The sequence below is a fragment of the Oryctolagus cuniculus genome, chromosome 5 (assembly GCF_051225735.1).
Source record: "Oryctolagus cuniculus isolate XC-2025 breed Fujian yellow rabbit chromosome 5, ASM5122573v1, whole genome shotgun sequence".
In the NCBI taxonomy this organism is placed as follows: Eukaryota; Metazoa; Chordata; class Mammalia; order Lagomorpha; family Leporidae; genus Oryctolagus; species Oryctolagus cuniculus.
In genome coordinates this window covers 14163286-14451643 of record NC_142871.1, presented here as the reverse complement: position 1 = coordinate 14451643, position 288358 = coordinate 14163286, and the positions used below count along the sequence as shown (strand labels likewise).

General features: G+C 37.6%; 2 pseudogenes; both read left to right on the top strand.

Annotated features, from left to right (window-relative positions):
• The first annotated feature begins 72798 nt into the window (after positions 1 to 72798).
• On the top strand, positions 72799 to 269134 carry LOC100350260 (poly(rC)-binding protein 2 pseudogene; annotated as a pseudogene).
• LOC127493301 (U2 spliceosomal RNA) lies at positions 200249 to 200379 on the top strand (annotated as a pseudogene).
• Positions 269135 to 288358: the final 19224 nt, after the last annotated feature.

Sequence of the window (288358 nt, the reverse complement as noted above, 5' to 3'; positions counted from 1 at the left end):
ACTAACCAAAAAAAGGGATAGACCAAAATAACAGTATCAGTCACAGAAATAAAAAGAATCATTACAATATTACTACATAGAGTTTGGGGCCAACAAATTGGAAAATCGAATCAAAATAGATAGATTTTTGGACACAAACAATCTACCGAAAATGAGTCATGGAGACATAGAAAACCTAAATAGGCCAATAACCAAGATGGAGATTGAATCAGTGGTAAAATATTTTTTCAACAACAACAAAAAAACCCAGGATCAGATGGTTTCACTGCTGAATTATACCAAACTTTTAAAGAATCACTAATTTCAATTCTTCTCAAGCTATTCAAAACATCTGAAAGGGAGAAATCATCCTAAACTCCTTCTGTGGACCTGTCATCACCTAAGTTCCCAAATCAGAAAAAGACAAAACAGAGAAAGAGAACCATAGACCAATATCCCTGATGAACACAGATGCAAAATCCTCAAAAATATTATCAGCTAGTTGATTCCAACAACACAATAGAATGGCCATTCAGCCAGACCAAGTGAGAGTTATCCCTGCATGCAGGGATAGTTCAACTTATGCAAATCATAAATTTGATACATCACATTGACAAATTGAAGAATAAAAACAAAATGATTAATCTCAACAGATGAAGGAAAGCTTTTGATAAAATACAACATTTTTTTCATGATAAAAACCTTAGGAAAATAGGGTATACAAGGAACATTCCTCAATACAATGATGGCCACAGCCAGCATCACACTGAATGCAGAAAAGATGAAAACATTTATGCTAAGATACAGAAACAGGCATGAATATGCACTTTCATCATTGTTATTCAAAATAGTTCTGAAATTTTAGCCAGAGCCATTAGGCAAGAAGAAATAAATGGGATTCAAATTGGAAAAGAGGAAGTCCAATTATCCCTATTTCCAAATGACATGATCTTATATATAGGAAAACAAATGACTCCACCATAGACTATTGGAATTCACAAGAGAATTTGGTAAAGTTGCAGGGTATAAAATAAACACACAGAAATTGACACCTTTTGTATATATGGAAAATGCCATGGCTAAGAAATAAATTGTAATATCAATACCAATCATAATAGCTACAAAAATTTAAATACCTTAAAATAAGTTTGATCAAGGAGGTGAAAGTTCTATACCATAAAATTTACAAAACATTAAAGAAATAAATGAAATAGAAGACACAAATAATGAAAAATAATCTTCCAGGTTTATGGATTGGAAGAATTATTGCCACCAAAATGTCCATACTACTCAAAGTAATTTACAAATCCAATGCTATCCAAATCAAAATACCAATGGAATTCTTTTCAGATATAGACAAATGAATGCTAAAATTTATCCTTTGGGTCTAAAGACCCAAAATACCTAAAACAATCTTAAAATACACAATCAAATTTGGAGGCATCACAATACCTGATTTCAAGACATACTAAAGGGCAGTTATAATTAAAAGAGCCTAGTACTGTACAAAAATAGACATTTAGACCAATGAAACTAATAGAAACCCCAGAAATCAATTCACACATTTACAGCTAATTAATCATTGACAAGGAGCTAAGATCAAACCCTGCAGGATAATCAGTATCTTCAACAAATCGTGCTGGAAAAATTGGATTTCCACGTGCAGAAGTATATAATAAGTCCCCTACATTATATCTTGTGTAAAAATCAGCACAAATGGATAAAGGATCTAAATCTATGACTTGATGCCATTAAATTGTTAGAGAAGAACATCAGAAAAACTCTGAAAGATATTGGCATAGGTAAAGACTTCTTGAAAAACACTCCAATAGCACAGGGGAGCAAAAACACACAGAGCATTACTTCAAGGTAAGAAGCTCCTGCGTGCAAAGAAGCACTCAAAAACGTGAAATGGCAACCAACAGAATACAGGCTACAAATAAACAGACAAAAGACAATAGCATATTTCTATGCTTGATGAACTCATAGAAAAGTAAATCAAAAAAGAAATTGTAATCAAAGTAGCCACAAAAGTTAAATATTTAAGAATAAATTTAATCAAAAATTGAAAGTTCTCTACAAGAAAATTTATCAAAGATTGATGAAAGAAGTCACCAAAGACACAAAAAGTTAGAAAGATATTCCTTGCTCAATATCATCAAAATGTCTACACTACCTAAAGCAATTTGCAGATTGTATGCAATTCTTACCAAAATACCAATGGCATTCTTTACAGAGTTAGGAAAAAAATCCTAAAATTATATGGAATCACACAAAACCCAGATACAAAAGTGATTGTGAATGAGAAAAACCAAGATGTACGCATCACAATACCTGATTTCATGATATACCAGCAAGCTTTAGTAATTAAAACAGCTTGGTACTGGCATAAAAACCAATAAATATACAAATGGAACTGAGTAGAAGGCCCAGATTTAATCCACATACATACAGCCCATTGATTTTTAACAAAAATGTTCAGTTCATAAAGTGGACTAAGGATATCTCTTCAATAAATTATGCTGGCAAAACAGGATGTAAATATGTATAAAATAAAGAAATTAGATCAATACCTCTAACCATATACAAAAATAAACTCAAGTTGGATCAAAACACTTAAATAAATACCTGAGACTATGAAATTTCTGGAAGAAAATGTAGGGGAAATACTCTGAGACATTGGAATAAGGGATGATTTCTTGGACAAGACCCCCAAAACATGGCTAACAAAAGCAAACTAAACAAATGGAACTATATCAAGCTCAGAGTTTTTGCACAACAAAGGAAATGATTAATAGAGTGAAGAGACATCCACCAAAATGGGAAAAAGTATTTGCAAACCACCAATCTGGCAAAGGATTAATATCCTGAATATGTCAGCAACTGAAAACACTCAACAACAACAACAAAAATACCCAATCTAATTGAGAAATAAGTGAAGGAATGCAATAAACAGTTATCAAAAAAAAAAAAGAAATATAAATTGCCAACAAATATATGAAACAGTGCTCAACATCACTGGCCATCAGGAAAATGGAAATCAAAACTACAATGAGTTATAACCCTATTGCTGCCAAAATGAATAAAATCCAAAGCAGAGTAACAAATGCTGGTGAGGATGTAGACAAAAAGGGGCACTTATACACTGTCATTTGGAATGTAAATTAGTGCAGCCCCTGTGGAAAACAGTGTGGAGATTTCTTTAAAAAACTAAACATAGACATGTTATACAATCCAGCAATCCCACTACTGGATATATACCCCCAAAGACACGAACACAATGTGTAAAAGAGATACCTGCACCACCATGTTTATAGCAGCACATTACACAATAGCCAACATTTGGAATCAACCAAGGTCTTCATCATTAGGTGAATGTATAAAGTAAATGTGATATGTATACACAATGGACTGTTATTTAGCTATAAAAAAGAATAAGATTCTATCATTTACAGAAAAATGGATGCTGTAAATGGACATCATGTTGAGTGAAAAAGCCAGACCCAGAAATTATATGTGGGAGCTAAAATCTAAAAGGCAAAAATAAAAAGAAGAAAGAAAGAAATGTCTGTGTGTATCAGTATGCTGAAAATATAATTTTGTAAAACTTTATAACTTTGTCAAGTCAGTGGTTAAGAAGGGTATACTACTGTAGTCTTTTTTTTTTTTTTTTTTTTTTTTTTTTTTTTTTTTTTTTTTGACAGGCAGAGTGGACAGTGAGAGAGAGAGACAGAGAGAAAGGTCTTCCTTTGCTGTTGGTTCACCCTCCAATGGCCGCCGCCGGATGGCAGGAGCCAGGTACTTAGCGTGGTCTCCAATTGGGATGCAGGGCCCAAGCACTTGGGCCATCCTCCACTGCACTCCCTGGCCACAGCAGAGAGCTGGCCTGGAAGAGGGGCAACCGGGACAGGATCCAGTGCCCCGACCGGGACTAGAACCCAGTGTGCCAGCGCCACAAGGCGGAGGATTAGCCTAGTGAGCCGCGGTGCCGACCACTACTGTAGTCTTAATGATGATTTGTAATAACTCTAAAATTTACTGTATATGGGTGAAATGGTCATTTATTCCATTCAATTATTGTTTATAGCTTTTGTCCACATTCCCACTAAACTAGGGTCTTTTCGCATGTTAAAATTTTTATTTGGTGAAGTATTCAACCATTTTATTGCAATTTTAAAATATGTTACCTCAAAAACTAAAAAAAAAAAAAAAGACAGAACTAAATGGAGAAGAAAATAGAATGGGAGGGAGAAAATAGGAGGGAGGAAGGGAGGAATTTAATATCATTATGTTCTTAGAACTGTATTTATAAATCACATTAAATCAGTTAAAAATAACTAAAAATTAAAATAAAAATATTTTCAAAAATTTTAAAAACTACAAAGAAGTGCACATATTGAATTATTCATAAGAGCAGACACACTGTATGTGACATCACACTGGAAAAATCAGGACTGTTCAGCTAATTGCTTAGTTTTGTCATTTAATTTGATCTTAGGTAATCAGTTTGAGAAGCTTTTCAAGCTTATCTCTTCTCTGGAAGCATTTTCTTAAAATTAACTGGAATTTTCCTTGTCATTTTTGGCAAAATATTCTGGGATTATTGCTTTTGTTGTGAATATTTTAGTTAGTGTTAGGAAAACAATAAGACTTTAAAAGTTATGCCTTACTAGAAATTCTGATAAGCTTTTTATATTTCTGGCATAATTTTTAAAATTATTTTATCTTGCTAGTCTCTCTTGTAGCTATCACATCACTGCATTGTTGAAGCTTTGCCTGTGAATTGATTCATAATAGATATGTCCATATTTGGATTTGGTTCAAGTTTCAGATCCACGTTTTAGAAAATGTTTATTTATTTTATATTAGTTTGAAAGGGAGAGAGAGATCTTCAATCCACTCATAAACTCCCAAACCCTTGCAACAGTGGAGGCTGGACCAAGTGAAAGCTGGAATCCAGCAACTCTGGGTCTTCTCCATGATTCTCAGGGACCTAAGTATTTGAGCCACCATCTGCTGCCTTACTAATGGGCATTAGTAAGAACTTGGATCTGAATTGGATTAGCTATATTTAATATGGGGGTAGGCATTCTAAACAGCAGCTAAACCTGCTTTGTCACAACACCCACACTTCAAATCTATTTGACACTACATTAAAACTTCCACAAACAGCATTTGTTGTGAAAAAAAAAATTTATTGAAACTTGTTGAAGTGAAATGGACACTATGAGAAACAGTGACTTGATCAGCTCTTGTCCTGACGGTTGATGTACAATGTAATACTTTATCCATTTTAGTATTTTTTTTGTTCTAGTACCATTGGTTGAACTCTAATTAACACACAATTATTCTTAGGTGTTTAAATGTTAACTGAAAAGTGATCCCTGTTAGGAATTTGGAAAACATTATGTTGAGTGAAATAAGCCAATCCAAAAGGGACAAATACCACTTGTTCTCCTTGATAGGTGACAACTAACTGAGCACCAAAAAGGAAACCTGTTAAAGTGAAATGGACACTATGAGAAACGGTGACTTGATCAGCCCTCACCCTGACTGTTGATGAGCAGCTTAATATGTTATCCCTCTTAGTATTTTTTTGTTTGTTCTACTTAATACTTTTGGTTGAATACTGTAATCAATACACATTTCTTCTTAAGGGCTGAAACTTAACTGAAAAGTGATTGCTGTTAAATATAAGAGTGGGAATAAGAGAGGGAAGAGATGTGCAATTCAGGACATGCTCAAGATGACTTACCTCAAACAGTAGAGTTAGAAACATACCAGGGGATTCGAATTCAATCCAATCGAGGTGGCATGTACCAATGCCATCTCACTAGTCCCAGTGATCAATTTCTGTTCACAATTGATCATAATGATAGGACTAAGAACCAAAGGGATCACAGAAACAAGAATAGTGTCTGCAAATATTAGCTGATAGAATCAAAAAGGGAGAGAATGATCCAACATGGGAAGTGAGATACACAGCAGACCCACAGAATGGCAAATGTCCTAATAGCACTCTGGCCTCAGAATCAGCCCTTGAGGCATGCGGATCCAGCTGAAATGCCCATGAGAGTATTTCAGGCATGGAAAACCAAGACACTCTGTGGGGAAAAAAAAACCTAAATGAAAGATCGTGAGTGAGATCCCAGTGGAAAGAATGGGTCATCAAAGAAGGAGGTACCTTTCTCTGAAGGGAGGAGAGAACTTCCACTTTGACCATGGCCTTGTCTACATATGATCAGAGTCAGTGAACTCAGGGGGCTTCCATAGCCTTGGCAACTCATGACAAGAGCCTAGGGTGATTACTGATGCCATAAACAAGAGTGTCAATTTGTTAAGTCAGCAACAGGAGTCACTGTGCACTTACTCCTCATGTAGGATCTTTGTCCTTTGTGTGCTGTACATTGAGATATAATGCTATAACTAGTACTCAAACAGTATTTTTCACTTTATGTTTCTGTGTGGGAGCAAACTGTTGAAATCTTTACTTAATGTATGCTAAACTGATCTTCTGTATATAAAGAGAATTGAAAATGAATCTTGATGTGAATGGAAGGGGAGAGGGAGTGGATAAGGGGAGGGTTGCAGGTGGGAGGGACGTTATGGGGGGGAAGCCATTGTAATCCATAAGCTGTACTTTGGAAATTTATATTCATTAAATAAAAGTTAAAAAAAATCTTTCAGTGATACACTGATTTGAATAAAGTAAAAACAAAAAATTTATTGACAATAGCAGCATTTATTTCTGTTTTTTTCTTGTTACATCAGTGAACTTTTTTTTAAATTTTTTAATTAAAATCAGAGAAGAAATCAACAGGATTGAATCAAGAAAAACATTACAAAAAATCAGCCAAACGAGGAGCTGGTTTTTTGAAAAAATAAACAAAATTGACACCCCATTGGCCCAACTAACTAAAAAAAGAAGAGAAAAGACCCAAATCAATAAAATCAGAGATGAAAAAGGAAACGTAACAACAGACACCCCAGAAATAAAAAGAATCATCAGAAATTACTACAAGGACCTGTATGCCAGCAAACAGGAAAACCTATCAGAAATGGATAGATTCCTGGACACACGCAATCTACCAAAATTGAACCATGAAAACATAGAAAACCTAAATAGACACATAACTGAAACAGAAATTGAAACAGTAATAAAGGCCCTCCCAACAAAGAAAAGCCCAGGACCAGATGGATTCACTGCTGAATTCTACCAGACATTTAAAGAAGAACTAATCTCATATAAACAGTTTTAACAGCATAATGATCCTTCCCACCATACTCTTCATCCCTCATTAATGCCACCAGAAGAATGAAATAGAAAAGATATTAGGAAGTTCAACTCTGTTGAGTGTATAAAATTACTAGGAAACACTTAGGCATTCATTAAATTCTGATAGAATTATGTAATTGTATTTACCTCTAAAATATTTTGAATATTTCTGTTAAAACTTTACTTTGGATGAAAGATGTCATATCTTGAAAAGTCTAAGCTACCTTTTGCTTACATACAGACAAACATTTCCATAAATGACAGAAATGTTGAAAACCAAGTTAAAAATACTCTTTACTATTTTGTTCAAGCTTGGCTCACAGAAGAGAATGTAGTAGATTCACATGGTCTTGAAGGAAATCTTAATACTGTCAGATGATAAAATCAACAACTGGCCATTTCAGCTTAAGTTTTGTAATGATGCTCTATGTGGTATGTAATTTATATGTATAAATGAATACATATCATTTGTAACAGTTTATGTTTTAAATTTTGCTAACCTATCACCCATTCCCTTTTAAAGCTGCTCAGGTAGGAAGATAAATATCATCACTGGACTTAAATGGGAAAGAAAAAGAGAAAAATAAAATAAAAAGAAAGAATTATGGAGTTTTGTGGCACAAGTTGAGAGCTTAAATAAATGAATCAATAGCCCAAAAAGAAGGTACATGCGTTTATGTTTTATGATAGATACCTAAGATAAAGTATATCTTTTTAAAAGACGTTATTTAATGTATACAAATTTCATATATTTACTATACAGAGATTCAGGAACATAGTGATATTTCCCATCCTACCTTTCCTGCTGTCCATGCTCCCACCATTCTTTCTCTTCCCTCTCAAATTCCCATTCTTAACTTTCACAAAGATCTATTTTTAGTTTACTTTACACTGATTAAGAATAACATAAACTAACTAAAGAGTTCAACAAATAGGATGAAGAAACCAGCACCCTTTCCAACAGTTAAGATGAGGACTGTAAACAATTATCAAGTCTCAAAATTTCAATTTTACCCTATAAATTACCTTTTAGGCACTCTCTTAGTTACCACAAACCAGGGAAAACATAAGGTATTTGTCTTTTGGGGACTGGCTTATTTCACAATTTATAATGGTTTCCAGTTGTATCTATTTTGTTGCAAAAGATAGGATTTCATTTTTTTTACTGCTATGAATAATTCCATAGTGTATAAAGACAATAATTTCTTCATCTTGTCTTCAGTTGATGGACATCTGGGTTGATTTCATATGTTAGCTATTGTGAATTGAGATGCAATGAACATGGGGGTACAGAAAAACTTTCATATGCTGATTTATTTCTTTTGGGTAAATTCCCAGGAATGAGATGACTGGGTCATATGGTAGGTTTATATTAAGATTTCTGAAGTATTTCTATAATGTCTTCTATGGCGGCTGAATCAGTTTACATTCCTACCAACCATGGATTAGGGTACCTTTTTCCCCACATCTTCGCCAGCATATATTGTTTGGTGATTTCTGTATGACAAACATTCTAGCTGGGGTGAGGTAAAACCCCATTGTGGTTTTGATTTGCATTTCTGTGATTTCTAGTGACCCTGGGCAATTTTTCGTGTGTCTGTTGGCCATTTGAATTTCCTCTTTAGAAAAATACCTGTTCAAGCCCTTTGCTCATTTCTTAACTAGATAGTTTGTATTGTTGTTGATTTTCTTGAGCTGTTTATATATTCTGGATATTAATCCTTTATGAGTTGCATAGTTTGCAACTTCTATTTTGTCTTCTATTCTGTCGGTTGCTTTTTCATTTTGTTGAGTGTTTCTTTTGCTGTGCAAAAGCTTCTCAGCTTGATGTAATCCAATTTATCAATTTTGGCTTTGATTGCCTGTGCTTATGGGATTGTTTCCAAGAAGTCTTTGCCTATGCCAATGTCTTGCAGTTTCCCCAATGTTCTCAAGTACTTGATGGTATCAGTTTATAAATTAGGTCTTTCCTCCACTTTGAGTGGATTTTTTTGTATAAGACATAAGGTAGAGGTCTTGCTTCATACTTCTGCATGTGGAGATCCAATTTTTCCAGGACCATTTGTCAAGAGACTGCCCTTGCTCTAGGGATCAATTGTAGTTTTTTTTGTCAAAGATAAGTTGGTTGTAGATGCGTGGATTGATTTCTGGAGTTTTATCTATTCCATTGGTCTACAAATCTGTTTTTGTGCTAGTATCAGGCTGTTTTACTTATAACTGCCCTGTAGTATGTATTGAAATCTGGTATTATGATGCATCTTGCTTTGTTTTTGTTGTACAAGGTTGCTCTAGTTATTCAGGGCCTCTTGTGTTTCCACACAAGCTTTAGCATTTTTTTTCAAGATGTGAGAAGAATATGATGGGCATTTTGATTGAGATCCCATTGAATCTGTAAATTGATTTCAGTAGTGTGGACATTTTGATGATATCAATTCTTCTAATCTATGAATATGGAAGATTTTTTTACATTTTTGTAAAATGTTTTATGATTTTATGATTTTTATTAAAGTTTTTTTATTAAAGTTTTATGATTTTCATAGTAGAAATCTTTTTACTTCCTTGGTTAGGTTTATTCCAAGGTATATAATTTTTTGTGAATGAGACTGATTTTAGAAGTTCTTTCTCAGCCATGACATTGTCTATATATACAAAAGCTATTTTTTGTGTTAATAATATATCCTGCCACTTTACCAAGCTCTTTTCTGAGTTCCAATAGTCTGTAAGTGGAGTTTTTGGATCCCATATCTATATAATTATGCCATCTACAAATAGGGATAGTTTGACTTCCCCCTTCCCAATTTCCATCCCTTTGATTTGTCTTTCTTGCCTAATGGTTCTGGCTAAAACACCTAGGACTCTCCTGAATAGAAGTGGTGGGAGTGTCCAACCTTGTCTGGTCCCAGATCTTAATGGGAATGCTTCAAACTTTTTCCCATTCAATACGATGCTGCCCATGGATTTATCTTGATTGTGTTGAGGAATGTTCCTTCTATACCCAATTTGCTTAAGGTTTTCATCATGAAAGGATGTTGTATTTTATAATATGCTCTCTCTGTATTTTAGGAATGGAAAGCCAAGACACTCTGGAAAAAAAAAATGACCTAAATGAAAGATCTCTGGGAGTGAGATCCCAGTGGAAAGAACGGTCCATCAAAGAAGGAGGTACCTTTCTCTGAAGAGAGGAGAGAACTTCCACTTTGACTATGACCTTGTCTAAATAAGATCGGAGTTGACAAACTCAAAATGCTTCCATAGCCTTGGCAACTCATGACAAGAGCCTAGGGTGATTACTGATGCCATAAACAAGAGTGTCAATTGTTAAGTCAACAATAGGAGTCACTGTGCACTTACTCCTCATGTAGGATCTCTGTCCTTAATGTGTTGTTCAATGTGAATTATTGCTATAACTAGTACTGAAACAGTATTTTACACTTTGTGTTTTGGTGTGGGTGCAAACTGTTAAAATCTTTACTTAATTTATATTAAATTGATCTTCTTTATATAAGGAAAATTGAAAATGAATCTTGATGTGAATGGAATGGGAGAGGGAGTGGGAGATGGGAGGGTTGTGGGTGGGAGGGAAGCTCTGGGGGGGTAAGCCATTGTAATCCATAAACTGTACTTTGGAAATTTATGTTTATTAAATAAAAGTTAAAAAGTACTATGCTATCTCTACGCATCTATTAAGATAAACATTTTTTGTTCTTCAGTTTGCTAATGTGATTTGTCATATTTATTGATTTGCAAATGTTGAACCATCCCTGCATACCCCAAAGTTTTCTAATAATTTGATGGTATCAGATCATAGATTTAGGTCCTTGATCCATTTTGGGTGGATTTCTGTTAAAAATGTAAGTTAGTGGGGCCGGCGCCGCGGCTCACTAGGTTAATCCTCCGCCTTGCGGCGCCGGCACACCAGAGTCTAGTCCCGGTTGGGGCGCCGGATTTTGTCCCAGTTGCCCCTCTTCCAGGCCAGCTCTCTGCTGTGGCCAGGGAGTGCAGTGGAGGATGGCCCAAGTGCTTGGGCCCTGCATCCCATTGGAGACCAGGCTAAGTACCTGGCTCCTGCCATCGGATCGGCATGGTGCGCCCTTCGCAGCACGTCAGCCTCAGCGGCCATTGGAGGGTGAATCAACGGCAAAGGAAGACCTTTCTCTCTGTCTCTCTCTCTCACTGTCCACTCTGCCTGTCAAAAAAAAAAATGTAAGGTAGCAGGTCTTGCTTCATACTTCTGCTTGTAGAGGTCCAGTTTTCCAAGGACCATTTGTTGAAGAGATTGTCCTTGATCCAGGGATTGGTTTTAGCTCCTTTGTCAAAGATATGTTGATTGTAGATGTGAGTTTTTTTCTGGAGTTTCTGTTCTCTTCCATTGATATATCCATCTGTTTTTCTGCCAGTACAAGGCTGTTTTGATTACAACTGCCCTGTAGAATGTCTTGAAATCTGGTATTGTGATGCATCTGGCTTTGTTTTGTTTTAAATGGTTGCTTTAGCTATTTGTGATCTCCTGTGTTTCCATATGAATTTCAGCATCATTTTTTTCTAGATCTGAGAAAAATGTTCTTGGTATTTTGGTATCGCCTTGAATCTGAACATTGATCTTGGTAGTATGGACATTTTGATGATATTGATTCTTCCAATCCAAGAACATGGTAGATTTTTCAATTTTTCTGTCTTATTCTATTTCATTATTTAATGTTTTATAATTTCTATTGTAGATATTCTTGATTATCCTTTGTCAAATTTATTCCAAGGCATTTAATTTTTCTGCATCTATTGTCAATAGGATTAATCTTAGTAGTTCTTTCTCTTTTTTTTGAGTTTGATGGAGCTGTATTGTTTATTGAAAATACAGAAATGGAGATAAAAATACAGTACTAATTGTTTTCATTCACTGAGTTGGGGTGCATTTCCCCTTGTCTAAATTGTTAATTGATTATGTATCTCTGAGACAGTCACTTTGTTTCTTTGTATCTCCTCAATTTTAGAAACTCCTTGTGGTACTTCAAGAGGGCAGTTATTGCGAACACTCTAAACAGTCCCTGACCAGAAGTAGTTCTTTCTCATCTGTGGTATTGTCTGTGTATACACAGGCTGATGATTTTTTTTTTTTTTGAATTGATTTTATATTCTGGCACCTTACCCAGTTCTTTTTTTAGCTCCAATAGCCTCATAGTTAGTCTATTGGATCTCCTATATATAGACTCATGCCATCTGCAAATAGGGATAGTTTGACTTCCTCCTTCCCAATTAGTATCCCTTTGATTTCTTTTTCTTGTCTAATGGCTCTGGATAAATATTCCAGGACTATATTGAATAGCAATGTTGAGAGTGGGCATCCTTGTCTGCTACCAGATCCCAGTGAGAATGCTTCCAACATTTCCCTATTCAATATGATGCTGGCTGTGAGTTTGTCAGAAATTACCTTGATTGTGTTGAGGAATGTTACTTTTATACCCAATTTGCTTAGAGTCTTCATCATGAAAGGATGTTGTATTTTATCAAATGCTTTCCTGTATCTATTGAGATAATCATACGGATTTTGTTCTTCAGTTTGTTAATGTGATGTATCACAATGATTGATTTGTGAATGTTGAACCATCCTTGCATACCATGGATCAATCCCACTTGGTCCAAATGATCTTTCTGATGTGTTGTTGGATTCAATTGGCCAGAATTTTGCTGAGGATTTTTGCATATATATTCATCAGTGATATTGGTCTATAGTTCTCTTTATCTGTTGCATCATTTTCAGATTCAGGAATTAAGGTGATGCTGACTTCATATAAGGAGTTTGAGAGGATTCATTTTCAATTCTCCTTATATACAGAAGATCAGTTTAGCATACATTAAGTAAAGATTTCAACACTTTGCTCCCACACAGAAACATAAAGTGAAAAGTACTGTTTGAGTACTAGTTATATCATTAAATCTCAATGTACAGCAAACTAAGGACAGATCCTACATGAGGAGCAAGTGCACAGTGACTCCTGTTGTTGACTTAACAATTGACACTCTTGTTTATGGCATCAGTAATCACCCTAGGCTCTTGTCAAGAGCTGCCAAGGCTATGGAAGGCCCCTGAGTTCACCGACTCTGATCATATTTAGACAAGGCCATGGTCAAAGTGGAAGTTCTCTCCTCCCTTCAGAGAAAGGTACCTCCTTCTTTGATGACCCATTCTTTCCTCCACTGGGATCTCACTCACGGACATCTTTCATTTAGTTTTTTTTTTTTTTTTTTTTTTTTTCCCCAGAGTGTCTTGGCTTTCCATGCCTGAAATACTCTCATGGGCTTTCCAGCTGGATCGCATGCCTTAAGGGCTGATTCTGAGGCCAGAGTGCTGTTTAGGACATCTGCCATTCTATGGGTCTGCTGTGTATCTCACTTCCCATGTTGGATCATTCTCTCCCTTTTTGATTCTATCAGCTAATATTTGCAGACACTATTCTTGTTTCTGTGATCCCTTTGGTTCTTAGTCCTATCATTATGATCAATTGTGAACAGAAATTGATCACTGGGACTAGTGAGATGGCATTGGTACATGCCACCTCGATCGGATTGAATTCGAATCCCCTGGTATGTTTCTAACTCTACCGTTTGAGGTAAGTCAGCTTGAGCATGTCCCGAATTGCACATCTCCTCCCTCTCTTATTCCCACTCTTATATTTAGCAGCGATCACTTTTCAGTTAAGTTTCAACACATAAGAAGGATTGTGTATTGATTACAGTATTCAACCAAAAGTATTAAGTAGAACAAACAAAAAAATACTAAGAGGGATAACATATTAAGCTGCTCATCAACAGTCAGGGTGAGGGCTGATCAAGTCACCGTTTCTCATAGTGTCCATTTCACTTTAACAGGTTTCCTTTTTGGTGCTCAGTTAGTTGTCACCTATCAAGGAGAACAAGTGGTATTTGTCCCTTTTGGATTGCCTTATTTCACTCAACATAATGTTTTCCAAATTCCTAACAGGGATCACTTTTCAGTTAACATTTAAACACCTAAGAATAATTGTGTTTTAATTACAGAGTTTAACCAATGGTACTAGAACAAAAAAAATACTAAAATGGATAAAGTATTACATTGTACATCAACCGTCAGGACAAGAGCTGATCAAGTCACTGTTTCTCATAGTGTCCATTTCACTTCAACAAGTTTCCCCTTTGGTGCTCAGTCTAGTGCACATTTTAAAATCTTTTCTTTATGTTTTACTCCAGCGAGTTTGACCACAATGTGTCAGGGTGAAAATCTTTTCTGATCATATCTATTAGGAATTCAAAGAGCTTCCTGCACTTAGATGCCCCTTTCTTCCTCAAAATTGCTGAAGTATTCTGTAAATGTTTCACCAAAAAGGCCTTCTAATTCATTCTCTCTTTCTATGCCTTCAAGAATTCCTAAGTCCTGTATGTTGGGTTGTTTGATAGTATCCCATGAATCTCCCACACTTTTAGTTTTATAATTTCTTCTCCCTCTCCCTCTCCCTCTCCCTCTCCCCCTCCCCCTCCCCCTCCCCCTCCCCCTCCTCCTCCTCCTCCTTCTCCTTCTTCTTTTGGTCTATCTGTAAAATTTCCAGAGATTTTTCTTCTCACTCCGATGTTCTTTTTTCTGACTCGCCAAGTTTGTTGTTAAGGCTTTCCACTCCATTTTTTTTTGATTATTTGATCTATTGAATTCTTAATTTCCTATATTACATTTTTACTTATCTTTAAATCCAAATTTCATAGAAAACATTTTCATTCATGTCATGTATGGATTTATTTAATTTATGAATTTGCTTCTGATTATTTCTAAGTAATACTATGATCAATTTTTTGAATTCTGTTTTTGGAATTTCTTCAATCTCTTCATTTTCACATTCCAGTATTGAAGTGTCATTGTGGCTGTTTGCGGTTGTCATGTTGTCTTCCTTATTATTGTTTTCTGAATTTCTATATTTATTTTTAGGCAGTTGTAGAGATACTTGGTGTTTTCTTTTTCCTGTGATAGCTTTTATTTATTTGCATTATGCCTGTATGGCTTATTGGAGTTTCTGCTCTTTCAGTAAATACTCAGAAGTGTGTTCTGGTTGTTGCCTGGGAGCTCTGTTCAGTGCTCCAGAAAATGGGGAGTGTCCAAGGTGACACTCAAGTTTAGCATGTTAAATCTCTCTTTAATTTTTTATCAGAGGGTAGGGTTTGATCAGCTCTGTTATTGTGGTCTCACATTCACCTCCTCACCTACAAGGAGACCAATTCTCTGGACACTAGCCCTAGTATGTACAATATTCACCCAGACTGCCACAAGAGCAACACTGAAGATCTGTGCAATCTTCACTGTGAACACAGATACCACAGCATTGACATTCTCCAGGGAATCATGAAGCCCAGAGTGTGTAGAGCTGTCCACAGTAACTGCTCAGAGACCCAGCCACACCCTACATCCTCCCTTGCAGCCATAGTGTTTTCATAGTCCATTCCAGCACACAAGATTCCCATATCACAAGTGCCCAGCTTCCTGTAAATTCTCCAAGTCAGATTCAAACATCTTCTCTCAGCTGCTTGCTGAGTGCACAACCAGAAGCTGGTGCAACTGTCAGGTATGTCCAAAAGTTCTGTAAATATCAGTTAGAACCATTTGGTTCATAGTGATGATTAGTTTTGGTGTTTGTTTTCTGTCTTTCAAATAAATAAATTTAAAAATTAAATTAAATGGTCTGTAATGCAAGTGACAGAGAAACCAGCATTTTGTGATGCAAAATATGGATCCTGGGAGGTATACGGATGTAGAGGAATAATAATGCAATGTCACACTGCTAACTTCATCCAGTTATCAGGAATAGAATCTTACTTTTGTTGGAATAGATCAAATGGACAGTTCACTGAAATGGGAAAGAGTGGTGCTGATTGTTGGTAGTTAAGAGATAAAGTGTTGGTTTGAATATGTTAACTTTTTCAAATGTATATGAAGCATTCACATGGAGATGTGAATGAGATAATTAAAGATAAGAACCTGGAGTTCAGGAGAGAGATGATAGAAGTATGTTAGTCATTATAAGAATAACAATTGTTATAAAATCAACAATTTAAAAATCCAAGTAAAAATCATTTCAAATAAAAATTCATGTGAAAATGTAAATTATTACAAGATAAAATCAAAATTAATATAAAATCTTTGATTAAAATAGTCAAAATTGGAAGTGTCTCAGTGAGACTGGAGTTTAGATAGAGAATAGAAGAAATCAAAAGATCAATCCTAGGGCACTGGAATCAGGAAGAGGAAATATTGTTTGATATTATTGCTGATTTGATTATTACTAATGTGAGGGGAGCAAATGTGGTTTGCTGTTTGGTGATTTGTGTTTATGTCCTATCTAATATTACAGAGAATTTTGTGATGTATTTGCTGATCTCTAAGTTTCCTCTTTTAATAAGCTAACTATGTATTAGTTATGACAATATTTTAAATGATACATTAAAGAAAACATCTTTAATGCATGGATAGATCTGTGTAATCACCACCACAATCAGGATATAGAACAATTCTAACACATTTTGCTATTATCTATCAGTATAATTTTGATATTTCTACCTCAATATATGTGTGAACAATCACTTTTGCATGCTTCTTGTAGCCTCTTTGTAGCCTAATGCACTATTTCCCAGGATCTTTCAAAAGGGATGAATTCTATATTATGTTAAAATTCTCAAAATTGGTGTCTTTTGTCTAAAATTATGTTATGTTCTTCATGTTCCAGTGCTGTCAGAATCCAGTCCTGTGTATATTCCCCTCTTTCCTAAACATGTATGTTGACTAATTTTTGAAGTTCCTTCTGCTCAAAAGTCTATTTCTTCTTCAGTATATGCAACAAACTTCTGATTGGCTGTAATGTGATCTGACTATTCATTGACTTAGTGATAGACAGGGAAGGTCAGGATAAAACTTTGGGAGTGAATGATTTCTTCCAGGGAATGAGGAGCTCATCTTCAAGCAAGGAAGTAGCATTAAGGTTTATCAGGAAGAGGCTGCTCATTTCTTCTTGCACAGAGCATTAAATGATATCTTGCAATTAAAGATTTCTGAATACATCAACCCATTATGCTGCGAGTCAGTTCCCCATTTTTCCACGGTCAGAATTCTGATCTGTAAATCTCTCTTGTTCGGGAGCATGATTTTTGTTGTAGCTCTTCTATTGTTACAGTAAGTGATGTACCTATTTCTAACCTTGCTGGACCTCACGAATAGATGCTGGAAGTGACAAGTCTTTATGTGCTAAAAGAAGGTATTCTGACACTCACCATTAGGTTTTTAGTATTTTCTAATTACTCTCAGCTTTTAATTGCATTTCACCCCAAAACATCACATGTACTTGTCAGCAACTATATGCTTACATTGTTTTCATCACAGTGCACCCTAAATTTATCATTTACCAGATAGATTGCACCTGTAGTACCTTGAACTGGACTACAATCCATGTTAGCACACAGACTACAATCCATGTTCGCACACATGAAAGTTTTAATATGTGCATTGCTATCTTATATCAAAAGTCATGTGTATTCTATCTGCTACCAGTGGTTGAGTATTCACTGCTTTCTGGATGACAAGTGATCCAAACCAAAGTGTCACATGTACCATGTACTTTCTCAAATAATTTTTGAAACCAATTTCTACAAATTGATATCTCAGGAAAATATAAAGCAAATTTATTGGATAATAACTTTGGGATCATTTCTTGTAGATGGAGGAAGGAGAGATTCACAGGTGACAAAATTCAGTTAAATGCAAATCTGATGAAGATCATAATTGTACCCAATCAGAATAGTTCTTCAGAGTTGAGTAGGGGCTGGGGCATTTATATCTCAGTATGAATGAGTCACTGAAGGTAAGATACTCAGGGAAGGAGATACATCAATGGAATTGACAGTTTTTCTTTTCTTGGAGACGACTCATAAAACAGTGGAAGAGAGCCAACACCTCCATCATTCTAGAAGGGGGCCTGAAAGCCTTGCAGTGCTATCCACTATGCAAGACCTCCTGCTTGACCTGTTCTGCTAAGTCAGACGCCACTTTTTCTATTTATCCAGGTACTTCTGCTTTTAATTTAGTTTATTTCTTTATATTTATCTTTTTTAACTGTACTCTTTGTTTTTGTGAGGTTTGTGCCTTATAACAATCAACAATTTTAAGTTTCATTTTAGAAATCCCCATGATTAACACAGGTGTTCAATCTATTTTAAGATGTACCAAAGGAGTATTGAAGTCCCCCAGTACTATTGTATTGGAGTCTAAGTCTCCCTTTAAGTCCCTTAACAAATCTTTTAAATAAACCGGTGCCCAGTAATTAGGTGCATATACATTGATAATTGTTTTATCTTCCTGTTGAATTGATCCCTTAATCATTATATAGTGCCCCTCTTTGTCTCTCTTAACAGTTTTTGTGGTAAAGTTTATGTTGTCTGATATTAAGATGGCTACGCCCGCTCTTTTTTCATTTCTTTTGGCATGGTATATCTTTTTCCAGCCTTTCACTTTCAGTCTGTATGCATCTTTGTTGGAAAGATGTGTTTCTTGTAAGCAGCAAATAGATGGGCTTTGTTCCTTAACCCAATCAGCCAATCTGTGTCTTTTAACTGGACAGTTCAGGCCATTAGCATTCAATGTGACTATTGATAAGTAGTAAGTTTGCCCTGCCATTTGCCAAAGATACTTTCTAATATATATTTTGGACTTCCTGTGATCTTTTTTGTGAGGTTTCCTTCCTTTACCTTCTTTCATATTGATGACCGTGTTTCTGTGTTTCTGTGTGTAACACATCTTCAAGCATCTTTTGCAGGCCTGACGAGTGGCGACAAATTCTCTCAATTTCTGTTTGCTGTGAAAGGTCTTTATTTCACCTTCATTCACAAATGAGAGCTTTGCAGGATATAATATTCTGGGCTGGCAGTTTTTCTCTCTTAGTACCTAAGCTATGTCTTGACATTCCCTTCTAGCTTGTAGGATTTCTGATGAGAAGTCTGCTGTGAATCTAATTGGAGATCCTCTGAGAGTAATCTGACGTTTCTCTCTAGCACATTTTAGAATCTTTTCTTTATGTTTCACTGTGGTGAGTTTGATTACAACGTGTCGTGGTGAGGATCTCTTTTGGTCATTGTTACTAGGGGTTCTATGAGCTTCCTGTACTAGGATGTCTCTGTCCTTCTCCAAACCTGGGAAGTTCTCTGCAAGTATCTCACTAAAAAGGCCTTCTAATGCTTTCTCTCTTTCCATGCCATCAGGAACTCCTAGAACCACAATGTTGGGTTTTTTAATAGTATCCTTTAGATTCCCACCAATATTTTTTAGATTTCTAATTTCTTCTTCTTTTCTTTGGTTTGACTGTATACTTTCCTGTGCTCTGTCTTCTAAGTCAATCCAAAATTCTACAGCTAAATTATATTTGATCAAGGATCCAAAACCAATCCCTGCAATAAGACAGTCTATTCAATAAATGGTGCTGGGAAAATTGGATTTCCACATGCAAAATCATGAAGCAAGACCTCTATCTTTCACCTTAAACAAAAATTCACTCAACATGGATTAAAGACTTAAATCTATGACCAACACCATCAAATTATTCGAGAGCATTGGAGAAACCCTGTAAGATATAGGTACTGGCAAAGACTTCTTGGAAAAGACCCCAGAAGCACAGGCAGTCAAAGCCAAAATTAACATTTGGGATTGCATCAAATTGAGAAGTTTCTGTACTTCAAATGATAAAGTCAGGAAAGTGAAGAGGCAACAGACAGAATGGGAAAAATATTTGCAAACTATGCAACAGATAAAGGGTTGATAACCAGAATCTAAAAGAAATCAAGAAACTCCACAACATCAAAACAAACAACCCACTTAAGAGATGGGCCAAGGACCTCAATAGACATTTGTCAAAAGAGGAAATCCAAATGGCCAACAGGCACATGAAAAAATGTTCAAGGTCACTAGCAATCAGGGAAATGCAAATCAAAACCACAATGAGGTTTCACCTCACCCCGGTTAGAATGGCTCACATTCAGAAATCTACCAACAATAGATGCTGGCGAGGATGTGGGGAAAAAGGGACACTAACCCACTGTTGGTGGGAATGCAAACTGATTAAGCCACTATGGAAGTCAGTCTGGAGATTCCTCAGAATCCTGAATATAACCCTACCGTTCAACCCAGCCATCCCAGTCCTTGGAATTTACCCAAAGGAAATTAAATTGGCAAACAAACAAGCTGTCTGCACCTTAATGTTTATTCAGCTCAATTCACAATAGGTAAGACCTGGAACAAACCCAAATGCCCATCAACAGTAGACTGGATAAAGAAATTATGGGACATGTACTCTATCGAATACTATACAGCAGTCAAAAAAATGAAACCCAGTCGTTTGCAACAAGATGGAGGAATCTGAAAAATATTATGCTGAGTGAATTAAGCCAGTCCCAGAGGGCCAAATATCATATGTTCTCCCTGATCAGTGACAACTAACTGAGCACCAAAGGGGAAACCTGTTGAAGTGAAATGGACACTATGTGAAACAGTGACTTGATCAGCTCTTGTCCTGACTGTTGATGTACAATGTAATACTTTATCCCTTTAGTATTTTGTTTTGTTCTAGTACTATTGGTTGAACTCTGTAATTAACACACAATTATTCTTAGGTGTTTAAATTTTAACTGAAAAGTGATCCCTGCTAAATATAAGAGCAGGAATAAGAGAGGGAGGAGATGTACAATTTGGGACATGCTCAATCAAACTTGCCCCAAATGCTGGAGTTAGAAACGTGCCAGGGGATTCCCATACAGTCCCATCAAGGTTGCATGTAAGAATGGCATCTCACTAGCCCAAGTGATCAATTTCATTTCACAATTTATCACATCGATAGGTCTAAGAGTCAAAGGGATCACACAAACAAGTCTAGTGTCTGCTAATACTAACTGATAGAATAAAAAATGGAGAGAATGATCCAACATGGGAAGCAGGATACACAGCAGACTCATAGAATGGCAGATGTCCTAAATAGCACTCTGGCCTCAGAATCAGCCCTTAAGGCATGCGGATCTGGCTGAAGAGCCCATGAGAGTATTTTAGGCATGGAAAGCCAAGGAACTCTGGGAAAAAAAAGAAGACCTAAATGAAAGATCTCTGCGAGTGAGATCCCATTGGAAAGAACAGGGCCATCAAAGAAGGAGGTACCTTTCTCTGAAGGGAGGAGAGAACTTCCGCTTTGACTATGACCCTGTTGGAATAAGATCGAAGTCGGTGAACCCAAAAGGCTTCCATAGCCTTGGCAATTCATGATGGGAGCCTAGGGAGATTACTGACGCCATAAACAAGAGTGTCAAATTGTCAAGTCAACAACAGGAGTCACTGTGTACTTACTTCTCATGTGGGATCTGTCCTTAATGTGTTGTCCAATGTGAAGTAATACTATATAACTAGTACTGAAACATTATTTTACACTTTGTGTTTCTGTTTGGGTGCAAACTGATGAAATCTTTACTTAATATATACTGAATCGATCTTCTGTATATAAAGAAACTTGAAAATGATTCTTGATGTGAATGGAATGGGAGAGATGAGCAGGAGATGGGAGGGGTGTGATTGGAATGGAAATTATGGGGGGGGGGAGCCAATGTATTCCATAAGCTGGACTTCGGATATTTATATTTACTAAATAAATAAAAAGAAAAAAAAAAAAAGATGTTCCAAAGGAAACTACTGCAGTGACAGTAAAAGGTATACTAAGGAATGAAACAGACAATGGCAGAATGCTCTAGAAATCTCCCTGTTCCTAGCCTATGACCTATAAAATACACACACACACACACGTGTGTGCATACACACATAAGCACATGTGCATGTGTTTTAGGTAGAGGGATGAATCTGGAGCAAAAAAATGCAAAGAAACACCATTTTTCTCTTTAATTACATCCTGACTATACACCTATTCTGGTTGCCTGGGGAAATATCTATTATATCCATATTGAATTAAAAAACATAAAAACTGAAGGAATTACAGCACTGATATTTGGAAAGCATGTTGTAATTATCATTAATTTACCCTGAAGTAATACAGTTAATATGCACTACATAATTTAGAGTGTAGTCTAAAACACATTATGAGAAAATTCCACTTAGTTTTAGGCTGTGATACAATCACTTTATCAAAAGCACAGCCCTTGCGCTAATGGCCTTCACTTGCTGTCTGTCTTCCTTTTGATGAGAGCTCCTCTTCATTCCCCAACTTGCACCAGAAAAATTCAGTGGGGATGATTGTTCCAAGATTTATTTTATCACAGACTCGTCTAAAAATGAAGAAAACCTGATTAACTCTGGGTAGTTAGAATTTATTGCAGAATGAAGCTACTTGAATTCCTCACTAAAAGAAAAGAATAAATAAAGATGAAAACTGTCTCTCAAAGATATAACAATAACATGACAAAATGTCCATACCATTTACTACAGGCATAATTAACTTTATTTTTTAAAGCTTTTATTTAATGAATGCAAATTTCATAGGTACAACTTTAGGAAGATAGTGACTTTTCCCCCTATACCTGCCCTCCCACCCCTACTCCTGTTCCACCTCCTACTCCCTATCCCACCCCATTCTTCATTAATATTCATTTTAATTAACTTTATATACAGAAGACCCCTTCTATATTAAAAGATGTCAACAGTTTACACCCATCCAAACATCAACGTATAAAGTACTATTTGAGAACAAGTTTTGTAGTTAATTCTTATAGTATAACTCATTATGGACCGAAGGCCTATATGGGGAATAAGTGCACAGTGACTTCTATTGTTAATTTAACAATTAGTACTCTTATTTATGACATCAGTGGTCACCCAAGACTCTTGCCATGAGCAGTCAAGGCTATGTAAGCCTTATGTGACCACAAACTTCATCAGTATTTTGACAAGGCAATAAGAAAAGTGGAAGTTCTCTCTTCCCTTCAGAGAAAAGTACTTCCATCTTTTTTGGCAGCTTCTTCTGCTGGGGTCTCACTCACAGAGATCCTTAATGTAGGATATTTATTGCCATGGTTTCTTGGCTTTCTACACCTGAAATGCTCTCATAGATTTTTCAGCCACATCTGAATTCCTTAAGGGATGATTTTGAGGTCACAGTGTTATTTAAAGTGATTGTCATTCTAGGAGTCTGCTGTGTGGATGCTTTCCATGTTGTACATTCCCTCCTTTTTAATTCTGATAGTGTTATCTTTACCAGGCACTTATTTATATGATCTCTTTAACACTTAATCCTATCTGTATGCTCACTTTAACATTTAATATGATCACTTTAACAATTAAGATGGAATTTTACCACCAATTTTAATGGGATTTGGAGTTTCATGACAAGTTTTTAAACTGTACACTTAGAAGTAACCTCCCTCTCTTATTTGCCCTCTTATTTTTTACTGAGATCTATTTTCAATTGACTTTATAAACATATGATGGATTTTGCCCACTTAATCTAGAGTCATAGTATAACAAGAAAAAGCACCACAGTGAAGAAACCAAATATCTCCAATATGCCAAATAACAAACGCAAAAACCAAGGTAATAAAAACAAGGAAGTCACTATGACGCCCCCAAATGAAAAAGACACCCCAATTCAAGATTATGAAGATGATGAGATAGAAGAAATGCAAAAAGCAGATCTCAAAAAATTGATAAGAACATTAAGAAGTTCTCAAAAACAAATTCTTGAACTACAGAAATCCTTAATGGACAAGATAGAAAATCTCTCTCGTGAAAATGAAATATTAAGGAGGAATCAAAATGAAATGAAACAACTAGTAGAACAGGAAACTGTGATAGTGACGAGAAGTCATAATGAAGTGAAGAATTCAATAGATCAAATGACAAACACATTAGAGAGCCTTACAAACAGAATGGGTGAAGCAGAAGAGAGAATATCAGACTTAGAAGACAGAGAACAGGAAAGGATACAGTCAGACCAAATAAAAGAAGAGGAAATTAGAAACCTAAAAAAATATTGTCAGGAATCTTCAGGATACTATTAAAAAACCCAACATTAGGGTTCTAGGAGTTCCTGAAGGCATGGAGAGGGAGAAAGGATTAGAAGGCCTTTTTAGTGAGATATTAGCAGAAAATTTCCCAGGTTTGGAGAAGGACAGAGAAATCCTAGTACAGGAAGCTCACAGAACCCCTAATAAACACGACCAAAAGAGATCCTCACCACGACACGTTGTAATTAAACTCTCCACAGTGAAACATAAAGAAAAGATCCTAAAATGTGCAAGAGAGAAACATCAGATTACTCTCAGAGGATCTCCAATCAGACTCACAGCTGACTTCTCATCAGAAACCCTACAAGCTAGGAGGGAATGGCGAGATATAGTCCAGGCACTAAGAGAGAAAAACTGCCAGCCCAGAATATTATATCCTGCAAAGCTCTCATTTGTGAATGCATCTTATTTGGTCTATTGAATTCTTCATTTCCACTATTTCATTCTGCCTTCTCTTTAAAATCTCAATTTCTTGGGAGTGGTTTTCATTTAGATTGTGAATTTGTGTCTGACTGCTTCTAAGTAATCTGACTATTAATTTTCTAATTACCTTTCCTGGCATATCCTTGATTTCTTCTTCTTCAGCCTCCATTATTGAAGAATTGTATTGTTCCTTTGGGGAATTCATAGAGTCTTCTGTATTCTTATTCAGGAATTTTCCTTTGTTCTTCATCATATCTGATTGATTTTATCTTTAAATTGCCACTTTGTACCTGTGGTGTGATTTCCCTCTGTCTGTGGATTGCAAGTAGAAGCATACAGCCCCATCTCCTGGAGCCCTGTTTACTTATAGATGGTGATAGAGGTGGGTACCAGGGCTCTGGTGCACTAATCCCCACCTACTAGGGGCTGGTCTCACTTCTCACTGGTGTGTGAAACAAGCTCGCATTTTTGCTGTTTAGGTCTATTCCTTGTTGTACAGCTTACGTGGTGGGGAGGAAATCACTCTGAAATGTTGCGATCCTTATTCCTGTGTAGAGGATACTGTGAGGTGGCCACTGCAATTGATGGGTGTGTGCATGGGAGGCAAAAGTGGCAGACCCCTGCTTACACTCAAAAATGTAAACAATCAACATGGCTTCTCCTCAACAGCTGTAGGTCTGGTTGGGGAGACCTTTCCACTTGTTCCTTAATAATTTCTCCTTCTTTCCACTTGGAGCTTCAAACTCAGTTTGCCAAGCTTCCCTGCCTGCTGCTATCTGCAGCTCTGTGGACTTGTGACCTCTCACCTAGTTTGCTGAAGGGATGGTGCTAGTCTCATTTGATCATTCCACTGCATCTTCGCTCCACCTCCACCACTTCTCCTTCCTCTTTGCTTCCTTAGCGTGGACCTGAGCAGTCTCTGGTGGACTCCTGAGCCACTCTGTGTTAACTTCTCCTGATTCTGTCATCGGTTTGCATCCCCTTATAAGAACAGTTTTGGTACACATATTACGTGAGTTAATAGCCCTCTATGTTTTATAGAACTTTTATAATGCTTTCCTGTATTCAAAAATGTTTATATAAATTAAAGTTTATAAAAAATTGTATTTTAATTGTTTGATTAATTTGTTTCTTCCCATATACAAACTGTAACCTCCATAAGGATAGATTCATATGTGTTAATAGTCATTATAGTTTCAGAGCCTAGCACAATCCATTGTGCATAGAAACTGCTTAATAAACTTCAATTATGTAAATGAATGATCTAGTTCTCTTCATCTTCATTCTTTGGACTTCAGTAACACCACTTAAAATTAAGATTTTAAGCCAAACAATTTTGATTGTCTTCATAGTCTTCATTGTTTATAGTTTCTACAGCACTTATGGCTGTTGTCATTCATAATTACATATTTTTTAAATGGCCTTATGTATCCTCAAATTTTTTAGAATGTGGTTTAATGATCAGAAGAGAGTTCTCTGAAAAATACAGACTAAATTGATTTTTTCAGGTTTTTTTTTTGTGTGTGTTTGTGCATGTGTTTGTGTGTGTGATGACTGTGTTAGAGTAGTGAGGAGATGGTGGTCTCAGAGTCTCTGTGATTTGAAAGCCAAGCAATATCAAAATAGTAACAACACACCAACAGCTTTTTAGTAAGACTTCTGCAATCAGGAACTGTTCTAGTTGTCTTGATTTATGTTATTTAACTCACCATTAACTCTTATTTATTTATTTGAAAGTCAAAGTTACACACAGAGAGAAGGAGAGGCAGAGAGAGAGAGAGAGAGAGAGAGAGAGAGAGAGAGGTCTTCCATCTGCTGGTTCACTCCCCAATTGGCCACAATGGCCAGAGCTGTGCAGATCTGAAGCCACGAGCTAGGAGCCTCCTCCAGATCTCCACATGTGTGCAGGAGCCCAAGTACTTGGGCCATCTTCCACTGCTTTCCCAGGCCATAGCAGAGAGCTGGGTGGGATGTGGAGCAGCTGGGATTCAAACCAGTGCCTATATGGGATGCTGGCACTGTAGGCATTGGATTTACCCACTACCCAACAATGCCATCCCCATCAATAACTCTTTGAGTTTGAAACTTTAACCAACAGTTTATAAAGAACATGATTTCCATAAGTTCAAACAATTAAGAAGTGGGATTCAGATCATGGTCTGTATCATACTATGGAATTCAATATTTCATTACATGTATTGAAATAATTTTCTCAAGTTATATCTTTATGTAAAAAAGCATAAAAATGTTATGACAAAATTTGTAAAATCAGTAGCAGATGTGATGACTATTCTGCCAGTATATACAAACCAAATTTTTTTCTTCAAGTGTTATTTTTATTTTCCTCACTCCTATTTCCTTCAATTATCTGAAAATTATGGATTATAAAGTATAATTTAAGAAAACAAGGTTTGGTATATGAGTTAACTGGCAAACTTTATCATGCCTTGACTTTATAAGCCTCTTACTGTAAAAAATTCTCCTCAAAGATGCCTCAGGATTTATGGATTTATTTTTCTGTACTTCCACTAAAAATTTTTATGATACAGCTAAATAAGAGAGTGAACTTTTACTTTGGCACTGACTTTATTGTCTCTCCAGAGAAATATACTTTTTAGAGAGAAACTATATCATGTTTGAATGGGTCACATGTGCTTAATGTCTTTGGCTAGAAGTTTAAGAGTGTCCAGGAAAGAGATGAAATATGACATGTTCATTCACAGTAGAGGAAATACAATTATGAGGAATTTTGGACTTGATAATTATGTGTACTGATGTGTGTGTGCATGATCTTTTCATACACATTCATTCAACAATTTTTGTCTAACGTAATTGATATGTGATAGTGAACAAAACACATGTGCACAGACATTTTGATTCCTGTCATCAACATCTCCCCGATTCCTACCTGTTGCCACCTTAGTTCCTGGTATCCCCCATTCTGTCAAGTACTTCAGTTAGCTATATTTTTAAAAAATGCACCTAGGAATGAGATAAAGCAGTATTTGTCTCTTCCTGGCTGATTTCAGTTAACATAATGTGCTCCACTTTCATTCATGTTGTCATGAATTATAGGATTTTACATTCTAAATATCATATTTGTTTGCCATTTATTGATCAGTGGACACTTATATTGATTCTATTACTGGGGTATCATACTGCATTGAACATGGGAGTGCAATATCAAATGAACATGGGAGTACGGGTATCTCTTTGGCACACTAATTCATTTCCTTTGATTATATACCCAGCACTGGGATTGCTGAATCACACTGAAAGCTTTCTACTACTAATATTTTGGCTTTTATTTTAAGATATTTAAATAATACAGAAAAGTATAAAGAATATTTCTTTTTGTTTTGGACAGGCAGAGTTAGGCAGCGAGAGAGAGAGAGACAGAGAGAAAGGTCTTCCTTCCGTTGGTTCACCCCTCAAATGGCTGCTACGCCCAGTGCACTGCATCGATCCAAAGCCAGGAGCCAGGTGCTTCCTCCTGGTCTCCCATGCAGGTGCAGGGCCCAAGGACTTGGGCCATCTTCCACTGCCTTTCTGGGCCACAGCAGAGAGCTGGACTGGAAGAGGAGCAACTGGGACAGAACCAGCACCACAACAGGGACTAGAACCCGGTGTGCCAGTGCCACTGGCAGAGGATTAGCCTAGTGAGCTGTGGCGCTGGCCCAGTACAAAGAATATTTCAATAAGTGATGGCTTTTTGGATAAGACTCCAAGTGCACAGACAATAAAATCAAAGAAAAAGTGGGATTCTATCAAACTAAGAAGCTTCTGCATAGCAAAGGAAACAATTGGCAGTGTGAAGATAACCAACAGAACAAACAGTAAATGTTTGCAAACTATATAGGTTATAGAAGATTCGTATCCAGAATATATAAAGAACTCAAGAAATTTAACAACTAAGCAAACAATACATTTAAAATATGGGCAAAGGATCTGACTAAACATTTTTCAAATGAAGAAATTCAAGTGACCAATGAATACATGAAAAATACTCAATATCCATCAGGGAAATGCAAATAAAAATCACAGTGAAATGTATCTCACTCCAGGTAGAATGACTATTATTCATTCTTCCTACATAAGTGAATAATTAAAGTGATAAAATGTAGACATATGAAAATTTTAATGGATTTAAATTATTCATTCTAGTTCTCATTTCTATATTTAAAGACTAAACAAAAGCAAAGAAAAGGATAAGTTTTAGAAATTTGCATTTTAGCTGTAGTGTAAATAATGAGATAATAAGCCAGTTTGTAATGATTTCAGGGGAATAAAATAAAAATGCATCTAAGCCTTTCTTCTCCATTCATTGCAGTTTAGAATTAAATAAAGTAGTAAATTCAGATGACTTTAAGTTCATTTGGCTTTCACTTTGAAACATTCAGAAATGTTTTAAGATAAAAATAGTGAACATGATCTTTTTCTTAAAAGCTATGCTTGTTTTCACAAATTCTATTTCTGCTTAAGAATTTTAGTTGATTATTTCTAGAGACTATTAGATCTAATAGCTTTGATTTTCAATTTCTGTGATGCTTCTGGCATCATAGTGTGTGAAATGCAGAAAGAGAGCAGATGTAAACACATTTGAATTTTGTATCCAAGAATGATATTTTTCTTTTTGAAAAAATTTTGTGCTTTTCATTGGAGCATCTTTGAATGGCTAGGTGGATACTGCTGGAACTTAAATAACTAAATAGAACATGATATTTTTTCACTTGTATTTTTAAAATCTTAAAGATGAGAAATGATGAAATAATCTGTAATTTTTTGCATTGTACTTTGGAACATAGTCATAGTAACATATCTCAAATCCAAGTTACTCATGTAATAGCAGAAATTTATAGAGTCTGAGTGGTTTGAAGACTTCACCATTATTTTGAGGTTATCACCATTTTGAAATGACTGCAGAATTTGTAATGCATTATACATAGCTTTTGAGTCATATTAAATTCATGAAGTAATGATCTGTAAACACTTCTAAATGACTCTCTTGCTATAGATGACTAAAACTGTAGAATATCAAACATGATTACAAGCCTTTTTGAGCTCCAGTTAAAGTTCAAATATAACTTTGTGTAGCAAGTGAATAATTAAACATTTTATGTATATATGGGCTTCATTTATCTTCTATGTTGAGTGGCTAAAAGTAATTATGACAAGTTTTCTTATAAGCAGCCACCCTATCATGTATTGGACTATGTGACTTATTCTCTATGCTCTGGTTGGTGTCTTGATTTGCATCTGCTAAACTACCATTTTGCTGTATCTCAAGAGTTTTGATACATTATGTTTTCATTTTTATTTGTTTCAAGGAAATTTTTGATTGGTCCTTTGGCTAAGGTGAAGGCTCAAATCAAGGCTAACAATTCAGCCTGTTGGGAAGTAGAGCCTTGAGGTAGGGGCCTCGCCTCTATGCCCTTATGTGGGGAAGAAGAAGAGGTATCATCATGATGCCCCTCAGTTATTGGGTATCCAGTGGGGAAAGGGGGCGTTTTAGAAGCACTACCATCAATGAACCAATCTGGGGCTTTGGGAATAGGATTGTCTATGAGGTGGTGAAATGTAATCAGGGAAAAAAATCCAGAAAGTCAGGATGGAAATGGGGTTTAAGGGGGTAAGAGACAGTGGTGGGAAGGAAAGTAGCTGGGTTGAGAGAAGAGCAGCAATAAAAGGTAATTGTGGGTTGCAGAAGGGTACAGTGAAGAACCTGGACATGAAGTGGCTTCTGGGCCTCGGGTATGAGAAGGGCTGCCATGGCCAGAACCCTCAAGTACTGGGGCCAACCTTGATAAACCCCATATAATTGTTTGGAGAAATATGCCACAGGAATAATAGAGTCTCTGGCCTTTTGGGCCAGGAGACTGATTGCCCCTCAGAGCTATGAATATGGGTTAGGAAGGCTCAAGGCAGGTGCTTGTAGAAGATTCTGATTTAGGGTTTGGAATGGGGTCTCTAAGGAGGAAGTCTCTTGCAAGGGCTCATCTAGATTGCTTTTGGTAGCTTCATAGAGAGGTTTAGCAGTAAGAGAAAAGTTTGAAATCCAGATGTGAAAATATCCTACAAGTCGCAAGAAAGAGAGGAGGTCTGGCTTAGAATGTGGGAAAGGGAGAGAATGTATTGCCTACTTTTGGGATGGAGGAATTGCATGAGTGTCTGGAGTTATGAGAAGTCCCAAGAAGGTGACAGAAGTGGAAATTAGCTGAGCCCTCTTTGGAGATACCCCATAGCCTTTCTCAGCTAGAAAGTTTAAAAGACTAGTGGCGTGTAGAGACAGGTCTCTTGGGAGGAGCTACAGAGTAGAAGATCATCAACATATTGAAGAAGGGTGCTGGGTGACAGATTAATAGAGGCTAGATCTGCCTGGAGGGACTGCCCAAAGAGGTATCCACTGCTCCGGAAACTTTGGGATAATACAGCCCTGGTAAGCTGTAAAGTAACTATTGGGGTCAAACCAGGTAAAGGCAAAGAGTGGTTGAGAAGAGGTGTCAAGAGGAATTGTGAAGAAAACATCCTTTAGGTCCAGGCCCCAGGGTCCCCAGATTGGTAAATCTAATCCGGGTTAGGGTTGGCTCTGGAGACAGCTCAAGTTGCCTCTGGGTGTCTGTCTGGGACTTTGCCATGCATCTCATCTGCATGCTACTTGGCAGCATGCCAGATATGTTAAATTCATATGGAGTTAGGGTAGAGGATAGAACTAATACAGATCATCCTGAGTTAAGCTATAGGACTGAGTCAGGTGGAGAAATCCCTTATGATATTTGGAGGGATTCTCTGAGAACGAGTCTAGACGTTCTTCAATCTAAGGTCTGATGGAGAAAAGGGCATGTAGACCCTAACTGGACCTTCTATTCCAGCCACCTTCCTCAAGGGGAAGAGGAGTTCGGATTGCATAATTTGGGAGCGCATGTGAGGAGGAGATAGGGTAAGGGGAGGCGAGGTGGGAGGGGATAGGGTGGCAGGAGGAAATGGGGTGGGATCCAATGGAGGATTAGGTGGGTTGGTCAAGGAGGAGTCTGGAAGCTAAGGCTCCAGTATTTCTTGAGGTGGGGGATCATCTTCAAGATCAGGGTCACAGAGCAGATGAGATGAGGGAGGGAATGATGAGTGCGTGGAAGGCTTACAATGAGTTTTTTCTTCCTTGGAGAGAACTGGATAAAGAGAATTCAAGGAATAAGAAGGTGGAATGGTGGCAGCTGTCCCTGCTGCCACTGGTGGTGCAGAAGAGGAGAAAGGGAGGAGAAAGAGAAGAGAGTGGAGTGAGCAAAGGGGAGGGTACTTGAGGTGTGGGCTTCTCAGGTGGAGAGAGAGAAGGGAGGGGTGGGAGGTAGAAAGTTTAAGGGAAGGATCCAAGCCTTCTTCCCCTATGAGAACTTGGCGTGAGAAAAATTGACTCCAAAGGAGGAAGAAAGCTCTGGCCATTTGCCTCTGACCATTTGCTGTTTTTCTGTGTAAAACTATGAAGGTTGCAGAGAATTTGGAGATCAAAAGTGCTGAATTCTGGCCATGTTGAGCCATTGCGTAATTCATATTGAGGCCAAATTTTGGTGCAGAGCTTAATTAATTGCTTAAGTTTTATCTCTCTCTTTAGGTTTAGACTGTGTAAGCCTTTTAAGAGGCAGGCCAAAGGGGAGTCAGGTGAAATGTGAAGAATTTTAGAACCCATGGATTAGGCAAGATACAGCCTGAGGGAAGAGGGTCCTTTTCACAGGGTGTCCCCTGGGAAAGGATTACCCCAGCTGAGAACCAAAGTTCTGAGTCCTCCTAAAAAGAGAGAGCCAGAAATCCTGCGCTTAGACCATTGTCACAGTTCTAAATGAGGGAAACTGACCAAACACCCCAGGCCATACTAGAGGGGATGAACCAGCCCAAAGAAGCACCCCAGGCCCTATGAGGGGTTGAACCAGTTACAAGTGTTGCCCCAGCTTGCTTGAGGTGACAGAGGCCTCTTTTACCAGTCTGATGAGTTGAGAATGAGATCTGATGTGTGCAGCCATGAGATCTGGTCAAGGGCTCTGGCAGTATATTCACTGGGAAATGAGAAGTACAAGCAGGAGTGAGAACGTGTTCTGGAGAGGCATTTCTCAGTGCTTCTTGGGTCAGAAAGGAAAAAGAAAATTATAAGAAAGAGAAAGTCAGGGATGGGCAGAGACAGTAAAAAGTGGAAGGAGTTCAGAAAAGAGAACAGATTTTGGAGAAAGGGTGGGACAACCACAGCTCTTACCAAGAATGCAAGAGCAGCTGGTTTGGGCAAGCTGCTGATCCCTTGCTCCCCTCCTCACATGGGGCACCAAAAGATCTAGTACCTGGACTAGAGGATGTGAACTACTCCCTGCTACAGTTCTATAGGGTGACTGAAGTGTATATAGAAGATTTTTCCCTGGTGGGTATGGGTCTCTAGAGAGTTGGAATGAAGACAGTTTCATCCCTAGGTCCCACTGGGTATATTTCAGTGGGTTTGAAAAAAGTGCTGCTGATTGTTTCAGTCCTGGTGTTACAGAATACATTGGGACATTACTCAGATCTCTCAGCATGGGATCCAGGTGTTGAGTTAGTGTAGCCATCTACCTGAAGCAGAATGATGCTGTAGAGCACTTCAGATACTGTATGAGTTACTCCAAAGATTTTAATACTAACATCAACAGCCTGTGTTCTGCAAGGCAATGATGGAACTGTTCCCATTTCTCAATAGGCACTCAAATGTGATGCTGTGGTTTTTACCCAGATCTCTGAGCCTCATGTCCTAGGAGGTGCAGAGGTAACTTCAAGTCAGGTCTGCATTTTATGGGCTACTGCTGGTGCTAGCCACAAGAATCTGAAGGGAATATCCCTGGATTACACTGAATAAGCACAGATGCAAGAGTTACACTCAGAACTCTCACAGCTGCAGGATGCAGGAATTTTGTTCTCTACTTTGCGTATTGTCCTGACACTGGTTTTGGTCACTTCTGGTTGCATGCTATCTGCTAAGTCAGAGCACAGTTCAACCAAGACTGCCACACCCAATTGAAGCTGGCACTTTGAGAGGATGGGAGAAGCAATGTGGTTTCACATTTTGTGGCAAAGAAGTCCCTGAGATCCCAGTCAGATCCCCAGGCTGCACTTGAAGTCAGTGAGGGACTGTAGAATTCTCCCTCAGTTAACCTTGCCAGTGTTAGGGTCCATGGCATCTTCTTCCTAACTTGTCTGGGTAAAATGGAATTTCCCAGGCAGTAGCTGACTGTGCAGATGCAGGGTTAGTTGGCAGTACAGCCAGCCACATCAGCGTGTTTATTATCTTTCCTTGTTGTCCCACAGGGTCTCTGTTCTGTTCTGTCACTTCTGATGAAAATTTCTGTCAGGCAATCCCCTGGGAACATGGTCCTTCCTTTGTTTCTGTGTTAATTTGCTGTGGCTGATATCAGTACAGCTTCTTGCTATTTAGCCATCTTGGATCCTGTATCCTTCCCCTGTTCTTTTTTTTTAAGATTTAATTTATTTGAGAGGTGGAGTTATAGACAATGAGAGGGAGAGACAGAGAGAAAGGTCTTTCATCCACTGGTTCACTACCCAAATGGCCACAGTGGCTGGAGGTGGGCCAATCTGAAACCAGTAGCCAGGAGCTTCTTCCAGGTCTTCCACGTGGTTGCAGGGTACCGAACACTTAGGCCATCTACCACTGCTTTCCCAAGCCATAGTAGAGAGCTGGATCAGAAAAGGAGATGCCAGGACATGAATCAATGCCCATATGGGATGCTGGTGCCACAGGTGGAGGCTTAGCCTACTGTGCCACAACCTGGGGACCTGCCTTGTTCTTTAACTAGGAGGTTTCTGCCTTCACATTCATTTTTGTTGCTGATCATCTTTATCTGATTTTCTGTGTAGCACATCCTTTTTTTCTTTCTTTCTTTTTTTTTTTTTTTTTGACAGGCAGAGTTAGACAGTGAGAGAGAGACAGAGAGAAAGGTCTTCCATCCGTTGGTTCATCCCGCATCCCCCAAGTGGCCGCTACGGCCAGCGCGCTGCCGCGCCAATCTGAGGCCAGTAGCCAGGTGCTTCCTCCTGGTCTCCCATGGGGTGCAGGGCCCAAGCACTTGGGCCATCCTCCACTGTACTCCCTGGCTGCAGCAGAGAGCTGGACTGGAAGAGGAGCAACGAGGACAGAATCCGGCACCCCGACTGGGACTAGAACCCAGGGTGCTGGCGCTGCAGGCGGAGGATTAGTCTAGTGAGCCACGGCGCCGGCCAGCACATCCTTAAATATCATTTGTAAGGCTGGCTAGATAGTGACAAATTCTTTTAGTTTTTACTTGTATTGGAAGATCTTTGTTTCACCTTCATTTTATGATCACTGGTAAAGTATTCTGGATTGACATTTTTTTTTCTTTCAAGAATTGGACTATATCTCTCCATCATCTCCTGGCCTAAGCTTGAGAATGGTACACTGTCACTTCTATGGCATTTGATTGACAAAAATTATTCTGATTCAAGGGGTGTCAGAGCAGTTACAAAAATCACATTTCAGAGTGTATATAGTGGTAAAAAATTTGGCCATGTTCACAATAAACTTAACACAGGAAGATAATATTATTTAAGAACAAAAAAGTGGAGGGGACATGAAAAATATATTTATCAGTTTTTCTCAAGCTTCAATATAAATAAAAGGTTTTGGGCATTCATCAAAATGCAAAATCCTGGGCCATATCCTCTGATAATATGATATTAGGCTTATTCTCTACAATCATTTATTAAACACAATTGTTCATCTCTCCAATGTTTCTGAGATGGTTTAAACATTGTGCATTGTGAAATAAACATTAAATGCTGGAGAAGAAAACATTTGATCTTAGAGTAATTTAGAGTGACTATTACAAGAAAAAAACATCAGCAGATAAAAATTCTCAAAGATTATCAATTTTTTTGCTGTTACAATTATTAGTATTCAAAGGACTTTGTTTTATATTGCCTAAGATCCAGTAAACTCTGTGAATTAAGTAGAAATGAAATATGTATTGTACAGATATTAAATAGAATTTCTGAGATGTAAATATGTTTTCTAATGTAGCTTTCTGATTAGTTTTAAATATGTAATTCAGTGAAGTAAATACAGCTATTAAGTGGAATTTGAGGAACATAAATTCCAGTCTACTATTACACAATATCAATTTTAGTGATTTATTTCAGTTGAGCAACAAATATGAGAAAACTGAAAATGAACCTATTGCATTTATTCAGAGGTTAGCTAAATGTATGAGCATTTAGGATGGAAAATGAGTTCACTGAAAATTAATTTGGAAAGAAGAGCTTTCTACAATTTAAAAATTATGGGGAAAATTTAAAATGATATCAGTATCTCAAATTCAGCCTTTCAGAGAAATGAAGAGATGGTGATATTGGCAACCTACAACATTAAAGATATTTGATTATTATTACAATGAAATTCTCTTATCAAAGTGTTCCCAAGCTTTCATAGCAATAAACTGCTTGAAAGGTGTATTTTCATCATGTAGAGTTAAAATCAAGAACTTTATTATGAGATCATCAACAAATTTCATGTTTACATGAGAAGGTCACTACAGCAGCATAAAGACATTGTTGGAAATGACAATTATGAAGTTGCAATATTGATGTGCTATTGAAGAATTAATAATTTTTTGATATTTAATGTTCAAAAGCTCCAATGGACAAACTTACTTAACAAAAGCCAAGGGGTGCAAAAATCTGAGTTAAGTTTTGTTGATAAAAACAAATTAAGAATTCCCAATGCTAAAAAGAAGCATCAAATATTTTTCAAAGTAGTAGACTATTTGTCTCAATGCAATTTGGAGAAAAAACTAGCAAATTTTAAAGAATATAGCACATAAATTGAAAGCCAATAGTAATTTGATCAAGTTAAAAAAGATTATAACTAAATTGATCTCATAGCCAAGGAAACAAATTTAAAAGGTGATTCACACTCTTGATGATCAGAGAAGAGACAGCAACCGAAAATGAAAACTGTCCATATCACGGAGAATGTGTAAGCAAGGAATTAAACCTAGAGGAAATGACACAGTTTTTTTTAAAATATTTATTTATTCAAGAGAAGACAGAAACACACACACACATACACACACACACAGGATGGTGGGAGTAGAAGCAGAAACAGAGTAAGAGGGACAAGAGAGACCAGAGACAGAGGAAAAAGCTGCCAATCAGTAGTTCATTCCCCAAATATTCACTACAGCCACAGGGTGGGGTCAAAGCCTGGAGACAGAAATTCAATCCAGGTCTCTCATGTGTGTGGCAGTGGCCCGGCCACTAGCTAAAGGCTGCGTCCTCTTGGGTGTGTATTAGGAGAAAGCTGAAATAGGAGCTGGGGCTAGGACTGGATCTCAGGTATTCTAATACAGAAATCAAGTTCCCCTAGTGGCAGTTTAATTACTGTGTCAAGTGCCAGCACTATTTTTTTTTTTTTTTCCCTTAAAGGAAAAACTGAGATTGTCTAAGGACAGAATGATGCTTTCAATTAAAACAATTTATTGATTTATTTTTGGTCAAGAAATTATTATAAGTGCTGACAAGTTGCCTGAAATCACTGTTAATCAGTATCGTCACCTACCTAAAGGACAAAGGAACAACCAGTTCTCAAACTCACTGGCTCTAGTCTGATCAGAATTGTTAACCTACTTTCTTCAGACAAAATGAATAGAGAATTCAGTGACAAAAGGTAGAAATGACACACACAAAACAGATTATGTGGTCATTTGTGAATATGTCTGTTATTTTTTTCAGTCTTTTAATAGGCAGATCTAATCCTAAATTGGGATGTTTGTTAGAAAATATCTGCCATTATTATATGAGATCAATAAACATATTTAAACACGCACAAATATAAATTCCTTACCAGATTAAATTTCAAAGGAATTTTTCATTTACACATTATTACATATCTACTTTCATATTATATACATTTTATAAACAATGTATGAAATGTGTGATGCCTCAAGTATAATTACCTTCTTCCTTTTGTTTTGTTATATTTATTTGATTTACATTTATTGAAGTAAAAAATGACATGCAGTAAACTGTGTTTATATGAACTGTAATTTAGAAGATTTTCATATAAAATATCTGAGAAACCATCTCCATCATCAAGGTAATTGATATGCTGTACCCAAATATTTCTTGTCACACTCTTCTAATTGCTTACTTCTGGGCCTTTTTAGACCCTCTGTACTACTCCCTATCACCATAGATTAGTTTGTATTTTATAGCAGCTAATATATATGGAATCATAGAATGTGTTCTCATTCATCATGGTTATTTTCATGCTTACACAGGTAAAGTGTGTCAATAGTTCGTTCTTCTTATTACCACATAGTATCTTATTGGGTGGATGTATTACAATGGATTTATCCATTCACTTGCTGATAAATATCTGTGTTTTTTCTGCTGTTGTCTATTACAGAATAAAATTTCTATAAACCTTCACATACAAGGTTTTATGGAATAAAATGTTGCATTTACCTTGGTTAAATATCTAACAGGTCACTGGGTCATGTGAAAAGTGTGCATTTGACTTTACAAGAAACCACCAAACTGTTGTTCAATGCGGTTGTGCCATTTCACATTTCTATCATCTGTGCATGAAAAGTCCCAAGGGTGCCACATCTTTGTTAACTTTAGATATGGCCAGTGTTTTAACTGTAGATATTTTAATAAGTGTATTGTGTTCTTTCATTGAGTTTTTAGGATGTATCTCCCCAAAGATTAATAATATTGAACTTTTTTGTCTATGCTTGGAAAATATATGTTCTTTGATCAGGTATATATAGATCTTTTGCCCATTTGTAAACTGAATACATGTTTTTATTTTGCTTTCTTATTAGGTTTAGAGAATTCTTTATATATTCTGAATAAAAAACTTTCTTGAAATAATATGGTTTGCAGATTCTTCTCGCATTCCATTCCTCTTAACAAAATCTTCAAAAATAGGGATTTCAGTTGTAATGACAAGAAATTTAGTACTAAGAAACTTTTTATGGCTTATGATTTTGATGTAATATCTCTGATATATTTACTTAATACAAGAACATAGATAATTACTAGCTTCCCTTGCAACAGTTTTATCTTTTTAAGTATTTTTAAAAGAGTTGTTTTATTTATTTGCAACTCAAGGTTATAGAGAGAGAGGAGAAAAGACAGAGCAGGAGAGAGAGAGAGAGAGAGAAAGAGAGAATCTGCCCTTTGCTGGTTCACTCCCTAGATGGCAAGGGCGAGGGCTAGGCCAAGCCCAGGCCAGAAGCCAGTATCTAAATCCAAATCTCCCACGTGGGTGGGGTGGCAGGGATCCAAACACTTGGGCCATCTTCTGCTGCTTTTCCCAGGTTATTAGCAGGGAGTAGGATGAGAAGTAGAGCAGCTGGAACTTGAACTGGCACCTTTGTGTCACACGGGGTTGCAGGCATAGCTTTACCTGCTATGCCACAAGGCTGGCCCCTATTTTTTAGTTTTATAAATTTAGATCCATCTTTCATTCTGATCTGTTTTGTTTGGATTTGGGTTTGGGTTTTTACCATGTACTCATTCACTTGTCTCAGTGATATTTAAAGACTATCCTTTATCAACTAAAATTGATTTTGCTCCTTTGATGAAAATCACCTAATCACATATGAAGGTTTGCTTTTGAATTTTGTCCCACTAAGAAACTTGTCCATTTTTATGACAATGCCTGTATAACAATCAATATGCTGGCTTGATTATTGCAGTTTCTAGTTTTCTGAGTATCTATATGGATATGAATTTGGATTTTGTCCAGTGCTTTTCCTCATAGTTTTAACAATGCTTATATGACACTTTTCTAATTTACATGCTGATGTTATGAAATACAGTGATTGCTTTTTGAATTTTGACTCATGTGTTCTCTGGAGAAAATGAGGCATACAATGTTCATCTGCAAGCAAAGGCTTGTTCTGATGAAATATGGTTAAATGTGTAGTTGCACTGAAACTTCGTAAGATTCATGCCTGCCTCATTCTTTTCAAACTAGATTTTAGTAGAATTTTGAGGATGTTTGACCTTGGTTTATTTAAAAACAACTAAACATTAAAAATATAGTTCAGTATTACCTATGAAACTGCTGTCTGAAATGACTTAGATGATGTATATGTGCATATTTATGAATGTACTTTCTTTCATAGCTAGCCAGATTTATTGTCATTGGTTTTGTACCACACACAGAACATCATAATTATCCATAAATTTTTGGAACACAGATTTCAATTTAGGCAGTGTGTTTCATAGATCTGCTAAAGACAAAAAAATTATCATCATAAGGCAGAATCAACTGTGGCAACATACAAATGAGGCAGGACCATAATTCATTTACGTAATTATCTACATTTATAAACTTTACCTCAAACTTTTAAAGGAAGGTAACCCACAAAAATCAGATTACTGATGAGCAGACTTAGCAGAGACATTTATACTGAGCTATTGTAATATGTCTCCCCTTACAAAGTGATTTCTTACAGATACTGATTTTATTATTCTTTTCTACTGCATGTTGTAACTGAGTTAGAAAAGAGGCCTCAATACTTGTAAATGGAGAGAGAAAGAGAGAGAAGAGAAAGAGAGAGAAGAGAAAGAGAGAGAGAGAGAGAGAGAGAGAGAGAGAGAGAGATTGGAGGGTGGGCAGCCAGAGAGCTCCAAAATGGTGGTTTAGTCTTCAAATACCCACAATGGCCTCTACCTGGTTCCAAAGCCAGGAATCCAAAAGCCAAACCAATCCTCTTCTGTGAGTGACAGGGATCAAATTATTTGAGCCATTAACTGCTGTCTCTCATTGTGCACATTAACTGGAAACTAGAATCAGGGACAGAGTTAGCACTCAAACCCAGGCACTCTGATATGGAGTGTGGGTGCACCAAGCAGCATCTTAACTAATGTACCGAACACTTGCCCCATCTTCAGAATTTCTGTTTTGCTTTTTCATGTGGTTTCTAGGACTTTGTTGAATTTACACTTCTCTTCATGTAATGTATTGCTGATTTTGTTTGGTTATCTATTGTGTTCCTTCTGCTCTTTGAAATTCATTAATATGATTATTTTGAAATTTTGTGTCATGACGTTTGTAGATCAACTTATTTAGGTTAAGTTACTGGTGCTGTGTTTTGCTCTTTGGTTGTGTCATATTTCCCCCACATTTTGTGATCTATGTGGTCAGGCATTGGAACATGAACCTTTGAAGAAGTATACACACCTTCCTGTATTTACAGGGTGGATTCATCAGGGAAATTCTTTTACCAGCAAGTCATCTGGTGGGGTGTGCGAGTGGGTTTGCTGCTGGAGTAGAATAGCAGGATCCTCTGACCCCTGAGTTTGCAGGAACCAGTTCGAATATTAGGTTTGGCTTGGTGCCTTTAATACTGACCCAAGGATCTTTGGTTCACTTTCAAACAGAAACTGACAAGAGTGCAATGTTTTAGGTTTCTTGGGAGCTTATGGTAAGCACAGTTGGAAATGGTTTCATTAATTGGTTCTCTGACAGAAGTGGAATAGTTTTTACCCAGTTGAGAGGGCATGGCCATACTCTTTGGTCTCTGTTCATCCCACTTGGCACATGGCACTACCACCTGCATTTGATGGAAAGTACTGTGCAGGCAGTTGCTTTTTTTTTGCACAGGACATATTAAAAATGGCAATATTTCTCGCTGCTGCCTCCGCAGGTAGGTCATATAAACGCCAGACCGGGCTTTCTGGGTATGCATGTGGGTTGGGGAAGTCTTTTGTGGACGTGTGGCTGTGGACGTGTCTTGCTCCTGATTGGTTTGTAAGTGTGTACAGCAATCTGTGCTGGGACACAGGTACATTTTCAAATGTGAGATGGGTATTTGCTGGGTTCTGTTTCTTTCTTTTTCTTTCTTTTTTTTTTAGGTTCTGTTTCTTTATTGTCCCACCTAGGGCTGTGGAGAGATGCGTGGTGCTCAGGTGAACTTGGATACTGGGCCTGCAAAAAGCAACCTAGGCCACAGGCTTATCATAGTTTAGTCGTAAAGACTTGGTTTTCTTCTTTGACAATAGCACATTCATGGCCCTCTAGCAAGTTAAAAATTGAAGTCAATCTATGCCTAAAATGTTTTCCTAGCTCTCCTCTCTGGGATTTACTCTACATCCTTTGGTTCCTAAGGATTCTAGTCTCTATTTCTCTTTCCAGCATGACATTTGTTTCTGAAATTTAATCCTCTATACTTTGTTACAATTCCCTGAAACTGTCACCTTCTATTTTTTTTTTTTTTTAATTTTTTATTTATTTTTTATTTTTTTTTAACTTTTATATAATGAATATAAATTTCCAAAGTACGATTTATGGATTACAATGGCTTCCCCCCCATACCGTCCCTCCCACCCACAACCCTCCCCTTTCCCACTCCCTCTCCCCTTCCATTCACATCAAGATTCATTTTCGATTATCTTAATATACAGAAGATCAGCTTAGTATACATTAAGTAAGGCTTTCAACAGTTTGCTCCCACACAGAAACATAAAGTGAAAAATAATAGATGATTTTTTTTAATGATGATGAAATCAGATCAGACCTATTGTCATGTTTAATCCCAGTGAGAGTCAAGTTGGGAGTTGATAGTTTCTTTTCTTTTCTTTTTTTTTTTTTTTTTTTTTTTTACAGAGGATCAGTTTAGTATGCATTAAGTAAAGATTTCAACAGTTTGCACCCCCATAGAAACACAAAGTGAAATATATTATTTGAGTACTCATTATAGCATTAAATCTCAATGCACAGCACATTAAGGACAGAGATCCTACATGAGGAGTAAGTGCACAGTGACTCCTGTTGTTGACTTTACCAATTGACACTCCTGTCTATGGCATCAGTAATCTCCCTATGCTCCAGTCATGAGTTTCCAAGGCTATGGAAGCCCCTTGAGTTCTCCGACTCTTATCTTGTTTAGACAAGGTCATAGTCAAAGTGGAGGTTCTCTCCTCCCTTCAGAGAAAGGTACCTCCTTCTTTGAAGACCTGTTCTTTCCACTGAGATCTCACTCGCAGAGATCTTTTGCCAGAGTGTCTTGGCTTTCCATGCCTGAAATACTCTCATGGGCTTTTCAGCCAGATCCGAGTGCCTTTAGGGCTGATTCTGAGGCCAGAGTGCTATTTAGGGCATCTGCCATTCTATGAGTCTGCTGAGTATCTCACTTCCCATGTTGGATCACTCTCCCCTTTATTTATTCTATCGGTTAGTGTTAGCAGTTAGCAACAGATAAAGGGTTAATAACCAGAATCTACAAAGAGATCAAGAAACTCCACAAAAACAAAACCAACAACCCAATTAAGAGATGGGCCAAGGACCTCAATAGACATTTTTCAAAAGAGGAAATCCAAATGGCCAACAGGCACATGAAAAAATGTTCAAGGTCATTAGCAATCAGAGAAATGCAAATCAAAACCACAATGAGGTTCCACCTCACCCCGGTTAGAATGGCTCACATTCAGAAATCTACCAACAACAGATGCTGGCGAGGATGTGGGGAAAAAGGGACACTAACCCACTGTTGGTGGGAATGCAAACTGGTCAAGCCACTATGGAAATCAGTCTGGAGATTCCTCAGAAACCTGAAGATAACCCTACCGTTCGACCCAGCCATCCCACTCCTTGGAATTTACCCAAAGGAATTTAAATTGGCAAACAAAAAAGCGGTCTGCAGCCTAATGTTTATTGCAGCACAATTCACAATAGCTAAGACCTGGAACCAACCTAAATGCCCATCAACGGTAGACTGGATAAAGAAATTATGGGATATGTACTCTTTAGAATACTATACTGCAGTAAGAAACAACGAAATCCAGTCATTTGCAACAAAATGGAGGAATCTGGAACACATCATGCTGAGTGAAATAAGCCAGTCCCAAAGGGACAAATGCCATATGTTCTCCCTGATCGGTGACAACTGACTGAACACCAAAAAGGAAACCTCCTGAAGTGAAATGGACACTATGGGAAACGGTGACTTGATCAGCATAGCCCTGACTGTTAATGAACAACTTAATACATTATCCCTCTTAGTAGTTTTTTTGTCTGTTCTACTTAATATGACTGATTTAATTCTGTAATTAATACACAGTTATTCTTAAGTGTTGAAATTTAACTGAATTGTGATCCCTGTTAAACATAAGAGTAGGAATAAGAGAGGGAAGAGATATATAATTTGGGACATGCTCAAGCTGACTTGCCCCAAATGGTAGAGTTAGAAACATACCAGGGGATTCCAATTTAATCCCATCAAGGTGGCATGTACCAATGCCATCTCACTAGTCCAAGTGATCAATTTCAGTTCGCAATTGATCATAATGAAAGGACTAAGAGTCAAAGGGAGCACATAAGCAAGTCTAGTCACCTTCTATATTATGGGTCATTATCAGATTTGAATTCAGTATCCAACCTATCTCCTATTGATTATTTTTCAGAATTCTCTGAAAGTTTCTTCTTCAATATCAAATAAGCTTTTAGGTCTACTTAATTATTTAAAAAGTTTCTGCTTCAGTTCTCTGTTTAAATTGTGTAAGTTTCTTGTCCAGTTACTTTTAAAATTCAAATGTTTCAAAATGTTTCACTCTTTTCCATTTTAATATTTGGATGGTTGTCTATACATTTTTCTTTTTCACATATAACAAAGATAGAAAACAAATTCAGTGGGATTTAAATAACATGTTATATAGGACACCACAATGATTAACCCTTATTCATTAGATTTCAATACCACTATACATTTTATTATCAAAGGGGACTACACCTGGGTTACCTTTAGAAAGAGAGCTTTGGAGGATTTCATGGGTAAGTACTCAGAGATTATCATCGGCATCAGGAAACCATGAGTCATCAGAGGTGAATTAATTATGGGGATTTTTCCAAGGATGCAAAAATGGCCCAAGAGAAAGAGTTAATACTCAATCATACCATAGCAAATGACGCAAAGAATCCAAACACAAGGTGGAATTGTGAGCCATTATCTATCCGTTCCCTTCCTCTGCTTAACCCAGGGGTCAAAATCACCTACAATAGTTGGAAAATTTATTTAGAAAAATGGCAACAGAAGCATCCCTTTATTTACTTTGGTCCTGCTTCTGATAAGCTTTGAGATAAATGACAGATTTGATATAGATCAGACTAGACTTTCTAATATCTGAAAGTGAGATTCTTCATTAGCATCTAAAAGTGACCTTGAAGCTATGCAATCAATTTGTGCTATCATCTAAGTGCAGGGAAAGTAAATTGGACAGACTGAGTTTGAAGGTATATTAACACAAAAATTGCTTGCTTCCTACTCAATCTACTAGAGTCAATAAGAATGAATATTGTTTATTTTCAATTATCTATTTAATAATATTGCCATGCCTCTCTAATAGAACATTTTCATACTCAACAGTTACTGTTTTATTATTCTCAAGCTTTCAAAATACTTTTTACTTTTGTTGAGAAAAATAGTGAATAATAATCTCTGCTGTGGTTTTTATAATCTTACTAAAATACCAACAAATGCCCAAGAAAACACATATACTAATAAGTATAATTATGATTTAAAAATGAATCAACAAGAGTGGCCAAATGAGAGTTAACCACCCAGTCATTTGCCATAATCTGGCAGAAAATGGCCAGTGGAGATAGACTGAAAAACACAGCTAATGGATCACAAGGATTTTTCTCTCTGTGGTAGAGCAGATTTCATCACTTGAAAAAGGTCAGAAACAGCTGGATATGTGCCTCATTCTTTGTGTAATGGCTTGCAAAATCAAAAAACATGAATGTCCACCTACAGTATTGTTTTATAAGTGGCCCAAATTTGGCTCTTAACTTCTTGATCAGGATTCTCACTAGGTTACTTTTGACATGCATTAAGTACAGGAAGCCAAAAATGGGGGTTCTAAGTTTTGAGGATAAGTCTCCTTTTAAAGTTATTTAGGTGAATATGATGTGGAAGAGGCTCTTTCTTAAAAAATATATAACTTTTGGGAAGGCTGTTCCTAGAACTTCTAACTATACACCAATCCAAATCAGATCTCCTTTTTATACTGTTTCCTATTTAATATTCATAATCAAGTCCTGTTTGATATATCACTATAAAAACACAAATTTTAAAGAACTAATAATCTGTCTTTACCATCATGTCAGAAACTAACAACTTCATCAATATGTGATATGGCAAGTGGTTATAGATTTTAAATAATCAAGGGAAATGTTTCACATAAAAATGAAATTAATGTTCAAATTAATATACATTTATACTAAGTGAGTGTTTCCTATTGATCTTTTGGTCCTTATACTAAAACTTCATGTATTGACCATAGCTAATAACTCAAGAATTATCATGCAATTAGGAAGGCTTTCAAACTATATAACTGAGAGAAATTAGATCACATCTAAATTTTATATATATATATATAATTTTTAGAACTTTTACTTCTTGTTCATATAACAGAACAAATTTCATGTATCTCATAGGTACAATTCTGAGAAGATAACCATGCTTGAATAAATATATTTACTTCATTTTGTTGAACATTTTCCATATCAGTTTTTATCAAAATCCATGTTTTGAACTATGTAGTAAAATTGATATACAACATGTTTATTTTATATATAATAAATATTTGTTTTAACATGTTCCTTTGACTCACTATTTGAATGACATTTTAAAATTTCATTCCTCAATGTTAATGTTCTTTGACATTCAATGAAGCATCCTCTGTCAGTTAATAGCTGTTTCTATTTGACGAGATCTGTTAGGTTAAGACACAAAAAGTCAACGTAGATGATATATTCAAATTCTTGCTGACATATTGGTCATGACTTGGGTAAACAGAAGTGGAATACCTACCACTGGCTAATTAGAATCTATTTGCAAAGCCTGTAATATTACAACAAATTCCCAATGAAAGAGGTTAACCCTTGAATTTTATGCCATTTTAAGAATAAGAATTTTTTACATAAAAAGTATCCTTAATTCTTCTTTTCCAATGAATTTTTTTATTTTTATTTTTTTGACAGGCAGAGTGGACAGTGAGAGAGAGAGAGATAGAGATGAGAGAAAGGTCTTCCTTTTCCATTGGTTTACCCTCCAATGGCCGCTGCGGCCGGCATGTTGCGGCCGATGCACCGCGCTAATCCGAAGCCAGGAGCCAGGTCATCTCCTGGTCTCTCATGCAGGTGCAGGGCCCAAGGACTTGGGCCATCCTCCACTGCACTTCCGGGCCACAGCAGAGAGCTGGCCTTGAAGAGGGGCAACCGGGACAGAATCCGGCGCCCTGACCGGGACTAGAACCCAGTGTGCCAGCGCTGCAGGTGGAGGATTAGCCAAGTGAGCCATGGCACCGGCCTCCAGTGAATTTTTGAAGCATAAATTGTAGAAAGAGATCAGAGATAAGTGTAGCAACAATATTACTAAAATAGCAAGGGTGGGAATTTTCAACAATTAGATAGCAGTTGCAACATCAAAGCAAACAGAGGAAAAGATTGGCCTATGCTTGCATTGAGGAGGGAAAAAAAGACAACTCCAAAATGATGAAACTGAATGATTTATGGAATAATGAAGCTATAAATTGCTTTTAAAGTTGAGGGAGACAGAATGCATTTACTTTGAATATATTGTTAGCAAGTTGGTAGATTATGTCTTGGACATGTCCAACGGACATATGGAAGAGCATGATTAATATAGTGACAAAATATCACTAGGTAAATATATGGGGCCCACCCATGTAATGGAATTATTTTAGATAATAAGAATAGAGAAAATATTGAAAGACAACATGGATATTTGAGTTGTGCATTTGACACAGTGGTTAAAACACCACTTGGGACACATACATTTCATGTAAGAATGTCGTTTGAGTCTCAGCTCTACATCTGATCCAATTTCCTGCTATTGCACACCGTGGAAAAGCAACAGATAATGGCTGAAGTAGTTGGGTTCCTGCCAAAAATCTGGGGCACTTACATTGAGTTCTTGGCTCCTGGCTTCCACCTGGTCCAACACTAGCTATTACAGGTATTTGGAGGAATAAACCAGTTGTCGTAAAGATTACTCTGTCAGTCTCTATGTTTCTGACTGTGTCTTTCTCTCTCGAAACCATTCAAATACAATGAGATTAAGTAAAGAAAATGAAAAGAGAATATATGAAGATAAAAGATGGCCACTGGAATTTGGGATTTAGGAAAAGTGCCAAGAATTTAGAAATTAAAATTATTGAACCAATTGTATATATTAATGAACTGACAAAGATATATAATTTTAAATTTATTGTGGTATTATATCTTGATAAGTCCATTGTGAGTTAAAACATTATAACTGAAAAATGCATTTAATGTTCTTATCCTATGGAATATCATAGATTAGCAACACAATACACTGTAGAGTATCAGTTGCTCACCTTCAAAACTGCCTGGCCTTACTGGGAGCTGCAAATTGCTGTAGCTGCCCAGAATCACAAGAGAGTATTGTACTGAAAAATACTAGCCTGAGAAAAGATTACACTTCAAAATTTGAAGCACAATTTCTATTGAATGTATATTATTTTCACACCATCAGAAAGTTTTTAAAAATCCTTAAATTGAAACTCGGTAAATTGGAAATCATCTGTATATGAAAACTATTGAATATGTTTATTATAAATGCAAATGGCATCAATGAAGATTCTAAGCAACACTGAATTTTGGAAATCCATGAATTTGAACTATAATTTTAACCTGTTACATTGATGTACAGGACATTCTAAAATTCTCCCAGTTTTTCTGCACCCTGGTACAATCTTTCTGCCTGGGCCATACTCAGTCCTCAGCTTGTACCCACATCTCTGTGTCAGAGAAGATAGCATAGCTGACCATGCTAAATACAGTTAGGAAGGGCCGTATCTTTTCAGAAATTTTACTGTCTCTAATTCTCATGGATACCAAAATTCTCTGATGTATTTAAGATGTCCATAAATTTGATAATCCACCTGCATCCAGTTGTTTTTGGAAGTGATTCTCTCATGTATGCAGTACTGGGAAGTGTTTTTGAAAACTGTATTCTGTGGGTCCAGGTGATTGGTGATATAAATTTTTTTTTTTGTCAGCTGGAGGTTAGTCTTCACCTTATGCTATGCACAAAAATAAAACAAAACAGAATGCGTGGAGCAACTGTTTTGAGGCACACTATAAACTCTCAGATAAAGAAAGCAAGCAGTCAGCCACATACTTTATCTCTTATCTGAGGACCTTTTATTAATTGCAGTGCAGGACATGAACTATCAAGCAGAACAGAACAATTTCATTGAGCCAATGAGTGAAGCAGCACCATTCTCAGATGCTTAGTTGACTGGAATTTGCCAGAAACAATGCCCTGTTCAGAGACAGCATCCAGAAATCTGCTTATAGGTCAACCTAGATTTATTTACCTGGGGCTTTGCTGCATGTTTGCAGAGTGGGATCCTGTGTGGCCCAGAACAGAGAGACCTGGAGATCAAAACTGTACATAGGCAGCAGAGGCCCCAAGGGCCAGGAAACCATACCTTCATTCTTAGTCTGGGTAAACAGAGCTCGCTAATAACTTATGACACACCATTAAAATTGTATACTCCCACTTTAGGTGCCACAGCTGGCGCCGCAGCTCACTAGGTTAATCCTCTGCCTGTGGTGCTGGCACCCTGGGTTTTAGTCCTGGTTGGGGCGCCAGTTCTGTCCTGGTTGCTCCTCTTCCAGTCCAGCTCTCTGCTGTGGCCCGGGAAGGCAGTGGAGGATGGCCCAAGTGCTTGGGCCCTGTACCTGTATAGGAGACCAGGAAGAAGCACCTGGCTCTTGGCTTCGGAACAGCACAGCGTGCCAGCCATAGCGGCCATTTGGGGGGTGAACCAACGGAAGGAAGACCTTTCTCTCTGTCTCTCTCTCACACTAACTCTATCTGTCAAAAAAAGAATCAAGGATGTTCATAATAGATAAATATACTTAAGTTAAAGAAAAACAAATATTGAAAAATGGATGCTTCTATATTGATTTTTGTAACAGTATCACAAATTCCATATGTAAATATTTGAGTCCTTGTAAGAGAATTGAGGAAGAATATTGCAGAAAAGAATATTTGAAAAAGTAGTACATAAAAGTGTCCCAAATTTGTTGAGAAACATTATCATCTAGGTACAAGGAATTCAGTAAAACTCAAGCAGGTTAAACATAGGTAATTCAGGTTCACTAAGGCTATCAGGTGGGCAGCAGTAAGAGGGGAGCCAGACGCACTAAATTCTGAGGGAGTGCTCCCTTGCAGGAGAGGCAGCAGATCAGGCACTTGCAGAGCTGAGCTCATTAATCCCCACAGGGATGTGGAGGCTGAGAAATAGAAAGCAAATGGGAGTGGCCTTTAACTGCTAGCAGCATATAGATAATATTACCCTAAAGAATTGCAAGACTGGAGCTGCAGCCAAGGGAATTGACTCATAGGAGTTGTGGAAGCAGTTAACAGAGAATAGTACTCCTGAGGTCAGAATCGATGGGCAGGTGAGAAGGAAGAAGGGAGGGACAGGAGTAGTCACCTCAAAAACTCTGGTTCTTTAACTCTAAGAAGATTCATGGATAGGCTTCATTCCACTTCTCAACTACTCTTTAATTTCTTTCTGGTCAATATATGTTTAGAAGGCTTAAAGCAATCAAATACCTACCTCCTATGAGATTGTATCAAAGAAGTCCATGACCATAGAATTAAACAATTCCTAAGCAGACATGTTTTATTAACAAGTTTAATTACATGATGAAAATGCTGAAAAACCCAAAGTCTTATAATTTTGTGCTTTTCAGCCAAAAATAAAAGTAGGTTATGTTTGTTTATGCTTTTTATTTTATTTTCTGGAAGCACTAGTCAAAAAATTGAAACAATTTAAACAGATAATAATATATAAATAGAATTACTTTTCTAAATAATAAAAAGGGGAGATATGACTGATAGATAAAGCATACTCATTACTTAAAGATGATTAGATTATCTGTCAGAGATAATTGTTGGAATTATCTGGTTAAAATAGGAATTTTTTTTCTACTCTGTCGTTTTTATTTTTTTAACTTTTATTTAATAAATATAAATTTCAAAAGTACAGCTTTTGGATTACAGTGGCTTCCCCCCCCATAACCTCTCCCTCCCACCTGCAACCCTCCCATCTCCTGCTCCCTCTCCCATCCCATTCATATCAAGATTCATTTCCAATTATCTTTATATATAGAAGATCAACTTAGTATATATTAAGTAAAGATTTCAACAGTTTGCAACTACACAGAAACACAAAGTGTAAAGTACTGTTTGAGTACTAATTATACTGTTAATTCACATTGTACAACACTTTAAGGACAGAGATCCTACATGGTGAGAAAGTGCACAGTCACTCCTGTTGTTGATTTAACAATTGACACTCTTGTTTATGGTGTCAGTAATCACGCTAGGTTCTTGTCATGAGTTGCCTAGGCTATGGAAGCCTTTTGAGTTCACCAACTCCGACCTTATTTAGACAAGGTCATAGTCAAAGTGGAAGTTCTCTCCTCTCTTCAGAGAAAGGTACCTCCTTCTTTGATGGCCCATTTTTTCTGTGAGTGAGAGTGGGATCTCACTCACAGGGAGCTTTCATTTAGTTTTTTTTTTTTTTTTTTTTTTTTTTTTTTTTTTTTTTGCCAGAGTGTCTTGGATTTCCATGCCTGAAATACTCTTATGGGCTCTTCAGCCAGATACAAATGCCTTAAGGGCTGATTCTGAGGCCAGAGTGCTGTTTAGGACATCTGCCATTCTATGAGTCTGCTGTGTATCCTGCTTCCTATGTTGGATCATCTCTCCTTTTTAATTCTATCAGTTAGTATTAGCAGCCACTAGTCTTGTTTATGTGATCCCTTTGACTCTTAATCCTATCATTATGATCAGTTGTGAACAGAAACTGATCACTTTGGCTAGTGAGATGGCATTGGTACATGCCACGTTGATGGAATTGAATTGGAAAAATAGGAAATTAATATCAGTGGCAAGAACATGAAGAAATCAGCTTTATACATTTTATTGTATTTGTTGTTGAGGTGCCTGAATGACACTTCGTTCTAGTGGAGAGAGGCAGCCTTCACAGATACTAAATAAAAATGAGAGATAAAGGATAAATCCAAGGAGCCAACAGAATGAGGCTTGATCAAGGATTGTCAACTATTTCAGAAATTCTTAAGGTAAAAATAACAAATAAAGTATTCTAAAATATCTCCTTGATTGTGCAATTCATATATCATTTCTGCTTGGTGAGAACATTTTAATTCTGAGAACATTTTAATTTTAGACTAAAAGCAACATTTAGGGCGTATGTAAGAGTTAGTGGAAGATGAAGTGGAAATGTTTGTGTGTGTGTGTGCACTAGTTCAGAAGCAGAAAATGGGACAAGATGGGGGTGGGGCTCTTAAATTGGTGGTTTGCAGGAAGTGAAGAGAAAGGGTATAAAACGGTGGAACATAAACTGGAACAAGAAACAAAGAATTAAGAGCATAGTGAGGCTAGATTTCAGTCCTGGCTCCTTTCTTGAATGCAGCTTCTTACTAATGTGTACCCTGGGGAGTGATACACAATGGCTGAAGAGAATGAGTTCCCTCCAACCCCATGGAAAATCCACATTGAGTTCCAGGTTCCTGGTTTTCACTCTGCACAGCCAAGCTAAAGTGGGCAATTAGGGGTGAACAAGCTGATGGGAGATCTTTTTCTCTGTGTGTGTTTCTCTTGTTTTAGTCTCTCTCTGTCTCCCGTCTCCTCTCCCCTCCCCTCCCTCTCTCCTTTTTTCTGCCCCTTTCTGTCTTTTTGTCTTTAACACTAATACAATAAACATTTTCTTTTTTTAAGGATTTATTCATTTATTTGAAAGTCGGAGTTACACAGAGAGAGGAGAGGCAGAGAGAGAGGTCTTCCATCTGCTGACTCACTCCCCAATTGGCTGATATGGCTGGAGCTGCACCAATCTGAAGCCAGGAGCCAGGAGCTTCTTCTGGGTCTCCTACATGAGGGCAAGGGCCCAAGGACTTGGGCCATCTTCCACTGCTTTCCCAGGCCATAGCAGAGAGCTGGTTTGGAAGAGGAGCAGCTGGGACTAGAACCGGCACCCATATGGTACTTCAGGCCAGGTGTTAACCCAATGTGCCACAGTGCCGGCCCCCTAAAATAAACATTTTCAAAAAAAATTAAGGACAGTAATTGAGAGGAGATACTCAATGCAAATGGAAGTAAAATTTTGAACAAAAGGAAAGTCATGATTATTTAAAACAATGTTATGGATTGAACTGTGTGAGCACAAAATTCATATGATGAAACTCTCACTTCCAGTATCTCAAAATGCGAATACATGTGGAGCTAAAAGTGATTCAGTTAAATGAGATTACCATTATTATAAGCCCTAATCCAATGTGACTGGATTCTCATAAAGACACACAGAACAGGACCAGCGACCTGAGTGTATCGAAGGGTCATGTTAGGAGGTAAGAAGAGGGCAGCCAGCTGCAAGCCACAGGGAGAGGCCTCAGGAGAAACAAATTTAGTTGGCCATTTGTTGTTGGTTTTCCAGCCTCTAGAATGTGAGACAAATAATTTCTGATGTCTAAGCCATCCAATCTGTGGTGTTTGTTGTAGCAGATCTAGAACACACAAAGAGGAACAGAAAGATGTAAACAGAGGTGAGGAAGTTTATTTCTAATGCAGCAAAGTACAACCTCTGTGATTACTTTGTGATTAAATCTCTTACATTCTGCATCCCCTAACCTCTCGAGTTCTCAAAGGTGAAATCCTATTTCTGTGTGTTTTATTTTTTAATTCTTTCTAGCAACTGTAGTGCTAGTAAGTATGTTTGGCACACTATAGAAACAAACAAACAAAGAGAGTCTTTCTCACTGAGTATTTGTGAATAAATTTGGAAGCCATGGGTCAGAAGTTTGAGATGTGTAGAGGAATAGTTTCTGAATAATAAAATAATACAACTATTCAAGAACATACAAAGCTTTCCAGCCTGTAGTTAGAGGTTAGAGAAACATGAATTTAAAGTGAGACCAGAACAGAAGTCATTGTGGGATGGAACCAAGATGGCAGAATAGGGAGGAAGTACACCGATGGTCTGGGAAGGGAAGGTTCAGAGTGGGGTGAGAATTTGTAGTTTCAGGGAAAGGGAAGCTCTTCCGAAATGGGGGAGACAGGGTGGACCTGCGAGGAGGACGCAGACACCTGAAGAGCAGGACACCAGCAGGAGTGTGTACACATCAGCACTGGAAGCTGAAGTGAGACAGGGTGCTTGCCCAGCACTGCTGTAACAGCCGCCGCCACCCCTCCCCCAATCCACCCTGGGACAGACACCGAGACACGCACGACTGAGTGGGGGAGGAAATAGAAAATGGAATAGAGTGAGTAGAGCCTGCGGAAAGAGTGCGTGGTTCAGGGGGTCTAATTTAGGGACTAAACAATCCAGGAACCCTCCCCCAAATTGGAGCTGCAGCGGGTGGGAAGCAGCCATTTTGTTTGTTTACATTCGGGCTTAAAGGAGAACTGCCTCTGCCTCCGCACTAACCTTCGGAGGCGGAGCCCGAAGGTGGAGTGGAGCAACACAACAGTCCTCGGGCAGGGGCAGGCAGCGAGGGAGGGCAGCTCAAAGCCCTGACACCAGTCTACTCAAGTTACCAGAAGAAAAAAAAAATTGAATAGAGCCCGCGGGAAGAGGGCAGGATCCAGGGGGACGAACTGAGGGATCAAAAATGCCAGGACCCTTAGGAGCTGCTCAACCCACAATCAGAGCTGCAGCGAGCAGAGTGCAGCCATCTTGTTTGCTTACATTTGGGCTTAAAGGAGGCTGGCCTCTGCTCCAAAGGAGGAAGCAGCAGGGGTGGAGTCCAAAGGTGGTCTGGAGCTACTTGACACTCCTCACGCAGGAGGTGCAGTGAAAGAGTGGCTGACCAACGAACCCCAGGCACAGATACGTAAGGGCGAACATAGGAACAAGGAAACCAGCCCCAAGGGGCAGAGATTGGCACCTCAAAGCCCTGACACCAGCCCACTCAAGTTACAAAAAATAAATAAATAAGTAAAAAATAAATAAACAAACCTAGAAGGCAGAGCAGCCTGCTTACACTGGATATTGGTACAGACTCACAGCAGCCCATAGCAGAGGGAAATCAACCTGAAAAACCACCCAGATGGAATGCCAAAAAACAAAACAAAAACCCACAATAAGAATATAGAACATATAAACTCACCAATGGAGCAGGCTAAACCAACCATAACAGAGGCTGAAGAAGAAGAAGAATTTGAAACTATGCCAGAAAAATAATTCAGAAAATTAATAATCAGATTACTTAGAAATAATGAGAAACAGTGTCGAGAGCTGAACGAAAAACAAGCCCAAGGATTAGAGATCCTAAAGAGAAGCCAGAATGAAATACTGGAAATGAAAAACTCAATTGACCATATAAAAAACACCATGGAATCCCTCGGAAATCAAACAGATGAAATAGAAGACCGAATATCAGAATTCAAAGACAAACTTCCAGAAATAATACAGTCAGTTCAAATGCAGGAAGAAGAAATTTAAAAATTAAAAAATATGGTCAGAGAACTACAAGATTCAATCAAACAGTGTAATGTTTGGATAATAGGAGTCCCTGAGGGGGTGGAAAGAGAGAATGGATTAGAAGGTGTTTTCAATGAAATAATATCAGAAAACTTCAAACAAAGGCAGCTGGATAACAACAGGCAAGTTCAACAGATAACCAGGACTCCGAACAGGGTAGACCAGAAGAGAAACTCACCATGACACATTTTGGCAACACTCAGCTCAGTGACACTCAAAGAACAAATCCTAAAATGTGCCAGAGAAAAATGACAAATCACATTCAGAGGTAAATTAATCAGACTCACCCTAGACTTCTCATCAGAAACACTATAGGCAAGGAGACAATGGCATGATATATTTCAAGTTTTAAAAGACAAACAATGCCAACCTAGAATACTATACCCTGCAAAGCTATCATTTATTAATGAAGGGGAAATAAAGATCTTCCAAGTCAAACAGAAACTGAAAGAATTTGTATCCACGCGTCCAACCCTACAACACTTGCTCAAAGACATGCTGCACACAGAAATACAAAAACAAGAACTTCACTCCCAAAAAAAGCAAATGTAGAGTAACCTACAAACAAAGTTCAAAATACATAAACAGCTCATTTAGGAAACATGAATGGGAAAAGACAGTACTTAACAGTAATCACATTGAATGTGAATGGTCTTAATTCTACTACCAAAAGACATAGACTAGCTGATTTGATCAAGAAAGAGAATCCATCTATATGCTGCCTTCAGGAGACACACCTTTTCAGCAAAGATACACACAGACTGAAAGTGAAAGGATGGAAAAAGATACTCCAAGCTAACAGAAATCAAAAAAGAGCTGGTGTGGCCATCCTGATATCAGACAAAATAGACTTTAACATAAAAACTATTAAGAGACAGAGAAGGGCACTATATAATGATTAAAGGATCTATCCAATGGGAAGACATTAATATTACAAATGTATACACACCTAATTACAGGGCTCCTGGCTACCTGAAAGAATTACTAAAGGATTTAAAGGGAGATATAGATTCAAATACAATAGTAACAGAGGACTTCAACACCCCAATCTCACCAATGGACAGATCAACCAGACAGAAATTCAATAAGGAAACAACAGAGTTAATTGATGCTATAGACCAAATAGACCTAATAGATATCTTCAGAACCTTCCACCCCAAGCCACAGAGTTCTCGTGTTTCTCCCCAGTACATGGAACGTTCTCTAGGATTGACCATATGCTAGGCCATAAAGGGAGCCTCAACAAATTCAAAAAAATTGAAACTATACCATGCAGCTTCTCAGACCATAGCACAGTGAAACTCAAAACCAACAACCCAAGAATCTCCACACCATATGCAAATATATGGAGAATGGACAACATGATCCTAAATAAACAGTGGGTCATTGAAGAAATTAAAAGAGAAATCAAAAGATTTCTAGAAACAAATGAAAATGATAACACAACCTATCAAAACCTGTGGGACACAGCAAAAGCAGTGCTGAGAGGAAAGTTTATAACAATTGGTGCCTACATCAAGAAGCTGGAAAGGAACCAAACAAATGAACTCTCCATGCACCTCAAGGATTTAGAAAAACAGCAGCAAATCAGGCCCAAATCCAGAAGGAGGAAAGAAATACTAAAGATCAGAGAAGAAATAAACAGAATTGAAACCAAAAAAAAAAAAAAAAACAACCAAACAAACAAAAAAACAATACAAAAGATTAACAAAACCAGGAGCTGGTTCTTTGAAAAAATAAACAAAATCAACACACCATTGGCCCATCTAACCAAAAAAAAAGAGAGAGAGAAGACCCAAATCTGTAAAATCAAAGATAGTAATGGAAATGTAACAACAGACACAACAGAAATAAAAAGAATCATCAGAAACCACTACAAAGAGATGTATGCTAACAAATTGGGGAACCTGGAAGAAATGGATAGATTCCTGGACACATACAACCTTCCTAAACTGAGCCATGAAGATATAGAAAATCTAAACAGACCCATAACCATGGAAGAAATTGAATCAGTGATAAACGCACTACCAAAAAAGAAGAGCCCAGGACCGGATGGCTTCACCGCTGAATTTTACCAGACATTTAGAGAACAACTAACCCCCGTTCTTCTCAAGTTATTCAAAACAATTGGAAGGGAGGGAGTCCTCCCAAATTCTTTCTACGAAGCCAATATCACCTTAATTCCTAAGCCCAGAAAAGACACAACAGAGAAAGAAAACTACAGACCTATCTCCCTGATGAACATAGATGCAAAAATACTCAACAAAATTCTGGCAAACCGAATCCAACTGCACATCAGAAAGATCATTCACCCAGACCAAGTGGGATTTATCCCTGGTATGCAGGGATGGTTCAATATTCGAAAGTCAATCAATGTAATACATCACATTAATAAATTGAGAAACAAAAATCATATGATTATCTCAATAGATGCAGAGAAAGCATTTGACAAAATACAACACCCTTTCATGATGAAAACCCTAAGCAAATTGGGGTTAGAAAGAACATTCTTCAACACAATTAAGGCAGTCTATGATAAACCAGTGGCCAGCATCATATTGAATGGGGAAAGTTGGAGGTATTTCCATTGAAAACTGGCACCAGACAGGGATGCCCACTCTCACCATTGCTATTCAATATAGTCCTAGAAGTGTTAGCCAGGGCCATCAGGCAAGAAAAAGAAATTAAAGGAATACAAATGGGAAAGGAGGAAGTTAAACTATTCCTATTTGCAGATGACATGATACTATATATAGGGGATCCAATAAACTCCTATAAGAGACTATTGGAACTCATAGAAGAGTTTGGTAAAATAGCAGAATACAAAGTTAACGCTCAGAAATCAACAGCCCTTGTATACACAGATAATGCAAGGGCCGAGGAAGAACTTCTAAGATCAATCCCATTCACAATAGCCACAAAAACAATAAAGTACCTTGGAATAAATTTAACCAAGGATGTCAAAGACCTCTATGATGAAAATTACAAAACACTAAAGAAAGAAATAGAAGACAACACAAAAAAATGGAAAAAAACCTGCCATGCTCATGGATTGGAAGAATCAATATTATCAAAATGTCCATTCTCCCAAAAGCAATTTACAAGTTCAATGCAATACCAATCAAAATATCAAAGTCATTCTTCAAAGACCTAGAAAAAACGATGCTGAAATTCATATGGAGAAACAGGAGACCGAGAATAGCTAAAGCAATCCTTTACAATAAAAAGAAGGCCAGAGGCATCACAATTCCAGCCTTCAAGACATACTACAGGGAAGTTATAATCAAAACAGCCTGGTACTGGTACAAAAACAGATGCATAGACCAATGGAACAGAATAGAAACACCAGAGATCAATCCAAACATCTATAACCAACTCATATTCAGCAAAGAACCTAAAACCAACCCCTGGAATGAGGACAGCCTCTTCAACAAATGGTGCTGGAAAAACTGGATGTCCACATGTTGAAGTATGAAGCAAGACCCCTACCTTACACCTTATACACAAATCCACTCAACATGGATCAAAGAACTAGAGATGCGCCAAGACACCATGAAACTAATTGAGAGCATAGGGGAAACCCTTCAAGATATTGGAACAGGTGAAGAATTCTTGGAGAAGACCCCAGAGGCATGGGTAATCAAAGATAAAATAAACAAATGGATTACCTCAAATTGAAGAGTTTCTTTCAGCAAAGGAAACAGTCAGGAAAGTGAAGAGGCAATCAACAGAATGGGAGACGTTATTCGCAAACTACACAACAGATAAAGGATTAACAACTAGAATCTATAAAATGATCAAAAAACACCACAGAATCAAAACAAACAACCCAATAAAAAAATGGGCCAAGGACCTTAACAGACATTTTTCAAAAGAGGAAATCCAAATGGCCAACAGACACATGAAAAAATGCTCAGGATCCCTAGCCATCAGGGAAATGCAGATCAAAACCACAATGAGGTTTCACCTCACTCCGGTTAGAGTGGCTTACATACAGAAATCAACGAACAACAGATGCTGGAGAGATGTGGGGAAAAAGGAACACTAATCCACTGTTGGTGGGAATGCAAACTGGTAAAGCCACTATGGAAGACAGTTTGGAGATTGATCAGAAACCTGAATATAACCCTACCATACAACCCAGCCATCCCACTCCTTGGAATTTACCCAAATGGAATTAAAGGGGAGAAAAAAAGAGCCATTTGCACCTCAATATTTGTTGCAGCTGAATTCACAATAGCTAAGACATGGAATCAACCTAAATGTCCATCAACGGACGACTGGATAAAGAAACTATGGGATATGTACTCTATGGAAGAACACTATACAGCAGTAAAAAAAAAAAAAAAAAAAAAAAAAAAAAAAAAAAAAAAAACAATGAAATCTGGGCATTTACAACAAAATGGAGGAAGCTGGAAAACATCATGCTGAGTGAAATAAGCCAATCCAAAAGGGACAAATATCATATGTTCTCCCTGATCGATGGCAACTAAATGAGCATCTAAAATGATACCCATTGAAGTGAAATGGACACTATGAGAGACAATGACATGATCAGCCCTTGTCTAGACTGTTGAGGAAAAACTTACTATTTTATTCCTTTTAGTATTTTTGTTGTTGTTGTTGTTGTTGTTGCTTTGTTTGTTCTACATAAGACCACTGGTTGAACTCTGTAATCAATGCACAATCATTCTTAGGCGTTTAAAATTAACAGAAAAGTGATCTCTGTTAAACGTAGGAGTGGGAATAAGAGAGGGAGGAGATATATAGGTTGGCACATGCTCACTCGGACTTACCTCCAATGGTGGAACTGGAAATGTGCCAGGGGATTTCAACTCAATCTTACCAAGGAGGCAGGTACCAATGCCAGCACACTTGGTAAAGTGGTAAGTATAAATACACAACCGATCAAAAAGATAGGGTATGTGTCGATGATATTTCACAAATAAGGCCAGTGTAAGCAAATAATGAAGGATAGAATTAAAAGGGAGAGAATGAACCTGCGGGGGAAATAGGACACACAGCAGACTCATAGAATGGCAGCACTCCTGCCTCAGAATCAACCCTTGGGACATTCGGATCTGACTAAAAGGTCCATGAGAGTCTCACAGGCATGGAAAGCCATGACACGGTGGCAAAAAACAATCTAAATGAAAGTTCCTGGTGAACAAGACCCCAGCAGAAGGAACAGGCCATCAAGGAGAGAGGTGCCATTCTCTGAAGGGAGGAAGGAACCTCCACTGTGATACAGCCTTGACTAAACAAGTTCAGAGTTGGTGAACTCAAGGGGCTTCCATAGCCTAGACAGCTCATTGCAAGAGTCTTGGGTGATTGCTGATGTCATAAATAAGAGTGCCAATTGTTAAATCAACAACGGGAGTCACTGGGTACATGCTCCCCATGTAGGATCTCTGTCCTTAATGTGTTTTACTATGAAACTTAAAAAGAAAAACACTCCTAGTTGAACAATACCCTATACCTTGTGTGGTTGTGTGAGAATAGCCTGTTGAAATCCTTGCTTAGTATATACTAAGTGGATCTTTAGTATATGAAGGTAATTGAAAATGAAACTTGATGAAGGGTGGGATGGGAGAGGGAGTGGGAGAAGGGAGGGCCATGGGAGGGAGGGAGGTTCGGGGGGGGGAAGCCACAACAATACAAAAGTTGCACTTTGTAAATTCACATTCATTAAATAAAAAAAAAATTATATAACAAACAAAAAAAAGAAAAGAAAATAACTTGATGCTTTACCCTTTTAGTATTTTTTATGTTCTACTTAAAACTATTGGTTGAACTCTGTAATCAATACACAATTACTCTTAGGTGTTTAATTAATGCTATAACTAGTACTCAAATAGTATTTTATACTTTGTGTTTCTGTGTGGGTGCAAACTACTGAAATCTTTACTTAATATTTGCTAAATTGATCTTCTGTATATAAAGATAATTGAAAATTAATCTTGATGTGAATGGAAGGGGAGAGGGAGTGGGAGAGGGGAGTGTTGTGGGTGGGAGGGAAGTTATGGGGGGGAAGCTATTGTAATCCATAAGCTGTACTTTGGGAATTTATGTTCATTAAATAAAATAAAAAAATAAATAAAGTGAGACCAAATAACAGATGTCTGTGATTTTCCCATATAATTTAAGTTGCCTTAAGTAAAAATGATAAGCTTAAAAGAAAAACTCATTTTCTTTGAATATTTCTGTTCCTGTTTTAATTTCCAAAATTAAAAAGTATAATTACAATTAACATTTGGTTTCAATATTATAATAAAGTGATGCATCATTGGGTTTTAATGTAAGTAGGTAGAGTTCAACTATTTGCTTCACAATTTTAAGGAAATTGTTATATAATAAAATTCTGTGTACTCTGCACAACATGAATAATGGGATTTTTATTCACAGAGTGTTCATGAATTTTACAGTCCTGTCTATAATTCACAAAGATTAGGTTATTTAGGCATAAGTGCATTTTAATAGCATTCATTTTTATCATAAACATCCTATTATAGGCAGCCAAGGAATATTCTGTTACATAAATATAAAGGTTAAAATTAAACCAGAAAAACAGCTTTCTTATTTTTTTCCAGTGACTCACATAATTTTACTCTCTATGAAACAAAAATGTTTTTCATTGAAAATATTAATGATAGAAAGTGAAGGTTACACCATATATTGAAATATCAAAACACATTTAAAGTATTTGAAGCATATATGTATGTATATATATGTATATTTTATATATATAAAACTTTATATATAAAATTTTATATATAAAGGGTAGGTGGAAGATGAAGTGGAAATTGCATATGTGTACACAGACTTGTTCAGAAGCAGAAAAGGGGACAAGGTAGGGGTGAGGATATAAATTTAAATTGGTGGTTTGCTGGAAGTGAAAAGAAAGAGTATAAAATGGTAGGGCACAGACTGAAATAAAAAATAAAGAGTTCAAGCATATTGAAGCGTCTCAATTTGAGTCTTGACTCCACTCTGTGTATGTGTATGCGTTCTGCAACTGTGGGGTGAGGAGTTCTGTAGATATCAGTTAGGTCCATTTGGTCCATAGTGTAGGTTCACTTAGCAGTTTCTTCATTTATTTTCTGTCTAGTTGATCTGTCCATTGATGAAAGTGGAGTGTTGAAACCTCCTCCCCCCATTACTAATGTATTTTAGTCTATGTCTGCCTTTAGATCCATTAACATTTGTTTTAAATAGCCAGGCGCCCTGGCATTGAGTGCATAAACATTTATTATAATCACATCTTCCTGTTGAAGTGATCATTACATCATTACAGAATGCCCTTCTTTGTCTTTTTAACAGTTTTTGTGTTTAAGCCTATTTTGTGTGATATTAGAATGGATATAGCAGCTTATTTTTGCTTTCTGTTAGCATGGAATATATTTTTCTATCTTTTTACTTTCAATCTGAAGATATCTTTGTTGGTGAAGTATGTTCCTTGTAGGCAGTACATATCTGGGTCTTATTTTTTAATTTATTCAACCAGTATGTATCTTTTATTTATACAATTTAGGCCATTTACGTTAGAACTCACTATTGAAAAGTAACAACTGTGCCTTGCCATTTTTCCATAAATATTGTTTACCTTGAATTTCTCTTGTATTTTTACCGGGAGATTTTTATTTTTGCCTTCATATTCTTTCATAATGATGACTACCTTTGTGTTTCTGTGTGTGTTTCTTAAGTATCATTTCTAAGACTGAACAAGTGGCCACACATTTTTCCAAGTTTTGTTTATTATGGATTGTCTCTACTTCATCTTCATTCATAAATGAGAGCTTTGAAGAGTACACTATTTTGGGTTGATAGTGTTTTTCTCTTAATACTTGGACTATGTCTCTCCATTCTCTCCTACCCTGTAGGGCTTCTGATGAGAAATCAGCAGTTAGTCTAATTGGAGATCCTCTGAAAATAACATGGCATATCACGCACATTTTAGTATCCTTTTTTATGTTTTACTGTTGAAAGTTTGGCTACAGCGTGTCATGGTGAAGATCATTTTTGTTCCTGTCTTTTGGGAGTTCTGTGCACCCCATGTACTTGGATGTCCCTTTCTTTCTCCAAATTAGGGAAGTTTTCTGTCTAGTTTCATACCTTCAGGAACTCCTAAGACCTGTATGTTGGGTCATTTGATAGTATCCCATAAATCTCAAACACTGTTTTTAATTTTCCCATTTTCTTCTTCTTCTTCCTTCTCCTCTTCCTCTTCCTCCTCCTCCTCTTCTTCTTCTTCTCCTCCTCCTCCTCCTTCTTCTTCTTCTTCCTCCTCCTCCTCCTCCTCTTCCTCTTCCTGTTCTTCTTCCTCTTCCTCTTCTTGTTCTTATTTTTCTTCCTCTTCTTCTTCTTCTTTTGTGGGAGGGATATGACTGAGATATAGCAAAAGATTTGTATTCTAGCTCTGATATCCTTTCTTTGACCTCACTTAGTCTGTTTTTGAGGATTTCCACTGTATTTTTAATTGGCAGATTGAACTCATTTATAACATTTCAGTTTGATTTCTCTTCAAAATCTGAATCTCATGGGAAAATTTTTCTTCCATGTCATAGATGGATTTTTCAATTCATGTATTTGCTTCTTGTTGCTTTTGAGTAGTCCAATGATCATCTTTTGAATTCCATTTCATACATTTCATTAAACTCTTTGTCTTCACATTCTAATACTGATGTGTTGTTGTGTTCTTTTGAAGGATTTATGTTGTCATCTTTATTCTTGTTTCTTGAATTTCTGCATTTATTTTTAAGCATTTGTGGAAATACTTGTTGGTTTTCTCATCTGATGGATTTTATCTTTGAACTATGCCTCTGTGACTTAGTGGAGTGTCTCTGTTCTTTCAGTGAATACCCAGAGCTTATGCTGGGTGTGTCCAGGGAGCTCTGTTCAGTGTTCCAGTGTGGGGTGACACCCAAGTTGGGCATGATAGATATCCTGTGTTCAGTAGCAGGGGGGTAAATATCATCCCTATTGGTGTAATTGCACCCTCACCTCCTCTCTTCCAAGGTGATCAATGCCCGGGTGTTAGCTCACAGTAGGTGCAACACTCCCCTACCCTGCTACATTAACTACACAAAGGATATTGCAGTCCTCAGTGTGAACACAGATTCTTCTGCACTGACCCACTACAGGCAATCAGAGTTCTGTGGCTTTTGTGCCTGACATAGGATTGCCTAGAGACCCAGCTACACTCTGTACCCTGTCAGGCAGTCACAGTGTTTCCATGGTCATAGCACACAAGGCTTTCACAGTCACAGGGTTTAGAGGATCTATTCTGCCCTGCTAGCCTATCCTATCTATGGAGAGAGCAAAGATGTTCTCAGAGCCAGCTGCCTGTGGGTGCTTTGCCTTGGAAGCTTAAGCCCTGGACCTGTGATATGTTGAGAGGCTGGGGGCACCTCACAATTCTATGTGAGTGACAATCTGCCAACAACACAGCCAGCCTCAAAGGGATTGGGGAACCTGGATTTTTCTCTCTTGTAAAATCCCTTAATCATAGATGCCCATAAGAACCACTGCAGGTGCTACTCATGTCTAAATGATGCTTTGTCCCTGCTGCTTGCTGGGCACCCTTGTAAGGGGATGGGCAGAAAGAAATGTTCTTTTTTCCCACTGGATAAGAGAGTACTTTTCTTCCCCTTAGGGCTCCAGGATGAACTCAAAGACAGTGTGGTCTGCACAGCTCTCCTCAGGCAAAAGCACGGGCTGCTGCTGTCTGCTCTCACCTTGCTCTGCAGTTGGCGTCTGCTCCAGCACTCAGCTGTGGGGATCATGTGTGGTTTCTGTGCTCATTGTTGTGGGTCTACACCTTCCATGCTGATCCATGGTACTCCTCTTCCTTCTTTAGAATTTCCACTGCAGATTTCTCTCCAACTCTCCCCTTGGAATGCATCTCCTCTACTTTTTTCTGCTATTTCCCCCTTGTCCAAAGCAGTATATCTTTTTCCTATACAGCCATCTTGGAACACCCACAATTCTATCTTGTCAATGGATTGTTTCTGTACTTCTTCTATTTTATGTGGCTCATGCATTTTGATTTAATGCTTGTTCTTGTGTGCACAAGATTAGTAGATATTGACATCATTGATATTCATGAATAGATATTGATATTCATGAATATGTTTCTCCTGAAATGTCTTTAATGCAAAGCTTTGAGTCAGTCTAGGAGGAAATTTATCTATATTTGGGTTTTTTTGCAGGAATTATTGTCAGCACATTACGAACAATAATCATCACCTTTCTGCAGCCCCTTCATGCCTGCATTACCAAAGACATTTTTCTCTCCATGTTCTTTACTCTTCAAGACACAATCTGTTACTAGTCATTTCAGGAGTTGTAGTGGAGTCAGTGAGTCCTCTTTTCTTCAGCTTTATTTGTAGGCAGTTACTGTGCAGCAGGGTCCTCAGCTCTCCTCTCCTTTATTTGGTCAATAAAATTGAGCTTTTTTTTTAAAAAAATGTTTATTTATTTATCTGAAAGTCAGAGTTACAGAAAACGAGGAAACACAATCATCTTCCATCTGCTGGTTCACTCCCTATGGCCACAAAAATTGGGGCTGGGCTAGGCTGAAGCTAGGAGGCAGGAGCTTCATCTATGTCTTCTATGCAGGTGGCAGGTGCTCAAGTAGTTGGGCAATCTTCTGCTGCATTTCCCAGGCCATTAGCAGAGAGTTTGATAGGAAGTGGAGCAGCTGGGACATGAATCCAAGCCCATTTGGGATGCCTTTGTCACAGGTGGTGGCCTTCTCTGGTATATCACAACACTTGCCCAAATAAAATCAAGCTTTTTAATCATTGAGGTATTCTGGTTTCCATAGACCTCTACCTCAGGCTTCAATCATGGATTCAAGCTTTTTTCCTTTTCCCTGACCCACATATATGCTGTGGTCTGAATGTGTGCCCTACTCCCTAAATCCACACATGGATACTTAATCCCCAATGGGATGGGTGTTAGGAGTTGGGGCCTTTGTGGTTTGACTAGGTCATAAGGGTGGATCCTCTATATGTGATTAGTGCTATTATAAAACAGATCCTCTAGATCTAGCTTGGCCATGTGTGAATACGATGATAAAACACCTTCTGTGAACCCAGAAATGAGCACTCACCATGCATTGAATTTGCCAGTGTCTTGATCTTGGACTTTCCAGGTTCTAAGACAGTGAGAAATAAACTTTCTTTGACTATGTCACCCTGTGTACCTCAAGCCCCAATCATCTAAGTCATCAGTAGCAGAAGCTTTCAATTTCTACTCTTTCAAAAGCACCAAGGATTTCTTTGAGCCAGCAGTCAGAAGTGGTCTCTTCCGTTGGTGCTCTACAGCTTCTCTTCACATGAACACTTAAAGAAGGATCTGGAAACCAAACCAGATTTTGTGCCTGTATGTCACTGAGCCAGCTTCTCTCGGGTTTGCTACTGCACTCCCAACTTTTCTTGGAGTTGCTCAGTGAGTAGTTCATGGAAAAGAACTGGTGACTGTCTGCTTAGCTTTGAGTTACATAACCCCAGGGATATTAATGATGCTGGCTCACAGTTCACCTTCAGGTATTCATTTGTGTTCAGCTGTTTCCTTTCTTCTGTTTTTTTTTTTTTTTTTTTTTTTTTTTTTTTTTTTTTTTTTTCCTGGTGACTCTTCTTCCTTCTGTTCTGAAAAATGCGGAACCACTCATGTGCCTCATTACTCTTTCCTCTGTTATCTCCATTGCAGTTATAAGCTCACTGAATAATTTTTTTTTGTTTCAGAGAATATATTATTTTAATCCTTAAACATTTATTTACTTATTTTTTGTATATTTCCTTTAGCTAGTAATGCTTCTTATATTTTCACATACTCTAAGAAAAAAATGTTCTCATTGAACGTAACTGGAACATTTGCCTTTTAAATTCTGGATTGCTAAAGCCAATTCTGCGTCATCTTAGATGCATAATCTTCATTGTAGATTTGGCATTTGTTCATTTCTTTCTTACTTAAATGTCACATAGTCTGTCTTCTGCTTGTGTGAAATAATTTAGGGCTGTAATCCTTAGTATGGTGAATGCCATGTTTTGGAGACACTAAGCTCTGCCACACTGGTTCAGAAGAATCAATGACTTTAACACACAATTAATTTAGAAAATTAAAAGGTCTTTGCCTCTTGTGCAAATCAATTCCAATACTAATTCATACCTCTGACACTCAGTCTAGTGAATCATGATTAAAAAGATAGCCAGAGAATTATTGAGAATTTATATGTAGATTTTGGGGAAAGGTAAGAAAGAGAGAAAAGGGTTTTTCCAGTCATATTTGTCATATAGTTTTGAATTTAAATGAGAATTATGTCCACTGCACATGGAACTCACATACCATACTTGGACAGTTAGAGCCAAAGTGGAGGGAAAGCAAAGCTATCAGAATTATTTTGCAGAAAGGTACACAACATATTTTCATATTTTATTACCCAAAAAATTCAAGACTACTATAATCATAATCCATATTTTTTATTTATTTGACAGGTAGAGTTTATAGACAGTGAAGAGAGAGACAGAGAGAAAGGTCTTCCTTCCATTGGTTCACCCCACAAATGGCTGCAACGTCCGGATCTGCACCGACCGATCTGAGGTCAGGAGCCAGGAGCCTCCGTCTGGTCTCCCATGTGGGTGCAGAGGCCCAAGGACCTGGTCCATCCCCCACTGCCATCCCAGGCCACAGCAGAGAGCTGGACTGGAAGAGGAGCAGCCAGGACTAGAACCCAGCACCCATACGGGATGCCAGCGCCTCAGGAGGAGGATTAACCTAGTGAACCACGGCACTGGCCCCAATCCATATGGTTTTATTTATACTTAGCATTTCTCGTATTATTAATTTGTTCTTCCTTTCCGTAAATAATATATATCATTGAACTAATTTTACTGAAACATTTAAGAACACACTGGTGACATGATGGATCTTTAAAAACTTTAAAATATCTCTTAAGAACAAAGAATTCTCCTACATAAATGGCATATAAGTAAAATTGCAAAATTGTATACAGATATAATATTCTGATTTATAATTCATGCTCTCATTTCAGCTTTCATCTCAATTATGTTATTTATGACTATTTTCAACACTTCAAGTCCTAGCCTATTTTAGTGCAATTATTAACAGTAATACTTTGGTTAAAAATATGAACAAATACAAAACTACATTGAACACCAGAAATCAGAATTATGGTTTAATAAAAAATTTTTCTTTACTTGATTAGTTCGCCAATTTCCTCTGTCCCCCACTGTATCTTGTTTGCTTCAAGTAGTTGTCTTTATCAAATCCTAGCACTTTGATCTGACATATCATTGTCATAGTCATAGATTATATCATATCATTGTCACAGATTATACTCTTCTCTCTAGATCAGTAAGACTAGACATTGAAGTAAGAATCTAAATCTGTTTGTCCAAATACATGGATTTTCTTTGTTTTGGCTCTGTGAGCTCTAGTTTCCCAGAACACTCATATATATTTCACAGTGAGAATTATTTCCCGTTATTAAATACTCTCATTCCTAACAGAGACCCATACATCAAATCTTAACAGGATATCAATCCTGAGCATGAGTTTCCTACACAATAAATTTATAATGTAGCATTTATTAAATTTTTTGTTGCTTTCAAATTTATAATGCAAGCATAGGGTCCTTCATTGTAAAAACATATGATTTGTATTAAATCTTGTTACTTATTGATGCTTTATACTTCCATTGTCTTCCAAACCATGGCTACCAGAGTGTTACAGACCCACTATATATTCTCTGCAATTATTTAGCCAAGTTTATCTAAACAACAGCTTCAATCAACCAAATCAAATATATTTTTCAAAAGGCAAACCCCTTTCCTCTGGAACCTCATTGAACATGGGGCCTTCTGATGACCACTAGAAAACTTTGCTTAGAGGAAGTTTTAGAATAATTCTTAAATGAACATTGGTGTTGTTTATAATATTACTATTCATGCTTCCTTATGTTGCTATGTATTATATGACTTCTCATATTGCTTATATACTCTGTCTTCATTTAGTATTTCTTAAGTACAGACTATCAGGGATTGTTAACACACTACACAAAATAAGAGTAAGACTTAGATTACATGACATAAATAACCAATGCATAGCTGTTTGGTGGGGACACAGAGGAATGGCATCAAGGTGTCCTGACTCCTTCAGTTTTATGCTCCTATCCATTTACACATCACAGTGATGACTGAAGAGTCCTTCAGAATAACATGATGGATATGTTTCAATCGAGCACTGTCAGATTCTCCCCCCACTCCCAATGCTTTCTCTGACATTTTTCTAGTAGAACTTGCCTTTTGCCAATTCCCGCCATACTTTGATGTAATTATAAGAAACAAAGCTATTTTTTAAAAAAATGTTCAGAGTTAGGAGCTGAAGTACAATGTGCATATTCTAGAATATGCACCAATTTATTTAAACATATTCTTATATTTGGGAGAATATATTTCCTGTGAGTTCTTTGTTGGATGCCAACAGGTATAATAAACTGTGATTAAGAAATTTATTTTAATAACCTCAATTCTGATCTAAACTTGCACAAATCAGAATAAGCGAGTTGTGCTGCTCAGAATCCACACTGTGCAGTTCCCCCAAATAAAGAATCTAAAAAATTATCAATGATTATTAGTCTTATCCATTTATCCTGTATGATAGAAATTTGCCTAGCATTCACTTCAATTCTAACCCATTCTATATTCATTCATTCATTAAGTTCATCATAGAACAGGTACAGATTAAAAAATAATAAAACATCTATTTTATAGACACAAACAAACCTGTTACCATACATTAAAACCTACATTGGATAATAGTGAAGAAAATAATAGTTAAACAGAATCTTATGCCCAGGAAGTAGACAAGGAACTAATAACAAACAGCAAAGGCAGGAGTTTCTCAGGGAGCAAAGGAAACATGTACAGGCAAAATCAACCCCAGGGACATGGAAGTCTGGGCTGGACATAGGAGGAAACGCGTGAGCAGTTTTGATAGACAAGTAAGAAATTAGTCTGGTAAAGAAAGCCAGAAGATCTCTCTGGGGAAGACAGCTTGTTTTGAAAATCATGGAAACAGGAGAAAACATGGTCCACCTTGGGAATACAAAGTAGCTCAACAGCAAAGGGGTCTCCAGGATCAAAAATGAATGATTTCAACAAACTTTGATTTATCTTAAGCAGCAGAAAGTCCAAATTATCTAGACTATAATTGAAGATTACCTGATTACCAAATTTAAGGTAGAAAAGAGCCAATGTTTACTTGCAAGTTTCTCCAGTGGACAGCTTAGATGATTTGGGAGGAGAGATGTTGGGTTTAATGTTCTTTATATTCATTCAAGACAGAACACATATGTTCTGAGGCTTTCTCTAGATGGAACTTAAAGTTTTCAAAGTATTTTTTTTTCACTTTTGCTTTCAAGTAATAATGGCTTCATTAATGTGCTCTCATACCCTGCCTGACTCACTAGTATTTAGGTTGTGTAGTGTCATTCTTTAACAGAACAAAGGTCATTTGAAAAATTCCTTGCTAAATATGAACTACTTGAATTTTCAGCAGAAGTGGATGAAAATCAAGTGAAAGATATTCAAGATAGGAGGCAATGCTTTGGTGATGGTTTCTGGGACTGCTGCTTTACTCATAAAAACATAGATTGTATGCTTTGCTTGAATGTGTGTGTGTGTGTGTGTGTGTGTGTGAGAGAGAGAGAGAGAGAGAGAGAATTTGGGTGCTGGGAGCACGGTGTCTAGAATGACTCTTGTTTTCAAGAATCAAGAGTATACTGGGAGAAAGACACCTTAACTCCATGCATGTGGAAATACAGTTGGTCCCATGATTAAAAGTCTGTATTGCTGAACTTGCTCACTTGCTAAAATGTTTTGTTGCCTCAAATCAATAATGGCACTTTCGCAGCTCATGTGCAGAGTGACAAAAACCTACCAGTCTAATGTGCATTCTCCAGGCTAAATCAATCAAGGGAAGTGTGCTGTGGAAGAATCTTATTCCAGGTGGCATACTATAGTTTTCCTTGTTTGGTCAATTTAGTGCTATGCTATATTTTTTGCATGTTTTTTGTTAGTGACTTCACTGTTTTAAATGACTTCTGGGCAAGTGCTGGGTGCAGCACTTACGTCTCCATTTTGGAATGCTGCATTCCATATTGGAGTGTTCACTTTGACTACTACTGGTTGTTCACTTCTCATGCAGCTTCTTGTTATGCATACCCTGAGAGGCAGTAGGTAATGCCTCTTGCTGGAGACCTGAATTCAATTCTGAGCTCTTGGCTATAACCTGGCCCAGCTCCAACTGCTGTGGGCATTTGGAGTATGAACCTGCTGATGGAAGATCACTCTCTCACTTTCTCTGCTCTTAAAATAAATAACAATTTTAAAATGGCTCATAAGCTTGATGCTAAAGTGCTATGTAGCTTTCCTAAGCACAGAAAATTTGTGCTTTGGAGAAAATGTGTGTGTTAGATAAGCTTTGTTGTGGTGTTAGTTATAGTGTTGTTGGTCACAGACTCAATGTTAATGAATCAATAATACACTTGGGGATGCTTCATGAAGTTCATAGAAAACTCATATTATCTTTTTTTAAAAAAAAGATTTGTTTATTTGAACGATGGAGAGAGAGAAAGGGAATTCTAGCTTCCATCTGCTGCTTCACTCCCCAAATACCCACAAGAATTACATCCAGCTCTCCTACGTGGGTTTTAGGAGCACAATTACTTGCGTCATCATCCAAATGCCTTCCAGGAGCATTTTCAGGGATCTGGATCAGAAGCATGGAGCAGACAGGACTCAAACCAGCTACTCTAATAGGGGATGCAGACATTTCAAGCAGTGGCTTAACCTGCTGTACCACAATGCCCAACCATCACAATATCTTTTAATTCCATTGTTCTCCACACTTTTTTTTTTTTTTTTTTTGACAGGCAGAGTGGACAGTGAGAGAGAGAGACAGAGAGAAAGGTCTTCCTTTGCCGTTGGTTCACCCTCCAATGGCCGCCGCGGCAGGCGCGCTGCGGCCGGCGCACCGCGCTGATCCGATGGCAGGAGCCAGGAGCCAGGTGCTTTTCCTGGTCTCCCATGGGGTGCAGGGCCCAAGCACCTGGGCCATCCTCCACTGCACTCCCTGGCCACAGCAGAGGGCTGGCCTGGAAGAGGGGCAACCGGGACAGAATCCGGCGCCCCGACCGGGCCTAGAACCCGGTGTGCCGGCGCCGCTAGGCGGAGGATTAGCCTAGTGAGCCGCGGCGCCGGCCTGTTCTCCACACTTTTTGAAGCTCCCTCATTATATATGTGTTTAAAACACATACATAAAGTGTTTTTAAACAAAATAAGACTTGATATAAGGTTATGGATGTGGTGGTTGATGAAAATATTATAAGCAGAAGTCCTTAAAGACCTAATCTTGCAATCCTTCTAAGAACAATGACCCTGTATTCACCAATTCAGGGTACAGGAACTTTACAGATCATAATTTCCAAGGATAATGAGGATGAAATAGACTTATTAAGTCACAGATGGAAGTGCTTTTCGGGACATACAGTTGGCCTGGGTAAGTGAACACTTTTGCATGCAGAGAAGGTACATAGTGTTGAAAAGGGTTGTCAAGGAATTAGTGAGTTAAAGTTTAAAAGGAGAGCAGTAAGGTAAGTAAGATTAAAAGAGGGTGAATGTATCATTGCAGATCTATGGGACAAGTTTTTGGAGAGATGGCAGGGTAACTATGAAGACCTGAAAGAAGTCAGCGTGATTGGAGCTTAGAAATGAACCATAATTGCCAAGCAGGTTCTAGACTATGCTAACCTAAGTCCCAGGAAGCCATGGAAAGGGGTAATGGTTGGGAATGACATGATCAGTTTTTTTTCTTTCTTTTTTTTAATTACCTAGTGAAGAGTAGTTCAAATATCTTACAAGACAATGGTGGCAGAAGAGAAGGAGAGAAGACTGAATCTATATTTAAGGCTGCTAAAAGGATGTGAAAGATATACTCCAGAAATATCCTAGAAAGATGTAGATGGTGCATTTTATTTATCTGCACTCCTTTTTTTGAAAGATTTACTTATTTATTTGAAAGTCAGAGTTCACAGAGAGAGAAAGAGAGGCAGAGAGAGAAATAGAGGTCTTCCATCTACTGGTTCACTCCCCAATGGGCCACAACAGCTGGAGCCTCGCTGATCCAAAGCCAGGAGGAGCTTCCTCTAGGTCCCCACTTGGGTGCCGGGGCCCAAACACTCAGGATATCTTCCTCTGATTTCCCAGGCTACAGCAGAAAGCTGGATCGGTAGTGGAGTAGCCAGGATTCAAACTGGCGCCCATATGGGATGCCCGCACTGCAGGCGGTGGCCTTACCTGCTGTGCCACAGTGTCAACCCTTTTATCTGCACTTCAATAGTTGCACTCTCAGTGACAAAGTGGTAGGGTATTCTTGCATGAATTACAAGGGAAGCATAAACAAAGGTAAGTCACTTTTCATTTTTTAAATCTCATCTTGTGAAAAGTCCACTTTATATTCGTAAGTAAGAACCCATTTTTCTTTTTCCAGGAAAGCAATGAGAGGTAAGCCTCAGGAGAGTAAGCAATCCTGCTCTGATGGCATGCATAGCACTTTCCTTTCATGGAAAGAATATAATTAAATGCTAGCAGTTTTTAATTTTAAACGTTGAATAGTTCCATTTCATTTGTCTAATTTTGGAGCCAGTAGCTGCTGTTGTTAAATCCATAGCTTTTGAAAATTATATCCATATAATTTCTGGCTTTTTGAAACATTATTTTTTAAAAAAATAAATACCTTCCTTGTCACCTTATTATTTTTTCCTTTCTGAAATAGTGTTATATTATTGTTTTTAGGAGAATGTTTGCATGACTTAGAATTCATAAATTTTGAGCAGAGATTTATCTGCAAATGGATTTTTAAATTATGGGTTTATATAGCTCAGTAATTCTTTAAAGATGGTCAATTTTACATTTTTAAGTTTTGTTTAAGGAATACAACTTCATGCATTTAATATATACAGATTTGGGAGCATGATGATTGCACCCCACACACTCCAACCTTTCTTCCTCCCTCTTCCTTTCCAATTCTTATATTTTACAGAGATCAATTTTCATTTAATTTTTATACTCATAAGATTAACTCTAAACTAAGTTGAGAGTTCACCAATTAGTATAATATATATATATATATCCTCAGAGAGGGAGAGAGAGAGAGAGAGAGAGAATCTTCCAATCCCCAAGTGGTCACAACAGATAGGGCCTGACTAAGCTGAACCAGTATCCTGAAACTCTTTCTGGGTCTCCCACGTGGGTAGCAGGTGTCCAAGCACCTGGGTCATTATTTGCTGACTCCCATGGTGGACCTTTGTAGGAAGCTGGATTTGAAGCAAAGCAGCTGGCATTAGAAACAAGACTCCAAATAGGATGCAGACATCCAGACTGGCAGCTTAACTGGATGCACCACAACACCTGCCCCCAAATATGTAAATTTAGAGGAGGAAAGTGAAGCCCAAAGAGCTACAGTGACTTTGAAGGTGAGAGTTACTCTGTAGCATTCTTGCAGAAAACCAAGGGCCTCTACATGCACCACTGTAGTTGTGAGTGTGCATGGTCCCTGGGCCCCCTGGGATTCCACATATCAGCCCTAAGTGAACTACAGACTCCTGCTTGGAAGATCAGTGCCTGTCTTACACAATCAGAGTTTCAGAAGTCACTCTAGCAAGCTAATGCACTCTCCTGACCCATTATAATCACAAAAATTCATAATGTAGAGTTTGCTTTATAATTTTATAGCCAGTACTTAGATGAATGCAAGCTGACTACTAACAATTTTTACTTAAAGATAGGGATCTCTGAGAACTACTAAGTTTTTCAGATACAAAGTAAACAATTATAGTTGGCTATTAACTATCTAAAGTGACACTTCATCATGTCTTAAATTTCTGCTTGCAGCAGTGTCTGTTTTAAGTTTCAGGCTCCAGTTTTGCTGGTAATGAGAACAGGAGACAACAGGTTTTGTAATGGTGTGAGGGATGGTGATTGCCCAGAATACAGGGGTGATATCTTTCAGAGACAAGGTGATTATTTACATAATACTCTTTGCCAAGCTCTCTGGCCTCCTTCAACTTAAAGACCATGCATAATACTCTTTGCCAAGCTCTCTGGTCTCCTTCAACACAAAGACCATTTCAAATATCATACAATTAACTGTTACCAGCTATTTTGTGTCATTCATTATCTCTGAAAAAGAGATACAACAAGGACACTGGGAGAATGTATGAAACAATTCACAGGTTTGAAAAGCAACAGGGAATTCAAATATGAATCCCAGCAGGTGTTTAAACCTTGTCATGTGCAAAAGTAAGTGATTCATAGGGAAAAAGTTAGTTTAGAAAAAAAATGAAATGAAAGCAGGAGAAAGGAATTTAACATACTATTTTATTCAAGACTACAAATGACATTGCTAGATTTGAGCTATTGCAATTTTTTTTTTTCAGAAATCTTCCATATCAACACTCTGAAAAGACATAAAATTCAGTTTGAGAGGAGATATGTAAGTAAAATTGACAAGTATTCTAATGGGCTGCTGAGTCCAAAAGCACTTTAAATATCATGTGCAATTTAGTGTTTCTTTGCTGGTTAGATTTCCAAGTGAGATGCTATCTTTCCAATGGCTTTTAAAATTCTGTATTCCAGCTTCTTTCAGAGTTACCTGCTATTGTCAATGAAATCCAGTTCCCATGGCCTCCTCTCTTCTGTTATTTGACAGAACTAGAAAATACATGAAATGCTACTATACCCCAATTAGTTCTGGAAGTTGTATGTAATAAGTTTTGCTCTTAGACTATATATTTAAGTTAATGTATTTTCTATGTGTCCTATAGAAATATCTCCAAGAGGGGGCTCCATTAACCATGGATATTTCATAATTCCTAAATAAGCACTAATTTATCAACTAATATTAAGGGACAAAAGGAACAAAATAACGCAGAATTTATTTTCTCCCCAGAAATTACCTATTCATCCCTAATTTGTTAATCTCAATGGCAATTATGCTATATTGCCTTTTCATCTCCTTCCCTCCTAAACTATAATTATAGAATTTTCCCGATTGGCATGTTACTGTGTGTCTTCAAAATGCAAATTCTTTCTTTAGTGTTGGATATAATCAAGGGCAATCATTTTCCTTAAACTTCTATCATTGAACATAGCAATGACAACAGAAGAGACTGGCTATGTTGTTCATTCTCAGTTCTTACAGTTTTTCTATGGATATTCTCTTTTATTTCTACATAACTGAAAAGGAAACTCTTGATCCTCCTCTATATGCTAGAAACTTTAAATAGGCAGGGACTGTGCAGCATACAGAATTTATTCATTTTCATTTAAATATTTAAACTTTTAATAAAAATACTGTATGCTTGAAGCTAAAATATCAAACACCCAAAGTGGAGAAGGCATGTGTTAGTAATGCTTTTGACTGTTGAGTAGTACGAGGTCCAACTCTCAGTAGTTTAAATCATAAGCTTGTTCATTTGAGTTCCTTTAATGAGGAATGAAGGCAGGTAACCATGAAGTCCAGCTAATTTATGCTGCCATCAGGCTCAGGTTCCCTTTCTGTTGTTCTGTTGTGATATATTCATTGTGTGGGCTTATTGTTAATAGTAGCCTTTTACGCCAGTAGTTGTAGAAATTTAGCTCATACTGGCTTCAGATCAGTGCAGCATGCTGGCTGTGGTGGCCATTTCGGGGGTGAACTTATGGAAGGAAGACCTCTCTCTCTCTCTCTCACTGTCTAACTCTGCCTGTAAAAAAAAAAAAAAAGAAAAAAAAGAAAAAGAAAAAAGAAAAGAAATTTATCTCATTTGGGGCCAGATGCAATGTGAAATTTCATAAATTCATCTGTTTATTCCACCAAGAAAGACAATGAAAATGTTAGGATGTAAGAGTTTGGGTGTAGAGGAAGCATGGGCTTCCTCAAACACCTACAGATCAACAATCCCTCCTCCTCACTGTCAGATAAAAACCATCCACAATCTGATTCATCAATAAACTGTTGCAATTTTGCCTTATTCTTCATGAAGCAACAAGAGTGATCTGTTGAAAACAACAAGAGGCTGTGAGACCCATCATAAGATAATTAAAAGAAAAAATATGAAAGGAGGGAGGAGGAAGGCTAGGATGTGAAGTATCATTATGCTCTTAAGTCTTTATTATGGAATACATGAAATTCATTAATTTTATATAATAAAAACAGTGCGGTGCCAAGCTCATCCTAACCTGTCCCAAACCATGTGCAATTTCACACTGGCTGCTTCTTTGTCCACTGGGCTCTCAACATTGGCTGGCTCACTAGAGCAAGCTGGACATACTCAGGACCATGCATTTGCATCTGAATTAGACCATACTATTCTTCCAGTTAACTGTTTGATTGTTCTTCTCTTACATCCTTCAAATCATCATTCAAATGTTGCTTCTCATTGAGGCTTTGGGGAGCTACACTTTTCACAACTGTGACATATCCAAGCCCAGGGATTCCCATCATACCTCTTACCTCTATTTTCATCTTTTAGGATGCATACAGCATTTCTATACTTAAAATTTTTGTTGCTTACACAAAAACATGCAGTTGTCAGAGAGCTGATACTTTTGTCTATTTAGTGCAGTAACTCTGACAATGGAAACAGTTCCTGACACACGGTAAATATTCCTTCCATGAGTGAGTGAAGGAATGTGGCCCAAAGGATGGAGAGTTTAGACAAATGGAGCTCTAATTCCAGGTCTGCAGTGGGGTGCAAGGGGAACGTGGCTGAAAAACTAATATTTGCTGCAAAATGACACAATATTTTGTAGAAGCTGTGATTTTCTTTTTTCATTTTCAGATGGGACTATGTATTAATGTTTTATATTTTTCTTTCCATGGTTGACTGTTACGTGTGCTTAGGGAATGCTTAGGTTTATCTTTCAGATAGGAATAATCAAGAGATTTAGTAGTTACTGGTTCATCTGTCTCTCAGCTGATTAATCTGGGCCAGAGGGGAGTAGGAGCTGGTCTTGCTGACCTTCATCATTGCTATCACCTTTGTCAGCTTCCATCACTGCCAAAACAAATCAGCAATGTCAAGGTTATTGAAATTCACTGAAATGATTTCAAAAAGTGAAATCAATCAGACTTTGGAAGAAAAGTTGTATGTGTTTTAATACTTTATTTCAAGTTGCTCTAAATGATAATAAAAATGGTAAGTAACATCAATAACATAGCACTCATGAGAAGTGAGTTGCTTATCTAAAATACAAGTAACACACTCATTTAATATTTAATGATAGGGGCCGGCACTGTAGTGTATTGAGTAAAGCCCTGGCCTGAAGCATCGGCATCCTATATGGGTGCCAGTTCTAGTCCCAGCTGCTCTCCTTCCAATCCAGCTTTCTGCTATGGTCTGGGAAAGCAGTAGAAGATGGCCCAATGCACCCATGTGGGAGACCTGGAAGAAGCTCCTGGCTCCTGGCTCCTGGCTTCAGATCTACACAGCTCTGGCCATTGCGGCCATCTGGGGAGTGAACCAGTGGATGGAAGACTCTCATTGTCTCTACCTCTCTCTGTAACTCTGCCTGTCAAATAAATAAAATAATCTTTAAAAAAATATTTAATGATAGTATAAGATATTTGCTCTTTTAATTTCCATTTTACTTATGAAGGCTTCAGGAAAAGAGAATTATGTTATTTGCATAAGGTCACAGGAAATTGCCAGTCAAAATCACCCACAAACAGCCAGAATGAATGCACATAAGTGCTCCTGAACTCTCATGTCTTTATTGTTTCTGGACAATAATTCATTTATGTATAAACATGATACAATGAAGTTTTGGTGATACCTTCATGCTCTTATTTTATAACAGATTTTTAGTTCAATTGGAGTGTTTTTGAATTTGAACAAATAGCATTTAAACATATGTTTTATATTCAATTAAAAATTATTGATAAATATTCCTGGAAAAACTCATCTGATATTTTTGTATTATAATAAACACTAAATTCTTCTTGGTATAAAGTTATTAGTTGCATGTATTTTTCATTGGTCTATGATTTTTCTTTTTATATAACTACTACTCAGCCACAAGAAGAATGAAATCATGTCATCTGCAACAAAATGGATGCAACTGTAAACCATTATGCTTAGTGAAATAAGCCAGTCCCCAAAAGACAAATGTTATATATTTCGCTGATATATGGTAGTCAATATAGAATACAAAATGTGTAAGAATGAAATGGACATCTTGTAATTTGATTGTTGTATTTAGCCCTTGTTTAAACTTCTGTGGAACTGTGGTCTTTCTACTTTTTACCTGTTGAATATTCTGGTTAGTTGTACATTAAGCCTCTGATTTTAGAGTGGATTGAAATTATGTTTTTGTAATAATTAAAGAAAAAGAAAAAAGGAAGGAAAGATGGGACTTGAGGGTGAGAGAGAAGCATGGTTATTTCTTAGAATTATACCTATGAAATACAAGAAATCTGTTCTTTAGAGTAATAAGAGTTTTAAAAATTAAACAAACGGTATATTAAATCATTATTTTAACTATTACTAACAGTAAAATAGATGCTGATGGAAAACCATGGGAATAACTTAATTTCAAAAATAAATACTTAAAAAACAAAAAATAAAATAAAGATCAGTATTACTGTTAAATCAAGTTTTTCTCTGTTCCTTTGGTTCTCAGTTGAAAACAGTAAAAATCTATAGAAATAGTTTTCCTTGAAGATTTGCAAGAAGTCTGAATATAATACATATTTGTGGAGTAAATGAAGTCTTCTTCAATTTATTTTCATGTTTAATGTTTTAGTAATTTCCTGTTTAGTTACTTCATCAAAAGAAAGATGACTTAAAAATTTTATTAGACAGTGTCATTCTTTATAGAAACAGAATGTAGAAAATGATTGGCATTAAATCCTTTTACCTTTTGTCCTGGTCTCAGGGATAGAGTACTTCTCCTATCTGCTCTTAGTTATATGCACTCATTTGATGCATCTCTGACCAAGGAAATACAGGTAGAACCAATTAGTCCACTTCTGTGCCTGACAATATCATCTTCTGATCTCTCTTTTCATGCCAGATGGGTATAAATACCTAACAGAAATGGGGATGTCATGTGCTAAAGATGGCAAAAGTTTTATTATTAACCATGGATCATAAATGGTTTCCTATCATAATTGTATATATTCCCATCTCTTTCACATAGTTGAAAATAAATACCTAAATGCCAAACTACCAAAATTTGCAGTACTGTTTATAAGAGCGGTTATAATTATTCCCACAGAAGGAATTATTAGATTAGAGTGCCACACTGATAAAAATCTAAATTTTTTATCTTGGTTCAGTAATTTGGTGTTAGGAAGTAATAAAAGTGATGTGAAAAACTAAATGACATTGCTCATGGGAATTCAAAATAGTCCAGCCACTTTGGAAGACAATTTGACAGTTTATTATGAAACCAAATATACTCTTTCCATGTGACCTAGCAATTGTATTCCTTAGTATATATTTACCAAGGAAGTTGAAAACTATGTTTACACAAAAATCTTTGCAGGGGTGTTTTCAGTAGTTTTACAGATAATAACAAAAACTTGGAAAGAACCAAGATGACCTCAGTAGGTGAATATATAAATAAATTGCAATATGTGCACACAGGAAATTCACTCCCAGGAAGTGAAAAACATGTAGGAAACTTTAATTGCATATCACTAGGTGAATGAAACCAATATGAAAAGGCCACATACTATATTATTCCAGCTACATGGCACTTTGGAAAAGGCAAAACAAGACATTAAAATGATGAATACTTTCCAAGGATCAGAAGAACGAAGGGATGGATAGCCAAAGCATAGAGGATTTTTAGGGCACTGAAACCATTCTGCATGATATTATAATACTGGAAACTTTTCATTATACTTTTGGAAAACCCATAGAAAGTACAACAAGAGTACTTTGGAAATTTATATTCATTAAATAAAAGTTAAAAAAAATAAAAAAAAAAACATTTTAAATAAGATCTTCACTGGCATCCAAATATGTTTGTAATCAATGGTCATTTTGGAAAATATTTCTATTTTTTTTTAAAGATTTTAAGTTAATATGTGTGGATCTTATTCTCATCATTAGGTAATAAATGGAAGGATAAATACAAAAAAAAGAAAGTACAACAAGAGTGGAGTATACTGTAAACTAAGTATCTCATTATTGATTCAGTCATCTAATAAGTGCCCCACTCTGTTGTGGAATATTGATAGAAGTAAAGGTTTTACCAGTGTTGGATAGGGATTATATGGGGATACTCTTGATGTTGCTACTCAAATTTTCTGTGAACTTATGCTGCTTTAAAAAATCAAATCTATTTTAAAATTTAGAATTAAGAAAATCATATTATGCAGTTGCAAAAAAAAAAGTTGGAAAAATTCTGTCTGTAATAGCATAGATGGCCAAGCACTATGTGTCAATTCCCCAGGGCTCCTGTAACAAAGTACCACAGACTGCATGGCTTAACCATCAGGAATGTCTTGTCTCATGAATGTGAGGCTACAAAAACTCGTCATATTGAGTTAAAAGCCCATTGTACTCGAGTATGCCTGAACCACATAGTTACATCTGCAATGACCCTATTTCTGAATAAGGTCACATTCTGAGATACTGAGAGTTAAGTCTTCACTACACATGTTAAGTCTTCAATATATCAATCTAGGGTAGGGAAACAAAATTCAGTGCTTAACATCAACCAAACCTTGAATTGTAAGAGAACAGGTTAAAACAGAACATTACTAAGATATTTTGGTTGATATTTGCTAAGTGTAATAAAGAATAAGACAGATGGGCACAGGTAATGATTGATTGATGTAGACAGAGGGGATATGAGCAGAATTACAGAAATACCAGACCTTGATGAGTTGGAAAATTACAGAGCAGCAAGTATGATTGCCATATCTGTGAATGACAAAGATCTTCCTACCCAAGCTTGAAGACTGGGGTGTAACATAATGACATATTCAAAGACGAGGGAATGACCAGGCTTTGTGTGAAAATCCTAGTAATCTGGGAGACTAACAATTATTGAATGAAGCATGACTATTAAGGGCAAATTGTTGCAAAGATTGATATTTTGCATCTGAACTGATTGTCTGAGATTGTAGGTCAGAATACTGTTTTCATATATTATCTGATCTCCCATCCATATATTCTGGAAAGTGAGGTAAAGAACCATACAATAGCTACTCATACAAAGTATAAAAATGCATCTTTGAGCATAGAGCACAAACCTTGACAGGTTTCATTCCTAAATCAGCAGCATAGCACTTCTCTCCAGAGACCTGGCTGGAGGGTGCACAGGCAAACATGTTCTGAATTATACAGTAATCAAATGGCTCCCATAACCAACCGCTTATCATGATGCTTCTTTTACCAGGAAGTGGGTCCTTTAAGTGGTGACGTTTTCTGAGGGATTTCATTTTCAGATACGAAATCAGATATTCTGTCTGCTCATGGATTGTGGGACCTCCTTAAAAGTTGTAGGCTTGGAAATTATTCTATATGGGAAATACATATCACTTTTTGTACAGAAATTTATTTCTAGAAAATAAATATTTCAAGTAACGATGAAATGAATTATGCATTATGAATATATCCCCTTCCTTTACCCGTGAGGACATCCTTAATTAGTATCAGCTGATAGAACATTAACGTGAACACTAAGATGTATGCTCAAATTAATGAAAGTAATAAAGCATCTCACTGGTTAATTAATTTATGCATGAAATCAGCACCGCTATGTCAATGTGGAATTTTAAGCTTCATATCACATAAAAAACAGAAGAGATAGATTGCTTTTTAATTTTCTTAACAATTTTAAAACCTTATCACAGAAAGAAACACATGCATATGTAATGATTAACTACAAATCATATGGCCCACCAGAGATTTTGTTTAGAAAAATGCCTCCATGTCTAAATGCCAGTGCCTTTATATATCAGATGATACTTGTAATCAACTCCCTGGCTTGCCAAAGCATCGTGTGGAACTTTTAAAATTAGTACACACATAGTTTTTGTTCACAATATTTTGTCCAAAATATTTTTTTTAATTTTTTCCTTTTTTTATGCAAACTAAACTTTTATTTAATGAATATAAATTTCCAAAGTACAGCTTATGGACTACAATGGCTTCCCCCCAATAACGTCCCTCCCACCCACAACCCTCCCCTTTCCCACTCCCTCTCCCCTTCCATTCACATCAAGATTCATTTTCGATTCTCTTTATATACAGAAGATCAGTTTAGCATACATTAAGTAAAGATTTCAACAGTTTGCTCCCACACAGAAACGTAAAGTGAAAAATACAGTTTGAGTACTAGTGATAGCATTAAATCTCAATGTACAGCAAACTAAGGACAAAGATCCTACATGAGGAGTAAGTGCACAGTGACTCCTGTTGTTAACTTAACAAATTGACACTCTTGTTTGTGGCATCAGTAATCAACCTAGGTTCTTTTTTTTTTTTTTTTTTTTTTTTTTTTTTTTTATTTTTTTATTTTTTGACAGGCAGAGTGGACAGTGAGAGAGAGAGACAGAGAGAAAGGTCTTCCTTTGCCGTTGGTTCACCCTCCAATGGCCACCGCGGCCGGCGCGCTGCGGCCGGCGCACCGCGCTGATCCGATGGCAGGAGCCAGGAGCCAGGTGCTTTTCCTGGTCTCCCATGGGGTGCAGGGCCCAAGCACCTGGGCCATCCTCCACTGCACTCCCTGGCCACAGCAGAGGGCTGGCCTGGAAGAGGGGCAACCGGGACAGAATCCGGCGCCCCGACCGGGACTAGAACCCGGTGTGCCGGCGCCGCTAGGCGGAGGATTAGCCTAGTGAGCCGCGGCGCCGGCCTCAACCTAGGTTCTTGATCAGATCTTGTCCTGACAGTTGATGTACAATGTAATACTTTATCCATTTTAGTATTTTTTTGTTCTAGTACCATTGGTTGAACTCTGTAATTAACACACAATTATTCTTAGGTGTTTAAATTTTAACTGAAAAGTGATCCCTGTTAGGAATTTGGAAAACATTATGCTGAGTGAAATAAGCCAATCCCAAAGGGACAAATACCACTTGTTCTCCTTGATAGACGACAACTAACTGAGCACCAAAAAGGAAACCTGTTAAAGTGAAATTAACACTATGAGAAACGGTGACTTGATCAGCCCTCGCCCTGACTGTTGATGAGCAACTTGATATGTTATCCCTCTTAGTACTTTTTTTGTTTGTTCTACTTAATACTTTTGGTTGAATACTGTAATCAATACACAATTCTTCTTAAGTGCTGAAACTTAACTGAAAAGTGATCACTGTTAAATATAAGAGTGGGAATAAGAGAGGGAAGAGATGTGCAATTCGGGACATGCTCAAGATGACTTACCTCAAACGGTAGAGTTAGAAACATACCAGGGGATTCCAATTCAATCCCATCAAGGTGGCATGTACCAATGCCATCTCACTAGTCCCAGTGATCAATTTCTGTTCACAATTGATCATAATGATAGGACTAAGAACCAAAGGGATCACAGAACAAGAATAGTGTCTGCAAATACTAGCTGATAGAATCAAAAAGGGAGAGAATGATCCAACATGGGAAGTGAGATACACAGCAGACTCATAGAATGGTAGATGTCCTAAATAGCACTCTGGCCTCAGAATCAGCCCTAAAGGCATGCAGATCCGGCTGAAAAGCCCATGAGAGTATTTCAGGCATGGAAAGCCAAGACACTCTGGGGGAAAAAAACAAAAAACAAAACAAAAAAACAAAAACAAAAAACAAAAACAAACAAACAAACATACAAAAAAAAAAAACCTAAATGAAAGATCTCTGCGAGTGAGATCCCACTGGAAAGAACGGGTCATCAAAGAAGGAGGTACCTTTCTCTGAAGGGAGGAGAGAACTTCCACTTTGACCATGGCCTTGTCTAAATATGATCAGAGTCAGTGAACTCGGGGGCTTCCATAGCCTTGGCAGCTCATGACAAGAGCCTAGGTTGATTACTGATGTCCAAAATATTTTTAAAGATTTATTTGAATATTAGAATTAAAAGGCAGAAGGAGAAGGAGAGGCAGAGAGAGAGGGAGAGGGAGAGGGGGAGAGAGAGAGAGAGAGAGAGAATCTTCCATCTGCTGGTTCAATTTCAAGATGTCTACAACAGCCAGGGCTGGGTCAGGCAGAAGTCAGTAGCCAGAAGCTTTTTCTGGCTCTCCCACATGGGTAGCATGGACCCAAGCACTTGGGCCATTTTCTCTGCTTTTCCCAGACCATTAGCTGGGAGCTGGATTGAACTGAAGCAGCCAGGATTGGAACCAGAGCGCATGTTGAATACTGGCATCACAAGCAGTGGCTTTAACTGCTGCATCACCATGCCCAACCACATTCAAAATATTCTAAAGAACATATTACAAATATTACAAACATATGTATTTCCTTGAAATGTACATAGTCCATCTTCTCTACCACCAAGTAAAACCAACTGCTGATTATAGTTAGGTCTCTGATAGTTGTATCTGTATTGAACTTGTACAAACTTAGCAATAAACAATATAACATAACAACTATTTACATTGTACTGAGTATTCTAGAAAATGTTAAGATAAGATATACAGAAGAATATGGGTCTATAATTTGTAAATACTACACCATTTTGAATGACGGATTTGAGAATATATTGGATCTTGGTATCTGTGGTAGGTAGGGGTTGAAATCAATCCTCGGTAGATACCGAAAGATGATGGCACTATAGGAAATTTTCTCTTATAAACACAATTTGGAGAATTATTTATCCAATGGAAAGCTTATTGGCTGGTAATAAAAGAATGCAGCCTCTTTGCTCTTTATTTGTACATATTTTTAATATACAAGAAAGTTTTTTAGCTTGATTTCCTTTCCAGGAGATGGGTGAAATAGCATCAATTCTATTTACTCCATTCAGTTTTTTAAATGGTAAAACATTAGCTGGGAAAGAAAACTGAGCAAAATGTAAATATTCATTCCAAGGTACAAATACCAACGTGAAATTTTCCTTGTCAGACACAGACAAAATTAGAACTAGAAAATATTGAAGGGGAGAACTCATGCCTGTCTGTCTGAGATAAGTACTTCCTCAAGGACTTTCTGGAAGATCTACAAGAAATTCCTTCTGGTATCACAGACACCCATTCTTAGCATCCCTCAAATGTCTGACAGGTTTCTTTTAAAGCTTATCTTCACACTCTAAGACTGCAGTAGTTCAGACAAGTTGTTCTCCACAGAATACTAGCTCTGCAAAATTACCTCCATCAACAAACTGATACTTATTCCTTCCTCAAGTCTTTAAGACTAGTGAATGTTTGCATCCAAGCAGTTTACATAAATGTTCTTCTCTTTTAAACCAATAAAAAACTTCTCCTTACTTCAAGCTCCTTGGATACCCCCAGTTTATTACGACACACATATTCCGATTGAACTGCTCTGCTAGGCCCAAATAAGTATCATTACTGTGTGGACAGTCTCTGTTGTTATTTAGGTTGTCAGTTCTCAATAAATTGTTGTTTTCAATGAGAACTTTGGTTGATGATGTCATATAGTTATCAGAAATATATAACTGATTTTTTCTAAAAAACTTACATAGTTTTGCAGAAAACTATACTTAAATTAATTCTGTATAAATATAGAATTGCTTGGACTTCTTAGTCTTTTTTTTTTTTTGCGAATTTAGATACAAAAAGCAAACAATGGAGTTTCTGAACAACTTTGTTAAATTATCATTTGTATAAAATAAAGATATACTGATTTATAGTTTGGTATTGTGGCACCTGTGTAGATAACACCCCAATCAAAATATACTCCTATCCCTTGTACCTCCATTACAGACTTGTCCAGTGGCGCAATCTCCTATCCAGGAAGGCGCTGTTCTTTTTTTGATTTTTTGGTATTGAAAACACAAATTGGGAAATTTGATACCTGGCTTCTTCCACTCAGTGAAATGTCTGTGAGCTTCATTCATGCTGTTAAGTAAAGGAGCAATGCATCCATTTGCTTACTGAGCAGTTTTCTAGTCAAAGAATTGGAGGAATATTTTATCCACTCACTTCTTGATGCATATTTGGATTCTAATTCTTGGTCATTATTTCTTTTTTTGCTTATACAATTTTTTTAGAAAACTTTTATTTAATAAATATAAATTTTGATAATACAACTTTTGGATTATAGCAGTTTTTCCCCCCATAACCACACTCCCACCTGCAAACCATCCATTAAAGCTATTATAAACATTGTTTTCTATACTCTGTTGTGGATATTCATCTCATGTTATAAGAAACTGAAAGAATGTTTTCCAAAGTGGACATACCAATTCGCAATCTCATCATAAATATAAGAAGACCTCAATTGTTTTATATTCTTGTACATATGTGTTTTTTCCAGTCCTTTAATGTTTGGGCAATCTTAAAATTATTATTGCTTTTAATTTGCTTAAGTTAATTATTATCTTTAGATAAGTTTTTTTCTGAAATTATTGCAAAAGAATTAAAGTTTTAAGATTAAAATAAAAGTACATAATATAGGACAAGTTGATATTGGAGACTATGAAGTAGATATGTGAAAATAATATATGTTAAACATTTTAAAAATCAAGAAATTAAAATCAAAGAAGAAAGAAATGCTTTTGTATATCAATGTTGTGGCAAATATAGTTTTGTTAAACCAATGGTTAAGAATGTTACATTGCTATAGCTCATAGATTTTTTTTATATATTTAAAAGCAAGATTTATTAGGGTCAAAGACCTCCAGCCAGAGCAGCATAGAGGGGGGTTCCAAGAGAGACAAAACCCGAAGGGGCTGGTGGTACTGGGGTTTTTAAGGACAATTTTAGGGAAGGAAAAAAAACCTTCATCTTGACATTCTGTTGCAAGATAGGGACAAAACTGATCAAAAGACCAGATTTGCAAACTTTTATCCAGTCTGGCTTGCTAAAGATAAAACAAAGAGCCAACAGAAGGGTGGGATAACTAATTTGCTTTACAGTAAACTGGGAGCTCAGAAGGCGTTGACCACTCCCTTGCTATGCAGATACTTTTCACCTTACTAGAGGCAACCTCAGGGGAAAGCATGCTGATCTATTATCCGTTTAAAATTTATTGCATATGAGCAAAATGGTCATCTTTCTATTTGATTATTATTATTATTATTATTATTTTTTTTTTTTTTTGTGACAGGCAGAGTGGACAGTGAGAGAGAGAGACAGAGAGAAAGAAGGTCTTCCTTTGCCGTTGGTTCACCCTCCAATGGCCGCCGCGGCTGGCGCGCTGCGGCCGGCGCACCGCGCTGATCCGATGGCAGGAGCCAGGAGCCAGGTGCTTTTCCTGGTCTCCCATGGGGTGCAGGGCCCAAGCACCTGGGCCATCCTCCACTGCACTCCCTGGCCACAGCAGAGGGCTGGCCTGGAAGAGGGGCAACCGGGACAGAATCCGGCGCCCCGACCGGGACTAGAACCCGGTGTGCCGGCGCCGCTAGGCGGAGGATTAGCCTAGTGAGCCGCGGCGCCGGCCTGATTATTATTATTATTTTTTAAAGATTTATTTATTTATTTGAAAGTCAAAGCTACACAGAGAGAGAAGGAGAGACAGAAAGAGAGAGGGAGGTCTTCCACCTACTGATTCACTCTTCAGTTGGCCGCTATGGCTGGAGCTGTGCTGATCTGAAGCCAGGAGCCAGGAGGGAGGAGCTTCCTCCGTGTTTTCCCAAGCAGGTTCAGGGGCCCAAGGACTTGGCCATCTTCTAGTGCTTTCCCAGGCCATAGCAGAGAGCTGATCGGAAGTGGTGTCCACAAGGAATGCCGACACTGCAGGCAGCGGTTTTAACCACTATGCCACAGTGCTGGCACCTTACTTATTATTTATAGCTCTTGTCTATATTCCCATTAAGCTAGAATCTTTTAACACTTTATTTGTTCAATTTTAAAATTTATTCAAAATTAATTCATAATAAATTAATTTAATTTTGATGCAGTTAATAAAGTTATGTTCTATGTATACCATTTAAATGAATATATGAAATTGTTTAAACTTGCAGCACCTATGTTTTGCAAAATAACACATATACATATATTCTTATGCATCTTATATGATTAAGGCTGGGGACATTGGTTAATCTAGATAAATGAAACATAATCAAGGACTAAAAATAATATGAATTTATTGAGGTATCATGCATTAGAAAGTTTGAATTTCACACATGGAAAGAATGGATCAGGCAATAAATATTTCTAAAATACAGTAAAATAAATATTGCCCTTTACATAATGTAGAAAAATCGATTTCAGGTGAATTAAATTTTAATGTGACAGCAAACCTTAAGCATTTGATGCAAATTTGTTAAGTATTGTTTTATGGTTTCAAAATAGAGAGAACCACCTTAAGCTACATATTTTTATGCACAGATCAGAAAGGAAAAGAATAATTCATTTTTCCTGAAGGAAAATGTTAATAAAAGTTTCCTCTCATCAAAAGATAGAATAAAAAATTTAGAAGAGCTAAAGAATGGGGGAAAGTACTTGAAGCACAGTTTCTGAATATTAAAAAAAAAAGAATCCTCCTACTCTTCAATTATAAAATCCAATTGTTATGAATAAGTAATCTTCAGAAAGAGGAAATGCAGTGCAGATTAAAAGCCCTTGGCAAGAGCCTGAGAAGTATAAAAATGTTTCAGAAGTTGGGCAATGGAACTCACACTGTGCTGTAGTGGAGGCATGATTTAGAGAGAAATATGTTGCTATTTAGTGATTTTAATTGTGTACATCCAATATGATGCTGCCATCCATAACTCATAGAAGCTATAATGTATCCACAGGAGAATCATATGATTATATTTATCAGACTTTTATTTCTCTTAGAGGGCTTGGTAGACTATCTAAACGACTAGTGCTGCTGTAACAATATATGTGGATTAAACAAGAGAAATCTACTATTGTTGGAGGTTGGATGTCAAATGAAAGTCTCAGCAGATGAATTACTTCTAAGGGCTGGGAGGAGGCATCTGTTCTCTGCCTCTCTTCTAGCTACTGCAGGAATTGCAGCAGTCTCTGACCTCTGCATATAGACTCTCGTCCCAGACATGGCCTACATTGTCTTGTGGTGTTCGCTCCTTTTGTGTCCTATTTTTCCTTTTCTGTAAGGGTATGAGATATATTGTTTTAGGACCCACCCTGATGACCTCATTTAAACCTGATTAAATCTGCAACAACCTATTTCCAAATGAACTTCTATTTGAAGATATCGGGGGTTATAATTTCAACATAGCTTCTTTTGTATGACATAGGTCAACCCAAAACATTACCAATAGATAAAAGAGGTTAACACAAATAGGATGCTTCATAGAAGTACTAATGTATATTAAAATCCTAAAAACTCTCAGTAGTAACACATAAAGTAAAAATTCTAAAAATACACAAAACAACATTAAATAAAAGACTTTACCAGGGGCCAGTGCTGTGGAGTAGCAGGTAGAGCTGCTACCTGCAGTGCCATCATCGCATATGCATGCTGATTTGAGTCCTGGCTGATCCACTTCTGATCCAGCACTCTGCTATGGCCTGGGAAAGCAGTAAAAGATTGCTCAAGTCCTTGGGTCCCTGCACCCACATGGGAGACCTGGAAGAAGCTCCTGCCTCCTGGCTTCAGATTGGCGTGACCAATTGGGAACTGAACCAGCAGATGGAAGACCTCTCTCTCTCCCTGCCTCTCCCCCTCTCTCTTTGTAACTCTGAATTTCCAAATAAATAAATAAATCTTTTTTTAATAAGAAGACTTCAAGAAATTTCTAGAAGAAAACAAAGAGAAAACATTTCACGGATTGGTATAGGTGATGACTTCTTGGATAACAGCTCAAAAGCACAGGTAACAAAAGCAAAACTAGACAAGATATCAAACTTGTCTATTATCAAACCCAGAAGCTTCTTCACAGCAAATAAAGCAATCCATAGAGTGGAGAGACATCCAATAGAATTGGAGAAAATACCTGTAAGTTACTTACCTGACATCCACAATGTATCAGCAACTCAAAATACTCATCAACAAAACCACAATCAATTCAGTTAAGAAATGGGTCAATGACCTGAAAAGAGTTCTCAAAAGAATAAAAACAAATGGACCAGAAATATATGAAAACATTCTGAATATCATGGCTATGTAGGAAATCAAAATCAAAATCACACTGAGATAACTCATCCTGTTGTGAGGAGTTGGGTTAATAGGAAGTCAAGGTGGTCCCTATGGAATTTGAGTTGTAGAATGCTTGCTTCCCCCCAAAAATGTTATCTTTAGCAAAAACAAAATGTCTGCCCTCCTTCCTTAGGAATCTCCAAATTTACCATGAGAATAACAAGGGAATGATTGCATCTTCTTGAGCTCACAGTTTACTGTGCAAACAAGTTACTTACCCCACCCTTCTGGATGGATTTTTGCTTTATAATGAGCAAGCCAGATAGGATAAAGGATTGTAAATCAGGTCTTTTGATAGGTTTTTTCCCTGCCTGGTAACTGAATGACAAAACTGATGTTCAAGTAATTTTTTTCCCTTGGAATTGTACTTAAATCCCAAGTGTTTTGGGGTCCTTGGGGTCTTTTCCCCTCTTGGAAGCCCCCCTTCATGCCCCTCTGGTTGGAGGTCTTTGATTGTAATAAATCTTGCTTTTTAAAATCTCTATGCTTGTCTGTTTGGAAATTCTTCTTCCATGTGAGGCAAAGAATTGAGGTAAAAATATCTCCTCTATCGCCATTTTCCCATAACACTATCAGAATGGCTGTTATCAAAAAGACAGAAAGTAACAAATGGGCAAGGATGCAGAGAAAGGGGGACTCCTTTTTTTAATAGAATTTTTTTTTTTAATTTTAAAGTCAAAGAGAGAGAAGGAAAGAAAGAGGAAAAGGGAAAGGGCGGGAGAGAGAGAGAGAAAGAGAAAGCTTTCATCTGCAGGTTTACTCTCCAAATGGTTGCAAAAGCCAGGTCTGGGCCAGGCAGAAGCCAAAAGCCAAGAACTCAGTACTGTTTTCCCATATGAGTGGTAGCCCCAAGTAAATGGGCCATTTCCTGTTGCCTTCATGTTGTAAGCAGGCATATAGGATAAAATTGATCAGGTTTGTGAGCTGGAAGACCATGCCTTCACCACGCCCCTGTGAGACCTCATGCCCCTACCTGGCCACTGGCCCACTGGCCAGTCAGGTTAATTAACCACTCCCCCTTGAAAGTGGATTAAAAACCTGGGATATGGTGTGCCCAGCCCTTTTTGGGCCCTTTCTTCTCTTTGGCCTTTGGCCATTGCGGGGCCTGTAGCCCTGCGCCTCCAAGGCCACCCACCCCATGCTTCCTGGCCTGCATGCTCCTCCACTTGCTGGCTCCTGGTGTTTGGTATGAAACTAGATTTCCTTATCTCCTTTAGATAGGGCCCTCATTCTCCTATGTGGCTTTTTCATGGAATAAAATCTTAAAACTTATCAAGCTGCCTTGTTCATTCATGCTGGTATTCAGAATTCTTAGACTATTAGGCAAGAATCCACACAGCCTTATTAATATTGAGAATTTATTAATAAGCATAACATATTGTATGGCACTGCATATTCTGATTTCATTCCCAGGCACCTTAGTGGGAAGCTGGATCAAACATAGACGACCTAGTACTCAAACTGGCACTCAGATATAGGATACCGGCATAGCAGGCAGAGGATTAACCCTCTACCTCCTAACCATCATTACACCATCCCCAGAAAGAAGAATTCTTACAAACATTTGATGGGAATGTAAATTAGTGCAACCATTATGGAAAACACTATGGAGACGTCTTTAAAACCTAGAAATAGATGTGATGAATGATCCAGGAATCTTACTACTGGGCATGTACTCAAAAGACACAAAAATCATTGTATCAAAGAGATACTTGCTCCATTATGTTTATAGCAGCACTGTTCACAATAGCCAAAAATGCAATCAACCAAGGTTTCCACCAAAAAGACTAATGAATAAAGAAAATATGGTATATACACACAATGGAATACCATTCATCTATAACAAAGAATGAAATCCTGTCATTTACAGCAAAATGGGTAGAACAGGACATCACACTGAGTAAAATAAGTAAGACTAAGAAAGACAATACTGTGTGTTCTTCCTTATATGTGGGAGATAAGATTTTTAAATATTCAATCTGAACACATAATGTTAATTACTGGAGTCTGGGATAGTGGGAGGGATCAAAGGAGTTTGTATGAAAATAATAAGAGAAGCTGAGAGTGGTTCATTAATTGTGATAAGCATGTTAATATGAGATTTTAATAAGGGAAATGGTGTGAGAGATACATAGGAACTCTTTGTATTAGTAACTCCCAATTTTGGTTTTGAAACTTAAATTAACAATAAAAATGTGAAGAAATCCATGTGTATTATTATAATACCCAGCAAAGACATATATATAAATATTATAAAAATACATAGAGAAAAGAAATACATACCTAGAGTAGGATGAAGAGGATAATAAAACAAGATGATACAATCTAAAATATGAACTGAATGAAATATGAAAGTGAAATTTGTAAGTAAAATAAGAATTGGGTTTTACAGAGTTGGTTAAGACTATCTATCATGTATTAAATAATATTACCAACAATTCTGTGCTGAATGTCTCAACTTAAGCCTAAACAATTTACATATCAGAAGATTTATGTAAACTTTTTTTCATTTTTTGGAAAACCACATAACTTGGGAATATTAGCTTTTCATTAATACCATGAAATAGCTGAGATGGTTACTTTTAACTTTTATTTAGCAAATATAAATTTCCAAAGTACAGCTTATGGATTACAATGGCTTTTTCTCCCCCATAACTTCCCTCCCACCCACGACCATCCCCTCTCTCGTTCCTTCTCCCCTTCCATTCACATCAAGATTCATTTTCAATTATCTTTATATACGGGAGATCAATTTAGCATATATTAAGTAAAGATTTCAACAGTTTGCACCCACACCGAAACACAAAGTGTAAAATACTGTTTCAGTACTAGTTATAGCATTAATTCACATTGAACAACACATTAAGGACAGAGGAGTAAGTGCACAGTGACTCCTGTTGTTGACTTAACAAATTGACACTCTTGTTTATGGCGTCAGTAATCTCCCTAGGCTCTTGTCATGAGTTGCAAAGGCTATGGAAGCCTTTTGAGTTTGCTGACTTCGATCTTATTTAGACAAGATCATAGTCAAAGTGGAAGTTCACTCCTCCTTCAGAGAAAGGTACCTCCTTCTTTGATGGCCCATTCTTTCTACTGGGATCTCACTTGCAGAGATCTTTCATTGAGGTTTTTTTGTTTTGTTTTGTTTTTGTTTTTTGCCAGAGTGTCTTTTTTTTGCCAGAGTGTCTTGGCTTTCCATGCCTAAAATACTCTCATGGGCTCTTCAGTCTGATACGAATGCCTTAAAGGCTGATTCTGAGGCCAGAGTGCTATTTAGGACATCTGCCATTCTATGAGTCTGCTGTGTATCCTGCTTCCCATGTTGGATCGTTCTCTCCCTTTTTTTATTCTATCAGTTAGTATTAGCAGACACTATTTTTGTTTATGTGATCCCTTTGACTCTTAGTCCTATCAGTATGATCAATTATGAACTGAAATTGATCACTTTGACTAGTGAGATGGCATTGGTACATGCCATCTTGATGGGATTGAATTGGAATCCCCTGGCACATTTCTAACTCACATTTCTAACAGCTTTTCTGTTTGCCAATTTAATTTCCTTTGGGTAAATTCTAAGGAGTGGTGTGGCTGGTGGTAGGGTTATATTCAGGTTTCTGAGGAATCTCCAGACTGACTTCCATACCAGTGCTCTTCTTAAGGCACATCTCCAGTGATCCTAGGACATCCGATTATCTTCTCCCTTCTAACCATCATTACTGGATTAAGTTTCCACACTCTTATAACAATTTATGACTTTGGGGATTTCACATTTGCATGAGTTCAGTAGCCAAATCATGTTTAAACCAGAGCTCCTGCTCACTGGATCTTCTTGCTTTGGGGCAACAAAATTACTGCTCCTGACTTGCAGTTGAACTTTTAGAAGGTGTGGAGTCCTTGTGTCATATCCTTCAACTAGGCTTCACAATTTGTTATTGCTGTGTCAGTGTAAGCATCTGAATGTGTGTCTCTGTTTCAAGGTGTCTAGCAGAAGGGCTTTGGCAACAGAGATCAACAAGAGTGTTGGTCCTGATCAGAATGCACTCAGCTTCTGTAAATTACTTAGATTAACCACCCTTTGCTCATAAATCTTACAATCAACTTTAATACTCTCTCCAATGTAGCATTCATAAGGAAACATTGTCCTATGCAAATATTTCATTTGCACATACTCTTTTTTCTACTATAGTGTTTCACACACAAACACTGGCTACTCTAGAACTGTTAGGAATAATATCTTTATTTAAGAATATAAATTTGCTCATTTGACATAATGTATTTTATATCTGAAGAAAAAAATCCAATCTTTCCTAAAATGCATATATGTTTAAATTTTTAACTCATAAAACAATTCACATTTAATTTTATTAATTATTGTGATATTTCTTCCCAGAATATTTGCACCCATTGAATTTCAAGCAAAACCAGAAATGTGTATTTTCCTTCTCCTTTTTTAGCTTGTACTTCTTATAAGATATTACTTTCCAAATGTTGCAAAATAGTCTACCAATCCCTAATAACTTTCATAAGCAAATGGGACACACACACCCCACATATTTAGAATTCTTAACATGCTTTCTTGCCAAGGCTTTTCCTTTTGCAATGTTACTGAATTTGATATGTTGGAAACACTCCTGAGAGAGCCAGAGATTGTTACACAAATGAGATTTCATTAGCAGGTCAGTTCTCTTCAGATTTTGTGAAAGCCAGCAAAGAAGCCTTTAGTCATCTTGCTTTGGAAGTGATTTTACCAAGATTGCCTATCTTCAGTTAAAGATAAGTACTGAGTCATAGAGGTGATATTATACTTAATCTCACAGAAGTAAAAAATGTACATTTTTATATTTAGAAATAAATGAATCACTAGCAAAAGAAGAGATAACATTACAAAAAGGAAGACAAAACCAAGATTTTACTCTTTGGGGAGGCCAAAATTCAAGCTATATGCTTTTCAGATAATTTTATTACTGAATTACATCTGAGTTAGAAATAGGATCATAAAGAAAACACATAAATATAAACTTGAAAGAGTTATTTGATTAATGTCTGAATAAACATGTATTTAATATAGTAAAAATGTGTATCCATCCATTCCTTTCTAGTTTTTTAAAGTTCTTGTTGACTTCACTAGATAGAACTGATTTCTGTCTATGAACACACAAAATAATGAAGCAGTTCAGCCTAATGAGTAGAATGTTAGCAGGTGGGATGGAATGCGGGCTTTGATGTGTGATTATACATTTGGACTTTCCCCTGAGTCTTTGCTATTGCTACCATAAGGGCCAACCCGGGGGTGGCTGCTCTTCTTTCTGAGCCTCAGAACAAGATGTGGACTGGACCTGAGAAGTGCAGGCCTCCAGAATGAAGCAGAACTACCATCAGTCCTTGCTTTCAGGAGCTAATTCCCATTTCATCCTGAGCATGTGAGTCAACCCAGTCAAGATCGCAGAGATGTGCCTGTGAATCTGCAGGTGAATGAGGAAAAAAAAAAAACAGTTTCTTACTTTGTGCTGCTGGGATGCAGGGGCAGTCTGCTTTGATGCAATAACTGTGAGCTACCATCTGTAGCATGTTTTGGACATCTTGCTTTCTAATTGTACCGTAAGGTCTTCTATGATACTGTTGATTCTTTACCTCAGGAAAACTCTGTGTATTTTTTCTCCAATTGTTGTTTCTAAGCAGTACTTCTACTTTCTCAAGGAAACTAAGATGCATTTATGTGAAATTTTAATTCCATTGTTACCACTTTTCTCAGCACTGGTCACATTTTAACCTGCATCCTGAGTGGATTTCATTTGCATTTTCTCCACATAATTGATTCAAATTTTTATAGTCCAGATTTTTTTTTTTAACCATTAGTAGTGTTAGGTAGGAAGTTAGCTATGAGCTTATGTGCGTATGACAAAGGCCTAAAGAGAAGATTTCTATGTCCAGCATATGCATCTGCATCTCAAAGTCATCCCGATAATGCTTCAGGGGCAGCCCAGTGTTCGTATCCTGCCCTGTCCCCTTCTACCTGATAACCTGCCAGGTGGGGGTCCCCACCCCTTCTGCCTGACAAATCTTCCACAATCTCCCAGATGCAGCCCAGTATCTGCATTTCAAATATCCTGCTTGGGATCCCCATTCTCTAGGGGGTCCTGCTCACCCTTCCTCTGAACCCAGGATGGTGCTAGCTAGGCTTCCTCCTGTCTGATACCTTCAAGGGAAAACTCAGATAGGAGCTTCTTAGTATTTACAGCCATAAAATCTTTTGTTTCAGGAGGAAATGTGTGAAGACAGAGACCCATCTCCTTAAAAACCCTGGCCTAAATGTAGACTGGGCACTCTTTCTCAGGTCCTGTCTGGAAAGGTGCCCATCCATTCTTGCGGATGTCCCTACCCTAATAAACTTTGCTACTTCTACTTTCCACTACTCTGTCTCACGCCTGAATTCTTTCTTGCGCGAAGACAAGAACCCTCCAATTTCTCCGGTAATAGTAGAATTTTACATCTTTAACGGTGGTTTTTGTTTTTAATGACAACATTTATGAATTATTTCTAAATATATTATTCCAATTTTTAAAGTTATTCTTCATTTAAATGTAGATATATTTATGCACTTATTTTGAAAGAGTTACAGAGAGAGAGGGGAGGTGTGGCAGAAGACTTAATCTTTTAATTAGACTTGTTTCTAATTGACATGATTAAAGTTGTGGTAGAGGCCTTCCCAAGGTCAGAAGAAGAAAAAGGGAGGAGCCCGTTCTGGGAATGAAATGCGGCTGTTATCTGCTTACCTATGAATATTTCAACTACAGTCCCTACCTACTTATATGTAACCATTTCAGATTCTGCTTGTTAGTACAGAGCAATGATGTTAACACTTGCCAGACAGGCTCAGTATGTGTGTGGAAAAAAAAAAACATCTTCAGTGACTGTGTTTGCACGTACAATATGTATCAATCCTGTGGCCGCCATGCAACATTAGAATATACCATCAAATATATGCAGGTAACCATATAAGGGAGACAAAGAGGCTAAAACTATATAGAAGGGAAAACCTTTCTTTGTTCAGGGCTCATGATTTTGGATAAGAAATTCCACCTGGGCCTTATGCTTGCATAATAAAAGACTACTTCCTATTAAGAGGCCTGGTGTCTTATCTGGGTATAGGAATCCTGCTACAAAGTCAGTGAGAGAGAAATCTTCCATCTGCTGTTTTGTTCCCCGAAGTCCACAGCAGCCAGTGCTGGGCTGGGCCAAAGCCAGCGGCAAGGACTTCAACCAGGTCTCCTACCTGGGTGGCAGGCACCCACAGGTTTGCAGGCCATCTTCTGCTGCTTTTCCCAGGCCATTAGTAGGGATCTGGATCCAAAGTGGAGCAGCCAAGACACCAATTGGTCTCCATATGGGATGTTGATGTCACACACAGTGGCTTTACCTACTATGACAAAATGCCCACCCTTCTTTATTTTAAATTTTTCCTTTATTTGACAAAGGACACAAACTATTTAATTTCTAAAGAAATCATCTTTTAAAAAAAAAAAAAAAACTGAAAATTGTCCCATCAGTGGACTCTATAGATATAACGAATGCAAATGAATTCCTTCTGTTCTGGTGATAAGCTGTTAAACCTCTCCTAATCAAAGGTATGATGCTTAGTTCTCTTTGTGAGAACTCATAAGGAGGTCATGTCCAGTTTCTACTCTATAACATCCCTTTTTGTTCCCAATATGTAGTATTCAGTGAAAAGTGGGAAATCCACTCCTAAGTATAGGTGCCCCCAAAGGAAAAAATTTCAAATAATTATGGAAAATGGAGATAAAAAATAAAATTAAAAACATAAACTTTATTTCTGAACATAAGTTCCATCAAGTTCAAAACACTTTTTTTTTTTTAATTATACCTGTTACTTAGTCCATCCCCAATGAACTGAAGTTGCTTGGAATTTAACAATGTCGATGCAGCCTTTTTGCCATTAATTTTAAAAAAGGGTGTCTTTTACAGTTTTTTAAGATCAGAAAACAAAAAGAGATCAGAAGAAGTCAAAACCACACTGCAGGTGAGTGATGAAAAATTTCCCATTGAAACTCTGACAAAATGACCCTGTTTGATAACAGGAATGAACAGGAGCATTGTGATGGAGAACTCTCTGGTAAAGCTTTCACTTGTACTTTTACCCTAAAGCTTTGCCTCACTTTTAAATCACTCTCTTCATAAGCAGATGTCATCATTCTCTGGCTCTCCAGAAAGTTGACAGGCAAAATTTTTGATCATCCCAGAAAAGTGTCACTGTAACCTCTGTTATCGAGTGGTCCCATTTTGCTTTGAGTTGAACACTTTCACTTCATCATTGCTCTTTTCTTCAGGATCATGTTGGAAAATCTGTTTCCACGATTGAAAGAATTCTTGGAAAACTGCTTTAGACTCTTTGTTCTGGTCTGAAAATGTTCATTCAACTCTGCTGTTGACTACAGGTAATTTGGGCAACAACAGATTTGGCATCCATTGAACAGAAACCTCTTCTACTTTAATTGCACAGTCAGAATTGTGTTAGCTGAACCAACTGAGGTGCCTATGGTGTTGGCTATTATTTCTCAATCGTTGGTTCTATGCAATAGGGCATGAACAAGGTTAATGCTCTCCTTAAAAATGAGTATGAATGGCCTGCCACTGTGGCAAAATCTTCAACATCATTTTGCCCCTTTCTGAAATGAGTTAATCATTTATAAGTTGCAAGTTTCTTTGGACCACGGTCCACATAAACTCCTCATGAATCATTAAGGGTTTTACCATTCTTCTGCTCAAGCTTCACTGGGCATTTGATGCTTGTTATTATTTCAATTTTAGGAAATTTTTGACAGTGATTGTTTTTGAAATGATGAGTTGTTCTTGTTAGTGCTTCAAACTAGAACCTACTCTGATACATTATAGCAACAAAGACTGAATTATTTTGGCACAAAAATTTTTAAAGCCCATTTATAGTGTTTTAATAAGTGTTTTCCGTGAGTGTTTTGAAGACATCTTGTTCTAGCCTACTAGTAAAGCAATTTAGATTTTTGCTATAACATTTGTCTGTCTGCTATAAATTCTCTACTTTCCTCAAACTTAATTGTCATTCACCAAATATTATCTTTAAGGAAATAAGTATGTCAATTACTTTCCCATTTGACCTATGCAACAAAAACCCTTTTAATTATTTAAAATGTCTTTGGCTCTGCAGCAGTCATTTCTTTCAGGAGAACTGTGATATTTCCCCTGTAAGCATTAATGCAAATCCTTTGAGAACAGGCTGTCAGTATCTCTCTATCTCACTTGATCCATTTCTTACTACTCATCACATATAAATTGGGAAAAATGTGAGTTTAACAGGAAGGGGCATATTATGCTCTAAACTTTTATGAGATTGCTGTTCTAGATGAAAGCTTCAAAAAGAGATGGGGCACGTGTGTCAACAGCACACAAGGAAGTGGTACAGCAACAGATACAGAAAAAGACTGACCAAATGTCTGTGGGAATATATACCAGAATGAAAGTCATGAACAGCAGCTGCTCCATGAACCAGCAGGGGATAAAGAACCCACAGGACATGGGAAGCAAGAAATGTGGAGATGTGGCAATCAAGTTTCATTCTGGGTAGCTAAGTCCTACTATTACACGAACAGTTATAAAAAGATGAATGGCATTTTTACTCCATTCTGCTTATGTAAATGCTACATGAAGAAACCCCCAAAAGGCACATTAATAACACAACACTGGACCTTAGTTGTTGTGAAATATTTGATATAATTACATGAATTCATCTGTAGTGGAATGGAATGAAAGTCAGACATCAAAGGTTTGAGAGTTAATAATTACTGAATGCTAATACTTACCAACCCAAAATTCTATGCTTCATTGTATTATTATATTTTGTTAACATATTAGGTTAAATAACATAAAATGAAACCTTGTATTCCTATAGTGCAGTAGTAAAAAAAATTTGGTTCCCTGAATGTTGACTGAGAGTGGAATCAGTGTGTATGAACGGTATTCCCCATGTGTCTTCAGTGAAAGAAATAGATGGCTGTCAGGAAAATCAAGAGGAAGAAGCAGAATCTTATACTTAATTTATTTTTGACATTTATTTACTCAAAAGGCAGTTACAGAAAAGCACACAGATACACACACACACACGCACACACAGAGATCTACCATCTGCTGGTTTACTTCTCAAATGGCCATAAAGCCTGGTGTTGGGCCAAGCTGAAGTCAGGAGCCTGGAAATCCATTCAGGACTCCCATGTAGGAGTAGAGGCCCAAGTACTTGGCCATCTTCTGCTGCTTTCTCAGGCACATTTTCAGGGAGTTGGATCAGATATGGAGCTGCTGGGACTTCCACTGGCACCTATATAGGATACCATCTTTGTAGGTGGTAGCTTAACCCACTGTATCACAATACCAGCACCAACACTTAAATTCTTAAAAAATCAATATTGTCATTGTCAAATGAAAAATACATACTGCCTCTGAATTTTTCTACCAATCAGAAAACGGGGAATTGCTGAATAAAGATTTAAAAGCTTTTAAAATATAGCAATGACAGTAATAATAATTAAAACAAAATATTTTTTCTCAATTATCTTTGAAATGTCCATTAAAATCTAAATGATTTTGATATGTAAGCTCATTTTTCAGCAATGGATTAATTTTATAAGCTCTTACTGAGGAAATTAAAAAATATTATCGAACTACAAATCTGTTAAGAGCATTGTGTGATCACTTTATGTAATTTACCTACTGACAATTCCTTTGAATACAGGGGGCTTAACTACTATTGTGTTGTTTTGCAGAAAGATACAAATACTCTAATTCCTTGGAGTTTTCTCCTTAGGGTATTTAATTAGGCGAATATTTAATCATCTCACAGCAATATCATGTAGTTTCCTGGACTGTGAATGATATAAGTATTTATGAGACTAATAAATCGCATTTCTCAAATATGTATTACAACAAGGGTGGAATGGAAAATGATACATTGAAGAATTAAATTCTAGAAAATTAAGAAGTCACTGTTAGTAGAGATACCATAAAAATGAAAAGTATGACTTTCAAGCATCAGTGAGCAGCTTTCCTTGGCTCTGATATAGAAGAAACAGTCCTCAACACATTCAAGGCAATATATGACAAACCCACAGCCAGCATCATACTGAATGGGGAAAACGTTGGAAGCATTTCCACTAAGATCTGGAACCAGACGAGGATACCACTTTCACCATTGCTGTTCATTATAATTCTGGAAACTTTACTGAGCTATTAAACAAGAAAAAGAAATCAAAGGGATACAAATTGGAAAGGAGGAAATCAAATTATCCCTGTGTGCAGTTGATATGATCCAATATATAGGGAAACCAAAAGCTCCACCAAGAGACTATTGGAATTCATAAGAGTTTGGTAATTGCAGGATATAAAATCAACACACAAAAATCAATAACATTTATACACAGAAAATACCATGGTTGAGAAAGAACTTGTGAGATCTGTGCCATTCACAATAACTAAAAAAATTTTAAATACTTTGGAATAAATTTGACCAAGGAGATGAATGATTTCTACAATGATAATTATAAAACATTACAGAAAAAAATAAAATACAGGAAAAGTTGAAAAATCTTCTATGTTTGTGGCTTGAAAAAATATCATTGAAATGTCCATTATCTCCAAAGTAATTTACAGATTCAATGCAATCCCAATCAAAATATCAATTACATTCTTCTAAGATCTAGATTAACTAGTGCTAAAATTCATATGAAAACACAAGAAACCCTGAATAGCTAAAGCAATCTTATACAACACAAACAAAGCTGGAGGCATCCCAATATATGATTTCAAGACATACTACAGGGCAGTTATAATCAAAACAGGCTAGTACTGGCACAAAAAAATAGATATGTAGAGCAATGAAACAGAGTAGAATCCAAAAAATCAATGCACACATCTAGAACCAAGTAATCTCTGACAAAGGTGCCAAAATCAACCTCTGGAAGGATAGTCTCTTCAACCAACAGTGTTGGGAAAATTGGATCTCCAAGTGCAGAAGCATGAAAAGATGCCCTCACCTTACACCTTATAAAAAATCAATTCAAAATGGATCAAATATCTAAATCTACTAATTTATACCATCAAATTACTAGAGGAGAACATTAGGGAAACTCTGTTAGAGATTGGCAAAGGCAAACATTTCTTGAAAAAGATCTCAGGAACACAAGCAAGAAAAGAAACAATAGACAAATGGGATTACATCATGCTGAGAACCTACTGCATTACAAGGAAACATTCAACAAAGTGAAGAGGCAACCAACAGAATTGGAGAAAATATTTGCAAAATATGCAGCTGATGAAGGATTAATATCCAGAATATAGTAAGAGCTCAAGAATCTCAACAACAACAAATCGATCTAGTTAAGAAATGGGCAGGCCGGCGCCGCGGCTCACTAGGCTAATCCTCCGCCTTGCGGCGCCGGCACACCGGGTTCTAGTCCCGGTCGGGGCACCGGATTCTGTCCCGGTTGCCCCTCTTCCAGGCCAGCCCTCTGCTGTGGCCAGGGAGTGCAGTGGAGGATGGCCCAGGTGCTTGGGCCCTGCACCCCATGGGAGACCAGGAAAAGCACCTGGCTCCTGGCTCCTGCCATCGGATCAGCGCGGTGCGCCGGCCACATCGCGCTGGCCGCGGCGGCCATTGGAGGGTGAACCAACGGCAAAAGGAAGACCTTTCTCTCTGTCTCTCTCTCTCACTGTCCACTCTGCCTGTCAAAAAAAAAATAAAATAAAAAAAAAAAAAAAAAAAGAAAGAAATGGGCAAAGGACTTGAACAGGCATTTTTAAAAAGAGGAAATTCAAATGGGCAAGAGACACAAGAAAAAATGCTCAGGATCACTATACATCAGGGAAATGGAAATTGAAACCTGTAAAAGAAGCAGTAGTCATTATAACATGCAATATGCCTATAATTCTATACAATAGAATAGTATGTTCATTCATACTATTTCAGGAGAACTTCCAATGTTATAAATTATCTCTTGAATATAAAATAATGTAACAAGACACTTCATATGTAAACTGTATCACTTAATTAGACATTAGGGGAATTTTTATCAGGTACTGACTTAAGATAGGAAAAATAGTAGATTATAATCATGGTTTCATAGAAAAAGGATCATGATAAATATTATATATAAATATATATATGTGATTATCCTACAGATATATACACATGTATACCATTGCTGATTTCTCTTATATTTTAAGGAGATTTTAAATCACAAAACTAATTTTAATTTCAACATGTCATATGTGTTTAATGGAATTAAAACCCTTGCATCTAAGAATCAGGTCTACATTTGGTAGGTTTATTTGTCTCTTAAATTAACAATTGTGGTATATGACAAGAGTAATCAACTGATGTCTATAGGCAATGATGCCTCTTTAACATGCTTTATTTTGCTCTGTTATAAAACCTAGTCCACTATTTAAGAAAAAAGTGTAATTAAGAACACAATACCAGTGTCTTAACTTTTATTTCCATATATGATTATACACTATACTTCTAGGTTTTATTGTTGCATTTCCACTAACATTGAACTATTGACCTCTTATCTAAATGTAAAGGGTAACGTTCATTAACAGTAATGAAGATGATAACCACTACATACAAAGATACTTCATAAAGTTTACGTGAAAATGAAATAGATTTTATTTCTTGTGATGCAAAAAATTTTTAAGTGAGATCCTAGGAACGGTCTTCAAAGTTTGTGGAAAATGCATAACATGAATAAAGTCTGTATGAATTCCATGCTTTCATATGCTTTCAATATGTGCCAGTTTTAATTTTTTTTGGTTAACTAACTCCTGTAAAACTCTATGAGGTAAGCATTATTGTTATATTTAACTCAGATATATACTGAAGTGCAAGAAGTTTGAATAACTCATCAAAGGAGGCACTATTTATAGGTGTAGAAGTCTGGATTCAAGTCCTGGCCATGTATTTCAGGTGTTGAATCTCTAACAACATACTGGGGACTGGTGCTGTGGAGTAGCAGGTAGAGCTGCCACCTGCAGTGCCATCATCCCATATGCGTGCCAGTTTGAGTCCTGGCTGCTCCACTTCTGATCCAGCTCTCTGCTATGGCCTGGGAAAGCAGTAGAAGATGGCCCAAGTCCTTGGGCCCCTGTACTCATGTGGGGGACCCAGAAGAAGCTCCTGGCTCCAGGCTTTGGATCGGCACAGCTCTGGCTATTGGGGCCAACTGGGGAGTGAACCAACCCATGGAAGACTTTCTCTCTTTCTCTGCTGCTCCTTCTCTCTCTGTGTAACTCTGACTTTCAAATAAATAAACAAAGCTTAAAAAAAAAAAAAAAAGAAACGCAGGCGCTGCGGCAAACTAGGCTAATCCTCCGCCTTGTGGCGCCGGCACACCGGGTTCTAGTCCCAGTCAGGGTGCCGGATTCTGTCCCGGTTGCCCCTCTTCCAGGCCAGCTCTCTGCTGTGGCCAGGGAAGTGCAGTGGAGGATGGCCCGAGTCCTTGGGCCCTGCACCCCATGGGAGACCAGGATAAGTACCTGGCTCCTGCCTTCGGATCAGCGTGGTGCGCTGGCCGCAGCGCGCTGGCCGCGGTGGCCATTGGAGGATGAACCAACGGCAAAGGAAGACCTTTCTCTCTCTCTCTCTCTCTCACTGTCCACTCTGCCTGTCAAAACAACAACAACAACAACACTGGGCTGGCACTGCGGCTCACTAGGCTAATCCTTCGCCTGTCGTGCTGGCACCCGGGGATCTAGTCCTGGTTGGGGTGCTGGATTCTGTCCTGGCTGTTCCTCTTCCAGGCCAGCTCTCTGCTGTGGCCCGGGAGTGCAGTGGAGGATGGCCCAGGTCCTTGGGCCCTGAACCTGCATGGGAGACCAGGAGGAAGCGCCTGGCTCCTGGCTTTGGATTGGCGCAGCACGCCGGCCATAGCTGCCATTTGGGGGTGAACCAATGTAAGGAAGACCTTTCTCTCTTTTTCTCTCTCTCACTTTCTAACTCTGCCTGTCAAAAATTAAAAAAAAATAAATTAATTAAAAAATCACCACACTATAATGTTGCTGCTGATCACTAAACAGAAGAGTAGGCATTGGAGACACATTTTGAGCTAATCAGTTGTTTTGTATTTTTTTTAAATGAACAACAATAATATGAAACAAATAGGAGAAAATGTCATTAGAGGGGTATGTATTATTTCATTTTAGCTGTTGTATTCCACTTACATGAGTACCTGTAGTAGTCAAACTCATGGAAAATTAAAGCAGAATGGTGGGTACCAGAGTTCTGGAGGTGGGAGCTGAGCAGAGTGGTCAGTTGTTCAATGGGTATAGAGTGTCCATCAGTTTTGCAAGCTCAAAACACTCTGGAGATGGGTTGCTTACAATGTGAATGGGCTTAATGCTGCTGACCTGTATACTTAAAGATAATTTAAAGAGTAAAAGAAAAAAACACTAGAATCAGTTAAATAATCTATGAAAGTCCTCAAATGAACCATGTTCTTTGTTGAAAAGATAGTAATTCAAAATAGTTCACCCTATGTTCAGGGGGCTGCCATGGCTTTCCATCTCAGGGTGAAATCATTCTTACTAGTCATATGAATGGCCTCTTCAGACTCTCCTGGGATTCCACATCACTCTCTCTCCAAGTCCATCCTGCTCCAATCACACTAACTTCTGTGCTGGCTGTTGAGCTTCCAGGTAGTTTTTTGCTTCAAGACTTTTACAGTGGCTCCATTTTCACCCCCTGCTGCCTTAACCAGAATTTTATGATGAACCCAACAGATTGGAGAAAAGAAGAGAACAGAAATGATTTTAAGTTATGAATCATAAGTTATAGTTCCTAGCAGAAGTGCAATATATTATTCTTCTGCATAGGAGATGTTAGAGAGATGTTTATAGTGTATTTACAGAATCCTGATTGTAACTAACTGTGGTGGAGGTTGGGATAGATATATCTCCATCTGGGTAACCATGCACCAGTCAAAACATCGAAAGAATGAAAAAACAGATACTGATTGGTGACTAGCACTCAACATCACTGACATGCTATATTGAAGGTTATGACTATAATTTTTCCTATTACATCATTCCTACCAAAATTGCATATTTTATGTTCAGTCACCATATGTAATATGATGTGTCCTACACAAATTCATAGGTTAGAGAATATTTGGAATCCAATATACCTATATATTGTATTTTCATACTATAGTATCTACTATTTGAGGGAATTTTAAAATTTTTATTTGAATAATTTTTACAATATCTATAAACCTTTCAAAATGACTCTATCTGAATAGAATATACATTTACTTTGAGAAGTTTCACTGTTTGCAAAATAACCTTTAATATTTGCTTTCATGTTTCCAAGTTGAGTTATGTGGGGAGCAACCGGACTAGACTGAGTTACTGGAATTAAGACTTATTCTATGCATCTGCTCTCCCACAATATGGCGCTGGGAGAGAAGTAAACAGCTTCCGCACAGCTGCCTCCAGTTCAACTAATAAACTGTAGGACTTGCTCCTGATTGGAGGAGAGCAGCGTACTCGGCGTGTGGGCAGCCGAGTTGGGATTGGCGGAGGAGGACTATAAAGGAGGAGAGAGACGGCATGCACCAGGAACATCTATGGGGAACATCTAAGGGAACCCGTGCAGCCCCCGAGAAAGCCGGCCGGCGGTGTGCCGCTCCCCTGCGGAAGTGGGGAATGCGGCCAGGGGGAACTGCCCTTCCACGGAGGTGGAAGGGATAGTAGCCAACCCGGGAAGAACCAGCAGCAAACCCGGGGAGGGCCGAGCAGACGAAAGAACAGCGCAGGGTCCTGTGTCGTTCCTCCATGAAGAGGGGGAGCGACAAGTTACTTACTACTTTCACTCTCATATTGATTTTCTACTTCAAAACTAAGAAGTAAAATGAGTAATGTTTGAATCATTTCTTAGTCCAGAGCTTCTCCTAAATGTGCTATGGCAATGTGGTGTAGCAGGTTAAGCTCCCATTTACAATGCCAGCATCTCATATCAGAATGCTGGTTTGAGTCCTGGTTGTTCTGCTTCTTGTCCAGCTTTCTGATAGTGAGCCTGAGAAGGCAGCAGATAATGGCCCAGGTATTGGGTCCCTGCTCCCACCTGAAGCTCTTGGCTCCTGGTTTTGACTAAACCCAGTTCTGACTTTAGTAGGCATTTGGAAACTAAATCACTGGATGGCAGATCTCTTTCTGTCTATCGACTCTCCTTCTGCATTCAACCTTTCAAACAAATAAGTGAAAAATCTTTTAAAAGATTGAATATACCATGACTGCCTAGAGATTTGCAGGACACCTGCAACAGATATGTCTTTTAAGTATATTGTACAAGAAAAGTATTTTGGTTGTGCAATATTTCACAATGATAGTTATGCTACATTTATTCACTATCTCTAAAACTACAAAGCAATCAATTAGCTTGAGATACATCCCAGGAGAAATAAGGCTTTTCAATATGTAGCTAATAAAAGCTACTATTCTTCACAGAGATGAGGGGATCAAGGTGTATCTGTGTGTGTGTGTGTGTGCGTGTGTGTATTTATTTTGTGTTCCTTTCTACAGAACAAGATTTTGAAGGCTTGTAATAAGCCTCTCATATTTGTGGATAACATATGATAATGGACTCTAAATTTAATGTCCCATGGTACAGTTTTACTCTGTGGGTTGAGCATTTGCATTTAAAAATATGAGTCAATCATATTAAACAGGATTCAGAATACAGTATTATCTTTCTAGAAATGGACATAGAGTCTTTATTCTTTCTTCAAAAGATCTTTAGAGTTAAGATTAGTATGTAGTTATCCCCCAGTTTCTAATGTGGGATTGGCTCTAGGACCTCCCATGGATACCAAAATCCACAGATATTCACATTTCTTATATAAAATGGCACAGTATTTCTGTGGAACCTATGCACATCCTTCCATATAATTTATATAATATTTTAAAGACTTTCACATGTATACATTGTGCAATGTCACATGGTTAAAAATGTGCAACTTTTAATGTCTACTAAAAATTACGAAACATAAAAATTATAATTCACTTATTTATAATGGAAATGGTATGTCAGTTGTTGTACTGTGTTGTTTTTATTTGTATTAATTATTATATTTTTTATGGTTTTGAGAAAATATTCTCTGTCCACAATTAGTTGAATCCACAGATGCAGATGACTAAACTATATCTTAATCTACAATCAATAATTGTTAAAGTACAAAATTTGAAATTTTTTTTCCATATTGAAACTTTTCGCCAGTGCCACGGCTCAACAGGCTAATCCTTTGCCTACAGCACCAGCACACTGGGTTCTAGTCCCGGTCGGGGCGCCGAATTCTGTCCCAGTCACTCCTCTTCCTGTCCAGCTCTCTGCTGTGGCCCAGGAGTGCAGTGGTGCATGGTCCAAGTCCTTGGGCCCTGCACCTACATGGGAGACCAGGAGAAGCACCTGGCTCCTGGCTTCGGATATGCAGCGGCCATTAGGGGGTGAACCAACAGAAAAGGAAGACCTTTCTCTCTGTCTCTCTCTCTCACTGTCCACTCTGCCTGTCAAAAAAAAAAAAAAAAAAAAAAAAAAAAACTTTTCTAAAGAGCTGAGTTTAGGACAGAGCTTTCCATTCAGATACACATAAAGATATTAATATTGCTCCATTACTCATTCTGTAAAATCAGAAAATATATTAGAAGAAACACTTTGAGAATCAAAAGGAAAGAAATGTCATACAATTATAATAAACATAAATTATAAATATTTTGTAATAAAATTAACAACTATTCATTCATATATGTACATAGCTTCATTTGAAAATAGTCTCCTCATATTTAATACAGAAAACTAACTCATCTATACAGATGTATAAAAACACTAGCTCACTAGCTGACCTTTTCTTTCCTGACTCACCCTCTCCTCTCTCCTTAATCTTTAAAAATCATGAGATAATTAGAGCAAAGATAATATTTTCTATACTTAAAATGTTTACATATAATATTTTGCATATTTAAAGGTACACCAAAAATTCATGTAAAATGGAATTAGAAGATAAATTTATCTTGGTGTAAAAAGGTTGAACTTCATGCATAGTTTTCAGTAACACATATTTTCCATGAACTTTTGGTTTTTTAAAGAGATTTATTCATTTATTTAGAAGGCAAATGCTCATAAAAGGAGATAGAAAGAAAGAGGGAGAGAGAGAGAGAGATTTTCCATCCTGTAATCCTGTAATTTGGCCATTTTCTGCTGCTTTCCTTGGTGCATCATCAGGGTGGAAAATAATCCATTTATGGCGCTACACCAGAACAACTGAGACTAAATAATTTGTATGGATTAGGTAGCTATTTTCTCATAATTCTGTAGACAAAGAATTCCAAGATCAGGGTGTTGGTAGATTTGGCTGCCTGATGGACAACTGATGTTTGCTTCCAAGGTAGTGTCCTCCAGAAGGGAAGTAGGCTGTGTCCTCACAGGGAAAAAGGTAGAAGGACCAGTGGTGTGGGTGATCCTGTGCCTGGCTGGAAGACTTCCTGCCTAGCCTATGCAGGAAGTCAAGAGAGCATGGCACACCATGCCCCCTGAGGAAAACCCTGGTTGAGGACTCAGCACACTGGGACCCCCACACATGACCTGACTGCTGGCAGGCAACAAGGACCCCAGGCACTTTAGCCACATCCCCATTTTATTTTGAGGGTCCTTGTAATTGTCAAGTAGGTAAATAGCTCCCAGGTGTGGCCCAGACCCATAAGACCACCTGGAAGGCTACATGGGCTACATGACCTTCAAGCTGATTGGAGAAGCATAGTGGCACCAATACCGGCTATATCCTATAGAATTTGCTACCCTGAGCTAGCTACTACCCTTTGTCTGCCCTATAAAACCTTGTGCCTAACTGCTAATAAATGGACATGTTCACCAAAACTGTATCCAGTGCCTTTGCTGAAGAACGCCATTGCCCCACCATCCTGACAGTGTGGGTCCCACAGGACAAGCCCACACAAAGGGCCAACTTCTTTAACCCTTTATATTAGGACACCAAATCCCATTCTTGAGGGCATAGCTCTTGGGACACAATTATCACTCAGCACTAATGCAATGAGAATTAAATTTCAACAGGAGTTTTTAGAGAGGACAAAAACATTCAAATCATAGCCCTATTAAGTGTAGGGAATTATACAAATTGTCCAAACTCTTTCTTATTGCTCATCCCTAAATGAAAGTAATAAAATACCTAGTTCTTAGTGCTTTAATTTTTCAATCAAATTGAATATATAAGTTGCACTTAGCATAGTGTTTCATAATAACAAGATGGCCTACTGCACAACCTTCAAGGAATTTTCACACTGCATGCCCTTTATAGCCCTCAATTAATGTGAATTTCTAAAATTTATATTCTTTTTCTAGTGAAAAATGCTTTGAAGGGAGACATCCTTCTATACAACGTGAAAATCTGCATATATTTATGACTTCAAATTATGTAAATTATTTTCTTACATCTGCCAATTGTGCATTGCATTCACTCAATTTGCTCTTATGATTAGAAGATATATTCTCTGTTAAAGTTATCCTATTTCATCATTAAGAGTCATAGTTTTAGGAAACAGCAGTATTAGCACACAGTTGTCCCTCACTTAATCCATTATAAATATGTTCACATAAAGTTAAATGCTAGTGAAATATTTGAAACCAACCTTAGCAAGCATACTAGTTAAAATAATAATAAAAGATACTAGTTAAAATACTCATAAAATAATCATAAAACAGATTATTTAGTCAATTAAGTAAACTTTTCCATAACTTATAGTGATGCTCACATAGAAATTTTATATTTCACTCCCTTATGGATACCAACAATAGCCAAGAATCAATTACTTATTAGGCAAAGGCAAATGGGTTTAATAACAAACTTGTCAACAGCCACATTGGGAGCCAGAGAACACTAAAATACATTTTCAAGAAAAAAAAGACAAAACTGTAAAGACAACAGTAAGGAACATTTCAAGAAAAAGTGACCACTTGACTCAAATATTGGTTTAAGTTCAAATTGATCATTATATTAAATAATACAGAGTTATATGTGACCTTGGTATTTAAACTGATAGTGAGTAGAAAAAGTATCAACTGCTTCTTTTCAAATAAAATTAGAAAAGGAAAGTTAGAAGTAAATACATGGAACTTTTTGTCATAATGTTTTACTCTAAGAAAAGAAGAAATCTGGGGTTTAGCTAGAGTGCAAAGTACAGTAAGGAGAAGACTTGTGTGTTTCTGTGTGTGTGTGTGCTTCATGGTCACAAAAAATTTCAACAAATGCCAACAAACTAAAATCATACAAGCCACAAGCTGTGCTCTGGCTTCAAAGAAATAAAATTAAGAGAGAGAAAGAGAGAAATCAGCTCATATTTCCCACATACTTAGAAATTAGAAATCACATTTTAATAGTTAGAAAAATGGTGTTATTATAACTGTAGCAATTGAAACTGAAGTAAATGAAGACATCATGCATATAAGCAAGTGATATGGAACCCAAACTTAAAAGAAATTGTGTACCCAAGAATACACGTTTTAAAAAATAATGAGTAGCATTACTTTCTTAAAAATATGCCTTATTAGGCACTTCAAAATTCTTACAGAAATGTCATATTATAACTATTCAGCTCATTCTACCAAAGAGCCTGAGGCTCAGACTTTGTACTCAGTTGCAAAGCTACCTAAGGGAATCTGACTGCATTTGACATTACAGCTATTGATACTCTGCCACTCACATAGCGTGGGGATATATTGCCTTCAGGAAGTGCTAAACTAATAATCTTTCCTTCTTCCAAACTCTACTTGTTCATTTCTTCTGAAAACATCTTGCTCTCTGCACTAAGATTCAGCCAGAAGTTGAGTCAATGCCCTGGTTTTCAGACGTGAATTCTAGCGGCTTATGTGCATAAATTCATATAAGCAGCTTAGCCACTCAAGTGTGCTTCACTTTACTTTGTTAATTTCCCATAACCACTCCTCCAAGCTCTTTTCTGTGATGGGAAATGGATGACTCCAATCTAATTGTTTATCTTTGGCTTACAGAGAAAAGTCACAAAACTTCCTCTGTTTCTGACCATTCTGAGAAGTTATTGTCTAAAGTTCACATTTCTGGATCCCCTGATGACTAAAATGTTACTGCATCTGGAATAATTTGCCACCTTATTATCTAAAGTGCTTTCTTGATTTTTTCTCTAGTGGCCTTGTTCCCACAGAGCACTCTGAATTTCATGATGCACTTTGTTGTTTGTAGAGAACCAATATTTTCATGGTTTAAAATCAGTATTTGGTAAGGAAGAACTGAATGCTTGCTCCATTGAACAATAAATGCTCTTGGCTCAGAAAATTTAAATTTTCTTTTCTTTTTTTTCCTTCTCTATAAGACTCTAATTGCATATGGAATTGTGTTTTTTCTCAACCACCTATTTCTCCCACTTGCTGTGGTTGAACCAAATGAATAAGAAGTAAAAACAAAGATAACAATAAAAACACAATCAGATAAATAAAAAAGGCCAAGTTGCTTGTCAAAAATTTACAGGCTTCAAAATTGAACTAGTCTCTTCCTAAAGATAATCATACTGGTGTCAGCAGTTAAACAGTGACAAGTAAAATAATGCATTTGCATCCTTACATCTCAAGTTAAGTATCAATTAAAGAGATTTCTTTAAGAAAAAATGCATATTTCAGAACTCTAGATATTGTGAAATGACCACAATGAAGGAGGACTGAGAACTACAGTCCTCACTTTATATTTATGGACAATTGCTTCAAAAACCTCTCAAAGATCCCAAAATCTGCAGATGCTTACTTTAGTTCCTTAAATAAGTTTGCACAGTGTTTGTATGTAGCCTATACAATCCTCCTCTACACTTTAAATCATCTCTAGATTACTTATAATTCCTAATAAAATGTAAAATTGCTGTTATACTGTTGTTTTTTTGTTTGTATTTTTATTGTTGTAACCTTTTTAAAGAGATTTTATTTATTTGAGAGGTAGAGCTACAGAAGGCAGCAGAGACAGAGAGAAAGATCTTCCATCCACTGGCTCACTCCCCACTGGAGTGATGGCTGGAGCTGGACTGATCTGAAGCCAGGAGCCAGGAGCTTCTTCTGGGTCTCCCACGTAGGTACAGGGGACTAAGCACTTGAGCCATCTTCCACTGCTTTCCCAGAAGCATTAGTAGAGAGTTGGATTGGAAGAGGAGCAGCTGGGATAGGAACCAGCGCCCACATGGGATGCTGGCACTGCAGGCAGAGACTTAACCTGCTATACCCCAGGGCTAGCTTTCATTATTTCTTTCTAATATTTTTGATCCATTGTTGGATCTGAATAAGAGGAAACAGTGGATACAGTTTGCTGCCTGTACTTTTATGATGACTAAATATGAAACTTAGAAACAAAATCACAGTTTTTAAAAATATCCATTTTCTCAAATATTTACAATGCTTCAGATCAAATGAACTGCCCTGTTGTATCTATCCTGGGCATTTTTAAAAAAATCTATTCTTGTTCTTTTTATGGTGAAGGTTTTGTTTCATTCAAAATTTATAAAATTTTCCACAAGTGAAAGAAACTACATTTGATCATAATAAAATGACAAAAAAAGAAGTTGAAGTTGGATGACTTTTTAGTTTTTTAGGTTTTTGAAATTATTTTGAAATGCATTGTTTTCCTTTAGTGGCTTTCAGCAGAAATCTCAAATATGAAAATATTTCAGTGTACATTTATATTCTGACTAAATAACAAGGAAATATACAGCTGATTCAACTGAGAGAGAGATACGATACAGAAAGAAAAAATGATGATTAAAAGATAGCCAATGGGCTGGCGCTGCAGCTCAATAGACTAATCCTCCGCCTTGCGGCGCCGGCACACCGGGTTCTAGTCTCAGTCGGGGCGCCGGATTCTGTTCCGGTTGCCCCTCTTCCAGGCCAGCTCTCTGCTGTGGCCCAGGAGTGCAGAGGTGGATGGCCCAAGTGCTTGGGCCCTGCACCCCATGGGAGACCAGGAGAAGCACCTGGCTCCTGCCATCGGATTAGCGCAGTGTGCCGGCCGCAGTGCGCTGGCCGCGGCGGCCATTGGAGGGTGAACCAATGGCAAAGGAAGACCTTTCTCTCTGTCTCTCTCTCTCACTGTCCACTCTGCCTGTCAAAAAAAAAAAAAAAATAGCCGATGAGCAAAGTATTGAAGTAAAGGCACGTAGATATTCTTAACAGCTATTTTATCAGAATAATCTCATTCATTTTAATAGATTACTCTTAAAAGTTGTTTTGCAGCTATGTTAAAATATTCATGGTAACAGGTGAATAAATAAAATCTGAGAACTCCTTACATTTGGTTTTTCATTTTCTATATTGTATTAAGCATTTCCCTCTTTTAAGAAAATAACAGTATCAAAATCTTGCTTAATTGGGGTCCTCCTGCTTTGTGTCTAGAGTATTCCTGTCATTTTTTCCTTCTTAAATCTGTTTCTTGATTTTATGAATTGCACCAATCAATACAACTTCAATATGTCATCAATTATCCTAAATAGCAATTAATATGTCTTTATCATATCTTGGTGTTCTTTAATTTGTTTGAGAGACAGAAAGATGCATTGAAAGCAGAGCAGACAGAGAGTCAGAGCTCCAATCTGCTGGCTCATTCCCCAGATGTCCACAATGGCAGAACTGGGCTGAGTCAAAAGTGGGATCCAGGACCTTAACTCAGATCTTTCATGTGATGGCAGGACCTCAGCCATTTGAGCCATATTAGCTGCTACCCAGCGACTGCATCAGGAGGAAGCTGGAATCAAGAACCAGAGATAAATATAAAACTTCAGTATTTCATTGAAGGGCATGGGTCTCTTCAGCAGAGTTTTAACCACAACACCAAATGCCCACCACTTTCCTTAGTTGTTAATCAAGTCAAAAGTCACAAATCAGTGTGCACTTGTCTATTGTCATTTTCTAACCTCTCCTTGATCTGGGCTGCCTGTAACTGCCTTCCACTCCCACTTTGCTACATCTTCTCATCTATTGTTAGCTGTGTGTATGTTTAAAATAAAAATAATTCTGAATGATAACTTAAGGGATTCCCCTATTGAGGCACTGGATTTATATTCTCTTATACATACATTAGATTTAGCATAAAGTAGCAGTGTACTTCCTCGAAAGTGTCTGCAGCAAAATGTTAAAAAGCTATTCTGTGAAAAACGTTTTAAATGTCAAATATATCTTATCAATTATGGACCAGAAATAGAGTTAAGAAAGTTCTTCTATAGAGCAACTGCCCAGGGCCTGCAAAATAAAGTGCTCTTAAAAATATGGGAGAGGTGAAGATTTCATCTGAATTTTCACACATATTTGATGACACGATTTTGTGTTGTTTTCCTCCATATTCTCTTCCAGGACCCGAAATCTAAGGATGTTAGTTTTGGAACTACTGGTTTACAAACATTTTGATATCTATATTACTTATTCAGAAGCATTTATGCTAATTATCTGATGGACAGATAGAACAAGACATATAGAGAGATGATACATAGAGAGATGATAGATGATAGCTAGAGCAAGCACGAGCTCCCATCTTCTGATTCCTCTCAAAATGTCTGCATGGCCAAGGAGGCTGAAGCTAAGAGCTGGAGACTCAATCTAGGTCCCGTTTGTGGGTGGCAGGAACCCAGCTATGTGAGCTACCATCTGCTGCCTCTCACAGTCCACGTTATCAGAAAGTTGTATTCAGGAAGTGGAGCCAGATATGGAATCCAGCAACTCCAATGTAGGAGGTGAGCTGCCTAACTGGCTGCTTAACCCCTAGATCAAACAACCACCATTTGCTTTTAAACAAGTAATTCATGCATATGTAATATAGTATAAAAGGAGTAGCAAGTTAACAATAAGTCATTTTCTCCTTATGAACCTTGGTCCCCTAGTTTGCCTCCTTAAAGCCAGCTATTAATGAATTTTTGAACCTTCTAGAGATGGATAGAATCTATTCTTTAGGCAGAATATTTTTCCATATGTTACTTTTCCACTTAAAGATAATCCTACATGAGTTAAAAAAGTGATTGCTGACTTACTTAGACATGCATGTGATCCAAAAGAAGTATACTCCATATTTTATTCAACAAGTCCTCATTCATGGCTTGTTACAAATCTTTTGGCCATGGCAAGAAATGCTGCCAATGATATAAATATTTGTAAACACAAATATTAGTAAAAATGTATGGCCTATGTAAATATGTCCAAAGTCTTATCACTATTGTGATCCAAAAAGGTGAAAAAGTGAAAATGAGGCAACACAAATTCATGATTTAGGCTACGTGTATGTGTAGTAGACATTCATATAAATAAATAGCATGAGAGAGGACTTTCAGGCAGTAATTTTTGGCATTTATAAAACTTCAGGTAACAGACACTGACAATTAAATTAAGAAGTAAGACTTCACATGAGACTTACCTAACTGTTTTGGCAAGCTTGGACTGCACAATAATTGTGCCACACATTAGCACTGACTTCTATTTCGCTACGTATATTTCTATTTCTCTACTTTTATTTCCTCTACTTATATTGTATGGGCTATGGCAAACATTTTGGAAGGCATTTTATTTCTATGTAACCTACGTAATACCCTAGAGTTATTAAAAATAAACAAATGCTGGCCGGCGCCGCGGCTCACTAGGCCTATCCTCCGCCTTGTGGCACCGGCACACCGGGTTCTAGTCCCGGTTGGGGCGCCAGATTCTGTCCCGGTTGCCCCTCTTCCAGGCCAGCTCTCTGCTGTGGCCAGGGAGTGCAGTGGAGGATGGCCCAAGTGCTTGGGCCCTGCACCCCATGGGAGACCAGGAGAAGCCCCTGGCTCCTGCCTTCGGATCAGCACAGTGCGCCGGCCATGGCGGCCATTGGAGGGTGAACCAACGGCAAAGGAAGACCTTTCTCTCTGTCTCTTTCTCTCTGTCTCTTTCTCTCTCACTGTCCACTCTGCCTGTCAAAATAAATAAATAAATAAATAAACAAATGCATTGAAATTGATGAAAATATTTGTAGAAAAGAGTTTTCAAATGTATTGTGTAAAGTCATTTGTATCACAATCATAATTTAGTTACTAAAAATCACTCAATCAGGAAAAAGGAATAAAGGAAAGGTTTCCCTAGGTGAATTTTCTCTCTTCTTATTTTAAAAAAATATTGCATTGTCATAAACTATTTCCTTTTTGTTGCAAGTTACCTTTGTTGTCTGGCTATATTGGAAGTATGTTCAGTACTGAAGTGGGATCTAGGGAGGTGGTATCTAATAACAGTGAACTGCTGTTCTGTTCAGTCTGTTTTTCTTTCACAAGAACAATAACCCATCCATCATTCAATGTTCTCTCCAGGTCTTACTGCTATGCTGGGAAATGGACATTCGATATGGTAATTCTAGGATCACTCTTTCTATCCTTTTAAGGCATATCGACTAACATTTTAAAAGAAAAAGACATACTTCATTAAACCATGCACACTCTATTACTCAAGTTTCCCTCACGACTACAAATACACGAGAAGAGCTTCTTAGGAAGGAAGAGAGTTTATTTTGGCTCAAGGTTTTGGAGATTCACAACCCAAAATTGGGCAGTCCCATTGACTTGATGTCTAATGAGGGTGATAAGTGGTGGAACGTGTGTGGAGGGAGGGTCATGCAGTGATACAGAGAGCAGAGAGAGAACAGCTAGACCCAACTCCACTTTTATATTCAACTCTCTCATTTGAAACAACTCTGCGGCAATGACACAGTGACCCATAGACTTCTCACTGGGTCCACCGCCTAGATGCCAGTTAGACTAAGTCATCACTTTCAACTCCTCCATTAACCATGAACATCAACACACAGGCCTTTGAGAAACACAAAAAGTATTCTCCAGACTGTAACTTTCACTGTGATTATTTATACAGAGGAGCGATGTAAGGCTCCTGCTTGTCATCATAAAGAAAATATCTGTACTGCCCTGGGAACATTCTGTCAATATCTCCATGTTTTGTTCCCTAGTATCAAACATTAAATCTTGGGTAAATATCCTCACCTAGCAACTCAAATTCCTCCGGTTTTTATCTAGCAGAATACTCTAACTTTTCTGATCATTGTGACATAGTAATTAAGGACATGAGTCTTGGAAATAGACTATCTGGGTCAAATCCCAGTGTTTACTTCATGAGCTATCTAATCTTGCAAAACCCATTTGATTATGTAGGACAGGAAAAATGAGTTTTCACTCACCATTCATGAGTTCTTAGCTGGGATTCCTTGTGATGAAAGACAGATCCATGAAAGAAAAATAAACATGTGCACCTCCTGTATACATGGGATATAACCTAGAGAACTATGAGTAGATAAAGTAGATCTCATAAAGTCGCTTTCACTCTCGGCTTAAATATTATGGTTTTCTATAACAGAAAAGACAAGGATAAAGCAATATGCTCTGCATAGATTTGCTTCTGCATTAATAATAATGTCTAGTGATTTACTGATCTTTCTGAGAAAGAGAGAGAGAGAAAAGACCCCTATACAAGTTTCCCTCATAAATGTGCACTTCCCTTAAAACAGGCAATCTTTCACAACTTCAGTGTTTGCAGTCACTCAAAATTACCTGCTCAAAATAATCCCAAAAGGCATCTTTGGGATTGTATGCTCTGTGTCCTGCAGCCACATTTCGAGTGGCGTGTCTGGATCCCACGTTTCTTTGGTTTCCTCACTTATAAATGGGTATGAGAATCATATGTATATTTAAAGCAGTTGTGAAAATCGAATGAATTAGTCCAAAAAGCACCCAGAAGACTTCCTGCCATAAAGTTGGCTAAACAGATAAATAAACAAATTGCTATGATGTTTAAGTAGATAATGAAATGTATTAAAGTCAAAGAGAAATGGAAGGCCAAGCTGCATATAATCAGTGCAGTCACCACAGATACCTGTATGGAAAAATAAAGGTGGCAAAGAATAAGTTCCAAGGGCATATGAAAATATCTACATAGACATTTTAGCAAGAAGAGGTAGAAATTAGGTGGAAGAATTTCAATAAATTAAATATAAAAATAAGAACGTGTGAACTATTAATTGCAAAAATTAGTTAGTTGGTTATTTGCCCAGACATCACATGAATTCCAATAAAACACATTTTTCATTTAGCAGATATTGAAAAATACAATATAGTAATTACCTCCAGATATACACATATATGTATAAGATATATGTATATATGAGCTATTATATCTAATTGAAGATATAAGTACAATTTAAAACATACTACCTCAAAATATCATTGTAGGAAACCAGAGTCCATCACTCCAAATATGCCTCTTCGGTTTTAGGACTATTTTAAGATGACTGTTTTGAGAAATTTCTGACTTTCAAACACTAAAATATTATCTTTTTTTGTGTGTACAAATTTACATCCAAGAAGGAAGCCTCCATTTGTAAGAATCTCTTTGTCTCTCTCTTTCTCTCAATGACTAGATCACTAGAGAATCTACTCTGCTTCAGAAAATCATTGTGTTTAGAGGTCAGTTTTGTGGCAGTGTGTAATCTACTGCCTGCAATGCTGGTAGCCTATTTGGACACTTTTCATGTCCTAGCTGCTCCACTTCCAATCCAGCTCCCTGCTAATAGCCTGGGAAAAGCAGCAGGTGGCCCAACAGTTTGGGCCCCTGCCATCCATGTCTGAGACCTAGAAAATGCTCCTGGCTTTGGCCTGGTCCAGTGCTGGACATTGCTTCCATCTGGGGAGTGAACCAATGGATGGAAGATCTCTCCCTCATGTATACTGGAGGTGTACATGTTATTAAACTTCTGTTTGTTTTTCTCTTAGTCTGTGTTTTGTCACATGGGATTCTAGCTAAGGATTCAAGAAGATTAAAGGAGAATGTAATTTTTCTCCATTACATTTTAATATTTTCAGATAAAGAATAATTGTAACATACAATAAATGTTTCTAACACTAATCACAATCTGCACCACAAATTGTTGATTGCAATACAGTGAGTGATTTACCAAAAGAGGCTTTATTTATATATTAGAAGATTATTTAACAAAACTATTTCTGGAGGCAGGTAATTTCTCACTTTGAAGTGTGAAAACCAGAAGTTGACATTCTGTGATTTGGCTCATTATTTATGATCCTCTTTCAGACCATTGGCTATTTGCTTGTTCTGTCCTTCAGCAGAGATAAAATTATCAATCTTTCCTCTGGGGGAGTCTGCATTTCATCTGCATGTGTGTCTCTTAAATCATTCATTACCCAAACCTGAATGGCTTTCAAAACATGTCAGTAAGTATAAAAGAAAAACAGTTCTGTTATACACTTTTGTTATTTTGGATGCTCTAATTTCTTCCTCATTTTTGACAAAGGATAAAATATTGCAATGAAACCACATAAAAATTCATTTCATTTATAAAATGAAAAAGAACAATCTTGAAAATTCTAGAATAAATTCTCGAATATGTTTGCCTTTAATTAGCTTTAGAAACCACTTTATATTAATTGCAGGAAGCTTTGGAAACAGGAAAAATGAAGCAAAAATAATCACTGAAAAGAAAATATTCCTTGTGCTATCAGCAAGGTCAGATTTATATCTAACGTGCCGAAGTGAATCACATCTGTATTTTTCTTTCAAACTCTTAAATGAAATCTATAGCAACTTGAAACCTGTAATTAATTTTATGCTTTTTAAACTCTGTTTCTCTTTCATCCATGCTCTATATTCCAAGATGAAAAAAAATAAGAAAAATAAAATGTTCACCTTTTTTGACATTACAAAACATCTAGAGATTTCTTAAATAAAACATCAAAGGAAGCATTTATCAAAAAGCTAATAGGTAAGTATGATTTCAAAACTGAAATAATAAATGTCACTGCAAAATATTAATTACTCTTCATTTGAAATTGAAAATAAATCTTATAATCACTGTAGGTCTTTGTACTCTACTATTAGAAGTTTATAAATAATTAACTGCATCATTAATATACCTGAGTTATAAAAAGTACAGTGTAATCTCCTCGATATTTCTTCCATAAAGGAAATACACTCCATTTTGGCTTACCAAGTGGCATCTTGACCACTGTGCCAGAAGTCTGTCTCACACTTACATATTTGTTGTAGTAGCATCCCACTTCTAATACCTGCATTCTAATGCTATGTGAAGACTATCATAAATATATTTGAATTAACACAAATTGGGGCTGGTGTTGTAGCACAGAAGTTTAAGCCACTGCCTGCAACACTGGCATCCAATACAGGCACCGATTTTAGTTCCAGCTGCTTTATTTCTGATCCAGCTCCCTGCCAATGTGCCTGGGAAAGCAGCATAACATGGCCCACATCCTTGGTCACCTGCACCCATGTGGGAGACTCAGACGGAGTTCTAGGCTCCTAAATTCAGCCTGGCCCAGTCCCAGCCATTGCAGTCATTAAGGGAGTGAACCAGTGGTTAGAAAATTCTCTATCTCTCCCTTTCTCTCTCTGTAGCTTTGCCTTTAAAATAGATAAAATAAATTTTTAAACAATCAGCACATATTGTTTTTTCACAGTTCTGTAAGTTGGTATTCTGGATGAGCTCTTACCAGGAGACTGAGGAAAGAACCCACTTCCAAACTCTCTCAGGTAGTTGGACAAAGCTAGCTCTTTGCATTGTCAGCAGAGAGCAATCCTAATTTCCATTTGGCATCTATTTGAACCTTCCCAGTAGTCTCCTACATCTTAGAGCCAGCAATGACATGTTAAACCCTTCATTCTGGAATCTCTCTGACTTCCATTTCTGCTATGTGTTTCTTGTCTCCTCTGTATCTCTCTGGTCCCAGCCAGATAAACTTCCGCTTTTAAGTGCTCATAAGCTCAGATTGAGTCTGTCCTGATAGTTCAAGCCTGTAACCTTAATCAACCTTTTGTGCTGCAATAAAATATATTAAAATGTTCCAAGGAATAGGCACTTTTGCAGGGCTAACCTGTTTACTACACAAATCAGTTTATAAACTTAGTGAAATCTACTTTCCCCAGTCATGAATACAATATAACAAAGATTAGGTACTCATTTCACCTACAAAGGACAATGCCAGAATATATGAACAATATTAGCTAATCACATCCAACAAAAAGAAAACATAATACATTGCAATCAGGAGAACATTTTTCAGGAACTTATTAATGATGCAAACACTATTTCTAATATATAGACATTGTCTACTTCCAAACCATAAAAAAGAGACAATAGATGAGGCTGATGCCAAGAAGGTAAGCAAACATCCAGGTAGGCTCAGCCTAAAGAGCAATTTTCTTTACAGTTCTTGGAAAAATCATTAGGAAGAACATTGTTTTTTGTTTCTGTCTTGTCTTTACTGGGAAAGAATTCCTCTGTAGATTTTAAAAAATGCTGAGGTGAAGATGCACAGCAGAGAAATGAACCTTGTTCATATTTATTTCTCACCCTTCCCTCCCCTGTAACTTAAGGACATTAGCAAAACTACCAGCCAAGCAGGACATTTATGACTGCTCCAGCTGGTAACTGGAGGAGTTTCTGCAATTTTCTTCTGTCATACTTCTTTTCCCCTGGACTTCATGTGTACTGGCACCTTTAAGTTTTTCTTCAAAATACTTAATTTATCAGACCATACCAATTCTACCTTGATCACAGTAAAATCGGGAAATCTTACTCAATGATTGCAACGTCAGTGAGTTAATTTGCTATCCATAATTATTATAAAATGTTATAAATATGTTTGATAGATTTCATCTGATTGTTTTCAGTGACCTCTGGGTTACAAAATTGCTAATTTGGAGAACCTTCCATTTGAAAAATTAAATTACAATCAAGGCATTGTCAAGGAGGAGGAAGGGTTAGCTATTTATTAATAACATTTTTCTCAAAACAAATGAGTAATTATGATTATAAATTTCATAATATGGGGAAGTTTTAATAACAGGAAACTCTTAATGTCAACCACGATCAATGTTGATGTCTCTTATTTAAATCTGACTTTTAAAGGATTATGAGACATTTTACTTACCATGGCCAAAAGAGGAGCAATTACTTAAAGGAAATTATTTTGAGTTAAGTTTCTCCAGAGAAAATAGTAAAGAGGTAAACAGCTAAAGATTATGAAGTTCATTTATTTCCCAGGTGAGTCAAAGCAATTAGAGAGTTCCTTCCTCTGTGTAGTTCAAATACCTATAGGATATAACCAATTTTTCATATTATTACCTGCTTGGAAAATAAAGGATATTTTTTCTTTTTCTTTTTTTATGTTTTTTTTTTTTTTTTTTTTTTGACAGGCAGAGTGGACAGTGAGAGACAGAGAGACAGAGAGAAAGGTCTTCCTTTTGCTGTTGGTTCACCCTCCAATGGCCACCATGGCCGGCGCGCTGCGCTGATCCGATGGCAGGAGCCAGGTGCTTCTCCTGGTCTCCCATGGGGTGCAGGGCCCAAGCACTTGGGCCATCCTCCACTGCACTCCCAGGCCACAGCAGAGAGCTGGCCTGGAAGAGGGGCAACCGGGACAGAATCCGGCGCCCCGACCGGGACTAGAACCCAGTGTGCCAGCACCGCTAGGCGGAGGATTAGCCTAGTGAGCCGCAGCGCCGGCCAAGGATATTTTTTCTTTCATTGTCAGTTTGAGAAACTCATATTCTCTGATTTATTTATTTATTTGTTTATTTATTGGTAACAGTTTCATTTACATTAAACAGAGGTATTTCTAACAATAGTGCAGAAGATAATCAGGGGATTTGATGTACTCAAGCGTGTTTTTTAGTGGCCACAGCACAGTTAGTAACCATGGGAAGAGAAGCCATGAATGAGGCTAATAGCAGGCTGCTCCGGATGGTCAGCAATTTCTTCTAAAGCCCAGTGGATATTTCCTTTACTGCCCTTAGACAAATCCATTAGGATCTCCTTTTGTGGTTTCTGTTTCATTTTCCCTACAAGAGAGTTCGTTTGTTGGTTTCTAAAAATCATTAAGCTTTCTGTCTTAGGTCCATTATAGCAAAGTGATTAATGATCCCATTGTTTGCTTCTGCCTGCGTAGAGGTAACATTGGTAATGGGAATACAGTGTACCCCCTGTTCTAAGCAGTAATCAAGTCTGTTAAATATTATCTGGTATTCTTTGGTTTTTAATAAAATTGTCTTGACTTTCAATGTGATTGATAAACAGACATAAATCTATATTGTCTTAAACCTGAATCAATGCAAGCACTCATCCTTTAAGAAAACAATAAAACCTGTAGCCGAACTAAGGCTTATGAAACTGCCAGCTCTGACAACGGACTAATTCCTCAGCTTGACGAACGAATAAACTGCAACTTTGATTTCTCAACCTGACTCTGATTTTCAGTAAATATGCATGTTAGAGAGAGATATTTTGAAATGATTACTTTCTGCCTCCCCTCTGGGGAGAATAAGGAAACGTCGATGTTCTCACTAAGTTCCTGGAAGGCTCCTAGAGCTAAAATTCAGAAGATAATGAGATCCCTTAAACTGAAGTGGTTAGGTGCCCTTAATTCTCAAGCCACTCTACAGCGAGCCTCCAGCCACTCATCAATTATGTTGTAAAGAGTTCCTAAGTTACTGCTTCCGGATGCCGGCTTCTGGGCTGAGCGTCCATTCCTGGAAAGCAGGGATTCCCTGTATCTGCCTGTCATCTCTCAATATTCAGGGCACCAGTAGGCCCTATACCTTTGTGACTTTTCAATTTATTCAACTTTTCCTTTGTGTTATTATTTTTTTTAATATGAGAAGTAGAGTTACAGACAGACAGAGGGAGAGAAGAGAGAAGGGTCTTCTACCTGCTAGTTCACTCCCCAAATGGCTGCAATGGCTGGAGCTCGGCCAAAGGAGGATCCAGGAGCCAGGAGTTTCTTCTGGGCCTCCCAAGTGGGTGCAGGGGCCCAGGGACTTGGGCCATCTTCTGCAGCTTTCCCAGCTTTCACAGAGAGCTGGATCAGAAAAGGAGCAGCAGGGACACGAACCGAGGCCATATAGGATGCTGGCAGTGCAGACAGAGGCTTAGCCTATGATGTGACAGGACTGTCTCCTCCCTTGTTAATACAAATGTGATGACTTTCAAAGACTTCATATGCTAGACTGAAGAGGAAAAGTCTCTTCTTTAATAAAAGGCAGTAAAAAGCCAAAACTTGTATATCATAAAGGATCGTCACTACTATATCCTAACATCTAGACCTTCTCAGCTGATAGAACTTGAAAGTATCTCTTTTTATTTATTACAAACCAAAAATTAATATTACTATTACAGTTCTGTTCAAATAGTACACTTCATTTTATATATTTATACACACACACACACACATTTTAAACTATTTCCCAACAGTGAAAAGCTTATCTACCTTTTTTTTTTTTTTTTTTTTTTTTTTTTTTTTTTTTTTTTGACAGGCAGAGTGGACAGTGAGAGAGAGAGACAGAGAGAAAGGTCTTCCTTTTGCCGTTGGTTCACCCTCCAATGGCCGCCGCGGCCGGCGCGCTGCGGCCGGCGCACTGCGCTGATCCGATGGCAGGAGCCAGGAGCCAGGTGCTTTTCCTGGTCTCCCATGGGGTGCAGGGCCCAAGCACCTGGGCCATCCTCCACTGCACTCCCTGGCCACAGCAGAGAGCTGGCCTGGAAGAGGGGCAACCGGGACAGAATCCGGCGCCCCGACCGGGACTAGAACCCAGTGTGCCGGCGCCGCTAGGCGGAGGATTAGCCTAGTGAGCCGCGGCGCCGGCCAAAGCTTATCTACCTTTATGTACCATGCAATTATTTACCTGGAAAATAGCACTTTGCTTGGTTTCAAAATTGCTAACTCTTTGGTATCTGGCTTATTTCATTAAGCATGATAGTCTCCATTTGCATCCATTTTGTTGGAAAAGACAGGATTTCATCCTTTTTATGCATGCATAATATTCCATCATGTATATAAACCACATTTTCTTTATCCACTCATCTGGGTTGGACATTTGGGTTGATTCCATATCTTAGCTATTGTGAATTCAATCGTTGGAAACATTGGGTTACAGATAATTCTTTTATATAAGCCAGACTCAAAAAGAGAAATATGTTTTCTCTGAATTGCAGTTGCTAATATATATAGTACAAACACTGAATATGTAAGAGATTGACATCCCATGATTTTATTATTGTATATAGCCCTTGTCTATATTGTTGTGGAAGAGTGATATTTCTACTTTTTACTTGGTGGACATTATATTTAGTAGAGCATTAAGCTTGAAATTATAAAAAAAATGAATATATGTTATCTCAAAAATTAGAAGAAAAAAGAAAAGAAAGAAAAGAGAGGTAGGAAAGGTTGGAAGTACCATTATGTTATTAGCATTGTGTCTATAAAATCTATGAAATACATGAAATGTTTTCCCTTTATATTAATAATAAAAATTGTAAAAACATACTGAGAAGAGTAAAAGAGAAATCGCTAGCTCATGCCATTCTGATTAAAAAAACCCACTAACTAGAGTTCAATAATTTTATTGTCCTCCCCTTGTTTTTAACATGAGAGCAGTAGTTTTAGATCTTGCATGCTCTTTGTGTTAAGACATTGATTTGGATCACAGTTAAGTCTTGTGGTTGTTTGTTTTCTTGTTGGCTTTAGAATGCATTGAACTTTGTATTATTTCCCTATCATTTTTATTTTACACATAGATTTTGTGTAGGCATGGTTCTGAAATTCAAATTTATTAAAAGTTACAGATGTGTGCTTCTCAGTGCCTCACTTCTGTGTTTTGCCAATTTCCATTGAATCCCCTCTTTCTCACAAATCCTCTATGTAGCCAATCTTGTAGCTTTCTGCTAAAGCAGAAAAAAAGGATATATAAGGATATATATATATATATGGATAAATCCTTATAGTCCTTTTTGTACAAATGAAGATTTTTTTTTCAGATATTTATTTCCTTTCCTTTTTTAATTATGTGAAAAGTAGCACATTTAGATAGCCTTTGGAACATCCCTTTTTTTCACTTAATGATAAATCATGGAAATTACTGCATATTTGTTCACAAATATTTTCCTATCTCTTTTATAAGCTGCATGGTGTTTGTTCAACAATTCTCCTTCATATAGACATTTAGGTTGCTTTCTCTATTATACAATAAAATTAATGCTGTGATAAATAACAAAAACAGGTTTTCTTAAAATCTTGAGTTTTGGAGTTCACCCCGTATATTAGTTATATCATTATTTTGTTTTTATTTAATTATTTGAAATAGTTAGAGAGAGAGAGAAGGAGAGACAGAGAGAGAGATCTTCCATCCACTGGTTCACTCCCTAAATGGACACAGAATACCGGGGCTGGGCCAGGCTAAAGCCAGGAATCAGGAGCTTCTTCTGGGTTTCCCACTGGGGCAGCAGGGGAAAAGGGACTTGGGCCATCTTCTGTTGGTTTTCCCAGGTGCATTGGCAAGGAGCCAGATCAGAAGAGCAGCCAGGACTAGAACCATCACCCATAAGGGATTCTGACACTGTAGGCCAAAGCTTAACCTGCTTCACCAAGGGCCAGCCCCACTATTCGATTTTTGTAATTGATTTGAAGTGCTTGATTGTTAACCACAATTCATTTTTCTGTTCTAATATTAGTTGCCATTTGTGTTATTTCAAGTTACGCATATCTTCGCTGAAGGAAAGAGTCCTCTCACAACCTTGGTGGCTAAAACCTGAGATGCAGTACAGCACATGTGTGCTATTGGGCTCCTAGGCAGCTTGGGATGTGTGAGGTCTCTTGGATTGCAGACGCGTGCATGAATTGTTCTCTTACTGCTCTGAATTCTTTGTCATTAACTAAAAGCTTTTGGTGGCCTACTCTGGAGTCTGTGGAGTCATTTCAGCCATACATTGTGCAGAGACACCATGTATTTCTACACAGCAGCTGTTGGTAATATGCATGCAATCAGTGAGCATGTACATATAGATTTTATATATTCCAAATTCTAAAATATAAAAGGAACTGGAGTACTTCTACCATACAGAGGAAGAATATTTCTTTGGAGGAATGTTATTTTTTCAGTTTTGATTAAATGAACACGATGCTCAAAAGAATGAACTATTGATTTAGAATGAGAATACCATTAAAGAGAATACAAGGACAATGATTGCATCAATGGGTGAAATTATATTCTATCTGCACAAAATCAAAACGCATTAGTGAAACAACAATGACACTATATTGACCCCAAATAGGTAAATTTGCTTCAGCAAGATAATATCATAAATCATATTGCATTCATGTCAATTTTAATATTATCATGCAATTCATAAATGCGTTTTGGACTTGTGGCTGTGCAGGTGCTTTAAATTTAAGGACTTTGTGCTTGATTTTATAGAAGTTCATACCTTAACAGCATTCTGATAAAAATGTTAACTTCTCACTTAAGCCAGACAAATCCTCTTTTCATTAAAATATTTATTACTTTGCTCAAGTTTGAGAAGCTGCTTAAGAATGTTTACCCACTCACCACTAGGATTTTTTTCTGTTATATTTTATGAAGAACCTGGATCAAGATTTCTTCTACTCCAAATGAATACATTTGAACATTTGGGGTCATCCAGAGTAAGGAGCCAGTTTTTATCCTGAAATTGTAAGATTTTTCAGCAAAAAAAGCAGCATACTGTGAACTGTTTCTAATAGGATAATGACAATGTGACTCAGGAAAGGGAGAAAACAAATGATCTCGCCTGCTGGGTACATTGTGGAGAACATCCTGTGAGCTGCATACAATTAGGCCAAGATATATTTCTTTCAAATGGAATTGAAAGAGTTTATTCCTCTCCTCTGAGATTTCTAAATTTTGTACTGCAAATGGAAATTTTCTTTCAATTTGCAATTTGTTCTAGAATTCTACCACAGTAGGAGCAAGAGAAACATGGTGTTGAGATATAAGCTTACATCCACTTCTGGAAAACATTTATTTAGTGTACCTTACTAAGTAAGCATTTCTTTTTAAACGAGGTAACTTTTTATTTGCATAATGTTCTTACAATTGTAGAAAAAGTGGTGCCATGTTGTAAAGACTTATGTAAATATTTCAAAGAAAGGTCTTTTCACTTAATCTTGCTTGTGATTACAAACAAACAAATAAGAAAACTCAGTACTACATGAAAATATACAGATTGTCTTCTAGTCAAAGTCAAGGGATTCCTGTATATAAGAATGAAAGACACGGGTGTCTGGAGAAACTTCTGCCCCTGGGAAAATGAAGTAGTTACACTTTTCCCTATTCCTTTCCATAGGCACAACTAAATCCTGGACACTATGTACAAAATGAACACAACCGCTGGCTTGAACTTCTGACACTAATTTAAACAAGGATCATGCAAATAGACATTCTTACTTTGTTCCTGATCATAGGGAAAAATCCCAAGTCTTCTACCATTAAATATGATGTTACCTGTAGTTTTTGTAGATGCTCTTTATTTGGTTGGGAAAGCTCTGACCTTCTCTATTTTACCTGAGAAGTTTTTGTTTTAAATGTAGGGATGTTGAACTTTGCTTAACACTTTCTGCATCAGGTGACATGACCATGCAACTTTTCTTCTTCACCCTGCTAACAGGGTAGATGACACTGATTATATTTTATAATATCTAAACCTCACTCGAGTGTTCTGTGATTATGTATCTTCGTATATTCATTTTATAAGGCACTAGTCTAAGGTGCTAGACTCCATTCTAAGAGCTAGAACTCCATATTTCAGAGGAACACCATTCAGCCAATAAAACAAAATTGGCTATTTTCCACATGCTCCAAGTCAAAAGAAAGTTTGGGGAAAGGAAAACAAACAACAGAGTCCACTCAATGGCTGTGAATAAGCACAAGATGGGACTCATCCAGGGCTAAGGCACAAAATCTGCTCAACAGATTGGACGTGAAATGTTACAGGAGACAATATTAACATACAAATGTACAAAAGCCAATTCACTAGCAATTAACAACATGAAAATATTCACAAGCAATTAATAACATGAAAATAAAATTAAGAAAGTTAAAAAAATATAATTAAAAAATTTCCATTTTAAAAGCCATGGAAATTTTATAATACTTAAGAATAACAGAAAAATCTGTAAAATTTGTATAGTATAAAACTTTAGCAAAAGAAATTAAGATTTCGAAGTTAGTGGGAATATATCTAACTCATGAATCTGTTCATGGAGTTATTAGTATTATTATTACAGCAACATTTCTCAAACTGCTGTACATATTCAACTTAATTCTTATCAAAATCTCAACTGGCTTTTTAACAGAAACTGACAAAGTCAACCTAAATTTCATGGACAAAAATACTAGAGATTCAAAATAGCCAAATAATTTGAGCAAAAACAAACTGGGAAGACTCATCTTTCATAATTTCAAAACATACTATAAATCAGTGTAATACTCTATAGTACTTGACATATAGCCCGATGACAGAGAATTTAGAATTTAATCATGTATCTCTTTATTTATGATAAATTTCCTTTCTTTTTTTTTATTTTTTGACAGGCAGAGTGGACAGGGAGAGAGAGAGACAGAGAGAAAGGTCTTCCTTTACCGTTGGTTCACCCACCAATGGCCGCCACGGCCGGCGCGCTGTGGCCGGCGCACTGTGCTGATCCGAAGGCAGGAGCCAGGTGCTTCTCCTGGTCTCCCATGCGGGTGCAGGGCTCAAGAACTTGGGCCATCCTCCACTGCACTTCCCTGGCCACAGCAGAGAGCTGGGCTGATAGAGGGGCAACCGGGACAGAATCCGGCGCCCCGACCGGGACTAGAACCCGGTGTGCCGGTGCCACAGACAGAGGATTAGCCTAATGAGCTGTGGCGCGGGCTATGACAAATTTATTTTCAATTTAACAGGATAAATAATGGTCTCTGCAACAAATGATGAAATAGAATGTATCTGGTTTCCTACCTCAAATCGTACTAAAAATAATTGAAAATGAGTTATAGAGTTAAATGGAAGAAAAAAATCTGTGAAATTCTCAGAAGAAAACATGTGCCAATCTTTGTAACCCTGCATTAGGCACTGTTCCCTTAGGTATGATACCAAAAATGATGGCAGTGCAATAAAAATAGATTACTGGACTTTATCAAAAATAAAAGTATGAATCTTTCAAATGATACTATTAGGAAAATGAAAATACAATTTAAAAAATGGGAGGAAATATTTGCAAAGCTTGTTCCTGACAATGAATTTTCATCTAGAAGATATAAAAAGCTCTTACAACTCAGCAAGAAAAAGATAATCTCACCATTAAAAATTGCATAAAGCATTTCAAAAGACAGTGAGGCAAAGAAGATGTTCAATAGTCATTAAGCACATGGAAAGATGAATTTATTTCTTAATTTATTTTCAAATTTCATTTGAATGGCAAAGAGGTACTCAGAAATACAGATCAAGCATCTCACAGTGTTCATTTCACTTTAACAGGTTTCCTTTTTGGTGCTCAGTTAGTTGTCACCTATCAGGGAGAACAAGTGGTATTTGTCCCTTTGGGATTGGCTTATTTCACTCAGCATAATGTTTTCCAAATTCCTAACAGGGATCACTTTTCAGTTAAAATTTAAACACCAAGAATAAATGTGTGTTAATTACAGAGTTCAACCAATGGTACTAGAACAAAACAAATACTAAAATGGATAAAGTATTACATTGTACATCAACCGTCAGGACAAGAGCTGATCAAGTCACTGTTTCTCATAGTGTCCATTTCACTTCAACAAGTTTCCCCTTTGGTGCTCAGTTAGTTGTCGCCAATCAGGGAGAACATATGATATTTGTCCCTTTGGGACTGGCTTAATTCACTCAGCATGACCCTGAACGCGCCCGATCTCGTCTTGTTCATTTTATTGACAGTTCTTTTCCTTCTCTGTAACAGGTCAGTCTCTGTGAGATCTGTGGTTCCAACACTGGGTTCTTTGGCTCACATGAAAATAGAAATTGAAAATAGAAATTGAGAAGAGGCCAAAATGCAACACATACTTTATTGGAGACTTAGGCTCCAACAGAGGGAAACCTCATGGCAGGAAGAAGAGGTTCCACCACTTGTTCTCCCTGGGAGCTGAGCAGGTGTTCTTATCATGTGGGAAGTGGTGGTGACTCTCCCACTGCACTTTGATTCGCACTCAGGCATTCTGGCTCATCCTTGGCCTGGAATACTCTGGTTTGCACCAGCTAGATGTTCTGTGAGGTGTCTTGTTTCACATGGTAGATCAGAATGTCAGTCTTGCTAACTACCTCCACCCTAGGAAACTTCCATACCAGACACACTGCAATGGGCTACGTACAGGTTTGATGATCCTGGAGTACGCAGTAGGATCACTTAGGAAATTCTTTCACAGATTGTGTAGGCTGTGTCAGGAAAGGCTTCAAAGATTATCTAAATTTTCATGGAGGTCTTAAATCATGTATAATATTTGACCTATAAGAAAGGTGTTTCATCTTTCTTGTCTTAAGAATAAAGTACAATGTTCTATATTATTATTAAAAAACATGAGAAATAAATTTTCTTTCTCTCTTTCGGGAGCTTTCAAACCACAAACAGTACTGCACATTATTTCTTAAGAGAGCAATAAGTCAGTATTGCCTTGGCAAAGGTATAACCATTTTCATGCATTTTTTTTGTATTTTGAAGGACTTCTTTGATGAAAACAAAATTGCATGACAACAGAATCTGTATTTATGAGGCCAATTCATTTTGATTATTTAAAGTGGAAACCAAAGAACTAGCATCTTGATAAGCATAATGAGCACTGGAAATTTTGGAATAAATTCACAATTTTGGGGTGGGAGATGTTATGCAGCCGGCTAAGGTACTACTTGGGAAACCTGCATCTCATATGGGACTGCTTCAGATAAAATTTCTCCTCCACCTTCTGATCCAGGTTCCTGCTAATGCTCCTGGGAGGCAATGAATGATTTCTCAGGTAGCCCAGTTCCTGCTACGTATAGGGAAGACTCAGATTGAATTCTAGGCTCCTGGCTTTAGCCTAATCCAGCCCTGGTTGTTTTGGGCATTTTGGATACGAACTAACAAATGGAAGAGTCTCAATCTAACTCTGTCTCTTTCTCTTTTTTCTCTCTCTTCCTTTCTGACAAATAAAAATGAATAAACAGACATTCAAAAAATAAATCCATATTTTTATTTTATAATATTTCCTTTAAAGCATTGAAGATAAACTTAAAAACTAATAATTGAAAGTCTAAGTATAAAGTCAGACCTTAATTTACTTGTTTGTGGAAATAAAGCACTTCAGATAAATGACTACTAAAACTACCTTCCCATACTCTTCAAGTATTTTCATTTTTAGTATACTAAAAGAGAATTCATAAAATATATCATGTGTTTCTTTAATTTTATGAAGCATCTAGAATGATGATGAATATTGCTTTAAACATAAATTATCTGTGAAATACTCAAATATTTACCATTTACAGCTGCTTTCCTCTTACACACTGAAAGAGCTAGTATTCAGTTTTCCTGATGTACTTTGTGTGAGGATCAGCTCACTCAGGAGATCTTAAGATGTGTAGAACTGCTTGCTTCTGTATTGAATGTCTCCTGGGTATCAGCCTTGAGTTATAAGAAGAGACACAGTTTTTACCAAAACAACCAAGTTAGGAACGTTACTATATAATGAAAGATGAGAAAAGTAATCCATATTTAATGTTTATAAGCAATGAAAATTGTAAATAATTTTAAATGAAGGAAAAGTGTCAAATGTATGTTGTATTCTTAAAATGTTTGTCATCAATGATAAAATGATAGTAACAACTACGGAACCATCACAACTTTGCAAGTCCTATGCTCTTTTAATCTTTATAGGCATACTAGATGAAATTATCACAAAAATTTTATAGACAAATTTGGATATCAAAATTTCAATTAAATTTCTCACAAAATCCAAATTGATTATTTGTTCAATTGGCCTTGTGGTCCATGCATGCTGATTCCAGAATCTACATTTTTTTCTTTTTTTTTTTTTTAAAGTTTTTCCTACTGCTAGTACCTCCTGTTGTATAAGCAAGTCAGACTGTTTTGGAAACAGACAACACAGGATGAGTAAACAAAGAGATTTAAGGAAAAACCCTAGAGTTAAGATGCTGAGAAGAAAAAAAAAAAAGAGAAAGTCTGAGAGAATTCTGAAAAGACAAAAAAATGAGGAAATGCTGATAATGAAATATATGGGCCGGCGCCGTGGCTCACTAGGCTAATCCTCCGCCTAGCGGCGCCGGCACACCGGGTTCTAGTCCTGGTCGGGGCGCCGGATTCTGTCCCGGTTGCCCCTCTTCCAGGCCAGCCCTCTGCTGTGGCCAGGGAGTGCAGTGGAGGATGGCCCAGGTGCTTGGGCCCTGCACCCGCATGGGAGACCAGGAAAAGCACCTGGCTCCTGGCTCCTGCCATCGGATCAGCGCGGTGTGCCGGCCGCAGCGCGCTGGCCGCGGCGGCCATTGGAGGGTGAACCAACGGCAAAGGAAGACCTTTCTCTCTGTCTCTCTCTCTCACTGTCCACTCTGCCTGTCAAAAAAAAAAAAAAAAAAAAGAAATATATGAAGTGGCCTTTATTATTCATTGTATATCATATTCACCACATGTGATTCTTCCGTACCCTGGTCTGGTTGGTTTTGTCCCTTCAAAATTCCTGTGTTGAATTCCTAGTTCCTATTGTGATGGCATGAGAAGCTGGGAGCCTTGGAAGTGATTTGATCACAAGGCTGCCACTCACAGTAGGATCCACAGAAAGCAAGCTGGAAAAAGACACCTCCCCTTCTCCCGCATGGAGACACGGTGAGAAGGCATCAGCTGGGAACCAGAGAGCAGGTCCTTACCAGACATGGAGTCTGCACCTGCTCTTGGATTTCCCAGAGACCAGAGCTATGAAGGAAAACAGCACATTCTCTTTAAGCCACATGTGTATCAGTACAACCTGAACACACTAAAACACTTATCCTCTGAAGGTCCCATTCCATTTGGAGGGATATACAATAGGTAAATAATTATGGTATTTATTACTACATGAGATTATATAATATCTATCTTTAGTATAGAGGTTGTATCTGATTGTGGCTCCCTTGACACTGAAAACCTTGTGTACCACATCTTAATTTTTGAATGTACAGCTTTTATTTGAAACTAGTTGTTTGCTATTTTTATTTTGCCTATAGGGAAATAGAGTAAAACAAATGTTATTTCGGTAGTGTTGTCAGGAATTCAACCTTAGCTTGCCCTTTTATTCAGAATGCTAAGTCGCTTAGTCACTAATCATTTGCTTTTCCATTGCTCTTTCAGATATCGATGGAACTGCTGCCTTCTCCCTCCTCTTCCTTCATGTCTGTAATCTTTTGATTAAGTGCTGCTTACCATGAACCCTTGAGGTGAGGATATTGATTTAGAGTCTCTAATAAAGCCTCGACCTAGTAAATTATATTGTTCTAACCTTTCAGGGCATGCCCAGTTTGATACCTTGAGACCTGTGGCCAAGGCTTTCTGTGTAGAGGAGCTGGGGAAAAAAGGAACACCCTGGTTGATACAGAGATCTTATAGCTCACTGGTTTCTTTCATGATTCCCAGAGGTTTTGTTTGTTTTTTTGATTTTTTATATTCCTGTTTTAGTTAATTAATGAGTTAATTTCTAGATGACCCAAGCAGTCCCCTTTTCTATTTTTGGAATGGCATTTGCTTGGCAATTATTTTTTTCTATTCTGATATCCAGAATATTTCTTCTGCAGATGCTTCTCATGATGGGAGCCAACAGCATGTATATGAGGATATCAGAAAAAATCTGGAAAACTGATTCAAAAGATGTTTGTTATGGCATAATAACTTTTGAAGTCCATGCATTTTTTCATAATACGCATTTTTCTACAAACTCTTTAAATCTCCATGTACTAACCAGGAGTGGTTTCTTCTATTTTCTTTTTTTTAAAGAGTTATTTATTTATTTAAAAGGCAAGAGGAAGAGGGAGAAAAAAAGGGAGAGGGAGAAGGAAAGATTTTTCATCTGCTGGTTCACTCCCCAAATGAATGCAAAAGCCAGGTCTGGGGCAGGCTGAAGCCAGCAGGCAGGAACTCCAAATTTGTCTCCAGTTTGGGAAACAGGAGTCCAAGTACTTAGACCATCAACTGCTGCCCTCCCAGATGTATGAGCAGGAAGCTGAATTGGAAGCAGAGCAGCCAGTACTTGAACCAGCAGATTTATGGGATGCTGGTGTCACAAGGAGCAGCTTAACGCACTCGGCTACAAAACCTGTCCACAGGATTACTTTCTTGCCTTGAAACTCCTCAAATACATATGAGCAGAGCACCTCTTCACCATAACTCTCTTAGTTAAAATTGAGAATCTGTCGAGTGACTTCCTATTTGCTTATAACTATGTCAGTCCATGGAAATCTGGGCAGTGTTATTTGTACAATAAGTAGACTTTCCATCTGTCCAACATTTGTAATTCTTAACAACTTCCCCATATTTCCTGAGCCCTATCTCTTTCCTGCTTTTCTCTACATCCAACTTGCCTCTCTCTATTTCTTCATACAAAGCATTTATTTTCTATCAGATGGTAATTATAGATACCACTTGAAGAAAGAAAACATCATTACTCTGAGGGTAACATTTTATTCTTTCTTTTCTTACAAAGGTGTGGAAGACATAATTTCAAGTTTTTGTTTTCTGTCCCTGGGCATTCATTCAATTAGTAAGTCCACATTCTCTTTAAGAAACCCCCTAGGTTCATAGTCAATCTCCTCCCCCACCCCTTTACTCTCTCTCTCCCGCAGTTACTTCTTTAGCATGCAGCATGCACTTTCCCTCTGCTTTGAATAAATTGTTCCTTCCTTTATAAAAAAAAAAAAAGAAAAAGAAAAAGAAAGGATACCCCACAGCCATAGATCAACTCAGTAGTGAGGTAACAGTTTCCTAAGTCATTCTAGAACACGATATATCTTCTAGTTGTGGCCTATTGTAGAGTAAATAATTTTTGTGGAAATTTTAGGATTTCACAAAGTTGTGCACACAGAGGCCACTGTTGAGAAAATTTCTTACAACTGCATAGCCCAGTTTTCATGCCAGATCAGGCACTGCTATAACATGTGCCTCCGTGTTTCGTGGCTCTCTGCCCTCAGCAGAAGTCCAAGTGTCACAGGAAGCAAACCTGTACTCACTTTGGATCAATGTCATGGAAGTTAAATATCACGGATGAGAAATTAGCAAAGGAATATCTAGAGTCGAGGCTTGTGGACTTCATTCAAATATGACCTAATAATGGTCAGGGCCTGTGATTCCAAACCATGCTGACCAAGCTGAATCTATTGGGGGGAACACTGAAGTGGAGCCCAGTGTTCAAACTATTCCCACCCTATGCTTATTATGTCCCTTAGAAAAATTTCCCTAGACAGGAATCACCAAAAATCACAAGAATTTGAAAAATCCATAATATCTAGAGATGGCAAACATTTATTCTGAAGATGAGTAATGTACTATCGTGGTGAAGGGCTGTTATCATTCTCATTCATATATTCTAGGTATTGGAAACATAAGACTACCAAGTATATGGTTCAATAGTTAAGTGCATGTAATACGTCCAGTAAGACAACTTATCATTCTGCTGTTATCTTATCTGATCTTCCAATCCACTGTTTGACCTTCATGTCAGTTATCCAGTATCCTATCATTCACGGAATGGTAGAGGCTTGCAAGTTGAAATATATAACAATGTAGGAGAAGTTATCAGTGAGGTTGGGTCTGTCAGCTTTAAAAGTTGGTGGATTTGGTTCTATACTTCTGAATGTAAGTGTTACTGAGGGCCTTATTATCACCACTTCTTTATTTATATGCAAATACTTTGTAGTTTGAATATTGGAGACAGGGCTATATATTGTTCATTAGTAACCCCATTTATGATGGCAGCATTCACTGAGATTTACAAATTATCAGCTGTTTTATAATATTTGAAATACAAGTTAATATTTTTGCTTCCGCATATATAGTTTGAGATGTGAGACAGTTCATTTGCACTGTTAAACTGACAACAGGATATATCAATTTGCAAATTAATGAAATGAGATATAAGGTGAAAATCTATCTAATTTTAAAAGATTCACTATGATTTGGAGATACAAATCTAAGAACATGATATTCTGCTCCTCTCTCCCTCCCTCCTATTTTTTTTTTTTTTTGACAGGCAGAGTGGACAGTGAGAGAGAGAGAGAGAGAGACAAAGAGAAAGGTCTTCCTTTGCCATTGGTTCACCCTCCAATGGCCACCACGGCCAGCGTGCTGTGGCCGGCACGCCACGTTGATCGAAGGCAGGAGCCAGGTGCTTCTCCTGGTCTCCCATGGGGTGCAGGGCCCAAGCACTTGGGCCATCCTCCACTGCCTTCCGGGCCATAGCAGAGAGCTGGCCTGGAAGTGGGGCAACCGGGACAGAATCTGGAGCCCCAACCGGGACTAGAACCTGGTGTGCCAGCACCGCAAGGCGGAGGATTAGCCTAGTAAGCCGCGGCGCCGGCTCCCTCCCTCCCATTTACTCTCCTTCTTTCTACCTTTATTTCTTTTTTCATTTTTGAGATAGCATATTTTAAATATATGTTGCAGTAAAAATGTTTAACATTTCACCAAATAAATTTAGCAAGTAAAAAGCAATAAGGTCCTAGTTTATTTCCATTTGGAATACAAACAGCTATAAACAAAAATTGAGTAGAAAAATGACCATTTCCATATACATTTTTGCCAATTAGCCATTCATAATTTCTTTCAATAAAACAGAAACAATCTAAATATTTCCTGTGTGGTAACAAGATAATAATTAAGTTGACTTAGACATTAAACCATTTGCTCACAGGGATATGTGAGTTTATTGCTGTTTATACACAGGAATAATTTTATGAAGATTGAAATTTAATTACTTATACATTACATTTTTTGTACTCTGTTACCACAGATCAGGGACAATATATGATATTTGTCTTCTTGGGACTGGCTTATTTTACTAATTATAATGGTTTTCAGTTGCATCCACTTTCTTGGAAAACACAAGATTTCATTTTTTGCAGCTGTGTAGTATTTCATAGTGTATACATATCACATTTTCTTTATCTACTTCTCAGTTGATGGATATCCATGTTGATTCCATATTTCAGCTATTGTAAATTGAGCTGCGATAAATATTGGATGGGAAGAAGATAACTCGTTCATGTAATGTTTGATTTTTGGTGTAAATTACCAGGAGTAGGATGGCTGCATCATAATGAAATCTATTTTCATATTTCCAAGGAATCTCCATATTGTCTTCCACAATGGCTGTATAAGCTTGCATTCCAACAAATAGTAGGTTAGGTTATCTTTTTCCAACTTCATCATCAGCATTTTTTGTTTTTAGATTCCTGTATGAAAGTTATTTTAACTGAGACGAAGTGAAACACCATTGTGGTTTTTTATTTCCATCTCTCTGATGGCTAGTGATCCTAAGCATTAAAGTGTCTGTTGGCCATTTGATTTCCATCTTTTGAAAAATTCCTGTTTAAGTCCTTTGCCCATTTCTTACCGGCTTGTTTGTTTTGTTGTTGCTGAGTTTCTTGATATCTTAATACATTCTTGATATTAATCCTTTATTGGTTGTTTAATTCGCAAACATTTTCTTACATTCTGTTGGTTCTCTCTTCACTTTGTTGAGTGTTTCCTTTGTCATGCAGAAGCTTCTTAGCTTAATATAATCCTCTTTGTCTATATTTGCTTTGATTTCCTGTGCTTCTGGGTGTTTTCTGTTAAGTCTTTGCCTATGCCAATGTCTTGCAGAGTTTCTCCAATATTCTCCTCTACTAATTTGATGATATCTGGTCATATGGTCTAAAGATCATTGATCCACTGTGAGTTGATTTTTGTATAAGGTATAAGGGAACTATCTTGCTTCATACAATTTTCAAAACACCAATTTTTTAAGAGGATGTCCTTTCTCCAGTGATTGATTTTAGCTCTTTTGTGAAAGACTAGTTGGTAGTATAGATATGCATTGATTTCTGGGGTTTCTATATTATTCCATTGGTCTATATGGCTTTTTTGTGCCAGTACTACCAGGATGTTTTGATTATAATGGCTCCGTAGTATGTCTTAAGATATGGATTTGTGATGCCCCCAGTTTGGTTTTTGTTGTAAGACAACTTCATCCATTTGGGGTCTCATGTGACTCCATATGAAGGTTAGCATTTTTTCTAGATCTGAGAAGAATAATTTTGGTATTTTGATTGGAATGACTTTGAATCTATAAATTGGTCTCTGCAAATGGATACTTTGATGTTATTGATTCTTACAATAAACAAGCATGGAAGATATTTCCATTCTTTGCTTTCTTCATCATCTTCATCTATTTATTTCTTTAAATTTTTGTAATTTTTTTGTAGATTTTTCATCTCTGATTAAATTTATTCCAAGGTATTTCATTTTTATAGCTATTGTGAATGATATTATTCTTAGAAGTTCCTTTCAACCATGGCATTGTCTGTGTATAAAATGGCTATTTATTTTTGTGTGATAATTTTGTATACTGCAACTTTACCAAATGCTCTTATGAGTTACAGTAGCCTCTTATTGGAATCTTTTAGTTCTTCTATATATGGAAACATGTCATCTAGAAACAGAGATAATTTGACTTCCTTTTTCCAATTTGTATTCCTTTGATTTCTTTTTCCTGCCTAATCACTCTATCTAAAACTTCCAGAACTGTATTGAATAGCAATGGTGAAAGTGGGCATTCTTGTCTGGTTCCATATCTCAGTGGAAATGCTTCCAACAGGTGCAGGGCCCAAGTACTTGGGCCATCCTCCATTGCCTTCCTGGGCCACAGCAGAGAGCTGGACTGGAAGAGGAGAAACCAGGACAGAATCTGGCACCCCAACTGGCACTAGAATCCAGGGTGCCAACTCCACAGGTGGAGTATTAGCCTAGTGAGCCACGGCACTGGCCCAATTTTGTTTTATTTTATGTGTCCAAGAATCTATCCATTTCCTGTAGCTTTTCTAATTTGTAGGTATATAGCTCTTAGCAGTGGTTTCTGTGATTCTTTTTATTTCTGGGGTATCTTTTGTTAAATCTTTTTCATCCTTGATTTTATTGATTTGGGACTACTCCCTCTTTTTTTTTTTTTTTTGGTTAATTGATCAATGGTGTATCAATCCTGTGAGAAAACCATCTTTTAATTTCACTGTTCTTTATTTTCAGTTCACTTTTGTTTATTTCTCATCTAATTTAAATAATTTATTTCCTCCTACTAATATTTTTTTTAAAGATTTATTTATTTGAAAGTCAGATTAACATAGAGAGAGGAGAGGCAGAGAGAGAAAGAGAGGTCTTCCATCTGCTGGTTCACTCCCCAATTGGCTGCAATGGCTGGAGCTGTGCCAATCCAAAGCCAGGAGCCAGGAGCTTCTTCCAGGTCTCCCAAGAGGATACAGGGGCCCAAGGACTTAGGCCATCCTCCACTGTTTTCCCAGATCACAGCAGAGAGCTGGATTAGAAGTGGAGCAGCCTGGTCTTGAACTGGTGCCCATATGGGATTCTGGCACTTCAGGCCAGGGTGTTAACCCACTGCGCCACAGTACTGGCCCCATTATTGGGTTTATGTTATTGTCATTTTTAGAAGTACTTTATTTTCATTTATAGCTCATTTTTTTGCTGCCTTTCCAATTTCTGATGTTGACAATAATTGCTATAAACTTCTCTCTTAACAGTGCTTTTGTTTTATCCCATAAGTTTTGATATGTTATATTGTCATTTTCATTCATTTCAGGAATTTTTTATTTCCCTTTTGATTTCTTCTATGACTCTCTATTAATTCAGGAGCATGTTGTTTGGTCTCAATGAGTTTGCATATTTTCTAGAGATTTTTTAAGTTGTTAATATTCAGCTTCTGTCAATTGTGGTCAGAAAAGACACATGGTATGGTTTCAATTTTTGTTTTAATTTGCTAAGACTTGCTTTATGCTGCAACATATGATCTATCCTAGAGAAAATTTCATGCACTGATGAAAAGGATGTGTATTCTTCAACTGTGGGAATAAATATCCTCCTCATATCAGTTAGATCCATTTGATCCATACTGTCAATTATCTCTGCTCTTTATTTTTTGATTTTCTGTTAAGTTGATTTGTCCATTAATGAAAGTGTGATGCTGAAATCTTCCATTACTGTGGAATGTTCCATTACTGTGGAATCTGTTTCTAGTCATTTGTGGAAAATTTGTAGATTTTCTCCACTGATGGATTTTACTTTTGAATTATCTCTGTGGCTTAGTGGAGTGCCTTCTCATTCAGTGACTACCCAGAGGCATGTGATGGGTGGAACTAGAGAGCTCTGGTCAGTGCTTATGGGTGGGGTGAGAATCCAGGGTAACACCCAAGTTGGGCCTGGTAGATTTTCTCTATTTTAGCAGATGGAGGATATGATCACTCATCTTGGCATAACCACAATCTCACCTCTCTTCCAAAGTGATAAATGCCCATGATTAGCTCACTGTGGGAGCAACCCTTACCCACACTGGTGCATGAACCTCACATAGAGTCTGTGTATCCTAAATTTGAGCATGGAACCCTCCACAATTACCCACCCTATGTAGTCAGGGAGCTCTGAGTCTCTGGTGTCAAACACAGTGATTCCCCAGAGACCCAGATACACTCCATATGCTATTGTGGAGTCCCATAACCCCTACAGTCACAGGGTGCAGACCATCATCTCTCAGCCCCACAAGCCTGCCCCATCCACAGAGAAACCAGAAATGGTCCCAGGACCAGCTGGCTATGGGTGTTCTGCCTTGGTAGTTTGGGCCCAAGAGCCTGTGGTAGGGTAACTGGACAGGACTACCTCATGCTCCTAAGTATGTTGGGACATGGGGAAAAAGAAATGTGTTTTTCACTGGATTAGGTAGGTACCCTGCCTTCTCACTAGTGCTGCAGACTGTGCCCAAAGTCATTGCAGTCCTGCAAGGTTCTCCATCATGCAATATCACCAGTAGCATGGGCTGCCTCTGTCTGCTCTCAGCATGCTCTCAGAAGCCAGTGTTTCCTCCAGCCCAATGCTGCAGGAGTCGTGTGTAGTGTCCCTGCTTGCTGCTGTCATCAATTCTCTCCATGCTGCTACACGGCATCATTATTCTTCCTGTAGAATTTCCACTGCAAACTTCTCTCCAACTCTTCACTAGGAATACACTTCTTCTACTTTTCTCTATTGTTTTCCTCGGGTCAAAATCAGAACATCTCTCTATTCAGCTGTCTTTGAATCTCTTTATTTTTAAAGATTATAAATGAGCTAAAATGTGTTAATAAGATATGGGGCAGTCATGACAGAGTGAAGCATGCTTCTTATGTTTTGCCAGAAGCTTAAAGACATGCAAGGCAATGTATCTAGTTATTTAGTGCAAGCACATCAACAAGTAAAGCCTTTCTATATGAATCAGATGTACAAGTTTCATTTTTCAAAGAATATTTAAGGTTCTGCACTGTGATGTAGTGGGTAAAGCCACCACCTACAGTGCCATCATCTCATATGGACACCAGTTGGAGTCCCAGCTGCTCCACTTCTGATCCAGCTTTCTGCTATGGCCTGGAAAGCAGTAGAATATGGCCCAAGTCCTTGGGCTTCCTACACACCCGTGGGAGACCTGGAAGAAGCTTCTCCTTGCTCCTGGCTTCAGATCAGCTCAGCTTCAGCCGTTGAGGCCATTTGGGGATGAACCAGCAAATGGAAGACCTCTTTCTCTCCCTCTCTGCTTCTGCCTCTTTGTAATTCTGCCTTTCAAATAAATAAATATTTTTTTTGAAAAAGAACATTTATTTACTTATTCATTTAAAAGAGACAGAATACAGAAACATTATATCTGCTGATTCATACTTCCATTCAGCTGGACAAGGCTGAAATCAGGAGTCCAGAATGCAACCTGTGATGCCCACATGAGTGACAGGGATAAAAGTACTTGAGCAATTATCTGATGCCTCCCAGTATTCATATGAGCAGGAAGCTAGAATCAGACCTGGAGTTTTGAATCAAATCCAGGTAGTCTGCTATGAAATATGAGTATCCCAAGCTATATCATTATCACTGCACTAATTCTATTTTATAATTATTCAGAGAAACTTGAAAATGATAATACTATAATTTATAATTGCTACTCATATAATCTAATATATGTACATATATATAAATGTGAATATATCATTATATATAATTATTCACATATCTATATACATTTTAATCTTCATCACAACTCTGAGATATATCTGTATTACCCCTGTTCTACAGAAGAGAAATCAGGACATAGACAACATAGAATTCACCCAATTTCACATGGTTAATAAATATGGCCATTAGGTTCATCCACAGAAATCTTGTTCTTAATTGTGGGTGATCCCATGAGACTGCCTGCCTAGCCCATGAAGTTAGCCTTACTGCTGGCAGGTAGCAGGAGCCCATGCACATTTCCCAACTCCTGCTTCTGCCAATCAGGTAAACTGCTCCCAGGTGTGGCCCAGGCTCATCCGGAAAGCTACCCTAGCTATGCAACCTTCAAGCTGATTGGAGAGGCATATTTGCGCCAGTGTTGGTTCTGTCCTACAGAGTCAGTGTTGCCCTGCATTACTTACACCCCTTCTGCCTGCCCTTTAAAAGTGTACTTGGTTGTTAATAAAAGCGGACATGTTCACTGAAGCCTATCCCTGCTGCTTCTTGTGGAAGAACACTGTCACCCCACTATCCCTGAAGGTGTGGGCCTCGCAGGATGAGTCCTCACTTAATTACTGTACATTGCTGCATTGTTTAAGGAATTGAACCATCAAAAAATAAGGTGATGACTGAGTATAAACTAAAACATGCTTTCATTTTCAGAATTGCTAATATATTCTGTTGCACAAAAACCTTAAGAAAAATCAGCTATGAATAGGGAATTTCTTTAAAGTTTTAGAAGGAGTATTATGAATTTTGTGCTACTGGTAATGTGTGTTTGTGTGTGTGTATGAGTGTGCGCGTGTGTGTGTACTACCTTTAATTTACTTTGTCCTATCATGTGCAGATTGGAAATTCTATCCTTGTCTCAAATTAAGTGCGTTGTACTGTTGTTTGTTACAGAGACAGACATTATTGTGTGAAAATTCTAACTACACTTTGTTTATTAACACTTCAATATTCTAAATTCAGCAGTATGTTGTTCGCCTACTAGATAGAGATCGTGGCATTAGGAGGTCACAATATTAGCTTTTCAGAAACTGCACATGTTAAATTTTCCTAAAATGATATTTACTTTAATATTTTATTTGAATGGAGAAAGATCTTCCATTTATTATATATTTCAGAGATGCCTGCAAAAGCCAGGGATGGACTAACCTTAAACTAGGAGCCTCGAATTACCCTGGGTTTCTTTCATGGATGGTAGGATTTGAAGTATTTAAACTATCATGTGCAACCTCCAAGATTTCACCTTAGTGGGAAGCTGGATTGAAATAACTGGGATAACCAGGACTCAAGTCATGTACTCTGATACGGGATGTAGGTGTTCTTGGCCACTTAACTGCCACACTGACTGCCTTCCCCAAATTTTTTAAACATTAAACTCATAACTTTCTGGGAAAATTCTCTTTCTCTGTGGTTCAAAAGAATCAATAAACTTGCAAATGTGCTAGAGAAAGCAAGCAAAATGAAATAGATACACCCATTATTGATTTCTGCACACCATTTAATTTTATTCATTGACTGGCAACTACATTTAATAGTGCCACCAAGGTCAAGTGATCTAAACATGCTACATGCTACTATTCCCCTACCTCTAAACTGTTCATTTGCCTAAGGAAAATGTTATGGTAATATTTTATTGTTCCTACTTATTTATTATGAAACTCTTTCCCGCAGAATACTATTCCCTGTTTGATTCCAAATCACATTGGCTGCAAGAAAGATTCTACATGAGATTTGGAGAGTAGAAGTGAAGCAGTGGCAACATCACACTGAAGGTTAGTGAGGACTGCAAAGCCTTGCAAAAGCTCATGCATTTTGTTGCTAATTTGTTGGTACCTATTGGAATACCTCTACCTGCCATGGAACTCATTCTGCAGTGTCTCTGATCTTGCAGCTCCGTGACAAAAGGCTTCAGCTTTTGCTGCAAGTCATGCACAAAATTATAGTTGGAGCTCATGAAAGCTGGATGTAAATTTCATCCTATTCTCATGAGATCAGTTCAAATGATGGATCCTGGTGTGTCCTCACTTTCCTTTGCCTCATGCCTACCATTTTTCCCAACTGCCAAATGAGCTGCCTTTTTGAGTTCAAACCCTCCACCAAACAGAGGCAAGAGCCTTCCATGGGCTTCTTCACCATCTCCCCACATTGTGGAAGCTCTAATCTCTAAAATAAATTCGTTATTCCCTATGACTCATAGCTGTGCATTTTCCATTTTCAAACTCTGATACTGCTATGAAAACCAGAAATTATTCCAGAAGAACAGAACTTTAAAGACAGGCCCAGATTTTGATATGGGTCATTTGGAATTAATTTTCTGACCTGATTTTTTAAAGGCATTAATAATTCTTATACCAGTAATAAAAAGGACACTGATTTTAACCATATATGTGAGAAAAGGTGTTTGCATTGCTATGTGTATGTGCACGTGAGTATATGAGTTTGAGGAAATTTGCTTAAACAATAATCCACAGAACATTGAATAGCCAAGCAATTGCTGCCATAGAGCATTATTTCTGAATATAAAGAAAATCATGGAGCAGGTTGTTTCAAAGTGTTCCGAAGAACTTGGTTGAGTGTAGTATTTTAAAAATCCAGCTTTAGTGGGGCTGGCACCACTGCACAACGGGTTAATTCTCTACCTGTGGTGCTGGCATCCCATGTGGGCTCTGGTTCTAGTCCCTGCTGCTCCACTTCTTATCCAGCTCTCTGCTGTGGCCTGGGAGGGCAGTGGAGGATGGCCCAAGTCTTTGGGCCCCTGCACCTGCGTGGGAGACCAGGGGGAGGCACCTGGCTCCTGACTTTGGATCAGTGCAGGATCAGTGCAGCTCCAGCCATTGCAGCCATGTGGGCAGTGAACTAACAGAGGAAGGACATTTCTCTCTGTCTCTCCCTCTCACTGTCTGTAACTCTACCACTCAAATAAATAAACAAAACCTTTAAAAAATCCAGTCTTATATGAAAAAGTTTGTTTTACTACACTGAAAAAAAAAGTCCTTATCTCTTGCTGCCATAGGTCTGAAATTGATGAAATTAAACCCAAAATCTAAACCTGTGAGGAGGGTCATGCATTGTGGTGCAAGGGGCTTACGTTGTGGTGCATCTTTGGGTGTTTGCATCCCATAAAAGTCTGCCTCGCTTTTGAGTTCCACCTCCACTAACGCACGCAGTTTTCTGCTAATATACACCCTGGGAGACCACAGATAAATGGATCAATACTTGGGTCCCTGCCACTTACTTCGGAGTTCTGGATAGAATTCCTGGGTTTTCCCAGTCTAGGTCTTCCTGTTGTAAGCTTTTGGGGAGTGAACCAATGGATGGAAACTCTTTCTGTTTTATTTCCAAGTAAATGAACTTAAATAGATCTGTGAGTAGTTAAGGCACAAGGTAAATTGAACTAACAGTAACTTAGTATTACATATGTTATAGTTAGTGCAAAGACTGTGGATCAAGATGGAGATACAATTCTAAGAAATCCACAGAATTTCAAGCCCAAGATTCTACTTGGCTTCCTTTGCTGGAAGAAGCAATCACTTAAGGACTTTAGGGTATTCTAGCCTGAGGAATCTTATGGCCTCTGCTGTGATCCTTGGCTTGAAGGGGCTGTTGACCCTGTTTAACACTTGCCATTATTCCATGTTGGTCAGGCCCCAGGAGCTGAGAAAAAAGTTCAAGTGTGTTTCATAAAAAGATGCAGCACACACCAACAGAATATTTCTGAACAGTCTCCTTCCATAGCTACACTGGTGCCATATACAGGCACTTAAAAATGTTAATAAAAACCCAAACTGAAAGATAAGCATAAAAATATAAACTTTATATCTCAACATCAGTTCCATCAAGTTTAAGAAATTTTATAACCTATGATACCAGCCATTTAGGCTGTCCCTAAAGAACTGACGGTTTTTGGAATTTAAAGACAATTGAAAAATAAAGTTTTTTACATTGAGAGAAGAAGAAAAATGAATGCGCCTTAAAGCGTTTTTAAGAAAAGAAAATAAGAGAGCAGTCAAGTGAGGACTATAAAGTGGGTGCAGTGTGATTTTCCATGAAATTCTCCCCAGATTGCACTTGTTTGATGAAAGGAATGAGCCAGGAGCATTGTCATGGTGAAGAAGCTTCCAGACATATTTTTCTACTAAAACTTTGGCTAACTTCATCCAAACACTCTCCATTCCTAATAAACTCATGTTATCATTCCCTGCCTTAAGAAAGACAACAAGCAAAATTCCTTGAGCATTTCCAAAAGCATTTTTCTTAAACTTACCTGTTTTTTTTTTTAACTTTCATTTAATAAATATTCCCACTATAACCTCCCTCCCACCCACAACCATCCCATCTCCCACTCCCTCTCCCATCCCAGACTTCATCAAGATTTTTTTCAATTATCTTTATATAAAGAAGATCAACTTAGCATATACTAAGTAATATTTCAACAGACTGCACCCACAAAGACACACAAAGTATGGGGTACTGTTTGAGTAGAAGTTTTACCATTAATTCACACAGTACAACACATTAAGGACAGAGGTCCTACATGGAAGCAGGTGCCAACAAAGAAGGGACCTTTCTCTTATGGGAGGAGAGAACTTCCATGTTGACTATGGCCTTGCCTAAATAATATTGGAGTTTATGAACTCAAGAGGCTTCCATAGCCTTGGCAGCTCATGACAAGAGCCTCAGCTGATAACTGACATCATAAATAAAAGTGTCAATTGTTAAATCAACAATGGGAGTCACTGTGCACCTGCTTCCATGTAGGACCTCTGTCCTTAATGTGTTGTACTGTGTGAATTAACGGTAAAACTTCTACTCAAACAGTACCCCATACTTTGTGTGTCTTTGTGGGTGCAGTCTGTTGAAATATTACTTAGTAAATGCTAAGTTGATCTTCTTTATTTAAAGATATTTTTTTTTTATTTTCAACATTTTTTTTAACTTTTATTTAATGAATATAAATTTCCAAAGTACGGCTTATGGATTACAATGGCTTCCCCCCCATAACGTCCCTCCCACCCGCAACCCTCCCCTTATCCACTCCCTCTCCCCTTCCATTCACATGAGGATTCATTTTCAATTCTGTTTATATACAGAAGGTCAGTTTAGCATACATTAAGTAAAGATTTCAACAGTTTGCTACCACACAGAAACATAAAGTGAAAAATAATAGATGATTTTTTAAATGATGATGAAATCAGATCAGACCTATTGTCATGTTTAATCCCAGTGAGAGTCAAGTTGGGAATTGCTAATTTCTTCTTTTTTTTTTTTTTAACAGAAGATCAGTTTAGTATACATTAAGTAAAGATTTCAACAGTTTGCACCCCCATAGAAACACAAAGTGAAATATACTGTTTGAGTCCTCGTTATAGCATTAAGTCTCAATGTACAGCACGCTAAGGACAGAGATCAAAAAATCTTGATGAAGTCTGGGATGGGAGAGGGAGTGGGAAATGGGATGGTTGTGGGTGGGAGGGATCTTATGGTGGGAAAAGCCACTATAATTCAAAAGTTGTACTTTGGAAATTTGTATTTATTAAATAAAAAAATTCACCTATATTTATGGTTTGTATCTGGTTCTATGTTATACTAAATTCTTCTGTGTTCATATGTCTATTTCTATGTTTGAACTCCATCCCAAACATTAGTGTGTCTAGTCAATTGTCATATTTTAGTAAGTGTAAAGGAATATTACATTTACTATAGGTGGAATATTTATATAAAATACTTAACACATAGTTGATATTTTGATGTTGTAGTTTTTCCTTTGATTGTTCTTTATTTTCACCAACTCTTACATGCTTAACCTCTAATATAATTTTTTTGCTTCACAGTATCAACCTCTTTTGAAAACAAAGCAGAAGCAAAAACATTGAGGGAAAACTCTAAGCATTGTAAAGGTTTTCATCAGTCTCCTGAAAAATATGCATTTTTGCACTGATAACATAAAATTTATTTACTTTGAGATGTTTCATTAACATTATTTTTAATGCAATTATATATAGAAATTTAAATCAATATGAATTTGTTAAAATCATATAGTGTTCAAAATACGTTATTAAAATTCTAGACTATTTACATTTTATCCACTCCTGAATTTTTAGAACCAATATTTTCAGATATAGTGTGAACCCAGTAACAGTTGTTTACTGATCATATAAAACTATATCATTCCATATGAGGCACGTTTGCCCTTTAGCTGGCTAGTGTTATTTACATGAATGTAATTTACATGAATCATAATTTCGTATCATCTAATCATTCCCAGGAAAATAAAGTTATATGCCAAGGTGAGTATTGACATTACTAATCATATTCTATCTATGAACATAAAAATGCAGTTTTTAAATTGTGTGAAAATTTGTACAATGAAGTCATTTGAAGAGAAAGCTGCCTTACAAAGAACAAGATTGGATTAGAAGTTCAATTTACCTTAAAGGTAAACCCATTAAGCAGAATAGATGAAAATGCCTCAGAGTACAGGAAGTAGAACTGGTAAATCACAGTGGCGAATTGGGCACTGCAGCAAAATGATCTAATAAACTGGTAATTTGCCGTATTATTATGAGCTAGCAGGGCAATTTAATAAAAACAATTTGCTTTATATTGTTTATAGCCTGACCCTAGTTTCACAATCACCTTTTTAATAGAAAAAAGTAACAATACCTGAATCATGAGACTACGTTTGTGTAAATGAAAATTTATGCCGCTAAAAATGTTATTAAATCTACATGCGTAATGACTATAGCTGTGAAGACATCCAATAAGACTGGAAAGAACAAATCAAGACTGTTATAGTCTAGTCTTGAAATTTTTCTGTATATGCTATCTGCTTTGAAAATAGATTTTTTTCTAAAATAATCAATGAAGTCACCTTCTTATTTTCTCCTCCCACTGGACTTTTCAAAAAGAATCATGGTTAGAAATCCTTTTAAAAATTTTTAGTGGTATTAAATAATAAATTAAATGGAGATTTTAATGTCTTAAAATTTCTATAGTGTTAATAAAAATTATTTGAAAAGCATTAGGGCAAAAATATTCAGAAGCTATTTATTCTATCCTTTCTTTTGACAATGGAGCACATAAAGTTGTACAGCATTTCACATTTCATGAAATTTTATATTGTTTTTTAAAGATTTATTTTTTGTTTTTAAAAATATTTTATTTATTTAGTTGAAAGGTAGAGTTAGAGAGAGAGGGAGAAAAAGAGAGAGAGACATCTTTGATCTGCTGAGTTACTCCCCAGATGGCCACAGCAGCCGGATCTGGGCCAGGTCAAAGCTAGGATCCAGGAGCTTCTTCCAGGTTTCCCACAAGGGTGCAGGGGCCCCAACACTTGGGCCATCCTTCGCTGCTTTCCCAAGCCATAAACAGAGAGCTGAATCAGAAGAGGAGCAACCCGGACAAGAACCAGCACCCATATGGGATGCTGGCATCACAAGCAGAGGCTTAACCTACTATGCAACAGCGCCAGCTCCTAATTCATGAAATTTTAGGGTTAAACTCAAATAAACCATGAAATAACCAATGTTTGGAGTAAGTTGGTTGAGAGTGACAGGTAAACCTTACCATGTACTCTTTCATTCCAAAATTATTAGTTCATCGTAGCCCCTTCCCAGAATATCTGCAAGAAACACATTGTGGTGCAAAATTGAACATATTCTTTTTAGACTACTAATGAGTCACTGCTACTGCATCATTTTGTTTATATTGTGAGAAGGCTATAGAGATTATGGCAAGACATGAGAAGGGAAAATGCCTTAAGTTTCAGAAAGGACAAGATGTGGGATTTTGGGAATGCAAAATTTTACCTCTGACATGAAAAGAAATTAACAATTATTACTTCACTGTGTACAATAAAAAAAGTTTGACAAACTGCCAACAATATTTTTTGACCTATCAGAGAACTGAGGCTCTAGGGCAAATCATCACCCTAAAATTTGAAAATTTTACAGGTAAATTTAGAGAAAAACAATTGAGATACACTTATTGGTAACAAAAACCACTGTACCTATAAACTAGTAGGAATTTTTAAGTGACAATTTTAAAAAATTGCAATAAGATGGAAGTGAAATCAGATTTACCTTTCTGACCATTTTTAAGTGTAGAGTGCAGTGACATTAAATGTATTCACATTGTGCAACTATCCACCAGCCATCTCCAGAATATTTTCCTTCTGTGAAACTGATATTGCTTAATTTCCATAAAGATTAGCAGGAGATTTTATGTATGCATGATACTAATCCTTGTGGTTATGTGAGGTTGTATCTTCTCAAAGTTGCATCTTGTCTTTATAAGCTCTAACATTTTTTGTAATAAAAAAGTTATTTTTCATCAAATGGAAATTATTAATCATTTAATTTATTTACAAATACATGTTTTATTTAAGTATCTTTGCTATTTCAAGATTTATGAAGATATTCTCTTAACTTGGCTTCCAAAAATTTTATGGATGTGTTTCACATTATTGACTTTTATATCCCATGACTTTTGAAGTAGCCACTAATAATTTCTTAATATCATGCTAGTTCATACCCATATCCAGAAATTCATAAAGGTGTTTTTTTCTGCCTTTGAAATAAATAAATAAATAAAATAAAGTAAAACTCGCTAAGGACTTAACTGAACAATTCTCCAAAGAAGAGATCAAATTTTCAATAAACAATGAAAGATGCTAAACCTCGTGACTCATCAGGGAAATGCTAAGCGTGGAATACATAAAATCTCCTACTAATCTTTATGAAATGACAAACAACCCGGTGGGTAAAAAATCAAAGGTGTGCAAAGCATGCCTAGCACAGGAAACACAAGCTGTTCATAAATTAAAGAAAATATGTGTAATTTTATTAATCAAGGCAAAGCATAGTATAGCTAGAATGAGGTATATTGTCAGATCTATTAGATGGCTAAAATTAAGTCAGTCATAGATAAACTTGATATATGAGTCAATGTAAATTCTGAGTCACTATTTGCCATACTGTATATGCTGCAATAATCTTTTAGGGAAGTGGGTCAATTTTGATAAACTTGCCTGGGAAAAGTTTACATACCAGAAGCTCGCATCAATACTATATATCCTAGAATTGTCAGCTCCAGAAAATTATAAACATCTTAGTATATGCATATTACATCAGCATTCATGTAAAAGAATGTCCACAAAATATTACCCATAATAGTTGAAAACTATAAATAGTACATATAGCAACCAATATAAGAATAAACAAGCAAATTGTGACTTTTAAATAATACTGTACAACAATGAAACCAAATGAACTACACTTATATCACTAATTTGGATAGTTCTCAAAACATAAGGAGGAGCATAAAAATAATGGCATGAAAAATATAGTCAATAATCACTAGTTCATTATTAATTAATATATACATTGTTGATAAAACTTTAAAACACAAAAAGCAACGAAGGATAAATATGATATTCAGGACACGACTTTCCTCTATGGGCAAGTAAAGTACATTTTATTGGGCTGAGTATCATATTCTAAAGAACATTGTTTCTTAAATCCTGTGGTAAACATACAGACATTCATTTTAGCTTTATCTTATAAACTTTATTTATATGTTCTATATTTTTATACTACAATATTTAAGTGATGCAATTTTTTAAAATGAGCAGAAAATCACAGTGGGAAAGCATTTATGGTTTGGTATTGTTTGAGCCATTGAGGGATACAGTTCCAGGTAAAATATATTTTTTTCAGGCACTGTTAGAGAAGTATCTTTGGTAGCAATTGTCAAAAATCTTCACATTTTCCTTTAAATGGAATCTTAGGAGTGCTTAGTAAGAGAGATGTTGTCTTCATCATAGCAATGCAGATTGCATATAACTGTTCTTCACAAAATGCCCTCGGCTTTCTTCAATCAAACCTTGGAATTGTCATTCATGACGACAAGAATGTGCCTCATCTGTATATCAGACCATGGCTCCATATTGAAAAGATTAATTATATCCAAGTAATTAATACGACTGATAGTAGTGTTGATAGCTATTACAACTACCAGTAATGACAATTATGTGCCAAGTAGATATTAGACATGGTTATATTGGGTAAAATTTGCCTGCCATTTCACTTCCTCAGCAATATTATGATTGAATTTTTTCCTTAATGTAGTCTTAAAAGGTACATTTAATTTTATAGACTATAATGAAATAGTAATAATTGGATTCATATATCTATTAAAATATTTATTATGTCTTCGAAACAATGACTTCTTTGCTCTTAAGATATTAACCATGATTACAAGAATAAAAATATGATATTTTAAAAAATATGCCTTACTGCAAAATCTTTAATCCATTGTAAAAACTTTAATTTAATGTGCTTTAGGCTTGGCAAAAGATTTTTCTCACTTTTATGTCCATGTAAGTCTAATCAATATTCATATAAGTAGAACACATTGAGAAGTTCTTACAGTCACACTTGAAAGTCTACACTAAATGAGTATTATTGCTGTATATACTTGAAAATATTTAGCTCCTTGATATTTAAGCAAATATCCATTGTTTTTGTCTTTAGCTTACACAAACAGAAAATACAAAATTCATTGCATTGAATTTAAAGCAAACTTCACAATAACTGACCTATGTGAAGTCTGGTGAGTAGTATAACATGATTAACAGGAAGACAAAAAAATCAAGTCTTCTTTGTGGTGTTCCATGACATTGTAGTGAGAGAAACCTTTTCAATTCAGCTTCTTCTCAGAGAAACTGCGCTGGTGTAGAACACTAAGGACATCCAGCATGCTAAAATGAGTTAACATTTCACATTCACCCTCTTACTAATCTTTTTGCCAGTGTTAGACAATACTGATCATTTTCTCCTTCCTGAAAGAGAGTCTTTCTTTTCATGGCTCTGTTTTCAAGGTTACCATTTCTGGGGCTGGCATTGTGGCATAACTGATTAAGCCACTGCCTGCAATGCAGGCATCTAATATGGGTGGTTATAGACCCATCTACTCCATTTTGATCCAGCTCTCTGCTAATGCACCTGAGAAAGCAATGAGGGAATCATGGATGAACCTCCTGGCTCCTGGCTTCTGCCTGGCACAGCCCTAGCTGTTGAGGCCATTTAGAGAGTAAATCAGTCAATGGATGAAATTTCTCTCTCTCTCTCTCTCTCTCTCTCCATCTTTACCTCTCCCTCTGTCTCTCTCTAACTCTGCAAGAAAGAAAGAAAGAAAGAAAGAAAGAAAGAAAGAAAGAAAGGAGGGAGGGAGGGAGGGAGGGAGGGACCACTTCAGAGGGAGGAAGAATTATTTTTTATCCCATCTGAAATGGCATCACTTTTTCCTTCCCTATCAAGAAAAGTTTCTTTAGTTTACCTCACATCATATTTTCGATTTTTATTATTTATTGGTTTTATTTTCACCCACCAAAGATTTGACTCCTATAGATCATACACCATACAGATAACACACCATATTTCTTTGTTTTAACTATTTATTTATTTATTTATTTATTTGAAAATCAGAGTTACTGAAAGAGAGGGAGACATAAAAAGAAAGTTCCTCCATCCACTGGTTCACTCCCCACATGGCTGGGGCTGAGCCAAGCAGAAGCTAGGAGCCAGGAGCTTCGTCCTGGTTTCTCACATAGGTGGCAGAGTTCCCAGCACTCGGGCTATACCTACACTGCTGCTTTTCTCGGGCCCATTAGCAGGATGCTGGATTGGAAGTGAACAACCAGCAAGGGTACCAGCATCCATTGCAGCACGGGCTTTTTCTCATGTCACAAGGCTGGCCCCAATCATATACTATATTGACACACCTATTGTGTGGTAAAGTTCAGGATCTCAGAGGTTTGTTCTTGCTGATTTATTTCATTACTTTGCTGTTCCGGGTATCCAGTTTATTGCCTCTCTCCTCCAAATGTTTCTTTCAAGATATGCTGTGATAGTAGACAGAATCCCTTCAAGCATCTGTCATTGAAGTAGCGTGGTGTTAAACTGTTTGAAGTAGAGGAAAGAAAGACTTTCTTTCAGTTTAAGCTGGTGCATGTTGGGTCAGCAATGTGGATTGAAAAATATCTGAAAGAGATTTGATCCATTTATTCACTCAGAATACATGGCTCCATGGTGATTTCTTAGTTTAGCCTGATGATAACTTCCCTGCAACTCTCTTGATACAGAAGCTGGAGACCTGAAAGATTACTGGTTCTGTAAATCTCAATTCTTTCCTCAGATCTGCATGCAATTCAAATGTAGCCCAGAGGGTTCTCACTCCCTCTGCTACACTTGCTGATCATTTTCCTGTGCACTTTCTGGAAGATTGCTCCTTATATCCCCAGTGACTGAAGGTAATTTCTAGCTTGAGCAAAGCTGTGAACTTTCTTTTACCCTGTAGGATAAACTATACTTCATCAAAGCTTGAACCGCCTTCCAAGGTTGATATTTCTTGGGTACTCTCTTTTAACCCTTAGAGTACCATATAGTGTTATGTCTTACAGTTACTTTGCAAATCATTGTTTAATAATTCCTTGTATTAATGTTTTTGTTTAATTCACCCTGTGGTTTCTATCTCCTGGTTGCCTCTAGACTAATAGATTTTTTAAAAGTCTTCTTTTACTGATGGACAATGGCATAAATTAGCATGCAATCTTCTGCAAGAAAGTGAAATTTATCTCTAACTTTTATAATAGGAAGTGAATTCAAGCATTTTTCAGTTTGATACATTGTAATAAAATCCTAAGTACTTGAGAACACTTATGATAGAATATATGAGAATTCATACCAACCTACAGTGTCATCAAGTATTCAATTTTTGTTTAATTATTTATCTATTTGAAACTCAAAGTTACAGAGAGTGAGGGAAAGACAGAGATCTTCCTTCTGTGGCTGAATCCCCAGTTGGCTGCAATGACCACGGCTGGGCCAAACCGAAGCCAGGAGCCAGGAGCTTCTTCCAGATCTCCCGCATGAACAGCAGGGGCACAAACACTTGGGCCATCTAACATTGCTTTTCCCAGGCCATTAGCAGGGAGCTGGAACAGAAGTGGAGCAGCCAAGACATGAACTGGTGCCCATAAGGAATACCAACATTACAGGTGAGGCTTTACCTGCTCACCCACAACACCAGCCACAGGCATTTAATTTTGCTAGCTAATTTTAGTAAAACAATTATTGACATTTTAATTTTCATTTCACTGATTTTTTAACTTTTATTTAATAAATATAAATTTCCAAAGTACAGCTTTTGGATTACAATGGCTCCCCCCCCACACACAACTTCCCTCCCACCCGCAACCCTCTCATCTCCCACTCCCTCTCCCATTGTATTCAAATCAAGATTCATTTTCAATTATCTTTATATATAGAAGATCAATTTAGTATATATTAAGTAAAGATTTCAACAGTTTGCACCCACACAGAAACACAAAGTGTAAAATACTGCTTGAGTACTAGTTATAGCATTAATTCACATTGAACAACACATTAAGGACAGAGATCCTACATGAAGAGTAAGTGCACAGTGACTCCTGTTGTTGACTTAACAAATTGACACTCTTGTTTATGGGATCAGTAATCTCCCTAGGCTCTTGTCATGAGTTGCCAAGGCTATGGAAGCATTTTGAGTTCGCCGATTCCAATCTTATTTAAATGAGGTCATAGTCAAAGTGGAAGTTCTCTCCTCCCTTCAGAGAAAGATACCTCCTTCTTTGATGGCCCAGTTCTTTCCACTGGGATCTCACTCACAGAGATCTTTCATTTAGTTTTTTTTTTTTTTTTTTTTTTTTTTTTTTTTTTTCCCCAGAGTGTCTGGGCTTTCCATGCCTAAAATACTCTCATGGGCTCTTCAGCCAGAACCAAATGCCTTAAGCGCTAATTCTGAGGCCAGAGTGCTGTTTAGGACATCTGCCATTCTATGAGTCTGTTGTGTATCCTGCTTCCCATGTTGGATCGTTCTCTCCTTCTTAATTCTATCAGTTAGTATTAGCAGACACTAGTCTTGCTTATGTGATCCCTTTGACTCTATCTTTATGATCAATTGTGAACTGAAATTGATCACTTGGACGAGTGAGAGAGAGGCTAATTTTTTTAGCTTTTAGTTTTTCTGTTAAAGAATGTGAATTTCCTAAAAGTGTTTTGTCCATTTTCATTAGATTATCAAACTTTTTATATGTATTTTGCAAATTATCAATAATATTCTTGATACCAATTTTTGTTATGTATGACATATATAATTTCTGTTATTTATCATTAATTTTTCAGGTTCTATTTTTAATGGATATATATGATTTTTATTTTTTAAAAAATATTTTTGACTAGTGACCCATTTAGCATATTTCAAATTTATTGAATGAGATACACTTAGTAGGGTACAAGCTAATTTGGCTTTTCATCTTACTCTTCTTAAACTTTCCTTGTATTAAATATATTCTTCACCCTTCTGAAATATCAAGTAGAGCTCATCTATTTGCTAATAATCATGAAGTATAAAACATTTCAATGTAAATAATATAAAAATACAGCATAACATTTATCCCCTCTACATGCTTAGATCTGATTTAGGCAAGGAATCCTGCAAAAGGAGGGTAAAATGCAGTGGTAGCTATATTTTACCTTTCCCATTCTTCAACAGCTCCTCCATTTTTCTATTCTTAGGAAATTCCACAATTAGATTGAAGGAGGTGTGGGAATGTTAGAAGTTAAGAGAACATCTTAACTAGATTTGAAGGCAATAAATTGGCACCAGGACAGTTTGTGTTTCCGATGTCCACATTCTGGCTGGCTTCTCTTTCAGAGGACAAATTGTGTGACCTCTTTAGGGATTACTGATCATGTCCATCATAAAATAAGCTAAGCTCTTTAAAAAGTCCTTGTCTAAGCTTGTTCTTTCACCTGGAAGGCCATTCTAATCTTTATCTGCTGAGTTGATCATTTCTTTTAGTGAGTCCTTAAAACTGAATTCCCGTACAAGCATGAGTAGGTCCATATGCTTTCAGTAGGATCACATCTGGCCATAAAAACTTACACTGTTTGCATATTATCTAGTAAAGTATAAAAAAAGTTCTTATCTCACTAATGGAAACAAATTATCCCTAACACTTATCCAGTCTCATTTAACACATCTGAAAATAAGACTGCAGAGTGAAATATACTTTCTATGAAACTAATTATATCCTATCGAAAAGCTGAAGAATATTTACAAATGTACAAATATCCAAAACAACAGATAGGTAAAATACACAATGTCTAGCACTAAATCAACAAGCATGGAGAGAAATAGGGAAATATGACCCAAAAAGAAAAGAAAATCAAACATTTGATACTAATTTTGAAAAGGGCATTAACTCAGATATTTTAATTGTGTTCTTTATTTTCAAAATGTTAAAAAGAGCCTTTAAACTTAAAAATGTATAAAATTAAAGTTTTCAAAAAATAAAAGTCCTGCATGAAAAATTCACAGCAAACATACTTGATCTTGAAAGACTTAAAGATTTTATTCTACGATCAATAAAACAAAACTCATTTGTATCTAAAATAACTCAATAGGTAGCTGCTGCTGTAAGAGTTTCTTTCTAAGTCCATGCTTCTTGGAGACCTCAGTCATTGGGTAAAGTTGAAAAGGCTGGTCATAGTCTTTAAGAAATTTCCAACTAAGCTTTGCCAAGAGACCTCAGAAATGTGACTAAACTATTGCCTATTGCCCTCCTCAGAATGAGAATAACACCCAGGAGTGCCTTAAGGCTTAGTCCTTATGGGATGTTATATGCAAGGCTCTTTCTTACCTCTGATATTCTCTTTGGTTCAGAGATTCAAGATCAGATAAAGTAGAATATCAACTTAGGCCAGGTGCCAATGAGCTGGTAGAGTATGTTCATAAAGTTCACCCAGTGCCAGATCCTAAGACTCATGAACAGCCTATTTCCCCAGGAGGTTTAGTTTTATTAAAAACTTGGAAGGAAGGAGCTCCTTCAGGCCAGCTGCAGCCCAAATGGAAGGGTCTCTACCAGCTGTTATTGAGCATGCCTACCTCTGTGAAATTACAGGGCAGGCTGGGGGCACTTGTCCAAGATTAAACTTCTGTCTCCCGGGTCTTCACAGCTACACTTGAAAGATAAGTCTGCCTAGTCCTGTGAGCCAATTGGAGATCACAAATACCTCTACAAAAAGCAAAAATGTAAGTAGAGCTTTTGCTTCCCATCCTAAAGAGCATTCCACCTGCAATTTGTTTTCTTCCTGTTTTGCTCATAATAATTGATAAGCTTGTGTGCTTCAGAATTCAACATCAGAGAAATGTTGAGTATGCAGGGAATTCAGTTATTGATAGAGGCTGAACATACTCCAGCTCATGAAAAATTCATTAGATGAGATAGGGAGAAATCTGGACACAGGACAGGCAGAGTCTGAATCCATGATCAGCAGGAAGTAGATACAGAAGATACGAGTTTACATCCTTCAGCAGCCACTTGAGATTAAGGGTCAGAAATCTCTGAGGGGGAAATGAAGTGGGAAATGACACGGAGAGTGATTAAGTTCATGAGCTGGAGGCCACACCTACCCCTCTGCCATGTGATCTTATCATCAGTCAGATGACCCTTCCCCAAAATACACCTCCCCTAACCTGGGACGTGGCAGTACTATGGAACCAGTCCCCTTTTCAAAGCTAATAAGAAGCCCGGAGAAAGCAGGGCACATTCTCTTTGTCACTCTCCTCACCTCGTGAACCCAGGACCAGCAGAACAGGGTCTGAAATTCCCCCGTTTTACCTTTCCTTGCCCGCTCTCTGTAAGTGAAGCCCACCTGTTCACATGTAGTCTTCTCATTAGCTGAATAAATCTTAAAAAAGAGTAATATGAGAATGCTGGTTTCAATACTTTTATTCAACGTTGTACTAGGAATTCTAGCCAGAAAAATTAGAAGAAAGGGAAAGAAACAAGGAGAGGAGAGAAAAAGGAAAGGCCACCACAAAACACACCAAGCACTGGAGTAAGGGAAAAGGTTTATTGTCCAGTAGGGGAAACCCGACAGACTGCCTCCCCGCACACAGAGAGAACAATAACCTGTACTGGGAGAATAGGTTTTATATAGCTTTGCAGAGGTAAGGAAGTGGTAGCAGCAAATCCCGATAGGGTGAGAGTGGAGCTGAGGCTTGTGATTGGGCTATTTGGTGACTTGACTTCTAGTAAGCCAGGCTGGGCTTAGGAAGATGGCACCATTTTACTAACAGGAGAGGAGAGGAGAGGAAAGGGAAGGGGAGGCAAGGGAAGGGGAGGAGAGGGGAGGGGAGGGAAAAGAAGGGAAGAAATCCAAACTGGGAAGGAAAAAGTAAACTAAAATTATTTCACTTTCTGGGAAACATGATTTCCTAAGCAAAAACCTAAAAGAATCTCCAAAAATATTAGAAATAATAAATGAATTCAGCAAGGTAATAGGATTGAAAGTGAGCACACAAATACTAATTGCATTTCTGTATTCTGACAACAAAAAAATGAAATTATAAAAGAGATTCTTCTTATAATAGCATGAAAAAGAGCAAAATACTTAGAAATTAATGAAATGAAAGACTTAACTAAAGAAATGATACACATCCTGTATCATGAGGTGGAAGACATTTTTAAAATATCAATACTATCCAAAGAGATCGACTAAGTCAATGCAATTTCCCTCAAAATCCCAATGGTATTTTTGGCAGTAATAGCAAAATTTATCCTGAAACTTATATGAAATCTCAAGGGACCTTGAATAGCCAAGCAATCTTCAAAATCAATGCTAAGTAACTCATACCAACTGATTTCAAAAGTTACTAGAAAGCTACAGGAAACAAAATAGGGTGGTACTGGCAAGAAGACAGATATAAGACAAATGGAATGAAATAGAGTTCAGAAATACACTCTTGAATATATGCTGAAGTGATGTTTGTCAAAATGCCAAGATGAATTCACTGTGGCAGTGCTTTTTTTATTTCACATATGCCAATCTTACAGAATACACACTTTAAATGCATAAATTTTATTGTGTGGTTAATTGTACCTCAATACAAAAAAATTAAAGCAAAAATAAAACACATTGAACTCTCCACGTAGATGGGTGACTTTTTGGTATGTAAATTATAATTAAAATTTATTGAATAAAATTGCAAAAATCTCAAGGTCTTTAGATTATATATTTTAGGCACTTAAATAACACATTGGGGGCCGGCACCGTGGTTCACTTGGTTAATCCTCCCCCTGCGGTGCCGGAATCCCATATGGGTATCAGGTCTAGTCCCGGTTGCTCCTCTTCCAGTCCAGCTCTCTGCTGTGGCCAGGGAGGGCAGTGGAGGATGGCCCAAATGCTTGGCTCCTGCACCCACATGGGAGACCAGGAAGAAGCACCTGGCTCCTGGCTTCGGATCAGCACAGCGCCAGCCATAGCAGCCATATGGGGATTGAACCAGTGGAAGGAAGACCTTTCTGTATCTCTCTCTCTCACTGTCTGTATCTCTACCTGTCAAATAAAAAAAATGACATTGGTCTTTTTTACGATTATTTTATTTGAAATGCAGAATTACAGAGAGAAGGAGAGACAGAGATCTCCCATCTGTTGGTTCCTTCCCCAAATGGGTGCAATGGACAGAACTGTTCCAGTTGGAGGGGAGGAACCAGGCATTTCCTCTGAGTCTTCCCCGTGGGTGCAGGGGCCCAAGCACTTGGGCCATCCCCCCATGCTTTCCTAGGCACTATCAGCAGGGAGCTGGATTGGAACTGGAGCAGCCATGACTGGAACTGGCACCCAGACAGGATGCCAGTATCATAGGTGGTGACTAACCACTACACCACAGTGCCTGCCCTCACATTTTTTGAAATTTAATGAGTTGAATGGTGGCACAAAATCACATCCTAGAGACTGATAGTGCTGCACAGATGTAAGCAAGTTAAGGATTTTTAAATGAAGAGATTCTACCGAATTACTATGAGACCCTAAATCCTATCACAGTACCTTATAAGAAACTGGAATGATGCAGATACGCTCCAAGGAATGCTGTCAGCCACCAGAAACTGGAAGGGTCAAGGAACAGATTCTCCTCCAGTCTCCAGAGGGAGCTGGGGCCCTGTCAGTACCATGTTTTGGGCCAATTGAAACAGATTTCTGACATTGCATTCTTATATTCAATGCCATCATATTTGTAGATACTAATAACACATTAAGAATGCATTTCTACTTCAGTATTAATCTACAGATTTCATAAAACCAAATAGCTGATGGTATCATGGTTGTCTCTGAATTACTGATTCTTGTGCTTAAGTTTTATACATAGAAAAATTTCCTAAGACAGAAAACTTTCCACCATAAATGGCATCAATTGTATTAGGAAGTTCTCAGGAATGATGGATGAAGTAGGTTTATTGAATGAACTGCTGACTTAGCTAAAAGTGTTTTTTATATCTAAATTAATTTGTTTTAGTTATATGAAAGGACTTCAAGAGTTTATGGGAGATGCAATTAAAAGATAAGTTTATTTGGTACAAAATCATAATTCATGCAAATGAGGAGTCTTTGAAGTTTATGAGATGCTTATTATACAAAAGCTATTTAAAGATTTCAAGAATTTTTGTGGCAAAAAAACAAACATATTTTATTCCATTCTCCATGAACTTTTTGAAGTGTCTTCATGTACGCTTGAGAACTTAGATAAGTTGAAATCTGCGGGTCAGTTATTCATAGATTTAAGAATCAAGTGAACTTCAGAGACTCAACTGTGACCAGCACTCTTGTATGCTCATTGCTATCGTTTTTTTTTTTTTTTTTTTGACATTTGTGTTGATACTTCAGTTAGTAGACTTTTGAGTTAAATAGTCAGGCATTTGAAGAAATTTAAATGAAGTAATATTAGTCAAAATTAATTGAACATTGTTAAAAACTAGATAGTCCCTGTGTAGCCAATAAAATCAGGAAATAAGCATGCACATAACAATATGAAAAAATATAAAATGTAATGAACATTATAATCCACACTTTAATGAATGCTTAATCACATATATTAACAAATACTATCAATTCATTGTTCAATTGAAAGAAAAGAATCATTATAACTTGTTTTATTGATTATTTGAATCATCTGAGTTTTAACTGTTTCTTTTTATGCTGGTAACAATATCAAGGAATGAAGTACTTTATTTCTACTCAAATGATAAAGAATCTAAGCCACAGAAAAGTCAGCTAACATGCTCAGATTTGCAGAGCTATGGTTAACTGTGATTAATTCCAAAGTTCAATTTGTTAATCAACATGCTGCCTCACTATATACAAAAATATGTGTAACTTTTTTTTCTTGGAGAGCTACTCACTAGCTACCAATCCACAGTAACCAGTCTGGTCATTTTCAATTACAACTCCTGAATTATGAAAGCTTCCTTTTGACCACCTCTCCCCAGTTAAATGGAAGTTTAAGGAGAACTGTGTTGTCAACCCCTTCATTCAGGTGCCTAATGCGATACACTAAAATGTACAGTAAACAAAGATTACAGGCTCACACACATGTATTTTCCAATGACAAATGCATAAAAACACATTTCAGAAAATTCAAAGTTGAGGCCTGTGCCGTGGCTCAATAGTCTAATCCTCTGCCTGTGGTGCCAGCAGCCTGGGTTCTAGTCATAGTCGGGGCACCGGTTCTGTCCCGGTTGCTCGTCTTCCAGTCCAGCTCTCTGCTGTGGCCCGGGAAGGTAGTGGAGGATGGCCCAAGTCCTTGGGCCCTGCACCTGCATGGGAGACCAGGAGGAAGCACCTGGCTCCTGGCTTCAAATCGGTGCAGCGAGCCAGCCGTAGCGGTCATTTTGGGGGTGAACCAATGGAAAAAGGAAGACCTTTCTCTCTGTCTCTCTCTCTCACTGTCTAACTCTGCCTGTCAAAAAAAAAAAAAAAAAAGAAAATTCAAAGTTGAAAATATTTTAAAGTAAAATATTTTTAAAACACAATAGGCAAAAATAAAAAAGAACTCATTGAACAGGAACTCAGAGTAAGCACCGTCTGACAGAAACCACACGGCAGGTGTCATCAGCTAACAATTGTCCTTATGCTCAAAATACTGTTGCTCTGGCATGAGTTCCCAGTGCCTGCTTTAATACTTCCTTCTGCCTGCACAGAAATGTTTTCTATCATCTCTGCAGTGTCTATTGCTTTATTAAAAACATGCAAACATCACAGGCAATCATTTTGAAGTGATAAATATGTTTAATACTTTGACACTGGAGGCTCCCTCCAGATGCAGAGTAAATGATGCCTGGAGGCCTTTCAGTATTTTTAGAGTTTAATAAAGTAGAGGAAAACAAAGAGTCTGACAACCAGTAATCTGGGAATTATTGAAACATCCACTCCACACTTTATTGTATTTTCTCTTCCCATTGCATGATGGCCTCATATTTCTCCCATAAAAGAGAGAAGATGATGTGTGTGTTGCTTTGCTGAGCACAATTACTTGCATGTCTTAATTCTGTAAAACATGTTAAATCAATCTCCTATCCCAATATTTATATTGTTACATTTTCCAGTAAGGAAACACCCCTACTTTGCCTCTCTTATTCTGTCTCCATTTAATCTCTGTCTCTGACTCTTCCTCTATAGGGCATGTGTCTGTGACTATACATGGATGTACTGAATACCACCAAATCCTCTCATAATTCTATCAAATTGATTAAACTAAGAGTTTACTGTAAAGTACAGGAAATCTAGTATTGCCCATAATGTGACCCTGAAATATATAACAGTCAGTAGTGATAAAAGGCCATGAGACATAACACAGTGCTTTACAGGACTGAATATGCACACAAATCACACAGGGAACTTGTTATAATACAGATTCTGATTCAGTATGTGTCAGGGAGTTTGGATTTTTTTCAGGCTGTCAGGTGATGCCATGAATCACATTTAGAGTGGTTAAGACAGGGCAGAAACTTCATGGAATATGGGAGATCGGAGCTCAAATCTCTGCTTGGCACTTATTGACTGTACTGTATGATTTCTGCACATTTAATGTTCTCATTGTTGTCATCTGTAAAGGGTAAAGTAGAAACTAACACGTAGGACTGTTGCAGTGAAAAAATGACATCAGGTTTATAAAAGCTACTGCTGAGTAGAACCTGCAGGATGAAAGCCAGATTCCTTTCAATGTCTTTGAATGCTGAGGATCACGAAAAGTTTGTGAAGAACAGGGGCATTTTACAGATCTACAAAGTGTTTCTCAGTATGCTATACAATATTTAAGTGTCATTTTAATGCTTTTTTCAAGAAAAGAAAAGCTTTGCTGCAATCATGATTTTATTTCATCTCAACTCATGAGAAATTTTGGCAATAGTACATTGTACAAGTAGCTTTAGTCTGCAGAAATGGCTGGACATGGTTCCACAGAAATGCTTTGTGTATACATAATAATTTTAAGAATATAGAAAAAGTTCAAATGCTATGTGACATTCAGATTAAACACATGTGCTGTCATCATTACGAAGGGATTCTGATATACTTTGTACTACTCTTCTAAAGAAATGCCTTGTGTCAATTATCTCATGCTTCTTCAACTCTAAATCGACCCTTCGTGGCTCTGCTTACCATACCAGAGGGTTTCTCCTTTACCAGCTGGTAGGATGGCAAGCATTATCAATAGAGGGTGCTGATGGAGGACGGGAACCCTGGAGCAGGACTTTTCTTCCTGGTCCTAGTGTGCTACTGTTTTCTGGAGCAAGGTGTGGCTTCTCCCTCTGAACAGCTCTCCACCAGTCCCTATAGCTCACTCAGAAAGAGTTCTGAGGCCTGGACATACCTGAGGGCAGCTTTCCCCATCACTTCCTCTTGCCCCTCTCCAGACCTCTTGAGCCACCTCAGTAAAATTTTTAATCATTTAATGGTCCAGACCACACCCTTTCCAACAAAGTGGGGATCCTTGATCAGGGGAGGAAGTTCCTTCTTCAATAGTTTTTCTTTCCATGTAGTAGTCAGTACTTACTATTTTCATCTCTTCTTGACTTCCTTAGAATTCTCTTTATCCATACATAGACATATGTCCCCTTTACTCCAGTACCCTATGATAGGGTACTTTATATTATTTGATTCAAATTAACTCATAGTTTCTATTTTATGCTATAACAATGTATGACGCATGCCTCAACATCTAATATGGATATCCTCTTATCCAACTTGGATGGTAAATGTTCATAATATCATGGTAAATATTTTTGGAAGGAATAATGATGATGCAAAAAGTAAAATACAGTCAACCCACACCAGAGATGACTGATGAAGAGCCAATTTAGTTGAATGTCTCACCTAATAAAATTTATCAATATTTAATGATGTAGCAATTGGAGAATGTCATCTTTCGAATTTAAACAGATGAATTTTATACCAGTCTTTGTGATTCCACCTAGATTGCTGAGAGCTTTGTAGAAATAGTTTAATTTCTTGTGGTAGCTGAAATCTTTGGTTTCCATTGAATAGTAGTGGTCCCAAACTTGAAATGACTGCTAATTTTTTTTCTAGCCTGAGGGGCAAAAGCATGTCTATATTCTTTTATGGTCAGAGTTGAAAGAAACTTAATGGTGAATCATGGCTACCTCAATACAATAGCAAATGTCTAGATGAAGATCTTTAGAAGAGATATGGAATGCATCAACATGAATTCTATACGTAATACCTAAGTATTGAAAATAGCAAATGAATTGTATGTTCCATTTAAGTAAAAGTTTTTTCTTTGAAGATTAGAGAATATCTTATCAGAGGCAATCAGTAAACAAAAGGACAGTAATTTGGGAGGGGGTTTGGACAGCTCATTGATTTTAACCCATTTAAATGTGTATTCTTCATATGCCCAGGGCTTAGTCATTGAATCCTTTCTCATGTCTATATCTATTCTTATTCTCATTCTGTCTTGTTTTTAAAAATACTACCTGTATAGTTATAACTTGCAAATTTACATGTTTGATCAAGTAATATTCCCTAAACTCTACATTTTAAGGGATTAAACACTATACTAATATTGGAAATTTAGAGTTGAAGAGATCATTGGTTTTATGTTGTAAAATTGCATGCTTTCCACATTTATGCTTTTCAAATTTCCATGTAGGTTTCTAATAAACATCTCAAAGTGAAAATGTGCAAACTCATTGAATTGTCTTTAGCCCTACAATAAAAACTGTTAAGTATCATTGTTCATTACTCAGTTAATGGTTTTTCTATTCTTTTACTTGTTCAGGCAAAACCCTTGGAGTGATTCCTACTTGCTCTCATACTTTACATACATAATTGATGGCAGTTCATCAGCAATTGTCTAATCTTAGCTCTGCCTTTAAAATAAACTAAGAATTCTTACACTCTATCACCTCCATTGTTGTACTTTGATCCAACCCTTCATATCTTCTATAAATTGCTGCATTAGTCTTCTAATTAGTCTGCCACTTTTTGCTCCTGACCACATTAAGTCTAAGCATGTTTTAGGGAAAAAATTAATATTTATTTAGTATTTTTAATTCATAATCATGAGCATTGAAAGAAGTATAAGTATCTGATCTAGATTGTTTATTTAACAAATAAGAAAACTTGGGCTCACACTGTTTTGTGATATTCTCTAGGTCCCACCAACAGTTACAAATGAGGTCAGGAAAGGCTGAAATTCAACTGAATGTCAACGGCATATGTGGTGATAAAATAGCTTCCTAGTAGGAACATGGAATTTTGCTTCTCTGTAATGTGGTCTTAAGAAAATATCCAATGAGATCCATTTAATCATACATTATATCAGGTCACTTCTCAAAATACTGTAATAGATTTTTATTTAAAGAAAGAAGGAAAGAGGAAGGAAAGGAGGGAGGGAGGGAGGGAGGAAAAGAGGAAGAGAGGGAGGGGGTGAAGGAGGGATGGAGGGAGGAGGAAAGGAAGGAAGGAAGAAAGGAGGGAAGGAGGGAGGGAGGGAAGGCAGGAAAGAAAGGAGGGAGGGAAGGAGGAAGGAGGAAGGAGGGAGGGTAGGAGGAAGGAGGAAGAGGAAGGAGGAAAGGAAGGGAGGCAGGAAGGAGGGAAGGAAGAGGGAAGGAGGGAGGGAGGGAGGAAAGAGGGGAAAAGAGGAAGAGAGGAAGGGAGTGAAGGAAGGAAGGGAGGGAGGAAAGAAGCACTTCACAGTCTCAACTTGATGTGGTCCTGGATATCAAACCAATGCATTTTTTCCACAACATCCTATCAAAGCCTCCTGATCCTTGAACATACCACATCTCCCCATCAGGAATGATGCGCTGATTGTGACCTCTCTTAGACACTCTTCCCTCAGATAATACTACCCATTTGGGTAATTCATTTCTTTTGAACCCTTTTTTTTAAAGATTCATTTATTTATTTGAAAGGGAGAGTTATACAGAGAGAGGGACATACAGAGAGACACAGAAAGAGAGATCTCCCACCCCTTTTTTCACTCCCCAGATGGCTACAATGACCAGGCCAAAGCCAGTAGCCACGCGCTTCATCCAAGTCTCCCACATAGGTTCAGGGGTCTTCATTTCTTTCCCAGGCACATTAGCAGGGAGCTGGATTGGAAGTGGAATAGTCAGGATTTGAACCAGAACCCAGATGGTATGTTGGCACTGCAGACAGTGGCTTAACCCACAACGCAACAGCATTGGTTCTGAGTCCTCTGTTAGTAATCTCTTTCCCTGTGAGATATTTCCTGACTAACTCTCTACAATTTCTCAATCTTTTCCCCTGATAATGTTTACCCTCTCAGTTGACTTAGTACTTTATTCTTATTTTGAATTTCAGGGTCATTTTTATTATCTCACAATATTATATGACATTTATGACTGTAGTACAAAAAGTTTGTGGAAAAATAGAATGAAAAATTAGTTTATTTTGGTGCAAAAAGTAAATCCTTGCATAATTTTCTCATAATGTGAATTTTCCATGAAAATTTTTTGTATCTCTCATATATCTTATGTATTTTTTTCTCCTTAGAGTATAAGCTCCTATAGTAAGGACTTTAACTTGTGTTTGTTTTATTCTATATCCCTAGCATTTATCAATGTTTCAGCACACATTGGATGCTTAATAAATACTTACTGAATTAATAAAAAGTGCTACCTCAATTTTAAATTCCTTTATTTTACATATCTATTTCTTTTTCACTCTTCATTTTATAGTGGCATCATTTTCTCTCAGTGATACTTATTAATTTAGTCAAAATTTTTCTACCACTTGTTTCCATGATCATGATAGTACCATGATGTACTATGTTCCTCCCCCAACAAACTGAAACACAGTTATCGTGATCCTTGCATTCACTAAAAAAAAAAATGTTTACAGAGATTGGTTTCAGAATAATGTTCAATATTTCTAATTGCCAGAGTTGAGAGAACTTGAAAGAAGCAGACATATCAAATATATTGAAAAAAATTGAACACAACAATATTTAAGGTCTTATGAAATAAAAAAATACATTAAATGACCAGTCTGTTATTGTGGAGATTTACATGCTACATTTTCTGGCATGTTCAGCTTTTCTATCTGTGTGAATGATAGCTACAAAAATAAGCATGTGAAATAAAATGTTACCCTTAAAATAAATTTTATTTCTCTTTTTATTCTGTAACAATCCTTTGGAAAAAAGTACCATAGTAGCTGAAATGTATAAAGAAGAACTTTAATTTCTTTTTCTTTATATCTCTTCTAGGATCTAGGTTCAATAGAAATAAAGGCAACAATGAGCATTAAGAAAGGATCTAAATGAATTTTTGAGTATAAGAGAAAGCATTATCCATCAATGATTATCTTCTAGAAATCTAGGAAATTAAATGATGACCTTTAAAATAGTCAGTCCTTGATGGAATATTGAGAAAAACTTATCTTTATAAAAATGTACAGATTCATGGTTCATATATTACCAGAGCTGGATGGAGAGTTCAGAGCTCTTGAAACAAATTTTCTCTTTTCATATATAAGGAATTTCCTTACGAGAAGAGATGTAAGGATTTTCCCAAGGTCATAATTATAACCAGAAAAAGAAACATGGCAAAGGCAAAGGAAAGGTAAATCCATGCATTTCCATTTAGAATATGGTAACTTAAGAGCTGTGTAGATGTGTTTCCTCTTGTTCATGACCAGATGCTTCTCTTGATACAGCAGTTGGATCATCTCTTTCAACTAAAAAATCAAATTATGTCACTTTTCTCGTGAACCTCTGAAAATAGCCAACTCTTTGAAAATGCCTATAAATCCCTCCATAATCTAGTCCCCCTTTCCCCTCCATCATCACCCAATTGTTCATGGTCCTTCTGTGAATTTTAGCTTCTAGCTGTTCTTCCACCATGGTTTTTAGCCTTCCACTCAGTTGTCTCTTCCTGGGATACTCTTATTCATCAATTATTCACAGAAGTAGCATTCACTGTAACTTCAGTTAAAATATTCCCTTCTCAATGAATCTTGACCTTATATTTTAAACTATATCCTCCTCCAACTAATGCTCCTAAATTTTCATGGTTTTTTTTTTCACATCTTGTATCACCTTCTAACATCCTATAACATGTATATATTTGATATGTCTCTTTATTATCTCATTATTTATTATATTGAAAAGTTCAAAGGAGAAAGTTTGCCAGTTTTATTTTTTGGTATGTTTTAAGTATTAAGAATGATCCCAAGAACCCAATAGATATTTGATGAATGAGTAAATGCAAGAATAGAAATTTAAGTATAATTTTTTTCTTGATATAAACTTGACTTTGATAAGATAGAAGGCTGTAAAAAGAGAAGTTAAACTAATATACTATTACACAGACACACACTAAAAAGATCAAGAGAAAGTGTTGTGAACAGCAATGACCACAACTGGGGTTATCCAAGGTTCATCTCTCCACATGTGAAAGAATTCAAAATGGAGAGATAAAGGAGTGCAAGACTTACTCAAAGAAAAAGCTTTGTGCACTGTCAAGAAACAATTCAAGTCAGCTTGAAAGAGAGAATAAACAAAAGCCAAAGTATCAAAAAACACCAAGAAAAACAAAAAGTGAAAACACCCTAAACCAGTTTCAGTCTATTTTTGGATACCATCAGAAAGTATAGGAGTTGGTGTATGGGATGAGTTGGTTGAGTTTTCTAAAGGAGTGTGGCTTGGTTGAGCTTGAGTGCCAATATTTCTGTGTTCCTTTTTGGAACTATCAGAAGTATCAAGGCATCACATGCATGATGAACTGGCAACACTGGCTGTGGTAGATAGTGAGAGTTAATGGGCTTCCCTTAAAACAATCAGAAACACTCATCTTGTTCACAATTCCGTTTGATGTATCTTTCCATGAGAGCACTGTTTTTAATGTATGTGTAACAGCTTTCAGTAACCATCATACATATTCCACCTTGTCTGGCTGTTAGTATCCTAGAGCCAATTGCCTGTCCATGACCACTACAGCTAGGGAATCCACAGAATTGTATACTTGTTCTAGAGCCTGGCCGGCAATCTACTAAATTCCCCTAGGCAAAAAGAAAGATTGTTAAAGCAGCTTCATGGATGTAGAAGGATTTTCTCCTTTTATGTTGGAAAGGCTTACCAGGGGGTTTCCTACCAATAGATTTTCCCATGAAAAATAGAAGTGAGCAGCAATGAGCTTAATGTCTTTCTCTCTCTAGGCAGAAGTTTATGGAAAAGTGGAAATTTTACGTATCTTTTTGTATTTGAAAATAAACTTGATATTCTCAATTGTCACACAAGAGTAGGCACTATTATCCTTTGGGTATACCTGTGAAGGCTTAAAGCGTAGAGGTTTAATTCTTGATAGATGAACCTAGCAAGGAATTCCTTGAGGAGGACAATGATGAAGGGAGCATGTATAGCCAGTCCAGGCATTCAGGACTTGAGTATATATTCTGTTTTGAACTTCAGCAAGTAGATCACTCAAGCTGTGACTTGTTTTAGTACTCACTACACTGTGACCAAATATTTAGATTTAGGGGTAATTAACCTTAGAGCAGTGCCTAGGGAGGATAGCAAATGCTGCCAAGTAAGAGTTGGATAATCTGGCATCACCAAAAATTGTTGGGAAATGAAGACATCTTCTATGTGGCAAACCAGAGGCAAAGTAAGTTTTCAGGAGCAAAACTTGCCATCAACTCCCATTATGACACAGCTCTTTGAGATTAGAGGTCTCATATGGGAATTCAGTGCAGAGTAAGTGGCTTCTGTATCAATTAAGGAGTCAATATTCATACTTGCAGCATCTTACTCCACTGGAGGATCCAAGGCTGCAGTGCTTATATGAGTCAAGAAGAGCTACCTGAGTCTCCAGGCCAGATCACTTCCTCAGCTAAGGACAGAGGGAACTGGGAAAGCACCTCTCTTTTGGAACTGAAGGCGATCCTGTTTTCAGTGCCCCTCTTTTTAACATCGAGGGTAGAAGCCAGTTGGACTGTTCAGGTGGAGATTCCTTGCACAGGTGCCCCAGGTTCCCACATCCAAAGTATTTTCTCTTGGGTTTTCAGCCATGGTCTGGTAACACATGTATTGGCCTTGGGCCACAAGACCTTGCTTATACTGGCTCTTGTCAGATGAGACTGTTGCTTGGACTTCCTTTGTCACTTTGCAGCCCCATTTCCTCATTTGCTTTCAAGATCTATCGTTGTGTTGCTCGTTATCACATGATTGACTTTTGCCTGAATTGATCTCTTTCTGCTCTGCTCACTTCTGCTCCTGATTCTCACTATAAAACTTACTAAGGGCAGCCATCAATACCAATGCTGCTGCCTGAATATTTGATGCTTTGAAATCTTCTCTGCCAGCTGGCACTGCGGCTCAATAGGCTAATCCTCTGCCTGAAGCGCCAGCACACCGGGTTTTAGTCCCAGCCAGGGCACCGGATTCTGTCCCGGTTGCCCCTCTTCCAGGCCAGCTCTCTGCTGTGGCCCGGGAGTGCAGTGGAGGATGGCCCAAGTCCTTGGGTCCTGCACCTGCATGGGAGACCAGGAAGAAGCACCTGGCTCCTGGCTTTGGATCAACGCGGTGCGCCAGCCGTAGCGGCCATTGGAGGGTGAACCAACGGCAAAGGAAGACCTTTCTCTCTTTCTCTCTCTCTCTCACTGTCCACTCTGCCTGTCAAAAAAAGAAAAAAAATCTCTGCCAAAAACCATCTTTAAATTCAGACTCCCACAAACTCTCCAGAAAAGGACACAATACATCAAAATTTTTTGCCATCATGTCACATGGGTGGTCTTTAGTCTAGTTCACAATAGGAATCTCATTTCGATCTGAAACCTCATGAGTATGGCTTTTACTGTCCACATTTTTTACCAGTATTTTTTTTATTATTTATTTGACAGATAGAGATAGACAGTGAGGGAGAGAGACAGAGATAAAGGTCTTCCTTCCTTTGGTTCACCCCCCAAATGGCCGCTATGGCCAGAGCTATGCCGATCCAAAGTCAGGAGCCAGGTACTTCTTCCTGGTCTCCCATGTGGGTGTAGGCGCTCAAGTACTTGGGCCATTCTCCACTGCCTTCCTGGGCCACAGCAGAGAGCTGGACTGGAAGAGGAGCTACCAGGACTAGAACCCGGTGCCCATAAGGGATGCTGGCTCTGCAGGCAGAGGATTAACCAAGTGAGCCACTGCGCCAGCCCCTGTAGTATCTTTCCAATATGCTGTTGAGATCTAGGTAGTGAAGAACCACTCAGCCATCTATTGTTCCTTTGAATTCAGTCTCAGGAAGGCAAGAGGATAGCAAGGCCTGAAATTCCTCCTAAGGGTAAGGTTTTGAAAGAGTACAAAAATGAAAAGCTTTTTCTGTGGTCCAGCTTGGATCCTGGTGTTTTAGGTGGGATTCTTCAGGGAAGATTTTAGGCCTTACTCTTAACATTTCAACAAGGCTTAGCTTGCTTGACACTTAAGATCCATTCAGTAGGAGCCTGATACAGTTATTAAAATAATCCTGAAAGTTATAAATTGAAGGAAGGATAGAGGATTCTTGCTATAAATAACATGGAAGAACTTTTGAATGGAGTATTCATTAATGTGTTGATCTGCCAAGTCCTGGTATAACAGAATGTAAAGGGGTATGGGTGATTAAGGGTGCAGTAAACCTTATTAATCGCAGGCTTTAGGGTGAGTGAGCTTCATTATGCTTAATGAAACATTAGAATCTATTAACACAATGCTTTGCCTCTTTCAGATGCCAGTCAAATAATGTTTTGTAGCATTTACCCATGAAGAACATACTATTATATTTCACTGTTAAAATTAAGCCATCAATTCCCCTTCATCTTATTTTTCAAGATCCTGCACCGAAGCTTGGGATTTATAAAAAAAAAAATCCTGATATTGGGCCCACAACCAATTTCAGTGTTGTGTTGTTTACTACTGAGCTCCTATCTCAAATTCCTGATATGTTGTATTAGTCAAGTTCTCCCGAGCACAGTTGTCCCTTCTGAACTTATTTTTTTTAAAGATGTATTTATTTATTTGAAAGTCAGCATTACACAGAAGGAAGCAGAGTCAAAGAAAGAGAAAGGGAGAGGTCTTCCATCTGTTGTTTTACTCCCCTACTCCCCAATTGGCTTCAATGGCTGGAGCTGCGCCGATCCAAAGCCAGGAGCCAGGAGCATCTTCTGTGTCTCTCACATGAATTCAGGGGCTGAAGGACTTGGGCCATCTTCTACTGCTTGCCCAAGTCATAGAAGAGAGCTGGATTGGAAGTGGAGCAGCAGTATTTTGAACCGGCATCCATATGGGATGCCAGCACTGCAGGCAGCAGCTTTACCCGCTATGCCACAACACCGGCCCCCCTTCTGAACTTTTTAAACACACTGAACCATCCACACTTGAGAGGATGGTAACTCTTGAGACATTCCTCTGCTACGTCTTCATTTTTTTGATACAATAAAATTAATTTTTCTTTATCCTCAAATCTTGTCTTCACTATCCTGATTTGGCAGCATTGAAAAGGCTTTTCAGTAATCCTGGGGTCACTTGCAGACCCTCATTCTTGGCTTTACCATGGGGTATTACACCATGGTAACATCTCTTCCCTCTCTTATTCCCACTCTTATATTTAACAGCTATCACTATTCAGTTAAGTTTCAACACTTGAGAATAACTGTGTATTGACTACAGAATTCAACCAAAAGTATTAAGTAAAACAAACAAACAAAAATTACTAAGAGGAATAATGTATTAAGTTGTTCATCAACAGTCAGGGTGAGGGCTGAACAAGTCAACATTTCTCACAGTGTTCATTTCACTTTAACAGGTTTCCTTTTTGGTGCTCAGTTAGTTGTCAGCTATCAGGGAGAACAAGTGGTATTTGTCCCTTTGGGATTGGCTTATTTCACTCAGCATAATGTTTTCCAAATTCCTAACAGGGATCACTTTTCAATTAAAATTTAAACACCAAGAATAATTGTGTGTTAATTACAGAGTTCAACCAATAGTATTAAGTAGAACAAAAAAAAAAAACTAAAATGGATAAAGTATTACATTGTACATCAATCGTCAGGACAAGAGCTGATCAAGTCACTGTTTCTCATAGTGTCCATTTCACTTCAACAAGTTTCCCCTTTGGTGCTCAGTTAGTTGTCACCAATCAGGGAGAACATATGATATTTGTCCTTTTGGGACTGGCTTAATTCACTGAGCATGATGTTTTCCAAATTCCTCCATCTTGTTGCAAATGACCAGGTTTCATTGTTTTTGACTGCTGTATAGTATTCTATAGAATACATGTCCCATAATTTCTTGATCCAGTCTACTGTTGATGGGCATTTGGGTTGGTTCCAGGTCTTAGCTATTGTGAATTGAGCTGCAATACACATTAATGTGCAGACAGCTTTTTTGTTTGCCAATTTCATTTCCTTTGGGTAAATTCCAAGGAGTGGGATGGCTGGATTGAATGGTAGGGTTATATTCAGGTTGACATGCTCAAGCTGACTTACCTCAAACGGTAGAGTTAGAAACATACCAGGGGATTCCAATTCAATCCCATCAAGGTGGCATGTACCAATGCCATCTCACTAGTCCTGGTGATCAATTTCTGTTCACAATTGATCATAATGATAGGACTAAGAGTCAAAGGGAGCACATAAACAAGACTAGTGTCTACAAATACTAGCCGATAGAATAAAAAAGGGAGAGAACGATCCAACATGGGAAGCGAGATACACAGCAGACCCATAGAATGGCAGATGTCCTAAACAGCACTCTGGCCTCAGAATCAGCCTTTAAGGCACGCAGATCTGGCTGAAAAGCCCATGAGAGTGTTACAGGCATGGAAAGCCAAAACACACTGGCAAAAAAAACAAACAAACAAACAAACAAACAAAAAAAACCTACATGAAAGATCTCCGCGAATGAGATCCCAGTGAAAAGAACAGGTCATCAAAGAAGGAGGTACCTTTCTCTGAAGGGAGGAGAGAACTTCCACTTTGACTCTGACCTTGTCTAAATATGATCAGAGTTGGTGAACTCAAAAGGCTTCCATAGCCTTGGCAACTCATGACAAGAGCCTAGGGTGATTACTGTTGCCATAAACAACAGTGTCAATTTGTTAAGTCAACAACAGGAGTCACTGTGCACTTACTGCTCATGTAAGATCTCTGTCCTTATTGTGCCGTACATTGTGATTTAATGCTATAACTACTACTCAAATAGTATTTTTCACTTTGTGTTTCTGTGTGGGTGCAAACTGTTGAAATCTTTACTTAATATATGCTAAACTGATCTTCTGTATATAAAGAGAATTGAAAATGAATCTTGATGTGAATGGAAGGGGAGAGGGAGTGGGAAAGGGGAGAGTTGCAGGTGGGAGGGAAGTTATGAGGGGGGAAGCCACTGTAATCCATAAGCTGTACTTTGGAAATTTATATTCATTAAATAAAAGTTAAAAAAAAAAAACATGGTTACAAAGGGTGAAAAAACAGCATCCTGAAACAAGTGCTGGGTCTAGGTGTTGGATCCAGGGATGTAAGGGTGGCCATAAATTGAGGAATTTACCATAGAGACAGCAAAGGCACTTAGGGGTCAGAAGATGACAGAATCTACTTGCCCTATGTAAGAAGACACTAACTGCATGAAGACCAAACCTCTCCTTGTAAAGTTGGCATAATATACAATGGAGCACATTCATTCTGAAAGAGCAAAAAGGCAAAAGAGATGTTAGATCAGGAAGTAACCCCACAACTAGAAGTTGATATAAAAAAGGGAGAACATCTGGACATTGTATAGCTTGGGAGAAGTCTCAGCCACTCTTATAAACCTTCACCATAGGGGAACTAAATTTATCCAATCTGTAAGGTGTGACCTCTTGGCTTTCCCAAATGCAGCATGGAGTGAGCTGGCATGTTTGTGGTAAGGGGAGTCATTCTGTAGTGGATCAGAATGGAAGGAATGAAAGCCAAAAATAAACCAGACCTTCAAACACAAGGGAGGCAAGAGTCAGGCAATACTCATCAATCAATGTCTGGATGGTTTTTTAATTCCTATTCCAAGCAACTCAAGCCAGTTCAAGAGAGAGAAAGAAAGAATGAACAAAAAGCCAGAAAACAAAAAGACTCCAACAGAAAACCACAAGCAAGCAAAACCCCTCAACAAGTTTTGGGCTCCTCCCATTATACCAACTGGGGCCATAGTTGAGGATGTCCATGGTAGGGCTTAATTGAATATTTCAAAGGGGATGGAGATTGGAACTGGACTTGAGTATCACTCATTTCCTGCCCTTTATTGAAAATATTGGAGTCTTGGCATAAGGTGTATGATGGGTTTGTAAGTGCTGGCCATGATAATTTTGTTATAATGACATTCTAATGACCTAAAAGTCATCATGGGATTATATCATGTAGCTATATTGGATACTTACAGTTGACACTGGTCCTGAATTTCCAACATTGTGAAACTTGCAGTTTCTAGTACATCAAAGAGGTTAAGAGCTTGGTGGGGAATGAAAGTGGGGCCTGAACTGTACACAGAAAGGGAGTTGTCATGCGGGCTGAGCTAGAGTATCTTGTAAGCTAGGCTTGGCTGTTATAAAGGGCCAACCAAAATTGTCCCATGGTTGATGGATCCACCAGAGCTATCCCACAAGCAGTTGTACCAAAATTGCCAAATAGCAGTCCATGCTACTGTGTTGTTTGCCACAGATGTCATACTTCACTCCTCCCTCTAGCTAACTTCTTTCAAAATCAAATTATTCTTATTATAGCATAACTGTATGGAATGCACAATTATCTAAGCATAATTCTTTAGAACTTGGCAATGAATAACACCATTTCACTTCTGTGTGTTGACATTACAACAAAACCATATGATTTTTGGAACAAGAAACTGCCAATGCTAATCAAATATGTCTTTAATCATTAATGTTTTACCACAAATGCAGCTCCAAATGTTAGCATTTTAAACACAGCTGGGTAAAAATAGAAATATTGATTTAGTATCTAGGGCTGCTAATCTTTTTCATGGAAAATGCCATTCTTCTCATATAAAAGTGGAAGTTTGGGATGTATTTACACATGGACTATGTCATGTAAGCTACATACATTAGTGTAGTAAAGACAGAAAATCCATCTTTTTCGACCCACCTTGCATTTCATCCACAAAGAAATACCAAGAATAATGCAGAGGTGCCCCTGTCAATATGCTCTCCTCTGAGTTTTCTATGTTAGCTGATGGACAATATAGTGTACAAGAAATTCTGGACTATGTCTAGTTGATACAACTTCATAGATTAAAAACTATCTATTTTTAAATAAACCACTCAAATATTATCTCATCTGATGACATTGTTATGCTAATATTGGAGTCAGAAAATTCTGATGTACATTAGATCATATTTAGTTGTAGCTCTCTCTGCATGTTTCTCTCATTAGAAATTGAGCTCCTGGACTGGCGTTGTGGTGCAGTGGGTTAAAGCCCAAGCCTATGGTGTCGGCATACCATACTGGTGCCGGTTCAAGTCCTGGCTGCTCCTCTTTCAATCCAGCTCTCTTCCATGGCCTAGGAAAGCAGTAGAAGATGGCCCAAGTCCTTGGGCCCCTGCACCTGTGTGGTAGACCTGGAATAAGCTTCTGGCTCCTGGCTTCAGATCAGCTCAGCTCTGGCCATTGTGGTCATTTGGGGAGTGAACCAGTGGAATGAAAGACCTCTCTCTTTGCCTCTCTGCCTCTCTAACTTTCAAATAAATAAAATAATTCTTAAAAAAAAAGATATTGTGCTCATTCAAGCTATAGATCTAACAAAAAGCACAACAGGCTTTGGAGCAAAAAAAATCTGAACTCAAACCACAATTCTAACACTCACTCAGTAAATATCCTTCAGTAAATTCCTGCAGCTCTCTGAACTTCCGTATTTGGAAAAAGCAAATTCTACTGATTCCATAATACTGCTATAAGAATTAAAAGATCTATTCATATAAGATAGCTGGCCTGTTTTCTTAACGAGTACTGATACGGTGCTTATTCGTACAAGGCAATCCTTTAAGTACCTTACATGTCTTCATCTTAATCCCTGTAATAACTTGATGACTTAGTGCTCTGTTGACTACATTTTACAGATGAGATGATTAATTGATACATACACAGAATAACGAGACAGTACAACATCATACTGGCAAGAGATGACAGAATCAGGATTCAAATCCAGCCAGACAGGCTTCAGATATGTTTATGCTAAAGCATAGTTTTTGTTGAAACCAAATAGGGTCTGTGTAAGTAGCATTCTCAAAGCAGAGACAAACTCAGAGTGGCACAGCCTTAAATAGTACAATTAGAATTTTCGTCCATATATTCTTACTCCTAAATGAGAGCACAGTCTAACATGTCATTGTTCCATCAGTCAAGTGTACTTAAGAATTCATAACTCAAAGTATACTATATTAATTTAGGTTCATCCTAGCTAAGGGTTAACTCAGTCAAATAGTAGTTGTTCTCTCTCTCCTCAGGAATCATAGGAATAACAATGTCTACCTCCAAAAGTGAAGTGCTATCATTAAATAAGTCGACATACATTAATGTTCTTTATAAGGTAAAGTGCTATTTCATTAAACATGTTCAATACTAAATTTATTAATATTCAGAGCATATCTATATGATTTTATAATAAGTGGGTTTGCAAATCAGGGAAATATGACTGAATTTAGAAAAGAGGCATGAAAAATATGTAATGTCTCTCATGGTCATAATCATCATAAAGCATTCCTAGATTATTTGAAAATATTTATGTGAGATTTCAGTACTAAAGACAAAGCAATTTTTATTGAAGTAAATAAGCAGAAATAGGTGAGTTTTATTTTAAATTTAAAGTTGTTATCCAGGAAACAATCTCTTTTTTGGTCTTTGCAAAACAAACAACTGCAACATTGATTACCAGATTTTTCTTTTTTTCAACATTCGTAAACAAGTTTGTTGGAAAGTTGCAGGGTATAAAACTAACACTTGAGAATCAACAGCATTTCTTTTTTTATTGAAAATATTTATTTATTTATTTGAAAGTCAGAGTTACAGAGAGGCAGAGACAGAGAGAGAGGTCTTCCATCTGCTGGTTCAACCCCAGATGGCCTCAACAGCAGGAACTGTGCTGATCCAAAGCCAGGAGCAAGAAGCTTCTTCTGGGTCTCCCATGTGGGAGCAGGGGCCCAAGGACTTGGACCATATTCTACTGTGGTTCCAGGCCATAACAGAGAGCTGGATTGGAAGTGGAGCAGCCAGGACTGGAACCAGCAGGCAGAGGCTTTACCCACCTTGCCACAGTGCTGGCCTCTCAACAGCATTTCTACACTTAAAAACAAACTATCCAAAAAAGAAATTTAGAAAACAACCCCATTTATGCTAGCATCAAAGAATATTTAAGAATAAATCTAACCAAAACAGTGAAAGTTATGTGTCTTAAATCTGTTAAAAACATTGAGGGAAGGATTCTAAGATACAAATGGAAAGATATTGCATGTGTATGGATAGGAAGAATTAATACTGCCAGCATATACCCACAATCCAAAGTGGTCTACAGACTCAATGTAACCTTGACTATAATACTTTTTTTTTTTTTTTTTTTTTTTTTTTTTTTGCAGAGTTATAAGGCTTTACTGGGGATAGGACATCCATCAGATTGGAAGGGACAGAGGGAGTGTGCCCTTCAAACAGAAATCCCTTTGTGAGAGTCCAAGTCCTGGAAGCTTTTTGATGGATGAAAGCTGTGCTTTGTTTGTTTTTCCTAGAGGATGGGGCTCTGCTTTGGCTCCCTGTTGAGAGCCTGGTTTAGGAACTGTGCTATTTCCCTGTATCTAGGAATCCCTATCCTGTTAGGGAAATGCTGGGACTGCCTGGAGTATGCAGGGGTAGAAATTTGCTGCATTGCCTATAACCTCTCAAGGGCTGGTTTTCTCTCCCCAGGGGTGAGGATTAGGGTTAAATAACTAACTCTCTAGTGGACTGGCTATGTTTTTTTCCTCTGGATACTAGTTGCTAGTTTTGCTATGAAGTGAAGCTAGTGTACAAGACCAGCGCCTCATTCTGGGAAAGGAAACAGACTAATACATCGTTCACATTTAACCATCTACATTTTGGATTATTTCACACCCCTCATGAGATAAGTCCTTTAAGTCCTCGGTGAGGACCTGTCCAAATAGGTGCAGGACTATCTAAGTTAGCTGTTACTCTAAGCCCTGTTTTTAGGAACTGGCAGGAAGGGCTTTCTAAGCTTACTAATATTTGGATAGGCTTTAAGGCCTGGCTGGTATGTGACCTACCATTGAGGTGCTGGAAGAAAATTGCAAGAGAGATGTGAATCTCCTTAAGGGAGGCACCCTGTTGACTCATTATGTGGCAGGACTAGGAGGAGAGAGGAACAGGAGCCTGGTACAAATAGACATATTAGGTTTCACTGACCCTAGGCCATCCCCTCAATAGTAGTGGTTAGAGTTGGAAGCTGGCTGGGCAGAGGCTGGGCAGAGCCAATGTCTTTTTAGCTCAGGGCCACAGGGTCTGCGGTTCTGAACCAGGAGTCCTTCAACACCCAAAGCAGGTCCATGTCTAGTGGCCTTGCTCTTGACAGAGCTGACAGAAGTTGGTTTCTGTCACAACAGCTGCTTGCCCAATGCCCTGGCTCCTCATATTGGAAACAGGTGCCATTTGGGGTGGACTAGCCTTGTTGGTTCTCCTTGATGGCAGATCACTGTGTAAAGCAGCCATTAACTGACCTGTTGCTTATCTTTACATTGTTCCTGCTATTAGCTTACTCCTTGTTCTCCTGGTCTCTAATAAATTAGACCATGAAGGCAGCCTCTATGATGTCAGCCAAGGGGTTGCTCAACCCAACCCTGATTTTTGAAGATTGTTTTTTTACTATCATCAGGTTAAGCTAGAAAGCTATGGTCATGGCAAATTCTGACACTTAGTATTTCCCTGTGAGTTAAAACCACACCCATGAGGAAAACTATGACCTTTTAGGTAAGATCAAATGTGGTGACCTTGTTAGGTAGGAAAGTCAGTTATGAGCTTATGTGTGTGTGACATAAAGGCCCAAAGAGAAGACATCTATGTTCAGCATATGCTGCATCTCAAGGTCATCCCAATGGTGTTTCAGGGGCAGCCTGGTATTCACATCCTGCCCTGCCCTGCCCCCTTCTACCTGATAACCCGCCAGGTGGGGGGGTCCCACCGGGGGTCCCACCCCTTCTGCCTGACAAATCTTCCACAATCTCCCAGGTGCATCCCAGTATCTGCATCTCAAACACCTTGCTCCCTTCCTCCTGTCTGATAACATTTGCATCCATAAAGTCCTTTGTTTCAGACCTTCAAGAGAGAAGTTTTTCTATTTATATCCAAAAAGCCCTTCATTCCAAGAGGAACAGAGGTGGAGAAGCAAGACCCATCTCCTTAAAAACCCCCAGCCTCAACCAGTCTGTGCTCTCAGCCCTCTGTCTCTCTGCTGATGTGCCCGCCTGGTCTGGCCAGGTGTAATCTCTCCACCCAACCATGTAACCTCCACCCCACCTCACCCCCCCCAGTCTTTCAGGCTCTGTCTGGAGAGATGCCCATCCATCCTTATGGATGTCTCTTCCCTAATAAACCTTGCTATTTTACCTCCCTCTACTCTCTGTCTCACACCTGAATTCTTTCTTGTGCTGAAAGGAGCAGCCATGAGCCACCATGAGAATGGCCTAGTACTTTTCCACTGACCCTGGGAGGTGAGGAAATAGATTGGTTCTTAGAAAAGCAATGGCCGCAAGGCATGCAAGGCATGTACACACCCGTTTCTCTACCTCAACGACCACCCCCCCCATCATACCCTTTCGACCTAGTACTTTTCCACTGACTATACTTCCTTACCGCTTCCAAACTGCCATATTAGGTCAATTGCTGAGAACTATCCAATGAGCTATTTACACCAAGTAAAATGTAAATCTATGATAATTGTGTGGTTTTTAGCTTTAAATACTGCTTGTGATTAGGGCTCGGGGCTCCTCTCTTCCCCGCCGCATGCGGCAGCAGAGGGCCCATTTGCGCAAATGAAATAAAACTGCCTCTTGCTTTTTGCATTGCCTAGTCTGGAGTCTGTGTTTCTGGGGTCGTCACAAAAGGGCACCACTTTTGGGGTCCTTCATTGGCTCCTCTCTTCCCCGCTGCATGCGGCAGCAGAGGGCCCATTTGCGCAAATGAAATAAAACTGCCTCTTGCTTTTTGCATCGCCTGGTCTGGAGTCTGTGTTTCTGGGGTCGTCACAAAAGGGCACCACTTTTGGGGTCCTTCAGTGCGAAGACAATAACCCTGCAATTTCTCCGGTAACAACCTGTTTATATAAGTTGAGGTCATCAGTACAACTTCCCTGGTGACCTGTTTATATATGTTGAGGTCATCAGTACAACTTCCCATCTCCCACTCAGTTTGGTTTAAAAGGGGAGTTCTGCCCATTTACCATGAACACAGAAAAATCAGTGTAGCTGGAGCACCACTTCATAGTTTAATCTCTCATTTTCTGGCTATGCTACTTGATCTTCTATACTGTGGCCAGGCATTATTGCAGAAAAGGTCAATCATCCCTTTTATTAGGTCTGGAGATCAAACTGTACATCACAGTGGAGAGTCCTGAAGAATAGCAGTAACTTCCCTTCTTCAACGTCTTCTTAAGGTCCTCTGTGAATTCCCTTGTGGGTTTCTTCATGGCCCCTCTGTGCATGTATACCTTCATGCATGGGACCCTTTGTGGTTGCTAGAAATGTCACCAGAGGAAAGGCCATGGAAACCATAGGGGTCTTGTCTTCACACAAGAAAGAATTCAGAAGTGAGACAGAGAGTGGTGTCATAAGGCTTTATTGGGGATAGGGCATCTGTCAGAATAGAAGGGACAGAGAGAGTGTGCCCAGTCACTTGGACTGGAGGTGAGCGAGGTTAGATGGTTGAATGGAGAGAATACACCTGGGCAGGCTAGGAGGGCGGCTCAGCCAAGAGGCAGAGCTGAGCGTCTCTACTATAATTCTAATAACAATTTTCATACCAATAGATTCATAAAAACCAACTCAAAATAGGCCAAAGATTTATTCACAAGACATGACACCTTATAAATCCCAGGAGAAAACATGGCAAAAATGCTCCTTGCAGGGTCTTGGCCATAATTTTTTATATGATTCCAAAGCCTAGACAACAAAAGTAAAAATAAACAAATATGACTACATCAAACCAGAAAGTCTCTGCACAGCAAAGGAACTAATCAACAAAATTAAAATACAATACACAGAATCAGAGAAAATATCTGCAAACCTCATATCTGACAAGGGATACTATCAAAGTTGCATAAAAATCAAGTATAATTCTATATAAAAGTGTACTTAGAATGAGCAAAGGATTTGAGTAGACATTTTTCTCAAACAAAACACTCAAACTGTCAAGAGTCACATGAAAGGGTACTCAACACCACTAATCATAAGAGATGGGCCAAGGACCTCAATAGACATTTTTCAAAAGAGGAAATCCAAATGGCCAACAGCCATGTGAAAAAATGTTCAGGATCACTTAGCAATCAGGGAAATGCAAATCTAAACCACAATGAGGTTTCACCTCACCCCAGTTAGAATGGCTCACATTCAGAAATCTACCAACAACAGATGCTGGAGAGGATGTGGAGAAAAAGGGACACTAACCTACTGTTGGTGGGAATGCAAACTGGTAAAGCCACAATGGAAGTCAGTCTGGAGATTCCTTAGAAACCTGAATATAACTCTACCATATAACCCAGCCATCCCACTCCTTGGAATTTATCCAAAGGAAACTAAATTGGCAAACAAAAAAGCTGTCTGCTCCTTAATGTTTATTGCAGCTCAATTCACAATAGCTAAGACCTGGAACCAACCCAAATGCCCATCAACAGTTGACTGGATAAAGAAATTATGGGACATATACTCTATAGAATACTATACAACAGTCAAAATCAATGAAATCCAGTCATTTGCAACAAAATGGAGGAATCTGGTGTCGCTCCCCCTCTTCATGGAGGAACGACACAGGACCCTGCACTGTTCTTTTGTCTGCTTGGCCCTTCCCGGGTTTGCTGCTGGTTCTTCCCGGGTTGGCTACCGTCCCTTCCACCTACATGGAAGGGCGGTTCCCCCTGCCACTTTCCCCACTTCTGCGGGGGAGCGGCACACAGCCGGCCGACTCTCTCGGGGGCTGCTCAGATGTTCCTCAGGTGTTCCTCTTAGATGTTGCTGGTGCATGTTGTCTCTCTCCTCCTTTATAGTCCTCTTCCACCAATCCCAACTCTGCTACCCACACGCCAAGTACGCTGCTCTCCTCCAATCAGGAGCAGGATCAGCTCCTGCAGGTCATCACTCAAGTTGGCGAGAGGCAGCTGCGTAGAAGTTGTTACTCCCTTCTCAGCGCCATATTGTGGGGAGCAACTCAGACTAGACTGTTACTGGAATTAAGACTTATTCTATGCATCATGCTGAGTGAATTAAGCCAGTCCCAAACGAACAAATATCATATGTTCTCCCTGATTGGTGACAACTAACCAAGCACCAAAAAGGAAACCTGTTGAAGTGAAAGGGACACTATGAGAAACAGTGACTTGATCAGCTCTTGTCCTGACTTTTGATATACAGTTTAATACTTTATCCCTTTTAGTAGTTTTTTGTTCTACTTAATACTATTGGTTGAACTCTGTAATTAACACACAATTATTCTTAGGTGTTTAAATTTAACTAAAAAGTGATCTCTGTTAAATATAAGAGTGGCAATAAGAGAAGGAGATGTACAATTTGGGACATGATCAAGCTGACTTGCCCCAAACGGTAGAGTTAGAAACATACCAGGGGATTCCAATTCAATCCCATCAAGGTGGCATGTACCAATGCCATCTCACTAGTCCAAGTGTTCAATTTCAGTTCACAATTGATCATACTGATAGGTCTAAGAGTCAAAGAGATCACAAAAACAAGACTAGTGTCTGCTATTACTATCTGATAGAATAAAAAAAGGGAGAGAATGATCCAACATGGGAAGCAGGATATACAGCAGACTCATAGAATGGCAGATGTCCTAAATAGTACTCTGGCCTCAGAATCAGCCCTTAAGGCATGTGGATCTGGCTGAAGAGCTCATGAGAGTATTTCAGGCATGGAAAACCAAGATGCTCTTGAAAAAAAAAAAATACAAATACCTAAATGAAAGATCTCTGCGAGTGAGATCCCAGTGGAAAGAACATGCCATCAAAGAAGGAGGTACCTTTCTCTGAAGGGAGGAGAGAACTTCCACGTTGACTATGACCTTGTCTAAATAAGATTGAAGTCAGTGAACTCAAAAGGCTTCCATAGCCGTGGCAACTCATGACAAGAGCCTAGAGAGATTACTGACACCATAAACAGGAGTGTCAATTTGTTAAGTGAACAACCGGAGTCACAGTGTAGGTACTCCTCATGTAGGATCTCTGTCCTTAATGTGTTGTTCAATCTGAATTAATGCTATAACTAGTACTGAAACAGTATTTTACATTTTATGTTCTGTGTGGGTGCAAACTGATGAGATCTTTACTTAATATATACTAAACTGATTTTCTGTATACAAAGAGAATCGAAAATGAATCTTGAGGTGAATGGCATGGGATAGGCAGCGAGAAATGGGAGGGGTGTGGGTGGGAGGGAAATTACAGAGGGGGGAAGCCATTGTAATCCATAAACTGTACTTTGGAAATTTATATTTACTAAATAAAAGTTTAAAAAATATCAAATTTATAGAAGCAGAGAGAATAATTGCTGCTAGGACTTTTTGGGGTGGGGATAAATGGGGCAAGTTAGTTAAAAGGTACAAACTTTCAGTTGTAAGATGAATGGGAAGTAATTTCTGTGTTAATTAATTTGATTGCAGTAGCCATTACATATGATGTATGCATATCAAATTATCACATACACCTAAAACAGATTGAACCTTTGTCAATTAAACATTTTAATATTAAATTAGTAACTTTTAAAAAAAAGAAAGTCACATTTCAAGAAGAAGTAAATTTGAAGAAGAAATATGAAAAAAAGCGGTGCCAGCACTGTGGCACAATGGATAAAGCCACAGCCTGCTGTGCCAACATCTCATATGGGCACTGGTTTGAGGACTGGCTGCTCCTCTTCCAATCCAGCTCCCTGCAAATGTGCCTGAGAAAGAAGCGGAGGACAGCCCAAGTCCTTGGGCCTCTGCATCTATGTGGGAGACCTGGAAGAAGCTCCTGGCTTTAGATCAAACCAGCTTTGTCTATTGCAACCATCTGGGGAGTGAACACACAGATAGAAGACCTCTCTCTCTGCCTCTCTGTAACTCTGCCTTCCAATAAATAGATAATACTTAAAAAAAAATGAAAAAAGGCAAGCCGTAATTTTCCCTGTACAGATTACCAGATTTTTCAGTTTGTGCAGTATGGCACATAAAAGATTATGAACTTTCTTCATAAAGAGATTTTAAATACTATAATTTCCCTCTAGGAAATTTGAGAGGAGTTTAATTTTCTTATTAAAAACCAGATCAGTGTCAACTTCTATTTCATTGCTATCTTATATATTGATTTAGTATGTGATTTTTTTTATAATTTTCAAAGTTTATAACTGGATTTTAAGCACGATGTTAGAAATGAGATACATTCAATATTTAATTTTTAAGAGATGCTTCATATTTGTTTCTACTTTCCTGTGATTCAGAATCATGTGAATTTTAAAGTAGGATTAACCATATAAACTAAAATATAACAGATATTTTATAATTTCATGTCTTAATAAATATGTGAAATAAAATCCAAAATATAAATTTCACAGGAATTAGATTTAGTTAATATTCCAAAAGACTTACATTTTTACTTATTTCTTGTTGATTGGGGTAGTTAATCTGCATAGACTCTCACAGAAAATTCAAAATACTCTAACGTAACAGAAAGTAATGATCACTTCAATAGTAGAAAACATTTCTGAAGAAATGTATTTGAAACTATTTTAAAAATTGGTGGAAAATGAAGCTAAAATACAAATTTTTTATGCAAAAATTTTGAAATTCATGCATATCTGAGGAATCCAAAATGTTTATAAAAATATAGACTATAAAAAACTATGCAGGGGATGGTGCTGTGGCACTGTTCCTCAGTGCTGGCAGCACATATGGGTGCCACTTCAATCCCAGTTGCTCCATTTATGATCCAGCTTTCCGCTAATGCATCTGGGAAAGCAGCAGAAGATGGCCCAAGTCCTTTGGCCCCTGAACCCATGTGGGAGATTCTGAAGAAACTCCAGGCTCCTGGCTTCAAATTGGCCCAGCTCTGGCCACTGCAGCCATTTGGGGAGTGAAGCTGCAGATAGAAAAACTTTCTGTCTCTACTGCTTTCTGTAATTCTGTCTTTCAATTAAATCAAACAAATCTTAAAAAAAAAAATTCACTCTTCAAATGCCCACAATTATTGTAATGGGACCAGACTAAAGCCAGGATCCCAGAACTCATTCAGGGTCTCCCATATGTCTGGAAGGAACCAAGAACTGGAGACATCATTTGCTACCTCCCAGGGTGTGCATTAGCAAGAAGCTGGAATTGGAAACAGAGCAAGAACTTTAATCAGTCTCTCTGAAATGGAATATGGACAGCCCAAGCCATGGATTAACCCTTGTCCCAAACTCCTCATATATTTTAATGAACTTTTTGAATATCCTCAAACATATTGTAAACATATTTAAGGGAATAACAGAGATCTACTAGCTGACTAATCCATAATAGACTGTGGTTTCAACACTAGTTACGCATTTACTGACAAGTATCAGAAAACTTGTAGTGGAAAATTTGGAGAATCTGTAGGATGAGAATTTCTCCTCCTCCTGTTTGTGATAAAGCTGATCAAGTCAGGAAATGAAGTCTGACTTGGAACTTGCTTCAGCAGTTAGTAGATCAAGTGAGAACTAATGTTCAGTTTCTGGAGCAAATTGCATGAAGTGAGAAATTAAGATCAAGGGCTCTCTTCTAGTTCTCTGGGCACTGGCTTGGTGATGTGTATTAGACACAAACTTTATGAGCTTTTGTGGATACCCTGTAATACCACTTCCTTTCACAAATTTCCATATTCCACCACCAGCATTGCATAAGCCCGAGGTGGACATGTGACAGCACAAACTACAGCTGTTACTGCCTGCCGTCTCTTTGTAAAGCTTACCCAGTGAGCTGCAGTTACCAGCTGCATGAGATTAATATTCTGAGGCTACATAGCCCAAAGCCCTCTTCAGAATCTCTCTGTCACCCTGTAAGTACAGTTTTGAATGAAATACCACTATGCATTTGCTTGATATTCAGCATCCCTGAGCATGTTTGCAGAGGGACTAAAATTTATCTTAGAAGTGTGAGGATGAATGTCAACTGATTGGAAGCAAAAATCAGAAGAAACTCAGCAGGAAAAATTTCCTTCCTTTCTTTCTTTGGCCTATGCTCAAATGTACTTCCTCCTTGTAATTCTTCCAAACACATTTTGGATATTCAGCAAGCAAAAATACCAAGAAAACAATCAAGTTTTAGTGATATCACAATAGTAACAGGAAGTTCTTAATTAAATGTTCAAACATTTTTACAACACATTTTGAGTTTTCCAGATTTAAATGTCAAGCTTATTGGAATATAGTTTCTAAAATGCACATGTGTATCTTTTAATGTGCAAGCAAGTCAAGTACACTTGTAACTTGATTAGCAAATTATTAAAGTAGAAAAAAGATGTACTCTGGGAAGGCTTACTACTTTGGCAGCTTATATTTAGGGTCCTATTACCTCTTTTATCTATCTTCACTCCTTGAAGTTTTCCATTGATCTATTATTTGACCAGTAATAACTGTAAATATTGTCAGAAGAACCCTGTCATACCTTTTTATGGGAGCGGAGTCTTGAAATATTTCAGTTACACTTATCTTAACTCCAACACTCTAAATAATTTTTAGAATATTCTTTGGATACATGAAATAAGAGGTTGATCTTTATGGGCTAATTATGTATCAATTAACCTTTTATAAGGTCAGAGGAAGAAGAAGGGAATTCAAAAATTAATGCATTTATCATGTGCCAGATGATCTACAATAAGGTTTAACTTTTTAAGAAGATGAAAACATTTGCTGGGTGATAGATGTTCAAACTAAAGTTACTTGAATATATATCTCTCCTATCTCATTGGACATGTTGTCTTAGGAATACATTTTTAGTAGTTCAAGAATCAATTCTTTTTTTCAATTATTTTAAGAATGTGTGATTGCTCATGTGAATAACTGGAACAGATTATGGACAGTAAGTGCAATGATATTAACACTATGTTTTGAGCATTAAGTCAATTAGTTTATGAGTAATTACTTATGAATAATAAGAACATACCATCTAATAAAAGAAAATACATGTAACAGTAGGTCAGGTCTAAAATAAATTATAGAACATCCTATTCAATCTGTTTATTTTTAGAAAAGTAGATGGAACATAAGAAAATTGAGTATTTTTTTAAGTTCACATAATTGATAAGTAAAAAGAACTGGACTGGAAACTTTGTTGCCTTAGATTATTAATCTAAACAGTTTGCACTAAATTGTGACAATTATCATTGGTAATAGCATTTATTCTTGGGCAAAAAAATAACCTTTCAAATTTCCTCCCACTTACCTTGTCTAAAAGGCATTCCTACAAATGTAATGTAATGAATAGGAAGCTGAAGTAGAATTCAAATTTATAGTCTGCTATTTCCAGTTAATAGGATTTCAAGCAGGTTACTTAAAGTTGGAGATATATTGTAATGATATAGGAATAAAAAAGCAAAGGAAGCCCCTACAGTGATTTTTTTTTTGTAAATTTTTACCTAGAAATATTTTATTTAAGGTATACACATTTCATACATTTCATATATACAAATTTAGAGACATGGTCATTCAGCTTTCAGACTTGATAGGTGTGCAGAGATAAATGAAGGGAGATTTGTTACGGGAATTGGTTTACATGATCACAGTGGCTGAGAAGATTTCTTCAGGTTGTCTACAGGCTGGAGATCCCAGCATGCTGGGGGGGTTGCCAAGTCCATGTCCAGAGGCTTTAGAACCAGGGAAACTAAGGGTGTAACTTTCAGTTAAAGGTCCTAAGCCTAATCTAGCAACAGGACTTCGGGTGTAAGTCCTGGAATTCAAGGGCCAGGAATCTTGGAGTTGTTCCGAGTCCAAGGCAGAAGTTGAATGTGTTTCCCTTTGGGAATTGAGTAGCTCCCCAGATTTAGGGTCCAATTTGCCTTCTGTATTCTTTCTTTCCAGACTCTCAGTCAATTGATGGTGCCTACTCAAATTTAGGAAAGTTCACCCAGATTCATACGTTAATTTATTTGAACATACCCCCACCAATACACTCAGAGGAATACCGTCCCAGATTCTAGGTACTCCTTTATCCAGTCAAATTGATGCCTAATATTAAGCATTACTTGAGTATCTATCTCCTCTCATTGTCTACTTTTATAATTTGCTTTTGTAATTTGCTATCTGTATTAGCTTCTTAGAGCTGCCATAGAAAAGTGTCACAAGCTCGATGGCTTTAAAGATAATTTTCTTGCAGTGTTGGGGACCAAAAGGCCCATTATGAAGGTGTTGTTAGGATCATGCTCTCTCTGAGGCCTCCAGGAGAATATGTTTCACATCTCCCTGCAGAAAAAAAAAAGTATACTTTAAATGCTGTTTAAAATCAGGAAAGCAAAAGATGTCAGAAGAAACAAACCAGATCTGTGAACTGGATGCCTAATGAATTTTCATTGCAATTCCCACAAAATAAGCCTTGACAAAGGGCATGAACATCATCATGATGATGGATTTCCTGGTTAAGCTCTCCCACACATTTTTCTTCTGAGACTTTGACTGGCTTTCTCAAAACGCTCTCAGAGCCAGCAGATGTAATGCTTTTGTTGTCCTCCAGAAAGTCAGAAAGGGAATTCCCTTGGGTATCTGTCAAAATTGTGGCCATGGCTTTTACTCTTGATCAATCCACTTTTGCCTTAATCAGATCACTTCCACCTCTTGGTAGTCATGGGTTTGTTCTTTGTCTTGATAACTGTGCCAGTGGAGGCAGGCATTTAGGGTAGTGGTTAAATTGTTACTAGGGATGTCTGCATCCAATATTACAGTGCTTGGTTCTAGTATTGGCTACTCCATTTCAAGCCCAGTTCTTTGCTAATGGACACTCTGGGAAGCAGCAGGTGATGGCTTAAATGTTTTACTCCCTGCCAATCTAGGTCATCCAGATGGGAGACCCAGATTGAATTAAGTTCCAGGCTCTTAGCTTTGGTACTATCTAGCCTTGACTGTTTTGTTAGAGTTCGTTCTCTCTCTCTCTCTCTCTCTCTCTCTCTCTCTCTCTGTCAAATATACATTTTTACAAAGAATTATATGCTAAATCCCTGTTTTTTTCCAAGAAATACTTCAGGACCTTGATTCCACTTGTTTAAAATTTTCATTGAAACTCTGCCTTTGTCTGCAGCTGACCTGAATGGAAAAATTTTAGAATCCAATTAAGCAGAAAGTTTGCTCCACTTTAATTTTAAGGAAATTGTAAGTTGAATCAATTGATAAGACTATGGTGTTGGCTATTGTGTCTGTTTTTAATAATAGGTCCTCTTAAGTTAAGGTATGAACAAGATTATTTTCTCCTCATAGATTGATGTAAAAGGTCTGATGCCACAGATTGCATCTTCAACATCACCTTGTCTCTTCTAAAATATGTTATCCATTTGTAAATTGCTGAATTCCTTCGTGTATAGGCTACATAAAGTTTTTGCAAAACATCAGTGATTTCACCATACTCCCACCTAAGTTGCACACTGAATTTCTTGTTTGTTTTTGCTTAGGTCCTAACAGAATCCATGTTGTTCGAATTGGCAGTTTTTCAAACTGATGTCTTATCAGTTTGTTATAGCAAGTTGGTATGAGCTTGTTTTGATGCAAAAAATTTGAAATTCATGAGCAGATGTTTAGACAACATGCACATTCTGTAAGATTTCTGAAGACTCCTCAGCTATAAGATGCCCTCAGATCATAAAACAGAGATGTGATGGACGTAAATAAAGTGGACTAGGTATTGTCACAATTAACTAATGATGCAAATTCAAGAGTGTTTCAGTTGAACATTTACAATTCAATTCAATTTGCTTCTGGAGAGAGATGGCTTAATATATTTTGTTTCTCTTGTATTATAGTTTACAGCACTTAGAAATCATAAGAACTTAAATTGCCATCAACCACACTGTAAATGAATCTAAATTTTCAATATCTCTATTTTTTTCAAAAATTCTCACTTAGCTAAGAAAAGTCATGTGACCCAGTTGCTCAATTTCAAAACTGTTTTAAATATAAAGGAAAATGTTTCATTGTGCAAAAGAATATGTTTTTCTTGTGAAAGATTGACATACTCCATCTTGAATATATAATTACACATTATGACTATTTTGAAACAAACATAAAGCACTGCTAAATGATATGGAAAAATGAAAGCAAATAAACAACTGTCAAATGAGTTTGGAAAAGCTGCAACCATGAATATATGATACTATTAATACTTTAATAAAGGTGTTTCTATTCATACTATTAATACTTCAATATGGATGCTTCTTTTACTATTAGTACTTTAATATGAATGTTTCTTGTTGCTTATTGCACAGTACAATGAATTCTTAAAGTATTAAGAGACACGCTTACTTTCTTGTGGGCCCTAATATTTGCATGCCAAATTCCTAAACTTACATAAAATAAGTAAACAAAACAAAAATCTTTGCCAAATAAAGACATACATAATTAAAACTGAAACAAGAAAATAATTTTATCTGTAGCTTTACCTCTAAATTAACTCTAGTCCAAATGACTATATCCCTTTTCATAATTTTCCTTATTTTTAGTTGAATGTTGGCATTCATATTCATATTCAAGTTGCCTATGCCACTTGTTCTACTTATTTGATGTCAGAAGACAATTATCTTTCTTAAAATTGAGATCATATTGTTAACCACTCAAAGGCAGCAGGTCTTCCCTGATTTTTCTGTCTCTTCTCATTTATGTATTTATAGATTAGTTACTCTTTCCCTGAGGTGTTTCACCTTAGAATCATTCATCCTTATTGATCACTTTGCAGTCAAATGTGAAATCATAGCATTTCTAACACATTCAGTTTCACTTTTGCTGCCATCTTTCTATCAAATGGATGTTAGTAGGGTATTATTTTTAAACAGTATTCTTTTTCATTTTTTCTCATAGTTCCTGAAGCTAGCATTCCAAGATTGAAATGCTCTGAGGGTTGATATCTTGTGAGGTGTCACTTTCTAGCTTATAGACAGCTGCTTTCTCATTGTGTCCTCATGTAGCCTCCTCTCTGCACAGAGAAGAAAGAGAAATCTCCGATGTTTTCTAGTCATCTTACAGGTACTTTAGACTATCAGACTAACACACTACCCTTATGATCATATTTAACCCTACTTACTTCCTTAATGTTCCTCTTTCCAAGCACACTGAGGATTACAGCTTCAACATATGAACTAGGTGGGGTGTGTGAGGTGTGTTACATGAGTTAGTACTTAACAGTTCCTGGCCCCCAGCTTCAGCATGACTCAGGTCTGGCTGTTTGGCCATTTGGAGAGTGAGACAGTGAATGGAAGATCACTCTCTCTCGCTCTCTCTTTAATGCTCTTTTTTCTCTTCTTCCCTGCCTTTCATATAAACAAATATTTAAATCACTGAGGCATGTTACAAACCAATTCAGTGTTAGTTGTCAGAAAAAAACAAGAACGTTTTTTGTCTTTCATAAAAATGAAAATAGAAGTGGATCTGAAATTCTAGATTGATATTTATTTTTCTCAGTGCTAAAGAAGTTGAGTTAAACTCTGACAAATTAACATTTTATAGTGAAATATGAAAACTGGTAATTTCCTTTGCATTGTTGACTGGCAATCATGCCCTCCCTTCTTTTTAAAGCTTTTAAATTTATTTATATATGTTTGAAAGGCAGAGTGATAGAGATATGGATAAAGATAGAGATAAAGAGTTATAGACAGAGAGAGAAAGCTTTTCTTACATCAACTGGTTCACACCTGAAATACCTTCAATAGTCATGCTTGGACCAGGCCAAAGTCAAGAGCCCAGAACTCTATGTAGGTCTCCCATGTGGGTGACAGGAACCCAAGTACTTGATCTACTGACCACCCCCATGTTGCATATTAGAAAAAAATTAGCAAGAAGCCAGATCAGAAATAAAGGCAGGACTTGACCTCAGGCACTTTGATACTGATGGCTTAACCTGCTATATGACAACACTTACCTCCTACCCCAATTTAATTTCTTTTTTCTTTCTAGTTTCTATAGTATTTAAAAGAAAACTCTTTGAAATTTTCCTGCTGTTGTAAAAAATAATGCAGAATGATCTGATCCCATATACTTTTCTCCCATTCCACCCTAATGGTGATGTTTTATATAATCATGGTGTAATACCAGAATGGGAAATTGACGTTGATAAAATCGATCAGCTTTATTGAACTTTCTGCCATTTTAGATGTGCTTACTTGTATGTGAATGCATGGGAGAATGTTTATTTGTTCTGTTCAATTTTAAATTCAGTGAAGTTCATACAAAGCAACACAGTCATGGTATTGGACAATTTATTAAAAAAGATCCTGCACAACACCATTCACTAACCACAACCATCGCCCCAACCTTGCATTTGCTATTCTCTATTAGATTCCCAAGCTCCATAATTGTGTCATCTTAAGAATGTCATATAAATAGAATCATACATCACCTTTGGAGAACACAGAGAGAGAGAGAGAGAGATATCTTCCATCCACTAGTCCACTCCCAAATGGACACAATGGCTTTGTCTTGGTGAGGCTGAAAACTAGACCTCAGTCTTCTATGTGGGTGACAGGATCCCAAGCACATGGGCCATATTCCACTACGCAGGAACATTAGCAGGAAAGTGTATTGGAAGCGGAGCAGCCAGAACTGGAAGCAGCACTCCAATAATAGACGGCAGTGTTGAAAACAATAACTTAATCCACTGTGTCACACTGCTGGCTCCTGCAGTGTTCTTTAAATATTTGCAAAAGAATGACTTTTTAGGTCTCAAGTACGTTGCATAAAATGTCATGAGTTCATTTCACAGGTGCAAAAACTGGGGCTCCAAGGAGTTACATTATTTATTCAAGGTTAGAAAACTAGCAATTATTGGAAATTATATTTGAATTTGGGATTATCTGTGGTACTCGAGCTCTTAATCACTGTCCTGCCTACTTTTATATAGACTAGATTGCACAGCGTATTCTTGAATTTTGTGATGCTTTTTTTTGGCTTATTGCATTTGTGAGCTGTTACAGTTCTTTTAATTTATTTGCATTTTCTTTTAACAGTTTGCCACATTCACTTAACATTTAGACATTGTGTCAGCATTGTGACATAGTGGATTAAGCCACAGCCTGTAACACTGGTTTCCTATATGAATAGAGATTTGTGTCCTGGCTGCTCCTCTCATGATCTAGCTCTCTGCTAATATGCCCAGGAAAACAACTTAAGATAGCCCTATACTTGAGCCCCCACACCAATGTGGAAGACACAGATAAAGCTCCTGATTCCTGGCTTTGGCCTGGCCTGCCCTGACAGTTGCAGCCATATGGAGAGTTAACCAGCAGATGGAATCTCTCTCTCTCTCTCTCTCTCTCTCTCTCTCTCTCACCATAATTCTGTCTTTCAAGTAAATAAATCTTTTAAAAATTTAGACATTATAATATATACACACAAACATAATATTTTCCTTGACAACAGAGACATTAGTATCATAGTCTATAAGATTCAGGTCAATGATCATAACATGGGAAAAGAAGACTGTATTGTCATTTACATGGGATGATTCAGTGAAGCAATATTGATACCTAAACACACAATGGTATGATATGATGTAATCTCTTCTCGGCCTTTTGGCTAAGATCAAGTGTGATATGATATGACATTCACACAATTTTTATACTCAGTATATATGCATACACACACACAAATACACATATAATAAACACTTTCCTTGGCATATCCATACATATATATTTAAAACTTCCACAAATATTAGAAAATGTGTGAAATTTGTATTTCTGGGTTTGACTATTTCACTTTCTGTAATGATCTCTAATTCCATTAATTTTGTTGCAAATGTCAGGATTTTATTATTTTTATGGCTGTGTGATGGTCCATCATTTATATATATATACTCCATATTTTCTTTATCTAGTCATCAAATGATGTTGTATATCTTTACTGTTGTGAATTGAGCTGCTATAAATATTGGAGTACAGTTATTTCTTTCATATGTTGTTTCATTTTTTGCATATATTTCCAAAAGTGGGTTAGCTGAGTCATGTGGTATATTTTTAGTTTTCTGTGGAATCTACATACTGTTTTCCATAACAGTTGTACCAATTTGCATCCCAACAAGAGTGTATTAGGGTACCTTTTCTAAAGCCTCACCAGCACTTGCTTTTTTTTTTTTTTTTTTGGATAAGAGTAGCCATTCCAACTGGAGTGAGATATGGTACCTCTTTACAGTTTTTATTTGCATTTCCCTGATGGCTAGTGACTCTAACTCTTTTTCATGTGTCTGTTTGAAACTTTTATTTGCTCTTATGGAATATATCTGTTGGTATCCTTAGCTCATTTCTTAACAGGATTGCATGGCTTGTTGTTATGGAGTTTCTTGAGCGCTATATACACTCTGGATAAAAATCATTTATTTGATACGAGGTTTGCAAATATTTTCTCACATTCTGTTAGTTGCATCTTGATTTTGTTAATTGTTTCATTTTCTGTGCAGAAGCTTCTTAATTTAGTGAAGTTCCACTTAACTAATTTTGATTTTATTGCCTGTGCTTATAGTGTCATATTCAAGAAGTCTTTGTCTTAGTTAATATCTTGCAGTGTTTCCCCTATGATTTACTATAGGAATTTGAAGGCTTCAGATCTTAAATTTAGCCTCTCGTTCCATGGTGAGTTGATTTTTATATTGGAAATAAGGTAGGGGTTTCATTTCAAATCTCAATACATGGAAATCCATTTTTCCAAACATGATTTGTTGAAGAGACTGGAGCTTCTCCAAAGAATAGTTTTAGCTCCTTTGTCAAAGATTGGTTGTCAGTAAATGTATTGTTTAATTTCTGAGACATCTGTTCTGTCCCACTCTCTACATGTCTGTTTTTATGCCAATACAAGACTTAGCTGCTAATGACAACCTTGTATTGGATCTTGAACTCTGGTATTGTGATGCCTCCAGCTTTGTTTTTATGGCTTATGATTGTTTTGACTATTTGAGGTCACTTCTGTTTCCATATGAATTTTAAGATGGCTTTTATTAGTTCTGTGAAGGATGTACTTGGATTTTTTTTTAAACTTTTATTTAATGCATATAATTTTCCAAAGTACGACTTACGGATTACAATGGCTTCCCCCCCATACCGTCCCTCCCACCCACAACCCTCCCCTTTCCCACTCCCTCTCCCCTTCCATTCACATCAAGATTCATTTTCGATTATCTTAATATACAGAAGATCAGCTTAGTATACATTAAGTATGGATTTCAACAGTTTGCTCCCACACAGAAACATAAAGTGAAAAATAATAGATGATTTTTTTTTAATAATGATGAAATCAGATCAGACCTATTGTCATGTTTAATCCCAGTGAGAGTCAAGTTGGGAATTGATAATTTCTTTTTTTTTTTTTTTTACAGAGGATCAGTTTAGTATGCATTAAGTAAGGATTTCAACAGTTTGCACCCCCATAGAAACACAAAGTGAAATATATTGTTTGAGTACTCGTTATAGCATTAAATCTCAATGCACAGCACATTAAGGACAGAGATCCTACATGAGGAGTAAGTGCACAGTGACTCCTGTTGTTGACTTTACCAATTGACACTCCTGTCTATGGCATCAGTAATCTCCCTATGCTCCAGTCATGAGTTTCCAAGGCTATGGAAGCCCTCTGAGTTCTCCGACTCTTATCTTGTTTAGACAAGGTCATAGTCAAAGTGGAGGTTCTCTCCTCCCTTCAGAGAAAGGTACCTCCTTCTTTGATGACCTGTTCTTTCCACTGGGATCTCACTCGCAGAGATCTTTTGCCAGAGTGTCTTGGCTTTCCATGCCTGAAATACTCTCATGAGCTCTTCAGCCAGCTCCAAATGCCTTTAGGGCTGATTCTGAGGCCAGAGTGCTATTTAGGATATCTGCCATTCTATGAGTCTGCTGAGTATCTCACTTCCCATGTTGGATCACTCTCCCCTTTATTTACTCCATCAATAAAATTCTCGCCAATAGAATGCAACAACACATCAGAAAGATCATCCACCCAGACCAAGTGGGATTTATCCCTGGTATGCAGGGATGGTTTAATGTGCGCAAGACAATCAATGTGATACACCACATTAACAGACTGCAGAAGAAAAACCATATGATTATCTCAACAGATGCCGAGAAAGCATTTGATAAAATACAACACCCTTTCATGATGAAAACTCTAAGCAAACTGGGTTTGGAAGGAACATTCCTCAATACAATCACAGCAATCTATGAAAAACCCACAACCAACATCCTATTGAATGGGGAAAAGTTGGAAGCATTTCCACTGAGATCTGGAACCAGACAGGGATGCCCACTCTCACCACTGCTATTCAATATAGTTCTGGAGGTTCTAGCCAGAGCTATTAGGCAAGAAAAAGAAATTAAAGGGATACAAATTGGGAAGGAAGAACTCAAACTATCCCTCTTTGCAGATGACATGATTCTGTATTTAGGGGACCCAAAGAACTCTACTAAGAGACTATTGGAACTCATAGAAGAGTTTGGCAAAGTAGCAGGGTATAAAATCAATGCACAAAAATCAACAGCCTTTGTATACACAGACAATGCCACGGCTGAGGAAGAACTTCTAAGATCAATCCCATTCACAATAGCTACAAAAACAATCAAATACCTTGGAATAAACTTAACCAAGGACGTTAAAGATCTCTACGATGAGAATTACAAAATCTTAAAGAAAGAAATAGAAGAGGATACCAAGAAATGGAAAAATCTTCCATGCTCATGGATTGGAAGAATCAATATCATCAAAATGTCCATTCCCCCAAAAGCAATTTATAAATTCAATGCAATACCAATCAAACTACCAAAGACCTTCTTCTAAGATCTGGAAAAAATGGTGCTGAAATTTATATGGAGACACAAGAGACCTCAAATAGCTAAAGCAATCTTGTACAACAAAAACAAAGCCGGAGGCATCACAATACCAGATTTCAGGACATACTACAGGGCAGTTGTAATCAAAACAGCATGGTACTGGTACAAAAACAGATGGATAGAACAATGGAACAGAATTGAAACACCAGAAATCAACCCAAACATCTACAGCCAACTTATATTTGATCAAGGATCTAAAACCAATTCCTGGAGAAAGGACAGTCTATTCAATAAATGGTGCTGGGAAAATTGGATTTCCACGTGCAGAATCATGAAGCAAGACCCCTACCTTTCACCTTACACAAAAATCCACTCAACATGGATTAAAGACCTAAATCTACGACCTGACACCATCATGTTACTAGAGAACATTGGAGAAACCCTTCAAGACAATGACACAGGCAAAGAATTTCTGGAAAAACCTGGGAGGCACAGGCAGTCAAAGCCAAAATCAACTATTGGGATTGCACAAATTGAGAAGTTTCTGTACTGCAAAAGAAACAGTCAGGAGAGTGAAGAGACAACCGACAGAATGGGAAAAAATATTTGCAAACTATGCAACAGATAAAGGGTTAATAACCAGAATCTAAAGAGATCAAGAAACTCCACAAAAACAAAACCAACAACCCACTTAAGAGATGGGCCAAGGACCTCAATAGACATTTTTCCAAAGAGGAAATCCAAATGGCCAACAGGCACATGAAAAAATGTTCAAGGTCATTAGCAATCAGGGAAATGCAAATCAAAACCACAATGAGGTTTCACCTCACCCCGGTTAGAATGGCTCACATGCAGAAATCTACCAACAACAGATGCTGGCGAGGATGTGGGGAAAAAGGGACACTAACCCACTGTTGGTGGGAATGCAAACTGGTTAAGCCACTATGGAAGTCTGGAGATTCCTCAGAAACCTGAAGATAACCCTACCGTTCGACCCAGCCATCCCACTCCTTGGGATTTACCCAAAGGAATTTAAATTGGCAAACAAAAAAGCGGTCTGCACCCTAATGTTTATTGCAGCTCAATTCACAATAGCTAAGACCTGGAACCAACCTAAATGCCCATCAACGGTAAAATGGATAAAGAAATTACGGGATATGTACTCTTTAGAATACTATACCGCAGTAAGAAACAACGAAATCCAGTCATTTGCAACAAAATGGAGGAATCTGGAACACATCATGCTGAGTGAAATAAGCCAGTCCCAAAGGGACAAATACCATATGTTCTCCCTGATCGGTGACGACTGACTGAACACCAAGAGGGAAACCTGTTGGAGTGAGGTGGACACTATGGGAAATGGTGGCTTGATCAGCATAGCCCTGACTGTTAATGAACAACTTAATACATTATCCCTCTTAGTAGTTTTTTTATCTGTTCTACTTAATATGACTGGTTTAGATCTGTAATTGATGCACAGTTATTCTTAAGTGTTGAAAATTAACTGAAATGTGATCCCTGTTGAACATGGTGGTGGGAATGGGAGAGGGAAGAGATTTATAATTTGGGACATGCTCAGGCTGACTTGCCCCAAGTGGTGGAGTTGGAAGCATACCAGGGGATTCCAATTCAATCCCATCGAGGTGGCATGTACCAATGCCATCTCACTGTTCCAGGTGATCAGTTTCAGTTCACAGTTGGTCATGGTGAAGGGACTGGGAGTCAAAGGGAGCACATAGACAAGTCTAGTACCTGCTAACGCTAACTGAAGGATGTACTTGGATTTTTGATTAGGCTTGCATTGAATCTATAAACTGCTTGGGGTAGTATGGGCATTTTGAAAATATAAATTCTTCTAAGCCAAAAACATGGAAGATATTTCCATTTTTTGTGTGCATTCTATTTCTTTCATCTATGTTTTGTAATCTTAATTGTAGACTGAATGGGACTGATCTTTTAAGTTTTTCTCAGCCAGAATGTTGTTGGTGTATAAAAATGCTATTGATTTTTGCAGGTTGACTTTATATCCTGTAAATTTTTCAAAATTTCTTGCAAGTTTTAATAGTCTTCTAGTGGAATCTGTTTGTTCTCTTATATAAGAATTATGCAGTCTACAATCAGGGATAATTTTACTTACTCCTTTTCAATTTGTTTTCTTTGTTTTCTTTTGCTTGCCTAATAGATATAGCTAAAATTTCCCGAACTGTGATGATTGATAGTGCTGAGAGTGGGCTGATTTATCTGTTTCTGGATCTTGGTGGAAATGATTCCCACTTTTCTCCATTCAATATTACCATGGATGTGAGTTTGTCATACATTGTTTTCATTGTGTTTAGGTATGTTCCTTCTATGCCCGATTTTTAAAAAGTTATTTGCCAGGAAAGGATGCTGTATTTTATAAAATGCTTTTTCTGTGTCTATTGAGATAATCATGATTTTTATCCTTATGTTGTAAGTGTGATGCATCATGTTTATTGATTTGTGTATGTTGAGCCATCTCTGTATTGCTAAGATAAATCTCTCTTGTCCAGTTTTGATGATTTTTGATATATTGTTGGATATGATTTGTTAATATTTTGTATGTCCATCAGGGATATTGGTTTTTAATTCTACTTTTTGTTTTATCTTTGTATGATTTTGAATTAAGGTGATGCTGACCACATAGAATATGTATGGGAGTTTTATCTTCATTTCTGTTGTTTTAAATAGTTTAAGAATAATTGGAATTAGTTCTTCCTTATAAGTTTGGTATAATTCAGAATTGAGGCTGTCCAGTCTTAGACTTTTCTTTGCTAGAAGGCTCTTTATTACTGATTCAGTCTCAGTTTTGGTTATTTAAGCATACAGGTTTATATATTTTATATAAATATAAATATAAAATGTTGTATAAGCATTCAGGTTTGTTAGATTTTCATACCTCAATTTTTAGTAAATTGTATGTGTCCAGAAATACATCCATTTCTTCTAAATTTTCCACTATGTTAGCATATAATTATTTATAACAAGGCTTAATGATTCTTCTTATTCTGTTGTTCAGTTGTAACAACTCCATCTCTGATTTTGTTAATTTTGGTCTTCTCCCATTTTTTTTTTTTTGATTTGTTGGGTCAATGATTGAACAGTCTGCTTACTTTTTTCAAAAAATTAGTTCTTCATTTCACTGATCATTTGTATAACCTTGATTTCTATTTTTTCATTTCTTCTCACAATTTTATAATGTATTTTATATTAATTTTGGGTGTGATTTGTTCTTTTTCTACAACTTTATGATGTATTGTTAAGTCATTATTTGATAACATTTTAGTTTTTTAATGTATTCACTTATTGCTGCAAACTTTCCTCTTAACACTGATTTTGCTGTAAACCATGTTTTGATACGTTGTATTTTCATTTTCATCTTCATCCATTTCATGGATTTTTTTAATGTTTCTTTTGATTTATTCTATGACCCACTGCTTATTCAGAAACCTGTTGTTTAGTCTCCATTTGTTTGTACGTATTCTGGAATTTCTTATGCTGTTAACTTCCAGCATCATTCTATTGTGGTCAAAGAAGATATATGATATGATTTCAGTTTTTTAAAATGTATTGAGGGGCCAGTTCTGTGGTGCAGTGGGTTAACCCTCTGCCTGCGGAGCCACTATCCAAGAGGGGTGCTGGTTCTAGTCCCAGTTGCTCCTCTTCTGATCCAGCTCTCTGCTTTGGCTTGGGAAAACAGTGGAAGATGGCCCAAGTGCTTGGGCCCCTGCACCCATGTGGATGATTCAGAAGGTGCATCTGGCTCCTGGTTATGGATCTGTTCAGCACTGGCCATTATGGTCATTTGGAGAGTGAACCAGTGGATGGAAGATTTATCTATCTATCTATCTATCTATCTATCTATCTATCTATCTACCTATTTATTTATTTATTGGACAGGCAGAGTTAGACAGTGAGAGAGAGAGAGACAGAGAGAAAGGTCTTCCTTTTTCCATTGGTTCACCCTCCAATGGCTGCCACGGCTGGCGCGCTGCAGCCAGTGCACCGCACTGATCCGAAGGCAGGAGCCAGGTGCTTCTCCTGGTCTCCCATGGGGTGCAGGGCCCAAGCACTTGGACCATCCTCCACTGCACTCCCAGGCCACAGCAGAGAGCTGGACTGGAACAGGAGCAACTGGACAGAATCTGGTGCCTCAACCGAGACTAGAACCTGGGGTGCTGGCGCTGTAGGCAGAGGATTAGTCTAGTGAGCCACAGCGCCAGAAGATCTTTTCCTCTCACTATCTGTAACTCTATTTATCAAATAAATAAAAATATTTTAAAAATGTATTGAGACTTGTTTTATGGCCTAGTATATGTTCTATTTTACAGAATGTTCTGTGCTGTGATGAAACAAATGTGGTTTTTGAAGCTGTGGGATGGAATATTCAGTAGATATCTATTACATCTATGGTGTAGGTCAACTCTGTTCTCATTGTTGATATTTGTCTGTGTAATCTGTGCATTGATGAAATTGGGATATTAAAATCCATATTATTATTGTATTAGAGCTTATGTCTACCTTTAGATTCATTCACTTTTTTTTTTAAATAAAATTGGGTCTCCCAGCATTGGGTACATATACTTCACTACAGTCACATCTTAGTGAATTTGTCCTTTAATCTTTATGTAATGGCTTTCTTTCTGTCTTTTAACAGTTTTTGTCTTCATATCTATTTTATCTTATCTGAGTATACATACTGCTGTTTGCTTTTGATTTCCATTTTCATGGAATATATTTCATGGAATATATTTGATTTTCAATCTGTGTGTATATTTATTAGTGAGATCTGTTTCTTGGAGACAGCATATACATGGACCTTGTTTTTTTACTCCACTCTGCCATTCTGTATCTTTCCATTGTGGAATTTAGTCCATTTACATTCAAGGTTATTGTTGATAAGTAATGACTTGGTCCTGCTATTTCTCTGTAAATATTACCATTTTTTGTTTTGAATCCTCTTTGCTTTTTACGAATCTCTCTTCCTGTTCATTATTGTGTATCTTTTTTTTTTTTGTATGGGGTATATTTTTCAGTACATTTCTAAGGCTGACTGGTTGGTGACAAATTCAATTTTTGCTTATTTTAGAAGGTATTTATTTCACCTGTATTTTTGAATGAGAGCTTTGTTGGGTAATTTTTTTCTTTTTTCTTTTCTTTTCTTTTCTTTTTTTTTTTTTTTTTTAGAACTTGGGCTATATCTCTCCATTTCCCTTGACCTGTATAGTTATTGTTGAAAAATCAGCTGTCAATCTGGTGGAGAGTCCTCTAAAAGTCACCTGGCATTACTCTCTTGTAAATTTTATATTATGTTTGTGTTTTACTTTTAGAAGTTTGACTATTATGTGTTCTGGTGATAATTTTTTCTGATCAGGCCTATTTGGGGTTTTTGTGTTTCCGGTATTAGATTGCCCAAATCTTTCTCCAAATTGGAAGAGTTTTTTTGCTATTATTTCATTGAATACATTTTCTAAACCATTCATTTTTTTAAAAAATATTTATTTATTTGAAAGGAAGAATTACAATAAGCAGGGGCAGAGGGGGAGAGAGAGAGAGAGAGAGAGAGAGAGAGGTGTCTTCCACCCAATGATTCACTCCCCCATGGCCTAAATTGCCAGAGCTATGCCAATCCAAAGCCAGGTGCCAGGAGCTTCTTCTGGGTCTTGAACTGGCGCCCATATGGGATGCTGGCACTGCAGGTGGCGGTTTCACCAGCTATGCCAGATCCAGCTGTCTTTCCTTTTTTATTCCTATTTTTTTTGGAAACTTATACTTGATCCTTTAATGGTATCCTGTATATCCCAAACACTGTTTCAGTCTTTCTAATTTTTGTTTTGTTTCATTTGTCTGATGAGGCTAAGCTATTTCAAGAGACTTGTCTTCTAGATCAGATATTCTTTTTTATACTTCATCAAGTCTATTTTGTTTTGTTAAGCCTTTCCACTGTATTTTTATTTGACTTACTGATTATTTTATTTCTAATATCTCCGTTTGGATTTTTTTCAGTATCCTTAGTTCATTGCTGAATTACTTATCCATGTCATGTACTGTTTTCCTAATTTCATTTAACTCTTTAATTCTATTTTTGGTAACAATACAATCAATCTTATAAATTCTTTTTTTCAAGCATTTTGTCAATTTCACCTTCTTCATAGTCTAATGTTACTACATTATTGTGGGGGCCAATGCTATGGCATAGCGGGTAATAGTCACTGCCTGCAGTGCCGGCATCCCATGTGAGTGCTGGTCTGAGACCTGGCTGTTCCATTTCTGATTCAGCTCTCTGCTATGGCCTGGGAAAGCAGTGGAACATGGCCCAAGTCCTTGGGTCCCTGCACCCACATAAGAGAACCAGGAGAAACTCCTGGCTCCTATCTTCAGGTCAGTGCAGCTCCGGCCATTGTGGCCATCAGGGGAATGAACCAGCAGATGGAAGACCCCCCCCCCCCCGCCGCCTCTCCTCTCTCTGTGTAACTCTGACTTTCAAATAAAAAATAAATCTTTAAAAAATTAATAATACTTAAATACATTATTGTGTTCTTTTGGGGAATCATATGGATTTCCTTGTTCATATTTCTTGGATTTCTTCATTGATTTTTTAAGATTGGGGTGACCTCTTGTCTCTCTTTCTTCTGGAGGATAGCTTTTATTTTGAATGAAAGCTCTATTCCTGAAAATACATATTTGGGGTTCAGTAGATCACCTGACTTACGCTTCAGCTCCATTGTTGTTTGTTGTTTGAGGCCACTTAATTCAGGCTTCCTTTTTTTTGTGGAGCAAAAGTCCAGAATGACAACTAAGATGGGTGTTGTAGAACAGTTCTTGCAATAGTGGGGTGATGGGAAGTTAGAATCAATTTCTGTGCCTGGTAAGCTAGCTGATTCATAGCTCAGATTAAGTCCAAAGTGCCAGTACAGCCCATCTACTCAGGTGTGTGAACTTTCTAGAGTACCTCCTCCCTCTGATGTACGATCCCACAGAAAGATCTGTTCCCAGTGTGCAGGGAGCTCTGAGCCTCCACAGCCAGGTATTGTGAATACATGAGAACCCATCCATGATCCATGAATTTCCCAACTTTGGGGCTTATGCTAAGAACTCCCACAGCCAAAGGGCACAGGGGTTTGTTTTTTACCCTGCAAAATCCCCTTTCTCTGGCTTTGAAGCCCTAGAAATAGCAGGAAGGCTTTTTATTCCTCTGAGTCAGAATGGAGTCTGCCAGCCACTCTTCCACACCAAACTGAGTCTGACATTTTGATGGGGGAGGAAACGGAGGTAATGTGTCTTCCCTTGGAGACTAAAATAATATCCCCCAGTTAGATTCGTTAGTGTCGGGGTGTGGCACCTGCTTCCTACTTTCTCATAGCAAGAGGGGAACTCCCATGTGAGCCAGTCACATGGATGCCAGGGTTTCAGTCAGCATAGCCAGTGTTGCAGCTGGCTGTAGTCGTGCATCTGTCCTCTTTCTTTGCTGCTCAAAGAGCTTCTGCTCTGTTCTGTCACATCCCCATTGAATATATATCTCAACAAGGCCCATTGGAATGGACTGATATCTTTCTGTAACTGAAGTCTATGCAGTTTCCCACTACTTAGCTATCTTGGATCTCCTGATATTGACTTTTAATCATTCATCTAATGAAAGTCATTTTTATTTTTATATTTTTTGACTATTACAAATAAAGTTACTATATGCACCTATGCATAGGAATTTGTGTGAATGTAAGTCTTCAATTAGGTAGGATCAATGTTCAAGAGTGCAATTACTAGGCCATAATAGTAAGTTCATGTTTAAATTTTTAAATTTCTGATTTTATCTTGAGTGTCTGAAATATTTTTATCTTTCATATTTCTTATATTTTTGCTTTCATGTTGCTTATAAGATTGTCACTATAGTTTTATTATCTTCACTTCATAATCTGCACTTCCTTTTTGATTATTAATTTTTTCCATGTGTAATTATGATATAATGTGTGAGTGGATTTATATTTATTTTACTTAAGAATCATTTTACTTCCTCCATATCATGCATACTAACAATTTTGGAAAATTTGTGGCCAATTCATGTCTAACATTCTTCTCTTAAATCTGTTAGACTTCTACTTGTCTTAATTTTCTGTTACAGAGTGCTCTGCATCACCTAGTTTCTTCCAAGGACATAACATTGTTTATTTCTTGTCTGCTAATAGCAAAATGAATAATTTAAAACACTAAATTCTCTAGTGACTCTTTTTCACAATATTTGCTGTTAAAAGACTCAAGAAGTTTAAAGCAGTTCCTGACACATTCGACAAAGGTGACACAGTGTTGTTAATCACTTGGCTTTAAAAGAGCTTAGTCATCATGTCAAAAAGGGAAATCAGCAGAAAACTAAGGACATGAAAGTTGGAGCCATAAAGAAAAAAAAAATGTCTCTAGAGTGTTGACAAGTACATATCTTGATGCATGTCCATGAGTTTCTGCATCCTGGAAGTAGAAGATAATGAATTTTCATTTTCTCTCCTTGATCAGCTGTAACATTTTGATGCTAGATTGCTTCAATTTCATGTTTATTGCAAGTCTTTGCCCATAAAGTTTAATAGTTTTGCATTTTTTGCAAATAAATTGTTTGACATTTTGTGTTTCTTTAACATACCTCCTCTTTAAATTTGAACTTTCTGTTTTACTGAATTATCTCTCATGCCTAAGCTGACAAATTATGGCTCATTTAAGAACCACTTACATTCTATGCACATATATTCTTGGGTATTTTTCAAATATAGAGTTGTATAAAATCCAACCCTAAGTAACTAAATTATTATTTGAATGTGAACAAATTTGTGAAATATGTAATTTAAGAACCAATATCTTAGAAGATAATAAACTCCTGAGCTTTGTAAAAATTCTTGATATTATGTTCATGGAATACAGAGGAAAAGTCAGCAATATATTGCTTTTAAGTGATTGATTGGCAATTGGAATGGACTGGATGAAGATGTAAGCAGGCTCCATATGAAACAGTTGTCTCCCTTATTGTAAGCTCGAACTCCTGAATTCAGCTCTGCCCCAGGAAAACACTGTTCTCTCATGCTGCAAGAGAAGAGAGGTATGTGGGTGCTGACTTTGTGGCGTTGCTCATAGGGCTGTGGTAAGCCCTAAACATGTCTTCCTCAGATGCTCTCCTTTCATGTTTCTAGTGTAACAGAGGTGAATCTGCAAAATAACATTCTTATATGCTTCTAGCTATGAGCTAGCCTCATTCAAGGATGGAATTTGTAGAACAGAAAAATTGTGCATTGCCACATCTCTGAGGATTAAAGAATCAGGAAGAAGAGCTATCATTTGGTACACATTCATGGAAATAGAATGTTACCATTAAGTGATTTAAGTATCTTCCACCTCCAAAACTGCAGAGAACTTTCTTGAGAATCTGATGAGTTTCTATGGCTAGATGAAATGAATTCTTGAGACTTATCATTGTAATTCATTATTATTTATCATTAAAATGCTTATTATTAACAGTAATTTTGTATCTAAATTGTGTTGCCATGTTAATCTTTTCTAAGCAAACTGGAAATAGTACTTCAAAAAGTACTTCAAGCTTCATCATAATATGAATCTAGGTGCATAATACTTGGGTATGCATTTCATTTGAAGGAAACTAAGAAAAATCTAAAATGGTATCATAAATTGCGAGACATTGTAAGCAAGTTTTAGATAATTTAACATAAAAATTATGGAACAATCTTTTGACACAAACAACTGAAAAGAATATTAAGATTAATGGAAATAATAAATTGAATAACTCACATAACTTTAGGTGACAAATCAAATGAGAGTTTATTATTAATAAGCAATAGAGAAATGTTTTACTATTTAAATTGTTCTATTTAAACAGTACATTACTGGCCAGCACCATGGCTCAATAGGCTAATCCTCTGCCTGCAGCGCCGGCACCCCTGGTTCTAGTCCTGGTCGGGGTGCCGGATTCTATCCCGGTTGCCCCTCTTCCAAGCCAGCTCTCTGCTGTGGCCTGGGAAGGCAGTGGAGGATGGCCCAAGTCCTTGGACCCTATACCTGCATGGGAGACCAGGAGAAGCACCTGGTTCCTGGCTTCGGATCAGCGTGGTGCACCAGCCGCAGTGGCCATTGAGAGGGTGAACCAATGGAAAAGGAAGACCTTTCTCTCTGTCTCTAACTATCCACTCTGTCTGTCAACAAAACAAAACAAAACAAAACAAAAAAACAGTACATTACTATTGAAAATTATTCTGGAATAGAATGGGTAAGCCAGAAAGAAATCCACACATTTATAGCCAAATTTCAACAAATGTACCACAAACGCACAATGAGGAAAAATGGTCTCATCAATAAAAGGTGTGGGAAAGCTTGATATGCACACACAGAAGAATGAAGTCAGATCCTTATCTCATATTCTGATGGTTAATGTTATCTGCTCACTTGAGTAGATAACAGAATAACTAGAAACATAGTACAAATTTTATCTTTCAATGTATCCAGGAAGGCATTTCCAAATATTATCATGTGATCTTGACTGCTCACTGTTCCAGTATTCCAGTTGGGGAAAATCTGCCCTCAATGTAGGCAAGTACCATCTAACCAGTGGATGTGCTGAAGAAAATAACAGAGAAAAGGTGTATGCATCCATCTATGTCTAAGAGATAAGATTCCCTCTTTTCGGAACTTGGACCTTAAAATTTCAGTTTTCAAATTTTGGACTCTGAACTTCCACCAGCAGCCTCCAGATTAAGCCTTGGGCCCCACACTGAGAGTTAAACCATCAACTTCCCAATTCTCTTATTTTGAGGCCTTTGGACTTGGACCAACCCATTCTTTAATTCTTTCTCTCTCCTCTTTCTTTCTCATTCTCTCTCTCTCTTTCTGTCTCTCAAATACACACACACACACACATAGACACACATACACACACATGAATTTATCAGGGGAATCGGCTTACAAATTTTACATGCTGTATATAATTTACATGTGAGAGGAGATTATTAGGGAAATATTATTAGAAGAATTATATTATATATGATTCATAAATGTATATTTAAATTATATTATATAATTTGTGTCTTAAAAAATCTCTAATTAATACATGTTTTGTTACCAGGAGTGGTTTTTTTCAGGAAAATAATTTTAAGAATGAGTTTCAGTGATTCATCTTGGGGTTTCTGTAATTGACTTTCTAATGTGATTAGACTTAAAAATTCTTCTAACCGTACAGATAGTACTGACTGTCTGTAGTATGAACTGTTTATAAAAATTCACAAACTCAATTCATTTGAGACTCCTAATTCACTGCTTATGAAAGGAATGGAATTTGGTGTCTCTATAATACCTTCATACATTAGTGGAAAAATACAGGATATATTTATATTGTAGATTGTTCTTAGCTTTGCTGGACAATGTGAGAAAAGAAATCAGTTCTGTATATGTTATTTTAATCTCTGAGTTTCAGCTCTGCATAAATGATCTAATAGATTCTAAGCATGACCTGGTTAGAATCTTCTTTCCTGTAGTCACAGGGCTGAAATTGCAGAAAATCAAACATGAGCCCTCCAGGTAATTGGCTAGATTACATCAGAAGGTGAACTCTCAGCCTCATAGGTGTCTAGTGTTGAAGTGAGGGTATTGGTTGGGAAATAATGGAATTCTGCAAGCTGGGATGGTGACAAGCAGGATGACCCTGATGAGGCTGGGGATACTCTCTGTTTAAGCCAGAAGTGGTGTCACCCTGGGATAACGGTGGAGGAGCACAAAGCTGGGTCAGGTTGAATTTATTGGTACATGCCTACAAAGCAATGCTGATCTTAGTGCTGCAGCAAAGGGAGCGAGGAAAGCTGTTAACAGTTTATTGGATTGTTTGGCTGAGACATAGACCAAATAATGGCCCACTGGGAGGAAGCAGGAGATATCTTATCTCTTGGTCTAGTGTAGAAGAAAGGGTGCAAAGGCTCAAGAAGATTCGAAAGCTGGAGTGGATTTGTCACACAGTGTGACAAGTACTTATTCACACTGGGAAGGTCAAGGGGTTGTCTCTTTCCCCTTTACTTTGAAAAATAGACTTATGAGAGCTACCTCAGAATCCCGAAATAGCTCTGCGATTGCTGTTTCCTCGGGCTAGATGGTAGCGTGAGAGCCTCAGTCATTAAATTGGGAAACTCAAATGCACTGGAAACAATCAGATCCCACAGGGGCAGAGGCTCAGTAGCGACACTCAGCCATCAAAATTGAGATGGGCATGACTGTAGTGGACAGCCAAAACAAAGCAACAAGCAGAGTGGTCTGATTCGTGCCAGTCTGTGGTTGGCTAGTGGAGAATGTTGCTCCCAGACACAAAATAGATGGGAAGTCTATTAACTTCTTACTTGTTTTGAATGGATAGAAAACTTTCTAGTCAAGGGAACTGAAGTCTAACTCACATCATAAAAACAGAATCTCTGCTCAACATTCAAGTCCTACTCTTGATCCAGTTTGCAAACCAAGGACACTTCAAATGAATGGGAGGCCAGTTGTCCATGACAGTAGTACACTACTGAAAATAGTATATGCATATGAAAATGCTCAGGACAGGGGAGGGATTTCAGAGTGCTGTGTTTAGAAAAATTAAAATTATAATAACGATTGATGGTATACTTCACTCAGAGAATGTAACATCTGTCTCAATACTTGTAGGAAGTGAATTTAAAAAAAAATATCTTGAGTGTGTTATTCCTTTCCTAGGACATGCATGTCATATTATTTCCAGTTAAATCAGGATTACAAACCCCTTTTATAAAGAACACCACAACCTCAGGACCTACTACAATGTCCTGCTGAAAATAGTTGCCCAAATTTATTCACAGAAATCATCTGAGAAAAAAATCCCTCTATATTTTTCCAAATATATTTAGAATTCAAACCCACACTACAAAGGTAAAGTGGTACAGCAAATAAAAGTTGTAAACTTTCAAGACCAAGACTTAACAGTGATCTGTCAAGGGGTCTTACCTATTGCTTATTTAATAACATTAACCAGAAAATTAACAGCAGGAGTTATTTTTTCTAGAATGCAATAATAAATCATAGTCAAGTGGTTTAGGATTATAATTCTAGGGGTTTTAATTGTAGTCAAAACAGTAGTCAAATGGGAATTTGAAGTGCATTTGATTACTCTTTTTTAATTTATGATAATGTCAGCCTACTCAGCACAGAGACTGAACTAAATAAAACATCCTATTTTCATTCATGCCAGAAATATACTCTTAAGTTCTAAGTCAATGAGTGTATTTTTAAGACAGTTTATTTTTGCACAATTTTTAACAGAAAAATTTTAGCAGATAGTATAGAGTTTTCACACACCCCTTTCCTCCATATCATCAGTTTTACATTCAAGATTTCTGTATGTTTTCTCATGACTTAATCGCTCACTTCTTTTTAATGCTGAATTATTTGATGGTGTGTGGTAGCAGCTTGTTGAATTATTGAAGGATTTTTGGGTATTTCTAGTTTTGGCAATTACAAATAAGGCTGCTACATATCTTCATTTGTATATGTCAGTGTTGACTTGTTTTCAACTCATAAGTTTGTCAAATACCTAGGAGTGTGACTGCTGGATAGTGTGATAGAACTAAAAGTACTTTTGTAAGAAACTGCCAGACTGTCTTCCAATGTGGCTATATAGTTGTATATGCAATAATGTATCAGAGTTCCTGTAGCTCTACATCCATGCTGGTAGTTAATATGGCCAGAGTTTTGGATCTTAGCTATTTTAAGAAGTGAATAGTGGTATATTGTTGATTTAAAAAATCTATTTATTTGAAAAAACAGCAGAGACAGAGAGACAGAGACAGAGACAAAGAGAAAGAAAGATCTTCCATTCACTGCTTCACTCCCCAAATGGCCCCAGTAGCTAAGATTGGGCCAGCCCAAAACCAGAATACCAAAGTTCCACATGAATCTCACTTGTGGATGGCAGGGGGCCAAGTAATTGGACCATCTTTCACTGTTTTCTTTGGCTAATTAACAGGGAGTTGTATCCGAAGCAAACCAGCAGGCATCCCAAGCAGTGGCATCCCAAACATTAGTTTAACCTGCTGTGATACAACACCAGCCCCAACGTGATTATTCTTTTTAATCTTAATTCATATGCATTGTGTTGAGCATGGATTCCTGTGTCCATTTGCCATCTTCATGCCTTTTTTGATGAAGCATCTGCTTAGAGCCGTTGCCTATTTTAAAATTAGGTTCTCGCGTCCTTACTGTGTTTTAAGAATTAGTTACGTAGTTTAGATATCAGTCTTCTTCCAGATCAGTGTTTGACAGGTATTTTATACAGTTCTGTTGCTTGCCTTTTCACTCCTAATGAGGAATTTTAATCAAGTCCAACTTAGCCAGCTTTTTCTTCATGGGTCTTTTCTTATTAGGATTGTATCTGAAAACTCATCACCAAACCCAAAGATGCCTAGATTTTTTAAAATGTTATTTTCCAGCATTTTATGATTTGAATTTTATGTTAAGTTCTATAACCCATTTTGTGCTAATTTCTGTGAAAGATGTAATCTTTGTATCAAGATTCATTTTCTTTTTTGTTTTCTTTATGAGGGCATCCAATTGCTCCACCATACTCATAATATCTAGCAATTCAACCTTTAGGTTACTGACATAAATAAAAACATGTTCACACAAAGGTTGGAACAAGAACATTTATAAAAAATTATATTAAATAAAACTGAGGTCTTACTCCTATCATCTGGTAACTTAAGAAACAATTAGGGGTTGCTGTTGTGGCATAATGGGTTAAGCTGGTGCCTGCAATGCCAGCATTCCTCATGGGTACCAATTTGAGGCCCAGCTGCTCTGCTTTTAATCCAACCCCCTGTTAATCCTCCTGGGAAAGCAGCAGAGAGGATGGTTCAAGTGCTTGGACCTTTGCCACCCATTTGGGAAGCACCGAGATCTGGGACCTTAGCTTTGGCCTGATCCATCCGTGTTTATTGTGGTCATTTGGGAAATGAATCAGTTGATGTAAGATCTGTCTCTGTTTCTGTTTCTCTGTCACTCTTCCTTTCAAATAAATAAATACATTTTTTTAAAAAAATGGAGGAGATAAACATTGTGGTGCAGCAGGCTATGCCACTGCTTTGAATGTCTGCATTCAGTATTGGAGAGCCTTGCTCTAGGTCTAGTTACTCTGCGCTCTCTATCCAGCTTCCTGCAGATGCACTGGGGAGGCAGTAGATAATGTCCCAAGTACTTGAGATCCTGCCATGCACATAGCAGACCAGGATAGAGTTCCTGGCTCATGTTATCAGCCTGACCCAGCCTGGCCATTGCAAGCATTTAGGGAGTGAACCCACATGGAAGTTCTCTCTCTACCTGTCCTTCTCTCTGTGTCACTCTGCCTTTCAAATAAATAAATACATCTTTTCTTTATAAAAAAAGAAGAAAAGAGGGTCTAACCATGTGATAGCATACTACTCAGCACCATAAGAGAATGAACACTGAATCATGCATAAACATGACTGAACATTAAAGTATGGCTTAAGAAAGGAACTCACACAAAATAGTACATGCTATAATATTCTCTATATGGGAAATTTATGGAAAAGGCAGAACAATAGAGACATGGCACATTAGTAGTTGCTTGGAACTGGAGATAGACATGAAAATTGACTGAAAATCACCCACAGGAAAATTTTAGCAATGATAAAGATGTGTTAAAATTGAATTGGGGCTGGCGCTGTGGCTCAATAGGCTAATCCTCCTCCTGCGGTGCCGGCACACCGGGTTCTAGTCCCGGTCAGAGTGCCAGATTCTGTCCCGGTTGCCCCTCTTCCAGTCCAGCTCTCTGCTGTGGCCCGGGAGTGCAGTGGAGGATGGCCCAAGTGCTTGGGCCCTGCACCCGCATGAGAGACCAGGAGAAGCACCTGGCTCCTAGCTTTGGATCAGCGTGGTGAGCTGGCCGCAGCACGCCAGCTGTAGCGGCCATTGGAGCGTGAACCAATGGAAAAGGAAGACCTTTCTCTCTCTGTCTCTCTCACTGTCCAATCTGCCTATCAAAAAATTAAAAAAAAATAAAATAAAAATAAAAAAATAAAAAATTGAATTGGATGATCAGAATGCCTGGTTTAAGTCCCAAGTACTCCACTTTCAACCCTACTTTCTGCTAAGACACACACTGGGAGGCAGCAGATGTTTGCTTAAGTACTTGAAACTCTGTCACCCACATGGGAGACCAAGTTTGAGCTCTAGCCTACAGACCTCAGCTGGCCCAGCCATGGTTTTGTGGGCATTTGGGGGAGAAACCTGGCAAATGGAAGATATCTCTCTCTCTCTCTCTCCAAAATAAAAATAAATAAATAATTTTTAAAAATTAGATTGGGTGCATAAATAGTCTGATGAAACTCCTTTAAAGTCTTTTTTTAAAAAATATTTATTTATTTATTTGAAAGTCAGAGTTACACAGAGAGGAGAGGCAGAGAAAGAGGTCCTCCATCTGATGGTTCACTCCCCAATCAACCGCAACAGCCAGAGCTGCACCGATCTGTAGCCAGGAGCCATGTCCTTCTTCCTTGTTTTCCATGTGGGTGCAGGGGCCCAAGGACTTGGGTCATCTTCTATTGCTTTCCCAGACCATACCAGAGAGCTGGATTGGAAAAGGAGCTGCTGGAATTAGAACTGGCCCCCATATGGGATGCTGGCACTTCAGGCCAGGACGTCAACCCACTGCGCCACAGCACTGGCCCCTAAAGTCTTAAAATAAGTAAACTTTGTTACATATTAATTAAACCTCAATAAGTCTACAACATAAGTATTAAACCATTAAATGATGTGCAGGAGGTAGATCTCTATGAAAATTCCATTTAGTGATGAATCAAAATTCATTATAGTGATTTGCTCTGAAAGAGAAATGGAGGGCAATTAAATCATGAGATGATAGAGATTTTGTTAAATATTGCTATGATAAGTAGTACTTTTTTTTTAAATTCTATTTATTTGAAAAAAAGTGATAGAAAGAGATGGAGAGATGGGGGGACAGAGAGAGAGAGAGAGAGAGAGAGAGAGAGATGTTCCATTGGCTGGTTCACTCCCTAAATAGCTGTAATGTCCTGGAATTCAGGTCTCCTATGTGAGTGTCAGGAGTCCAGGCAAATCTGCCATCATCTGATGCATTTCCAGATACATTAGCAGAGAGCTGGATTGAAAGTAGAGCAGTTGGGATTCAAAATCCACTCTATTATAGGAGACCAACATTAAGCAGAAGCTTAACCCACTGCAGCACAATGCTGGCCCCAAATTGTACTTCTCAACCTAGTTGAAAAGTGGGTTGTATAACTTCTTTAAAAGTGTGTGTCAATAAAGGCAATTTATGACAAACTCATGGCCAGCATCCTATTGAATGGAGAAAAGCTGGAAGCATTCACTCTAATTTCTGGAACCAGACAAGGATACCCTCTTTCACTATTGCTACCCAGCAGAGTCCTGGATGTTTTAGCCAGAGCCATTAGGCAAGAAAAAAAAAAAATCAAAGGGATACAATTGGAAAGGAGGAAGTCAAACTATTCCTATTTGTAGATGATATGATTCTATGTATATGGGGGAATCCAAAAGACTCCACTGAGAAACTGAGAGACTATTGGAACTCATAAAGACTTTGGTTAAGTGGTAGGATATAAAATCAACACAGAAAGATCAATAGCCTTTGTATGCATAGACAATGCCATGGTTTAGAAAGAACTTTTAAGAACAATCCCATTCACAATAGCTACACAAAGAATTAAATACCTTGGAATAAATTTAACCAAGTATGTCAAAGATCTCTATGATGAAAATTTAAAAAAATTGAAGAAAGAAATAGACAAAGACATTAAAAATGGAAAAATATTCCATATTCATGGACTGGAAGAATCAATATCATCAAAATGCCCATACTACCTAAAACAATTTACAGATTCACTGTGATGTAAATCAAAATAAAAATGACATTCTTTGCAGATATCAAAAAATGATGCTAAAATTCATATGGAAACACAAAAAACCCCAAATAGCTAAAGCGATCTTATACAATAAGAACAAAGTTGGAGACACCACAAGATTTCAAGACATACTGCCGGGCAGTTATAATCAAAACAGTCTAGTACTGTCAAAAAAACAGAGGGACAGATCAATGGAACAGAATAGAAACTCCAGAAATCAATCCATGCATCTAAAACAAACTTATCTTTGAAAAGGAGGTAAAATTGATCCCTGGAGCAAGGACATCCCTTCAACAAATGTTGCTGGGAAAACTGGATCTCTTGAGTGCATGCAGAAGAATGAAACTATATTCCTACCTTACATCTTACACAGAAACCCACCCAAAATAGATAAAAGAACTAAATCTATCATGTGATACTATCAAATTACTATAGAACATTGGGGGAACCCTGTAAGACATTGGAATAGGCAAATATTTCTTGGGAAAGACCCCAGAAGCACAGGCAGTCAAAGCCAAAACTGACAAATGGCATTACATCAAGATGAGAAGTTTCTGCATTGCAAAAGAAACACTCAGCAAAGTGAAGAGACAACAAAATGAGAAAAAATATGTGTAAATGACACAATTAATAAAGGGTTAACATCTAGAAACTATAAAGAGTTCAAGAAATTCAAAAGCTGCAAAACAACACTCCGGGTAAGAAATGGGCAAAGGACGTGAACAGGCTAACTTTTCCACTGTTGGTGAAAATGTAAATTGGAGCAGCCACTGTAGAAGACAGTATGGAGATACCTCAGAAATCTGAATATAGATGTACCATATGATCCAGCCATAGCACTCCTGGCAATTTACCCAAACCAAAGAAATAAGAATTTGAGAATTATCTGTATCCCCATGTTCATTGCAGCACAATTCACAATAGCTAAGATTTGGAATCAACCCAGATGTGCATCAGCTGTTGACTGGATAAAGAAATGATGGTATATATACACTATGGAGTACTTTTCAGCTATAAAAAATGAAATCCTATCTTTTGCAATAAGGTGGAGACAACTGGAAACCATTATACTTAGTGAAATAAGTCCCAATAAGACAAATATCATGTTTTCTCTGATCTGAGGTGACTTATAGCATACCTAGTATGTAATGTGTTGGAGTGAAATGGACATTTTGAGGTTTGATGTTTGTTTATAGCCCTTGTCTCTTCTGTTGCAGAACAGTGTTCTGATTTTTTTCATACTATTTTTTGAATGTTTTACTTAGTGTAGGTTTATCTTTATGATCATTAAGTAAACTGAAAATAATCTTTGTAAGAAATTTAAGAGTAGGGATGGGATAGTCAGGAGATAGAAGGGTTGGAGCATTTGTGGGAGGGAGGGTGTGGGGGAGAAGTGTCACTAAATCTCTATACATGAAATACATGAAGCCTGTATAACTTAAAAAATTTTAAAAAGTGTGTGTATACTTTAAAATATATATATATAGTATGATATTTTACTCATTAGCACATTAAATCATCCTCCAAATTATAATTCATATATATAAACTGTTTTTTATAATTTATTTATGTATTTATTTGAAAGTTAGAGTTATAGAGAAGGGGAGAGAGAGAGAGAAAGAGACAAAGAGAGAGAGAGAGAGAGAGAGAGAGAGAGAGAGAGGTCTTCCATGCACTGATTCACTGTCCAAATGGCCACAATGGCCAGGGCTGGGCCAGGCCGAAGCCAGGAACCATATGCTTCATCTGGGTCTCCCTCATGGGTACAGGGGATCAACCAATGGGCATCTTCCAATGGTTTCCCAGTTGCATTCTCAGGGAGCCGGATCAAAAGCAGGGAAGCTGGGACTCAATCCAGTGCCCATATGGGATGCCAGCCCTGCAGTTGACACCTTTACCTGCGACGCCACAGCTCTGGCTCCTATACACTTCTTTTGAAGCTCCAAGATTAAAAATAGCTACCTCTTCTTAAGATATAGGAGAATTTAGGTTGATTCATTTCTTGTGAAAATGTATTTATGATACGTGATATTTTTCACACAATATGGATTCTCTAGTATCATTTTCATGTAATTTGTCATTTAATAGATGATAAAATGTTTATCTTTCAGTATCTGAAATCAGAACATGAAAAGTAATAAAGCTATAGAATTTTGTTGCATCACAATTTCTGAAAGGTTTGTTCTGCATTGTTTTGTCAAACGTCAACTGATTAGTTAACAATTAATTAAAGAGCAACAAGCATCAACAGGTTTCCTCCCTCTTCTTTTCTCCTTCCTCCTCTGGTTGACCTCTTGGGCCCCATACAATCCATCTGGTTCCATCGTGTCCCTGAAACAAGAAGATGGGAACCCCATGAAGAAGACTTGTAAAGAGAAGGACGTGTAGGAGAAAGAAGATGCTTTATCCGAGAAGGCAAAAGTATCTGATCCTGGTACAAATTGCTACAGCCTAAGTAGGGGCTAAGAAATGGGAAATACTAGAATGAGATAAAGCTGCAAACTTTCTTTTCTGCTTGTAAATGAGGGAGATATGTCTTCTCCTTTTGAAAAACAAAGTCCTCAAATTGGTTAGGCTGAGCCTTGCGAATAACATGTCATGTTTAACATCTCAAAATTGATGAGACACGGTTAGAAGCAGTGGATTAGATGAGACATGCTATCTGTGCTTTTGGGTGTTTCGTTTCTTCAGCTGACATTGCTTCATGTTTCCACTGTGGCAGGTTAAAATAATCCTCATAAAATTTTTGCTGTCTTAAACTAAAGTGTCTACTTACATGACCTCTTCTATTTAGTATCTCCTACATGTTTTTCCTGGATCTAATAAAATATAATGTTTGATGGGACTACTACAGTTTGGACACGGTTTGAATGTTATCCAAAACTTCTTCTATTGAAGCCTGGTTTCCATGGTGGAAGCACTGTGATATTGTGTGGGTTTTTGGAAGGTGGGGGCTCAACAGGGGTCTTTACACAACTAGAGTATGATATCAAAAGGAATTTGGTATTTCTTGTGATTAATTCTGATTAGTTCTCTGGACAGAATATTTGTGAAAATCTGAGCCTGAACTACCCACTTTCTCTCTGGATTTCTGTTTCCAGAAGTTTTCTTCCTCCTGAACCTGTTTCTAGCATCTAACATCAGGCCTTTGCTAAAGCTGTAGCTATGTTGTTTTGACTTTCATCCTCCAAAACTATGAGCTAAATAAACCCATTTTATTTATAAAGGTATCTTGTCTCAAGTATTTGTTATAGCAACTTAAAAAACTGCTTAATACAATCATTCAGATAAAAATAGGTACATTCTCCCTTTCTTCCAGCTTGTTGAAATTGAGAGCATCATGATATAGAGAAACCTCAATGGTCTAGTTGGCAAGATTTCTGGGTTTTTGATGAACTCAGTCTCAGTAGTGCTCATGCATAACCTTGATCAAATCTCTTAGCCCCTCCGAATTGCTATTGCTTCATCTGTAAAATAGAATTGAGTCTACAAGATTGATTCTGAAATCCTATAAATTCCAGCAGAAAAATACGTGCTGTTCATTGTAAAACTGCAAGTGAGGAAGTTCCATGAGCAAGTCTCTGCTCTGTAATGCTAAGGGCATACTGCAGAAGGAAGACCGTGGAGGTCTATATGAGGGAGAGGAAGCTGAGTGCTGGGAGTTGTAAAATCATGCAAGAAAGAACATAGATATCATGTCCTGAGAGTAGAGAAAAAAAGGTTTTTATGAGACCAGTCAGGGAAATTCCTTGCCTTGACTCCTCCTGCTTTCCTGACTACATCTGCATTTAGATGTAACAAAAGCCCTACCAGCACAGCTGTGGAAATACATGTTGAAAATATGCTTGGATTCCAGGTGTATTGTTGGCAGAAGGAAGAAAAGGGTTTAGAACTGTGGGCTGGAGTAGCAGATTCATAGGTGATGGCTCATCTTGAAGGACACTGGGGAAAGTGGTTATAGAAGGATGGAAGGAAAACCAGGAGACAGAGAAAATTCTGTCCCTAGAGATAGGTAGCGGAGCTCTTGTGCAGGAAACAAAGCACATGGCAATGCTGATTCATGAACAGAGGACGGGAGTAGCCGAGGAACATTACATTCAATCTAGCTATTTCCAGGTCTGAATCTTATTGAATGCTTCTTGCTAATTATAACAGTGAGAACAGTGTTCAAAAGAACAAGGTTCTGTAATCCTTTAATCCTTTCTTGCCCTCTCATTTCATTTCACAGATGCTTTTTTTTTTTTTTTTTTTGGAAGGGCAGAGTTAGACAGTGAGAGAGAGAGACAGAGAGAGGTCTTCCTTCTATTGGTTCACCCCCCAAAATGCCTGCTACAGCCAGCATGCTGCACAGATCTGAAGCCAGAAGCCAGGTGCTTCCTCCTGGTCTCCCATGCGGGTGCAGGGCCCAAGGACCTGGGTCATCCTCCACTGCCTTCCCAGGCCACATCAGAGAGCTGGACTGGAAGAGGAGCAACCAGGACAGAACCAGCGCCCCAACCAGGAGTAGAACCCAGAGTGCTGGCGCCACAGGTGGAGGATTAGCCTAATGAGCCTCAGTACTGGCACAAATTCTGATACGCTAAATATTTGGCACTTGGAAAGTGACTGAAGAATGTATTGATGGGCATGTAGAGAGGATGGGGTTTATATATATTCATCTCCTGGCCACTTTTCAGGCTGTCATTCAGATTGGATATCAAAAATTGGTGAGGAAGAAATTAAGAGACCATAATCCTTGCACTCCCTGGCTCAAAACTCCTTGAATGTGACATTTAAGTGGGTATACTTTTTGTGTTTTTAATCCATTTCTTCTTGCTGTCACTCTTAATCTAAAACCTGCACATGAAGGAGAACATGCTGAGCATCATAGTGTTTCCTCAATTGCTCCAGCCATGTTGTCATAGATGTGTCAAGTTATACAATATGTAAAAAGCATAATGAAGAAGATTAAATAAATTATTTTTCTCTAAAAGTTCTTAGAGACTACACTAAATAAATGTATAATAATAATAAAAATATGCATAGGACAGCAAGTTTGATTCTAATCTTCAAGTTTTTAATATTGGTATTTCAATAATCTCCATTACTATTAATTGATACAATAATACAAAAAATAATCTACAATTGTCAGGTATATAAAGTTTTCTTTAAATACTTATTTTCAATTTAGTTTTCCTTCTGAGTAAGTTAGTAAATATATTCATTATTGATGTTCTCATTTTACTTCTGTTCTGCCAAAATGCGGGTATAACTTGAAGCTTATATGTATCATTACTGACAATTTTAATGATGGTTTATTCCCTATGACTTAAAAACCAAGATAATGGCCAATAGCTATACTATTAGACCAGAGATTTTATTTGAGTAATATTTCTAAATATGAAAATAATCACTCCTATTGTGAATTGAGCTGCAATAAACACTAATGTGCAGACAGCTTTTTTGTTTGCCAATTTAATTTCCTTTGGGTAAATTCCAAGGAGTGGGAAGGCTGGGTTGAATGATAGGGTTATATTCACGTTTCTGATTAATGTTTATTGCAGCTCAGTTCACGATAGCTAAGACCTGGAACCAACCCAAATGCCCATCACAGTAGACTGGATAAAGAAATTATGGGACATGTACTCTATAGAATACTATACAGCAGTCAAAAACAACGAAACCCAGTCATTTGCAACAAGATGGAGGAATCTGGAAAACATCATGCTGAGTGAATTAAGCCAGTCCCGAAGGGACAAATTTCATATGTTCTCCCTGATCGGCGACAACTAACTGAGCACCAAAGGGGAAACTTATTGAAGTGAAATGGACACTATGAGAAACAGTGACTTGATCAGCCCTTGTCCTGACGGTTGATGTACAATGCAATGCTTTATCCAGTTTAGTATTTTTTTTTGTTCTAGTACCATTGGTTGAACTCTGTAATTAACACACAATTATTCTTAGGTGTTTAAATTTTAACTGAAAAGTGATCCCCGTTAGGAATTTGGAAAACATTATGCTGTGTGAAATAAGCCAATCCCAAAGGGACAAATACCATTTGTTCTCCCTGATAGGTGACAACTAACTGAGCACCAAAAAGAAACCTGTTAAAGTGAAATCAACACTAGGAGAAACGGTGACTTGATCAGCCCTCGCCCTGACTGTTGATGAGCAACTTAATATGTTATCCCTCTTAGTATTTTTGTTTGTTTGTTCTACTTAATACTTTTGATTGAATACTGTAATCAATACACAATTATTCTTAAGTGCTGAAACTTAACTGAAAAGTGATCACTGTTAAATATAAGAGTGGGAATAAGAGAGGGAAGAGATGTGCAATTCGGGACAGGCTCAAGCTGGCTTACCTCAAACGGTAGAGTTAGAAACATACCAAGGGATTCCAATTCAGTCCCATCAAGGTGGCATGTACGAATGCCATCTCACTAGTCCCAGTGATCAATTTCACTTCACAATTGATCATAATGATAGGATTAAGAGCCAAAGGAATCGCATAAACAAGAATAGTGTCTGCAAATACTAGCTGATAGAATCAAAAAGGGAGAGAACGATCCAACATGGGAAGTGAGATACACAGCAGACCCATAGAATGGCAGATGTCCTAAACAGCACTCTGGCCTCAGAATCAGCCCTTAAGGCATGTGGATCCGGCTGAAAAGCCCATGAGAGTATTTCAGGCATGGAAAGCCAAGACACTCTAAAAAAAAAAAAAAAAAAAAAAAAAAAAAACTAAATGAAAGATCTCTGCGAGTGAGATCCCAGTGGAAAAAACGGGTCATCAAAGAAGGAGGTACCTTTCTCTGAAGGGAGGAGAGAACTTCCACTTTAACCATGGCCTTGTCTAAATATGATCAGAGTCGGTGAACTCAGGGGGCTTCCATAGCCTTGGCAGCTCATGACAAGAGCATAGGGTGATTACTGATGCCATAAACAAGAGTGTCAATTTGTTAAGTCAACAACAGGAGTCACTGTGCACTTACTCCTCATGTAGGATCTCTGTCCTTAGTGTGCTGTACATTGAGATTTAATGCTATAATTAGTAGTCAAACAGTATTTTTCACTTTATGTTTCTGTGTGGGAGCAAACTGTTGAAATCTTTACTTAATGTATGCTAAACTGATCTTCTGTATATAAAGAGAATTGAAAATGAATCTTGATGTGAATGGAAGGGGAGAGGGAGTGAGAAAGGGGAGGGTTGAGGGTGGGAGGTACGTTATGGGGGGAAGCCATTGTAATCCATAAACTGTACTTTGGAAATTTATGTTTATTAAATAAAAGTTAAAAAAAAAAGAAAATAATCACTCCAACTTAGATATAAATATTTTTAAAAATTATCTGGTGGGTCGATCTAGACTAGGCATACTCTGGTTGATATTTTATTAATAGGCCTGCATTTTCCCAAAACTGAGGCAATCATCCAGCCTGAAAATGCAGACACATTTATGAACACACATGAAACAGAACTAATTTTTTTTTTTTTGCATTCTCAATCCATCCTCAGGACAAGATCATTATGTGTTTTCATATGTCTTCTTATTAATGTTCATATGGCTGGAAGTGCATTGAAGTTTGTAACACAAATATTATATGCAAAGTGTTTTGTGCATATAAACAGTTAAAAAACTGTGACCACTAGAATCACATAATTAACAACTCAAACAGATTCTTTTAAGGAATCTTTCTGCTTCTGTAAGGTGCAACTTAACACAAAACAAAATTCTTATTTCCATTGAGAGATTTAGACATACTTTCTGTTCCTCAGTTTTTGATGAATTTCTTACACAGTAGATAGTAAGCACCCAATTTTCTAATTCTAAATTGCTCGGGCAAATTGCCAAATAGACTGCTAGGGCTCACTCTGATGGAACAGTATATTCTGAACTGCTTTCTGCAAAGCTTCTAATTGACTTTTGCATGAATTATGTCTACTCTAATTTGAATTTCAATCAAATGGAAAATATTATATTGAATTTGAATACCATTAGACTAAATTCTGCTGTGATGGAATCCAGCACTAATGATTTAACTACCAAGTAATTCTGAAGGTGGACATCAATTATTTATAGTTGGGATAGGTGTTGTGGTGCAACAGTTTAAGCTACTGCCTGCAGTACCACCCTTTCTTAGGAACACCATTGTGAGTCCCAGCTGTTTGACTTCTGACCCAGCTCTCTGCTAATGTGCCTGGGAAAGCATCAGGAGGTAGCTCAAGTATTAAGGACCCTGCCACCCAAGTGGGGGACAGGATGGATTTCCAGGATCCTGAATTCAGCCTGGTCCAACCATACCGACCTAGAGGAAAAAAGGGGGCACATTTCTCTCTCCCTGTTCCCCCTGACAATGACACCCCAGAAACTGGCTGAGAGATGACAGGCACCATCTGGGACATAATGTAACAGCTACACCAGCTTGTGTCTTTGTGCCCATCAACAAGCTGAGAAGAGAGCCTGAGTCTGGATGGGAAGATTGACAGGGGGCTGGGCACCCATGTAGGACTGTGAGGCGTTCCCGCCCTCCCAACACATCACAGGCTCTGGTACTGGAACTGCCCAGGGGGAGCAACATCAGGCAGCTGGCCCTACGAATGTGTCCATCTTTCTGCAGATAGGACAGATTAATGGGAGGGACAGATCATCAACACCCTGTGATTGTGGGAGTCATGTGTACTAAGACTATGGGAACACTGTGACTGCACGAGAGAGTACAGGGTGTAGCTGCATCTCTGGGCAATCACTGTGAGTGGCTACACACAGAACTCCCTGATTGCCTGGGGTGGGTCTTTGCAATGGAATCCAAGGTCACAGATCCTTTGTGCATGACACATAGTCATCACACTTTCAACAATATAGCATAAAGAAAATATTCTAAAATGTATAAAAGATTAATGCCAGATTACTTTCAGAGGATCTCCAATTAGAATCACAGCTGACTTCTATTCAGAAACCATTCAGGCTAAGAGAGCATGGTGAGATATAATGCAATCTTACTTAAGAGAAAAAAAAAAAGAAACTCAATCCAGAATTCTGTATCCTGCAAAGCTCTCATTTATGAATGAAGGTGAAATAAAGACTTTCCATAATAAACAGAAATTGAAAAAACTTGTCACTACTCATACAGCCTTACAAAAAATGCTTAAGGATGTGTCATACACAGAAACACAGAAACTTGAACATCGCTATGAAAGAATGTGAAGACAGAAAACCTCCTAATAAAAGTACAAAGGAAATCATAAGTAAACAATAGAAATATTTATGGAAAAATGGTGGGGCCAAGATGTGACTTTTCAGTGGTAATCTAGAATGTAAACGGCCTAAATTCTCTGGTTAAAAGATACAGACTGGCTGAACAGATGAAAAACAAGACCCATGTATTTATTACCTATAAGAAACGCACCTCGTCAGCAAAGATACCCACACACTGAAAGTGAAAGGATGGAAAAATATATTCATGGTACCAGAAACCAAAGAAGAGCTGGTATTGCCATCCTAATATCAGACAAAATAGACTTTAACACAAAAACTGTTAAAAGAGGCAAAGAAGGGCATTATGTAATGATTAAGGGAACAATTCAGCAGGAAGATATGATGATAATAAATGTATTTGCACCCAATTACAGGGCACCTGGATATTTATGGATATAAAAGGAGACATAGACTCTAATACAATAATAATGGATGACTTCAATACCCCACTTTCAGAAATGGACAGGTCAACCAGACAGAAAATCAACAAAGAATCAACAGTGCTAATCAACAGTATGGACCAAACTTACCTAACTGATATCTAAATTACTTTTCATATAGCAGCTGTAGAATACACAATAGTGTATTCTTCTCACCAGTGCTTGGCACTTTCTCTAGGATACACCACATGCTAGGCCATAAAACAAGTCTCAGCAAATTCAAAAAAGATCGAAATGATATCATGCATCTTCTCTGACCACAATGGAATGAAGCTAAAAATCAACAACTGAAGAATTTCTAGAACATAAAAATCATGCAGACTAAACAACATGCTCCTGAATGAACAGTTGATCATAGAATAAATTGAAAGAGAAATAAAAAAATTCTGGAAATAAGTGAAGGTGACAATACAACATATCAACACTTATGAGATAGAGCTAAAGTAGTGTTAAGTGGCAAATTTATAGAAATTGTTTCCTACATCAAGAAATTGCAAAGGCAGCAAATAAATGAGCCATAAATGCATATCAAGGACCTAGAAAAATGAAAATAAACCAAAACCAAATTACTAGAAGAAAATATACAATTAAATTGGAGAAGAAATAAACAAAATTGAAACAAAAAATACAAAAAATGGTGAAATAAAGACCTGGACTTTTGAAAAAATAAACAAAACTGATGTACCATTAGTCCAACTAACCATAAAAGTAGAAGACTCAAATCCATAAAATAAGAGATGAAAAAGAAAATGTAACAACAGATACCACAGAAATAAAAAGAATCACCAGGAATTACTACAAAGAGCTGTATGCCAACAAATTGGACATCCTAGAAGAAATGGATAGATTCCTGGACACATACAAGCTACCAAAATTGAACCATAAAGACATAGAAAACCTAAACATACCAATAACCAAGACAAAGACTGAATCAATCATAAAGACACTCCAAACAAAGAAAAGCCTGGAACAAGAGGGTTTCACTGCTGAAATCTATCAGACATTTCAAGAAGGACTAATTCCAGTTCTTCTCAAGCTACTCAGATCAAGTGAAATGGAAGGAATCCTCCCAATCTTCTTCTATGAAGCATCAACTTAATCCCTAAACCAGAACGATAGACCAATACCCCAGATGAACAGAAATGCAAAATCGTCAACAACGTACTAGCCAATAACACTTCAGAGTCATCATTGACCTAGAACACGTGATTTTTATACCCGGTATGCAGGGATGTTTCAACATTTGCAAATGAATAAATGTGAAATGTCACATTTGCAAACTGAAAAACAAAAACCATTATCTCAATAGATGCAGAGAAAGCATTGGATAAAATACAACATCATTTAATGATGAAAAACCTTAAACAAATTAGGTATAGAAGGAACAATCCTCAACACAATGGAGATGATTCATGACAAACCAACAGCCAGTATCTTATTGAATGGGGAAAGTAGGAAGCTTTCCCACTAAGATCTGGAAGCAGACAAGGATGCCCACTCTCACCATCACTATTCCATATAGTCCTGAAAATTTTAGTCAGAGCCATTAATCAATAAAAAGGAATCAAAGGGATACAAATTGGGAAGGAGGAAGTCAAATTATCCCTATTTGCAGATGCTAAGATTCTATGTACAGGGGATCCGAAAGAGACCACTGAGAGACTATTGGAACTTATAAAAGTGTTTGGTAGGCACCAGTGCTGTGATGTAGTGGGTAAAGCTACCACCTTCAGGACTGGCATCCCATATGGGCACCAGTTCAAGTCCCAGCTGCTCCATTTCTGATCCAGCTCTCTGCTATGGCCTGTGAAAGCAGTAGAGGATGTCCCACATCCTTGGGGCTGGCGCTGTGGCACAGTAGGTTAATCCTCTGCCTTCCACAGCTGCATCCCATATGGGCACCGGTTCTAGTCTCCGCTGCTCCTCTTCAAATCCAGCTCTCTGCTATGGCCTGGAAAATCAGTGGAAGATGGCCCAAGTGCTTGGGCCCCTGCACCCACAAGGGAGACTGGGAAGAAGCTCCTGGCTCCTGGCTTCAGATCAGTGCAGCTCCGGCTACTGCGGCCATTTGGGGAATGAACCAGCAGGAGGAAGTCCTTTCTCTCAGTCTCTCTCCCCTCTCACCGTGTTTAACTCTACCTCTCAAACAAAATAAATCTTAAAAAAAAAAAAAAGATGGCCCACTTCCTTGGGCCCCTGCACCTGCATGGGAGACCTGGAAGAAGCTCCTGGCTCTTGCTTTTGGATCAGCCCAGCTCCCACCATTGTAGCCATCTGGGGAGTGAATCAGCGGATGGAAGACGTCTCTCTCTCTCTCTGCTTCTGCTTCTGCAGCTATGTAACTCTGCCTTTCAAATAAATAAATAAACATATCTTAAAATAATTTTTAAAGTGTTTGGTAAAGTAGCAGAATATAAAATTAATTCAGAAATCAATAGTCCTTTGTACACTAATAATACCAAGGCTGAGAAAGAACTTCCAAGATCAATCCGATTCACTATAGCTACCAAAAAAACCCTAAATATATTGGAATAAATTTAAATAAGTTTTCAAAGATATCCACAATGAAAATTATCAACATTAAAGAAAAAAATACAAAAAGACACAAAAAATGGAAAAATCTTTCATGTTCATGGATTGTAAGAATCAATATCATCAAAAGGTCCATGCTACATAAAGCACTTTATAGATTCAATGTGATCCCAATCAAAATACCAATGACATTCTTCTCATATCTAGAAAAGACAATGGTATTATTCTTATGGAAACACAAGAGACCCCAGATAGCTAAGGTAATCTCATACAACAAGCCACCACCTGCAGTGCCAGCATCCCATGTGGGAGTTGGTTCAAGTCCCGGCTGCTCCACTTCCAATCCAGCTCTCTTCTATGGCATGAGAAAGCAGTAGAAGATGGCCCAATCCTTGGTCCCCTCTACCTGTGTGGGAGACCTGGCAAAAGTTCCTGGCTCCTGGCTTCAGATCTGCACAGCTTTGGCCGTTTCGGCCAATTAGAGAGTGAACCATTGGATGGAAGACCTCTCTCTCTCTCTCGCTGTCTCTCTGCCTCTCCTTCTCTCTCTGTGTAACTCAAATAAACAAATAAATAAATCGTTTAAAAAAAACAAATTATGGTATAAGTATAGATACACTAGGGAATAATATACAGCAGCAAAGAATGAAATCTTGCCATTTTCAAAAAACTTGATTTGGGGCTGGCGCCTTGGCGTAGTAGGTTAATCCTCCACCTGAGGCACTGGCATCCCATATGGGCACCGCTTCTAGTCCCAGCTGCTCCTCTTCCGGTCCAGCTCTCTGCTATCACCTGGAAAGCAGTAAAAGATGGCCCGAGTGCTTTGGCCCCTGCACCCACATGGGAGACCAGGAAGAAGTGCCTGGCTCCTGGCTTCAGATTGGTGCAGTTCCGTCAATTGCAGCCATTTGAAAAGTGAACCAAAGGAAAGAAGACCTTTCCCTCTGTCTCTCCTTCTCACTGTCTGTAACTGTAACTCTCAAATAAAATAAATAAAAATCTTTTAAAAAAATTTGATTCATCTGGAAACCATTTTACTTAGTGAAGTAATCCTGTCCCATAAAGATCAATACTGTATGTTCTCCCTGATCCATGGTAGCTAATAGAGTGTATAAAACATAATCTATAGAAGTGAAATGGCACTTTTTAAAAAGGATTTGTTTATTTATTTGAAAGGTGGAATTATAGAAGCAGAAAGAGAGAGAGAGAGAGAGAGAGAGAGAGAGATGTCTTTCATCTGCTGTTTGCTCCCTAAATGGAGGCAACGGCTGGAGCTGTGCCAATCTGAAGCAGGAGGCTGGAGCTTCTGGTCTCCCATGTGGGTGCAGGGGCCCAAGGACTTGGGCCATCCTGTACTGCTTCCCCAGGCCATAGCAGAGAGCTGGATCAGAAGTGGAGCAGCAGGGACTTCAACTAGTACCTGTAAGAGATGCCACCATTGCAGTTGGTGGCTTTGCTTACTACACCTCATCAATAGTCCTGGAAATGACATTTTTAGATGCTATGATTTTGAACAACCCTTGTCTCAACTGTTGAGAAATAGTGTTTTTTATATACTATTTGTTCAACTGTTTACTTAGTGTAAGGTTAACCTTATGAGTATAAAGGTAATTGAAAATAGATCTCAGTAAAAATAAGAATGGGGATAGGAGAGGGAGGAGGAAAAAGGGTGGGTGTGCGGATGGCATGGAGGGCAGGGTGGGAAGAATAACCACATTCCTAAAGTTATGTGTATGAAACACATGAAGATTTTTAACTTAAATGAAAGGTTTCTAGCTAAAGAAACACCAAAAAAAAAAGAAAAAAGAAAGGAAGAAAAAAAGAAAGAGAGAGAGAAAGAAAGAAAGAAAAGAGAAGAATGAGCAAGTCGGGGAGAGGTGAGGGAGAAAGGAATACCATTGTATTCTTAGAATTGTGTCTATGAACTATATTGAATATGGTAAAAACTAAAAAAAATTAAAAACTTATAAATGATTGTCAGGATGCCCTCATCATTTATCAGATAGCCTGGGTTTTATACTCCTGATTCCAGCTTTCTGCTAATGTGAACCCTGAGATGCAGCCATGATGCTCCAAGTAATTGGGCCCCTGCCATCCATTTGGGAGACCTGCATTGGGTAATCTGGCCTGGATCAGCCATATGGGGAGTAACCAGCAAACTGAAGTGTTCTCTCTCTCTTTCCTTTTTTGTCTGTCTGCCTCTAAAATAAATCAATAAATAAAAAATAAGAACCAAAGCAAAAATAAATACCCTTGTTTAATATAAACTTCTTTATATTCCTTTAAGCTTACTTCCTAATCAAGAGAGGTGAGCAGACATTTAAGAATACTGGTATGAAAGCATCATGTCTCTTGTGTATAATATTCATGATTATAAAATGTACTATCTATAAAATTTTACATTTATAGGAAAAATATACTTATTTGAAGCTGAACTATTTTTACCTTTCTTTTCCTTGCTTAAACACCTGTGGGATTATCTATTTATTTCTCAAAAATTTATTCCTTTAATGTGGAATTCATATAATCTAAGCACAATTTTACAGTTGAGTCAAAGAATAAGAAGTAGTAGTAAAGTTTTTGATGTAAGAACTTTGTGAATATTTTTTGCTTGAATATATTTGATTTTATTAACTCAGTCATGTATATTCCTTTTTCTTTCAGAATGTAAACAGAAAAATGTGACTCTGATAGAGTAAGAATTGAAAAAGACTGTTGATAAGATTTAAGGACGGATTTATGACTTTCATTTCCAGGGACAATAATAAGCAAAAGAACCACAAAATAAATTCCTTTCTTAGTGAAGTTTCTTTACTAAGAAGTAAGTATACTTTTGAATACCCATTAAAAAACATTGGAGTCAAAGTCACTGACTCCCATGCAGGACTTACATTACAGATCACTTACCTAAATCCATTGAAGTGGCTTTACCAATTTCTATGATAATATAAGCCCTGCAAAACCTTCTACTCCCGAAGTGATACTCTCATGTAGAAAGGATCCTTGCCCAACATTTTACAACATTTTAATTTCAAACAATTTGTGAAATAAAAGCTTTGCACAGTAGAGATAGTGACCTAGGCATTCACTAAAACACAGTAATTATTTAGTCTACCATGTCACAGGACAAATTGACTTTGTATATTTACATCCTGGACTATATTCCTTTCTTTGTTTTTTAAAAGATTTGTTGATTTGAAAGGCAGAGTTGCAGAGAAAGATAAATGCCATCCACTTGTTCACTCCCCAGTGGCAGCAATGCAACATGGCCTGGTCTGAGCAAGGTCAAAGCCAGGAGCTGAGAGCTTCTTCCAGGTCTCCCACTTGGGTGCAGATTCCCATGGACTTAAGCCATCTTCTACTGCCTTTCAGAAGTATTAGCAGGGAGCTGGCTCGGAAGTAGAGCAGCTGGACTCTGACTGGCACTTGTATGGAATCCAGTGCTGCAGGCAGAGGCCTTACCTGCAGATCCACAGTAAAACTCCAAAGTCTGGTGTATTTTAATGAACAAAAAGGTTGCTGTAATGAAAGAAAAAAAATGGTTATTTGGGTTACATGTTTGTTTAGGGTAAGAGTCATCCTGTTACATGCTGAAAGCATCCAGCATGTTTACAGGTAAATCAAATTTCTTAGGAAAAATAAATTCTCTCCAGACTGTTATCAAAGATAAAGAGATCTTTTTTCTGCAGTGTCTACAAAATGTGGCTTTAGTGCTAAGAAAGAAAAATCTTACACTGGAATTGATAGGGATGAATCAAATCTCTGTCCTTTGACTTTCTCTTCCTAAACACCAGAGGAAAAGAGATGCTCAGAGGAACAGGTGTGGCCAGCCAGCTTCACAAGTCCCTATGAGGTACATTCACACTGGAAACTGAACATCTGAACTGGACTGTCGGGGGTGCTGATAATTTATAGAATGAGATTGGCTGAGAGAAAAATCTGAACCCCATGTGGGAATTGCTATAAGTTTCTTCCACAAAGAAAGAAACCACGTTTTTCTCAGTGTTTGGAGTTTCTTGTGTTGAATAGCATAATGTGAACCGACATTCTGCATTACAGCAACTCTGAATTTGAAATTCATCCCATGCCTCATATCATTCGATATACACCTCATTATGTTCCACATCTTTTCTTTTCCTCCCTATCTCTCATATCATGCTTCTTTTTCCTTTTCTTATTTTTTTCTTTAAGTTTGAGCATGTATTACTATTTGTCAAATACATTCTTAAATTTTTGCAACTTTCCTTTAGACCTAATGTTATCTAGTTTCCTTAATTGTTCTTCTTTCTCTGAATTCACCCATTGGACTGAATGACTACTTCCAATATAATAGAAACACCATCTGCGGCTATTTTTTTATTCTTTTCAGGACACAATGCAAGATTCTCCATTTGCATGTGCTAGTACTGCAGAAATCTGGGTTTTAAGGTTACACAATTTGTGTTAATACTTTTATTGAAAATCAATCATTAAGCCCTGATGCCTCATCTTTGTGATTGGCACCATTACCCACCCAATTCCTTCAACCAGATTCACTCCTTCCTCCTCTAAGTAACTCATTTGCAACAAATAAACAACTTTTTAAAAAATAATTAACTCAAACAGTTCCCTCATCATGGCAACACTGTGCCCTCTACAGCTTAAGAAACTGTTACATTCCCTTATGTCCTATTTCAAATCCCCCTCTTTCCAGCTTTCATCCAGTGCTCTTCCTAACAGATCTCTCTGTCTCCCTCTTCTCTTGTTATTTCCTCTGTATTCATCACCCATGGGTCTTTTAAAAATTACTCCAATGACGATTATAGCACATAATTTCTGAGAGTCATGAATTGAGGAGTAGATTATGTAGATACATATAACTCAAGGTTTCTCCTGAGACTACAATAAATCAATTGGCCAAGAATGTACTCATTCAAGATATAACTGGGGCTGAACATAATGCTTCCAGTTCCACTCACATGGATGATGGTGTGAGACCTTCATGCCTCCCCAAATGAATCTCTTATGGAATGTTTCTGGCACAGCTTTCCCACAGCAAGCCACCCAAAAGAAAGGCACAGCAAAAACTCGAGTTGGATCTCATTCATCACTTTTTCCAAAAGCTCTTGGTCACACGGACCAACTTTAGCATGGTTGTGGAAGGGAGGTATACAAACAATGGACTCTAGAGCTGTGGATTTTTAAGATGTTAGAAGCTACTACTACATTCTCCTAGAATATTCCTTTCAAAATTATTAATTTATTTGAGTTCAGAAAGAGAGAGGGAGAGGGAGGCTTTAACTGCTGGTTCCCTCCCCAACTCCACAAATGCCTGAAGCAACTGTGACTGGGCCAGACTAAAGCTGGGAGTCATGAGATTAATGCAGTTCTTCCATAAGGGTGACAGCAACCCAGTAACTTGGGCCATCAAAGATGCTTCCCAGGATCTGCATTAGCAGGAAGCTGGAGTCAAGGGCCAGGGCTGGGCTTCAAACCTGAACACTCAGAAATATGATGCAGGTATGTTTTTTAAAAAGATTTATTTATTTATTTGAGAGGCAGAGTTCCAGACAGAGAGAGGTCTTCCATCCACTGGTCCACTCCCCAAATGGCCACATGGTCAGAGTTATGCCAATCTGAAGCCAGAAGCCAGGAGCATTCTCCAGTTCCCCTATATGGGTACAGGGACCCGAACACATGGGCCATTTTCCACCACTTTCTCAGGCCACCAGCAGAGAGCTGTATTGGAAGAGGAGCAGCTGGAACATGAACTGGCACCCATATGGGATGCATGCACTACAGGCAGAGTCTTAATCTACTACACCAAGGCCCCACCCCCAGTATGGGCATCTTAACTATAAGGTAAAGGCCTATCCTGGCACATTATTTCATGATTGTGACAGCATCCATTGTTATACACTAATCCATCTTTTACTAGTTATCAATTATTAATGTTTTATTCACTACACTCTTAAAATTATCTTGCTGAATATACATCTATTAAATACTATGTTATGTGAATGCATATATGTATATACATATATATACAATGTTCAAGAGATCAGTTACTTATGGCATTTTATAAGGAAATTGAAGTCATGAGTATGATTTTTCTTTGAGTGCTAGTGAGTCTTATGCTGATTGTAATATTACCTATATTCTTATACTTGGAAAAGTATTCCGAACGTCTGTCAAGGCTAGCAATATAGGATTGTGAAAGATTTGGGTGGCTTTAATTTAATTCTGTCACCATTGCTAAAAATTCGTTAAGGGCATATTTCATCAACCTACTGATCTCTATGGGATATGTGTACTTGATTTATAGGGAGAACAGTGTTAGATGGAAGGAAAAATGTTAATCTGGTGATTTCAAAGGACTTACTCCAAGATAAGCTCATGTTTTGACCATGAGACAACTCCACTCTAACTCTAGAATCTAGATAATTTTTTTTACTGAATTACTACAACTTCTAATGAAATTAGAAGACATAGCACATGTAAAATGCAATGATGATACATTTATCCTACCTAGTACAAAGTAAATCTCAGGGATTATATATTGATCTCCTGGGATGTTGTTAGTTGAAGAAGTTGACCTCACCATCTCTCTTCTCCATACTCAATCTTCCATTAATATCCCCTTATTATGTGACATCTACTTTAATAAATATAAGCTATTTGGCCAGCGCCACTGTTCAATAGGCTAATCCTCTGCCTGTGGCGCTGGTACACCGGGTTCTAGTCCCAGTCGGGGCGCCGGATTCTGTCCCGGTTGCCCCTCTTCCAGGCCAGCTCTCTGCTGTGGCTTGGGAGTGCAGTGGAGGATCGCCCAAGTCCTTGGGCCCTGCACCCACATGGGAGACCAGGAGAAGCACTTGGCTCCTGGCTTCAGATCAGCGCGGTGCACCGGCCGTAGCGTGCTGGTCATGGTGGCCATTGAGGGGTGAGCCAATGGGAAAAGGAAGACCTTTCTCCCTGTCTCTCTCTCTCTCTCACTGTCCACTCTGCTGTCAAAAAAAAAAAAATATATATATATATATAAGCTATTCTATTGAAAATATATATCTTATTTGGAAACCAACAGGGTAATTAGGGTAAGATACTTTCATGATGATTAATAAATGCTACTCCTTTCATCCAGGGAACTTTTCTACATATTGAGGTAACCAAAGAGAACTAAAAATACAATTTCAATTTTCCTAAATACCGGCTGAATCTGATTTCTAGACGTGATGTGGGAAGGCAGGTAAATGAGGGCGGAATCGAAGTCTGACAGCCCCAGTGGAGCCAACATTGTACAGGTCCTCCAGACATAATATCAGTGCCATTTACTGATCAACAGCCCCAGCCAATCCACACAAGCTGATGATGAGCAGCTCCAGGCAATCCACGCTTTGACTCGAAATCTGCTATTGGACACCTAGAGCTGGCCTCTGCACAATGGCCCAAGCCTTGGCCAGAGACAGTCACCTTTCTGTGTACCACCCCACTTCCCTTTCTTTTCTTTGAATCATCCTAGCCTCCCTTCCTGTGCAATCCAGACTCACCCTCCATGCACCTCCAAGCTACTCTACTTTTCTGTATAGTGGAAATTGCAAGTTCTGCAAGCTGCAAAATGTAGAAGGAGTGCCAGCTAGAAATATCCAAAATGGATAAAGGATGTGTCTCCTCTTTTAGGTTATTATAATATTATTATCACAAAAATGTCATTAGAGGCGCTCAGTCTCCCTTTGGGCACCTGACACCTTCATACTTCACATAATTGCAAAATGGCACAGAAATGGGAGATATTCAAGTCCTGTCCAAACTTTGCACCTTTTTGAAAATTCAGTTAATCCACACTCCAGACTTCACCAGCTATGCCGCCTGATAGCATTAAGGATCACCTAAACTTTGTGAAGCTTTCCTCTCTCTCTTTTTCCTTTGTTGAAATTGTTCTTGGTTGTTTTTTTTTTTTTATGTCTCTTCTCCTCCTCCTCCTCCTCCTCCTCCTCCTCCTCCTCCTCCTCCTCCTCCTTCTCCTCCTCCTCCTCCTCCTCCTTCTTCTTCTTCTTCTTCTCCTCCTCCTCCTCTCTCTCTCCCCTTCCCAGCATGCTGGTATGACTTATTTCTCATGTGTGTACTTTTGCTTTGCCCCAAGTGAATCACACCTTCCAGTACACCTTTATGTATCCAACTTAAATTGTTCCATGTGTGTAAATAAGAACTTGGAATAATCCTAATGGAGGACTCCTCAGCCCACAACAGAAGCAGGCCCCTAAAATCACCATTTTACAAGAGTCCATGGTGAGTACTATTATCCAGTTACTGCAAGAATCACTGGGAGCTTAAATCTGGAATGGAAAGCAAAACACTCAAAAAGACTCATAATTTCATTTTCTGCTCAGCAAGTTGAAGAATTATAATTATTCCAATATCAAAAAGGAAAACTAGATTGGGTTCCGCAAGTGAAATGTTCTCTTCTAGAATAGCAAATTCAAAATCATAATATTCTTTTATTCATGATTTTAGTATCAGTGTTTCATATTTTAAAAAGATATAATTTAAAGTATATGATTCATTTTCTAAGTAGCTTGTCTTATTTTTTTCCATATAGGATAAAGAGGTCATACTCTTTTCTTTGGCACCAAATAACAAAATAAATAGTAGATCTGGAATTAATTCATGTGTCCAGATTTATAGCTCTGTTTTTTTCTTTCACTAAATTGCAGTATAGTCAGTATATCAGCTTGAAGTATAATATTTGCAATGTGTTTAGTATGGAGGGCAAACAACATCATCTTCTTGTGAGTACTCTAGTCACTCAAGGCAGTTCCCATGATTCAATGGATTCCTATGATTAAATCTTTCAGGGGACTGCTCTTAGGCTAAGCTAACTCCTTGGATTTTCTCAGCTTCAAATTTAACCATTTTGATATCATGCCTTCTGAAAAATCAGGTTAAATTTGTATCAGTTGAAAAAAGGAAAGGAAATATTACCTGTAATCTTGTTAAAGAGTATACTTTTAGTAATCTTAAGTGATACTTCTGATTAGTAAAACATAATCTAGAGAAAATCTGAGATGTCTTAAGTCTCACCTACTATGAACAATAATTATATATTTATATGTGTATATATTCATAGATAATTGGCATTAAGCTAGAAATAAAATAAACAAACGGTATTTCAAAGTTGAATATTCTTGGAGAAAATATGAGCCTCTAAGAAAGCATGACCTTAATATCAAATGGCAAGCCTTTGACACCATCTAAATTGCCCCTCTCATTAAAATGTTAAAGTTTGATGCATCACAAAGATGAAAGACAAATTTTCTTTTCATTACTAAAACCCTGTCGGGTACTATTGAATGTTTAGGAAATTATCTTTCCATCAATGCATTTGATGTTTTTAAATTAAGTTACCTTCTGTAAGTGAGGTAGATGAAAAATTAATTTTATGAAAATTAATGCTCTTCATCACATTTCACATATGAACTTAGTCTTACACAGTATATTCAGATAATGTTTTTATGTTTAATCTCTTTTATAGTAAATAGAATATCATTGAATAAATATTGAGACACATTTTGAAATGAACCCAATTTGCTCTTACAAATTGGCAAACTAGAATATATTATATATCTTTGGGCAAGTTTCTTGGGCACTATGTGTGGTTTTTTGTTATGTTTTCCTGGTTTGTCATGAGAAAATATTTTCAGGGAATATTCCAAATAGAAAGGATGTATGACTTTATGAATATAAATGTGTATGCAGTAAAGTTTTGGGGACTCTGTCCTGGGAGTCTAAGTCTCCCTTCAGGTCTGGCTATGGGAAGCTCCTCAACCTCAATTTTTACAATTAGTACAGCAGATGCTGCTCAGTACATTTTTGCTGCATTTAGATTTAAGACATTAGAAATATATGGTGAGGTTTTTCATTTTCTTCCAAGTCTGAAATTATGCAAAGGGAGTAATTTAATACTCATGTTAAATTCCAATACCTATCCCATGGGATTCGGTTGCCTAGACCCATCAGTAGCTCAAAACATAACACTATTGAGCTCATGAGTTTTGTTTAAACTATTTATACTGGGTCTTCATTAAATTTTTTCAGAGATAATTGTAGTTGGTTTGATTATGCTACTTTGATGACATGAAGGGATCATTGGTCCAATTAATGTAACATGTAGAAATGTTTCTATATGAGTTTAGGAGCTAAAATTTATGAGATGGACACAGGTGTCTGCACAACAAAAACACACATGCACACACACACACCAGTTTGATCTTATTCGTTTTAGAATTATGAACTGATTGTGGAGGCAAGTCAACTGATTTATCTACTTTAGAATTTAAAATGTTCTTTTGCAGACTGCTACAGATTCTGTGTAGTTGACTCAGATAGGAAGAATGTGATGATAAATAAAACTTTAATTACTCTTTTATTGGACTCAATTTACAACTTCATATTTAAAAGACATATACATTTATTACAATAGAAAAATGGTAATGACTAATAGGATTATAAATACTATCAAACTCATTGTTACTATTGATTCAGCCTGGTATTCTAGATGGAGGATGATTCATTCCCATAGAAGTGTGAACTGCATAATGCTCAAGTTAAAATTCCAAATTCAATAATGATGTAGATGTTTTGAGATTCCCCTGAAATATCGATATTCATCTGTTAATAAGGATTCATCTTCAGAAAATATTCTAGGCCTTTGAGTCACAAAGCAAATTTTACAGATATTGGAAGAGTCATGGAAGCAGGTTATAGGATGGATTTTTTTCTTCAGAATGCATTCCCAGAGCAACTCTGGGCACTGGGCTACTCAGAGAACGGCACAGTCAGAAAGCTGGGTCAGTGAAGCTGCAGCACTTTTTGTTGGCTCCCAGTTACAATACTTTAGCTAAGATTCTAAGAAAAGATTGCAGTCACCAGAGCTACTGACATCCTCTAAATAATCCCCCATTCCAAGGACCAAGCTAGGATGGCCCAAATGGCCACTACATGAATTCTTTTTAAAAATGGCAGTTAGTTGGCTGGCGCCGTGGCTCACTTGGCTAATCCTCTGTCTGTGGTGCCGGCCCCCAGGGGGTCTAGTCCCAGCTGGGGTGCTGGTTCTGTCCCAGTTGCTCCTCTTCCAGTCCAGCTCTCTGCTGTGGCCCGGGAGTGCAGTGGAGGATGGCGCAAGGCCTTGGGCCCTGCACTCACATGGGAGACCAGGAGGAAGCACCTAGCTCCTGGCTTTGCAGCGCGTTGGCCGCAGCATGCTGGCTGCAGCGACCACTTGGGGGGTGAACCAACGGAAAAGGAAGATCTTTCTCTCTGTCTCTCTCTCTCTCACTGTCTAACTTTGCCTGTCAAAAAAAAATGGCAGTTATGTATAATTATTATAATAATGTATATTATTCTATATTATATAATTACAATTACAATTATAATTATTATAATAATGTATATGATTCTACACAAATAGAAATCTTTAATAATTATTGCAATATAACTCAGAGAATTTGGCAACAAGTTGCAAAGTGATATTGTTTTCAGGAGCTCAAATAGTAATTGCATTACCAGGACTTCCCCTAAATAAGCTTAGATTTTCAAAGCATAAACAATTCAGTGTTTTATTAGGATGTGAATCTGTTATTATGCAAACTTCCTCAATGCAGAATAGTACTGAAAAATAAGAAAATGCACTTTGATAGTCATTTTGGAAAACTGAAAGAGCAGATGAAATAGATTATTGAATATGAATGAAAAATTCTCTATTGTTAGAGTTTTTATAATGAAAATAAAAAGTCAATGAATCTAGAATTTTGAATAGTTCTTGAGAGATGACAAAGATATATTGTTTCTCTTGATATTTTCTATCTCAAAGATTTCTAAATAGGTAACAAAACAAAAGAGCATCTGCATACCCTATTACAAAAATATGGATAAAATGTTTACCATTTACTGAAATAAACAAGTTTCCAGGACTTTCAAAATGTGCATTTTATGTGCAGCCTGCAGAATCTGGTGTAAGTAGGAGTTAGATTTTTTTATGACATCAAACAAAATAGGAGCCAACAGTAAGAGAAGGATAACAAATATGCAGAAGAAATCCACGACTGAACTAACAATGCAAGTATTGTTTCATGATAAAAGGTACAGTACTTCTGTTTTATATTGCATTCAGTCAACTGATAGAGAAAGAGAGTTGTGATTTCTAAGAACCACAAATCAGAAATTATGCTAATAAACAACACTTCACACTAATGGAAGTAAGTAGATGTTAAGTGTTCTCCAATCCATAACCTATGCATGCTGTTCCAACAAAGAGGAATGAACCAGATTGAAAATGCATAGTCAATTTAAGTTGCTTAACAAAAAGGTCATAGACTGGCCGGTTTGCACACCTGAGGAATTTGTTTCTCACAGTTCTGGAAGTTTGGGAATTTCAAGATCAAGATGTTGGCAGATTTTACATCTGGTAAAGTCTAACTTTCTGTTTTACAGACAAGGCCTCTTGCTATGTCCTCACATGGTAAAAAGGACAGATAGGCTCTCTTGAGTCTCTTTTATAAAGGCACTAATCTCATTCATGAAGACTCTATCCTAAGCCCTAAGTATTTATCCAAAGGCCCCTGCTCATAATACTTGATATTAGGATTTCAAAATATGAATTTGAGGTAGGGGAGAGATATAAACATCCAGGCAATAGCAGTTGTCAGGATAAGAGAAATTTTAGAAGTCAGTCAAAAGAGCAACTTCTCAAAATTAGAACTTTGAAAATGGGAACTTATTACATAATGAAATGCTAATCTTTACTGATATGTTAATGCATTACGTGATTACATAAAGGACAGATTGGGCTAGATATAGTATCATCCCAGTATTCTGAGATATCAGCTTTGATTACCCAATAAACGACCTACATGTTTTGTCTGAGAAAAGATACAGCAGCTATTTTCTCTGCAGTCAAAAGTCTGTACCATACCCCCAGCCAAAAATAAAGTAAAACCAATGTCCTTTCTATTACTGTGACTTTTTTTTATCCTGGCTTAGATAATTATAGAACTATTTTGTTAACACCAAGGGAAATTGGTAGAAAATAGATGAGAATACTCTGTACTGCTTTCACAACTCAGCTGTAACTCATATTTATTTCAAAATAAAAGTTAGAAAAAAGTTCTTTCTCCCAAATTATTGACAATCCAGAAAATTCTTTAATTTACAAAGTCAGTTGGCTTAATGCCTAAGTTATTATTTAGTTTTCATCTTTATCATTGTATCCACGTGTATGTTTCATGATAGATTATTATTACAGATTATTATTTTCTTCATTACCTTATAAATAGTTCCCCAATCATTTCGTAAACTACTATACCCTCACACATTCAAGGAAACAGAAAATTAGACATCCATCTACAGGACATTGCATTTTCTTTGAGCTTCCCAATAAAAGAAAAACATCTATTAATATATTTCTTCCTGAGTCCAGTAAGGAAAGGTATGAGAATGGGGTGGGAGGGCATGCTTCATTCTTAATTGTTGGTGGCTAGACACAGAGAGATTGAGGGAGCACCTGTCACCATCACAGTATCCCAATCCTGCTCTAAATAGCTTTAGGTTCTCTGAAAAAATAGGGACCAGTGCTGTGGTGTAGTGGGTGTGGCCACCACCTGCAGTGCCAGCATCCCATTTAAGTGCCAGTTTCAGGCCCAGCTGCTCCACTTTTGATTTGGCTCTCTGCTATGGCCTGGGAGGGCAGTAGAGGACGGCCCAGGTCCTTGGGCCCCTACACCCACATGGGAGACCTGTAGGAAGCTCCTGGCTCCTGGCTATGGCAGTTGAGGCCCTTTGGGGAGTAGCCCAGAGTATGGAATACCTCTCTCCGTCTCTGCCTTTCTGTAACTCTGCATTTCAAATAAATAAGTAAATAAATCTTTCAAAAATAGCAAAATCCAGATTCGTACAAAAAGAGGGAAATGTTTTGGGGAACAAAACCTGTGGGAGGTAAAGGACATAGGACTGGACAAGGTAGAAATTGAGCCAAAAATGATGCAATTGCAGCAGAGGTCCCAGAGCTGGGACTTCCCTTCAAATTTGCATTCAACTGGGCTTGGCATTTACTTCCTATTGATCAGGCATTGCATATGCATGCACACAAGAGAGCTGCAAGGGTCTTGGACTTATTTAGCTGAGTGCCCCGTGAGAAGGACTGGGTGAGATGTGTCAGCAACTGCTCTTCATTGGCTTGATTTTCCACCATCCGCAGCACACGCTTATAGCCAAGGCCTCTAGCACACTTTCCACTTCTTGTTCATCTGATAGGATTGACATGATGCCATTGACAGAATAGTCTAGAAGAAAGCTGTGGTGGTTAGAGATCCTCCTGACTATACAATGACAGAGTATGAGATAGTTAACATATTCCTAGAGCAAGATGATAAATCTGCTATCCTGTCTGTGTGAGTGCAAATGAATACCAGTCTCCTTGGGATGTTCACACAGAAATGTGGGCAGAGAAATCAAATTAACCTGAATCTGCTTATAATGACCTAGTAAGTCATGAGGAATAATGACAAACATGGGTAGTTTATATATTTATATGTGCATTTGTGTATATATGTAAGATATACATTTAATATGATTTTAAATATATGAAAATAACATATCAACATGTGCATATATGTGTATTTTGTATGTATATATAAACAATGGCATCTTCTAATAGTAATGGCTATAAAGAATTTATTTGAATCAGAATAATTCAGTGTTTATTTAAGCTGAATTTTTTTAAGATTTATTTATTTATTTGAAATAGTTACATAGAAGGAGAAGCAGAGAGACAGAGAGAGACAGAGAGGAAGAGAGGTCTTCCATCCGCAGGTTCACTCTCCAATTGACCTCAACAGCCAGAGCTGCACCAAACCATAGCCAGGAGCCAGGAGCTTCCTTCAGGTTTTCCCATGCAGGTGCAGGAGCCCAAGGATTTGTACCATCTTCCACTGTTTTCTCAGGCCATAGCAGAGAGCTACATCGGAAGTGGAGCAGCCAAGACATGAAGCAGCACCCATATGGTATGCCAGTACTGCAGGTGGAGGCTTTTTCCGCTATGCCACAATGCCAGCCCCTAAACTGAATTTTCTAAAGCTCTGTCCTAACTGTCACAACATGTTCTTTGCTTTTTTTGTGATGGTGGGACATTAATTCTAATTCATTATTCAAAGTAATTACTATGATTCTGATGAAACTCACTTGAGAAGAATTCCTAAAATTCTCATGAATAAGCATTCCCTTTTTTTGCCTCACTTATGCAATATGTTTATTACTGTTTCATGGTAAATCAATGGTAATCAATCAAAAATATATGAACAAATGTACTTAATTTAAAAAACTCAGAATCTTTTCAAAAGAACCTAAAGTATAAGAACATTGAATAATCAAGCGACTTAATGTCACATAATGACTTTCATAATGTTCAGGATACAGTCCCCTCTTAGTCAACCTCAACACAATGAACTTCATTTAAACAATATGGGTGGTGAGGAGACAAATTATGAAAACAGCAGATTAAAAAGAAAAGCAGCTAAATGCCACCTGCCTACCAGCCCTGTAAGACAGAAGGACTAATACTTCTATGTGAAAGTCAAATGCAAATGGAAGGTAAGCATAAAAAGTCAGCGATTTCTTCTTTATAGAATTTAAATGACTACATAAAGCAAAATAACATCTCCTTAACATGGGACTCTGAATCTTTGTAATATATGTAACACTGCTAGCCCAAAGGGAATTAGCATAATAAATAAAATTATATTGAAAATTTTTTACCTTCATAGAATGTGAAATAGTATATTAATTCAAAGCTAACTGGGATGTGTTTAGAGGTAAACTGTGTACTTCTTAAATTATAAATAATAAAAAAGATATTGAGGCCATCTGGGGAATGAACCTGAAGATGGAAGCTCTCTTTCTTTCTCTGTATCTCCTTCTCCCTTTGTATCTCTCACTTTCAAATACATAAATAAATCTTTAAAAACAAAACCAGCTGGCGCTGCGGCTCACAGGGCTAATCCTCCGCCTGCGGTGCCAGCACCACGGGTTCTAGTCCCGGTAGGGGCGCCAGATTCTGTCCCGGTTGCTCCTCTTCCAGTCCAGCTCTCTGCTGTGGCCCTGGAAGGCAGTGGAGGATGGCCCAAGTGCTTGGGCACTGCACCCACATGGGAGACCAGGAAGAAGCACCTGGCTCCTGGCTTTGGATCAGCGCAGCACGCTGGCAGTAGCGGCCATTTGAGAGGTGAACCAACGGAAAAAGGAAGACCTTTCTCAATGTCTTTCTCTCTCTCTCTTATTGCCTAACTCTTCCTGTCAAAAAAAAAAAAAAAATCCAACAGAATAGCAAATTAAACTCAATGTATGTTGAAAGAAAGTAATAAATGAAAGCATATACCTTTGATATAAAATAATTATTTTAGCAAATCTAATAAGACAGAAATTAATTATCTTTATAGATTAATACATTGATTACTCCCAAAAAATTCATCAATTGACCAGACTCAGATTATTATTATTATTTTACTATCTTAACATAAACAAAAGCATACCCAAGTCCTAAAGTATTATTTTGAACGTTATAAGAAGAGATCGTGGCTGATCTGCCTTTATATTTCTAATACCAGTTTCATTTACTAGTTCCTCATTAACAATCAAATGTGTTTCTGAATGTTTCAAAGTCTTGTTAATCTGATGAAGAGGAATTACACTGGGAATGTAATGTCTAGAAAAAAAACTATTTATGATAATTACTTATCACATTAAACATAGCATATATACACATGCTACAAAGTTTGCTGGATGAAATTTTTTTATCACAACTTCAAAGAGGAGAAAGAATTAGTGCTTGTAGCATGCTTCTAGATCTATTTTACAGATGCAATAATAGTGGAGGAATCAATTTACCCTTTGTTTACTTTAGGAAAATGTAAAATGTAAATTAAGTATGTGTAAGTTAAGTTTCACATACTTTTACTTTTACATTTTACTTTTACATTTTACACATACTTTGAAAATTTAAGTATATGTGTTGGTTACAGATGGAGGATGTAGTAAGTAAGCTATGCAAACACTGGTGATCACACTTTTTTGAAAAAGTACAAATGAGAACACAAGTCATCTCTATGATGGTTCACCTTTTGCCTGCATTCATCAGAAAATCAGAGTCATGTGGCTACGAAGTGCCTGGGACTACAAACACAAAGTTCTTCAAAGATCCACACAGTATAGTGCTCACTGCCATCATATGCAGTGTTATTACAAATGTATTTCAGGGAATTTGTAATATATGTTTATATATTTTTTCATTTATCAAAGATTTTAGCATGCATTGTTATATTTCTGATAGTTTCTAATAAGAAAATTCTGACTGGGAATGGTGATGATAAGAAAGGAAGAAAGGCATGAGACATGGCCTGGGGAAAAATAAATCAGTCTAACAGTAATAATAAGCTAAACATGCTGTGAGCATCATCTCATTTCTGTTCTAACAAGAACCTAAAATGCTTTTCTTATTCTGATCAGACAGATGATGAGATTGTCATATCCCTATTAAGTGTCAAGAGTCAGGTTTGGAAATCATCCTTTTCTAATTCTTGAGAATGAGAACCTAGTCATTAAAAAGGTCTTGCTCTTTGCAACTCAAATACAAATTGTACTTTTCAATTTTATTGTAAATTATAAGCCTAACATGAGTTGAAAGTTTTAGAAATTATATTATCTCTTAGGGACAGACAGGAATTGGAAAATTACAGGCTACTTAATTAATCTAAACAATCTAGGACTGATTTTTAGTAGTATCTGTGAGGATGATTGTATAGTCTAGTGCAAACTAAGAGACATAAGCAATTCTGAAAAGTCAGGCATGCCTAAAGCTAGTATAGTTCTTTTTTTTCCTGTATGGTTCTTTTTATTTGGGAATCCCAAGGCCTCTGTTTTATATCCCTCAATTTCCTTGGAAACTCTAAGAGTTATAGCTCAGAGACTACAAAACTAAATTGATTATTAGCTTATGAAACCCACATGGCAATTGTTCTTTTTGGTAATCAGGCATTGAAATGTGCATATAGTTCTTGATTTAAAATGGGTTGTTGAGTGTGTAAGACAGATATCAGGCAGAGTTAGGATAATTTATTTCTTTTTATGCTTAACTCTTTTTTTGGGTTCATTGTATTGATTTAATTTTTCTAACTTTTATTTAATAAATATAAATTCCAAAGTACAGTTTATGGATTACAATGCCCCCCCATAATTTCCCTCCCACCCCCAATCCTCCCATCTCCCGCTCCCTCTCCCATTCCACTCACATCAAGATTCATTTTCAATTATCTGTATATACAGAAGATCAATTTAGTATATTAAGTAAAGATTTCAGCAGTTTGCACCCACACAGAGACACAAAGTGAAAAATACTGTTTGAGTATTAGTTATAGCATTAAATCACAATGCATAGCACATTAAGGACAGAGATCCTACATGAGGAGTAAGTGCACAGTGACTCCTGTTGTTGACTTAACAATTTGACACTCTTGTTTATGGTGTCAGTAATTTCCCTAGGCTCTAGTCATGAGTTGCCAAGGCTATGGAAGCATTTTGAGTTTGCTGACTCCGATCTTATTCAGACAGGGTCATAGCCAAAGTGGAAGTTCTCTCCTCCCTTCAGAGAAAGGTACCTCCTTCTTTGATGGCCCGTTCTTTCCACTGGGATCTCACTCACAGAGATCTTTCATTTAGGTCTTTTTTTATTATTATTTTGCCAGATTGTCTTGGCTTTCCATGCCTAAAATACTCTCATGGGTTCTTCAGCCAGATCCGAATGCCTTAAGGGCTGATTCTGAGGCCAGAGTGCTCTTTAGGACATCTGCCATTCTATGAGTCTGCTGTGTATCCCACTTCCCATGTTGGATCGTTCTCTCCTTTTTTAATTCTATCAGTTAGTATTAGCAGACACTAGTGTTGTTTATGTGATCCCTTTGACTCTTCGACCTATCATTATGATCAATTGTGAACTGAAATTGATCACTTGGACTGGTACATGCCACCTTGATGCGATTGTATTGGAATCCCCTGGCACGTTTCTAACTATACCATTTGGGGCAAGTAATCTTGAGCTTGTGCCAAATTGTACATCTTCTCTCTCTCTTATTCCCACTCTTACATTTAACAGAGATCACTTTTCAGTTAAATTTAAACACCTAAGAATAATTTTGTGTTAATTAAAGAGTCCAACCAATAGTATTAAGTAGAACAAAAAAAAATACAAAAGGGATAAAGTATTAAGTTGTACATCAAGAGTCAGGACAAGGGCTGATCAAGTCACTGTTTCTCATAGTGTCCCTTTCACTTCAACAGGTTTCCTTTATGGTGCTCAGTTAGTTGTCACCGATCAGGGAGAACATATGATATTTGTCCCTTTGGTACTGGCTTATTTCACTCAGCATGATGTTTTCCAGGTTCCTCCATTTTTTTGCAAATGTCCAGATTTCATTGCTTTTTTACTGCTGTCTAGTATTCTATACAGTACATGTCCCATGACACAGCCTCTCCATGCCCAATTCCTCCTATGTTGGAAAGTGGCATGTGTGGCATGGCCAATGCAGAGATTTGGAGTCAGGGAGATCTCAGCTGGAACTTGCCCATGTTGCAGAGTAGTCTGCCTTCAAGTGAACCAGAAATCATCTCAGTGCCTCTTTTCCCCATATGTCTTTTTTTTTTTTTTTTTTTGACAGGCAGAGTGGATAGTGAGAGAGAGAGAGACAGAGAGAATGGTCCTCCTTTTGCCGTTGGTTCACCCTCCAATGGCCGCCACTGCTGGTGCGCTGCAGCTGGCGTACTACGCTGATCCGAAGGCAGGAGCCAGGTGCTTTTCCTGGTCTCCCATGGGGCGCAGGGCCCAAGCACTTGAGCCATCCTCCACTGCACTCCCTGGCCACAGCAGAGAGCTGGACTGGAAGAGGAGCAACCGGGACAGAATCCAGCGCCCCGACCGGGACTAGAACCCGGTGTGCCAGTGCCACAGGTGGAGGATTAGCCTATTGGGCTTGGCGCCAGCCTCCCCATATGTCAAATGAAGATTATATATCTACATACCAGCATAGCTTTCACATAAGCAGAGGTACTGCATGTCACTTGATAGACACATAAAATCACTGTCGAAATATGTAGTATTACACAAATAGCAGACATTATTGCCTGTGATCTTTTTCATAAGTGACTTTTCTCCATCCTATTATGATGATATGACTACTGTCAATCATTTTTTTACCTTTCTTTCACCTGTTTCCATAATTGCTTAATTAGCAGTGCAGAGCTAACATTAGTGCTCCCATTTCCACTTCTGCAAGCATAAAAGTATATTAAACCAACTTGTATCAAGATTCTCTAGAGAGGGGCCAGTGATGTGGTGTAGAGGCTAAAGACCCCGAATTCAGTGCCTGCTTCCCATATGGATGCCAGTTCGAGTCCTGGATGCTTCACTTCCAATCCAGGTCTCTATGGCCTGGAAAAGCAGTAGAAGATGGCCCAAGTCCTTGGTCTCCTGCCCACAATGTGGGATACCTGGAAGAAGCTCCTTGCCCCTGGCTTTGGACTGGTGTAGCTCTGGCTGTTATGGCCAGCTGGGGAGTGAACCAGCAGATGGAAGACCTCCCTTTCTCTCTCTGCCTCTGCCTCTTTGTAATTCTGCCTTTCAAACAAATAAATAAATCCTAAAAAAAATTCTTTAAAGAATAATCTATTTTTCTGTTACTGCAGAGAATTGTTTCCTCCAAATGCCTTCTATATTGTGTTTTGTACTCTCATGCTCTCTGGGTGGTAGCAATATGGATAAATATTCTATTTTGGTAGCGAATTGTAATGGTATAGTGCATCTCGCCATTGTTACTTTATAGGTGTATATCATTGGCTATAATATGCAATTCCCTCTGTCTTGTGCTCTCTTTACCAGAACATTTACAAAATTTGTGAAATTTTAGGTCTCCCTCTAAATACCCTCTAAAGGTATTGAAAATGATATCCCAGAAAGAGCAGCACAGTTTTAGGTAATGTTTCACACTTCGAATATGTTTTGTATTATTTTCTTACACAAATTATTTAAAAGTATATATGTACATAAATATATATATATATGATTTTAGTTATTTTTCTAACTCCCAGAAATAGAGAAGCCCACAAATTTCCATAGGTGATTATGAAATGATACTGCTTGCCCCTATTGACTGAGAGTTGATAAATGTTGTCACAGAGGAATTGGCAAATAAAGTGACTGCATACATGAGTGATTATTTTTTAATTTAGACTTTAAGCCTGAAAATGTTCTTCATTCCAACAGTGTTTTAAAACACTATGCTTGCCAGTAACCCAGCATGGAGAATAATTTCTGATTGTTATAGATCAATAACATCCAATTTAGAGGGATTGAGAGCTGTGGATTCCATAGCTATACTTTTCTAAAACATTTTTGAGGGAAGCAAAATGTTGGGAGTAACTAATGAATTAAAACTCAGCAAGAAAGCAGAAATAAGAAATAAGTAAGATGGGTTTAAGATCTGAGCTGAATACATGCAGAAAATGATGCAAATAGGATCAGAATTAGGAGGCGTGGGGCCGGTGCTGTGGTTTAGCAGGTTAAGCTGTTGCCTCCAGTTCCAACATTCTCTAAGGGTGCCGGTTCTAGTCCTGGCTGCTCCTCTTCTGATCCAGCTTTCTGCTGTGGCCTGGGAAAGCAATGGAATATGGCCTAGGTGCTTAGGCCACTGCACTCGTGTGGGAGACCTGGAAGAAACTTCCGATTCCTGCTTTCTGGTTTCAGATTGGCCCAGCTCTGGTCCATTTGGGGAACGAACCAACAGATAGAAGACCTCTCTTTTTCTCTACCTCTGCCTCTGTCTCTGGCTCTTTGTAACTTGGCCTTTCAAATAAATAAATAAATCTTAAATAAAAAAGAATTAAGAGGCACTGGAGTGATACTTGTGAGTGAGCATTTCTCCTTGAAATCTCTTGCATTATCTAACTACATAAAGCCCAGTAACTATTTAAAACTTAGAAATGGCATAGCAAATACCTTGCATTTTCCCATTTAAATGATTTTCTAAAAAACAAGTTGATTTTTCTGTGTCTTTCAGTTCATCATGCATTATATATTTGGGATGCTTTTGCAGATTTAGGTGTAAATATATTTCCCATTTCATGAGTCTTCCCTAACAATCAAGATTCTTTGCCCACACATATTGCAATTTCCCATAAAAATTGTCATAAAATTTCTCTTCTTAACTAAAATTCTTTAGTTACCATATCTTTTTTAAGATTTTTTTATTTATTTGAGAGTCAGAGTCACAAATAAAGGGAGAGAGAGAGGGGGAATAATCTACCATCTGGTTCACTCCACAGATGGTTGCAATAGCCAGCACTGGGCCAGGCTGAAGCCAGGAGCCAGGAGCCTCATCTGCTTCTCCCACATATGTGGCAGGGCCCAAACACTTACACTTCTAGATAGTTTCTAATAAGAAAAATCTGACTGGGATTGGTGATGATAAGAGAGGAAGAAAGACATGCAACATGGCCTTGGGGAAAATATATATGCCTTACAGTATATGCTAACTAGTTTGTGAGCATCATCTCATATCTGTTCTAACAGGAACGTAAGGTGCACTTTTATGATTCTGATCATACAGCTGAAGAAACTGTCACATGCCTACACTGCTGTTTTTCCAAGGCCGTTAGCAAGGAGCTGGATCAGAAGTGGGATGCCTGGGTTAAGAACCAGAACACATACAGTCTGCTGGCATTGCAGGTGGCAGCTTTACCTGCCATGCCACAATGCTAGCCCTTCAGTTTTCATTTTTAAATAGTGAAATATGTGATTCTCCTAATTAGCCTAGAACCTAAGTAGATATAGCCAGGAAAGACTATTTGAACATTTGGAGTTTGCATAATAGGATGGTGGTATTATTGTAGGCAGATGCCCAAATTGTACAGCATTTATTATCAATTTAAGCATAGGCTCTGGATATAGGGAAAAATTCAGGCAGGCTAGGGAGAAAATTAGCAAGGCTTAATACATTTTACATTTTAAGATATTCTACTTATTTTTCTTCATGGTCACAAATGAGACAGAAATTAGTACTGACTGAGGAGACAAACATTTGTTAAAAATATACAAATACCAAGAAGAATTTGAAGGCATTTAATGGGATAATAGAGAAGGTTCCAGAAGTCATCAGTAAAATTTGGAGTGATTGATAAAAAAGGTATAATGCAGATTTTTACTATGTAACTCTACAGCTGAAGTCTCAAGAGCAAGTTTTCATATGCTCTGCAATTGATCCTATTTATACCATAAGATCTGAGCTAGTAAGACAGTGGTATATTCCTTTAGCCATATGACATGTCAAAGATATGATCAATCAGTGCCAGAAAGTTAAAAAGAGAAAGTCTTTCTCCTTTTTTTTAAGATTTATTTATTTATTTATTTGAAAGTCAGAGTTACACAAAGAGAGAAGGAGAAGCAGAGAAAGAGGTCTTCCATGTGTTGGTTCACTCTCCAGTTGGCCGCAATGGCCGGAGCCGCACCAATCTGAAGCCAGGATCCAGGAGCTTCTTCTGGGTCTCCCACATGGGTGCAGGGGCCCAAACACTTGGACCATCTTCTACTGCTTTCCCAGGCCATAGCAGAGAGCTGGGTCAGAAGAGGAGCAGTCAAGACTTGAATCAGTTCCCATATGGTTTGCTGGCATTGCAGGCAACAGCCTCACCCACTGAGCCACAGTGCAGGGCCCAAGAAAGTCTTTCTTATTCACATAAATATTTTCTGAATGATTTCATAGAGGAGAGTTTTAGATGGAATGTAAGGAAATTCTGGGCTCCTGTTTCTGTTCCCTGAGGGTCTGTAAGGATTCATGGGTACACAACAAATGCTAGTTATTGAATTGACAGATTACAATTGAATACAATAGCCCTCAGGAAAAAAGTAAGCAGATAGAGCACAGTCAGCAACAAGCAATACAAATCCTACATTCACAGCATCATTAGTACAAAATTACATTTAATGTGCTTCCTAAGTGGATTAATAGCCTGAAGTTAAATCATGTGACTGTCAGAGACCATGCTTATACTCGTGGAGATTAAGAGACTGAGACAGATTCAATTTCTCATGCTTAAAATATGATTACAAGCCTGCTGCATGCTGAGTATATATCAAAAATACATTTTAGTCAATCTCCTTAGAAAGTTATCACAAAGTATTTAATCGTTGTCATTTTTGGACAATCTGCTTCTTAACTACTATCCCAGATAATTTTTAATCATTGAGTTATGCAACTTTCTATAACTTATTTTTCAAAAACTTTCATTAATAATTTCTGATAGTGGGTTGAAGGGAAAGCTTACCAAGTTGAAATTAGATAATAAAAGCTGAAGAGTGAAACCATGCCCAGCTGAGACATTAATATTTTTGGAGATATATCAGATCGATGGTTTCCCATGCTGATGAGAGATTTTTTTAAAAGGTCTAGGTATTACGGAAGATGATATTTAGTCTTCTCAGTTTACCTATTGCTGCATGCATATAGTTAAAGATATGTGTGCACTGATTCAAATTTTAAAACAGATGACTCTTACATGTAAGTTACCTTAGAATGCAAATACAAGTACTTCATTTTCATTTCAATACATAGTTAATACACATGGCAACTAAACTATTGTATTAAAATTGCCCTGTTATGATGCTGCCTCTATAAAAACAAAGAACATTGTGTCATGAAAAAACAAAAGTCAGTAAAATACTATACATGTTATTTATTTCCAAATGTTAGTCCATGGATGCTAACTGGCTACATATGTCTCATGAAGGCAACTTATTTAGAACACGAAGTGCCTAGTTCCACTGTGAGACTTCTGGAACTCATAGGCCATAGTGGGGTCCTGAGGCTTAGCTATTGAAGACGTGGCCCTGCACAGACAGGTGGATGTCACCTCATAGGAAATGAATAATCAAAATCTCTAGCTCCATCCCACTCCATACCTGCATTTTAAAAGATCTTAAAGTAAGTCACGCCCACGTGAGCATTTGAGGAACACAGGCTAGGATACTGACTTTTTTTTTTTTCAAAACACAAGTTGATTCAAGATTTCAGAACCGCCGATCTAATATCCAGTTTTTAAAGGAGATTTCTGATCTTCAAAGACGAGGAGATCAAATGCCATCATTTGTCATAGACCACTTGAAAGCAGGGTAGCAGAGGATTCAAATAATTTTAGTTGCCAGGGAGTTTTGGTGTTTGCTTGCTTTGCCTTTAAAACTCTTGCAGAATGTGAAGTAGGAGGAAGCCAATTGAGTGCATAGGTATTCCACGATGAATCTTGACAGAACACCAAGCAATGCTTTACAGAGTAAAATGCTGTGTAAATCAAGGACTGGAGCTTGTAACTAGAGCTAGTTTTTAAGGAAATCATGCACAAAAAGGCAATTTAAGATTTCTGAGGGGAAAACATGTTATTCTTGAGTCAACAGACCTAGGAAAACACAGGTATTGCCCTCAACGTGTGGAGAATTGTTCTGAAGGCCATAATTCATGCAAATGGCTTGGACTTTGTGGCAGATGAGTGTGTGCCTACAGTAACTATAAGGCTGACTGTAAAGAGATGAGTCATGGCTATGAAACACCAGGTGGTGACTTTGCACTAATGCTCTTTATGTGTTAAATCCCTCCATCATTGCTGTGCTTACTAAGCAACTACTGATGGTGTTAATTTTTCTTTTGAAACTATTAGATTTTTTTCCTGCTTTCTGGATTTCTTATTGTTGGTGAGCAAAGAGAAAAGGTTCATTGAAGTTTTCTAAGGCATTTTTCTGGACATGACAAGCAGACAATCTATTCTTAGTATTTCTATTCTGTTCAAAGAAATTTAAAGCATTTTACCTAACTTTTCAAGAGCGGAGGTGCAGAATATAAAGGAAAACAGAATCTGCAGTAATTTCTGGGATAATAAAGGAACTAAGTAGGCTGGGAAGAGAACTCCGAAGCAACAATGAGGTAGACTGTAGTTCACTGTGTGCACTATGGGAGAGCTCACTGGGAAACACTGAATGAAAGTGAGGCCCCTGTGTCAGGGCAAGGAAATAATGGGCCAGGGGCAAGCACACTGCAGGAAGTGCCAACTGGAGTCTGCAAAATTGGGATGACTTCTAGACACACAGTAACAGAGATAACAATGCATCCGAATGAATTTATGTTTTCATATTAGGTCTTACTGAATAAATGTTATAGTTTTGTAAGACAATATTATCATACAGAGGATATACTCATATGGCTCTGCATGTATATGCAGAGTTTCAAATAGCTCATGAAAATGCATTTTATGAAAAAATGCATGGATTTAAAATTATTTTGCACAAAAATTAAAATTATCTTTTAATTTTATTTTCCAGGAACTTTTTGAAATGTCCCTATGTGTGCCTTCATGTAAGATAAATATGTAAGTAGAAAATTGTGGGAGGGGCTGGCGCTGTGGTCCAGTGGGTTAAAGCCCTGGCCTGAAGCGCCAGCAATCCCATATGGGCACCGGTTCTATTCCCGGCTGCTCCTCTTCTGATCCAACTCTCTGTTATGGCCTGGGATAGCAGTAGAAGATGGCCCAAGTCCTTCGGCTCCTGCATCCACATGGGAAACCCAGAAGAAGCTCCTGGCTTCTGGCTCCTGGCTTTGGATTGGCGCAGTTCCAACCATTGTGGCTATCTGGGGAGTAAACCAGCGGATGGAAGACCTCTCTCTCTGTCTCTACCTCTCTCTGTAACTCTGTCTTTCAAATAAATAAAACAAACCTTAAAAAAAGAAAAGAAAATTGTGGGACTTTTTTTATTTACATAGCTTTATTGGGGTAACTCATACATGTTTATCATCAATAATGTACCAGATGAGGAATGAGATAATGGTAATCAAATACAAATGATATACACTCCTTGCCATTAGATAATTACATTTTCACAGAGAGTGAATTCTGAAGATTGCTTGAGTACAGAGATTGGGGGCTGCATATGGAGGTACATCAGGCTTTGGGTTGACAGGGAGTTGAGCAGCATGTAAGAAATACTTTGTATAGGACTGTTCAAAGATGAGAAGGATGGGCTATTACTGTGGTGTAGTATCTTAAGCTGCTACCTGCAGCACAGGCATCCCATATGTGTGCCAGTTCAAGTCCTTGCTGCTCCAGTTACAAAGCAGCTCCCTGACTGTGTGCATGACAAAGAGTGGAATATGACCCATGTGGAAGACTCAGATGGAGCTCAGGGCTCCTGACTTTGTACTGGACCAGCCTTGGCTGTTGCAGCCATTTGGGGAGTGAATCAGCAGATGGAAGACTTCTCTCTCTCTGCCTCTGCAACTCCCTCTCTGTAACTCCACCTTTCAAAGATGAGAAGTTTTATCCAGAACACCAGAGAGCAGGAATAGGCAGGCTCATACCAGCAGAGGAAATTCCACAGGCCAGAGTCGGGAAAGTTAATGCCCTTATACACCAAATGTGCAAGAAAAGTTGTTTTTAATGTCAAGATGCAGCTTGTTATCATCTAAGAGGAAGACTTCCCAGACCTGTGAGCTCTTCTCATTACAAATAAGTAAATAATAAAAAGTTTTACACAGTTTGGCTTCTCTTTCTTCAAAGATAAAGAAGAGAAAGGTCATCCCGTCAATAAACAGAAAAGCTAGACAGGCCTTCCTGCAGTGGCCCATTTTTCTTTAGTCTCTTTCACAATTTCTCAGACAACCAGCTCTAATTGGTGTCTCTACGGTAGCTTCCTGCAACTCATGTGTAGTTAATGTTGGTGGTATTAATGGACAAGTAGCTAACACAGAGAGAAGCATGATAAAATGAAAGTTTTTGTCAAATGTTGTGCAGGGTCTTTGAAAAAGCACTTAAATAAATGGTTTACTTTATTTCTCCCAGGATATGAGTTGGAATTGAAGCAGGCCTGCTGATTCTCCCAGGAGATAAATTTTTCTAAGTCTTTGGTTCAGCTAAGTCAGGGCGATTATCTCTCCTGTCAAAGAAAGAACCAGCCTGTTCACAGTCATGCTGGGTAAGAAAGATGTTCTTTGTGCTGCCAGTGGATTCCAAATAAGTAAGGAGGGTAATCATGTTCTCACCATTTGTGAAATATTTCTGTCATCCTAAAGGAAAAGAATTGGATAAAGGCATCAAATAACACTTTCACTCAAAATGTCTTAGATACAACTAGATCACCCTGTCCGGGGAGTAGAAACGTTTGGCAGAAGAATATTACTTTTTAAAAAATGGTCAACAAAGACAACTGACATAAAAAATACAGGACAATAATTAAGATATAAAATCTTTCTGGATGAGCAACAAAATTCACCCCTCTCCCACTAGCAGTACTGGAAAGCTATAGAAATTACACCAAATACAATGATCTTGTTCCTCAAAGCATGACGATTCTACAGTCAACCACAGAGGGGAGGAAGAAAAATTAAATAAAATAACCCTTTCAATAGTTCTTTTTGAAGTTCAATGTATTTGTGGCAGAGAAAACAAAATTGACATAATTACGTTGCTCAACATCACAGGAACATGAATTCATTTCCTTTCAGAAGGAGTAGGCACTATCATTTTCCATTTACTAATCTACTAGTATGCTTAATCTTTGGAGTAGTTTAAGGAAATGATAGCTCATTGTTCAGCCAGTCTGTGAGAGTTTTAATTTGCCATCACTCTAAATGTAGGTGTATTTAAAACCATTTTTACAAAGAAAATGTTAAGAACAGCTCTGAAATAAGAAAATATTTCTTTTTCTGTCATTGTGACCTTTCTGGGTCACTTAGCTATCACATCATTTGAAGCATTCATATTAAAATCACAGGCATCAATATTTTCTTGCTATGGGATACTGCTAAAGTCCTTGGAAAATGGAATTAAAAGCATCAGTTTACTTTAGTGTTAAAAATTTTTGAGTGCAAAAATGTTTTTCACATTACATGGAAAATGAATGCTATAAAAAAATACATGTGAGCCGGCCCTGTAGCACAGTAGGCTAATCCTTCTCCTGTGGCACCAGCATCCCACAGGGAGCAGGCTGCTGGAAGGCCATGCACCTGCTAGGCCATGCGCCCGGTAGGCACCTGCAGCAAGGACAACAAAGGGAGGGGCCCACAGTGTCCCAGGCTTTTTATCTACCTCCAAAGGGGAGTGGTTATGTAGTCTGATTGGCAAGGTGAGCATACAGGTGGGGTCAGGAAGGGATATGAGATCACACAGGGGTGTGGTTGAGGGCATTTTCATCAAGCTCACAAATCTGACCAATTTATCCTATCTGCCTGCCTACGTCACCTTCCCATACTCTTTCAACTTTTCACAGTTCTGAGGTGATCATTTGTAGTCAGAATTATTGGAGGAATTACTATTTGTAATACACAAAGCAGAGTACAAATAAATCTCGTTCCCTTTTATTGGAAAAACAGTAATGATTTCAATTGTCATGCCACTGAAATTTTCTCTCATTGGCAAGTATAATCCATTTTCATTACTGGTACTTGATTGGTGGTAAGAACAAGTACCTAGAGTCTAGAGACCTAAGTAAATTCCCTTCTTTACTTTTCATTTCTGTGGCTTGGTCATATCAGTCAAAAGCAAAAAATGAGATGAATTGTAAGATTGCTTTAGACTCTAAAATCTATGCTGCTATGATCATTCACATTGCTGCTGTTGTTTGAAAGTCCTGACCTTCTTTGTATGATGTATTTTTGGAAGGCAAACTGGATATAATCCCTCAGATTTAGAAAACTGTTATACCACATCTGTGATACTTTTAAGCACTCAGAGAAAGAGATAGATGATTTCTTAACTGAAATTGCAGCCTTAGCTTCAGTTATTAAATGATACTTGAGCTCCTAAACTGGAGATTAAGGTCTTTTTTGATTTCTAACATGTGAGGATTAATTCAGAGAAGAACATTGGAGAAATGGGAATAAATTATGGGTGTTGCAGTAAAGGTGGCAGCATGAAGAAAAGAATTGTTGATCATCAGCAATATGAATTCCATTGCGTTGTGTGTTTTAGACATTTGGGATTTTACTGAAAGAAAGACTTTAATGAAAGTGTAACATAAGATCTATTCTCTAGGAAAAAAGTAGAATTTTATAATTACCTTATACCTAAAGGTTAACTTTGCATAACTATACCAAAGGGCCTATTTTCCAGACAAAATTACTAGTTACAGCTAACACACAAAAGTGCCCGTGTTGGGCTACTGGGGCTGCCATAGCAAAGGACCACAGACTGCATGGTTTACGACACAAGCATTTGTTTTCTCCTAGTCCTGGAGGCTGAAAGTCTGAGATCAAGGTGTTGGCAAAACTGGTTTCTCCTAAGGACTGTGAGATAATCTGCTCTAGGAATCCCTCCTTTAATTTTAGTTGGCCATCTTCTTTCTCGGTATGCACATCACCTCCCCTCTTTGCATGCCATAATCCAAATTTCCTCTTATTCATTCTTAATGAATGAATGGCCTTATTGTAGTTTTATTATCTCTTTAAAGAAAATAGCTTCAAATTCAGACTCATTCTCAGGCACTGAGATTAGTACTTTAGCGTAAGTACTCTGGGATGGTGACAAGCAATTCAGCTTTCAACATTGCCCCATGGGTACAAAGCACTTCTCAAAGACATTTATGTATGTTAACTTGTTTAATTTTCACAATAATCTTACAGATTCTATTATTACCCAAAGAAGTTATTTGATTTGCTCAGCAAGGAAGTTAAGAGACAAAGATTCTAACTCAGGCTATCTGGCTCCAAATTATTTGCTTTTAACCAAAATTTGATAGAAATTAGTTAACAGTTCCCAATTTCCTCTTTCTTGGTACAAAGGAATTCCTTTTTGCTTTTTCCCTTGCAGCTGGTTTGAGACCATGTGACAAATGTTTGGTCAGTAGAATGTGACCTCAGGTGACAAATGCTACCCTTATACCTGAGGCCCTAAACAAACCAAGTATTCTTCCTTATTCTTTTACTTTAATCTCAGTCTAATCAGCACAGAGTAGTGGAGGAATCCAAAGAATCACAGGAATATGGTGGCCCAAGGTGGAAGGATCTGGGAACACAGAATGACTCCACAGAGAGCCAATTCAACAATCGAGTGTTGGGTAATATGAATGAGAAATACAGCACTGTTGTACTGAGTTGTTAAAATTCTGTGATTAATTTTTATTTTAACTAAATTCTATTATCCTGGAAAATAAACATAAAAACAAGGACTACTGTGAGTTGTGATGATGGCTTCTCATCTTGGAAAAGGACAAAGAAGCTAAACTTCAGAAAAGTAAAGCAAGTTTTTCAATTGTGATATTTAAATTACATCCTGATAAATAAAAATTAGAATTAAAATATATTACTACTACAAGGATGGATATCTGTAGGAAACCTACTACAGGTTGAGCATCTCTAATCCAAAAGACCAAAATCTAAAACATTTTGAGCACTGATATGATACTATAGGGCAACATCTTCACATCTGACCTCATGTGAAGTGTCATAGTCAAAATACAGGTGCACTAAGAATGCTTTATAAAAATATCTTCAGATGCTATGTGTAAGGTGGATATGAAGCATAAATAAATTTTGTGTTTATATTTAGGTGTCATTACTATGTATATACAATTATTCCAAAATCTGAATAAAAATTTGAAATCTGAAGTACTTCTGGTTCCAAGTATTTGGGGTAAAGCATCCTCTACTTATGTGAGTATAATTTCTCATTCCAATTTTACTGTCAATGCAATTATCCTTCAAGAAAACTTTTAATTTTGCCATGTAAGATATTAATATGTGGCTATAGAGGTGATAGACACTTTGACTATTTTGATTCCTTTAACATTTTTTAAGATTTTATTTATTCATTTGACAGGAAGTTACAGACAGTGAGAGGGAGAGGGAGAGGGAGAGAGAAGAGACTTCCTTCTGTTGTCTCACTCCCCAAATGGCCTCCATGGCAGGAGCTGCACCAATCTGAAGCCAGGAGCCAGGAGCTTCCTCTGGGTTTCCCATGCAAGTACAGGGGCCCAAGGACTTGGGCCATCTCCTACTGCTTTCCCAGGCCATAGCAGAGAGCTGGATTGGAAGAGGAGCAGCCGGGACTAGAACCGGCGCCCACATATGATGCCGGCACCACAGGTGGAGGATTAGCATACTGTGCCATGGCACCGGCCCCTCCTTTAACATTTTTTAAATTACCAAACCTAAGCCTAACTTAAGCATGAGAGGCAGATATTTGGCACAGTGGAACACCACTTGGAACATCCACCTCACAAGTCAGAGTGCCTGGGTTGAAGTCCTGGCTATTTTCCTGCAAATGTGCACCGGGGGAAACAGCATGAGATGACTTGCACAGTTGTGTCTCTGCCACCCTTGGCATACCCAAGTTCCTGCCATGTGGCTTCAACCTGACCCCATCCTGGCTATTGAATATTTGGTGAGTGAACCAGTAGATGGGGCATCTGTCTGTCTTTAAATTAAAACAAATGACAATAATTTTATGCAGCAAAATTGAGCTGTTTAAAATCAAACACTAATAAACTAAGCATTAAGTTCAGTGATGAAACTTTTGATATTTGAGAGATAATTATATACAGAGAGGTATAAAATTAAGAGAGGAGAAAAATTGGAAAAGCAACAACAGTTTTCATTGCCATGGCATTATTGTATTCCTGAAAATTGTGTATATAACTTTTATTTGAAGAAATACTTTTCTAAGAACAGAGAACTCTGACCCTTTACTATGTAGAAACAAGAACCAGTCTGGAAATAATCTGTTTCTACAAATTACAGAGTAATAGTTGAGCTGGTATCTGGAACAACCCCTCCTTCTCTCTGCAAACTGGAGAAATCTGATAAATCATAAATATATAAATATTTTAAGTCAGAGTAATAGAATCTCATAGGAGTGTATTAGAATTCTAGCATAGCTATGCAAATGTGACGCCAAGGCCATCAGCTTCCATGGGGAGCTTTCTAGTGGTGTATACAAGTTAAATATATTCTATTGTGATGAATATATATCTTCTTAGGTTGATTGTAATCAGCAGTATCTTACTACTGCAAATATATATATAGCATCTGAGTCTTGCACATGAGGTTGTTTTGACTTGTTTCTTAGGATTTGAAACAAGTTGGCTTTGTACCATTTTGGAACACATTTCTGTTACGCAGATACCTTGGCTGATGCACATTTTTGTAACTAGAAGTGAAAAGGAAGGTGACCTATCAGAGTTCAGGCTACTAGACATTTTGTCCATGCCATTTCATAACCTCTTTATAATGGTAGTATGTAAATAAACTAAGCTCTTAATGATTCATTAATCTGGATCATCATTGCATGCACTTTTACTTTTTTTACTTCCCATTACAGGTGCTTGCAAATTTTTACCATTAAAATTATCCTGAGATGATTAGAGCACGTTCTCCTTCTTATATATAGCTGTCTTTCAATGTATTTCAAAAAGTGGAAATTTGCTTAACACTCCAAGAAATAGTTAAGAAAAACTGTTTGCAATCTGTCTCACCTTCCTATTTGTCATCTCTGACATTATCTGTTGAGTTTACATATATTTCGTTATCTAGGCTACTGAAATTCCATTCTATACCTAGCTTTCTTAGAATGTTTACTAAGTTTTATCAAATTTCTATGCTGCTGTTATATGATCATGCTTTTTTCTTTTTCTGTTGATATGACAAATTACAGGGTCAATTAATCACTGTTAAACCAACATTACATTCCTGAGAGTGAATGCCACTTGCTCATGATGAATTATCCCTTCCATACATTGATGGATTCAGCTAGCTAATACTGTTCAATGGAATTCTGTGTCTATTTTGATGAGAAAGATAGAGGTACACATTTCTTCACTTGTAATCCTTTTGATATAATGGTAATGCTGCTCTCATAATGAGTTATGTTTTCTCTGCTTATGTTTTCAGGAAGAGATTGTAGGTAAATTGTATTATTTTTGCCTTAATTTTTCAGTGAAATTCACTACTGATACAAGGCAGACATGAGACTTTGTGTTTTGCAAGGTTTTGAATTATTGATTCCATTTCTTTAATACGTATATGTCTCGTTAGGTATCTTTTTCTCCTAGGTGACAATTGTAGAATGTATCTTTCAAGGATTTGGTTAATATCACTGAAAATCTCAAATTTGTAATAAGTAAGTTGCATATATGCCTGGAGTATTTCCTGCTTATCCTTTTAGAATTCAAAACATCACCCCGGCCTGGTGCCCGTCCCCCTTTTACCCCCCTTTTTTTTTTTTCCCTTCAGTCAACTCATACCTGCAGTTTTGGCTTTCACCTCCATCAGTGACCAAAGATTGGATCATTCAAAGTCCAGCTCCCAAGAACACTGCTCCAAGTGGATACCAGAGTGATTGAAGGTGGATTAAATGTCACTCTGACTTTTCAGCTACATATAAATGGCAAGGAAGTTGGCAGCATCATTAGGAAAAAAAGGAGAATCTGTTAAGATCTGCAAGGTGAGTGGTGCATATATCAACATCTCAGAAGGTATTAGTCCTGAGAGAATTACCACTTTGGCTAGACCCACTAATGCTATCTTCCAAGCCTTTGCTATGATCACTGACAAACTGGAAGAGGACATCAGCAGCTCTATGACTAATAGCACAGCTGCCAGTAGACCTCTGGTTACCCTGAGGCTGGTGGCTCCTGCTAGTCAGCATGGTGCTCTCATTAGAAAAGGTGGTTACAAGAGCAAGGAAATCCAAGAGTACAGGGGCTCAGGTGCAGATGGCAGGGCATATGCTCCCCAACTTAACTGAGCGGGCCATAACTATTGCTGGCATCCTGCAATCCATCGAGTTTGTCAAACAGATCTGCATGGTCATGTGGGCGACACTCTCACAGTCCTCTTTTTCCTCCAAGGGTGTAACCAGTCATCTTTGCAGGTGGTCAGGCCAATATCACTCGAGGATAGTATGGCAGTTCACAGCCAGATTTGACCACGCTGCACCAGTTGGCTCATCTTCCTAGGGCACATGGCAACACCAGATTCCGTGCAGGACTGGATGCATATGCTCCGACCCCTGCCCATGAACTCACCGTTCCAAATTATTGTATTGGCTGCATAATCAGGGGTCAGGGCACCAAAATCAGTGAGATTTGTCAGATGTCTGGGACACAGATCAAAACTGGGAACCCAGAAGGATTTGCTGACAGGCAAGTTACCATCAATGGATCTGCTGCCAGCATTAGCCTGGCTCAGTATCTAATGAATGTCAGGATTTCCTCAAAGACGGGTGGTGTGGGGAGCAGCTACAATAATGCAGATTCATCCATAATCCCTTTCTGCTGCTTATCACCACCCATGATCCATCTGTGTGGTTTCAGAACAGTGATTCAGGTCTTAAATAGTTTGTAAATTTTCAGTTTCTAAATACTTTATCACCCACTCATGTTTTTTTTTTTTTAATTAAAAGCTTTTTAATTTCAGTCTCTGTTTAGCTGTTAATACTAAAATCCATATTTAGTTTAATAACCTTCTCCCTATATATTCCCTATATTTTTGGGGTGGGGGGGTTTGGCTCATGAATTTTTCTGTTTGTCATGGCAATGTAAGAGTGGAGTATTAACACATTTCAGTTCAGGAATTTTTCCAAATAACCAAAAGATGGACTGGCGCATAAAGGAATTCAGAACATCATTAGTCCCTTTTTAATTTATGACATTGCTAATGCATATCTCTGTCTTTAAGTTTTGATGAGCTTGACTGTAAGTTTAGCACTGTATTGATACTTTTAAATGCCTTGTTTTGGTTTTGGTTTATACTGCTCTCCCTTGTGTTCGCTTTTCTTCTGATTTTTTTGCATTTCCTTTATTCTATTTTTTTTAAGTTTTATTGGATGCTATTTAGTTTCTTCAGGTAAAAACTCATGCTATTGATTTATAGACTCTTCCTTTTCTAATATGTGTATCATCTTAAAGGTTTGCTGTAAGCACTGCTCTAGAAGCAGTCCCTATTTAAAATTGTTTAATGTGCACATATTAAGGGATTTTTCTAGATTTCTGTTACTGATATGCAGTTTAATTCCATCGTGATCTCAAGACTAAGTTAAGTAACTTTTATTATTTTAAATATGTTAACATGAGTTTTGCGGACAAGAAATTATTTATCTTGTTGAATGATCAACATCAGCATGTCCTTTGGTTTTGAATGGAGTATTTTCTAAATGTCAACAAGATCAATTTGATTGATTTGACTAATTGATTATTCAAATCATTTATATCCTTTCCTATTTTCTGCCTAGTTGATTTTTCAGTTGTTGACAGAAGTGCAATGAATCCCTTAATTATAATAGTGGATTTTTGTATTTTTCTAGTAAATTCCATTTCAAAATTAAAATAATTTTGAAACCTAGGTTTAGTGATTGCTGTAAATAGAGACCGGAGAATATATTTTTTTCTAGTGTACTTGTTTTAAACTGTCTTTGCCCTGAGTCCCCCTAAACACTTTTTAGAGAGAATCTATGCTTGCCATTCTTATACCTGTTATCCACAGTTCATTAATGTTATCCGCTATTGGTGATGTGGCACAGCAAAAGATGCACAGTGTTCGTTAAGCTTCCGATTTAGTGTCACTGACTTAGCAGGCCTGTGTCTCAGTCTGTAGTCTTCTCAAGTGTTTCCATTTCTCCTGCAGTGGAACTGCTATTCTTAGCCTTGCCTCCTGCTTCCTTCCCTGAGTAGAGCATTTTTACCTATTTCCTTCAGTGCTTGACCCCACTGATAAAGTTCTTCCAGGACCTCATGTAAGAAAGAGAAGCAGGAGGAGAGATGTAGGGAGGAGTGTTTCATCTCCATCTAGGATAAGGTTTGGAATTGCACATTCCTCTCTCCTGGAAAACAGGTCCTTGCTGGGGTCTGCAGTAGGTTAATCCTCTGCCTGTAGAGCCAGCATCCCGTATGGGCACCAGTTCTAGTCCCGGCTGCTCCTCTTCCAGTCCAGCTCTCTGCTATGGCCTGAGAAAGCAGTAGAAGATGGCCCAAGTCCTTGGGGCCCTATATGCACATTGGCTCCTGGCTTCAGATCGGCTCAACTCTGGCTCTAAGACCATTTGGAGAGTGAAGCAGCAGATGGAAAACCACTCTCTCTCTCTCTGTGTCTCCTTCTCTGTGGGGAGCAACTGGGAGCAACTCGGACTAGACTAAGTTACTGGAATTAAGACTTATTCTATGCATCTGCTCTCCCACAATATGGCGCTGGGAGAGGAGGAAACAGCTTCTACAAAGCTGCCTCCAGTTCAACCAATAAACTGTAGGACCTGCTCCTGATTGGAGGAGAGCAGCGTACTAGGCGTGTGGGTAGCAGAGTTGGGATTGGTGGAAGAGGAATATAAAGGAGGAGAGAGACAACATGCACCAGGAACATCTATCTGAAGGAACACCTGTGCAGCCCCCGAGAGAGCCGGCCGGCGATGTGCCGCTCCCCCGCAGAAGTGGGGAAAGTGGCAGGGGGAACCGCCCTTCCACGGAGGTGGAAGGGATGGTAGCCAACCCGGGAAGAACCAGCAGCAAACCCGGGGAGGGCTGAGCAGACAAAAGAACAGCGCAGGGTCCTGTGTCATTCCTCCACGAAGAGGGGGAGCGACACTTCTCTTTCTCTATAACTCTGCCTTTCAAATAAATAAATAAATCTTTTAAGATAATAATACACCGGGTTCTAGTCCCGATCTGGGCGCCAGATTCTGTCCCGGGTGCCCCTCTTCTAGGCCAGCTCTCTGCTGTGGCCAGGGAGTGCAGTGGAGGATGGCCCAAGTGCTTGGGCCCTGCACCCCATGGGAGACCAGGATAAGTACCTGGCTCCTGCCATCGGATCAGCGCGGTGTGCCGGCCGCGGCAGCCATTGGAGGGTGAACCAACGGCAAAGGAAGACCTTTCTCTCTGTCTCTCTCTCTCACTGTCCACTCTGCCTGTCAAAAAATAAAGAAAAAAAAAGATAATAATAATAATAATAATAATAAAAGATCCTGGCTCTTGGCACAGCGCTGGCCACTGTGGTCATTTGGAGAGGATCATTGAATGGAAGATCTCTCTCTGTGTCTCTTCCTCTCTCTCTGTTAACCTGACTTTCAAAATAAATAAAGAGGTCTTAAAGAAAAAGGATAAAAGTTGTTTTTCTAAGTTTAGAAAATATCTAAAAGGTTCACTTTCATCTATATAGATATTCAACTATATATCATCAAATATGTAATTTAGGTTTAACTGGATCTTTAATAATGTACTAACTCTCAATTATGTTTCTAGTACTGTAAAATATTTTATTCAGAAAATAGTATTATTCAAACTGTGTGGACAGACATTGTTTTTTTTTTTTTTTCAATTGACAGAATACAACATAACGTAATGAGATTTTCTATTACAGCACCATATTTTTAAAAATGAAACATATTACTAGAAACATGTATGCATTAAAGCTATAAATCCTTATGTTTTGTGCTTTCTGTTGGTAATTGAATATTAAGCCATTCATTCATGTGACTGAGACCAAAACAGGGTCTGCAAAGTCAGATGAATCACTTCTTTAAAAATATATTACAATTGTAAAAGAAATATAGCAAGCAAAACTTGCAAAAACTACATTTCAAATTCCCTACAAATGTTTAACAAGATAATTGTTCACAGTTTGTAATCATTAAAAATATTTTTCATCCAATAGTTTAAGATATAATTATAAAATATGCTGTACTTCCTTTGTATATTATATCATATGCTATGTAATTAATATTAACATATGTCTATATATATACAATTAAAGGACCAAATATTTTATAATTTATATAGCTTACTTGCATTGCTGGTCATCTAGAATATTTGCAGTGTTTTGCTAGGCTTTGTTCACATTTATTAATATATAAATAAAATATATGTTTGTTAAAATATATGTATATGTCAATATACATATATGTTTGTTTATTTATCTGAGAGGTAGAAGAACAAGAGAAAGGGACAGTTTGAGGGAAGAAAGAGCTTCCATGTGCTGATTTACTCCCCAGATGCCTGAAACATCCCTGGGCCAAAGCCTGGAGCCAGGAATTTAACCCAGGCCTCCAACATGCATGGCAGGAACCCAATTACTTGAGCTGCTTCCCTTGTTCTGAATTAGCAGGAAGTGGAAATCAGTACTCAGACAAAAAATAGACATGTAGAACAATGGAACAGAAACTAAAACCCAGAACTCAATCCATGCATTTACAACCAACTGATCTTTGACAAAGAAGCTAAACTGAAACCCTGGGGAAGGGACAGTTTGGTGTTAGGAAAATTCAGTCTCCACATGCAGAAGTATAAAACAAAACTCCTACCTTACACGTTCTACAAAATCAATGCACAATTGGTCAAGGATCTAAATCTATGATCTACTACTCTCCAATTACTGGAAGAAAACATTGGGGAAACTGCGGACATTGGCATGGACAAAGACATCTTGGAAAAGACCTCAGAGACACAGATGATAAAAGCAAAAATAGACAATCGGGATTACCTAAAGCTAAGAAACTTCTGCACTGCAAAGGAAACACTAAACAGAGTGAAGAGGCAACCAATAGGGAGAAAATATTCACAAACTTTGCAACAGATAAAAGGTTGATATCCAGAATATATAAAGAGCTCAAGAAATTCAGCAACGACAAAGCAAGCAATCCAGTTAAGAAACTGGCGAAGGGTGTCAGAAGGTATTTTTCAAAGGATGAGATACGAATTGCAAACAGACACATAAAAAATGCTCGGGATCACTAGCCATCGGGGAAATGCAAATCAAAATCACATGAGGTTTTGCCTTACCTCAGTTAAAATGGCTCTCATACAGATATCAAAAAACAGTAAATGCTGGTAAGGATATGGGGGAATAGGTACCCTAACCCATTGTTGGAGAGAATGTAAACTAGTACAGCCATTGTGGAGGACAGTATGGCGACTCCTCTAAAATAGGATCTACCATATGACCCAGCCATCCCACATTTGAAAATTTAGCCAAATGAAATGAAATTAGCATATGAAAGAGTTCTCTGTACCCCCGTGTTTCTTGCAGCTCAATTCAAAATAGCTAAGACATGGGATCAGCCCAGATGTCCTTCAAATAAATGATAACAGGATGAAGAAATATTTTTATACTTTCACTATGGAATTTTATTTAGCTATAAAAAAGAATGAAATCCTGTCTTTTGCAACAAAATGGTTGCAACTGAATACTATTATACTTAGTGAAATAAGCCAGTCCCCAAAAGACAAATCTCATATGTTTTTCCCAGTCTATGGTAACTGAGTACTAAACATGAAATATATGTGCACAAAATTGACATTTTGAGATTTGATTATTATTTACAGCCTTTGTCTATACTGTTAAAGATCACTGGGACTTTTTTTCTTCTTACTACTTGTTGAGTTATTTACTTAGTGGGGAGTTAAGCTTATGACTATAAAATAAACTGAATATATTTAACTGTAATTGCATTGAATGTATAAATTGCTTTTGGGAGAATGGACATTTTGATGATGTTGATTCTTCCAATCCATGAGCATGGAAGACTTTTCCATTTCTGGGTATCCTCTTCTATTTCTTTCTTTAAGGTTTTGTAATTTTCATCGTAGAGATCCTTAATGTCCTTGGTTAAGTTTATTCCAAGATATTTGATTGTTTTTGTAGCTATTGTGAATGGGATTGATCTTAGAAGTTCTTCCTCAGCTGTGGCATTGCCTGTGTATACAAAGGCTGTTGATTTTTGTGCATTGATTTTATACCCTGCTACTTTGCCAAAATCTTCTATGAGTTCCAATAGTCTCTTAGTAGAGTTCTTTGGGTCCCCTAAGTAAAGAATCATATCATCTGCAAAGAGGGATAGTTTTTTAGTTCTTCCTTCCTAATTTGTATCCCTTTAATTTCTTTTTCTTGCCTAATAGCTCTGGCTAGAACCTCCAGAACTATATTGAATAGCAAAGGGGAGAGTGGGCATCCCTGTCTGGTACCAGATCTCAGTGGGAATGCTTCCAACTTTTCCCCATTCAATAGGATGTTGGCCATGGGTTTTTCATAGATTGCTTTGATTGTATTGAGGAATGTTCCTTCCATACCCAGTTTGCTTAGAGTTTTCATCATGAAAGGGTGTTGTATTTTATCAAATGCTTTCTCGGTGTCTATTGAGATAATCATATGGTTTTTCTTCTGCAGTATGTTAATGTGGTGTATCACATTGATTGTTTTGTGCACATTGAACCGTCCCTGCATACCAAGGATAAATCCCTGCTGATCTGTGGTAACAGAGAACCAAACAATATAATGTGCAGGAGTGAAATGGACATTTTGAGATTCGATGATTGTTTTCAGCCTTTGTCTCTACTGTTCAGGAACAGAGTTCTTTTTTTTTCTTGCTATTTGTTGAACTCTTTATTTATCATAGAGTTAATTATGAGTATAAAGTAATATGAAAGCTGCTTATTAGAAAAATTGAGGGAGGGAATAAGAGAGGATGGAGGAAGAAGTGTGGGAGCATGAGTAGGAGGTGGGGTGGGGTGGGAAATGTCACTATGTTCTGAAATCAGCATATAGGAAATACAAAACATTTATTTATGTTAAATTTTTTAAGATAAATAAATAAAAAGAGTTTAAAACCTAATATAAGCCTAGGAACAAAAAGTCAGATACGTAGTGATTATTCCTTTATAATGACTGAATGAATTACTGTGAATTTCAGATTTTGAAAGTATTGAATAATAACACTATGGAAATAAAACTCTAGAAAATGACATATTTGTTATCCTGATATACCTTTTTAAGGTTGTTGTCATACTTTTGGTTGTCTTCTATTGCCTTTCTGTATAAAAGTGGCCAAGATACCAATGTCCCACATCAAAGTGCCTAAATTCAATAATCAGCTTTGACTCCTGATTCCAGCTTCCTTCTACTGCAGAACTGTGAGATTCAGTGAGGATTGCTGAATAACAGGGTTCCTGTCACCCATGTGGGACACCTGGATTGTGCTCCTGACAGTTGGCTTCAGCTTGGCCCAGCCTCAGCCATGGAGTCTGTATGGGGTGTGAACTAGTGAATGGGAACATTCTGTGTTGTGTATGTATATGTATCTATCTGTTTCTGTCTCCCTCTGTCTCTTTGCCTTGCAAATAAAAACTAAACAATTTAACAAAAAAAGAAAAAAAGGAAGGAGGAGGGAGGGTAGGAGAATGGGTGATAGGGAAGGTAGGGTGGGAAGTATCACCATGCCCCTAAATCTGCGTTTATAAAATAAATAAAATGTGTTTATCTTATATAAATAAAATAGACTCTTTTATATTTTATTATACATATTTGTGTGTTAAATAATAAAGGAATCTTTAATTGTGTTTCTTGTGTTCAAAAGCTCACCTTAAGTATCTCAAAACTCTTGTGTTTGCATTTGTTTCAAGTAGATTTCTTTCTGATTGATACTCCTATCCAGCTTTATTTTGAAACTCCTGCACCCAAAAAATACAGGCATTTGGTTTGTTTTTATTTGTCTTGGCACCTGGAATCCATGACTGCACTGAGAATCCCAATAATAACAAAGCTTGCCAAGTTATTTTCTAAGAAGCTGTCTACATTAACTCATTTAATGCTTAAGACAACCAATAAACTGACACCTATTTTGTATTATTTGGGGAACTAGAACCTGCTAATAGGTAGTATCAAAGATGCATTTCCAAGAAGTGATGGTCCAGTGTTTTTCAGTCCTGGTCACCAGGCTGCTCTTCTGCAGATGGTAACTCAGATGTCCAGGCCCCCTGCAAGGCAGAGGATCTGCATCATCTTCAGGGAAGGAATGAGCTCATCTTCATCATAGAGCAGTGTGTGACCTACATGAGGGGTCTTCAGAACTTTCATGGAAAAGGTATATTATGCAAAACTATTTGGAGAGAATAAACTCGCCTCTCAATTCAGTCACCCTTTTGAAGTATTGTCGCCCAGGCCCTGGGTTCCCAGGACATGAGGATTCAATGCTGTCATCCTCATCAAGCCTTAGGGTAGCGTTCTTTACCAATCAGGGCAATTACCTTATTGGGCTTGAGAAATCAATCTTTTTACCATCCCTTCACATTCATAACCAAGGCCACGTCCTGGCACTCAAATGTGGGAGATGAGTGTCTCTTAATATATATCTAGGAGTTTAATTGTCTTGATTGAACAGTTAATATCCCTACACTTTTCCTCATCACTCTGTAATACACCAATAGAAAGAGAAGAGGCCCAACCCCTTTGGTGCAGCCTCTCTTGACATTATCCCAGTTCACAACATGCGACAGGTTTAATACTCACACTAATGCAATATGCCAGGGAACTCATTGCTGGCTTCCTATAGGGTATTCCAGCTCCTAAATACATTTTCTGATTCTGATTCATAGAATCACTTTCTGTACCAGAGACCTTTGATTAGACTTCCCATTAAACTCATTCTGGGACAGTGAGAAACAGTCATTGACACAATATCTATGAGGGGCATAGATTTGGGTAGAAGTTTAGTTGTGATACAGTTGCAACAGAGACCTCAATTTGTCCTACACGTGAACTCTGCTGTTGGGATGGCCTTTAAAATCATCCCAAGTTTAAGCAGTTTTGAGCCTTTTGTACCCTATGTTGATTGTGCATGTGTAGTAGACCTGGGTATGAGTATATACTTTAGCAAGGGTATATTATTTCTTCATATATTTCCTTATATATTTACATAAGGAATTTATATTATTTCCTAATATATTTCCTTTGATCAAGAGCAATTTTCACAGGAACTCAGCTTGAGCCATCAGTAACCATGACATCAGCATGGAGGATGCCTCCATCTTGCATGAGTGCATCTTAACAGAATCCCCTACACCCCTGGGAACTGTATCTTAGAAGCCAGGATGGCCATTGTAAAAGGTCTGTTTCAGCAGACCTAACAGTTTTTATGTCCTGAAAGGTCTACATCTATCATTATCTTCTCTCAAATAACACTTGCCTGTTCTACATTCCATACCCTTTTACAAGCCTTTATACTTTTTCTGTTAGCTCCTTATCAGTTTTCTTTGGTTTGCTGAGTGTACTTCTTAAGAGAATTTTATCTTGACTGCTCTATCCAAAGTTCCCATCTTACATGTGCCACTCAATCCAGCTATGCAGTATCTCACAGCTCTTTTTGCTGTGTTACCTCTGTGTTCCCTGTCATCAAGAGTGCAAAATTAATGAAGAGACAGAACTTGTTAGTGAGGTGCCTGCTTTATCTCTGGTGACTGGCACAGATCATGGACATGGTAGATTTCCTGGAAATATTAGTTGAATGAGCAAAAGAATCAACATCTCCAGGTGTCCAGAGCCTGAAATATTAATTTTGCAAGCATTTTTGCAAGGCTTATCATATCATCTTTCTGTTCATAGTCAGAATCTCTTCTATGGTTTCCAACAGAACTGAAGCACAGAAAACAAATAATAAATATATAAACTAATTATATAGTTTTATAAATGATTTTGAATCTCATGAAGGTGTTTGTAGCATATGTAGAGCTACAATGTTATATTTGTATCATAGTTTTCTGTACATATTGAACTTCTAGGAATAGAATATATGTAAGTATATGTATATGTAAGTTTATTTTTATTTGATTACTGCTCTTTTAGTTTACCAGAAATTAATCCTTGATCAAAAAGTAATAGTCTCAAAGTGCCCAACTTTCCCCTATAAAAGACAGTCTATAGTCCAGCCTATTGCTTCTCTGTAACATTTCTCCAGATATCAAAATCTCACAAATGAACATTAAGCATATTGCATTTGTGTGTTATTTCCTTTATTGAAAAACTGAAGATGTACTACTGAAAAGTTAGGTGATAAGAGTATTCCTTCCATTGAATTTCTTCTATTCATTAATGATCAATCCTTTCCTTGCAAATTCCTACTCGATGAGTTTCAGGTTTTTAATATTCCTCTCCTGGTCAAGAACTGAATCTGTATCTGAACAGAATTCCAGACATTTGTACAGCTGTCCAGTGATGCAGGATATCTCTCTCACTGACTCCAAACTTCCCTTAGAAACATTATCACCCAACTACAGAATATTGTGAGTTTTCTGCATGCTGCTACTTTGGGATCTTTTCCAACTGATGTGCTATTTTTAATGTCTATCTTGGTTTTAAGCACCATAATTCTCTTAGAATTATATTTTTGAAATACATGAAATCTGTTGTCTTTATATTAATAAAATATTTTAAATGTCATGTTAAAAGGAAATTATAGATTTTAATGTGATCAATTAAGAACCTCACCACTGGCTTGATGGCATAATTTCTGGAATGCAGTATCTTATAAATTCCATACATGGAATTTCTTTGCTCTACCCCTCTGTATTCTACTCTTAGTAATATCAAATTTTCTCTTATTCTTCAAACTTGGCTATAAAGTACCATGTTGTCTATGCTGCATTTTGACTATTGATTAAAAGCCCATTTCCCATTTGTCTCCAAAAATAAAAGTCATAAAGTATGACAAATACTTTAAAAGAAAATTGTTACTAATATTTCCCTCCCTCCCCTTTCCCTCCCCTCCCCCTCCCCCTCTCTCTCTCCCTCTTAGAAACTACCAGGATATTTATTTTCAACTCTTTTGTTCAGTCCAATTTCAAAGTCCAATTCAGTAATTTGGTAGTTGTTATTAGAACATAATAAAACACAACTGAAATCTGATGTTGTGATGCCTCTGGCTTTATTTTTATTGTTTAAGATGTCTTTGGCTATTCAATTTTTTTTCACATATAAACTGTTTTAAAAGATCTTATTTATTTATTTGAGAGGCAGAATTGCAGACGGAGAGACAGAGAGAAAAGTCTTCCATCTGCTGGTTCACTCCCTAAATGATCACATTGGCCAGAGATAGGCCCAAGGACTTGGACTATCTTCCATTATTTTCCCAGACCATAAGCAGAGAGCAGGATTCAAAGAGGAGCAGCCAGGATAGGAACTGGACCCCATATGGGATTTTGGCACTGCAGGCAGAAACTTAACTTACTATACCACAGTGTCAGCCCTCGCATGTGCATTTTAAGGTTGCTTTTCTTATAAGTCTGTGAGACTGTCCTTGTAATTTTGATTGGGATCACATTGAATTTGAAAATTGCTTTGGATAATATGGACATTTGAATTATATTAATTCTTCAATTCTATGAACATGGAAGTTTTCTACACAAATTTTTGCTTTTTTCTATTTCTTTTGTTAATGTTTTGTAATTTTCATTTTAGAGATCTTTCATATCATTGGTTAAATTTATCACCAGGTATGAATGTTTTTGCAGCCATTGTGAATTGGGCTGATTGTACAAGTTCTTTGTCCAACTACTGTTAATAAAAAAGCATTCTATTGATTTTTGTCTGTTGATCTTACATCCTGAAACTTTGCTGATTTCTCTTATCACTTAAAATAGCTGATAATCGAAAATGAATCTTGATGTGAATGGAAGGGGAGAGGGAGTGGGAAAGGGGAGGGTTGTTGGTGGGAGGGACGGTATGGGGGGGGAAGCCATTGTAACCCATGAGTCGTACTTTGGAAATTTATATTCATTAAATAAAAGATAAAAAAAAAAAAAAAGGCATTTGGATACTGAAAAAAAAAATAGCTTCTTAGTGGAGTCTTTAATAATCATGTCATCTACAAATAGGGAAAATTTGACTTCCTCCTTTCCAATTTGTATACTTTTGATTTATTTTCTTGCCTAATAACTCTGGCTAAAACTTCCAAAATTGTATTAAATAGTAATGGTAAAATGGATATTCTTGTCTGGTTCTGGATATCGTGAAAATAATTCCCACTTTACTCAGTATGATGCTTGCTATGTGTTTGTCATCTATTGCCTTTATTGTGTTGTATTATGTTCCCTTTATATCCAATTTTTAAGATTTTTATTAAGAAGGGCATTGTATTTTATTAAGTGCTTTCTGCATCAACTGAGGTCATCACATGATTTTTATAATTTTTAACTTTATATACCACGTTTATTATTGGCATATGGTATACCATCTTTGCATCCTTGTTATAAATCCTACTTGGTCACTGTGGATGCTTTTGATGTGTTGTCGCATTCAGTTTGCAAGCATTTTGTAGAAGAGTTTTGCATCTATGTTCATCAGGTATAGTGGTCTAAGGTTCTCCTTTTTTTGTTGTGTCTTTGCTTTGTTTCAGAATTCAGATAATTTTGATTGAGTTTGGAAGGTTTCCCTGTCTTTCATTGTTGAATAGTTTGAAATGCATTATTATATTATTTATTTTATACCTTTTCAGTTTCAACCTAGGCACTTATTACCTATTTCCCTTTTTAACACACTTTTGTTGTATCCAATAAGCTTTGATTGCATTTGTTGTATTTCCTTTAGTTTCAAGGAAATTTTTTATTTTTCTTTTGATTTCCCTTATGATCCAATGTTCATATCATGTTGTTCAATTTTCTCATATTTGTATAACTTCTAGAGTTTCTCTTGCTGTTAATTTCCAGATTCATTCTATTATGGTCAGAAAAAATACATGATGTGATTTAATTTTTTGAGTTCATTGAGACTTATTTTATGGTTTAGTACATGGTCTATCCTAGACAATGTTCCTTGTGCTGATGAAAATAATGTTCATTCTGTTGCTTTGGGTAGAATATTAGGTAGATATTTGTTAAATTCATTTCATCTATTCTGTAGATTAGCTCTGCTGTTTTTCCTTTATTAGATTTTTTGTGTCATTTGTTTGTTCACTGATGAGAGTCAGGTGTTGAAGTCCCCCAGAATTATTGTGTGGGAGCATATGACTTCCCTTAAATTTGTCAACATGCTTTATAAAATTGGGTGCCCTAGTAATGGATTCAAGTATATTTACAACAGTCACATCTTCTTGTTGAATTGATCCCTTAAACGCTTTTTGTGTTTTAAAAGTTTTTGTCTTAAAGTCTACTTTGTCCATTTATGTTGAAGAGTATCATTTATATGTAATGATGTGGTCTTACAAATATCTATAAAGTTCCTATTGCTTGTTTTGAATCTCCTTTGTTCTTTTACTTGGAGTTTTTCTACCTTCACATTCTTTCATGATACTGATTGTCTTTCTCTGTTTCCTTATATAATTTATCCTTAATTTCATTTGTGAGGATGCCCAGATGGTGACAAATTTTTTCAATTTTTGCTTTTCTTGGAAAGTCTATGAATGAAAGCTTTTCTGGAAAAGTATTCTGGGTTGGGAGTTCTTTTAGAATTTGGGCTATCTCTCTTCATTCTATGATGGCCTATAGGATATCTGTTGAGAAATACACCATGAATCTGATTGAAGTTCCTTTAAAATTAGCTGGCATTCCTCTCTTGCAAATTTTAGGATATTATCTTTATGTTTTACTTTTGAAAATTTGACTATACTGTGTCGTGATGCAGCTCTTTTCTGATCATGCCTATTTGGGTTCAAATCTACTTTATGTATTCAAATGTCCATATATTTCTCCAAATTGAGGAAATTTCTTACTATTATTTAATTGGACAGATTTTAAAACTATCCTTTTATCCATTTCTTCAGGTATTCCTAAGAGTCATATACCTGATCATTTGATTGTATCCCATGGTTCCCAAATACTGTTTTCATTGTGATTTTTTTCTTTTGACTCATAAGTTATTTCCAAAGGCCTAACATCTAATTCAGATACTCCTTCCACTGCTTCACCTATTCTGTTGTTAAGGCTTTCCACTGTGTTTTTATTCAACTTACTAAGTACTTCATTTCTACTATTTCTGCTTGATTTTTTCAATTTCCTTATCTCTTTGCTGAATTTCTCAACCATGTCATGTAGTGAATCACATTTTCATTGAACTGTTTCTCTGTATTTTTTAGAAACCTTATAATTATTCATTTGAATTTTTTTCAGGCATTTCACCAATCTCACATTCTTCACAGTTCAAAATGAATGTGCTATTGTGCTCCTTTTGGAGGTATCATATTACCTTCCTAGTTCATATTTCTTGTGTTTCTACATTAAATTTCCTGCATCTTTTGTTTCTATCATTTCTAGAGGATGGTTTATTTGACTGAGGGCTTTATCCCTGGAGATGTACCTCTGGTTGTTGGTTTGGTAGAGTGCTTTATCTTTTGTTCCAGTTAGATTTTGTAATGCAGTCTCCCTATACCTCTCCTTGCTATAGTAGATGATAGCGATAACAGGGAACTCGGCTGTTCCTGCGGATCAGTGTGGCCACTGAGATTCCTCTTACAAAGGTTCCCAGTCATCTTTTGAGGGAGGGACTGGTGGGATGAGCTTCTTACTTTTTGGGCGTTGGGAGCAGAACTCATTGTTTTTGTGGGTATGCTGGGCACATAGATTCCAAGCTAGTATCCAAGTCAGGCACTGGATCTGTGAGTCAGTGCTGGCTGTAGGACCAAGGTGTACTCAGAGACTCCTAGCTGCTTCCCATATCCAGAGCTCCAAGAGTTGCACTAATGCTAGGTGGATGAGGAGGTATCCTATCCCATCTGAGAGTATAGCTAGAAGTATGAGAGTGACTATGGCTCTGTAACAATAGGACTAGCTTTTCTGGGATACAATCTGTTTTCTGTTTACTTGTTTGGTTTATTAGCAACTGAGTTAGGCATTCAGTGAGGAACATTACCTAAACTCTAGAAGCTTCCATGGAAGGGGCTGGAGCCCAGGGCCAGGAGCCCCATGCTAGACCTTGGCCATGTATGGATATTGTGGGACAGAAATCCCAGCAATCCATTGTATTATATTGTGTTAGGCTCACTACAAGAGCCCAGTTCTGAATCCCAATGAGTGAGGTATGGCTGGACTTGATGGAGCACCTAAGGACTACATCTGGGCTGTGGATATATGTGCTGGGTTGGGTCAGGGAACTCAGATCACATTTTATTGGTAAAACAAGAGTCCAGTGTGACACCTAAGATGGACATGGTGGAGCACCTCTGGCTACTGTCAGTGGGGAGGGAATGTTGTATCTAACTGGTGTTTTCAGAGTTTCTTCACCCACTAAGATATATGCAGTATCCAGAGCGTTCACTCAGTATTGTGTCCCTGACCCTACTGTGAGATTTATACACAAGATTCAGAACTATCTGAATATGTTTTTTTTCTTTTTTAAGTTTTATTTTTGTATTTGAAAGGCAGATTTACAGAGAGGCAGAGACAGAGAGAGAAAGAGAAAGAGAGAGAGGTCTTCCAACCACTGGTTCACTCCTCAGATGGCCGCAACAGCCGGAGCTGTGCCTATCTGAAACCAGGAGCCAGAAGCTTCTTCCAGGTCTCTCACATGGGTGTTGGGGCCCAAGGACTTGAGCCATCTTCTACAGCTTTCCCAGGCCATAGCAGAGAGCTGGATTGGAAGTGGAGCAGAAAGGACTTGAAATAGTGTCCATATGGGATGCTGGTGCTGCAGGCAGCAGCTTTACCCTCTACACCACAGTGCAGGCCCCTGAACTTGTCTTGTAAGCCTGAGCAGGTGCAATTTTTCAAGTAGTCTGGGAGTGGGAAGCAGTGGTGGAGAGTATGGTACCCAACTTTCTATGGGCAGGCCTCCTTGTTTTCAGAGTACAGTGGGCTATCTCTCCCAGGAGCCCTGTCCCTGCTGTCCACTGCACAGTGGAGAGTGCTGCATGGACTTGGGCTCTGAGGCTGCTGCTGCCCTGGAGGGCCCAGCTAGAGTAGTGGGGCTCGATCTGCCTATCTAGAATGCAGGAAGGCCTTTCTATGTAGGACATAAATCCTGCATGGACAGTGGAATTCTCCTGCAGCCAGGGCCATTTGTCCATATTGTTGATGGAGTTGCTGTACCTACCTTTGTATTTATTTATTTTCCTGCAAGACAGCATTCCTAGACAGCAGCAAGTGAGGTAAGAGATGCAGTTGCTGGCACCGGTGGCCGCAGCAACATGCTTATCTTCTCTCTCGACTGGTTTATAGAATTTATGTGCTGTTCTGTCATTTCTTTACTGGCTTCCTTAGCTCTTTCAAGGGTGGCTTGTTGTATGAATAGTTGTTCGAATTTGTGTCTGTGGGGAGATCACCGTTACTTCTTATTCAGCCAACATCTTGCCACCACTTCTAGAAATTAGTTTCTACCGAGATAGATTGCATTGCTGGTCCTTAATAACTTTCATGAATTATTGCACTTTAGCTCTAGTCCCTGAACACTCTGACTTATCACTAGTTTAGATGAATTCTTTGTGCAGTGGATGTGGTAAAAGCAGAGGTCTGAATTTACTTGCAGATGTGTGCTTTCTCTTTTGGATGCCTGCCAGTACCAGGTGCATTTGGGAAATAAACCAACAGATGAAAAATCCTTCCCTCTGTCTTGATCACTGTCTGTGTCTCACTGTCTTTCTCTGTCTCTCTTTCAGATTAATCAATGAATCAACCAATAAATCCAAATACTGAATAAAATGACATGGCAAGGATGTCAAACAATAATAATCTATCATTCTTTCAGAGCAATTTGTAGTTAAGTTTTTCCTTATGAAAATAATTGTTCATCTCTTAAACATTACTTTTATTTACAGTCCTACTTGAAAGGAGAAAGAAAGATCCATTATGGGTTTGATAGTTTGTGTGTGCCAATATGTTAGTAACTGATCTATTCCTCTTACAACACTTTCTACATATTAGTTAGAATCACAGTTTCAGATATTCTGTGGGGTTTTGTTGTTCATTTGAAAAGACTTAAAACTCAAGAGAAGCTTCTATTAAATATCTTTTTCTAATGAAAAGGGAACAGAGAAAAGGATATTTTGTAGACTGTCATGAGACCATAAACAAACTGTGCTGTAAAGTTAGTAAGTCACTTAATGCATTTCTCCAGAATCCTGACAGTAGAATGACAAAATAATTGGGATGTTGTCACAAATGGACAATGAACAAGAACAAGAAACACACAGATGATAAAATCCATCCCTATCTTTGCTTCAGAGGAGACTACCCAGCTACATGAGTATCATCAGAAACACTGGAAACACTGGCAGTTTTTCAGAAATTACAGGAGGAGAGATGCTCATTGCGCATCACTATCTATTACACCCCCTTCTTTTGTTTTTTTCTTTGTTTTATTGTGAAGGAGTTAGAGGAGTGTCACTTTAATAAAACAAAAACTACTGTGAGAGCAGTGCAAAGAAGCCCTCGTTCTCCACTGTGTGTTTTTCAGTACACACAGTGAGCTGACACAGACTCAGTATGACGTGGAGAGCACTCTTAAACTGCATTGCAAACATAATGCGATTGTGAAAAAAATAAATAAATTTGTCAAATCATTAAGATAAATACAACCCAATAGAAAAAATGATGAAAAAAACTCATTTAAAAGATAAAGTATTTAAATGATCAATCAGTATATAGAAGCATGCATCCTGGTAGTAATCCAATGTATTTAGAAAGAAAAATATAGTATGATGCTTTATTCATTTACTAAGTCACACACCTAACTTTGAATGGGCTTCAGGAACCTGGCGCTGGCCAAATGTAAGGAGGCAAAGCCACCAGGAAGGTAATGGGAAAGTTGCTTAAAATTAAAAATGAGCATATTCCGTTATTCCAGAATTCCTCTCCTTTCCCTAGGGAAACATTTCCATCTTTACAGAGGAAGGTATATGTAAGAATTGACTTTATTATTGCACATAGTAGTAAATAAAAGAATGACCAATTTATCACTAGAGAGATGGACAATTTAAACTGCAAGGTCCATATCATTGGATTCTATTGACTGAAGCAGATTTCCCATTAATCAAAATAGAAAAGATAAATAACACATACTGTTCTATAAAAAGGAAGATTCTGTACTTTCGTATACGGTAGGTACTTTAATCTAGAAAAAGAAAAGCTCTGAGTATAGAAGACTTAGAAATGATAGATGAGTTACTACAATCTCATTTAAATGCAAAACAGAATTCCAAAGAGAGTGAATTAAATCTCTTGGGCAAAAACAAAACCAAAACTAAGCAAAAGAAAACAAATTAGGAACAGAAGCAAACAAAGAAAATAAATTTATACAGAAAATGTGATTTAACGGAGGAACTTTTAGATATGAACAAGCAAAAGCCTTGCATTTAAAGGCCAGGCAGGGAACACAAAGAGAAACTTGAGATGATGATTCTTAAATGTAATCTTCACATAAATGCAGGCTGCACAAAGAAAAATATCCTCATAAAATGTGTTCTCAGAAAAATTGTTTTCAATAAGGAAAGAACCTAATTGTTTAAAAGCAGTCTTGGATGACAGGAATAAAGTCTCCTTTTAGGAATCATAACATTGGACGTGCATGAACAAGAATTTAGCCCAAATACATACTACCTACTTGGTCTGTGAAACACTTAAGCTACCACATTAAATTGGTGAGAGTTTTGCAATAGCCCACTCACCAACAAATCCTCTCTATACAGATCTCCAAAACTCAATCTATCATGATAAATAAATAACAAAGCCAAAAATACCACCTTCAGTGAGAGCCAGCAGAAAACACAAAACACAAAGCACAAAACAACAGGCCTGCTGTGGTCCAGGACGGTAAACTTCTCCCTTGCAGCACCTGCAGTCTGTATCCAGTCTCAGCTGCTCTGCTTCTAAGACTGCTCCCTGCTAACCCACCCCTGAAAGGAGCAGATGATGACCAGGTATTGGGCCCTGCTGCCCGTGTGAGAGACCCCGAAGGAATGACAGGCTGCTGGATTCTGCTTGCAAGAGCCCCTGCCATGGTGAACATTTTGAGAGTGAAACAGCAGATGGAAGCTTCTTCTCTTGCTCTCTCCTTTTCTCTCACTTTTTCAAATAAACAAAATGAAACTTTTAAAAATATTTATAGCATAAAATAAAAATTTTACTGATAACTTCTTTCTCAACAGCAAGAGAGGAAAGCAAAAAACATTGGATAACACTTGAAAGTATTAAGAGGTCATAATTATTTACCTAGAAAAACTATCTTTCTACAACAAGATATTTCAAAAAACTAAATTTCGTGTTTTTCTACCATCATACCTTCTGTAAAAGATACAATCTGGAGGGACAGCTAACAACAGAATAAATATGAAGAGTAGAAGAATAAATAGTTGAAACAAAATACTGGTAATCATGTTAGCAAGTCTAAGCAAATATTAACCAAGTATAGGTGGTCACTGACACCATACATAAGAGTGTCAACTGTTAAATTAACAACAGGATTCATAGTGCACTAACACCTCATGCAGGACCTCTGTGCTCAATTGAATTGTATTGAGAGTTAACTGTAAAGTCAGTTCTCAGGTTTCGTGTGTGTGTGAGTATGTGTGCAAATTGTTGAAATCTTTACTTAGCATAAAGTTGGTATTCTGTGTACATTGTTAATTGATTGAAAAAGAATCCTAATGGAGAATGGGACTGGCAAGGGGAGAGGGAGGAGCAGGGTGGGAGTAAGGGAGAGGGCTGGTATTGTGGGAAGAATGATTTTATTCCTAAAGTTGAATTTATGAAATTTGTATTCCTCAAAAAAATAAAAAAAAGAATAGTAACATTTAATTCAGTGAGAATGAACGATGTGAAAATAAAATGTTAGAAAACAATAATTTGTTATTTTAGGGGAGATATAACCAGAGCTAAAATGCAAATTTATTATGAT